This window comes from Tyto alba, unplaced genomic scaffold, assembly GCF_018691265.1.
Source record: "Tyto alba isolate M040663 unplaced genomic scaffold, T.alba_DEE_v4.0 Super-Scaffold_21, whole genome shotgun sequence".
Taxonomy (NCBI): Eukaryota; Metazoa; Chordata; class Aves; order Strigiformes; family Tytonidae; genus Tyto; species Tyto alba.
In genome coordinates, this window is record NW_024881295.1 from 3586998 (window position 1) to 3875355 (window position 288358).

Sequence of the window (288358 nt, forward strand, 5' to 3'; positions counted from 1 at the left end):
CTTGCCCTTAGATTTACTAAACTTGTACCTACTTAGTCAAACCAGGGGCCTCTAGTGGCACTGTGAATGAGGAGATAAGGGTGCTTCAAGGCTACAGCTGTCAACAGCACCTGCAACTCCACAAGATAATGAATGGCCTCTCTGGAGACAGTGAAGGAATCCCATCAGGTGTCAGACGTAACTCAGACCAGAATCACTATTGGACCAAAGTGCACGTGAAGGGAGCATGAAGAGTACATGAGGGGAAGAGGAATAGTCTGTAAGGGTATAATTGCCCAGGGGTTTCTTTGTTGGGGTCCCTCTTCAGAGGCACCCAGCTTGAGCTGATCCTGCTGCTGTACCGCTCTACTAAATTATTTATTTTATAAGATTTGATGCCCGAGACTCTGCTTTGGGAAACCTAAGGTTTGAACTACAAAGCGAACCAACACCAGACACCCAGATGGAAGGTCCTTCTTTAACATCAAGGTTTGAGATTCCTTGCCTAAGACTAAGAGATCCTTCTTTTACACATGGCAGAGAGACCTCTTATTTGCAACAGACCTTCGGAAAGTGTCTGATAGCATGCTGAACAACTCTCTAATGAGATCCATGTAGCTAATTCCATTAGCCATACACTGTTGACCAAGTCTGGGACTAATCTGTATCTAGCTCCACCTAGACTCCTCTCAGAGGAGTTTAGAAAGCAAGGGGTCCACCCTGAACCTCATGACTCAACGGGAAGGTCTCCACTGCCTTTTTGCATCTCTGATATCTGTGTAAATCATTCGAAACTGATTCTAACTTGTTTTTCCTTTGTATTTTTCCTCCATGTAGTAATAGAGAGAACCTTGCCATCAAACTCTGTTAAGTTGCACTTATACAAATCATGTGAAAATCGCTTTTTCTAATACTTTTGATGGTGATTCTTTAAGTGATCTAAAACACTCGTCCATGACAAATTGACGTAGTCGGCGTGATCCGAAATCAGTATTCGAGACATTCTTGTATTGATGTCAGGCTCACTAAAAATAATTCCCAGGTTCTTCCTTTTCCTTTTGTATTTCCTTCAGTCTTTCTTTTACAATCTTGCCCATCTTTCCTGATCTCTCCATGACATCTACCAGCCCACCTCAGCTTGCTCAAGCCTACAGATGACATTAAAAAAAATCTTACCTATATACTCTGTAATCTCATATCTTTCTGCTCTAACCTGAGTTCTTACCCTTTCATTGCTGATAATAATTATGTTAATTATTTAGTTTCTGCAGTTCTTTCTAGCAAAGACACAGATCTTGATTTCTTCTGTTGATGCTTCCCCCCGTCTCACTGAACAGAGAGTCAGCTCTTCCCATAGTCTTTGTCTTTCAGTCAATAATATCATAGAAAGTTTTCACACTATTCAACTTCCTTGTTATGTTATGTTTGGTTGCTTGGTCATACTTGCAATTGTTTTGGTTTTTTTTTTTTTTTTTTTTTTTTTTTACATTATTTTATGTAATCTGACCTACATCTTACCTCCTGTGTGGTTCCTGTTCATGATTTCAGATCAGTGGGGAAATCTATGGCTTGTCAGATTTATTCTCTTCACCTTTTGTCCTTCCTCTAGTTTGAGATAGTGCATACTCGTGCACATAATGTCATTTAAGAAACTGCTGATCTTCCCACACCCTGTTCTTTTCAAACAAACTTTTCAGTGGCAATTTTTCCTTCTCCAGATATCTTTCTAGTTTGTTTTCTATATGATCTGCAAGTACAAAAATTAAGAAGTTAGAGATGAAGGAAGATAGGTGGCAACATAACTATTTCTACTAAACATGCTTAAATTCTTTTCCATTTTCCCTTACATTTTAAAGCCACCGAAGCAAGTCAACATAATAATCTCTTGTTATTTTTAGATTAAAATATACTATTTATGTAATAATGGCCAAGACTGACATTGCCTGGTATGTGCACAAACATGTACAAAATTTGTCTTATAAAGACTAAGTATAACCACACTAGGAAATACAGAGCTCTCAATTCTAACTTTTAAAATACATACTACCACAGATGGACAGAATGAACACCAATTTGTTAGTAATTTTGCTGCTTCTGCAGCTGTCAGACTCTGAGCTGTCAACCCTGGGCTGTTCCCTCCTGCTTTTTGCAAAATGTGTCGTCCTTTTACCACCCTGAACTGGACAAACTAACGTCTCAGAAGGCTGCTTTCTGTCCAGCTCTCCTTAAGTGCTTTCAGTATGCTTTGGAGAAAACCAAAAGCACTCCAGACGCCTTTTGATAAGGAAAAGCTACAGAAAAGCAGCCCATCATTATTAATTTCCTTGCCCTTTTTATTTTGGCTTTTCTCAGTTTTCAGATCACTGGCTCAGAAGTCTAAAAATTGAGAATGGTTTGAATTCCCAAGATTTAGAATTTTGAATAAAGAAATTACAGTTTTGGGAAATGCTTCAGGCTTCACCTTCTGACCTGACTTTGTGGATTTTTTTACTGTTGAACCTTAAAGTTCTTAAACATATAAAATATCTTAGTCCTTAATGATATATAATGGCGTTTCTTATTATTTAAAAAGTGCTTTTTTGTTTTGTTTTGGGTTTTTTTGTGTGTGGGTTGTTTGTTTTTTTTGGTTTGGTTGGTTTTGGTTTTTTGTTTTTTGTTTTGTTTTTTTTTTTTTTTTTTTTTTACACAGTGACACAAAGCCTCTGACCTTTAAAAATACCAGAACTAATACTTCCATAGCAGAAAAATGTAGATTTATTTTATTAAAAAAATAAAGCCCTTACTTAAGACTAAGGAGTTCAGTGTGTAATCACGACTATACAAGGCAGCATTATCTTTAAGTTAGGAATCACATCAAAATCAGGCAAAATGTGAAATATTATTAGTACATTTCTATGATTCTGTAAGCTAAGGAATACATTAATTTCTCCAGTAATAAATATACAGTTTTTAAAAATAAGATAGGTCTTTTAAATTATGATCATTGACTATTCTGTCAGCATTGTTCACATTTTTGTGACAGTAGTGATTTAGCTTTTGTTCACAGAAGCCATTTTTGAAAAGCTTTTTCTCGCCAGCTATGTACAGCTCTTAAAAAGAAGAAGAAAAAAAGAGATGAGAAAGCAAAAAAAAAATAAAAGCACAATCACGAAATAAACCTTGTTATAGACCAAAGAAGTCATGCCAAATTGTAAGATTCTGGAAGGCATAAAGGATTATCACATCAAGGACTTTATTCAGTTCACTCAGTAAGGAGAGGACGGTGAGCAGCCTTTGCTCTGGTGGATATGCATTTTGTGTAGCACAAAACCTGATCCATTCACTGCTGAAGCTGGTGGGAATTCTGCCGTTAAAGTTTAACTGCATTACGTGTACATGGGCTTCTGATTACTTAGCTGCAATCTGGAGAAAAAGTAGCTTAAAAAAAAAATAATCTGACTACCTTTCACTGTTTGTGGTCTTTAAAAGTCCTTTCATTATAAAGTATGAAAAATCATTTTAGATGTTTGCTTTTTATAGTAATCCCCTTTTCTGCTAAGTAAAAGAATGTCTCTGAATATCACTGAGAATAAAGGAGGGTTCTCACTTAACTCATCTCACAAGAACGATATCCTGTATTCCTTATCCCTCAGTAGTTCTCTGTATCACTAATACTCATCAACCATCCTGTGTGTCAGCTGCTGCCACTTTTATACTTTATCACAGTAAGACACAACATGGCATTTTCCTATTCCGTGGCTTTCCTTACTGCCAATTCAGCCACATTGTCCATTTGCTGTATAGATGAGACCTAATGCAGGAAATGTGTGTAACTCAATGTGAGAATTTATGGAAATGGGAAGGTGGTTTTCTGTTGATTTTTTTGTTGTTGTTTTTCTTTTTTTAATGAATTGTCTATGCAATTTGCTTTTCCTCACTCACATTAATTCATGCATGGGTTTAACTCACTCGTGCTCTCACAAGCATGTACGTACAAACACCAAAATACACGTGTGCAAGTGTGGCCTGGCCCCAAAAACGTGTGTGCAGAATGATGGCCAATATCAAGTTTTCATCATGTCTCTCGGGTTCTTTTTGAGCGGAAGTGAGGAATGAACTTTTGACTTACCTTTTGTGCTCTGTGGCAGTGGATGTTGTCTGGGATCTTCTTTCATTACTTTGTCTCACTTCTCATAAGTCACAGGAAAATTCTGGAATTTCACAGTTCTCCTGTTTCTTTATGCGGGCATGTGATGGATCCAGTCCTGTTCTCTGTTTCCTTGTTACCTTATCTGCAGGTTAATTTGTTCCTCTTGTTTTTGCTATCTGTCATTTTCATGAAAGCACACAGATGACGCTCTTTATCGAAACATACCAAATGTAAAGGAGGAGGCGTTTTAAGGACCTAAAATTAAACAAATGCACACAGTTTTAAAAGTAATTTTTTTCTAGAAGCAGCATCATGGCTTGTTACCATGCATATTTCTTTCTTTTCATGAGATGGTGGAAGTATTGGCATGTAGCCTCAGAAATGATGTCAGCACAGAGAATTAAATCTTCTGCTAAGGGGAATGCCAGGTTTTGTAGTGATGAGATGTGCATGTTCTTATCTGTTTATCTACATCATGTTGGTCTTCTCTGTGAACCTGACTGGTTCCAACAAGTTCTTTCTTGCAGCTGCTTTGTGGACAGTACAATATGATGGTGACTAGACAAGAATATCATCGTGTCAAAGCAGGTGGATTTCTTTCTCACTACCATTAAATGGCTGGATGATGGAGGCAGGAGAATCGGGTTGAGTCCTAAGACGTGTTGGACTCCTCCTTAAGCCATATGATTTGTTAAAATCTTACAGGTGATGGACAAGATAAATATCTACTGTTCTCTTTTCTCTGGTAAACAAGAAGCTGAGAAAAGCCATGATGTCCTAGTATGTAGGAAGCATCTTCTTAGTGAGGGACTTAGATTATTGATCACAATACTCTCATTGATTTTCTGGACAGATAAACTCCGCACTCTAGGTTCAGCATCCCTAACTGTGGCTTTCTCAGTTAACTTTCTCACTGCAGGGTTGTGTTCACAATCCAGTCCATTTTTCTTCCCAGGCTTTTCTCTGCCCTGAAATGTTTGCCAGTTATAAACTAGACTGACCCCTTTCCACTTTCATGGGCAAGTTGGGTGTCATTCGTGTAACTGGAACAGGACAGAGCTTGGAAGTGTTCCCACTCCCCTCTGTCACCTTCCATTCATCATGATAAGTGTTTCTGGAGGAGGATAAGAAGATGCAAGTGTAATTTCTCTGCTGCACAGCACTGGCATGAGTCCAGCTAGAGGAAGTATCTGCTTATTCAGGGCAGCTATCTAAGAGACTTGGGCTGACCAGCATTTACTGTCTGGTGGAGGAAGCCACTTACCAAGAACATCTTCAAGACAAAACCTGCTGAGAGCTCCAGACAGAAAACCTATACCTTTTGCTGAACCACTGGCAGCAGAAAAGGACAGCTTTAGCCACACTGTCAGGTATGTCAGGACAGCCAGAAGAGATTGTTGTGGAGGGTTTACCCTCCACACAAGTTCCTTTGGTCACAAAGGGGAGTTAAGCAGGCTCTGTGGCACAGACACTGGAAGAGGAGACCTGGGACTTCATGCACTCCAGTTTCTCTGCCCCTGGTCAAGTCCTGCCTTGGCAGGTCACTATAGGGCTTGAAGTTGGTGATTTTTAGACATTCTGAAATTTCGACATGCAACCGCCAATCTCGTGTCCCTGATCAGCAAATGCCTCATCTCAAAAATATCTAAACTCTGTAGGAAAACCATTAAGAAGTTATTGAAAAGAATGAGTAAGTAATAGCACAGTCTCCTCACTCTGAGGTATCTGAAGCACGGAACCACCATGTTTTGAACAATACCTCAATTCTTCCTACCTTTCTTCCTTGCTTTTCCCGTGAAAAGACTTTCTTTGGGAATGAAATCCTATCCCCTCCCATCCTTCATTGAAATCAGTTGACAGGAGGTCACATAAGGTGAATTCATTCTTGAAATGTCACTACAGGATCTTTCTTTGGGATTAATTCAGCCTTTAAAATAAACAATGACATTGGGTGGTCCTCAGCATTGATGAACTCCATCAGTTGCTTCTAATGTGCTTTATCAGTCCACTTGGCATGGAGTGGAAGCAGCAGAGCAAGGGACGACAGCATCTTCAAGAACAATTAAACCATTGCAAATTTTCTAGCTAGGAGGAGAATGATAAATTATGTTTATCCACTTACTATATAAATTGCCATAATTCAATTTATAACAATTCAGCTTTTTGTTACTGAATAGAGGAGATGGGCTTTGCCCTGCAGCTGTGTTCTTCTGGCAGTGAACTCGTGTTCTCACTGAAGTTTCCACCTGCAGGTAACAAACCACTGTTTTCCTTGCACCTTCATTTCACTGATATGTGGGCAGGGTTTAATCCCAGCTGGCTGGCCACCCACTGCTGTTTATTACCATCTTAAAAGAATTTCTACGTTCAGACTGATTTTTTTTTTTCCTGGTTTGATTATAACATTAAACTGTTTCTATATTTTTTATGCAATATTTTTATTACATTATTTTGACTTTTCTAATCATTAATTAATATTTCTAAGTAATATTATTTAAAACTTAGTTCTTTGGAATACTTTTGTGTTTTGTTTTTTTTACTGCCAGATCTTGTTCCTCAAGCACCTATGGTGCTGAATTTGTGTCAGTGAATGAGTAGAACTAGGGCCCAGGTAAGGAACATTTTCTTACAGCTTTGCTAGGGCCAGGGATTTAAGGATTGTTCCCTCTTGTTTAGATGAATGAGAAATTGTGGAATTCATGGATAAATCATTTAACCAATTCTCTTTGCCAGGAGGAACGAGTAAATATTCTTCATGTTGTAACAAAACGAATTTCTATTCTGTATGAGGAAAATGATTCTTTTATATATGAGATGGATTAATTTATGTAAATGTAATTAATGAAAAAATATGAGTGCAACTATGTGTATGTGGACATTTCAGGCAGGAAAAGAGGGGAATGTAAGAATCTGTTACACAGAAAATTCTGTGTGTAAAAAAAGGATCCAAAGCATATGACTTTGATGACATTTTTATAGTGGTGACTGAACTAAGAGTAGTCTTACACTTCCCATAAGTTTTACCAGAGAAATGTGCAGTTAGAATGAGCAATTGCTGCCAGGGAAATTTGATCTTTTATTTTGAGTGCTGCAGGCTAAATCATATTATAGAAAGTAATTAGCGTACAGAGATCTTGCAGTTGTGCTATATAAAAAGCTAGAAAAGGTTTAGGTTGCCAAAATCGGTGTGTTGAAGTGAATTCCACTGTTACCTAGGGATAAATTAGTAATTAATTGTTTAATTTCATGATGACACATATGCAGCCATTCATGAAAATATGTAACTTAATTGCACAGCTGAGAGTTGTGATTCCGATAATGATAAAATGCCAGTAGAACATGAGATTTAATGCCTGGTTCTCCAGAGTTGTGCCATTCAGCTAGGGATGAATTTTGTGCATCTAGTCAGGGCTAGCCTCGCAGGGAGAGAGGCATTTGGTTGTACCGTTCTCCGTCAGTCCTGAATGTGCAGTTCCATGCTCTCTCAGGTTTGGCGATTGTCCAAGCCACACTGGCTTATAAACTCGTGTTAGTTAGCAAATTCCATCTCATTAGATTGATACTTAAAGATGCACTTCTGATGTGCTGAAAAAAGTACTGTTCAGTCACCTTTTGCTAACAGCAGTGGTGACTGGATCTTGCAGAATTTGTATGTCTCAGAGCCAGGTTAGGAAAATCCGATCCGTTTTCCCATGAGAATACTATTTCTGTCTTTCTCTGAATTTACCATGAGATCTAAAACTTTGCTCTGATATTTTAAGTGTAACTGGTGTAAAAAGGTGTGGGTAGTGAGTGTCTTGACCTCTAACTTATGTTCCTGAATTTTTTTTTTGTGTAACTATCTTGGTTCTTTACTTGATGATGGAAAACTGCCAGTGTGCACAGAGTCAGAGGGTTCAGGCCCATTTTTGTTGTTGAGAAGTAAGTAAAAATTACATATAGATGTCTCGTTTAGTAAAACTTTTCAACGCTTCAGTTCCATATTTATCATAGAACATAGCACTTCCAAATAAAATGCCAATTGCTATAATAAAACAAATCCTGACAAACAACTTATCAGCAGAGAATTTTTGCTTTACATACCAAAACTTATTTGCTATTTTGTGTTGCTCATTGGCTGATTTTATATTGCTTTCTAAGGCTAAAGGATATATTGATTAGAAGAAATACTAATAGAAGTTAGTTTTAATTTAATGCATATTAGACCTAGTTAATTCTTTTGCTTTCTTTCCTGTTCTTTGAGTCTGTAATCATGCACATAAAGACTAGGAAAAATATTTAAAAAAAAAAAATCTTTCTAGAAATATTAGACTCACCTTAATGCCAAAGATTAAAAAATAAATAACAGTACTGTAGATACTGCTTTTATTATCCACCACTGGGTTTATCATTCATCAAACATCTGAACTCACATCCTCTCTCCCAGCTTTCTCCTTCCTTTTGCTATTATTCATTAAAGCTTTTCAGAATCTTGCTGATGGAGGGATTGCTTGGTCATGAATCAGGAAAATACCATCGCTTCCTTAGTTTCATCTTGTTATCTTTTCATTTCACTTTTTTCTAATTACATCTTAACTTACAGAACATTAAAAATTCCCTTTCTTATGGTTTGATTTTTAAACATCAGCTCCTTCCATTCTAATCTTCAGCATCTTCCCATCCTCTTTTTCTCACTGATGTACAGACCATCTTATCACTTTTACACCTAACGGTGTATTTTGGGTTGTTACCACTGACCCTCAGAAGTAGTATTCATAACTGAAATCTGGTAATGGAACATACTGTAATAACAACAAAATATAAGTATGATGTTGCTTCTGCTGAAGTTCTTATTGGAATACATTTAACAAAACAATGGTAAACTGTACTAAGCTTGGATAAAGCAACTGGAGTTATTTGTGATAAAATGGCTTGTTTTACCTAGTGGTATATTTATCTGTTACATGTTTGGCTGATAATTCCCCTGTCCTTTTTATTTACCTGGTGGACCTGAACTTTCACTAGGTATTTACTGTTTCATATTTGTTGTAGTATTGGGCTGCCAATCTAGGGCTAAGCTTCTTGTAGCTTGAATTTTTTAATTTCCCTTTTCTTCTGTTTATCTGTGTGTTTGTATCCTTCTTACCATGGTGGTAAACCAAAAACTATGTAAATCGACTTAGATCAAACAGATTTAAGCAAAATCCAGACTGGCAATTCACTGCCTTATTGATGAGTGTTCTCCCAGAGCCTTTAGTCTCTGATAGTTTCGATCATAGGCTAGAAATCCTAGCCTGGGCTTCAGTTTTACTTGGTCCTTCTCCATCTCTGCAAACAGTATTTCAGAGCAGGTGAGGCTGCAGCTGGTGTGACATCAGAGGAGCCCCCAGAACTTCTGATGAGCAGGCTCCATCCACTAAGGAACTAAGCACAGTGTGATATATTGATTTGCAGGCTCCTTGATGAGAAAGTGTTTTGATCTCTCAAACATTGTACTGACGTATTACTTTACAGCAATAATTACACTGGTAAGGGAGGTACTGGATCACAAAAAGATAGGTAATTGTATAGAATAAGGTGATAGAGTAGAAGGACTATGTCTGAAATGTTTTCTCTCTTATTTACCAAAATAATATAAACAGGACCAAAAATGCTTACAGTATAAATGGTTGGAAATGCAGTGTTTTGATTTGGGGAGGTGGTAGACGTAGCTTCCCTTAATGCTACTTTGCTCCCATATTTTGACCCTCTCTTCCCTCCCCTTGTTTGGTTAAAAATTAGGGAGGCTTCCCTGCCTTTTCTATTTATTATTTATTTCTGAAGTAGTAGCCATGCTCTGTCTCCCTTGGTTTATGATAGGCAGATACCAGCCCTGTGAGAGGAGCTTTAAGCTGAACCTGTCCAAGGCTGGCCTCAGCCCCGCGCCAGCAGGCACAGGCAGCGTTGCTTCGGGAAGAGGCTGGATGCCGGCGGGGTGAGTGGTGGCCAAGGAGGGACAGGAGGTGGGATGCTGTGGAGGTAGCAGTGCTTGGTGGGGAGGGATGCATCTGCAGCAGTGGCAGGGGGGCTGCTTGCACCCACGAGCAGTTTTGCAGCCCGCCAGCATCTTCTACGGGAGAGAACACGGGTTTGTGCTTGGCCCATAGCACTGGCTATCGGTAGCAGCTGAGCACGATATTCCCCATGAAGGATGTGAGGGTAAAAAAGAGGATAAGGGAGGAGTGGTGTGGGGAAATTAGGGGGTTTGGTGCTGCTTATGAGTTTAATTTATGATCTAAATGTTGGAGTACAGTGTGTTGCTTTTCAACTTTGTAGATGACATCAGGCTGGCAGCGAGAGCTGAAACATCAGAGGATGTGATTTGAGTTTGAAATGACCTTCATGAATTGGAAAGGATGCCCTGAAGACCTGAGAGATAATTCAATACAGAGATGCTCCAGCTTGGAACTGGGGTAGAAATAATGAGCTGTTCAGTTCCAGGAGGGGAGCTGAGGTAAGGAGGCCTTGCAGTGGCTCATGGGGGAGAAAGAATATGTGACGAAGCTGGAAAGTGAGTGGTGGAAGGAAAGAAAAAAACCTAGAAAGGTGATTACAGTGTTTGGTGACTCAGGGTAACCTGAACTGAAGCTAACTGCTGTGCTCAGATTTCATCTTATTTTCTACACGTTGTGACCCCATGAGCTTTATTATGAAGTTAAGTGGGGTGGTAGATAAACTGTAGATAAACTACATCTGTAGTTGTTGTTGCACCATGGATCATGTTGTATTGCCTAACTGGGTTCCATCAGTGTTTATTAATTCTCACTATATAAAAATCTGACTGTATTTACAAAACACAAACAAATTTTTCCCTCGGAGCAAAGGAGAAACTTTAAGCCTCTGATGTTTTTCTCCATGGTAATGTAGTTAAAAATATGAATCAAAAACTCAACAAATACAAGACCAATGCAAGATTACAAAGTATTTTTCGAGACAGCATACTGGGAATATGTGGCTCAGACTGCCCAGAAGCAGTCATTTGACCGACTTGTCAGACTAGATACAAATAGATGTAATTTTCTTTAAAGCTGCTGCCTAGCTAGTTATTACGCATGTGAGCGTCTGCTAGGTCAGAAAATTGGCTTACGAGGTTTGTCCAAAGAGCTCACCATCAGGAGATGCAGCCATATCTATGGAAAGTCACTCTTGCAATGCGATGACTGAGTGCTTTGGTACCGGGGGCCTGTGGTATTTGGGAAATGCAGCCCTGGTTACTTCCCAGACTGCAGGTTGGTGATGCGGAGTGGGGTCACAAATCGGACGGGTTGCATGTCCTGCACAGCTCCTCAGAGGTTCCTCATTTCTGCTGCTGAGCCACGCAGCTGACTTTCTAAGACCTGAAGAGATCAAAGAGGGCAAGGGCTGGATAAGGAGGGATGGGCTCCAGGAGCAGAGAAAGGGGTTTGGAGGACGTGTCTTCTTCTTGTCTTTCTCTGTGTCACGGCAGGATATAAAGGTATCTGGGCCCAAAGGAGAAACACGTGTTTTCTAGCTCCCCTTCCTTCACTCGGTCAGCTTGGACGGAGTAACACATCCAAGTTCCCCGGCAGTTCTGGGAGAAGTTGTTCAGATGTGTTTGGGACATAACGATGCACAAAATTACAAATTGTTCTGTGCTCTGTCTTGCCTATAAATGAGTTGGCTTTCATTTGAAAGCATTATATTATAGCCAAGACTAGGATTTACTGCCAACAGGGCTGAGGGCTCTTTTAGCACTAGGCAGTATAGCCAGAATCACGCAGCGGGGTGGCCCTGCCTCCCGTGGGGACTGTGCTTTCTCAATTAATCTGTGTGGGAGCAGAGCTGTGCTTACTCAGCTGCCAGCCTCAGGGTGGCTCATGTGAAGCATCAGCAGTGTGACGATGGGGCACATTGGCCGTGTTGCGTGTATGAAGGTGCGCTGTGGGTGGCTTCCCAAGTTAGTTGTTACTTTTCATTGCAAAAGGTAGCACTTGAAAGGTTTTGTTTATGACACCTTGCTTACAGATGTCACAGCTAATAAAAGGCCTGTCGTCTGGCTGGGGTTATAAACCGGCACGTGAGGTCAGTCTGTGTTACTTGACTTGAATAATAAATGGAACTGTAAGTCATAAGTGATATGGTTGTGTGTATCTGCTTGCTTTCACTAGAGCAAGATGAAAAATTTGTTTATTTCTCTCTTTTACTTTCTAACTTATCATTTTTGTCCCTGCTTTAGTGTAATTGTTCTCCTGACCTGCAGAATGCCAAATCCCAGACTTCAGCCTCACTTGCCTTTTCAAGCTAGTTTACCTTATCAGGCTGTTCACTGCTGAATTTGCCCTTGCTGACTTGACCTTTCTTAGTATTTTTCTTGGCATATCCTATCTGGCAGCCCTCTGTTTCTGAACAAAGTTTCCCCAGAGGTGTTAAGTGGTAGCAAACTTTCCAGAGACCTCCATAAGCAACTGACGTTTCTCTTTGCCCAGACGAATTGTCACATCAACCTCTGCTGGGAGGGGAGTAACAAAATGTGCTAAAATGATCGATAATCATGGATCATGGATTGTGAAGACAGGATTAACTGAAGGAAAAATCTCCCCTTAAACTCAGTGTTGCACAAACATATTCATTGTTGAATAAATTACTGTCATTCACACTTAAAGTAGTCAAACTTTGTTACTCTGCAATTACAAATTCTAGTTTTTACTGTCTATAGTTGTAAATTTTTCTTTAGTTCCACAAGTTCCAAAATGTCTTCATTTTTCAAGGCCTGAGACAATGAGAAAAAGATACATTTAAATCCACCTTCTTTCTCTGCAAGATTGTGCCATATTACAGCTTTCTATTTCTTGTCAAGATGTGACTGGCACAGTCACTGGGGTGCTCGCCGACTCTTTTGGGGGCTTTTCAGTGTCTTGTACAACAAATGCTGTCAGAAGCAGTGCCAAATGACAGTGCCCAAAGAACCAGCATTATAACTAGCAAAACATTTGCTTGCATACCTCAATTCTTGCCCGTTCTCTGATTTCATTTACTGATCTAAACACAGGCACAACCTCTTCCTACAAACCTTTTTGCTATTTTTGCTGGCATTTTTGCTAACTCTGATTTCTCTAACCAGTTTATCTATGTTTAGTCCAATTAATTATGTTGCACTTTGGCAGCAACTTTCCCCAACTGGTTCTCAATGTGTTGTGCTTTTGGGAGTGGTTATGAGCCCAAACAGCTGAATTGGAAAGGAGAAGCTTGCAGCGAGAAGTGAATCAGAAATACAGAAGTCAGGTCACCAACTGAGGTGGGAATTGCTGTTGAAAGCCCTCTGCAAAGCTCTCTGCATGCCCTGTTCAGGGAAAATTGGGGAAGGGTGGGTTTTGTTGAGCAGTGGGTTTAAATGTTATTTTCCGCCTTGGCCCTGTAATTGAGTTGTGTGCAAGCTGATCTCTGTGCAGGTAGACTGTAACTTGTATCCGTGTGTCTGCAATCCCTGTCAGCAGACCTTCATCTCTGATGTTCTGTTTTTTACACCCTCCTCTTCCTCAGGGGGACCTCAACACGTATCAGGACATAGACAAGGCCGGTGGATAGGGACGCAGAATAATGGCGTGAAGGTGATTTGGTGTGTTTTCCCCTGTTGTGTTTTGTTTTGGTAGCCTACAGTAATCACTACTAAGTGGCTTTTCAAAGGCAGTTTCAGTCTTGATGCTGTCTTGCCTAATCTTCATTCTGGGTCATTTGTATAGAAGATGCATTTCTTTGATGAGTACTTTTGACATGGCGTGCACACCTGGGTGTGGGTGAAGCTCATGTGATTAGTGGTGTAGTAGTATGTGCTGTTTCCCTGGAAGGAGAAACTGAGACTGCAGTGCAGGATTTACGGAAATTTGTATTGTCAGGCCATTTCTGGCATGAGAAGTAGATGAGCGTGTGCCCCCCTGATGGCTCTGAGCGGGGTATGGGTTAATTCAAGTGACCCGACGGCAGCCATTGCTTTCTTTGCCTTGGTATCCCATTCAGTAGGTAGGGCGTGAATGCTGGAGTCCAGAAATCTGTTTTATCACTGTGACACAGTCCCTTTCAGAGTCAAATAATCCTGATTGAGGCAGTTATGAAGTGAGACCTGTGGGGTCTCTTCTTCATGAACAACAGTAAACTCTGGTTGGCCTTAGTTGAGGGAGATGGGGACAATTGGCTGGGATCCCTTTCCTTGAGACCTGGTGCTTATCCTGTCATCTAAGCTATGTTGTATCAGCTTAGAATTGGTTGTCCTACATTACATAATTTTCTTCCTCCCTGTTTTGCTTCTCTTAGAAAATTAATAGTAATACAATTTCCCTAGTTTATTTAATTGATTATTTGGCTCGATAATACTGTGTCATCAGAACGTCAGAAGAAAATCTTTAAATATTGAAGTCTGAAGGTTGACCTTTAAATCCTTGTTCTTTAAAATGAATTTGAACTTTCTTGCTGATGGCTTTAATTCACTGATGCATCTTAATGGAAAATTGATTTTTTTTCTCCCTAAAGATCACATTTACATAAAAAAAATGGAAATGATATTTTAAGAAAAGGTTTGCTAACAAAATGAAAACAATGTCTTTGATGTATGCCCTGGGTTTCAGGTTTTTAAATAATTTTCATTAAGGAAAGGCTCATGATAAAGCTGTGATTTTTTTCCTCATTAAACTCTGCTATATTGCAAAGAACTGAGCGGTCAGGATCAGACATTAACTATTCTTACTTTACAGAAGACCAACATCATGAAGTGCATTCTCTGCCCTTTATTTTCAAAACTAGTAGGGCTGAAAGTCTTATCCTCTGTTCTCTAAAAAGAAACAAGCCCCAGAAACCAACAAATAAAAAGCCCTCAACATCCTTGTCTTTTCTTAGTGTACTAGGAGATGTAGTATAAATCTTACAAAGCCTAGAGCAAGACTGGCAAAATGCCATTCTCATGAAAGAACGCCATTATAAAGTCAATACCAAATGACTAAGAGTGCCATTAACTTGAAAAGAAGAATGAAAAAATATTTGTTGAACCTGAATAGCATGGGTCAGACTTGGCTTTTCACGCTAAATTCTATTAGGCAAGACTGGAATAAGGTTGCCGTGGCCCTAGCAGTAGCAGGAAGCTTATGCAAAGGTTGAGACTAAGGAGTCTCAAGGATACATCTGAAGTCCTTCAGTGTGAACTGGGGCAGCTCCCTTCTTCTTTCTCTCCTTACTCCTGCTTTTGCTTTAGCCTACATCAAACAGCTGTGGATCATCAAGTGGACGTTCTGGGGACTGAGAAACGTTAAGCTCAGCCCTCCTTTTTCTCTCACAGTGAAGCTCTGATGTGCCAGTTCCCTTCTAATCTCAGCCCACAGACACACCAGGGCCTCTCTGGACTCTCCCCTTTCTTCCTCACTGCTGATACAGAAGATGTTCTTATCATAAAGGAATTATAATCAAAATATTTTGAGAGATGTGTGGGGGGTGGGGAAAGAGAACAGAGTGTGAGGAGAGAGGGAATTTGGTAGCTGCATGACTTCCACAGGAATGTGAAAAATGTGGCATTGGGGTAGCAGAAATATCGTTGGGATTAGGGACAACAAAATGAGACAAACTGGCTGCCTTGGCAAAGAGTTGCCTTTGAGAAATGTTAAGGGTGTGGATTTGGCCCCACTGGTGACGTGAGTCACGTTCCCTTGACTGAAACAGTGGATTAGACCTGCAGAATTTTTGGCACCCACACTTTTTATATATATATATACACACACACACGCACACACAGAGAGATATATATGTATACAAACACACAGACCCAACTGTTTTTATGTCTATTTAGCCTGTGTCATTGAAAAGAGGTCGCTATCTGTATTTGCCAGCACTCTATGTGCTGTACATTCTACACCACCACTTCCTCCACGGTGTTTAGGAGAAATCAGCCGACTGATGATGAGTAACAGGCTGCCTGCATGATTATTTACATGACAGGAGGGAAGACTTCTCATCCAGAATTAGTCATACATGCTAAATACCACCTCAGTCTTCATGTATTTTTTTTTTTCATAGGTGGTCCGGTTGTTTCTTGGTTTGCTTTTATCAAGGTATTCTTAGTTTTTCAATTAAAAGAAGAAAAAACAAAACCAAAAACAAACCCTTTGGGGAAATTTAAAGGAAAATATATTTGTGATTTGGTGAAATGAGTCCAATATGACAAACTTTACAGCAAATATGATTTTGGAAGATAGTAAAATAATTTCTCACCTTGACAAAAACATTTTTATTGATAGTACATGGTGAAAATATTTCCTAGTGTGCTTTTTGATAAACAATTCTTTTGAAAACTAACAAATTCCTAAGTCTTTAAAAATTTTTATGATAAAGGCTTTTTTCTTCAACAGTGTTGGACAGAAACTGAAAAATACTAGTCCATCTACATCTATTGCCTCTAAGTCTTCGTCCCCCACAATCCCCTTGGACTTTAACGAGAGGTATTTTTGGAAGGAATTTTAACTTCTAGCATTCAAAATAATGTCTGGAAAAAAACCCTAAAGTTTTGGTCACTGAGTATGTATGATTTCAAAAATTAGGTAAGGCACGGCTTACTGTTATACTGAAATTCAGATAGTTCTAGCTAAGTTTTATGTTAAATTGGTTTCCCATTACATCCATTGGCAGTGCATAGTGTGCCACTATTTACAGCACACTTGCACCTTGCTACTCTCCCGTTACGCTTAATTGTAATGGCAAGCAATATTATAATGCCATTCCTCTCCCTTTCCAGAAATCCATCTATACTGGTATTTGCCCCTGCTCAGATAGCTCTCCCCTCTTTCCTCGCCTTCCAAAATTTTGTGTATGTGTCCATGTACACTTGTACGTTCATCCATAGATATATAAATGCCAAATATTTTGACCAGTCCTGTTTTGAGGCATATGTATAATATAGATATTATTTTACACATATGTGTCTAGGAATATATACATGTATATATTTTTAGGATTCAGAGTTTCTGAAAATGAGATTATTGCAAGGCATTGCAGTCACTAGAATTAAAATGGCAGTACTGAAACACAGAACAATTACAGTTTGTGCTCAGCGCTCAGGGAGTCTGATCCCGCTGAGCTCCTGCTGAGCACTGGAGGAAGCTCAGATAATTCACCGATCATGAACCTTTGCAAAAAGTTGTGAAATGAGACAAAATCCAGCAAGCCAGCTAGAGGACAGGTGAGTGGACTGGTGCTAGAATCTTCTGTGCATGTGCATTTGAAAACAGAATTACTACAGCAGCCAAGGGAATGGAGGTGTTTTGATTTTGGGCTCTTTCAATATGGATAGCTGGAAACATTTACTAAACTAAAGCTTTAATGTTAAAATATAAACAATTTTTTTTTTCTCCCCTGAAGATTTGGTAGTGGAGACCTCCTGGGGATGTAACATTCTCTTTGTCTACAAATACACTGACAGAATGCCTGCACTCAGACCTTGAGACAGTATCTTTGCTTCAGGCAGCTGGAGATTTTTGACTTTTGAAGTTCCCAACTGTGAAGATTTTATTTCAGCAAGAAGTTTTTTTTTTTTTTTTCAGTAAGAACTATTCTTCAAACAAGAAACTTTCTAGTTAGTCCTGGTATCTGTCAAGGTGATTTCATTATCTTACTGTGCCACTGGTTCCAAAGGGCCTTGGCAACATCATTTGAAGTACAGTGAAGTTATTTTTCATAGAGTCAGAATGTTCTTGGCAATCCTGAGAACCGCTAGATTAAGAGTGTACCCAACAGCCTGAAGTATTATCATGTACACTTCTTGGAAACACATATAAATCATGACTATTTTCCATCCCCCCACGCATGCCTACGCAATAACATCCTTAAACTTTTTTCGCTGTACGGTAGAGTCTTGAAATAAAAGCATGCCACGTTTCTCTGGACTTTAAAAGCTCTTCATGCCAGAAGAGCATTATGGTGTTAACACCGAGTGGAAATGAAAGTTTTCACCTTGTGAAAACCAAGAATTTGGGGTAATGTTCTCAGGTGTAAATGGTATGCTGTTCAGGAAGTTGTTTGGGTTATCACCAATTTGTCCTTGCTGAAGACCCGTCCCTATCACTTTCTGGAGGACACTTACCAGAGAGGGACCCTTCCAGGACGTACGTATGTGTTACAGTTTCACGGTCTTTTCTTTTAAAATTTGGGATTTCCCCCTCCTTGTTTGCCCTCTCGTGCCTGTGCAGCGGGTCCTTGTGCTGGCAGCTGCCTGTAGATGGGGCTGCAATTCCACACCAGCAGCTGTGGTACAGCTGTGTCCAGATGTCCAGATTCCGTGCAGATGCAGCCCGTGCTGAACTGCAATGGCCAGCGAGCAACCATCTCCTTTAGCAACTTGAGTGATGCAAAGTGACCATAGTTTTAAAATATTTTGGTTTATTAAATGTTTAAAATAACATAAACATCATATTAACAATTTTATGGCTGAGGTTCTCATAATTTGTGACTTTACCATTTTATCTGATTTGAGAGCTCAAAAGATTACACCTTAACATTAGAAACTTTGTAATTAAGATTTATAACAGTAAGTTGTCTCATAGCTAACGAGAATAGAAATAGCAGATAGAACTGTATAAACTTTGGACAGTGGGAGAGTACATATTTTACTATAAACTGGGGTCTGCCGAGATTATATAAGGACAAGAAACCTTTCATAAGCATTTTCATGTTAATCTGAACAAACCAACTCAATTCATAGTTGACTTTTAAGCAATAAAGTGGGACAGTATACCTTTATTCCCCAAATACGATTTTTTTTTTTTTTTTGTTAATTCTCTTACGTCTGTACCACCTCCATACCGATATTTAGCACCATGTAGCAGTATATTCACCATTTAACTTCTGGGGAATGTACAGTATATGATTTATTCTGCACTAGAATAAAGGGTCCAATTGTAATAGAAGTTCATCCTTGCTTTCTGCAGTAGAATGTCAGTGCTGGAAGAGCAACAGCATGCTTTTGACCATGAAGCTGTAGCTTATTTACAAACAAAAGAATGCCCCCCTCCCTCTTTTCCCAGTTGCTTATTCATGATGATGATTTGGTTTATGGTACCACAGGTTAGTTTCCTTTACAATGGAAACTAGGGTAGGTTTTAATCACTTTGTCTTAAACTGAATTGGAACGGCGATACCAACCAAGCACAGCCTGGCATTTCAATATGAGCTCCGCTGCCTTCACCATCTCTGTCTGTTGTATGAGAAGACTGGTGCTGAAAAATGTAGCTATACACACAGGCATATATAATAATGTTTTCTTAGAAAATGGAAAATAACAAATTTCTTGAGGAGGTGGGTAATGGGCCAACAGCCTGTAATACACCAGTATATCTGTTACTTGCCACCTTACCAGGAATGAATTGTATTTTCTTAATAAAATTATTGGGATAGAAGGCGAAGAGGGTGAGAAATTTTAGGTTTTTTTGGTAACAGACATGCTGGAGATAAACAGCTTTGGTTGTCAGTCAAAAGGCAGTTTAAACTCTGATTAATTTTAGGAATTTGCGGGGTTTTTTGTTGTTATCACAATTTAATAATAATAAAAAAAAAAAAAGGTACTTAATTGCAAGCTTCTGCCCACTGCTCTTTGACAGTGAAATGATATTTGGTGTTTCACGGCTTTTGCACAGCAGGTCATAGCGATAGCCTACAGACTAGTGTATATGCATGGTATTAACAAAACATTAGTAGTTTGGGTTCAGCAGTGGTCCATGTTATTTCTTTAGCAGCACTGCAGGCTTCTGACACTCTGAGGGGGGCAGATACGCTGCAGGTTCACAGCGCACAAACAAATCATCCCATTACACTGTCTTGTGGCAGGTAGTTTCGCTTGTGGCTGTGAAGAACGACTGCCAAAATTGTTCTCTATGCTGCCTGATGGTAGCTGGGGGGAGGATGGAGGAGCCTTTCAGTTCATATGTTTTACTACAAGAAACCAAACTGATAACAAAATGCTGATGGCGCTCTTCCCCCACTCCTTGGGAGGCAGAGTCCTCTGAGTTTGGCAGCTCCTATTTCTCTCATCCCTCCGGCCTCCCTTGCCTGGTGGAGCTGGATGCTCTCTGCCTAGTAAAGCTTCTGCTGTCTATGGGCAGAGGCTGCAGGAATGCTCCTCCTACTCCTCTCCTCCCCGTAGCACTGACCATGCTACCTTTGTAGGGGAAAAAAAAAAAAAAAAGCTTGAGTCCTGCTTCAACCTTACAGGTATGAAAAGCTACAGCCTTTAGCCATGAGTAATATCCACTCCTGAGTTGATCATGTTAATTTGTGCATGGTCAGCACAGGCCCTGCAATTTAACTTGGTAAAAACTGTATTTAGCTTTTCATGTGCGAATACATAAAAGCTTGTGAGTATGCATGAAAGAGCAAGAGAGAGAACAGGGAAGAAAATAAGTGGCTGTCACTCCATGTTTTCTTTTAGCTATTTTTCCTAAGGCTTGGGTTTCTTCAGAGAACATACAAATACACTGGGGACCACACAGTAAAACATCAACGATAAATCACTGCTTGAGGTGAGAACAAGTTCTTACGCGAGGTCAGCTCTCCATGATGACAGCCACAACTGGCACTCAAAGACCATCGCCACACGTCAGTCTCTGCAGTAAGGTTTTTCTGAAATGTTTTTGTGGTTCAGACAATCAGCTGAAAACATCTCAAGCCACAAGATTCAAGCTCCACTGCATGTTATGTCTGTGTTAAGAAAAGCTAACAGCTTGGTCCCCCCCCGGCCCCGGCAAGGCCAGAGCTCTGGAGCCAGCTGCCGGCAGCGCTGCGCGGGCTATGAAGGGTCTCCAGAAGAGCCTGCACCATCTGCCACAGCTATGTTTCTGCAACATCCCAAGCGGCTCCTGCTGTTTTTTTTTCAAGACTGAGTAGCAGCTTTGCTGTGGCTGTTGCCTTCAGCAAAATGCTGAAGAGCTTTAAAACATGATTCCCCCATTGTTCTGAGTGAAATCTGAAGCATCTTTCTGCAGTGCAGAAAACAGGTCCGGAAAGGCTCAGGTGAGCAAGGATACATCTCAGACTTGCTGGGACAATACAGCCTGTGGAAATAACTGTGAGTGCCTACAGGCATATGTGAGGAATGCATGGCATGACTGGCAGTGGGGAAGGGGAGGCAGGACACTTTACTCATGGTAGAGCTGACTGATGTAGACCAGACACTGTAGGTGTAGCAGGTCTGCAGTATTTGACTTTTCTGTGAGACTCAAGTTTTTGTCTGTCACGCGTGCTGCATGAGACACATGATCCCCTTAGCTGTTGCTTTTCTTTGTACATAAGGCAGGCACTTAAAAAGGCTTTTAGGATACGAGTTAAAATTCTTTCCTACTTTTTAAATGGAAGTTTGTTTCAAAATAATCTGCAGTTTTGTTTTGTTTTTTAGCCTTTCGTATCAGAAGACTGGAATCTGATCGACGACCTGATTATGTACTTGGGGGAATGCAGTCTTTCTAGAGGAGTCCCTACAGCAACCTGCCTCACCCCGCCAAGGTAGCCAGTCTCTGCACAGCCATGCTAGCAAAGCCTAATGCAGCTAACCTTCACCATATAGCCTGCTACAAAAGCACTGTACGTGAAATGTCTGGTCCCCAGTGCTCAAACCCACAGCTCCTAGCTCCCCAGGCAGTGACACCTTCCTCATGTGCCATGCACAGCATGCACTGCCAGCTTTCTGAAGTTGGCAAACACATAGCTAACAACCGGCATGGTTTCATTTTGAAAGGACGTTTTCAAGGAAAGAGTTTAAAAAATTTGAATCTTTGTAAACCGGGTGCTTGACCTAGTTAAGATATAGAACAGAAGTGCTGTGTAACAAACACAGGGGCCTTTCCTAGGGAATGCCAGAGCCCTGCCATTCTGGACACCACGCTTCTGGTCGGGTTCTGCTGCAGGCATCCTTTGGCAATTGATTGAAACTAGACCTCTAGGTCACACGGGGGAAGATTAACTCCTTGCACCTTTAGAAAGACTTTTGAACTAGCTTGGAGGCCTAAGATATAAATATACTGTTGTCATAACTTGCTTTTGCCTTTACTGACAAAAACAAGGATAATTTTTGAAGAATGCCAGCTTTGTAAATACTCCGCTACTCTTTATCTCTCAAAAGAGCAACTGTGTAATTTTCTTATGATGTAGCATTACTTTTTCAGACAGCTAGCATGACACAAGACTAGAGAAATTGGACGCTGCATTGCTTCAAAAACTAGCTGCTTTAAAGCCTGATAATCTTAAAGTGCTTATTCAGTGTTACCTGAATGAAAAATATTCCAGTACTAGATTTGACTTTGAGAATCTGATAGCACGATAAATTTGTTGCTGTTGCACTAAGGCCCTTATATCAGCTACTCTGAAGAAGGCGCTCTCTTTCTCTGTCCCGCCCCCCCCCCCCCCCCCAAGAATTCCTACTTCACTAGGTGAAACAAGTATCTCTAATACACATGAGCATTAGGAAGATCCTTGGGTTCTTTTCTAAACTGCAATGTAGGACAAAATGCATTAGCTTCACAGTGCATGATTGTTTTAACATAGAAGTCAATGCACCTTTTCCTATTCTAAACAAAAACAGGTTTCAGACTTTTTAATTTCTACTGCCAGGAGTAGCAGCAGAACTGGCCTGATTGGATTTCCTCCATACATCTAAGTGATCACCTTCAAAGTGATTTAGCTGTAATGAAAGCGTGAAGGACACTATCAGGCTGGATTTGAGCTACAGGGAGAGAAGTTTTCTGCAGACAAATGGACAGGGGAAAAGATCTATTCCTCAAACATAATACAGAGTTTCTGAAGTCTTCGTCAGTCTTTAAAGTCTTCTCTTCATTCTCACTGTAAATACAGCATTTTTCAAGCCAGAAAAATGTTTCAAGCAAATGTGGTAAGTGCAAGAATAGAGCTTTTTGACAGACTGCAACCTTAACCACAGAGAGAAAAAACACCTTTCCATAAGAAAGCAGCTTGTGAGTGAGTAGAGTTAACACAGGTACATGAATTCTACATGTGTCTTCAGTTATGGCTTGAAAATATCAGTCCTCAGTAGCAATATAAGACAAGATCTGAAAACTGTTCAGTGTGTTCGCTGGCCTAGTGTAACTGATCTTTTTTCCCCCCTCTAAGTTTTGAAAAACTGAAAACGTTAAATCGTGTTTTTCAATAAGGTACCATTTCACTGAATGAGAATGAAGGAATAGCTTCTTTAGGAAGACCCCTTACAGGTTAATTTCCTTGGCTGGGTCTTCTCTGATGGCATCCTTTTCTTCCAAGGTTGTATGCTTTAAATTTGCCTCTTTTGAGGAAGATGATAGGATTAATATATCCTAGGTAGTACATGGGAAGACGATGACTTTGGTTAATCCTCACTCTTGCACATTAGACTACAGATGAATGGTTCCAGCTTTGACCTGTTCCTAAAGCTTTAGTTATGGCTTTAAAAATTGGCCTGGTCCTATGGAAGAAAGACCACCATGTATTGAAGCATTGGTTAAAATGAAAAAGGCGAACATATAACAGTGCACAGTAAATGCAGGCTGCTGTTGGAGGGTGGGGATTTTTCTGCTACTTTCAGACCCTGATGCCCATAGTTGCTGATTAGAGGAGATGGAGGTCCTTCTGGAAGTGGCTGGTTGCTGATGGACGGCTTCAGTGCCTGAGGGTGCTGGATGCCCTGAAGTAGGAAAGGAACTTGTAGCAGAGGCTCACCACAAAGTACCAGATGTTTCGAGCCATCTGCGACCTTGCAATGAAAATGCGCCAGATGATCACAAGGAGAGTGGTGTTGAATGCATATCGAATGTTCCTCAGCCTGAGAAAGAGAAAGCAGCATTTTATGGAGGAAGACAAAAATGATGGAAAGCTTACCAGCCTGCTTCGTTTACTACAGGTAATCTTGTGAGAAAACCTGTTTACAAGTGGCCTTTCGGCTTTTTGCCATTCCTATTCTAGTGAAGACACTGTGCCTAAGATGTCCCTACCACCTTGTCAAGGACTATGTTGAAGTTAGGGTACAGTAAACAGTTAATGGGATAGGTGGAATATTTGTATTGCAAGTCTCTTGTTTTGTGTAGTCTCATTTTGAACCAGAACAGAAGTCATACTGAGAATTTCTTCTTTATAATAGTCTCGGTCCAATACTTTCTGCTTCGATTTGGTATATGGGCTATTTTTTACTCTGCAGGATTGGTGGCAGACTAGAGGACCTTTCCAGGAGCTGATAAATAAGGTTCTCCTATTTAGGTGAGAGCTCGCCTTTAATGTTGGGAAATTACTCAATCCTAAATGGTCTTCACATTTGCAGTACTGCAGCACTGGGGTTTGGGGGTGGGTGGGTGGTATACACCATATATTTAAATGGTATTATTGAGTCTTTAAGATGCTAATCATCTTGTCCTCTTCGTGTCAAGCAAAAGTTTCTGCAGTTCTCCAATTCTCAATTTCCCAGTGTCTGACCAAGGGAAGAGGACTTTGTACCTAATGTCCCCAAGACTGGTTTAATTTTTGTAAGCGTCCATTTTTTTTCATAAACTTTATTACTGCACTATACCACACTGCCTGTTTGGACTATGAGGCAGGAACTGGCCTGTTACAGAGGTTCTCATAAATCATTTAAAAATGACCCATGAATGAAGTGTTTGCTTAGGATTGCTTGCTGTGGCAACAGACTGTTTTGTACTTCTAGCATTACAGTGCACAAGAATGATTTTCTTAAAAGAAACAACCAGGCTGTTATTCCGAGAGAGCTGCCCCTTCTCCTTTTGCCTGCACTTCTCAGTAAAAGGTCTGGATAAGACAGGAAGAGCACAATCTTTAACCAAATAGGACAACCTCAAATTGCTCATTCAGACTCTCTTAAACTGTCCCCAGGGACTGAATGCATAAGCTCTCCGCTGAATTTGCAGAATTTTTGCCCGTTCCCGCCAAGGAATTAGAAACTTTAACTTTAAAATGAAATTTAAAATCATACAAATGCTTGAAGTATTTACACAATGTCTTTGAATTGCTAAAAACTTCTAGGAGCTTCACAATCTAAATGTGACCCTTATTTTTCTACTGTAATTCTCAATGACCAAGATCATCTGCATTCATGTATTCCTCTTACGCATTTTAACTTTGTTATTTGGTCATCTGCTGGGAAGGCATAATATCTAGCCCCTGGTCATTAGTGTAATCTAAAGTCCTCTTTTCCTTACAGGGTGGAAAAATGAAATACTGACAACCCTCTGCCATAAGAAATAAGCTACGAAATGTTTATCTCCGTATTATCCAACAATAATTATTGCAATGTAACTAGAATAATTTTCTTCAAAAGCCATTCAAGGTAGCCAGGAGCTCTTGCCCTGGTCACTGGGTATGACTTACTTTCGTAAGTGCTGCTTTGCTGCTGGAATGCCAGCCATGTCCTCGTTTAGCAAGTACTTCTTAGCACCGAGGCAGTAGCTTTCAATGTATTCTGACCAGTGCAGCTGACGAACATCAAAGTTGTATAACTAGGATTTAAAGACAAAGAGCAGAAGTTAAACACCAGAGTTCAAAACAAGTTCACTTTAAGCATCAGTTCTTCAATGGCCTCCATTCCTGACAGGGCCCTCTCTCTGAAGTTCTTAAAGCCACCGAGTTTCCAAGAAGACATGGGTACTAACAGAATATACTTCACAGCTGCCAATTAATTTCTTACCCAGCTGGGAGTCTGGGCAAAGCAAGCAGCTGGCAGAAACTAAAGTTTGTCCTTCAGCTGGCAATTTTTGCATAAATACATGTATTTATTTGTACACACACATACAAAATTGTGGAAGAAAAATGTCATTCCACTCAGGTACATGGATTCGTATGAAAACCTCGATGCAGTTTTTAATGTGTCACTAGAATCATGTGTAAATAAATGAATTGGCTGTTGAGTCCTCAGGTGCCTCTGCACCAGTGTTACTCTCTGCTGTGCTGCATTCTCTCTCAGCAGCTAGATCAACGTAAGTCCAAGAAACCGGTTACTCTGGTGTTTAACATCAAAAAATCTCATTGCAGAGCTAACTACCCCAGTTAATTTCAGATGCTTATACTGGAAAAATTGTAAACAAGCTCTCAGGTGGTTGTCTGTCTATTAGAGCAAAGAAAAGATTTGTAAAGAGGAAGAGGTTTTGTTGTAAAGTGTTTTTTTTTTTGTTTTGTTTTGTTTTTTTTTTTTTTTTCCTTTAACGAATGACTGAAGTGAATGGCATTTCTTATTTACAGGTCTTAAAAGGGAATACACTCAGAAGAATACCTTCCTTTCATCCCCATGCTAATCCAAGCCATTTGCTTTGGTATCAGACCAGCAATAACTAAAGCAGAGAGGCGTTAGCTAACTCTGTCACAGACAGGGAGTTCGCTACGGTGTAGATCCCGGCGTGGCTGTTAGGTGTGTATAGAGACGTGTGCTGCCCATAAACTAGCTAGCGTGAATACTGCTCACAATGAAGCAGTGGCAACACTGGATGTGGTGCCTCTCACAAAGCTCTCATAAGCAGCTTGGTAATCCTGAAACTGTTGAGTTTGCACTAAGTTCTTAGTGCTGTAATTTCTTGTTTATCTGCCTCAGATTTAGCTCCTATCATACCATTTAGGTTCCCTCTACATCTGCTGTAGTCACAGCAGTGCCACTGCCTTCAGAAGTTAGAATTTGCTGCATGCACTCTCTCTGCAGACTAGGGATGAAAACTCTTGATTCTACTACTGGGCATCTATGCAAAAATTTCATTATGTGAGACCAGTTTGATGTGAATGCCAAAGGATCTCTTTGCAAGGAGATACTGACCAAAGGTGCATTTGAGCTTATCACAGATCTACTCTTTGTATTCCTTCAGTCTTTCAGTTACAATCCTATTCTTAAGGAGTAGTATTTCAAACCTATAAAGACTACAACAGAGCTTGACGTCCTGCAAATTAATTGCTCTTTGGGGATGTGAATAAAACAGGAACTTTTTTCATATGGTTCAGGGTAAGACATTATGTGTTAACTAAATTTCCCCATGCAGCACCTGTTAAAACCAACGTGGATGAAAACGTTAAAAGCTTTCAAGTTATTTCCATCTAGACCATCCACCACAGCTGCCATGTTAACTGGAAAGACTTCAGTGATTGGTCTGTCTCAGAAGAAAGAATAACACACCTCAGGAGAAAACATTCTCCTGCAATAAATGAAAGGTTCCTGATAATTTATTTAATAAAAATGGATGAAATAAATTATTTCAGGTTAAAGTCAATTCCAGTCATCTGGGTGTCATTTGAAAGCTCAACAATACACCAAAACTAATTGCTGCAGTTTGAAGATTAGCAATCCATATTCAGGACACACTTACCTTTTTGTCCTCTGTGTTAAGGTGACTCATTAACATATTCATATTATCTGAAGACCAAGCCCAGGACTGAGTGGAGAAATACTGCATGAGCATCATAGACTTGTGCAGTCGATTGACAATCTTCATCATTCTGAAACAGAGGAGCAGCGTCAAAGGTGGATAGGAAGTTTGACCTTGTGCAAAAACTGTTGGTTTGCTCTGTAGGTGTTTTCACCGATCCAGACGAATAGACGTTGCAGTTCAGGATGAGCACCGCAGTGGTGCTCGTCAGGCTGAGCACCTGCTCAGCAGGTCTAACTGCTCCAGCTGAGGTCTTGAGCCTACAGCTACCCAGCTTCTACTGTTGGCTGGAACATGGGTGCAAACATACATTTCTCAGGGCAGGACTGATGCCTAATTTGCTGGCCTGAACTAAACAAGGGTTGAAGGCCATTGCGACATCACGTACCACGTGTGAGGTGAAGAGGCCATCTTAACAAGTATGAAGTCTGCACAGCGGATTGCAGAATCACACAGGTATAGTGTTTGCCTCCTGAGGTGGATACCTCTCTTTCAACCACACAAACGCTCTTCTGTTCTCATGCCTGAATTGGCTTCTGAAGCAAGGCTCTGATTTTTGGAATTAGCTCCAGTACTGAGGTGACTGCATCTGCAGCATGAACAAGCTCTGAAATCAATTGCTTAGCTTCAGTTTTCAGATTGAATCATAGAATCACAGAATGGATTGAGTTAGAAGGGACCTTTAAGATCATCTAGTTCCAACCGCCCCTGCCATGGGCAGGGACACCTTCCACTAGATCAGGTTGCTCAAATCCCCATCCAACCTGGCCTTGAACACTTCTAGGGAGGGGAGGTTGTGCAACTTCTCTGGGCAACATCTTCCAGTGTCTCACCACCCTCACAGGAAAGAATTCCTTCCTTATATCTAATCTAAATCTACCGTCTTTCAGTTTTAAACTGTTACCCCTCATCCTATCACTATATTCCCCAATAAGGAGACTCTCCTTATCTTTCCTGTAGCCCCCATTTAAGTACTGGAAGGCCACTACAAGGTTTCCCTGGAGCCTTCTCCAGGCTGAACAACCCCAACTCTCTCAGCTCGTCCTTACAGAATAAGTTCTCCAGCCCCCTGATCGTCTTCGTGGCCTCCTCTGGACCTGCTTGAGCACGTCCATGTCCTTCTTATGTTGGGGTCCCCAGAGCTGGACACAGCACTGCAGGAGGGGTCTCACCAGGGTGGAGTACAGGGGGAGAATCCCCTCCCTCAACCTGCTGGCCACACTTCTCTTGATGAAGCCCAGGATACAGTTGGCTTTCTGGGCTGCGAGCGCATATTGCCAGCTCACATTCAGACTTTCGGCCACCAGTACCCCCAAGTCCTTCTCCTCAGGGCTGCTCTCAATCCACTCACTGCCCACCCTGTATCCACATTCGGGATTGCCCTGACCCATGTGCAGGACTTTACTTGGCCTTGATGAATTTCATGAGGTTTGCATGGGCCCACCTCCCTAGTCTGTCAAGGCCCCTGCCTCTGGGCGGCATTCCTTTCCTCTAGAGTATCAACCACACCACTCAGCTATGTCTTTGGCCTTCTTCGATCTCTCTCTCTCAAAAAAACATTTGTTTTTCTTAAAGGCTATTCCTCTCCCTATCTAATATAGTGGCAGTTTGGAGTGCTTTTTGTCCTTCCTTATGCAGGAAGGGTCTGATAGCATGCACTCCTGGTGGATGACCTTGAAGACCATCCAAGTCCATAGGCATTTTTTTGGTGGGGGGTGGGGAACTGTTTCAATGTCATTCTGGAGCGGAAACGTCCTGGTAAAGATAAAAGCTGCTTCGGGGGCACGGCCGCTTAACAGGGACTTTGGAAATGTAGGTCCAAGTCTGTCATGTGTCTTGGCGTTTTTTTATTATTAATTTTTTATATAAAAGGGGATGATAGTAATGCTGCCATACCTTGCAGGATTATTTTACAGTTGTCCCAGTGGTCATGAGTACAAAAGGCAGTTGTTTTAAACTGTGAGGTACAGTTCTCGGTCAATTTTGAGAGAACACCATGTTCTCTCAGACTGGATAAGGGCAAGAGAAAGCATTAAAAGGCTGATTTCTGTCGAAAACAGAGCTGTTTTCATGAGAAATTTTGAGCTGCCCAGAGAGTAACACAGTTGCTGTGACAAATAAAAGGCAGCAGTTTGAGGAAGAATGGTGCCAGGCTGGCCTCTCCCAGTGCAGATGTGACTGCCAGGATGATAAGCACTAAGCACAGCAGAAAAAGACACAATGAGTACATCAATTCAGAGGAGAACTGCGCAGCTTACCCAAAGCAAAATCAAAGAGTACTAAAACCTTACATAGGCATTCCTACTCAGAATTAACATGGATTTATTTTTAGAAGCAAAGCACACCATCAGATTAAGGGGAACTTCATTCTGAATAATCATGTGCACATTGATTGAATGTAGTTTATCTGAACTACTTCAAAATTACTTCAGATTAAAATTCTTGATTGCACCTGTGTAGGCAAGTACTATAGGGCAAAGATTTGCAAATATTTTAATACCTTTTAGGAACTTGGAAAACAAAGTATATAGCTAGATTGCAAAGATCTGAAATTGCCCCTCAAACTTGCTCCCCAAAAGCCATCAATATCTTTAAAGATATTTGCTATGATTTGATTAGGGAAAATAGAACCTGTCAGAAAAAAAATGGTAAGAGAATCAGCTGTGTGTCCCTACTTATGTTTTGACAATAGGCTATCTACATGGCCTCAAGTCAGTGTGGGCAGAATAAACTCTGACTGTAGATCTACCCAAAGCAACATATTTTAGTGGCTAAAAGTAAGGGTCAAAAAGAGAAATGAATCATTTGAAGAGGTACGTATGAAAACTGTGTTTCATATTAACTGACTAATCTTAAATGTTGTGACCACATTCAAAATACTAATTTGGATAAAGGAATGGTCTACTAAAGAACATCAGCTGCATAGAAACATGCTTTTCTGCAGCCTCTGACAGACTATGGCAAAGATTTCTTATAAAAAATCTCATTCTCCACTGTGGAGGAACTGAGAAGAATAAAGGAAGTATCAGCTGTCACTGATAGCCTTATTAGTGACAATTCAGAAATGCATCTTGTCTTCTAGAAGACTGTTTACAGCGATGATTCCTTTATTTGCTCTCATACTGAGCCTTGCATGAGCAGATTCTCAGGTGCAACAGATTGCCCCAGGAGACTACTCATGATATAAACCACATTATTTCCTAAGTCACGGATGGATGTGCAGCAATAACAGTAAGCCATTTAGGGCAGTTTTGCTAGACATCTGGCAATTTATGTGAAATGAGCTAACACTTAAAGAAAGCTTCTCAGGAGAGGCAGTATATAAAAGTCTAAAGCTGAAGGAGATGACTCTTGTACTTACCCTTTGGTAGATGGGGTACTAGAGGTGATAACTACAGGAGAAACTACAGCTGAGTTTTTCTGAACTACCCTGCAGTTCAAATTAGCGAAGGTCACAGGCTGGTCCAGGATAAACAGTAGACTCTCAAAACCATAACCAGCTCCCAGATAAACTATTCCACATGATAACTCATCACCTTATGATGAGTTGAGTATGGATACAGTAGAGAACTGAAGCCTGAGTCCTCGTCCTGGCAAAGAACTTTCTCCTTTCTGCTTGCAAATCTGACACACGGTCATAGACAGAATTCAAGAAACTGCCACGAAGATGGCTTGTACTTCAATAGATGGGAGTGACAATGGGAAGACAGTTAAGCCTAGGTGCTCTGTTTGAAGCAGAGGGAAAAATTAAAGGGAAACATTGAAGCAGGTTCAGTGACACATTCAACTTTTTTTTTTTTATTTCATGTGGTTTATTGCCCTTAGATCATAAAGATCTGATATTCATGTAGCTGTGAAAAAAAAAGAAAGAATTAACTGCTACTATGCTTTCTAAGTAGTGTGAAAAAGGAAAACAGGAATTATATTTAAAAAGAAAAAAAAAGACTTTGTGAATTCACAAGTTCATTGCTGAGCTGTGTTTGCTCAGGCTGCAAATCTTAAAGTTCAGAAGAAGATACATTTCTCAGCATGAGTTCATGCTGAGCTCTATTTGAAATTTAAATGCCATATTGCAGCCAATGTCCACTGGCTTCTTATGCCAATCAACTTTATGAAAAAAGAATGTCACCTGGAATAGCAACGCCAATGTCTTACTGCTGCCTCTTTCAACAGTTTGGAGATTCCAGCCTATTCTTGCTCATATTCAGTTCACCTCTATTTCTAGGGTAATTCTTGCCTCCTGGATAACTGGAAGTCTTTTTATGGACCAATTTCCCTCTGTAGCAGAATGTCAGAGAAAAATCAGAGCAATACATCAGTCAGGGATTTCCCTGCAAACAGCTGAAGCCAGCTTTCTAACTAGCAGAGAAACACAGAGCAGCTGACATCAACACAGTGCTGGCATACCATTCTCGTGTAGCACCATAAATTCTCCTCTGTGGTGGCAGGGAGTAAAGGAGGGCATTGGCTGAGTTATGTTACTTATACCAGGATTCCTTCCACATGCATGTCATGAGTTTCTCCTAGCCACGCCACTTCCAAGGCTCAAATACCAGTTGTAATGGTAAACTGTCCTCGCAAATACAATTCAGAATTTATTAATACTCAGAAACAACCCCTTCCTAGATTTCAGAGTGCTGGGCCACTGCAACTGCTAATTATTCATCTGATTTATGGGAAAAAAAATGGTCTGGAATGTTCTAAACCTTGCTGGTTTCAAGTCCTTGTGGAAGCTCATGACAGAGGCAATCTCATCAGGAAGTTGCAATGGTGGAAATCTTGCTATACAGAGGACTGTAACTACAGGCCCTCCTCTTCTGTCCTGGGAACTTCTGAAATGTATAAAGCTAAGCTGGAAAGATCTGGTGTCCCCCAGGTACTGGAAAAGGTGGGAACTCTAGGCTACACTTAGCTATGGCCATGCAGTTCCTTTTCTTTTTGAGCAATCTCCTCAAGACAAGGAGATGGGAAGACCAGGGACTCCAGGCTCAGGCAGTGAGTTCTCAGAACTTAGACATCAGCTCTCCGTAACAGCGCGGGCATGCAGGGAGCTGAAGTCCTGCAGTTTCTTACCTAGGCTTTCTCCCTGTGAGCCTCATGTACAGGTCGTAGAGTATGGCCGGTGCCTTGTCATTGACATTTACCCAGTACTGATTTATCAAGCAGCTGGACGTCAAGTGAGCGTTGGGTGTTCGGAAGGCCTGCTCCAGTGGGTTCCTTTTGAATGTGGACATGGCATACTGCCCTGTAAGGGAACAGGCATTTCACTTAAAACCAAGCACTTAATTGCAGTTGAGTGGGGCACAACCACACCAATATGCTACAGTAAAGCCCAAGTTACTGTGCTTAACATGCTTAACCTACAGTTCTGCGAACTATGTAACCAGATGTTGGACAAGATCATCTCATGGTCCCTTCTGGCATTAAAACTGATGATTCCATCTATTTGCTATCTGAAACACAATCTGACGGTAGACTTAATAGTGGCAGACAAAAACTTCCTTATAAAAATACCAAAAAGTAATGGAGGAAAAGCAGGCAGTTGCAGCCAGAAATGCGTCAAAGGTGTAAGAGAAATTGCAAAGCGTTAACATATCTTCAGATCACTGAAAACAAACTTTGATCTGCTAGCATAAAACAAAAATGACATTTCTGATTTCAAATTTTCAGAAGGGCTGATGTCAATATCACTCTGAGTCAGAGACAGGTTGCTTACTCACATAGAGTGCTGCTTCTAGAAAGACTTCATTATATCCTTTCAAACCACACATGGCCCACAACACTAAATACTTCAGGCTGTTTCCAGAGGATGCATTAAAGCAGCAAATTGCCTTGCATTCTTAACTTGAAAACTAACCAGAGGGTGGTAAAATTTCATTCCTTTTGCATGTTAAGGCACAAAATATGTTGGGTCTGATTCGGAGCTTTTGCAGTGGCACAGTGCCACAGAAGTGGCATCTAGATGTGCTGATCTGGGGAATTTGCATATTGCAGAGGCTTAATAGAACTGCAGTAGTTCAATATAAGACTATCATCCGAGGGACTGATAAACAGATGGTACTCCTATTCCTGAGTACCAGTGAGCTCAACAAAGAAGAATATGTGGGCTTTTTTTTTACTTTTTTAAAAATTAATTTCAGAGTTACAACAACAATCTGTTCTCATAATATAGTTTACTCTCTAAGCTTATGTTACAAATAGAAAATCAGATGAGAATTTGCAAGTCACAAGAAACAGCCAGATCATCCTCAGATAAGCAGATTCCAATCATAATATTCAAACAGCACTCTTCTGTATCTGTGGTTGGGTCATTATAGCACTTCAGGTAGTGACTTTTGCTGTACTTGTTCTAAGTAAAAGCAACTAGAGAAGTCTTGTTAGCCCCTTAGCTGCTACATTTAGACAACAGACTTTTAAAATAGTACCATTTAGTTTTGGTGCAAGTTCATTGTTAATTCTTGTGTCCCATATGTTGCAAGTTTAATGGCTGAAGACCAGTTCTCCTGAAACTTGTGTCTGAACAGCTAGAACTGACTGCCATCCCTTCTGTTTCATGTAGCCACACTGCCATGGTGTGTTTATCTTGTGGTCATCCTGCAGGCTGTGGTGTGGAGATCTTATCCTTTGTAATATATTCTCTCAAAATTGCAAGGATTAGCAAAAACCTCCTATTTAAACTTTCCCGTGTAGTCGTGCCTGGCAGGGAGGGCTTGCTGGAGTGGTTTTACTGAAGATTTGGAAAGGTGTTTTCTCCTGGCGGGGGAACGGCGATAAGCAGTTTGGGAAGGAAGCTGCTGTCCTGGCCCAGCTCTCGGCAGAGTTTGCGTCAGTCTAAGCAGCGTGTGAGGAGTTTCTTTCCTCTGTGTTAGTAGCACGGCCATTTACTACAATTATACTTCAACGAAGTTATATTATTTTAACCATAAAGAGATCTGCTCTCAGTTTGGAAAGGACTGTGTATTTGTGCTCATTCAAGTAGCTCATGGTTCTCTCAGCTGCTGCTCTACTTAAGGAAGTTTCTCCGAGAGACACTTTAAATCCCAGCTTATCTACAAACTCTTATCTGCTTATCAATATTTAATCTCATTTAGTTTCATTTGGCCACTTCATTTCCTAATGGAAACCTATCAGTTTAGCTGGGAACCACTGATATTTTAGAATTGTGATAGTTTTGATATTGTCTGCAGCATGTATTTATAGGTCTGTTTATTCAAATCCTGATGTTAATATACTGCAGATCTAGTTTTCAGCTGTATGAGAAGGTTTCCCCTTGGAAACATGTTAAAGACTCCACTGCCTTTCTTTTCTCTTTGCATTTTGACATCTTTGGCCAGGGTAGCAAGAACAAACTAATCAGTAAGTGGAAAATGCAGCCCTTGTCATTTGAGATCATCTGACATACAATAAAGTCACACAAATCGGCAACACCCTTATCATCTTGGTTACTTAAGGCTTGTAGGGGAAAATGCAGCTGTAGTAAAGAAGCTACAGTATTAGGCTGTGATATTACTTGGTGCAAGAAGCACATATGTCAAGAGCAGATGAGAGATCTCCTGGAAACTCAAGAAAAATTCTGAAAGTCAGGAATGAAAGTGGTTCTGTTGTAAGATGCAAATAAGAGGGCAGTGAGACCAGCCTGAAAGACTTCCCGGAAAGAAGCTGGGAAAACACCAGTGTTGCATAACTTGGAACTGCTAATGCTACGGGCGTTTTCTTTACCAACCTCCCTTACCCTGGCTTGCACTGACTCGGCACGATCACTCTGCCTCCTAATTTCTGGGAAGTGTTCAACTTTGCAAGTGTAATGAGTCTCTTACGCTCCAAGAGTTTGTTTTGGAGAGAGAGAAAGAAAGAATCAGATAGGCAGATGGGACAGGTGGGCAGAAAACCCTGAACCAGAAACATATCACTTCTGGGAGCTACTCAGATGTCTTAGTGGGTGAGTGGCCTTTCCCCTCTGACCACAGCACAAAAACGCAGCAGCAAATTCTACAACTCAAAGGCAGATTTAGTAGGGGGAGAATCAGACACCAGTCTTGCCTAGGTAGACTCTCAAGGGTAAACTGAAATGAAGTTTTCCACACTAAACACCACTTTAAAGCCTGCTTTAGGATTTAGTTTTGAGAAGAAATTGCAAAACACACTTCACAAAGCCAGACTAGCAAGACTTAGATTGCAGCAAAGCAAAATACGCTTCTTCAGATCAATACTCAGTTTTCTGACCACATTTTTGTAACAGTGGAGAAAGTAACAGCAGTAATAGAATAAAGTAAGAAAAGGTCCCAAAGCATAGCCTTATTTGGAAAAGAAGTAAATTCATTAAAGTTCCTTTTAACACTAGAGGTTTGTCTGTATCTGGAGATCTATAGAATAAACTGGTTTGCAATGGATGTTTACACATAAACTGCTTAAGTAGACATATATTTTTCAAATAATTCTCCTCTGTATCTCTTTCTCCTCCCTCCCTCCAAGCTCATCATCTTTGTACTCAAAATGTCTCCATCTCAGACACTTCTGTTCCATACCCAGGGTATCCTCAGCCCATTCCAGTCTCAATTTCTCTATTTGATCTTTCTCTCCTTCCTTCCTTCCTCTCCCCCTGAAAAATCCCTAATCTGTTGTGTTCACCTGTCATTTCTATAGCCAGCCCTGGTGTAAGTCTCCCTGACGAGGTAGCCCATGTCCTGCCCTCTGCAAACCCCGTGGTTGATTTGCACTCAATCACTCAGGTCCCATAGCAGATGACTCCCCAGTGATTTCCCCACTCTTGTTTCTCAGCAGCTTCCAGTCTCGCTTTCACAACCCTCCACCATGCCAACTGGTTACAGACCCTGTGCCGGTCTGGCCTCCCCACACTCCTTGAACAGACTCTTTCCCTCTGCTGATCCTGTGTCTCCTGTATGTTTGCATCAAACAGCTTCTTTTATGCTGGGGATAAAGGAAAATTCTGATAAAGCTGAAAAACCACTGGAGGTAAAGAGCTGGCTTCAACTCCTTCAATCTGAAAGTTTGGCAGAGCTAAACACAGTTGCAAACAGGCTTTTGAAAAGAGAAGGTGACAACTCAGTAGCAGATGCCTCCCCACTGTGAAGGAGGGAATGGACGGCTGCAGTTCAGTCCTTCCGTGCAGGGGCTGGACTACTCAGTGGAAGCTCTTATTTAAAAGAGATCACAGCTCTGAAAGGCCTGCTGGAAGTGCCTGCCATGGGACTGGCTGACTAGAAGCCAAATAATAGTGAATAGACAGAAAAAGCAATGTGAGTGGGGTAAGAAGGTCTGTCATATATAGAAAGAAGATTCTAGAATTGGGTGTATTTACAAAAAAAAAAAAAACCAAAACCAACCTGGTATGGTAGAAGACTGAATTGAGAATTCAAACTGGCTGGTTGCAATCACAACATCCTAATGCAATAAACTTTTCCCAAACTAATGTCTTAAACCATGCAACATCTCTAAGGGCAAAATTTTGCTCTTTGTTACTCCATCCTAATTCCTGTTCATGAATTTATACCTAATACCCCTCTGCAGCCTGCCGATCTCTGGAAAACGTGTAGATCCAACACAGAAAGAGCTCCACAGTGTCTCCCCAGGGAGAAAATTTTGCCTTCAGATCCATCACGCAGCTGAACTGCTTATCCAAGCTTCTGCTGCACTCAGATGATTTCATTACTAAATCCACAGCTATGAGCAAAGTAACAGAGTAAGATAAGTTACAACACATTAATACGCTGCTGTTTTCATCAGTAAAATTACACTGAAAATGGGTTGAGAAAGGCAAATCTCAGGTAGTAGTGCTATGGTGGCTGTTGCCTGAAGTAGTAGCCTGTCAAGAGCTTTTCTTTTACTCCTGTGAAAAAGCCAGAGAAGATCTGACTATACACTATGAAGACTGTCTACGTTTTCCAGCAATCATCTGTGAAGCCTCACCTCTTCTCACGACTGTGACAAACCACAGCGTTGGGCCTCTCGTAAAAAAAATGCCAGGAACTTGGTGTGATGTTCTCACCACTCATCCAATTGCTGAAATCTCTTCCCTGATAGATCACTTGATCAAATCTCAGGGTAGGACATTAGTAGGATTTTCAGACAAGTCTTGTTCTGAAAATGCAATTACGGTCTGATTTTCTGCTGATTTACAGTTTGACAATTAAATAATGCAAAGACAAATGCAAAGCAGAGGCTGAGAGGTGAAACACCACAGTAGTGATTTTCCAGCATCCTGTATTTCAAGCACAAAGATATGAATTAATGTATAACAGAAAGCAAATCAGGCCCCATACATCTGTCCATGAACGTACTGACTGTACGTGTAGTTCTGCTGCTTGACTTCTGCATGAATTTTCCACTGTAAGGGTGTCAGGATTCGTCTTCCTTTTTTTCACCACTGCCTCAAAAGCACATCCACTTGAAGAAAAGTCAGCCATGCAAATAATTTTAATTATTCCACTGACAAAATTCATGATCAAAAGGCAAACTGTTCTTGAAGTACACCTGTCATTTCAAGGTTTGCCTTCTCAAGCCTACACTAATTATTTCTGTTTAGAATTTTTTTCACAGAAAGAGGAAGAAAGTTTTCATTCACTACCCAGGTTCTCCAGGTGATTTCAGAGTACAACCCCCCACACACACCCAGGAAAGGTTCTCAATCAGAAAAGGAAAATGTCCTGTTATGGCTATGCAGAGCATCTTTTCATAGAATTAAGGGGCTGGTTCTCTATTCCTTTTTCCACCACATTAGTACCTCAGTGCAGCAAAACATGTACTTTGCTGGATTGTTAAGTGATTACACCCACAATGAAAACTGAATAGATGCTTTCTTGAGCTGAATGCCCAGCACCAGGAGCTTTTGCTCACAGAACCCTCACTGACTGCAAATGGGTGTCCCACATGCCGTTTGAATGGCAGATGCTGAATGTCACCTAAATACAGGAAACCGACTTTTCAAAGCTTAGCTGAGGAATACTGTTGAAGTTTGACATGTTCTAGGTTTAAATTAGGCCTTACTCATTTCTCCCCAGAAGAAAGGGTTGATTCCACCTGTTGTGCAGTTGTACACCAACATGTTTTTTGGTCTGGAAAAGAGAAAAAAGTATTATTTTAAGGTGTGAAGTAAAGCACCCAAAGCTTTATTAATGGAGCATGAAAGCTAAGAGCCCAAGAAACAATATCAGCTCATAAGAAAAGTGCAGAAGAGGTCATTTTTCACAAATACGAAAATACAGTATAAAACATGAAGTTTTAATAATATTCAGTCAGATTCTGGAGAGCATATGAAGTTAATAGGGTTTAAGAAAAATCATCCATATATCAGTTATCAAAAATTATAAAAACAAGGAAAGCATGCATACTGGCAGGTTTCTGATTATTTTTTTAATAGTTTCTCTTAAGATCCTGCAAATAATTGGCCCAAGCCAACCTCAGGGACACACTGTATTTTAAAATCATTTACTTAATGGATAAGATTTGTGCTACTTTTAAAATCTATTTGTTAGGGTGGTGATTACAAATCAATCAATTTCTACAAAATTCTCATTTGAATGCCAAATAAAGTTTGGTTGTTATTTGGGTGTGGAACTAAACACAAATCATACTGGTTTTATTTCTCCCTTTGATATGAGGCAAAATTAAATCAAACAGCTTTTTTGATCTAAGCCTGCCTTGCCAAGGGTGCAAGTGAGGCTATCAATACAGCATTTTTCTTACTCCGCATTTGCAGCTGGAGCCATTTGCCAAAATGTTAAAAGAGGTGAGATCTGGCCTTGAAGAGGGGGCAGGAGCTTGGCTGGTGGATACAGCATCTCAGTGCTCCTAGGGAGCCTGCGGTGCGCAGAGCCTTTCTCCACTGGAGGAGGCTGCCTATGAGGAACCTTCCTTTTCAAAACTCTTATGCCCAAAGATACCAGGAGACAGAATCCCTAAGCCTGGAATAGGAAACCTTGCACAGTAATACTTGAAAACTGCAGTTGGATAATGCGCTGTTTTAACGGTGCATTTTAAAATAATGCTTTGAAATAATGGCATTTGTATATAATTACTATTCCCTAGCAGACTCCTAGAGTTGGTAGGACTGACAGAAGTGTCGAGCTCTGAATCCATGATCTCCTGTAACTCTGAATTACTAAGAAGTCTGATAGTGTTAAACATAAAATGCTCAGTAGTGCTTAATGTGGGAAACTGCGTTATGGAAATCAGTACGGCAACTCTCTAAGGATGAAATCCATAATACGTGCCCATACAGAAAACGCAGCTAGTGCTCAGCTACACACACAGCCTGATGAAAAATGCAGACTTTCACTTACTCCAGTGGGCCAGGCCCATTAAACACCAATGAAAAGGATTTCTCCGTTTTCCCAGCTTCCAGCAAAGAGTCCCTCCTTGTTGATTTTTTTTATTCCATTCTTCACCTTCCAGCTGAGTCAGTGACATTGGTAGAGTGTAGAGCTTTGTAGAGCTTCTACACTATATAGTGAAGATTGCAATTCCCTGCTAAGTTTTAGAATCTAATTTCCCTTGGTAATGTCACATGCCCTGAAGGATACTGACTCTCTAATTAGATGATTTGAAAAGAAAAAAAAAAAAAACCAAAACAAACAAACCATACATGCTATTCTTCAAGATAGCAACTAAAGCCAAAACTGTCTCAGACAAATCAAACTTAGAAAAGGCTCAGCCTCTTGACTTTTGTATACAGATTGCTAACCTTAGGGTTGTGCCCAGCTAGACAAAGCTTTGCATCAAGTTCCAATATTGCTCTTTTAGCCTAATGATTATTTGTGTGGGAACCAGATTAAAACCATGTATCTTCCGCCAACAAAAAGTTAGAAAAAATGGCACTTCTCCTACCATGGCCAGAGCCAGGGAGTCTACCTGTGTGCTGATACACTGCTCATCAGCATGTGTTCATCTGCTTTTCCAGCTTTAGGGACCGGGTGTGGCCCTGTTCACCTGGAGGCTCTCAGTGTGGGGTGCGTAAGGGGAAGCTGGCTTTATTTTTCCCAGCTCATGTTGCTTTGCCTGTTGCTGGTGGAAAGGGATGAAACTATGAGAAAAATAAATCTGAAAAGCTGGTGAGCTTCCTCTTAAGATCCTTTTAGGACCCCTGTATTCTGGTTACTGTATGCAGCTTTTATCCACCCTCAGCTCAGAGGGCTTACTCTGTCTTTCAAAGTGAAATATTTCTGCCTTTTATTTGCCTGGTATTGATTTCTCAGAGTTGCATAAGCCTTCAGAATAATTAATGTGGTTTATACTCTGTAGCACTTCCCACCTGATGATTAAAGGTCAGAGTCAGAGGTTCACAGGAAAAGATCTTAAATCCTTAACGTCATCTAAACACACCCTTCCCAAAAATGCAAAGAATGGTTTTTTTTTAGATCATCTCCCCTGTCATATAAGCCCATAATATATTTATATTGTGTAGTGTTTTCCAAGGAAAACACACAGAGAATTTTCACCAAGAAAACTCTAGAAACCACTTGAAAAGCGACTTGGTGCAGCTGCCCGAGAAAGGAGTCCCAAAAACCAGCTGCTGTGAAGCTGCAGTAAAGCTCCTGGCCTTCAGAAAAGTGACTTCTGAAAGACAGACTTGTCAGCCGAGTCTGCACTGTACTGAGAAACAGGTATCACCTGCAGCTTTAGAGATTTCCTAACTCTAAATCCTGCCTTTATTACTTCTGCTACACTCTCAGTCCTTGCCAACCCAGGGGAGAAAACGTGAACCAGAAAATGAGTCAACCAGGCTCTTGCACAGGTTTTCAATTCGCTTCTGGTTCCCTTCAAAGGCCCAGGGCAGGCAGTAAGTGCCCAAGCCCGGCAGAAAGAGGAGTGTTGTCCCACCTGTGCACAGCCGTGTACCACCCAGCCGCGAGGGTGAGGTTGATGACAATGTCTACAGGAATCATGTCTGCCACTGCTTCGTTGTTGGCGATGACAGTCTGCAGAATTCCTTTGCCCGCCTGTGGGATAAAGGAAAACAGTCACTGACGTAATGCCGCGGTAAGATTTCATCGGCTTGGATTGAGGACAGACCGTCACGTTAGCACTCTTCAGGCCTGGCACCGGAGTATTTGGTTTCTGTGGAAACAAAGATGGATCTGATGTGGATCCCACTGTTCTGCATTTTCAGAGGAAGTTGAAAACATTACGGCGTCTGTGCTGTGTATAACAAGAAAAAACTGTGACTTTTATTTAACTCAATATGAAAGAAATACCTTAGGAAAGAAATATATTTGAATTTACTGAAGTAAAATTCCCAGTGATACCTGAAGTTACATTTTCTTAAATGACATTGGCAGGCAGAGGTCTGAGTGTCCCTCAAAGACAGCAGTCATTTTAGAAATGACTAAAATAGGCTTTTTGAAAAGTCCCCTCCCTTTCCTTTGGATGCAGTATTCACACCCTCCTCTTTTCCCAAGCTGTGTCTGTTAAACACAAAGATATAGCCAAGACACGGCCCCTACCTTAAAGAGCTCACCACCCGAAGAAAGTCAGGAAATGAGGGAGTGAAAATACGAAGTACTGACAACCAAAGAGAAGAGGTAGGCAAGAAGAGATTTTAATTTTGCTTTGGTTGGAAGTGCATTTGTCAGGGGATCAGGCTCCCCAAAATATATATCTATTTAACCTGAATAACATATATGTATATAATGGGCTTCCCTGATAACCACTTAGTCTTCGGAGGTTCCACAGGAGGAGACATGGCAACAAATAGCAATGACATGGCAGACATAGAAAACAGCACAAGATACTGGGAGTAGAGCAAAGAGGCAGTAGAAGCTTTATGAGCAGTCAGCAACAAGTGAAAGGCAGATAATTATTTGAAAGAAACTGTGACATGAATAGGAGCGAATAACACTTTGTGAGCACAAATGATGCATTTGGGGGCTTTTGAATGTCTCTGAAAAGTGTAGCTGGGGTTTCAGATAAAAGCATTAGCTGGATACACCCACTAATTTCAAAGGTCCTGTGGATTCCAGAAGTAACTGTAACAGTTTCTATTTATGCTCTACTTCAGATATGAATGAGCTTTTTTGACAAGATGATACTTGGATTTTATTCTGCTTTCCTATGATTGTAGACTATTAATCCTATTATACACTGCATCAGGCTGATTACAATATAGTTTTTACAAAGTAATTGACTTGGACAAATCATACGTGAACAAAAATATCTGCCCATAGCTATACAGCATTATGCACTGACAAATAGACCTAAGGTAGTGATTTTAGTTCAGAAAAAAAAAAAAAACCCATAAGCCAGGGTAAAAGGTATGCAACTTTTCTGTTTTCATATGTTAAACTGTAATTATTGTTTTCATATTACAGGGAATATTTTATCAAGTTACTCATTATCTATCTTATGGGCTTGCTCCTTGCCATTTTGCACAATAGTTATTTACAAGAGTGTTAAGCAAGAATATAGAGAATTATCCATGTGACTGACAGAGTCTGAATTGATAGTTATGCACATTATTTTGGCGTACTACGTATATGGAGAAATCCTGTATAAAGCAATGGCAAGTGATACCCAGAGTCTTTGTTATTGTGGAATGGTCACAAACTATTACAGTCCACTTAGAAACAACACATATGAAGATAAACGAAAGAATAAATAATGTTACCTTTTCTTGATGGTACAGTAATCTGGCCTGGAAAATTAAGTTCTGTTATAAGATTCAGACTTGACATCTGTGATTTACCCTAGTTTCAAGGATGCATCTTTTGCTCTTTGAAAATTTGTCCAAAACTTTTTTTTTTTTTTTTTTAAGTTTTTAGAAACTGCAATTCACATTTAGTGAACCAGCAACATGAATCCTCTTTCAATCTAATTTTTTGAGCGCAGCATAAATAGACAGTCTCTGGGTCCTACAGGCATACAGATGCATGACAAATGTGTGACATCTTTCTACCAGATTCAGAAAATTGCTATGATCCTTTTTTGCATATAATTTCTAAGTGGGGCTGTAGAGTAACTTTAGAATTGCTATTTTAGTAACTCAAACTCCACTTTAGGGGGAGCTTAAATAGTAACTAGACATACCGCAATCAATATCCCACTTGTCCCGTTGAAGCTGTCAATCCAACCCTGCAAAAAAGAAGAATGATTACTATTTCTTTCAATGACATGTTGCTTACACAGGCTTTGAAATAATGAAAAGGCTATAATGCTGTGGTGTAGGCAAAGAAGCAATGAGACACCAGGTAAGATGGATGCCAGCCTACTGGAGACAGCTGCCAGGAAGCTAACCAATATGAAGTACTTAATTGATTTTAAACAGGGGATGCATTGTATGATACCTCATTCTGTCTGCAATTTACCCATCAACAACAGAATCTAATTTTGTCTTTAGAAACCACTTCTTCCATGTACTAGCTTGGCTACAGGAATAAACTCTGGCTTTGAACATTACAGTGTCTTGGTGCTGTCACAATTGCTGAAAACAGTCAGCATGTTATATACCCTCCGACATACAACATGCAGATGTCACTGACAATGATTTGGTTACTCCAGATAATTTATAAGGCAAGAAATTAAAAAAAAAAAATACCACTCCACTTTTGAATCCTACTCTAGGATTTTCAGGTCAGGGAAACTGCCGCTTGTGGAAGCTGGAGTTAAGAGCAGTGATGAGCTGTCTCACCCAAAACAGGTTAGGACACCTAACAGAGTTCACTCTGTCTTTCCAAGATGAGGAGCTTGGCCTAGAGCCTTGCCTATATCTCAGCAATCTTTGGCACACTTCAAGCTGCATGAAAGCCAAAGTTGACCTTATGTCGCCTTTCCAATTTGGCTGCAGTGTTAGGGCACGTTATTCTTACCAGTATATTTAGCTTAGTGAATTATTTCAGTCCAGAAGTACAGCAGCATTTAATTGTTGTGTGGCTGACATTTGTATCTGCAACAGGCTCATACAAGTGTGAATCTAGTGAACTCAATGATTGCCAACATAAGACAGAGATACTAGGTAACTGCATATGACTTCATTAAACGCTTTCAAGGACCATGTGCGGCCTAGGGTGCTCATCAGAACCTCTGTAATAGGCTGACTAGACCATGGCAAGACTTGAACCAGAACGCATCAGGACTGTGACTGACCCTCAGATCTCACGTTTGCCCAGCTAGTACAGAAACTCCCCTGTTTATCTCTCTGGGCACGATCCTCTGCATGTAGGACTGCCAGTTGCAAGTCCAGCATTCTGCACCATTATTATCCCAGCAATTGTTATTATTGTTTAAATATGTTCTTTTCAGATGGAGACAAAAATCTTTCCTGAGATGCTGAAGAAGGCTTGCTGGATAAGGTCCTCCAGCACAGGTCCTCCACTTCTTCCACATGCTTTCCTACGAACTGGAGCACATGTTTCTCAAGTGGACACCGCTACAAGCAGGGAATGATTCCTGACAGTACTGCAGTTACAGCTGCATCAAAGGGCTCTCGGTAGGGAATTGCTATGTATTCATGCTTACTGGGAAAGGTTCATGCCAGCTAGCTCCCACGATGGATGGCCTGATGATAGCAGTGTTCAAGTTTCCTTTCTCTTGATGAACCAGGTATTCTGACAGGGCTTTGGTGTAGGTGTAAGTGTTGGGCCATTCCCCAAGTAGCTTGGGTGTGATGTCTTGAATGATAGATTCATCCAACCACCTACAGGAAACAAGGAGAATGTCATTATCCGCTGTGCAGAGAGAGATGAAGTTGAGGCAAAAAAGACCAGTGAGACAGGAATCCTCACCTGAAACAAAGGATAAGGAAGTCAAAGCCATTTAAGACAAAGCAGTGAGCAACTGGTTTGGATTTAGAACAGCTTTGGGGGAAAAAGGTTACTTTTAACTTCAAGGTGCAAAATAACGCTGGTGAGCTTCATGCTGTGATGTCCAACTCAGCTTCAGGTATCTACACAATCTCATTCTAAAGCAATCTCATGTGCTTTATGATTTACTGCAATCTGTAACGTAGATATAGCCATGGTCTACTGATTGATGGAGCCTTCCAAAGTAGTACTCTCACTAGGTAGCACTCATCCTTAGCCAAAACAGTCCTTATATACTCCCAAATATGCTTCAGGAGATTCTTGGTAACCTTGAGTTAAGTTGAGCATTACAAAGGTCTCAAAAGCTAGAACAATATACTACAGGGATATTATTCCATTAGCACTATTTACAATGTCACATGCTGCTTCCTACTGGTTTTCCACTGGCTTGCTCACACAGAAAATTAAGAAAAAGCTACTGCTAGCTGATTAAAAATTAAAAAGAAAAAAAAAAAGTCTCAAAAAACCACCAAGGTTTCATTTTGTTTTTAATTTGGTTTTGTTTTTAAGATATTTAAATATCTAATCCATCACAAGTAGTTACAACCCTTAAAAGAGTGGCCCTTACCACTGTGGTGCTGCAGAGAGGGCTTAAGGCTCAAAGGCTTTTCCCTGGCACACCATCAAGGCTTTCCTGGTCCTGCTAGCATCGGGGTCTAAAGGACAGGAACTAGCTGTACTTCCAGTGCCCTTGGACACCACTCCTAATCCCCAACAGGCTTTCAGCAGTCTGGTGTTATACCACAGAATCAAAGATTAACTCCTATAATCCAATCTGCAATTAAGGCAATGGATTTATAATTCAGACTGAAGAGGTGTGCTTTTCCCAGGAGTACTGCAAGGATACCATTTCCAATAGATCCTCACTTCACCCCTCCTTATCTTGATTTTCAGAAACTGGAAGAGGTCAAGGGGATAGAAATAAAGTGGAGACTGTCACACCTGGAGAATTACTTGATCATGTCAACTTAAATGTGCAAACACCTGATAGCTCAGGTGGTTCACTGCTTTTCAGATAGCTCTCACTAGACCCAGATGGAAATATTACAGGAAAACTATTGTATCAGAAAACTCTGATTCACTGAAACTGCAAAATAGTTTGCAGGGGAGGGTTAAATTCAGTGAATTTCTCAGTTTTGGAATGAGTTAAAAAAGGACCTGGTAGTTTTTAGTGTTTAGTTAGTATTATACTATTATTAGATAGTACTATAATACTACTACTAGTTATTATTATTAGTAGTAGTATAGTTAGTTTAGTAATTTTTTTTTAATTAAAAAAAAGCCTTACGGAGGCAAAACACTTTCCTTTGCAACCCTAGTCCCATGCTTCAGAAACAAGGCAGAAAAATTGTTTAAGCATAAAACATGAAATCAAACTACACAGAGGCTATAAGGAGCACACAATATTGACTTAATTTACAAAGCCTCTTTAGGCAGCCATTGAACCCAGCCTCCTCAGGGTCTCAGCTAAATTGCCATTGAGTCTGTTGAGTAATTAATTACCAGCGTATCAAAAGGAGATGTCTATTTCTGCGAAGCCTGGAGGAAAACTAAGTTCATTTGGGAACTTAGATTAAGCTGCATACAGGTCTTTTTTCCCTTCTCATTTTTTTTTTTTTCTTTTCAAGTAATAGGGGCTTACAGGTTATCATTCTCACAGAGCCAATACAGGTCTAGAACTATAAGGAGAAGCAATTTCCCCTTGCCCTCATCCTCCCAGACAGGTCTCTGCATTACTTTAAGTGGTCATTGAGAGGACCACACTCCTGACTGTCCCAAGGGTACCATCCTACAAGGTGATTTGATCTACCAGCATTACCATCACAGGAGCACTGAGCTGACAGTTCAGCTAGGAGAATTGCTCCTACTCCTCTGTGACCTACTTTGAAGGTTTTGACATGCTAAATCAAAAAGCTACTGCTTTTGCTCACTGCTGCAATTGTCCCATAGAAACAAGAGATGCAAATTAAACAATTAGTAACCTCTTCTTTCACATCTATGCACCAAATTACTCTGCCATAGAAAAACATAAATTTCTGTGTTAATTTTGCATAAATAAGACACTCTCTTTCTTGTAAATGATGACGGATCTAAATTTTCTGCAATAACAAAACCAGTCCTGCTTCAGCCTACACTTCACTGTACACTGTGTTCCTCACCTCAGCACACCCTTCAAAGCTGATCGCCCTCAGATTTAGATTAAGCAAACTTTTCTTGATGTGGCAGATTCTATGTTTCTTTTGTTGGCCTGGCAGCACTTAGAAGTGTGACTTTTGGTTTACACTGATAAAGCCTGAGGCTTTACTTGCAGGTTAAATATCAAAATACTGGAAAGCAGAGATCTAATAGAGCAAGCACAGAAAAAGAAACAGCTGCAAGTCCTACTTGAGATTTCAACTGAATAAAGAATCATAAGCATATATCAAGTGAATGGCCAAAAGCATCATTAAATAGATCTGTTACTGCATCCAGTTGTGTGATGCACTTAATGCACCTGCAGAAGAACACTTTAAGACAAGGGTTGTTTGTGAAGGGAAGCTTTCAAAGCTGGCTGATGCAAAACATGACCTATATTTCTTCCCCCTTTTTGAAGAGAGTTTATATTTCCTTGTCTGCTTTTTCCTGCCCCCCTTTTTTAAAGGTATCTGTTAATCTGGTATCTGTTAATCTCCCTTCTCTGAAACCTTCTGTACCCAGACACACACAAATCATTTCTTCCACTTACATGGTGAATAATAAAGGTGCATCTCTCCCATCTCCTTCCAGCTCTGCTTCATCTCCTCTGTTTCCAAATAATCCCCCACCCTTCAGTCTCTCAGTTTATGTCTATCCCACTGTGCCTATGTCACATCATCCCAACATCCAAGGGACCTTCCCCATCCTGCTCCTTCACATACTCTGTAGCCCTGTGCATCTCTTTTACATGTTGCCTTTGATTTGCAGGACACCTTCCAAACCAATGACCCTGGAGACAGTGATTTTCAATCAGACCCACCTGATTTCAACGCCTTTGAAGGCAATGGCTGTCTTTGCTATGAGCAATTATAATGCTGCCTGCAAACACTGTAAAGAAGCAGATGCCATCCTAGCTGAGGGCATGCTGTGATTTCTATCTCACTAGAAGCACCAGAAGGTGGTGAACTTCTGGAGTATGGGACATAGGATAAACAGTAAAATAAATTGAAAAATCTAGTAAAAAAGGCAAGAAAACCCATCTCTAATTATGTGGCTAAGAAAAAACAACCGAATGTACTACCAAGATAAACACAACAAAGAACACATCTAAAAGCCCATCCTCTGTCACTCAAATTTTATTTCAAACATCAACCTCTCTGCTGCACATGCAAACTATGATAATTTAATTCCTAGTGTCTTATATGAAGCAGCCGAAGGAGTGACCTCTCAGGTAGCCAGGCACTTCTGCATATTTCCAATTAGCATTCAGTCCCTTGTTGGAGTCTTATTTTATCTGAGCCATCGACACTAATTGTTTCCAAAGTTGTAAGTGATGGTAGCTTTTTGGGGTGGTGAAATGCAATATTGATAGTGATGAACTCCAAAAGACATTAGCTTCATTGTAAATAGAAGTAAGGTAATGCATTTAAGGAAAAGCAGTCTCAACTGGTTTTAGAGGTCACTGAACTCAGAAATGGCAGTTGCAGCTCAGCAAGAGTTCTTGGAAGCACAGCTGACAGCTCTATGAAATTTCCAAGTCAATGAGTAGCAGCAGACAAAACGGTCAATGAAATTTTGGACATCCTCAGGTATTGAGAACAAAACCAATGATGTCATTTTGAAACTGTTTAAATAAAACTTTGATTGACCACACCTTGACTACTACATGCAGTTCTGTTTGACCCCTGCACCTCAGGGAGGGAGTGGAGTTTAAAAAAGGCAGAGAGGAAGGGCAACTAAAATCATCAAGGAGACAGATCAGCTGGTATATCAGGAGGTAGTAAAAACACTGTGACTCTTCTGGCTGCAGAAGAGAAGGTCTAGGGTGAATGCAATACCGATTTACAGAACTGCAGAGGTAGTGAATAGGACAAATACTGCAGATATTGTAATGCTGTAACTATGGGATATGAAGCAAAACTATTAGTATGACAGCTTGAAACAGGTAAAAGAAAAATTTAGGCAGCAGATAGTTAAGAAGCTTCTGGAACCTGCTGTCATAGGGGGGGTTGCAGAGGCAGAGTATCTGAAAGTTCAAAAAGGGATTAAACAAATGAACGAGTTCAAAAATGGGTCAAAAAATAATAGGATGTAACACCCCTCACACTACAGTTCTGGTTTCTGGAAGGCTAGAAGGGAGACCGCAAAAGTATCCAGGCTTGTGTAGTTACCCTGCACAGTATCTCCCAGTGCTACTGCTGAGGGTAAGATTTTGGGCCAGGCAGCCTATTGCTCTAATGCACTAGGGCACTTCTTATATTTTTATTATGCTCTGCTTGCTGAATAAATGATAAATGATAGATGACTGCTATCTGGAAGTAAGCATATCCAAGAACATGGGCTACTGGAAAAATTAATAAAAGAAAACACTGATTTGTACTAAATTTTCTGGAGCAGTGCTTAGTCAAATTATTTTTTTGGGCAAACAATTTTTTCTTTTAAAAACCTCAGTGGTTCTGCTTGACATAAATTCATCTCATCTCCTATTACCGTAAATCAAGGAGAAGAAAGATTTTATGCCATCTCTTTGGGTTACTAGTTCACAGGTCGGTTGCTTGTATTACACAAGTGGAATACCACCAGAAAATAAATGAGAAACAAGTTACAGCTGTTAGAAAATCCTTCTAAGGAAAAGGTGTCCTGGGGCCTTTATCAGCAGATTTTGTTATTCTTCCTAATTAGTCTTCATTTTGGTAAATTCAGTTAAACAAGCCTTTTTGTTGTTCCCTCTAAGTCCTGGATTCTCACACTGAACTCTTTCTAAAACAGCCTGTTTCTGACTCATCGAGATATAACTCTGGTTTAATAGCACAGGATTGTTGAAGTAAGTGGAAATAATACTGGGAAGCTGAAGAGATAAAGAAATGAATACGAGGTATATGAAAAATTTCAGTTCTTACTAAGGCAGCAACAGAGGAGAGTCTTGCAGAAAGCAGCACTGGAACTCCATTTCTGATAGCAAATGAACTCGATCATAACTTATTCAGTGCTGGACACTCATGAAATCAGAGTCTTTTTTTAAAATGGTGCGTGGAAAAGTTTAGAGGTAGCTGAAATTACAGGGTTAATAAGTGTGGTTTATGCTATTTTCTACTACTTTTCTATTTGGAACAGGATTGTCAAGCTCAACCAAATGTTTATAAAGAATGACTTCAGCAGCTTTCCAGATAAAAAAGCTCCAAACTAGAGTCTCTATTTCTTCGATTTTCAAAAAACCTCAGTAAAGCTAGTTTCAAGAGAAAATCCACAAAGGACTGCCTTACTGGATGGCGTTCTGTGGAAAGTACCTCACAAAACCACCTAAAATGAAAGCTCTCTCTTCCCTTGGTCTCACTCTTATTACAGCCAGTATTTCTTGCTGATATGGTGTGTGCAGACAAGGCCATACAGCGGTAACAGCATCTATGACCAGAAATCCCACAGGACAGACTATATGAACAACCTGGAGGTCTGCAGAATGAAGCAAAATTGGTGTCAGCAAGGGGCGTTGCAGTTCCTACTTACTCTACTAAATCGAAGAGCTTCTTGGGTTCAGCTGGGGGTGGGTAGATGACTTCCTCTATGAATTTCCGGATACAGTTTGCATAGGCGGTGGAGATGTGGATGAAGGCCTCGAGGTTCTGCATCTGCCGTGCCAGCTCTAGGAGCCGCTGCGTGCCCATTGCATTCAGTTGCAGGGCATGTCTAAAGAGGGCAGGGGAAAGAAACAAAATGCACTTCACTGGAAAGAATATATCAAAGCCGAGCATTATCTGAGCGCCAAATAACGGAAAGGCAAGAGAAGAGTCACAGCAGAGTGAAAAGCTTCAATGAAATGCAAGGGCTAAACCAGCTTTCAGAGCAATGCTGTTCTTGCCACAGAATATCTCTGAAAAATTTTTACTCAATTCAAGGGGTCGGAGGTAACATTTCACTACCATCCCTACATCTAACATATTTTCCACCCCTTCCTGGAACAAACAGTTCCATGACCACCGTGGCATTATGGCCACTGAGGCACTATGGTTCCTATGGTGCCCACTCAACTTTCTCCTTAAGGAACCAGATAAACACATGGTTTTGGTAAGCAGCAAAGGGTCCTCGGGCCCAGAAAAACAGATTCATACTGAAAGAATACGCAATTAGAGGTACCAGCTTAAATTCCCAAGGAATGGAGAAGAGAACTGATAAGCGTAAGAGAAAAAGATTCCTGGTTAGCAAGGCTGACCTTGAAGCATCCAGCATAGCTAGAAGCTGTACTAGAGAGTATCTGCAACTGATCTCAGTGAACAAATGTTCAACTCTGTTGCACGCTTTGTACTGAAAGAAAGACACTTTTCCACACAGATGGAAAAAGGCTAAGGAATATGCAAGCTGTTCAGCCCAGGAGTTGAAGCTTTCAACAACACTTACAAGATTATGAATAATGCTATCAAGTACAGTGTACACTAAAGAAATTAATTATACTAACATTGAAGAGAGATTGTAAATAGTCCAAATGAATGAAAATGGAAGCTAAGAATATGATTAATGTTTGGATCATAGTATCTAAAGCCAGAGATACTAATTTTTTTTAGCATGCTGCTATTAAAGAATAGCATTTTCTATAGATTTTTATTTCCTCCTGCCCTTCTAGCAGGATGAATACTTCTACTTTAGTTTCTCTTCATATGAAAGTTACTCTCCCATGTACATTTCTATTCAATTGTACCCCTTCTGAGAGGGGCGGGAACAGAATTTCGCTCAGAATATGGATGGGCCCAGCATTGGTTTCTGCCGAGATGTTCAAAGTTCCTCTAGACTTCTAGGGGGAACATAATTCAACTCTGGTGATTTTTTACTCTTTATTTTTTCTATTTATATTAAAACTACATTAACTACAATATTTCAACATAACACAGTTTCTCAGATTTCTGCCCTCAAGAGTTCCATCTGGAGAATTCCCTTAACGTACTGCATGTTGATGCTAGTAATTAATTTAGTTTCTCTTTTGCTGCTTTTCCAGTATCTTGGTAGCTATGTTTTTACACCTCCCTTATCTATTGGCTCTACATATTGTGGTAGGCTTTGGGCTTCTGCCGTGTTTGAAAAAGTTTTTCATTCTTTGCATCATTAGCAAATTGCTGCTCAAAATTTTTATTTGAGCTGTAGTGTTGTGCTTTCACATTTAACTTGCTAGAACTTTGACCCATATGATATATTTTATTATTCAGATACAAGTTATTTGATTTTAACAACTTCTCGTATTTTGCCATTAATCATACTGGATTTTTCTTTTTCTGTTAAAGAGATTCACACGCAATCAGACTTTAAATAGTTTCTACACTGCCTGCAAGCAGATGACCATTTTAACTTTTTAAATTCCTTCTAGCTATCGTCCTTATTAAAAATGTAGTTTCCCTTTGAATTTACATGACACTGCAATGTATTTTTATAGCATGTTCATTCAAGTATTAATTTAAGAACACTTATGGCTGTTAATGCAGTGCAGTGCTTTGCTACTTGTATCTTGAGCCAGGTTCAACACATGTCTCAAGATTAAATCAGGAGCTGCTTCTTTCTGGTGGGATCTCTAATCAGTTGTTACAAAAAGCAATTATTTATGGTGGACACAATGAAGATCTATTTAGCCTATGCATGAGCAAATGAGGACTGATATTAATACTTGTGTCTTCTACTCACTGCTTTAGGGTTTTTCAAAAAACTGTGAAGATTGAGCAATCTAGATCATCCACCTTGATTCGTTGACCTTTACGAGTTGCACAGAAGCACTTACACATCTCATCTTGCTTTAGTGGCTTCTTTCTGCTGTTTGTTCTTAATGGAAAGCCTTCCTGGACAGGCACTCCCAAGGGAGCTCCTTCAGAAACTGAGCATGTATTAATTACACTGAGTGTTGGGTATTTTAAAGCTTATGATAGGCTATTTTCTTAAACAACATCTCATTTCCCTCTTCAGTTACTCAGTGACAAAGAAAGGCCATTAACACTAGCTTTAGAGATAGACACAACATAATTTCACTTCAAGCTGTCTTCAGCTAGTTCTGCCAAAACATCTCCCTCTTGACCTAAACCACACTTTTTTCTACCCTGATTTTAGGTCATACTTAACTCCCTTACTATATTACAACCCAAGCTTGCAGTACTTCCTTCTGCTCCCGTGGAAATCTGCCAAGATGCTTCACTTTTGACGTGCATATGGACATGACATTTTCATAGCATTTACATTGCACATTCAGTGCAGAACCACATGTAGCATGAAAATGTAATTGGAGAATTATTACCACAGCTATAAAAGAGATTAACTAAACGGTGTGCTATGGGCTATTGTGCATTCTGAATCATGCTTAGCAAATACAGGAATCAAGACATACTTCAAGGGCTCATCGAAGCGAACTGTTGCTGCGCAGTGGAAGACAATATTGACCCGGGTCAGAAGCTCCTCCTCATCTTCAGCACTGATGGCCAGCTTGGGCTCACTGAGTTCAGCATTAATAGGTTTAATCTTCTCATGGAAATTAGGGCAATCTTCTCGGACCCTGTCAAACACCTTGAAGCACAAACAGAGAGAGATCAGGTACAGAATTAGGCTACTGAGATCACTTTGATTAGTAGCCAGTCTGGTTACATCAAACAATTAAACTGGCACAAAAGAGAATGCCTTCTTTCAGAGGGAAGAAACAAGTAAGCTGATAAAATAGTTAATTCACTTGTTCCCTCCCATCGGAAAACCTCACAGGGGTAACAGAACAAAAATAGGTGAGGCAAAGCAATGCCCTGAAGAGATTAATTAATCTTCTCTGCACTACTCATTTCCTGGGACAGCAACTGAAATTCCTGTATCCCCACATCTCCTGCAACCATTTGTTACTTGACCTCAAAGGCTGCCTGTAGGACCATAACAGGAGCTAAAGAGGAGTAGGGCAGAATATGGAGTGGGAAAGCCTGTGAAACATTAGACTCAAACAATTTTCTTTATGGTTTTAAAAAGGACCTGAGGAAAGGAGGGGAACAGGGCACATTCTGGCTCCTCCACTTCCTTTGCTGCTCCTTGGCTACTGTCACTCCTTTTTCATGTTACGAGGCCTGTGGGGAACTGCCTTTGGGATGGAAAGATAGGGAATCTCAATAATCCATACTGCTAACGCTGTTGACTTCGACCAGCAATTCAGCGTGACTGGACAAGTGTGCAGCTAGCTGGCCTCTCAAGCTGTCTTCCAGCCCTTTTTTCTGAGGATGATCCATAGCTCTTTCCAACAGACATTTTCTGCCCAGCCTTCTACAGAATGACAATGCTGTGCATCTATCCACTAAAAAGATCCCTACTTTTCTATATACTGTTCTGTCTGATGACTTGCCCAAAACCAGCATTTGGCACCCTGCTTTGCCTAAGATTTGAGACAGCAGGTACCCTGAACAAGAAGACAACTGTGTACAAGCCTTTTGAAAGGAAAAGGAAACCAATACTGTCATGACCTGAAAGATGCCTATGTGAAAATAGCAGTTTCCTCAGTTGCCATTTTTACACTGTGAGTAGCGCAGAGTCACTGGTAAGAGTATAGTATGACTGGGTGCAGTTCTGCTTGTGCCATGAAAGCAAACAGCTACTGCAGGTTCCACCTGGAGATCCTTTATTTGGTAAATCTCACAGGCAAAGAAGATGAAGCCTGAATTTCAAAACACTATGTGAGTTTTCTGGAGTAGGATTTGAAAAAATCCTTTTAAGCTTTAGAAGCATCTGTTCTAAGGATTTTGCATTGCTGGCCAGCAGTATTGTATTTGAGCAACTGAATAATAGCAGTAATAGTAACAGTTAAGCCCAAATAGCTCCTCCCTTTTGGGGGCGAAGTGGCAACAAGAAAGGTAGAAAGAATAAATAGAATAGAGAGGCTGTGGGATCCGAAGAGGTGTAATCTAAGTTTCAAAGGATAACAACACTTCAAAGGTAACTAGCCTACTGACAGGAACGGCTGAGTAATGGGACAGACTGTTGGTAGATGCTGTGGCCACTGCCTTTGGACACACTTAAGAACTGTCTAGATAATCACTGCCAGGAAAGGCAGGGAATAGATGAACCTGCCTTGGGGTAGGAGGATGGTCCAGATGGCTTCTCAGTAGCTCTGTGGTTTTCGGGTGTTTCCTCTACTCTCTAGTTTACCCACCAGTAACACCAAGTTTGCAAATCTCTTTACTGTCATGGCCTCTTGTTTTCCTAGAGATTGTTCCATCTTTGATTTGCTCAGTGTTTATGTAAGATTGAAAATTTTGTGACATAAATTAAACCTACTAAAAGAAAAAGACACATGAAACATTAAATTGATACTAATAGCAGTATTTTATTGTTTGACTAAGGATTACCATCTTTCCGCTTATCTGACAACCAACTCTAGATAAAACTTGATGTTCTCAGGGATAAAGAAATGGTAAGAAAAACATCAGCCTTCTCCACTATGCAGCACACTCTGTACTTGACTTCATGTATTTTTCTTTAGCATACAGCCGCACATCCTTCATAATTCTGAAACCTGAACAAGTTAACAGAAGTAAGGACATGATAATGTCGTTTATTTTCTCTTAGTTGCACCAACTACATGTATGTTTCATCAATGAAGTCTAGGCCAGAGAATATATTTCTAGACAGAGAAAGTTAATGATGGACAAAGATGTTGGTGAGAACCAGCTGGACTGTGAGAATGCAATTCCCAACAACTTATCTTCAGAAATGGGTACCATCAGCATTAATGTCTGTAAAAAGCTTGTCTTCTAAAAAGAGGATTGGCTGTCCAGATATGCATTGTCTCATGAGAGATCACACACATGCAAACCCTGATGAGATACAAAACGGAAAGATTTCTCACAGAACCCATGTAAGACCAAAGCTATCTTGTAAGAGGTTGTCGTGGTTTGGGCCTGGTTGGCAGCCAACCACAATGCAGCAGCTCTCTCTCCCTTCCCCTCCAGCAATGAGAAGGGACAGAGAGCCAGGCTTGGGGTTCGAGATAGGACTGGGATGGGGAAAAATTCCCCTTTATTATCACGAGCAAAAGGCAGACTCGTTAGGGGAAGAAAAAAAGAACATACATTTATTACAGACACTAACAACACATAACAGAGTAGGACAGTGAGAAGCATTGCCACATCTTGAGAACACCTTCCCCCCACCCCTCCCTTCTTCCCGGGCTCAGCTCTGCTCCCGATATCTCTACCTCCTCCCCCAGTGGTGCAGGGGCAGGGAATGGGGGGTGCAGTCACCGCTGCCACTTCCCTTAACTTCGGTGAGGGGAGTGTCCGGAACTTGTTCCCCCTGCTCCATCGTGGTCCCCCTCTCACAGGAGACAGTCCTCCACAAACTTTCTCCGACATGAGTTCCTCCCATGGGCCGCAGCGTTCCCCACACTGCTCCGTCATGGGTCACTAACTTCCTCCGACTGGATTCCCTCCCACGGCTGCAGCCCTTCCCAAGCTGCTCCGATGTGGGACTCCCCCGCATGCTGCAATCCTCCCAGTGCTGAATTACAGCAGCGGGGATACCCTTTCCCATGAGACCCCCGGCCTTCTTCGGGCACAGAACCTTGATCATGCAAGCAGAAGCCACAGGCCATAAATCAATGTCTGCTCCACTGTAGACCTTCATGGGTGGCAGGGGGGGATGCCCTGCCGTCTCACCACAGGATACAGGAGGGTCTCTGCTCCGGCACACCTCCCCCCTCCTTTCTTCCTCTGTTCCTCCACTGACCTTGGTGTTCATGCAGCTGCAGCAACTCCTCCTCACAAGTCCGACTACACGTCACCACGTCCCTTCTTAAATACGTTATCGCAGAGGCGCAGCCAATTGGCTCAATTTCCCAAACAGAAGTGGAGCTGACGTGGAGCTGGGGGAGCTTCGAGAAGCTTCTCACAGGGGGCCGCCCCGATAGCCCCCTCCCCTGCCACCAAAAAACTCCACCACTCACTCAACCCAGGACAGAGTTTTAGGAATAATTCTGCATTTGTTCTATTGCAAAGAAAGTGCAAAACTCTACCCAGTGAGAGTTATTTTATACTTGTTTGATTTTGGCATAAATGATGCAAAGGCAGAGAAAGAATGAATCTGCCCTTTCTCCATTTCAGTCATGGTACATAAAAGGAAGAGTAGTATTTCTGCAGTGCCAGCCTTGCTCGATTTTGGACAGTTTTATTTTGCCTAAATGCTGTCCCATCCTAACGTTCCCACTGTATATAACATCCCCTTCAGTTTCTGTGCCTACTACCACACACCACTCAACAGCTGTAGTTTTTCACCCCATCCAATGATTCAGTACATTTCTCTGAAGGATGAAGGCAATTTCCAAATGCAAGCTCACAAATCAGCATACTGCTTTGGAAACCTTCTGGATCACAAGAACATTCAGTTCATTGCCACTATTAAATCAGGTAACAGGAGCAGCTGTTTAATCAAAGTCTGCTGCCTCTTTTATGGCATCTGAAGATTTCAGACTTGTCAGTGCTTTACAGGGAAGTGCAAGAAGATTTAAAGACAAAACAAATGCAGCTTATCCTATGCTGCTTCCTATAGTTCAAGGAGTGCTTAACATAAATCACAGAATCATAGAATCGTTTGGGTTGGAAGGGACCTTAACAATCCTCCAGTTCCGAGTCCCCTGCCATGGGCAGGGACACCTTCCACTAGATCAGGTTGCTCAAATCCCCATCCAACCTGGCCTTGAACACTTTCAGGGAGGGGACACTGTACAACTTCTCTGAGCAACCTCTTCCAGTGCCTCACCACCCTCACAGGAAATAATTTCTTCCTTTTACCTGATCTAAATCTACCATCTTTCAGTTTTAAACTGTTACCCCTTGTCCTATTACTACACTCCCTGATATAGAGTCTCTCCCCATCTTTACTGTAGGCTCCCTTTAAGTACTAGAAAGTCAGTATAAGGTCTCCCTGGAGCCTTCTCTTCTCCAGGCTGAACAACCTCAACTCTCTCAGCCTGTCCTCACAGGGGAGGTGCTCCAGCCCCCTGATCATCTTCATGGCCTCCTCTGGACCCGCTCGAGCAGGTCCATGTCTTTCTTACTTTGGGGGCCCCAGAGCTGGACACAGCACTGCAGGTGGGGTCTCACAAGAGTGGAGGAGAGGGCCAGAATCACCTCCCTCAACATGCTGGCCATAGTCCTCTTGATGCAGCCGAGGGTACAGTTGGCTTTCTGGGCTGTGAGCTCACATTACTGGCTCATAGTTGCTTTTCCATTCACTAATATCCCCAAGTCCTTCTCCGCAGGGCTGCTCTTAGTCCACTCATTGCCCAGACTGTATTTGTGCTTGGGATTGCCTCGACTCATGTGCAGGACCTTGCACTTGGCCTTGTTGAACTTCATGAGTTTTGCATGGACTCACCTCTCAAGCCTGTCCAGGTCCCTCTGGATGGCATCCCTTCCTGCCAGCATGTCGACCACACCACACAGATTAGTGTTGTTGGCAAACTTGCTGAGGGTGCACTCAATCCCACTGTCCGTGTCTCCAACAAAGATGTTAAACAGCACCAGTCCCAATACTGACCCCTGAGGAATGTCACTCAACACTGCTTTCCACTGGAACATCAACCCGCTGACCGCAACTCTTTGAGTGCAACCATCCAGCCAAATTCCTTATCCAATGAGTGGTCCATCCATCAAATCCATGTCTCTAAATTGGAGAGACATGGATGTCGTGTGAAACAGTGTCAAATATTTTGCACAAGTCCAGGTAGATGACGCCAGTTGCTCTTCCCTTATCCACCAACGCTGTAACCCTGTCATAGAAGACCACCAAATTTGTCAGGCACCATTTGCCCTTAGTGAAGCCATTTTGGTTGTTGCCAATCACCTCCTTATTTCCCATGTGCCCTGGCACAGTTTCCAGGAGGATCTGCTTCATGATCTTGCTGAGCACAGAGATGAAACTGACTGGCCTGTAGTTCCCCAGGTTTTCCTTTTTTCTGTTTTTAAAATGGGGGTTATGTTTCCCCTTTTCCAGGCAGTTGTAACTTCACCGGACTGCAAGGACTTCTCAAATATGATGGACAGTGGCTTAGCCACTTCATCCATCGGTTCCCTCAGGACCCGCAGATGCACCTCATCAGGTCCCATGGATTTGTGCACCTTCAGGTTCCTTAGATGGTCTTGAACCTGATCTTCTCCTACAGTGAGTGGTTTTTCCTTCTCCCAGTGCCTGCCTTTCCCTTCTGTGACTTGGTCAGCATGGCTGCAGCACGTGCTGGTGAAGACTGAGGGAAAAAGTCATGAAGTACCACAACCTTCTTCATATCCTGGGTAACCAAGTCTCCTGTTTCCTTTCAGAGAGGGCTCACATTTTCCCCAGTCTTCCTTTTATCCCTGACAGACCTATAGAAGCTTTTCTTCTTGTCTTTGATGTCCCTGGTCATATTTAATTCTGTCAGGGCCTTGGCTTCCTAACCTGATCCCTGGATGCTTGGACAGTTTATCTGTATTCCTCCCAGGCTATCCATCCTTGCTTCCACCCTCTGTAGGCTTCCTTTTTGTGGTTGAGCTTGTCCAGGAGCTCCATGTTCATCCATGCAGGCCTCCTGGCATTTTTACCTAACTTCCTCTTTGTCAGGATGCGTTGCTTCTGAGCTTGGAGGAGGTGATTCTTTGATATTAGCCAGCTTTCCTGGGCCCATCTTCCTTCCAGGGCTTTATCCCGTGGTAGTCACCGAACAGATCCCTGAAGAGGCCAAAGTCTGCTCTCCTGATGTCCAGGGTTGCGAGCTTGCTGCACACCCTCCTCGCTGCCCTAAGGATCTTGAACTCCACCATTTCATGGTCACTGCAGCTAAGGTTGCCCTTGAGCTTCACATTCTCCACCAGCCCCTCCTTGGTGAGAACAAGGTCCACCATAGCACCTCTCCTTGTTGAGTTCTCTATCATTTGGAGAAGGAAGTTATCATCAACACATTCCAAGAACCTCCTGTACTGCTTATGCACTGCAGTGTTGGCCCTCCAACAGATATCGGGGTGGTTGAAGACCCCCAAGAAGATCAGGGCTTGTGAATGTGGGGCTGACCCTATCTGTCCACAGAGGGCCTCATCTGCTTGGTCTTCCTGGTTAGGTGGCCTGTAGCAGACCCCCACTACAATGTCAGCTGTCCCTGCCTTCCCTTTAATCTTGACCCATAAGCTCTCAGTCAGCTCCTCATCCATCCCCAGGCAGAGCTCCACGCACTCCAGCTGGTCATTGACAGAGGGTGACATCTCCTTGTCGTCTCCCCTGCCTGTCCTTCCTAAAGAGCCTGCATCCTTTCATCCCAACACTCCAGTCACAGGAGCCATCTCAGCACGTCTCCATGATGCCAATAAGATCATAGCCCGGGCGTGTACATGGCTCTAGCTCCTCTTGTTTACTGACCATGCTACATGAATTTGCATAGAGGCATTTAAGTTGGGCCCCTGGTGAAGCTGTCTCTATGTCTGGAATTCCTTTGTGCTGCTCTTCAGGTGCTCTCCTGCTGACCTGTAATCCCTCTCCAGGCTCTGGGCATCTATCGCTGGCACTGGCATCAACTTGGTAGGAGGGGGATAGATTGAAGTTCCCCTCCCCTGTCAACTTTAAAGCCCTCTTCGCCAGCTTGGCAAGCCTATGGCCAAAGATGCTCTTCCCCGACTCTGACAGAGGGACCCCATCAGCCCCTATCAGACCAGGTTTCTTAAAGTGAGTCCTATGGTCTAAGTAGCCAAACCCTTGGCTGCGGCACCAGTCCCGTAACCGATTGTTGATTTGCCAGATTTGACTAGCCCTTTCAAACCCATGACCTTTGACTGGGAGGACTGGTAAAAAAAACCCCTATCTGCACTCCTTAGTCCCTTACCGCTGCTCCCAGAGCTCTGTAGTCCTTCTAGGCACTCCTCAGACTGCTCTTGGCTGTATCATTGGTGCCCATGTCAAACAACGGCAGTGGGTAATAGTCAGTGGAGTGTATGAGGCTCAGCAGTCTCTTGGTAACATCCCTGATATGAGCCCCCAGGTAAGCAGCACACCTCTCTAGAGAGTGAGTCAGGTCGGCTCATGGGTGCCTCCATACCTCTCAGAAGAGAGTCGCCTGCGGAGCCGCGGACGAACGACACGCAGAGTTGGGTTCAGTGTGGAAGATAGAGCATCAATCACCGTGTGTCCGTTTATTGGTCCAGGGTACATATATTTATACAGACAATGATAATTATTACGCCTACTAGTCACTAGCTGATTGGCTTAAGCTCTAAAGGTCGTATTCGCACAGTCCACCTACTTGCAGTTAGCTTACAGCACAAGCTTCTCATAACACTAAGTTTCTCATGCTACTATTTCTGATTCCTCTTGACTTGTTTTCAATACACAACAGTACCATAACACAATGTTTCTCAGACCACCGTTACCATAACACTGGGTTTCTCAGACCACTATTCCTAATTCCCCTTAACCTGTTTTCGACACACCACGGTACACAGGGCTGAAGCGTCCTTGACATTCTTCATGTATCAGCAGCTGCGAGCAGCTGCAGGAAAACCCTAGTGAGGCCCAGCATCAGCGGCTAGAGCAGGCTCTGATCACACAATTGCTCGGTGGGCTCAGGACCCTTGTCTCTGAGCCATTCTCCAACAGTCGCCTACCATTGTCACCCTTTGCCTTTTCCTAGTTGTGCTGGTTGTTATACCAGGAGCAGACCGGGCTGCCTTACTCAGCTCTAGAGTCTCTGCTGCTGTGATGGATCTTTCCTCTTCAGCCTGCAGAGCGGTGAAACGGTTCTGCAAGGACACATCAGGCTTCGGGGGAAGTCTCCTCCTCCCACAGGTCCTTGCCATTGTAAGCATCCACTCTCCTGCATTGTTGGTCCCCCCCTCCCTCCCGTGTGTGCCGGCGGGGGAGTTTTTGGCTGTGTGGCCGTGGGCTGCGGGTTCATGGCAGACTGTGCTTGGAACCATCTGTCTAACTCTTCAGCCTCCCTGACGCTACGCAGCCTTCTCACCGCCTCCCACGGCCCAGCCACCTGCTGCAGGAGCTCCTCCACCTGGGCACCCCTTTAGCAGGCCGGCCTGTCCCTGCCCCGGGAGAAAGGTCCAGGCTCTTCCTGCAGCCTGAGCCCTCGCACTGCTGCCGCTCCCTCCAGCAGCTCTGCCTGGGTGGAGGCACCATTGCCCTCGGGCGAGTGCCCGCCACACTGCCTTGAGGGTCAGGTAGGACGGGTGCCCTTGGCCCGTGCAGATGGTCACGGAACAGGGCCCCGTTGCTGCGGTACGGGGACTTGAAGCCTCCCCACTGGGCCAGCAGAACGCCCCTCCTTCCCAGGGCCGCCCTCCGCCGCGAACAGCCGCCCGTGCCCTGGCTGAGGCGCCATGCCCTGCTTTCCCGCCCTGCTGGCAGCTCTCCTGGCGGCTGCCTGTTGTGGGTGCGGGGGGTGGCAGCCATCGCTCCTGGCCCTGCCCGCGCCCCATCAGCTGCCAGCTCCTGTGAGAGCTGCCAGCTCCTGGCAGGTCTCCGCACTCCCCCGGGGCTCCCCTGGCTTTGGAAACCCTCCTTGCTTGCCACGATCCACCACTCCACCGTGGAACATGCCTGCACCGGAGCTGATCCCCTTGGCAAACTGTTCCTGAAACTCTTACAAGATAGCTTTGGTCTTACGTGGGTTCTCTGGGAAACCTTTCCATTCTGCGTCTCATCAGGGTTTGCTCGCATGCGATCTCTCATAGAGATGGCGATTAGTAAACAATAATTGCATCTCTAAATTCTGAATAACTCACCCAGAGCATAAAACTCCAATAACTGCATGAGGCCTCAGGATTACTTTTTTTCTTTTTAGAAGCTGTCTGCCAATAAAAAAATTATTCAATGGATAGAAGTGAGCTGGCATGCTGTACTGTTGGAACCACATGAAAACACTGTCAGCAATAATCCAGAACTGAGTTAATTAATATATCCAGAAGTGATATATTAATTACCACAGAATTATAGTGAAAAGAAAGCAAAGATGTTTCATTTCAAGTTGATCAACTATGTCCATTATCAGTTAAACTGAGGGAAGCCAGTAATAACTTATCCTGCTTTTAGTGTCTTTTTGCATTACAGGGACAACACTGCTGCCTTGACTAAAACAGAATAAAATAACCTATTCTCATTTTAAACCTCAAAATAGGATTCAAGTTCTGCATAGGCTGTGATGCCCCTCAACAAAGGTGAGAATTTCACTCTGAAATTTGCTGATTTTTTTCTTATGTTATAATCAGACAATCCCACTTAATAATAATAATCTAATCTCTGTGGTTTCAATTTACATTGTCAAGCACTTATTATGAAAACAGGACTTCTAGAATTTCTCCCAACATTATGTTTGAGTGTGTTTGATGGGCATCTCTTTCCCTATTCCTGTCCACTTAAGCTTTGACTTCCCTTCCCAAAAGACATCTGTAACTCTCTGTGTTCTTTGCTCTAGCCTTAAAGCACATAATAGTTCAGAGAGATTTCTGCCCATCAATCTTTCAGTCAGAAATTTTTCCATACCAGAAAGACACAAAAATCTCAAAGAAATGCCAAATTGCACATCTATGGAAGATCGCAGCTGAAAAATAAAGGAACCACTGAACAATGTAAAATGCCAAAGGCTCCACATCTTCCTCAACAGACATTTTCAGTGAAGCAAATACAAAATAATGAAAAGTAGAGTGCCTAAGCCATGGTCAACTTTAAAAAGGAACTTGCATGAGTTTGGCCTTTCAAAGAAGCCTGGATAGTCCTTTCTTTTTCGGACCTATCAGTCCTCACCCCTAAAAAAACAACTTACTGTAACAGGCACCATGCAGGATGGCTCTTCATTGAGAAACACAAGAAGGAGAGAAAGTGGTTCTTCTGTTTGCTTGGCAACATTATCTAACACTGTGTCTTGTGTTCTCCCCTGACATGAAGGATTCATCTTCTGAAGTGCTGAATAAACATGTCCCAATGCAAGCAATGCAATGTCCCAACCGCAGTGCAAGCTGTGGTGAAGGTGAGCTACTGCTCTTCATCATAAGCGGAGCCTGTAACTTGCTGTGACTCCATTCTGCAACAAGCTGCCCCTTCAGCGGTAGCACTTGCGGCTCTCCCTCTGCCAGATCCGAGCCAAACGCTCTGGTGACTGACCCAGAAATCGTCAAGTTTTAAAGTATGGCCTAGAAAGGTAACCTGTTTTCCTCTTGTGGTACAAACCAATGATCAATCAAGGCATCCACATTATGCTATTTTAACCAGATGTTGCCAGCTTGGTTTTGTTCTTTTTTTTTTTATTATTTATTTGTTAAGAGCAATAATAGATGGTCTTCTCTAGGGCACAGTGGGGTCAGGTATGTTTAATAGGTGCCAGGGTATTAGGCTTCTCTAGGAGGATTATATACAATCCTTATGTTACAGTATGCATATTTCAAGCCATTACTGTATGAGAACATTTAAAATGGAGAAAAGTCAGAGAATTCCCCCAAAATGAATTTCATGTATGAGGAACTACTGAGAAGATTCAGTTTGAGAGAGTTCAATTAAAGAAAAAAAAAAAAGGCAAAAACCGTACGTCTTTTCAGATAAAGAAATGGAAGGGATTGCTTAGCATAATTCATGAGAATATAAGCATGCATTGCTTCTGTAAAGGAAATATCTTTTATTCTAAGCAAGAAATAGGCCAATAGGTAAAACACTATGGCAACATTTCCTTTAAAGAACAAGGTGCTCATCGGGTGTGTGGAATAATTTTAAAAGCAAGGTGTTTGAAATTCCTCTTCTGAACGGAGCATTGGTGTATAAATGCTAGGGAACATGCTATATATAGATACACAGAGTAATACCCTGGCACGTATATCCATCCCTCTGTGATTTCAATGGCAGTATCATAAATGGATATCAGTGGCCACCACAGATTTAAAACACTGAAAGTACTAAAGTCATGAAAAGAAGTCTTTAAAAAGCAAACACCTGATCTCTGCAGCTTTATTCAGATGAAAGGGCTTATTCCAGTTGTGTTTGCCACTGATAAAATCCTCCAATACAGTCTTGAAGGAAGGAAGGTACATAACTACTTTTAGAATTGCTATTGTAGCAAATTTGAGAAATAATTGGGCAGCTTCTTGACATAAAGTAATTAGCCTGCAATTAATTTTTAGCATGTTACATTTCCATCAATAAGCACTGGAATTGCTCAGTCAAGAAATGTGTGAAAATGCAGCTCAGGCAGCATTAATGGGGATAAACCCTTTTTTCCCCTTGTGCATTCTCTGCCTCATTTCCTCTTCAGAATGTTGCTTTTAAGTATGGTTCTTCTCAAGGCAAATAAAGCGTAATTCATCTAATCAGTTAGAAAGCATGCAGCAGAGTGTTTCTCATTATAAGAAAACAAATGGCTTATGCTTCAATCTAGAGCTATTACTTTTCCCTGAGTAGAGCTAATGTAGTGAAAGTACAGTACCCATGACCAACATCTAGCAGAAAAAACAGGTGATTATTTAAAGATAAAAATTAAAGAAACAAAAAGACGATAGACACTAAATTTCAGTATGGGTCAGCTACGGCTAATATGTATCACCAGCTACTCAGGATGTGGTTTTAAACAGCCAATTTCCTTGAAAACTGGCTGCTGACAAAGCCTGCTGTTTTCTAGCAAGGATACTTGGGTTATGTATCAATTAATCTGGAACAGTAAAAGAAGCTCTTTCAGAGCCAGGCATTGTAGACAGGAGCACTTAGGGACTTGACAGACATAGAAAAGTTTTCTGTGGTCTCTAGTACCATCTTACAGGTGGGTGGACAAGTCACAGACAGAACACGGAGCTTTCTTACATTCATCACAGACATTTCCTGTGCCCCTGTGTGGTACTTAGATATCACTATCAGTATTTGATGGTATGCTTGACATTTAAAACAGGGGAAGATTTTAAGTGCAGTGAAGGAGGATAGTAACACTTGGAGCTTTTCCTACAGGAACCATTTAACATGTTTCTTCACATGATTTTTCCAAAACTGTTTTTCTTCTCATCCCTCCTCCATAGCTATGTGGGCATAGGTGCAAGGGGAGTCATCTGCCAAAGGATGGCAGGAGCACTTGGCTACGTCCATCTGCCCTTCTTCAATTCCTGCCATGCAGAATTCACTACCGATTACTGAGAGAATCACTGTATGTACTTGGAAATGTTAATAAGTACAGACATAAGACCTGAATGTGCTTTTCCATACCCATTGCCTTAATTTTGTATCTTTGAAGTTTCACTGCCAGATTTGCTTGGGCACCAGGGAAATTCAGGAGCGTTTGCTGAGTCCCCAAAGCTAACCAGCCAGGAGTAAAGGCTGTGACAAACATAGATGACTACTTCCTGGAGGTGTTTAAAGAAATGACCAAGAAATGCTTTGAAAGACGTTTAAAGAAACGACCAAAATTACTTTCCCATTTGAAACTACCTAATGAAAATGAGGCTGATTTTTAGGAGTTTCTGGAGATTGGCATCACAGCTAGACAGTGGGATCTCTAATACATTCTCACTTATAATTGCATTCAAACATGTTATATATCACAGGTGCAGAACTCTGAGGTCCCTCCCCTCAGATAATATAAGTTGCATGTGTATAGTCATGCAGATGGTGTGGATTGGGGTTTTGGGAAAGTGAGGGGACTGCATGTAGCCAGCAGCTGCAAAGTGTGCTTTCAGATACGACTCCCTTTCACATAAAGCCTTAGTAGGGAGAGACAGACCAGACAGAGCTACCCACAACTACACATCTGGCTGACCACGTATGCCTGGCTCGTTAGATCACGTAGCAGGAAAGAAGACACAGGGCAGCACTGCAAATGAGTGAGATGCAGCCCTGGCTGCAGCAGGGTGCCCCTCAGCTGTGAAGCTTCACAGGACTGAATGATGTGAAAAAAAGGTGGCCATTACAAATGAAATACAGCAAGATGGGATCTTCAGCTGGCTGCAAAACAGCTGACTCAGCACAAACCCCCCCAGCATCAGCTCTGCATAGCAGTCCTTGCTTATCCAAATCATCATATCCCCTGACAGATGGAACTGGTTGAGCCCCACAGAAGTCTTGGGGTCTGCCTGGCGGTGTCTCTGTATGTCAGACCACTCAGTGACTCACAATGTCACTTTTCAGTGAAAACAGAGCTCTGCCAAAAAGTCACTGAGAGATCGCCACCACCAGAGACCTTCAGGCAACCTTATCTCAGCCATACCCTGAGGGTACTTCTTCTGCTACAATGCTGTTTTCAAAGAGGATAAGCAGGGACATTGGCTGTCACACAGATACAGCTGAGGCAGCTAGCAGGTAACATGCACACATACACAGTGCTGGTATGCAATTCAAAATTTTGTTTCAAGGACAACTCCATGGCTGAACCTGGGCCCTGTGGTTCCTGTAAGTACATCTGGGTGAGTCTTGAGATATCCTGCTCTGAACTCGTGCCCCTCCAAAGAGCTCTTCCAGAGGAATGACTGCTGCAGTTGTGGCAACCTAGGGTGGATGTCCTTCACTCCCATACTCGCTTCTTTAAGATCCCTGACCCCTTCCTGAAGCATAAAGGAGAGAATGCCATCATGAAGAGAATCACAGGTAATGTGAGCACCAAAGTTCACCTTGATTAAAAGTGGAAGGGAGGAAAAGATCCTTTGATGTCACACACAATGGAAGTGGAACAAATCAAGATAAATGCATCAAATACTTAAACCTATTCAAATTTTAAAAAAAGATTTTTAAAACACTGTAGCGAGATGGCAGTCAAGTGTAGAGAGCTGAACATCTGGGAAATGAGTACAGTAGAAGTGTAAGTCTAGCATGAACCATGCTGGAAGATTCTGGGACGTGAGGAGCAGGCAGTCAGCAAATCCTAAAAGCCTTGTGCTGAACCTCCACCACCCAAGAGAGCCAATTAATTCTTTGGAAATACCTATACTTGTAAATTAAACGCTGTCAGGTTGTGCTCTGAGCACTGGACAATAATCATCTATATTGTTACACTGTTAGAAGGGTCTTAGCACAATTTTGGCCTGAAATAACTACCAGAAAGATGAACAAGTCCCTGGTCACAAGTGAGAAGTTAGCCTGGGACAGGGGCTGTTCCCAACAGAGATCCCACACGTGCCCACGACGTTTTGGAAGGTAAGAAAATCTAATGGCATGAGTGCAAGCCATTTCATGCTGGCTGGTCTTGGTGCTTGAAATTCATCCTAAGGACTTTCAATTTATGGATCTTGTCAAACAGTACAATCCTTTAAACATGGAAGTTTTGCATTTACCTAGGACAACTTCTCATTTCATCATTTTTCTTTTGTGTCCAGTGTGTGCTGGTATCTATGCCTGCCAGCCAAATCATACAGAGAAGTAGCACCTTTGTCTGAAAATGTTCCACGGGGTCACCAGATATTTGAGCAAGCTGATCCAAAGTGTTCAAGCTGCATGGCCTTCAAGTTGCTGTCTGCAGAGCTACTTCTTACAATCCTCAACCTCAAGGGATTGTTACTCTGAATGTTTGTATAACACAGATTGTGGAATATCAGTTTGTTTCTTCTGTAATTAAGTCTGATACAAATACTTTGGACTTCTTATGCTATTCCACATACATTTTTCGTTACGTTCATCATGACAATGGAATTTTTTGATTGGTGCTTAAAAGAATAGCAATAAGCCCAAGTACCTCAGCCTGTCAAATATCTGCTTCCTTTCCTTGCTGTCACTCAACTATAATCATATTCTCAGAGTAAGGCTATGTTCAGCACACACAGTAAGTAAATAAACTGGAAAATTACTGGGAGATGATCAGAAGGTAATGCAATTTATAAGACTAATAGGAAGAGCAGGAACACTACAAGGAGTGAAGGCACTTGTGAAAAAGAGACTGAGTCCAGTGAAGAAGAAAACAGATGAGATGTTAAGAGAACATCTAGGAAAGGATGACTTAACCATTATAAACTGATTTTCTGTAGTGTCTCTATTCCAAGCAAGCAAGGAAATAGAGAGCTACAGTAATCCTTGATTTGCATCCAAGGAGCCTTCAGCTTAGGGAATTTAAATCTTCTTTAAGAAGATAGAACCATCTGTCCAAATAGTGTCCACCTACTTACAATGCAGTGTGGCTTGGTAAAGACACACTGGAGATCAGGTGTAATTAATAGCAGTTTATTATAGTCAGTTCTCAGAAGAATCCATGGAAACACTTGAAAAATGGCTGAAGCAGCCCACATGCAAGCCTGACAGCTGGATTCATGGCTCAGACCTTCTCTCTGGATCTAACCTCTTTTCACATTATACAAAATATGGACTGCTTTCTGTATCTGAGACCTCTTTTGACAGTGCTTGAATCAATTCTGCCCATGTTTCTGCCCACAGTAAACGCTGTTAAAATTCACCTCTTCCTGGCATGGGTATGAAAAAATATAAGCAGTCCCACTGAACTACATCAAATTACCCTGATGTAAGGAAAGGGCAAATTTGGCCCATGAAGTTCATGCCAGCCTTTTGGCATGTGTACTTGCTTTTCCACTAGCTTGTGTCTCATCAAGCATTAGGTGTAGCCTTGTTTCAGAGTAAAGTTGTTAACCTGTTGTTAGAAGGGCCATTTAACGTCAGCTTGTGATAGTAACACTTCTCTTGGGAGCAGATGTTGCTCACTTCCCTGTACAAAGATCAGACCGTTGCCACAGATGGCTCAGTTACACCACGTGAAAATTTCCTCCCTACCCTGCCATTGCAGTTGTTCCCGACTTGAATGCACTGACAGGGCTGATGGAAAGAGACACGCCAGATGATGTTCCACATACCCTGCAAGACTTTTCCTCTTTAAGTGAGTAAAAGATAAGAATGAGTTTTGCTTGTGGACAGGTTGGAGGTTTGTTTTTTTTTTTTTTTTTTTTAACTTCTTTTTTTAAGCCAGGCTGAGGTTTTAGCTTACTCTGGCATCTCTCAGAGCCCGCTGAAGGGTAATCAACCATTACAAGCCTGACTTACCATCTCTGGCACTCCTATTAATTGTTCCAGATAAATCCATAATGTTAAAACTTTCTGATCAGAGGATCTGTGATCCAAGACGTCTTTCACACTGACATGCAGTCTTCATCTCACTCACAAAATACCCCAAATACTGTACATCTATTAATAGAAAAGTTACTTTTCTCTGCAAGTATATTTTCAGCTCATACTGCTTCCAACAGAGACCGAAGAGGAGAATTCATGTAAACTGAAATGGAATTCATGTTTCCTGCATGCCCTGCCCTTAGCTTCTAAAACTAGATTGCACCTATTAATTTTATGCTACTCAGTCCATACAAGGCAGAAAAGTGAGTACTTTGGCTAATTATGTTTAAGGTGTAACAAATCACTTGCCCAGGTGTCACCAGAATGAGCGATGTTTCCAACTAGGTTAAACAACAAGGAGTTGTTCATACACAAAAATCTCCCCATCTGTCTGAGTAGGGATTACCGTTAATGAGCCTTTGTCCTTGGCCCTAGTCCTTCGAGGTTGTAAATTACTTTAATGCTTTAATCTACTGATGAAAAACCCTGGCTGAAGGAGCGCAAAAGAAACAAGCAGAACACATGACAACCAACTACCTGTACCTCTCATCCCACACAGTGGTTTCACAAATAAGAAATACACAATGTTCTGCAAATACTACTTACACGAGGCTATACTTCTTAACTATATATTTAACTGAGGGAAGTGCAACTCATCTCTACATTAAGTCTCTACCTATTCTGCCATATTCGGTAGAGGCAGCCCATCAATTTCCCAGATTCCCTGGAGAAAAAAACAACAGTGCTTAAAGATCTGCCCCAAACTACATAGACAATAAAATTAGCATCTTTAGGGCATACAGCTCTCTGCAGACACTACTACAGAGTGATAAAGTATAAGCAGGAGGTCCTGATGGAGCACCAAGCCTCATAACTAGGTAAGGCCTCTACTGGGAATGAGGAAAGTGATTAAAACAGTTCAAGGACAAGGCTGTATGAGCACAAAACTGGAGTGTGAAAAAAGTGTTACTCTGGTGCTGTGGTATGCAGACAGTGCACAAGATAAGAAACTGCTTGTGCTTAATTGGAACTAGATAGAAGAGTCAAGGCTAAAATAAACTTATTTGCCTTAGTGAGTGTATATGGTAAACAGTACAATGCCAGTATGAATTGGATACTGATAGGGGAGTTTTGAGGTGCAAGGTCTTCCAAAGTCACCTGTACCCAGGCAACCATATAAGTAATGCCATGCAAGATCAAGATTGCTTAAGTAACAGCACTTAAAAAACCCACCAAACTTGGGTATTGATGCAGCAGAAACGGGACCAACTAGGAAAAAAGTAACTGGGGACAGACAGTTTATTTGAGAAGAGTTTGGATGGAGAGAGGAGCAAGGGTGGTGAAAAGATGCATCCAGAAATAGAAAACCGGGAGGTAAGATAGAAAATCAGGTATAGAATAAAGGAGGACAGGTTTTTTTGTCAGTAGGAGTATGGATACCTACAGATGGTGATGAAGCTGATCTTTGAATCCAAGTCCACAATGATGCTGGAGGGACCCCTATTTAATAACCTTCTGGAGCCTCCATCGCATCTTGGTCTGAAAGACTTGGTGTGCGAGAGTGGAAAAAGGAGGGATAGACTTATAGTGGGAAGGGAGACAGAACTGGAATTCAACAGTAGTTGAGTGTGATTTGTAAGACTTAATAATTATAATTAGCAGCTTTTTACCTGTGTGTGCTTTTAGATGAATTATAATTTAATTGTTTTATTAGTCTCTTAGTAGTGTATTGCTTACTTTAAAAACATCATAGTCTCTTAATTCAGTTATGCCTCAAGCCTGCAACCTGAAGGGGACAGTCAGACTCATAAAGCAACATATGTCTACCACTTTTGGCTCACAAGCCTGAAAGACCATCTCTATGCATTAATCAACAGGGGCAGGCTTCACCCCACCTCCAAACGGATGCTCAGACTCCCACCCAACCAGTCTCTGTCCATCCTCCCACCAAATGACATCTATAATTCACAGGCACCAAAGCACTTAGAATGAGAAAACACTGATCTTTGTGTTCTCTGATTTTCTGTGCTCAGCTCACACCACTTCTGTTTCTCACATTTGTACAGGAAAATGGCAAGCCCACTGTTACGTTATGATCTTAAAGACTTTCTGGAATTGCTTCACAGTGCCATCCCTGTCAACCTGAGGGAATCATGACAGCATGAGCAGATCTTCCCCACTGAGCTCATGACTGTGACAGAGGGACTCTCATACTTTCCTGGTCCTCTGCCTTCCCCTGTGCTTTTCTTTTTCAGTACTTTTTCCTGGTACTGCATTATCACTTACTTTCCACCTCTTTGAGGCCCCATGTACCATATGCAATTTGTGATCCCCTGAGCAGCTACATGGGGTGCCCAAGCAGGAAAATGGAAGTACTCCTGTGCTACAGATGCAGAAAATGATCTCTGAGGTGGCACATGACCTAATGGTGAACTTGTGTCTTGAATTCTTCAGTAGTATGCGGGCTAACCGGCCAAGTATCTCATGTATGAATTCCTCTGACTTCAGAAGTATGCTGTTTTCAAACTCATTTTTGCAGCAAAAGTGTTTTTAACTCACCAGGATAGTGAGGCTCTGAGGAAAGAATGAGGAATATCCTAGTCCGTACAGTTTCCCTTACATTGAACATTTTATGGCAGCTCATCCCTTTCAAATGAAAAACATTCAGTTTTGGTATCTTCTCTCCAGGGATAACAGCACAGCTATTATCTCCCCGTCATTTACTTGATTCATCACTCAGAGTATTGCAATTTTATCTAATTCAGAGAGAGTAAAAATGTACTAACCCAAGAATATCTTCTTCCCTTTTACACTGGAAAAGATGATTCTCCAAAACATTGTGTTTCCTTCCCTCCCACATGCCTAAAAGCATCTCCTGAAGAGGCTCAAATTATGTAATAATATCTGATCATCACTCTCTGAACTAAGAGAAATAACAACTAATGACAGTGACAGTGTTGGACCCATCTATGTCTAATCAGGTATGGAGATTACTGATGTGCCACTACAGAAAAAAGAAGCTCAGGAGATCATCTCCAAGATTAAAGCCCACTTCTGAAGGGATGCTAATCTACATTTGGGGTTGCAGTCATGGCCATGCACATTTCCTTGCACGTTGTTCAAAAGACCTTGCCAGTGTAGATGTGATTTTACAAGGCCAGATGCCAATTCTGAAACATTACTGCAGGATGTTTTGTATGGATAGCCTTTAGCTCTGCAAATAAGTATCAGTTATTGTAGCTAAGAATGGTTCAGAGCACAGATAGTCATTTATTTTAAAAAAAGGACATTTTTACTGTCATGCCAAGGAAAGTAGAATTAAATCTCAGCCTGCTTAGTACTGCTTCTGTTGAACCCAAGTGAAACTCTGACTTGTCTGCTTCATATTTAGTAGCAGCAGCAGAGTAACCTGGACAACTGGTTTACATGTCTGGTTGAGAATTTCCCGCTACACTGCAGCCAGCTCTAAATTGAGAAGCTCACTGTAGATACAGACTTTAAAATAAATCTGACTTGAGATGTGCTGGTTCTACAGGCCTAACAGACCTAAAATTGCATTTCATTCAATATAGTCATCAAATAAGTCCTGAAAAAAACACCACCAAGTAAGAAGGGGCCACTTATTTAACTGCTTTCAGTTCTCACAATGGTAAAATTGAGATGCTGTTTATCTAATTTCCATCTGATGGGATGGTTAAACACCCTGAAAATGAAACACCAATGTATCAAATGGCTGGGAAGGAGCTCTTAAGAGATTGCTCATGACTGAGCAAATAGCCCACAGTACCAGGTGCTTCTTTTGTAGAGGAAAATCTCTTTCGTGGAAAGAGACTTCACCCACTCAGCAGCCCTGGTGTCAGAAATTGTTCTGTTTTGGTCATGAAAGTCATTATCAGCACCAATAATTAAACCATGGCTTTTAAGGAAGAAGTATGTTTTTATCAACACTAGTGGACTGAAATGGGCTTAACTAAAGAATTTGTCCATTTTAACTGTATGTATTGGTGGGTCTATAGGATGATTTCTGAAATCTTTCTTTATGCAAACTACTGCCTCCCTGGGGAGCTGCACAGAGAGGCACTTCTAGCCTCACAGGCAGGCAATTACTATCGCATCTTTGCGGTTTCCACTGCTCTGCAGCAGGGCACATCTGGGACAGACATGCAGCACAGTCTCCTGCTGCTTCAATTCCTCCCACATTTGATGATCCACGTAACAGGGCAGCTGCCTAGTGAACAGACCTGTGCTGCTGGTCATAGAAGGCAGCCCAGGCAAGGCAACCACATCTGAATCACTACTAATGGCTCAAAGGTACCTACCAGCCATCTCAGGTATGGTTTATCACTCTGCTTTTTCTCTCAAGACCTTTGGAGATACCATGTGAAAACTACTTATGTTGACCTCCATCAGAAATTCTCAATGGTTTTCTATGTCACCTTCAAGTAGACAGACATGAATCTGTAGAGGCAAGACTTGTGCTAGTGCAGAATTCTTAATTTTCATTCCAAGTTTCAAGTGCCTGGTTTTCTGCCCTACTGTGCTCAGTGATAAATACACCAGCATTTTAAAAAGAAACAGATCAGAGAATCCTTTCCATAGGAGAGCTATTAAAAAGCAATTTTTTCACCAGGGAGAAATACCACTGTCAAGTATACAACAGGCAGCCTTGCTTCATAGATCATTTTTGTGTTTATATTATGGTTATCTTTCATATTTCTATTCTTCAGCAAATCAGCTTGATAGATTCATTCTTTTTTGAGTCAGTCTTAGTCACAAGAGTCTGTTCACCAAGACCCATCTGTTCCCCAAGATATCCCTCCCACATACCATGGTAGAATTACGCCTACAACGAGTTTCTTCTATTAGGAAAGAAACGACTATAACAAGCTAGGTGACATGAGTTCCTAGGGAGACAAAACAAGTACTCATGTCATTGTTCATAATTATTATAAAGTGTTTACGTGCAATGCCCATACTCTGGAGGGTAAGTGAACCTGTCTACCCTCCCGTCCCAGAGTCAAAATTTAATCCTAGACATGATTAATCTTTGGAGGTATCATCACAAGCAACAAATGAGGAAATCTGCCCAACTTCTGTTTGTCAGACACCTGAGAAACATTTAGGAGAGGAAACACTGTTTTTTGATTGTCTTCCTCTTCATGCATAACGGAGACAGTCTGATCACACAGCCTGTGCCAATGTTTGGTCAGTGCAAACGGGAATAGCTCCACTGACACCAGGTATTTCAGCTGAGGACACAGATCTTAGGGGGTTTTTTTATGTGAAAGTTCATATTGAAGGATTCCCTGCAGGAAAATATCCACACTTCAGTTAGAGAGGGCAGCTGGCCCAGAGTTTAACACACTGACCTGGGGTTTAGATCTGGATTTACCAGCTTCAGCTCCCTGCTCCGTACTGATTGCTGATTCCCACTCTCTTGGTACAGTACCAAAAGCTCAAGACGTACGCTAGAAATGGGGATGAGGAGTGAGTGAATGAAGCTGTGCCAGTTCTCTTTCCTCTTCCACAGCCCCAGGCCCTCATTCCACTCAGTGCGTTTATGTGCGAGTTAGGGGTGATGGCCCTCAAATTCCTTCCTCTGCCTCTGACTTTTTCATCATCATGCAAGAGTCACCTAATCTTTCTGACTCAGACTCATCCCATCTACCTTCGCTAAGTAAGTGGCTAGGAGAGTTTAATCAGATTAAACTGAAAGAGATAATGAAGGTATCATCTCTTATCAAATCCATTACATCTGCCAAATAACAGCAATGAAGTGTGGGTCTTATCTTGGGGGCCTCATCCAAAGTGCAGGACACAGATGACAGACAAGAAGCTAGACTGCAGCCTGTGCTATGTGTTCATGCTTCACCAAATACAGGGATCGAGTGCACCCTAGGTGGCTGTCACCTTCACTTATGTCACTCAAGCAAGAAGACAAATTGCAGTGGAGTGAGTAAATACATGCCATGCCTTGAACAGAAAACAAACTGGGAAGGAGTGAGAAAACCAATTGCTGTTTTCAGATCAAAGGGGATACTATCAATGAAACAGCACTTCTCTTGCACTTTACCTGTAGAGTATTTCCACTCAGTCCCTAAAGAGACCTGCTGAACCAACCCTCTGGAGGTGTGCTGCTGACCTTAGAGAAAATCTAATCTCTTTTAACGAAATGTTGAAGTTTTCAGAATAGGAATGTCATTTCTCGACACTTCCTTTTCCCAGTGTTACATCTCAGGAGCCCTGGCATCTTGCCAGCACAAGGGCTCAGCTACGCCTTTGGAGATGAAATCCATCTAGCCTTTCTGTAACAATAAAAACTAATGAAAAGAAGGGAAAAGGAGTGCTGAGTAATATAAACGCAGCACCTGTCAGAGGACAGGAGCACAAAACAGGGTGTAGGCAGAGAAATTATTCAGGGGCACAAGAACTACTGTGCAGGAGCAGCCCTAAGGTGTATTTGTTCTTAGCCCCTGTCTGACAACCTACAAGGGAGATTTCAAAGAAAGATGTAAGTCATCTGCATTGGGCAGCTGGGAAATCACATCTTCTCAGTTAGATCTCATTGTGGTTTATAGGAGGAAGGGATTGGTTTAAGTGTTTAAGTTATAACACTATCTTTCTCTATTTATTTTACTTGTAACTTATTTTTTATCCATACAAATGTTCAGTATAGATGGAAGCCTCATTTCATTACCTCAATAACACCATAAACAATTAATTTCAAAATCCAGTTACTCTTCAGTAATGTAGTCTTTCGTTCTTCATCATTGAACTTGCTTTTACTTTCACTTAATGTCCCCTTTTCTGGACACTGAGTTTATCTTATTTTGTTTTTATTTAATTTTAGCATAGATGTCTTTGGCCAGTCTGGTTTCATGTTCTGCTGATTCTCCCGATGCCAGGGATTTGAACCTCTATTAGTACACGAGCGATCTGTAGCCAAGCACACAAAGCTGATTGCTTTCCTAGAGAGCAAGTGCATTCCAAGGAACTCATTTTTTTCCACAGTCACATGGCTCATGGAAAGCAGATTTAAAGAGAATGGTCTCAAAGGTATGTGAATGGCCAGGGAATGACACTGATTAAATGTCCCTAAATCTTCCAGATTAGATTTGAGGCAGGAGGGACAGATGGATAACTAAAGATCTCCAGACATATCTTTTGGATTGCAAATAGTTTTTTTGATTAAATATTCCATTAATACCTAACTATTATGTATTCTTTTTCTTCAGTAAGTTCTTTATAAAGAAGAGCCATATAATTTTTCATGGGAGGAAAAAACCCACATATATTTGAAGTGACTTACCCAAGGTCACATAATTAAGCAGTGGAAGAACTGGGAGGAGAACCTAGCTGTTTCAAAGCCCCTTAAGAGGCAATACTCCTTCCTTAACTGTTTCTTTCCTGAGAGCTGCCATTTGAGTGCCAAATTAGCATTAAAATTATGGCACTAACTCAAAGTCAAACTTTGTTTAAAAAAACCACAGCACACACATTTTAGGATTAGGAATATTATCTCTTTGTAACTGGATCATAAAAAACTGTGTTTAATAAAGGCAGGGTACATTGGTGTGAATAGTAGCTAACTTGGGTGACAGGCCTGTGAAGGAATCTGTTCTTTTTGTCTGTATTGTGTGCTTTCCTCTGTCACTGTTCATTGCTTTTCTGTCTGACTGGCGGGAGACCACAGGCCCCCAGGGAGATGGAAGGGAGAAGCACATGGGTGAGGCAGAGTAACATCAGCCCCAGAGAGTACCAGCCCTTGAGGAAACATTTAAAGGTGGGGTGAACTGAAGATGCCTCTGCTTGCCGACGAGCAGGCTGGGAAGGTCACTCTCTCTCCAGTTCCAAGCTTACAAAGAAAGGGGGTACAAGTAACTGCTTTGCTCTTCAGGACTCTGCCCTCCTCCCTGCCGCCCCTAAACTGGTTTTGACTCATTCTAATCAGGAGCTAACATTTACCTGGAGGAAAGCTGCCTAGAGGTAGCAATCCCAATATGTTCTGCAGAGTTAATATAGTTTGGAAATATGGAAAATGCCACTTGGTGATGCAGGGGTTTCATCTAAACAGAAGGAAAGTGGTGAAAACTGTCCTCAGAGGGCACATCTGAGAGGGACCCAGGAGTGACTGATGTGTGACTGAGGCAGGCACTGGTAAATGAAATAAATATATGTATAGCGACTAAGGCAGAAAATCAAAAGAATCTTCTCTGCAATTCATAGATCAACAGAGGCAGCTGTGTCAACTCTCATTTGATACAATACAGATCCCAAATCAGTGCTTAAGTAGGAGTGTAAAATTGTACACAAAAAACATTTACAGATACAATCTCAGATCCCAAAATCACCTCTTCAAGAGCTTTTCATATTGCCCATTTTGTGTAAATGGACGGATAACATTCAATTGGATTAGGCTAAATGTATGTCACTGCTATAAACAGCAGCAGGGAACTGATGCCTTATGATTGCTAGAGCTTGTTGTTTTCATGTTCCCATCAGCAGGAGGTTAATCTTTGCACTTTATTAGAGACATAAGCAAGGCTTCAGTTTAGCCACACCTTTGGACATCTAGCATCAAAAACATTTACTTGCTCTTGCAATAGTTGCTCAGCTCCTACTACCCCCTTACCACCCCCCACCCCCCCCCCCCCCCAATAACGAATCAAGCACATTCTCTAAAATATCTTTTTGGAACCTCTCAAGGAAACTAACCATACATTTTATTTGGACAAATTATATACAAATGCATTTCTTCTGCAACTGATTCAGTCCAGCACAAAGGGTAATTTGACAGCATGTATCTCTGTGTAAAAAGAGTTGTGACTTCTACTTAAATTATTTGCTTTCTCCGACTGTCTCTGGGGAAATGTTCACCTTTAAATCAAAGACAATGAACAGATTCACAGAAACATACTTCAGGTTATTCACTGCTATTTAAAATACACAATGGCACACATGGAGAGTTAATACCACATACAAGTGGCTTTTCAGTTAAATTGAAAACTTAATATGAGAGAATTTGGTTTTCAGCCTGGTTTCCAAGGAAACATTTCCAGCTACTATTGGTGGAGGTTACAGGTCGACTGTCAAGCCCACGATTTCCTTTGTTCCTGGTCCATCAGTTTTATTTCTTTTATCATCTGGTCTTCCCTACTGAAAGGCATGCTAATATAGGGGGAAGTGTTTCTTAATACATGTAAAATAATCACTGTTTTCCGAACAGCCTCCCAAAATGAGAGACACTCAAAAAGCAATAGCAGTCATTAAAGGAGAATATATTAAATTAATGCATTTGAGTTAATTTCAAACGTGATATCCAGATTTGTATATGTACAAGTCTGTGCAATGTTGATAAATAACTACTGGAGATAATCTACAATTTTACTATTTATCCCTAACAAGCATATGGGATCCCACATTGCCGTTTTCAGGAGTACAAACACATTCCAAAACCAAAAATGAAACAAGGAAGAGCGTAAGAGTACGTGTGCAGGTTTTTAATCAAATGTGCCATTACTAAGGCGAGATTTTATAGCCCTTTGGGATACCTGCATTTTCTACCATTACAGCATTAAGAGATGACGAGGACTGCAGGAAATCAATCACCAATGTCATTGCTATTTCAAGATGAGGGGCAGTACCCATTGGAGTGCATATATAAGACTGAAAACAGGTCCCAGCCCCACAGGCACGCACTGACCTGGGCTGGAGGCATGCTGCTTTTGTTTGGTCCCTTCCTGGCTTTGGTTCTAACCAAAAAAGTGGATGGTACAAAGGAAGAGAGAGCCGCTGGATATTTTCATGCACACAGAAATTAAATTACATAGACTCAAAGATATATCACTGCTGCTGTTTCTACTTTTGTCCTCACTTGTGTTTTTGCTCACTCTTTGTGCCTTGGCAAGGAAGAATATAGGGAATTGTGGTGGTTCCCCTCTTCTTCCCAGTTCGAGGAGGGTTGGACCCCGATCTTCTTCCCAGGACATTCACATGAGCCCAGACTGCAGTATTTTTATTCCTCTTACCTTTTCCGAAAGCTCTGCAGTGGCAGAAGGCTAGTATGGCTCTTTAGAGGCACTATTAATAATATCCTTCAGGCACTAGAGAATGATTCTAGGAGCTATTCCCTCCCTGGCCAAGGGAGACCAACACCCAGTCTCCCTCCTAAGCCATGTCAGTCGTAAAATATGGACATACAGGAGGGTGCTGGGGTTTTTAACGGCTGTTCATCTTTCCCTGAACTGCAATATGCTCTTCTCTGTAAGTGTCTTGCACTGCAATTGCCCCAGCTCACACTTTCTTTACTCCTCTCCTCCCATCTACATTGCGTATCAGTAAATAACTTCCTCTGCTTTGTATAGTCCACTTCTGCCTACATTTGATTAAAAAGCTCAAAATCTCTCTTCTTGGCCATGCATGTCTCCAGTGTCCTTCCATCCTACTTTCCAAGATACCTTACACTCTGTAACGATCACAGAAACCAGGAGCAGAGCTAAAGGACTGTGCTTTATGTTAATAATTGGGTGATGCCTATTAGATTCAAAATTGGAGTGAGACATGCCCTGCTTGTGTAAAAGCACAAACACTGATGCTGCTATGAGCTGAACCTGACCTCGTGAAATGGCCACCTTGATTCCCTCAGAGCAACATGTACTTTGTGAATTTTCCCTTTAGATGTTCATAATTAAAAAAAAAAAAAGTCTGCTATGACAATTTTCCTCAAACTTGTGATCCTATTTTCTATCCCTTCCCTCCTATTATACATAAACAGATTTAACTCCTTCCTCCATGTTTTATACTGAAATTAGGGAAAGAATGGAAGGGGAGAAAGGATAATATTTATTTAATTTCTGCAAAAAGCAGATAAAGAAGTCCTCCTCTTAAGATGAGGTGCTAGATGCTGAAGGAAATGCAAACAGAAATAATGGGTGCTCTCAGGAGGATGGCTGAGAAGGAGTGCAGGTGGGAGGTGCCAAGGGCGTACCCAGTGTCGGCACTTTGCTTCACGGGATGATGACAGAATTAGCACATCACTGACTTTGGCGGCAGAGAGCCTGCAACCAGAGGCAGCGCTGAGGGAAAGCTGCTTGTGACCTGGATGGGGACCACCTCATGGCACCCCCCTTCCTGCCTTTTACCCTCCTGATCTCCATGGGCCCAGGAGACTGGGAGTTGACCCGTCCCACCGCTGGCACTCGCCCAGTGCCATCCAGCCAGGTCCCTGGCAGCACCAGCTCCTGCAGCACAGCGTACTGAGGCTCCCAGCACCTTCACCTGCGGGTGCTTATTGCTTTCTCCTACTGTTACAGGCTACTCCTCCCTGACTGTACTTGTCATTGGTTTGCTTTGGTGGCAATAAACACTATTTTATTACCCACTTCCTTTGCAGCAGGTGTGTGATGGTACTGGGAAGGCACAAGAAATGCAGATGCAGGATATCTGGACCACAGTGATGATGGGGGGTTAGATACTGCTCCCAGGAATTAAAGGCACATGGTCTTGAGGGAGACAGAAGCAAGGGAAAATATCCGATGGACAGGATGGTGTACAGTTTGCTGAGATGTTGCTTAGAAACCTTTTATTTTTTAACTGGTATCCTAATGTTATCACTGGCAGCGCTTAAAGCTTGATTTGCCTTTGTTTGCACAATGAGTTTTAAGTAACCTATGTGGGTCTGGGGTCTGATCTTCTATCAAATTTTGACAAAAAGTCATGGAAGCAGAATTAAAAACGGAGCTCCTGATAAATTCTAACATTGCTCTAATTTTTTTCAAATTGATTCAATTTAGATACCTATGATAAAGGTGAAACTTTGACAATCATGTAATCCAAACAGGAATGTCAAAACATAAGGGCTCACCTTCCTCTCCTGAACTAAACTCGGTGAAGATATTATGATATTATGAGAAAACTGTGAATAGCATAAGAGCATTATAATCCATTGATACTAATCAACACCAAAATTGCTAGAGAAATAAGAAGCTGTCATTTTGCTTAAAGCCTTCAGCAAAATTTGCTCGGTTGATAGTAAAGTGAACATTACACAGGTTCATTTATTTTATGCATTTCAGTTCTCAGCATGACATGCCTTCTATCCAGAGACGTGAGTCTATTTGCAGTGTACCTCAGAAGACAGGAGCATGTGCATCAACAAATTCCATGGTAGTTTATTTCTGGTTAATATTTTACAGCAAATTAACACTAAATACACTCCTCTCTTATAAGATAACAATCTAAGGGCAACACCTTTTCTTTCAAGGCTCCCAGTAAAATGGTAACCTTTGAAACATGTCAGCTGCTTGATGTAAAAACTGAGAACTGTCTCCATCAGGCAATTTAACAACTGATCTATATCTTTATGACTACAACTTCTCATTATGGAGACATACACTGCCTAAACCACTTCCAGAAAGACACAAGCAAAAGTGATAAAGTTGTTCCAAGCCCGCAGGTGGGGTTAGCTCAGTATATCAAGATTCTGATGCAGTTCTGCTGGGAAGTCTTCCCGACTGGACAAAACCCAAAACACATAGCCATACTCTGGTTAGTATCCATGCTCTGCATGGCTACTATACCCGAAGTGCACCTCAGCTATGTGTTTCACTCTCTGTTTTGTTGCTTTTCTTTCTATGGGGCAGTAAATTTTCAAAGTTCTAGTTCTCTTTTTTCACCTGGAACTGTTAAGAGCTCTCAGACTAATATTACAGCATTCAAGTACATGACACAACATCTTGCATGGGCAGACTGCGGCCTTGCTGTGCATGTGTTCTTCTAAAAAATATAATGTTGTTTATCATTCACAGGTAGAAATGAAGAAAATTGGAGTTGGAATGGGCCTCATCAGATCATCATCTGTGATGATCAGTGAGATGCTAGACTGACGCTGTTGAATACAGGGTTTGTGTTGCAGCTGGAGTTGGAAAATCCAAATGTACTTAAGCTAGTTGATTTGTTGAAATTACAATGCTAGCTGAAATCTTACTCTATTCTGAAGCATTATTTGGGTGCTTGTACTCTGTAGTGAAATACATAAAGGCAGGAGATAAGTAGTTCATACAGGCAGACCCAAACCATAACAATTAAAATAGAAACTAAAAGAGAAATAAGTTTTCAGTGTGGTTGCCCAGGTACCAGGAATAGAGGCACACAGAAAACTCTTTACCTGAGGGAGGGAAAAATGGAGATCAAATAGTTAATTCCATTCGGAAAAAAAGGCAGGCATTCAGGAATAAGGGATGTGCATTATACTGAGAGGGAGAAAAGACATACAAAAGGGTATGGAATAAAGGACTTTGCTTCCTAAAGGCAGATGGCCTATAAGGTCAGCTGGCCAGGTCCTTCTGGACATGCTCTTATTGGATACATATTTGATCAGTGTTTATGAGAGTAAGTAAGAGATGAGTTAGCACTGTCTTACAGAAGATGCCCGATATAGCTGTAAAAACAGTATTTTAAGACTTTAACAAGGGACTGCTATTGAACAACTGAGGTAATTCTTCTCCTCTACTAAATGTACTGCCTTACTCAAACCTCAAAAGATATCAATGAAGATAATGGCTGTCTCTTGCTTTGCAAACTAGGCTATTAAAATCATTATTCAACACTCACAAGGACATGGGAACCTCACCAAAGAAAACAGTACAGCATCCACAGCAGGGTGAACGGTGTAACATGTATGGACCAGGGGAAAGCACACTGCCTGGCAGCACGTTTAGTGCCACCACTCAGGTGCCTCGTTTCAAGCGTGACATATGTCCAGCCATATGTGCAGAGTGCCCTAGTTGAGACAACTGCCAAGTTAAGATGAAACCAAACATCCTCCTTCGGAACATCCTTGGCCAGCAGCCGTTCCAGCATATCAGAGAGTCAGGAGAGCTCTTCGGGGAACCCTCTGGGGCAGGCACATTCGGCTGGGCTAGCCCTAAACTAGTCAGCAGTGGCTGTGAAAGCTGCCTAGCCACAGGTGCTTAAGGCAAGCTGCTTTATTTCAGTTCTCCAGGCTCTGCATGCATGTGAGCAAGCAGGTAGCTATAAACTATCAGCTGTGTACGACGAACAGCACCCTCCAGCCCATATCCAAGATACAAGATGTACGCTAATTTCTTCCAACTGTCACAAATGCTCCACTTAAAACTCCGTGTTGCTGACAGGAAAGAGTGCAGCTCTAGCACCCTGTTTAAAGGGTGACCGCTGAAAGTGGGAAAAGTGAGCTGTGGAAATGCAGGTTGGTGAGGAAAGGGAATCAGGAAGCATTGTTGCTGGTGATGGCTCACTCTCAACAGGAACACATAATTGGCAGGCCCTGAATCTCATCAAATTCACCTCTAATTTCTCCCCTTTCTGTGTCTGCAATGATGTGCAAAAAATGGCAAAGAATTTACTTACTGCTGACTACAGTTGCTGAGGTATATGGGCGGGACAAATGACCTCACAATCCTGGGAGCTGAAGGAGATAAGTGAAGAAGGAACGGAGCAGATGATGGATGTAATGCTCTACAGATCATTAAACAGAAGTAGAGCTGGACATGGGATTTGAGTCAGAGTTGGCTTGGAAATGTAATGGTGCAGGCAGAATTGCTGATGTTAGAGTGATGCTGTGATCAAAACCTTCCCTGGAGATTTCCCTGGAGAACTGAGATTCGTGGGGCTAGCAGAAAGTGGGGTTGCTAGGCCCTGAAGCAGCAAACCCTGCCTGTCAGAAAGAAATGGAAGAAGTAATAGGGGAAAGGTGGAAAGAATGATAATATTCCAAGCTTTAAAAAGAAGGGTTGAAAGGAAGAATTTTGGAAGGATGACAAAATGATTTACTGCTCCCATAGCCTGCTGAGGCTCAAGGTCTCTGTGCTGCTAATAATGGTTAGTGTCCTCTCACTGAATGTACTGTGCGCATGGAAAAATTTGACAGAGAAGAATCTAATTACCATTTCCTAAAGGCTCAGAGACTTTACATTGATAAAACTTCATCAAAATCATGCAGGCACTACATTAACAATTTTGACTTGCAGTAAACTTGATTTATTCTTTATTTCTTTGGCATTCAGGCTACAGTGTACAGAGTCCTGATGCCCTTTGGACGTCACCATCAAAACTAGCACATTGACTTAGATCATATTTTGCATTTTTGCTCATGCTGAAACACAGACAAGCAAAATCAGCACTCAGGATTTGCAGCAGACACGAAGTTTTTAAAAGATCAGATATACAGGGTTAAAAATACTGAATGAGAGTACTAGCTACAGACAACGTGCCACAATGTATTTTTAGCACATATAAATCTGCACATACAGGAATTATTTCCCTCTCTAAACTTAGATGCCTTGATCTCTAGTGCATCCTTTCTTAGTGTAAATCCTTCAAAATGGATTATGTTTAAAAGACTACTTATCTGATGCTTGGAAGAGATGCTAAAGCAATATTTTGGCGCATATTTATAAAGTGATTAGGATCTTCTATTTATTCCACACAGATTAAAAAAGATATATAGTCATGCATTTTGATAATTGATGTGAAATGGTAAGGACTAGTACTTTGAATCAGTGGAAATATAGGAATCAAAACCCGATTGTCCTTTCTTTAATGAACATAGCATGAGCCCTGTGCAGAGAAAAACCCTTCCTTGAGGAATTTGTATGTTGACAACATGCAGCAGATGGATGAAACAAAAAGGATGAAGAAGACAGTCTTGTCTCAGTCCTTTGAGCATGTCTGTATGTTCTCTGCTTACCTTTCTGAATATGCCTAGTCATTTTACACATCCCTCTCAAAATTCTTATCTACAATACAGATTATCCCCACAGGCTATTTCTATATTCCTCCCTCACTCTTTATGGCAAGGAACATTAATAGTTACATGTACATGTATTTATGGCTTTCTGCCCTTTTTGCCAAAAAAATAAAAACCCTCAGAAAACCCACCTCAGCTTTTCTACTATCTTGAAAATAATAAAATAGCAAGCCCTGTTTTCACAGAGGAATCCTTGAGTATCTCAGAGAAGGCATGTTGGGGGTTTAGGACTTAGCTCTCAAAAAGACATACCATTCTCCTAATATCATATATGTGGCAAGTGTGCGACACGGTAGGTAGTCAAGTGATAATGACGGTAATATTTTACAAGAAGTAGTTACTAGATCCATCTCCATGTTCTTAGAAACTTGGATAACTTGAATAGTGCACATAGAAAGCTCAGCTGCATCCTGGGTATGAAACCTGATACAGAAACCAGCTGGCAAGAGCAGATTTGAATAAGCAGCCACATGAATAAGCTCTAAAACACATTCTGGTTATCTTTGTGCAATGTGGAGTTTTGTGGCTGGTTAAGAGCTTCTACCCACATTATAGGAAAAGACATTACAGCTTAGTATTCTTTCGTTGGCATATTGTTCTCTGTGTCTCACACACTTGTAACATCTTTCCTATGTTTAGGCATCCAGAAGCTAGGCATTCAGTCTAAAATGCTGCCCAGATTAGGCTAAAGATTTAAGATTAAATCCATATTACTTAAGCTATCATTCTGTATGAGAGCCCAAGCCCAACTCTACGTTGCCACTGGCAGTCCAAGCCTCTCCCTGGCCCTCCTGTCTGCTGCTACCAGCGTCTGACAGAGACATCAGGAGCTGAACGGGCACAGGCAGGAGTCACAGGCAGACGGTGGGTTTTTTTGGTTACTGCTGCCAGGTTTCAGGGCTGGTTTTTTTGTGCAGGGAATGGGGAGGGTTGCCTGGGGGTTTTCCATCAGAACAACTGCTTACCTGATTTGTTATAGCTAGGTATAAGGGCTAACATGAAACTGTACCCTTTAGGTAAATGCCTCTTTTAGAAGCTAAAGCTAGGGAAGATTAACCCTGCTCTTAAAGGTCTTTGGGTTACAGCCACAAATCAGAAGTCAAGAGACAGAAGCTCCCTTGCTTGCTTTCTGCTGACAGGCTGTGGAGCTTGACACAGGTCAGTTAAACCCTGCTCCAGGAAAATGCCTGTTTTAAGGTATTTTATTTAAAATATGTTTGTTGCGATGGGAACTCTCTGCAAGATTCAGATTAGCTCAGTTTTTGACACACTGGGTCTAGAAGATGTACATCTGTTTTGACCCTCATTAAAACAGGGAAGACAACATAAATATATTTAATAAATGGAATAGGCTGAAATTACTGGTCATCTAGATATTTAAACAGTTGTCCTGAAGGAAGACTATGAAGTTCTGATATGTATCTTCCACATTTTTAAATTAAAGCAGGTGCATACCCCCTTCATTGAATCAGATCTTTAATTATACCAGACTTCTAATCACACCAGGCCTCCAATATGCCACTGACAACTTTGGTTGGAAGCCACATATTAGTATTGTTACTGGCACTGCATCAATTTAATCCCTTTGCTGCCAGCCGCTCACTTGCTTCACTATCACCAAGTGAAGTAATTCCTGTGACTTAAAACACCCCGCCAGGATGTGCCTGACGCACTTGGAAGTGCTTATCTGACTAAGGTTTGTTTAGTGAGTGACCTCTCACACACAGAAACGCTCTTGCACTGAACACTGTCCATCAGTGGCAAGACAGTAAAAGCCAAGAGATGTGTAAAAAGACCAGCTACCAGCCCTCAGGAGCACAGAGATGCAGAATAGGGTTATTCCCATTTCCCCTCTCCAGCTTTCTAAATCAGACATTATTTATGAAAGCACAGCCAGTTAGCAGCAGCCTAGCATAAAGAATGCAGTACAGACTGGAGATACATGTTTTTAAGGTATTAAACAGGGCAGGTCCCCAGATAAACCCCTAGGAAATTCTACTTATAACTGGCCTCCAGGCAGAGCATGACTGATTAAACCCTCGTAGTCTGACCATCCAGCTAGGTTTCTTTTCCCCATCTGGACTGTAACATCCCAGTCTGGATGTTGGCATACGGTTGGAGCCTAAGCTCAAAGCTTTGCTAATGTCAAAATAAATGATACCCATGGCTTTCCCTTCATCGGCAGATTGAACCATTGTATCACAGAACATGATCAGGTTGGTCAAGGCAAGGATACCAAGGGTAAATCCATGCTGACTGCACTCAGTCACCTTCTTCTCCTTCACGTACCCAGAAATGTGCTGCGAGAAAGCTCACTCAATGATTTTTCTAGGGACAGAAGTGAAAGTGCCCAGTCTACAGCTGCCTGAATTGTCCCTCTTGATTTTTCTGACGATGGGTGCAGCATATGCTCCATCCATAAGTGTCCTCCAGAATATACAAAGACTGGAGGCTTCTCAAATAAATGAAATGCATAGTTTTTCATACTCCTTTTGCTCCTGTGGCAAAAAAAAAAATGCTGCAAAATATACACACATACACACTTTTAATAAAGTCAACTTCCTGGAGATTGTATCAAGGACAGTGGCCTGGGAACTGCCCACACAGAATGGGGAGTCAAACATCAGGGAGACAGTGTACCTTCAAACATGAATACAATGCACTAGGTAATCGAGCAGATTTTTTAAAATTTTATTTCCTTTGAGCAAGCAACCTCCCCAAACAGAAATCTACACCTAAAAGTGCTTGTCCTGCTCAAATTATTCAGATGGTAAACTCCTTGGGTGTGGGTACACATGCAATGCCAGAAGCAGCACAGTTGTACTCACCTGGTCCTGTGAAACATGACTTTATCCCTTGGTTCATAGGTAGTCACCCCAGAAAACGGTATGATAAAACCTTCTGTTACCCTACTCCACCCCTATTATATGTTCTTACAGCCTAGCTTACACGTGAATACCTTGAACAGTAAGTGAAGTACATTTAAAAAGGTTTAAAGAGGTCAGGCCGAGATGGTTTACAGAAAGGATCATGAAGCTTTTGAGTGAGGTGTCTAACTACATGTTTACTGTTTGTGTCACACACCTTTCATAAACAAAATGGCAGTTTAAACTTGAGACTACTACAGAGCCCTCTGGAGACCTGATTTTTCAAGATGCTTTCACTATCAAAGAGAACCTATATAACTTAATTCTTGCTTGAACTGAAGGGGGAATTTTCAGTGAACTGAAAAAAAATTGTCACCAACTAGATTTTTTTTTGCTGTAATTTTGAGTTCTCATTCAAAAATTTAAAAAATAAAAATCTGAAATAATTTTCAAAATAAAAATATCCTTCTGAACAAAATATATAGATTGTTATTTTAGAAGAGGTAAACCCAAAATATTTTGGGGCTTGTTTTGTTGGGTTTTTTTCCCTCTTTCTCAGGCCCTGGAGTTGGAGCTGCACCAAAGCAATCTAGGTAATTCAGTACAAAAGTGCATTTTGCTTGTCCTTATCCTGTTTTATTTGCCAAAAACCATTTTGGTGGGATTTTTTTCCTTCCCTACTAGGAAGATACTGACTGTTCACCATAAACATTTGCTTATATTTATGTAATACTTGTAGTATTATACAACTGTAATGCCTAGTGATGCCCAGATTCAGGCTCCTGTTTTGCCAAGCTCACAAGTAGCATGAAGGCTTGAAAACAGAGTTTAGGGTTTTACAGACACAAAACCAAAATAAGAGACCTTGTCCCTAAACTAACCTCTGGAGCCCCACTTTTAAGACAAAATGGCAACAAAAGGGAGACAACTAGCAGAGTAGACGAGATGAGAAGAAAACATATGATGATGCAAATCAATTGTACACAGTGAGCTAGTATCAAAGGTTTGTTTGTTTTTTAAACAGGCAATATGTCATTGTTTGTTTTTGTTATTATTATTTGCTATTTATACTGCAGCAGTGCCTGGAAGTCCCATCCGGACACACCAAGCTCAGTCCCTGCCTTTAAATCTTGGTGCGATCAGACGTGGACAGATTTAAGTTACTGGAATCAGTAATTTCTCCTCTCAGATGTACATCTCCAACAGACTACAGAAAAATAATTGCCACATATTTTCTGTAAATTCTGACATTTTAGCAACCAACATTGTTTCTTGTCACCACAGGTGCCACGTGCGGTGCAGTGCAGGCCTACACATGCCCTGATCTCAGTCCAGAGCCTTTATCATTTGTTAATTCCCCTTGGTGCATCCTCTGTCCCTCTATTCTTCTCCAGTTCTGTGTTTTTATAATTCTCCACTCTTTTAAGCACTGCAGTGTGCTGCCAATGTGGGAGCAGATTAGCACTGGCATCAGTTGGTTTCCCAGCTCTGATTTTTCCTTACTGTACCTAATACTAAACGAGTTACTGATGCTCCAAGCTCAAGTTTTTGACCCTATCAATTTATTTTTTTGGTACATCTGAACTCTTCCACCACCACTGCCCATCACATGCCTGCTGGGATATTTTAGGAACTGACAGGAACTAGTTACTTAAACCAGCGATTGTCCCAAAGCTTAATGTATGAGAAGATCAGTCTAAATTTTCTCTTTCATATAAATCACACCCATAAGTAATGATCCATACACTTAGCAAAACTCACCAAATTCAGTCTGTATCAATGCAAGACAAGATTCTGTTAAGTCTTCAGTGGCACCTGTTTCAATGACACTTCCCTGAGTTTAGGATAAAACAGACTCAAACTACAGCACAAGACTGACACACCAGTGAAAGATGCACCGAATTTCTTCAAAGAAAATGAATACTGCAAGGATCATAAAATATTTGTCATCACAATACCTAGATTCCTCTTCAGGCACCTTAGCATCACAGCCTTCACCAGCACAATCCATGTCAGTAACCACAGTAGCTGTAGGTCCTGTTAGACTTGCTTACAAGCCACTGTCACTTTGGTTGCTGCAGGTTCCCAGCAGATTTACAGGCATTTTAACTTTCTGTGATAATGTGTCATAAACACGCAGGACACTAAAACCACGTAATTCCATCTCAGGATAAGTACAGGCACAAGCTGTGACAGCCAGGCAGGAACAAAGATGCATGAAAGTCCATCAAACTGACTCAAGTGCCACCTGACGTGGCACGGCGCTAGGTGCTGTGATATAGGAAGACATTCAAACCCAAAAGTACACTATAAAAGCAGTCATTCAACAGTTAGGAATATTTAAATTGGAAGCTTATAGTAACTAAACAAATACAGGATCAAAAATCAGTCTAATGATAATTTTTGACAGACCGCATAGGGCATGCCTTGATTTTAAAAATATTTATCTAGTCCTTTCCCTGTGCCAACTCCAGATCAAACACAAGTCTGGTCACAAACAACAGGCTCTGGACAGCCACCTCCATGGTCCAGAGTGTGGCAGTGAATCATCCCTGTTCACAGAATTAACAGGGTTTCCCTCCACAAAATCAGACCAGCTCACTCTGAATGTTCTGATGCAGTCAGTCAGTTGCTGTTCATAATCACTCCATCATTCTCATTTAATTATGAATGGAAGAGCTGCTTCACCACAGGAGTTTTTCTTTCAAGAAGCAATATTAATTTATAACAGGGTAAGACTAATAATACTCTCACCCCTAACTCCTGAAAGAAAACAAAAGGCCTTATACAAGATCCCAGAAAATTACCAAAACCCAATTTTCACACTTGGGTTCTTTGGCACCATTCAGACATTCAATTTGTATGCGCAATGATGTGATTCTAAACTTCACATTTTTTTAAAGCATTCCCCCTAATATACTTGGCAGTCCTAATGAGATTGGTAAATGAAATAATAACAATAGGCTGGATTTGCTAGGGTAAAATGCAGTTGAAGGTGACTTTCGGCCAACTTTTAAGCTGTCTGATCTTTTGGAGGATCAGTTTTAGGGTCAATTGTTTGGTACATAATGCAACAGTCAGTACCTGTACAAATGGACCTATGAGCACCTTCTGGCAATCATGATATTCTAGTATACAGGGATACCTTGAATTTGTTTTCACTCTTCCAGTCATAGCTCAATGCAAGGGACTGCAGGAGCCAGTGACTCTTCATCTAGTTCCAAGTCCCCTGCCATGGGCAGGGACATCTTCCACTACATCAGGTTGCTCAAATCCCCATCCAACCTGGCCTTGAACACTTTCAGGGAGGAAGCATCTACAACTTCTCTGGGCAACCTCTTCCAGTGTCTTGCCACCCGCACAGGAAAGAATTTCTTCCTTTTACCTGATCTAAATCTACCATCTTTCAGTTTTAAACTGTTACCCCTCATCCTGTCACTACACTCCCCGATAAAGAGTCCCTCCCCACCTTTCCTGTAGGCCCCCTTTAAGTACTGGAAGGCCACTATAAGGTCTCCCTGGAGCCTTCTCTTCTTCAGGCTGAACAACCTCAACTCTCTCAGCCTGCCCTCACAGGAGAGGTGCTCCAGCCCCCTGATCATCTTCGTGGCCTCCTCTGGACCCACTCGAGCAGGTCCATGTCTTTCTTACTTTGGGGGCCCCAGAGCTGGACACAGCACTGCAGGTGGGGTCTCACAAGAGTGGAGGAGAGGGCCAGAATCACCTCTCTCAACATGCTGGCCATAGTCCTCTTGATGCAGCCCATGGTACGGTTGGCTTTCTGGGCTGTGAGCTCACATTACTGGCTCATAGTGTTTTTCATCCATCAATATCCCCAAGGCTGCTCTCAATCCACTCATTGCCCAGACTGTATTTGTGCTTGGGATTGCCTCGACTCATGTTCAGGACCTTGTACCTGGCTTTGTTGAACATGAGGTTGGCACCGGCCCACCTCTCAAGCCTGTCCAGGTCCCTCTGGATGGAATCCCTTCCTGCCAGCATGTCGACCACACCACACAGCTTGGTGTCGTTGGCAAACTTGCTGAGGGTGCACTCAATCCCACTGTCTGTGTCACTAACAAAGATGTTAAACAGCACCAGTCCCAATACTGACCCCTGAGGAACACCATTTGTCACTGCTCTCCACTTGGACATCATCCTGTTGACCATCCAGCCAATTCCTTATCCAACCAGTGTTCCATCCATCAAATCCATGTCTCTAAATTGGAGAGACAAGGATGTCGTGCAGGACAGTGTTCCAGTGATCAGGTCTGAGGGTTTTGACTGGGAAGTCAAAACAGGAGATTAGACTGCCCCACTATATCTAGGATTTCTTCTTAAACTGCAATGTTTTGTTCACAACAATCTTTATTTCTTTGCAAGGTTTCTGGCATAAAATTTGTTTTAGCATCCATCACTCAGTCATAGTCAGCTGCCAGATAAGAAAAACCACAGGTAAGAAAGGCCAGGGTTAAATTTAGGAAAACATAAAAGCTTTCTTTAGGAAAAAATGGAAGAAGCAACTGGGGATAGAATGTAATAAAATCAGACATGAAGGATGAAACATGAGTTAACTTTATATTTTGCTGAATGTCCAAATATGAAATTCTGCTCATTGGGTGCTGACTGATAGCTCCATTACTGACCCATTTAAGAAAAGATAAGCCTTCATTCTTAACTATGATTTGCAGGCCAAGATGTTCCCAGTAGCGGTTGCCTGAGTTTAGGTGCCTTTAGTCAGCCCCAATTCAAGGCAAAGAACCCAAGCCCGTGCATGAGCTTTGGTACATGAGCAGCTCCACTGGTGTCCAGAGTGGTCCTGAAGTGCAACAGCCCAAAAAGGAATCATGCCAACTCACACACATCAAGACCCAAGTCACAGGCTCCAGCAAAATGGCAAACATTGTTTAAAAACATGTTTCCCGAAGGCCTTGTTGGTGAATGGGTCACTTGGCAAAATTGTGAACACAAAGCATGCTGTGCAGCTGCCTAAAAGCTCAGCTCTCCTGTGTACCTGAGCAAAACCAGGATACAGGAGAAATCAGAGGGTTACAAAGGGTGCCCAACAGGACTTCTCTAATGATGTTGCTCAAGGCACTCGATGCCAGCAAAATCTGCTGGGAAATAGCTCTGATTTCTGTTACTGATGTAAACTCTCGAGCCTGTGGAGCCGTGCTTTTCTTTTCAATGCTCTTTGTACTTTTCCTGTCCTCTTTGAAAATGCCACGCTGAACTCCTTACCATCACTCTCCCCCGCACCACATTTCTTCCATACCGCTAATGCGCGCTCTCTCACTTCCTTGACTTTTACCACTTAGGATACGCAGACAGCAGTGGTGATGATGCTGAAAGCTTTCTGCTGGCAAGGAGACCGACATCCAAAAAGGGACAATTTTCTGGATGGAGAGATCTCTGACTAGCATAAAAGTGAATTTTGTGGATTAGAGTATCTAAATCTTCCCTTTACTCACTTGCAAAAATCTAGTATTAGGATACAATTTCCATTTCCAACTTGACCCACAAGGTCAAGTTCATTGGCAATCACATGGGCAAAGGAAGTGGATGAGAGTCAGCAGTACCAATAAAACCATTGCTTCTTGGTTTTGGTAGTTTCCAAGCCCAGAAACTGTCTAGCTTTCTTATCCTCCAAGGCTTTTAGGGTGGAGTCAGACAGTACAGGTTTCCCAGATATAGAAGAGTGATTAACTGCATTTACATTCCTGTAACAAGCACTTCTTACTATGTTTAAATCGCTATCATCTGAAGTTGAAATACTGGCAGTGAAATCAATCTCGTACATGCATTTTTTTCTATATGCAACAGAATTATCCAGAGCAAAAAGAAAATCCAACACAATGACATATAATTAGAAAGGACAACTGTAAACTACTTATTTGGGCCCATCACCTCTTTGAAATCTACCCTTCATGAGATACTCAACCAAAGCTAAATGAAGATACAAAGAGAAATTCTACTGATTTCAGGAACTGGGCCTTGGCTGCAAACCAGAAAGCACGTAGGCATAATTGCGGATTCAAGAAATGTTATGAAGATCCTTTAAAGTTGTGACTCAACTGCAATCTTAGTTTGCTAACTCCCTGATGAGATTCCTTCTTTCTTCTGTAAGATACCCTTGCACATTAAAGTAAAAATACTGTGAAGTAGATACAGGCTGCAAGTGTCCCAAAATATCACTACTGATGGAGAAGTAAAAATGCATCTCATTTTATATGCAGTAGCAAATGCAGCCTGACTACAACCTTTAGGCTGTTACCGACAAGAGAAAATCTTCATTTTGAGGGTTTTTTAACTGCATCATTATAAATGTACTGCCTGCTCATTTGCCTCAAGGGCTGAACCTTTCTTTATTTTGTCATTTACTAGCTGGCAGAATTCTTCACTGCAGATATCATCATTAACACATGAATCCCTTGGAATATCTACTGTTAAAGAAACCAAAAATGGATAGCGTGAAAGAGCACCTTTATGCATATATGTGCATTTGTGTGTATAAAAATGCGTATATATTAATTGGACTGCAGAGCACAATTTTGTGTTTACAGCATAAGAAGCCTGTCCACAAAGTTACTTAGATAAATGAGGTCCCTGACCATCAGAATTCTCAAAGAACACCATGGTGTCTTTACACATTTAGCAGAATACTTGAATATTTACATTTAAACTTGTGCATAAGTCTCTTGTTAGATATCTAATGTGAAGCTAAGAGATTTCTCCTTTCTTTTAAGCATTTTTTTTTTCCTTTACTTCATTGCATTAGCAACACATGCATTAGCACACAATTGACCAGAGAGATTTTTCTGGAACGTTTATATTTGAGGCTTTGTATTCTCCCCTGGAAATGTTGCTGTTTAGATCATGATCCACTTAACATAATGAAGTGATTTCAAGTTAAAAAAACAACTAACCAAAAAACCCTTTTGAAGTCTGATGATTTATTGTGATTTTGGTCCAGGACAAGGAAAAGTCACATGAAACCAAGAAGTAAAGATAAAAATGAAGGTCAGCTTTTACATATCATCCTACAGGTGGCAGGTATTTGTGTAGAATGACATCCAAGACAGAAACCATTAACCCCCTTGCTGTTGCAGCCAAGCAAGCAGGCACACAGAAAGCTGAGCTCCATAAAGAGATCTTGCTAGACCCTTTGCACAAGACATTTTTTCTGTGCGTGCACCCAGCAAAGACAGACACACACCTTGTGATAAGGGGCTGGCAAGAGAGATGCAGTTCCTGCACATCAGGGCTGCAAAGCAACACTCTGCTGAGCTGGCAGTTGCTGCCAGGCAGGGGGGGTCCGGTCAGACGGTGATGGTGGGCCACCACACTTCATGCTGGCTTGGACTTGCAAGTGCCTGAGTACCTGGACAAGTATCGGTGTTACTGTCATTCTGCTGGTCTCAGCAGATGTGCCACAACAACACCTCTAACAGCTGTTTTGAGTGAGAGATGAGGAAACTGATGTGTCACGTTTTGAGACCAAAACATTTTAATTCACAAAATGAAAGACACTCTTGAAATGAACTGTAAAGCATTTTGTTTTCAAGAAATTACTCATCTGAGAGTAATCCACCTTGCTTCTACAGTTTCATTTAGCACCATGTCCTCATTTTTTGTTTAGTATTTTATGTCCGTTAAACAATCTTAATTTCATTGTGCTTTATTGTGTACCTATTGCAAGTAATGTATAACCAGAGTAAGTTGAAAACTGCAGTCTATTTTAAAAAAAGAAACAAAAGTCGACTTTACTAGTGCAAATACCCTCAGGAGCTGAAGTACTGAAGACAGTCTGCAAAGATAGAGCATTAAGCTGTGAATTCTCCTTGGCAGTGACAAAACTGAGGTTTGTATTCTGTACCACCTAGAAGAGCTTGTGACCGGTAGACAAACAGCAGACCCCAAGGCTCATCTGTATTTCAGCATTATCACTTGTTGTAATAAAAGACAATGCATGACATGATTAGGTCATAATCTTTCCTAGAGCTTCCAGGTACTGTGAGTTTTGCTTTTGAGAGACATCAGCAGCAGGAACCATTTTGAGGACACTGGAGAACTGCATCTGTAAGTGACCAGCACCTGGTGTTTCAGGGAGAAATTCAGGCAGGAGCACAAGGAGAAGCCATGTAATATAGGATCCAGCTTCTCCCAGTGGGGAATGCCTTTGTGAAGGGTCTGGAGCACAAGTCTTATGAGATGCATCTGAAGGAACTGGGGTTGTTTAGACTGGACAAAAGGAGGCTGAAGGGAGATCTTCTCACTGTCTACGACCACCTGAAAGTAGGTTGTAGCAAGGTGGGTGTCAGTCTCTTCTCCCAAGTAACAAGTGATAGGACAAGAGGAAACAGCCTCAAGTTGCACCAGAGGAGGTTTAGATTGGATACTAGGAAAAATTTCTTCACCAGAAGGGTTGTCAAGCACTGGAACAGGTTGCCCAGGGAAGTGGTTGAGTCACCATCCCTGGAGGAATTTAAAAGATGTGTAGACGTGGCACTTAGGGACATGGTTTAGTGGTGGGCTTGGCAGTGTTACATTAATGGTTGGACTCGATGATCTTAAAGTCATTTCCAACCAAAATGATTCTATGATTCTATAACTTACTTGCTTCAAACACATAGAGACAGAAAAATTATTATTTCAGTCTTGGCCTATGGTCTATAGGATATTCTGAAACTCCTGGTGACAGTCTCTTTCTGCTTCCACTGCTACTGCTAAGAGAATCTATAGAGTGCTCTGGAAGTCAGATTTAATAGATGGAGTTTTCCTCCTCGGAAAGAGGCACTTCAGAACTGATTCTCCCAGCAGCACTGCCCAAATGATTAACCTTCCCCGCTACTTTGTATTGGTGAGGCCACATCTGGAGAGAAGTGTCCAGTTGTGGGATACCTAGCACAAAAGAGAGATGGACATACTGCTGCAAGTCCAGTGAGGGGCCAAGAAGATGGTGAAGGGACAAGAGCACCTCTTCTATGAGGAAAGGCTGAGAGAGCTGGGAATATTCAGCCTGCAGAAGAAAACGCTCGGGGTGATCTTACCTATGTCTATAAATACCTGATAGCAGGGGGTAAAGAAGAAGGTGGAACCAGGCTCTTCTCAAGGGTATCCAGTGACAGGACAAGAAACAATGAGCAAAAAATGAAACACATAAATTTCTGCCTGAAGAGAAGAAAACACTTTTTTTTACTGTGAGCATGATGGAGCACTGGCACAAGTGCCCAGATAGGTTGTGGAGTCTCCCTTTTTGGAGATTCAAATCCCAACTGGACAACCAGCTCTATCTGACCTGCTCTGAGCACGAGGTTGGACTAGACAATCTCCAGAGGTCCCTGCCAACCTTGGCAACTCTGTGATCCTGCGAGAAGACGCAGAGGCAGGAGTGTGAAAACAAGTTAGCAAGGAAAGAGATCTGTATTTTCAAGCTTTTAAAAAATAGCAGAAACTGCAATTAATAGAATTAATATTTTTTATATAATAAAGGACATCACGGAGGTTGTATCGTATTCCCCACTGAATAAAATAGGATATGAAATTTCCTGGGAATAGCTACTGTACTGTGGCAGTATCAAAGACTGATCTTAATTAGAAGACAAGAAGGAGACTTTATTTTTTCCTGACACTGGAGAACAGTGTGTTTTTCAGACTCTTGATACGAGTGTCTGGGAGGAACAGAGAATTACTCCGGCCACAAGGATGTCTCTGCAGGGAGCAAGAGAGAAATGAGAATTTAACTGGCCAAAGGAAGAAGAAAGAATTTAGAGCTTGTTCTGCAAAAGAAAATTTTAGCTCTGCATAACTTTCAGGAACCGCACAGAAGAGAGAACAGGATGGGCAGTTCTCATACTTAACCTCTTCTGTTCTGCAACACAATTAAGACTGAGGGCTAGAGAATAACCTCTGTGTAGTTCAACAAATACTCATCAACAAATTACTCGGCCATTTAAATAAATTACCACCAAAAAAAAAAAAAAATTGAAAGTAACATCTAAGTGAAAGATGGAAGACTTCTTTTACAGATTGCCTTAATTGAGGCCTAAAAATTCCCCTCTCATGCTCCTAAAAGCTTAATGAAGATTGATATATTTAGCAAAATTTGGGATAAGCAGGAAAACATTGTCTGATCACCTTGATATAGGAGGCATGATGAATTCAACAGGGTTATATGGCAGGTACAAATATTTTGGCACTATCAGGCATTATCCTTTTTATAATTCAAAAGTCATGGTGTTGATCCACTCTCATGTGCTCTCTGATCACCCTAAACTACTCCTCTCCTTTCTGCTCATGACCTCACCAGGCTTTTGATTCAGACTGGAAGACCTTTTGGACAGACCTGTACTTGCATAGGTATGTGTCCTGAATGCCAACATAAGGCAAATAAAGTTTATGATGTATCAATACCAGAAAGTAAGTTTTCCCTTTCTTCCTCACTCCTACCAACATCTTTTTCTATTCATCCACTACTTTTTTCCTCCATCTAGCTTCTCAACCCCACTCTCTTCCAGACCATTGCCCTGACTCTCATCAGTGATAATGCCCTACTCCTCACACTTCCCTTTGGATGTTTTTCACAAAGTCTTTTTTTTAACAAATGTTATCTCTGATAGACTCTGCAGACCTTCTGTCTTCTCTTTTTTTCTCTAATTGTTTCTTCAGGATCTCTTCCTAAGTTTTCATATTACTGCAGCTTTTTATTAGTCCTTTTATCTTCTGCATCTGTACTGTTTTTCCTCCATTACTAAGATTTCTACTGGTGTCGCAATTATGTCATAAACTTATCCTGTTACTCTACTGTTCCTGACCCACTTTTCTCTCTCTCTGCCGTCTTTGAACTTAGCTGACATCTCTCCTTTTGGATGTCTTGATGTTCACTGTAACTTCTCATAACCAAAACATAAATCCTTTCTTTAGCAATATCACCAGCTCATTTTTAACTGCTTCCTCTCTCTGCTCCTGGACATCTAATTTGCATCACAATCCTGTCATCCACATTTTCTCTCCAGCTTCATTAATAAAATGAGGGCTCATCTTTTGAGAGTGTTGTATAGATACCTCTACACATTTTTTCCATGACTGCTTTTGTATGTACATAGAACCTTACAGAACAAGTTTGTGGTTCTAAAAAAGGAAGTATGGACACAGCAACGTGCTTTCAAACGTGCAAGCATTTTCAAAACGACTGTTCATCTGAGGTGCTCCATTTTTAACATTTCTAAAATTCCCAAAGGGAATCAGTTTGCAAAAGAGCACTGAGATGAATCGGACTCACCAGACACACTGAAAATTTTTAGCAAAGAAATACATTACATACTGAAAAGTGTAGTTATTATTTCTAACACTGTTATTAGTTACATAAGTGTAACAAAACACACAGAGCAAAGAAGATTTAGGGTTGTTCTAAACAGTCGTTGAATGCATCCCTGATCAACTTATGCAATGTGTGGAGAAACTCTAAATTACTGTAAAGCATCTATGTATACTAAGTATAGATGGAAACTGCATTATGACTATGAAACTGTGTGATGAGCCTATTTTCTCTGAGAATTGCCTCAATCACATAAAGTCATTCTTCCTCTGCAGCCAGCAGCCTGATTTTACCTGACTGGTGCAAAGGAGGACACAATTTCAACTACCACCTTTCTTTTCCCCTTCCTCTTATCAGCATTTCTCCTTTGACATCTGAGTATACATTAAAAAAAAAAAAACAAAAACATGAAACCCCTGTCATTTCCACCTAGGTGCACTTCCAGCATTTCTGCAGAATGCAGTCTGTGCTGACAGCTGTGAAAGTGCAAAGGAGAAAGGAGGTGTAGGAAACCAAGTTCTGCTGATGCTAATTGATAATAAGATGGGCCTTGGTGCTTCTGAGCCTCCCAGTAGGCATGGCTTTGCATACAGAACACATGAAAAAGCAGGCAGGGCTGCCAGATCTCCCAGCTTAGCTGAAAGCTGATGGGTGAGATTCTACACCCTGCGTCATGACACGGGTTGGATGTCTATCAAATGAGCAGGGCCTGTCACCATACAAGGCTGCAGCTTTGTCACAGCACCCAGAAAAGGGAATGCCATTGCACTTTGCTTGTTCCAGATGCCATTGTTCCAGCAGAGCCTGTTAGCCACGGAGCAGCAGCAGCAGCATGGCTGCAAACATCCAACAGCAGAAAGTGACACCAGGGGCATGTGAGTGAGCCTTGAGCTCAGGACTAATGGTGGCGGCGTTTTGTCCGGTGTAAAAGGTTATCTTGCTGGAGGCACCAGCTGTCTTGTTGGCCCTTCCTTGTGCTGTTGGAAGCAGGCTATTAGCTGCTAACATATAAAGCAAAACTCTACCAGCCTTCTTCGAACAGAAACACAAATTGGAGAAGACAAAGAAATGAAATGGAACAAGGCAACAGATGGTGCTAGTTTAGGAAAGAGGAACAGAAGAGGTCAAGACCCTTGCCTGCATTTGTGTCAATTATGTTACCACCCATAAGATTTAGCTCCTCTCTACCACATGGTTTACAAATCATGGGGTCAAGTAAGAAACAAGTTTTTGTTAAAATGACAGATTTGTTCCTTTGGTACACAAATACCAGTGTTATTTCTGATAAGCTACTGACAAAAGTGAGGCAAATATAAATAGATAATAGAACAGAAAACATCTTCATCTCTGTGTCACTCCAGTTCGCAGTTTCCAGACCTCTTACTAAGAAAGTGGGATCCCACTCCATCAACCAGAAAAACTCATTACTCTGATCCAGGTACTGATCAATGCACCATTGCAGTGATCACAGTAGATTTAGGGGACACTTCCAGAGGGAGTGAGGCTGCACTGGTCTGGTGTGGAGAGCCTTCACTGCTTATTGTGATGAGCAAGACTCATAAGCAAGGGAGTGGAGAAAGGGATAAAGGAGTTGGAAAAAGAGAAATCTGGCATGATTTGGTGACATTTATAGGGCTAACAGTGGGTCTTGCTGTATATTTGCTGATAAGCATAGCATACTTGACAAGGAAATACTCAGCAGATGAAGGTGCCTGGTAACATTGGATTTCTGCTGTTTTCGGTGGTCGGTCCCATCATAATGTGTAGTTCTAGACAAAACTTTGCAGGGCAGAGAAGAAGGTCTATCTGTACCAGCCACTGTAACTATAAGGGTTAACCATAAGGGTTCACTGTGGTTGGACCACATGAAAAAGCAGTAGCATTTTACAGTATTTCCAGTCACACCCAGCACTATCTGCTCCCCATTTTCAGCAGCCTCACAGCCTCCCCATTTTCTCTCCAAATTATCAGAGACATTAACAAGAGTCTTTTCCACTCCCCACTTTGACTGATCTTTCTAATTAGGAGCACTGAGCAAATAGATCTGAGAAGCAGCCTGGCAGCAGCAGGCAGCCTGGCTTCACTGCACGCAGGGCACGGAAAAAGCTCTGCTCTCCCAGGGACAACGTGACAGCTACAACCCGTGACTCAGCGTTAGCCCAGGAACTGTTCCCCAGGGAATCTGAGACAACCCCTCCACGCATTCCTGCCTATTTCTGCACACAGAGGGATCAGACAATAAAAAGGACTCCTTGAAATAATTCCCTACCTCCGAGAAATATACACCTCCCGTCAACTAATGAGTAAATGGCCTTGTGATCCACATCTATGGACACATCCAGGGTAAAGCCAATACTGAAATGTGGGTTTTTTTGTGTAAGAGCTGCACTCTGTGTCATGTGGACATGGCATTTCATTAAGCATGGGTTAATAGCTTGTTTCCCTTAGGGACTTGCTGCTGGAAAATAGAACATCTCCTTTCATAAATAGGCAAGGTCACCATGTGCCACACATTCCTCAATGCACATGTTCATTTTGGAGTTGATGCTGAGATAATTGAGTATCTGTTTATTCTATGTTTCATATTAACGTAATAATGCATCTTCATGTAAAACTAATTTTACAGGATCTGAGGAAAACCAGCATTGTATTACATTTCAATGCCCTCTGTTCAGCTACTCCAGAATACAGTGGAAGAATTCTGATTTATGCCCAAATTATTTTTTATATTTTATATTTCATGTTGGATTCAGAATTTGAAAAATTCTACATAAGAAACATTTTAAAAGCACAAACTAAGCCATTTTTACCCTTCATACCCCCTCACCCTTTCGTGACTTACAACTGCTTTTTTTATTTAACAGGAGTCATCTTCCCTCAAATTCATGTGTACACACTGTGAACAAGTCAGTTCACCAATGTGACGCCTGAAAGTTTAACCGCTGTAGATATAATGATAGAAACCACAAAAATTTCACAGAGATATATGAAGAGAAGTCAAAAATGATAGGCAATTTCTTTCAAAATATTAAGTACTACCAAAAATCAGGAGTCCACAGAGAACCTTATCTGAAGAACCTAGGCATTATGCAGTGCAACTAATTCCTGTCAAACTACTTCTCTGCTTTCACCTTATTTCATCCCAAATAGTATTTTTACCTGCCATCCCAAATACTGATTTTAAGTTGCCAACCTGCTTTTCTATATTCCTCTGGTTCCTGGGAAACTTCCCTTCTGGATGTGAAAATGAGGAATTCCAGATGATAATACTGGGTCAAGGTACAGTAGAGATTAGAAATTATGTATGTACAAATAAGGAAGAGAAGGGACTTCATTCTGAATTTTCCTGTGCTTACTCAAATATAAGCATTATTCATCAGAGATTATGATCAGGAATGTCAAATGCAAATGTTGCCTGAAGACTCGGAATAAGTTTTTGCTGCATTTTTATTTGTTTTATAGCTCTGGGATTTCCCAAACTGAAGAATGCAGACCACAACTGCAAACAAAAGTGTAGTCTCTCAATTGTGAGTGGCTGGTTATGTGGCTTAAAGGCATACAACAAACTTAACTGGAAACAATCTGCAAAAATGTTAAGAATAATCTTTCCTGCTCTCTTCATCTGCCATGAAATTAACAGTTACTGGAAGTTTCACTTCTAGAAACAAAACAAAGGCTGTCAACAGTTTCACATAGAAATAAACTTTGAAGAGTTGGAGTTATGTCTTAGGAAAGTATTTTTGCTTTATTTTAAAACAAACAGCATCAAAAGGGCACCGTCTTCCCTGAGGAGACCTGAATGAGTTGCAAGCATACCCCTATGTTTTTTTCCTAACTTACAGACTTGCCTCCTTCTTTCCTTCATTTGAAACACATTGAAGCAGGCTGTCAGAGGTTCAAGGAGAGGTTATCAGGTCCTATTTGATGTTGGCATGTCTAAAACTGCTGACACATGCTAGGAAAAAAAGGGCTACATTTAGTACAGCTGCAACAATAAAATGACATCTAGGGAACATCACCTAGAACTAACACCACCACTAAGCTGTTCTGGCCAACTGAAGGGATAAGCCAGTAATTTTTATACATAAAATGCAAACAAAGCTTACAGAAGACCTGAAAAATAGCTAGGTTTGTAATTTTCTTATTGGTTTAAAAAAAAAAGGGGGAGGAGGGAGGGGTTGTGAAAAAAAAATGCAAATACATCACATATGAGATTTTGTTGTCTGATGATGAAAACCATTACCCACAGTCTTGGCTGATGAATGCTGTAAAAACAGCTGAAAAATGTTAATTGAAAGGAAAAGTAATGAAAAATTGTGCACTTCACAGACTTTCAAAAACCAACCAATGCAATGGCTTCCTTTTATATCATCAACAATTCTTTCTGAACATGAAAATAACATGCCCTCTGTTGAAAACACACCAAAAAAAAAAATCAAACATTGTTGTTGAACACAGTTAAAATTTTTCTAGCTTGATGCCTCAAAACATTAGGAGGAAAAATGCATGCCCTCTCCCATACCTACTTGCCTGTAAGTTATCTATAGACCCACTTTACCCCTAAGTCCGGTAGAAAGAGAAGGAGTACTTTTCCAGCCAAATCTTGTTCAAAGTTTTCGACCAATAATCTAAAAATATGTTGACATGTCTCAGATTAATTCCAAGTAATTCTTTGCCTACCAGGGCCAGATCTGTCCCTTCCCCTCATTTCACATCAGCTATGTGCAAATTCACACTAGCAGGAAGCATTAGCTTGAACTCTGGCACTTACCACAGCTGGAGGGGCCTGAGTGGGTTCATGACCTCACCACTGGCCTAAGCTCCTGAGGACCTTTGAGGTTCTCAGGCCAAGTCCACTCTAGATAACCGGTCTAGCAGTTTCTCCTTACAAATCTTTACATTAAATGCAGTAAAGAGCTTTGACATCCTTCTTGACACTACAGATCTGGATTTCGTCACTGGCACGGCAAGCTAAAAACTCAACAAAAACAAGGCACGTGGATGGAAGTCATGCAAGTCTGTTCTTCAACTCACAGGCCTGTCTTAGCCTTTGTATTCTGCTGCAAGCAACTTTGGAAAACACCCTTTTCAAATGCAGCAGTATTTTATCACATCATAAGTAAGGTTAAACTAGCGCTGATATCAGAAGGTGGCAGATGCCCTACTGTACTGCAGCAATGCACAGCCCACTATACATTGCCACTAAGCGTTGCTGTATGCATTTAATTCACTGCTCCAATAAGGGGCAAGGAGCAGGGTGTGATGGGCTCACATTCAAGCTTTATTTCAGAATGCTTGTGTTTGAATAATAAGTTTTGAAAGTAGGGAAAGGAAAAGAGTTCATGAAAGCAAAATGCCGCTCTTCTTGCAAAAAGGAAATTTGCTAAGGTAATGTGCTTTTGAAAAAATAATTCTCAACAAACAGCAATGCAAAAAGGAAGAAAAACCAGTTACTTCACTACAGTGTGAAATGCTGCATCACATATCAAAATCAGACAGATCCAGGTTCATTCATGCACATTTTTTTTGTTTGTTTTAGACACAACAAAAATATACAGTGGCTGCAGTAGAAGATGGTATTTTGTTCCTCATGAATTGATTATAACAGAAGTCCTTTGCTTCATCCAGCTAAATGAATTTCACATTAGACTCTAGAATAAAATATAGGAACTTACCTTGCATTTCAACATGTTGGCCACTCTCTCTTGCATTGATTGTCCAGCCTTTGGCCTGACAAGTATATAGACTGCTTTCACTTCAGGGCTGCAGCGCAGAAGCTTTTCCACCAGTACCTTGCCCATGAAACCTGTAGCTCCTGTGATAAGTATGCTCTTTCCATTGTAATAAGCTGATACTGAAGACATGGTGCTTTCTTGTTCTATCCTTCCTTTAACTTTCTGCAGGAGGTACCTGAAAAGATGCAGAAATAAAGCTTTAAGGGCTTTTGAGTCAAGACATAGATCAGTTATTTGGGAACTACAGTCTGAGATAACCTTTCCTAGTCATCCATGGCAGCTCATATTAATTCTGTCACTGGCAGTTTTAAAGATGATTTTTTAAAAAGCCTTTATTATAAAAATAAGCCACAAACATTTAAAAAGTTAATCTGAGAAGCTTAAAAAATCAAGCTCAGCCTTATTCTCCATATTACACCACAGCTGCACTCAGCAGTCACAGTTTAGAACACAACTTGTGTTATCCAAGAGTCTTAGCAGTAGATGCTCACTGCAGTGTTGAATAGCATTCATCTCCTACACTGTGAAGTGGCATCCATTGAAGATAATGCAGTTATCCCTGCAAGATGAAGAAGAACAGATCCCCACACAAATACTGCAGGTACAAATGCTGTGTTTCCCACTTCAATTCCACTGTGCCAAGCTGCTGCATTTCTTGTCAGTCATCACTCAGCAATGTGCTCTGCCTTTTTCTGTTGTCTTGGCTTGAAATAAAACCATGAAGAATGCTCTTCTTCATGGAAGATACAGTGCAACAACATTGCTTTGCAAGACTGCAACACCATGCTCCTGTGGGTAGGTCATCACCCATTATTGTCTGTTAAGGCCAAAATTCTTCCCACTTAACTTTAAGGAGCATAGATGTCATATGTTTTCTCTGGAGAGTTTAGGTTGGTTGAACTGCCCTTTGGAGTTCTGCTGACTATGTAAGGGGGCTGACATGAGTAGGCTCCCATATGAAGTGTCCCAGTTAAGTATTTTAATTAGATATAATGGTTTCAGGCCTACATGTCCCCAGCCATCCTAATTCAAACACTAAGTTGAATAAATGACAAACAAGGCTGGACTGAATCTTCTTAGAATAGCCCTTCTCTACTAGATTAATGGAAGGAAAAAATCCCTCCTATCTTTCAAGTGTTGCACATCACAGCATGCACAAACCACTTCCATCACAAGGGAAAGGCTAATGAAACATATAAATACATTTTTTTTTAAAGCCTACTAAATTTGAAAGAAAAAGAAACAAGAACAGTAAAATGCTGTCAAATAAGTATTCAAGAACCTTCAGCTACCCCATTTTTGCAATCCTGCCATTTTTTGCAATCACTGTACTGCTACAGGGCAACATTGAATGTGTATTTCTAACAGGCTGTAGCTCAGACACGTAAATGAGAGACTCAAGCCCAACAAAGTACTGTTCTTCTTTCCCAGTGCTGCCTGGCACAGCAGTACATAGCAACAAACAAATGAAAATCCCAAAATTTCTTTAGCTGTAATGAATCATCAGGTGTGCCATCCAATTTAGAAAGTGGGTCAAGCAGAATAACTTCTGAAGGACACTATTTTACAAATTAATAGCTGTGGGTATTCTGGCTCAGTTAATTTGGATATTAGCCTACTTTCAGATATGGACTAGATCACAATTGAAATGACTGTAACAGGATTGTCTAGGCCTATTAAAAACCTGTTCTTATCAAAGACCTGGTCACTTGGGAAGTTAAACAAACAGGTTAAATTATTAGATAATTCACTTATTTATAATAAAATCTCACGTCTTATTTAGGTTTGAAAAAACTGAGTGATACTGGAAGACAGGAACTTACAGAACCTGGAAGTGTGTGAAAGGATGTGTGAGTCCAAAAGTAGATATTAGTTTAGCATAGATGAAGATGGAGATGGCAAAAAACTTTAGAAATTTGGTATGACACATGCCCTGCAAAGCATAAAAATTAATGAGAGAAGTCCTTAGTCACTGGAGGCCATATAAATTATACTGAACATAAAGAAACATAAAGATGAACTATAAGACCACTGCTAGACACTGGATACTTGCTGTGAACTTGTACTCAGAAGATTGTATCTACTTAACCTCACTTAATATTCTGCTAGAAAAATTATACATTTATAAAACAGTTTCCACCAAAGACTTGGAGATTACCAAAGTGTTTAACAGGAATTACTCTCCTTCAGTAGTACAGAACATTTCCAACATGCATCGCTAAACATTAGTGCTTTGCATTATAGTTGTAGACTGCTGCCAAAATAACTGTTAAGATTTCAGAATGTAGTCATCAGTCTCTTATGTTGTTTCATTTGGGTTCTCTGTTTGAGTTATCCAAATGGGGCTTCATTTATTTTGGCCAGACACTGGATGCCTACTAGATCAGTAAAATAATAAAATAATAATCATCATCATTAAAAAAAAAAAAAAATCACACTATTATTAAGTGTCCCTAAAATTAGCCATGCAGTCAGATTTCACTAAGTATTTCTGGCAAGGACTACACACGCATAACTGACACTTTCCCCCCATGTAGTCTGAGGCTATTTTGAACAATTGACTCCAGTAAGTCAGGAGAACAATTGCATCTCTCAAACTACTCTGATACAATGACAATGGAAACATCAAACACGGCCACAGAAAACTGAACTTCTAAGGCATTCTGCTGTAACTCTTAGTTATTGGCTTCATCTTTTAGGGTTAAAAAAAAAAGTAAGAAAAAACATATCCTTTCCATTTTCTATAATAAAACAGTCCAAGTCAGGCAGCATATAGTTTGCAAGGACTCATCCACAATAAAAAGCCATGAGGAATGAGATGGTTTTTGCTTATCATGGGATCAGATCTCTGTCTCCTTATAGTACTTTATTTTTTCTCCTATCTTAAGTTATCTTAATAGCAAATACAATAATCTTGCATCCATCTGATGCCATGCTAATATTCAGCAAAGAAAATCATCTGTGTATTTGTTTAATGTGCAGAAACAAAACTGATGTTTTGAGATCGTGATACAAAAGAAAGCCAAAATGCTGCAATCTGCTATGTTCAGACAAATCCCTGAATCTCCACTGACCAAGCAAATTTGAAGAGGCTTTTACTAGGTTCCAAATTCAAAAGTAGATTCCAGTTTATATTCAGGATTGCTAAAATATTTTACTTTAAACTTAGTCAGGGAATAGTGACTTTTTTATTTTTCAGAACCATCTTTCGTTTTTATATTTTTAAGAGTGTGATTTTATAACAGAATTTATTCTTCTCTTTTCCAATGGATTTTGCTTGGCCTTTGTAAAGAAAGTACTGAAGAAGTTATTGAGATTTTAAGGAACAAGAGGATTTCTGAGGTCAAAGGGTGTGATCCAAGTAATGCCTGATGACCTAACCCTTTGGATGTCTACTTCAAAATACAAAGAAATTGATGCATTCCTTTTTGACTTTTTACACTCAGTCAAATGAAGAAAAAATTGTTTCCTGCAGAAGCTTGTAATTTGCTTTTAATTTTCAGGAATAAACAGTCAATACTGAGCATTAACTCTTTTCCAGTCAGCTAAGCTGCAAGGGATGAAGCATCTGGTAAAAGAAAACTACTGGAAGTCTGCGGTTGAAGTGAGTTGACCCTTACTGAGGTGAATAAGGATAAGCCAGAGGTTCCCATCTCTTCCAAAACTGACTGGAGGTGAGAAAGCCACTGAGTGGTGGGGAAAAGCCCACACACGGGATTCTTGAAGCCCAATTCAAGTGGCTATTTACAGGCATCACTGACAGTTTAGGCACTGATCAGAGCAGGAAAGTAATCACTGATACCATCTGAATTACTGAACACAGCAGCTTTGCAGCAGTATACATCTCACTGATGCTGACTCATCTCCAACTGTAGTATAAAAAAATCAACTTTTGGACAGCCAGCCAGGAATCACACTGAGCATCTCTGCAGACACAAGTACACAAGCTGCTTTAAGGGTAAAGCTCTGTTAATGATGCCTGTAATAGTCTCCTCTGGATCAGACATAAAGGACAATCTACAGTGCTGCATTACAAACAAAGCCATGATCTTGTGCCAGGGGCATATGCCAAAGGACAAGCAAAGGGAAAGGTGGGAATCCCACCAAGCAAATACTTCCCTCCTGCTAAAGAAAACCACCATATCCTCAACAGAGGAGTAAAGGAGAACTTTCCCCCACCAAGAGCAGATACAACCAAGCTGATATTTAACAAAACAGCCAATACACTGTCCTCATCTTCCACATATTTCAATGATGCCAAGTCTGCATTCAGATTACAATAGTGTAATGCTGAAAGTTTGATTGCTATCAAAGCCCTAGCAATGGGAAGGGAAATATGTACCTGAACCTCATTGACTGTTGCTACTGCCACTGCCCAGAGAAGGTCCATGGCTGCGGGGTGTTAACAAGAGATGGCAAAATGGAGCACGAGCAATGAAGGATGAGTAGACTGAAGAAGGTTAATATTTCACTATGATTTGGACCACTACCAAGATATCCATGCCCTACTCAACTAGGACAGTGGCCATTTCAGAAACTTATCTGTTGAGGTATTTGTCTTTTCAAGTCAATGGTACAAAATGTAGGGGGGGGGGGGGGGGGAAAGATTTTTTTGTGCAAAAGTGAAGGATTTTATGCCTGTAAATATACATCTAGATTCATGAACAGTCTTGCTAGTATCTCCTTCTAATTTGTCTGGTTTTGATGAGTTTTCTCATGTCTGGTGCGTTCTCACAACTTTATGCAGGAATGTAATTTCTGTAAACAAGAGGGTCAGACTGTTCAGATGAATCTTTTAGACATTGTATTAAATGTTATGAACCAGCTTCAGCTAAAATTACAATTAATGACAAATGACATTTTTGAAAAAAGCTACAGACAGCAAAAGTACTTTAAGACAAAATAATTACTGGCCACTTTCTGAATATGAATTTTTAATCTTGGGTACAAATATCCAATCATACATAAAATGGTTTTCTTTAATCAGGATTCTGGAGGAGTCATAATTAACCTGGGATATGCAGAGGAAGAAAAATTCCCCTGTCGCTTCAGAGAACTTGTACAGCTGAGGTCAGGAGAAGCAATATAAAGCGGTCACAAACTATTTCAATCTCTTCAATTTGCTTTCTCAGTCTATTCATTATTTTTTGAGTTTAAAATGGACTGAACACTGGAGATGCCTGAGCAATGTATCATCATATAATTATTTTCTTTCTTATTTTTTGCCCCAGGATGTGTGACAGAGACTCTACAAATTATGCACGTAATTACAATACATAAAAGCAATTCTTTCTAATATGTGTTCTTTGCCTGAAAGCATTGCTGTATCACTTCTCATTAGTGAAACATCAGCAAGTAAATAATCCCGTGACTATGACTGTAGCAGGAGCAACATGATCTTTTCACTTTGGTGGCTAGCAGAGGTGGATACATGAACAATGAGCAATTTTCCTCCAACGCTAATGCATATACAACAATTGTATGATTTGAACCAAATCAGTATAATCCAAGGAGAGCATGTACATGTATGAAGAGGCAGGAATAATGTTAAAAGTTCAACACCTGCACATCACCTCCTATAGAGCAAAGTCCAGTCAGAAGCAAAGCAACTTTCCAACCTTCTGATTCCTGGGGTAACTGAATGCTGCATTCCATGCTTAAAGAATAAAATTAAAAAAGACAAAGGAAGATGCAATAGGCATCTACATGTTTCATTTATGTGCTGGTTCTAGAAACATAGGATGTAACAGCATCTCTCAATTCACAGTGAAACCTCAGGCGTATGCAGGTGCATTGGTTCTGCATGATCTGTCATTTGAGATGCTTTATATGTATGCCAAGGTTTGGTTGAGCACCAGGATCTGCTTCAATGATTTCACAGATTATTTTTAGCCCCAGGACATCTGGAAGTAATAGAGCATGCTGTGGCCTTACAGTCACAGAGCAGAGTCCCACACCATGCACGCTAGCAACAGCTGAAGTGGTGACTTGCTTTTCATCATAGCGACTTAACTCCTGGCTTCTTGGTAACACCAGGAGAAAGCTTATGTCAGTCAGCTCCATTGATTTGATTTACTGGGCCAAATTCACAATCAGGGTAGTTCCACTGCAATGACCAACGTTTCAGCTAGGATTAGCATAGATTAGTTTAGATTTGAGCCTTTATATTTAAAATATTTTCTGCATTTTCAGTAATAAATAACGATGACTCAGAATGGAAAAAGGCTGTAGTTCAACACAGCACATTTTTGACAACAGCGCTGCTAATAGGACCAAGCAGATAGTACCAACAATGATGCACTGAAGTTACACAATATATTTTCAAAGGTCTTTAGTCACATAAAGATTTGTGTAGTACATGTTTGGAAAGAGGTAGGGGAGATTTTACTGATGGCAGAAAAGGAAGCAATAAGGATGTTAAAATGGCTGATCTAGGGACAAATTAAAAGATGCTTATGGTTTGCTAAACTTCCATAGTTATTTAATAGCACTAACAACCTAACAACAATAACAAACTGGCAAAGATAAACCTCCTCTCACTTAGGTACAGAATTAAAAGAAAGGTCATAATCTATCTCTTGTACAGGCACTACTGATGCTAATACAGCTCAAAGAAATAAAATCCTGTGATTCAAAGATGGGAACACTTAGAGTCAGACTGAACTCCTGATGATAATCCTCTTTACAAAAGAGATTTTGCTCCAAGCAATTTACATCAAATGTAAGTGTTGTTGCTAACAGCCTGAAGATTAAAACACTTTTCTCCAACTAATATATTCCAAATACTTTATTGTTTGCTAACTGTAACGACTCATTTCTGTAACAGAATACCCAGGTAGCAACAAGCAAGGAGAAACTCTCATTGCTCCCGAAAACACTTCATGACTTGAAAAATGACACAAGTTTTTCAATCCATTTCAATTTATAACAATTAAATCTAAAGAATCAGTGCAGTGTGACAGCATAATTAAGAGCTAGAGACAAGACAACGAGCAGTGTGCACAACTGGATCCTGCAAACTGCTAAACGTTACATGACATGTGGACAGGAGCTCTCGATCCTTTGGAAACTGCTGGGAGTTGTGGCTTCTGGGCTAGAAATCTGACTGCAGAACAAGACCCAGATGTAGGGCAAAAGCTTGAATTTCGATATTTGGTCATTGCTTAAGCATTACCTGTACAGTTTCACAGATCGTCTGCCTCTCCTAAGTAGTCCGAACTGTTTGACCACTGCTAAGAATTAGAGGAGAACGAATGAAGCAGAAGGGCGACTGATGTAACGACCCAGGAGGAGCCTCTTGATTTTGTAAGTGAAGCCTGCTAGTCTTTCTCAGCCTGTGTTCACTCTAAAATTGATGAAAACAAGCCTATAAGAATTTTAGAGCTAAGATGGGGCAGTTGTGTTAAGGACATACCTACATGTGTGATGTGGGATTTTAAAGAACAAATAGTTCTCAGTAGCTCAAATATGGATGTATTCTGCCTCACCTCTATTTAATTAGCTTACTGGAAAGAACAGCAGCCCCCAGGGACATCAAAGGAGCAGCCTCTGCAGGCTCCTTTCTGTCTCACACAGGTCAGCATCTGTACCCCCTCTCCCATTTTTTTAGCAGTGCTCACTTAGAGCTAGTTGGTGCAAAGCCATTGAGCAGGGTACAGGATCAAAGCTTAGCTGCTGTGCATAGATCAGGACTAGAAGAGAGTTTTTGCTCTGCCTCAGCATAATTAAATGCAGACATCAGAGATCATTAAATGCAGATGTCAGAGCATTTCTGTAGGTGATCTTTCCCCTTCCCTTTCTCCCAGTTCACTCTTCAGAGTCATTATCACCTCGTTCTTTCTCCTTTAGCTGTGACTGGGATCTCTACAACCAGCAATCCTCTCCCAAACCCCTAAATCAAAACTCTTGCCATACCCATTGCACACCAATCACACTGTATTTTAGCACTGCAAAAGGGAGGTCTCTCAGCGATTAAGTCAATGGTCTATGAGTCTCTCTGTGATATCAGGGTGGTCTGGCACTTTTATTTTCTTTTAGAGATCTCAGTTGATAGCTTTGTATTAGCATCCAAGCATGTCTTAACACCATATGAAAAGACTTTCTGTCCTTTTCCAGTACTTATTCTTGCCCCTTGTCAAAACCAGTAGCCCTATCATTTATGGCATTTGTGGGAAAAGTTGAATTTGGACATACCAAGGTGGGCAGGAGCGTCGATGTGCTTGAGGGTAGGAAAGGATCTGGACAGGCTGGGTCGAGGGGCTGAGGACAATTGTATGACGTTCAACAAGGCTCAGTGCTGGGTCCTGCACCTGGGTCACAACAACCCCCTGCAACGCTACAGGCTTGGGGCAGCGTGGCTGGAAAGCTGCCTGGTGGGAAAGGACCTGGGGGTGTTGGTCAACAGCCGGCTGAACATGAGCCAGCAGGGTGCCCAGGTGGCCAAGAAGGCCAACAGCATCCTGGCTTGTATCAGGAATAGTGTGGCCAGCAGGACCAGGGAAGTGATTGTCCCCCTGTACTCGGCACTGGTGGGGCTGCACCTCAAATACTGTGTTTGGGTTTAGGACCCTCACTACAAGAAAGACATTAGGTGCTGGAGCGTGTCCAGAGAAGGGCAATGGAGATGGTGAAGGGTCTAGAGCACAAGTCCTGTAAGGAGCAGGTGAAGGAGCTGGGGTTGATTAGACTGGACAAAAGGAGGCTGAGGGGAGACCTTCTCGCTGTCTACAACTACCTGAGAGGAGGTTGTAGCAAGGTGGGTGTTGGTGTCTTCTCCCAAGCAGCAAAAGATAGGACAAGAGGAAACAGCCTCAAGTTGCACCAGTGGAGGTTTAGTATGGCTATTAGGAAAAATTTATTCACTGAAAGGGCTGTCAAGCATTGGAACAGGCTGCCCAGGGAAGTCACCATCCCTGGAGGTGTTTAAAAGATGTGTGGATGTGACGCTTAGGGACATGGCTTAGTGGTGGGCTTGGCAGAGGAAGGTTAATGGTTGGACTCGATGATCTTAAAAGTCATTTCCGACCTCTATGATTCCATGATTGATTCAGTTTAAGAATACCTGCATACAATTTGAGGGTAACAGGAAGCTGAAATTTTTTGGTGCTTTTTCAAGCCCCACTTTTGGAACAGTCCAACTAGCACAGCTCCTGTGAAGGACAGCAGCAGCAGGACTGCTACCACGCTGGCAATTTCCACCTTGCAGCACTCATGAAAAACCATCTCTTTGTCACCCCAAAATAGACTGGGTAATTAAACCCAAAGTATTTAAAAACTGCCCGCATTTCTGTAATAAATGAAAAAAAGTTGTGATTGATAGTAGCAATGCAAATATTCATGTGATTATAGCAACCATGTTCTTCACAATTGCACTGTCGTGACATAAAGAAGAATGGTGTTCACTCCATATTTTGAGTCAGCAGCAATACTGACCCAAGCAGAGCATTATCTAGTAAGTAAATCTATGTCTTGTAATGATGGAGAGACTATCTTCCTGAGGGATTCCCCCTTTATCCCTAATTTTCCTTTTTCTACTGTCACTCCATCCAGCTCTCCTGCCAGGTAAATACATAAGCACAATGCTTAAAGGTTTTAATGAAATCCAATGGAACTACATTTATATGTTTTCATTACAAAACCTAAAAAATGCAGAAAACAACAGAAGAATAAACCGAGTACACTGTACAGGAACATGGTCAAAGTGACTACCCCTTAATGACCATGTTTTTATAAAACAAACACTTACTAAAGCCAACCTAACCTTCCCATCGTTACAACTATTTTACAGCTATGTCCAGTGAAAGCTGTAAATAGAAAAGATGAGTAGCATTGTACTCCTGTGCAAATTTATCAGAATACACATATATTTTTTGTTTATATTAAGCTTCAGAACAAATGCAAAATAGTTAGCAATTGACTGAATAACACTAGCTGCAAGAAAAAGAAAGGAAAAAAAAAAAGCTATAGGGATTCAAATGTACACAAGTTTACCCTCTCCAGTTTCCGATGTCCTCAGAGACCCCCATTGTATTTGTCTGGATTTCCCAAAGCATACAGGCCTTTACTGAAGAAGACTTTTCTTTAGCAATGTGTATGCATGTACTTGTATACGTACACAGACACATGCACCACAGATAACCATTTCTAGGTTGTAGACACAGCAATCTGTTAACTGCTTTTTTCCTTGAGTCACAACCAATTTTGGGTCATCGAGACCACAGCTACGTTTTATATGGTAGCGGCTACAGAATCCCTCTTATTGTAAACTTTTACAAGCTGTAACAGGACAAATAGTCCTTTTCCTCCACCCCTCCATAATGTCTAAATTTGCTAATACCTTCCCTATAAGACAGAGGAAACTACTTATCAGCTGAGAAGCTCTTGACATGTTGTCAGTGAAATCTCTCAATGAGCTCAGTTAATATATCAGCATGGTATATGCTGCTTAACAGAAAAATGTGGTGAATATATTAAGAAGTCCAGCAGTCCTGGGACAACAAGCTAAAATGAAATTTCACACTTTAGATCTCAGATTTAACAGTGTGGAAAAAATTACCTGCTGTGTTTGGACTCAGAGTTAAGGTTAATTAAAAACTGGAATTATTTTTCTTTCCAATAGAAAGCTAAGCTCAGCAGTCTGAGCATTTTAATATTCAGGTTTTATTAAAAAGTGCAGCCTAGAACCCTATTCCTGCCTCTGTTGTGGCTGAAAGATAAGAATGTTTGGAATATTTCCCACCAATAGAAATCTTCTTAAAAGAATCACCAGATGGACGTTAGAGCCTATATTATCAATTTCATAGCAAAGCACATAAAAATATATGTTTTCAAAACCAAAAATTTATGATATCATCTTCTTTACACATTGAAATGTAAAAGGGAATATTATCAATGGAAATACCAGTTTTGCCTGTACATCTTTTACCTTATTATTGTATCAAACCCCAGGCTAAATACCAACAAAAGGTAATTTTTTTCTTTTAATTTCTCCCACATTTCTCTGTTGTTCATGCTTAGAGCATTGGATGGTGCCTTGCAATCCATCAGACAACAGCAGCAGTCTCATTTGTTCTGTCCAGCTACTGAAATAGGCTTCTGCTATGCAAAATTCTCCTGTCAAGTGAAGTTCTCAGCAGACAGAGAAGGACCAAGCCCTTCAGGAACATGGAAGGAATGCAGCCAAAGCATATTTCATACCAGGAAGTCCACAGGGAATTTTATGCTGCTTAGTGCATGCTGCAAGCTGTCTTATTCTGCAGCAAGCCGGAAAATAAGGATCAGTGACCAGCTCTCCAGTAATTCCTTGCATCCTCTATTTTGTTGAAGCCAGTTCTGGCACTACCTGAATCAGAACCACGATACACTGACATAATTCCTGTCAGAGTCCTTGGCACTAAAATCACGACCTCTCACAGGCAGCGTAAGGGTGTACATTAAGGCAGTTCCACAGTTTGGCAGGTTGCTGCCATGTCGTGACTCTCCCAGTGCAAATGTGATCAACTGACAAACATCTCATTCACCCTTTGGAAATGCACAGAAATCGCAGTGAGGAGAATCTAGCAGGCCACCTCCTCCTACAAGGATGCATGCGTGAAGTGTTAGGAAGGGACAGTGGAGACACCAGAATGGGGCTTGCCTACTTCTGAAGAGAGGGTGAGGAAACGCAACAGCAAAAAAAATTTAGACTTTATATATATGTAATATAGAAAAAATATAAGACATACTAGTTCTTAAGACAGAAGACACTTCAGAGAGATTCAGCGGTGTTTCTGCCTCCTATTACACCTCACTGTTCTGGGTAGATTTTCCCCAGATTTGTCTGACTGTCCCCATGGAGATGCCCTCCCAACCTCTTTAATCCTTGATTTATTGCTTCTAGCAAGACAAGAGAAGCATGGAGTTACGATGCACAGCTGATTCCTGCTGATCCTCCCAAGGCTGCAGGATAGCTTGGGGCCAGGGGATGAAAGCTTCAGAGGCCACCTGTGCACAGCAAGGCTACTCGTTTTGACTCTGCCCCTTCCAACATCAAACATCATCCTAAGAGTTTGGAAGTTTTTTTCCTTCGATTCAACACACACAGCTTGTGGGCAGCATGGGTGAGAAAGCCTCCTCCTCTGGAGACCTGAACAGGCAATACAGAAGAAGCCCAGCTAAGCCAGAAGCTTCACTAGCCCTATGAAAAGAAGCGGTGTGTATTATATTAGGTAGCCCCAAGGTAGCTGCTGGGATTTTCAACAGAGTGAACCAGTGTTTGATCAAAGTGGAAGACTGAAGGGGAACTACAGAGCACAGGTAGGCTGAGGGTGAACATATTGTGGATGCTAACTGCTACCAACAGAAACAGAAAGATAAGACTGCAAAATGTAGGTCCTTTTTTTAAAAAAATAAGAGAAAGCAAGACAGCAGCAAATAGAAGTTTGTAGGACTCTGTGATTAGTATCTGAGTCAGCCTGTTTATGGAGAATGTCCCATTCAGCTGCTACCAGCAGGCCTTCAACTCACAATGAACTGAGTGTGCAAATGCAAGAGACCTCCTCACCGTGCTATGCCCAGAATTACCCACAGCAGCTTCAAAATAACAGTAGTTCTGTGATCTCTAAAGACACTGAGCCAAATTACTCCTGGGTGATATCCCAGTGATCTTCAATGCAGATGAAGTGGAACTCTTCCGGAAAATAGTTTCCTTAAAACTAGACCAATAGCTGAAAGAAATTAAAAAAAAAAAAAACAAAACAAAACCCAAAAGAAAAACAAAACAAACAAAAAAAAAACCCAAACCCCAAAACCCACAAACAAACAAACAAAAAATAACAAAAAAAAAAAAAAAAACCAACAAAAAACCCCAAAAAAACAAAACAAAACAAAACAAAAAAAAAAAAAAAAAAAACAAAAAACCAAACCAAAACTTATAAGGGTCTCCTCATGTGCACTGCAAAATTTATACTTCTCATACAATTTTCCAACTGGCGTGCTGTGGCTAACTGGCAATGGAGTCTGCTAACATGGGTGCCAGTCAAAGCTTGCAGAAAAAGTAGACTTTTGTCAAACAGGAGCTAGTTCAGTAGGAAATGGACTGAGAGACTCTCATTTCTTGACATCTGGCAGCTACTGCCATAATATTTTGAGATAAAGTTTAAAGGTGCATTTTGTAAGAAAGTATCAACAAAACACTGAAACCATGATCTTATTTGCTCTTATAAATACATTAAAACTTATTTTTCTAACACTCATCAGCTCTTCCCTTACTTGAAACCCAGCTATGAGCAAGCAGAACTCATTGTACTAACAGGAAGAACATTTTCACAAAATCTTCCATAATTCAACTAATTTCACTCTTGGTACTAAATATTATCTTTACTTAATTTCTGAGAGTTTAGTTACTCTCAGGAGGTAGTTTTGCTATCTCGTGATCCTCACCAGATGGCTTTACAGATTTCCAGCTTTTCTAATTAGTACATCTTTCCCTCTTCTACCAGTATAAACTGACTGAGAAAACAGACATAAAACTAAAAGGAAATGTTAAGTGAGCCTGGGTATGCTGCTTTAAAATATAGGGATATATGCAATATTCTGAAATATATATGCCTCCATCAGAGACTACAGATTTGCTGCATCCCAAGCTCTTTGGGATGGGAACTATGCCAGTGCAATACTACCAGTCAGAATAGGTCTCTGATCACAGCTGAAGTTATCAGAGTAGAAATATTTTTTCTGGAATTGTATATGTAAATCAGTAATATAGCAAACACAGCATATCAATGTTTACCCCTCCCTTTTGCTGTTAAAAACTCTCTCTTCTATTGTATTAGTGTATTCACTCGTACCTTGTTTTATACACATTAACTAATGATCTCTGAAATACTCCAGAGAAACAAAGTAGATCTGTATTTTATTATTCCCATGATTAGAAGCAAGGCAATTCACAGGGGCTGCTAATGAATTTGAGTTAATGATGCAGGGCCAAGCAGCCACTTTTTTGCTCTTTTTGTGAGTTGTGTTTAGTTCTTTGAAACTGTTCAGGTAATACTATAACAGGGATCAGAAATAATTTCTATTTCACAAGCCAAAGAGCACAATGACAAGAAAGACCATATATGCTTTAAGATACAATGATTTCTCAAAAATAGTTGTTGCAGTATTACAATTTAATCAGTATCATGTGCATATGTAAATAAAAAAAAAGTCTTAAAATTTTTTTTTTGTTCGTTTTTTTTTTTTTAACTTTGGTGGGTTTTGGATTGTTGTTTGATTTCTTTTTTTGTCATGCAGTTATTTCTGTCATTCAAAAGCACACAGACCATACTGTGGATTCAGGAAGAAGATTATAAATATACATGGAAAAAGCTGAACTGGAAGATTAAAATAATACCCTTCCACATTAGGTTTGCTCACAAACTGCAAGGAAAATACACTCCTTAAATCTCCTCACTCAGTTTCTGTGGAAGATAGGCAGCACAATTTGCAGATTTCTTTCCACAGATTTCTCCAAGAAATACAAACATTTACTCTTCAGATAGAGGAAAAAGAGCAGGAAGAGGAAACTAAAGAGAATTCCCTGGAGTTACTGAAGGCTGCATTAAGGAAATTTGCTCAGCACATCAGCATCTCTGAATAATGAGGCAGCAGAGAGCTTTGCAGCACTGGGAGCCTTTGAAACACACTTCTTCAGAAAGAAGAGACAATAAAATGTAAATAGAAAATGCCTTGTGGCTGGCACATACTGGTGCAGAGAAAATTATCCCTCCTTTTCTGCATACATGGACCAAAAATTTTATTCCCCCCTTCTCCAATATTTAGAAGACAAGCCGATGAGAGATGACAAGGCACATTTATATAAATTCAAAAAAATCCAGCACTGAATAAAACCTAAGTGCAGCATCAGAAAAGGACGGTCAGGCTGTACTAATGTCATCGAATACATCCTCTGTGAACTGAAATGCAAGGAGGTAATGGAAAGAAGCAATTCAATGATGATTTGGTTCTAAACATTCAAGGGAAGTTTGAGTTAAGTTTAAAGCACTTGAGTAATCCTGTTGTAATCAGTGTCAGGTTGAAATTAGCGTACATGCGTTTTCCTGAATCACAAATTACCTTCTCGTCCTTTAGAAGGTCTGAATTTAAAATTTACATGCTCTTATACCAAATAAAGCTTTTTTCATTATGTTTTTTGGGGTTTTTGTTTGTTTGTTTGTTTGTTTGTTTTTTTTCCAGTGACTAACAATTAAAAACTTAATTATCTGGTAAAGAAAAATATACACAAATTTTGCAATGCTAGCTTTCCCCCCATCCCACACACTCTTCTTAAAGTCAACATACAGTATAAATTTTGGAATAATTTTAAATTAGGTTAGTTACAGACCCAGGAATACATCCTGAAAACAAGATACCTGCACAGACTTCACACGGCTCATGAAGTACAACCCTGTGGACCATCACCCAGCAAGTCTCCTGCCTCTATCATGATCTTTGCCCCTCAAGCAGGAATATCGATGGATTAATATGTCTCTGCCCTCAAAATACACAAGACCACACCAAGTTGGTATATTAGTATATCTTCATGTAGCACAGAGAAATACAGAAATAAATATGCAAAGGCATATGACATGTTTCAGATGAAGTCAGGTATGCTCCCACATTTTTCCGTGCAGCATCCAATCAACAGACGTGCTGTGCCTTACAGCTAGCTGTCCATCAAAATGTGACAGTTTTCATTCTGACAGCAGTCTTAACATCAATATGGCTACTGATGTTTCAGAAAGTTAGTAACAAAATATACATGATATGCAATATCTCAAAATAGATGTCAGTCACTTAATTACACAATGCTTATATAAAACACTGCAGTAAATGCTGTACTGTTGTATACTAGTGATTTCAAGTACATAGTGTTAGTGACTCCTGATTTTTTTTTTTTAAGCCTTTTCCTCTCTTGTAGAGACAGGAAATGGTTATGTTCCAAGGTAAAGGTATTTAGCTGTGTTGTGACTATATAAGCATTGATGTTTCATCAAACATAACAATAGAAATAAAGAGCAATTGAGGACCAGTTTAAAAGGAAGGATTTATCCGTATCATTTAAGAAAAAATAACTTATGACTCAATTCCTGTTTATAATTTTGTATTATAGTTTTCCAAGAAATTATGCTCTTTGACTTTTGTATGACCTCATGATCTTGGAGACAAAGCTCACAGTCTGAGGTTATAAATATCAAGCAAACTTTACTGGTTCTGAAGCTGACACACTACCAAGGTGCTCCCGTACTTTTAGCTCCATTGCACCCATAGCAGGCTCACTGTATCTTATATCTCTCCATTTTGTGTACTTAAAATTTTGATATTCTGAATAAGTTCAACCACCCTCTCTTAATTACCAACCAAGTAATTTGTACCAAGCAGAGCACAAAAGATTCTCATCTAAGTCAGGTCTCTCAGGCCTTGATCTTCACAATGCATTGATAGCCCCATGCAGGTGCGGAGCTTGCCTTCAGCCCAAGCCCCAGAGATATTGTGAAAATAAACATTAAGTGACCTGGTATAACAACATATGTGCATGGCAGGCTACCTCTCAGTAAATAAACCATTAACAGTCCCTGCTTCTCTAAACTGTAGCCAAAAGGTGCAATGTCCTCTTGAAGGTATCACCAATTGCATTACTGTCCTGATTCTTCAGATGCAAATTATTTACCTCCAAGTCTTGCAACATTTGTTGGATATCCCCCATCTTAGGTTTTTTCACTGCTAATCTTTGGTCCAGATAAGAGTCCTATTAGGAGGGGTTGAAGTGAGGTACATGCAGAATGCCAGGCTGGAAATTCTTTGCCAAAATACACAGCTAATTGGGCAGGGACATAATACATAGCATGTATCCACACTAGGCTTGCCACAAGAAAGAAAAAACTTGTGTTATTAACAGCCAAAACACACACCAGCCTTGCCAAACTGTAGTCTTTGAGGCAGGACACTTCCTGCAATACAGAGATATTTACCAGAATGAGCACAGAGAATAAAGTTCCCGCTCTATTACACCTTTTTCGGGAAAAGAGTAGTAGAGAACAAACATGTCTACAGGTAGTAGCAACCATTTTTTCTTTCCAGTTTAATAGCATAAAAGTGATACCACTATGTTGTTTCTGAAAGTAAAGCAAAACAAAACAGGAGAAGTGTTTCACTCTGCTCAAAAATTTATTTCTTAAAATCTCTGTAGCATAAAATCCTATTTTAGGAGAAACTTTTTTACCTGTGGTAGTGCAAAACAGCCTAAAACTCAGCATATTTGGCTTCCTGAGAATTTTTCCTGGCCAAGTACTCACAGACTACAGAGGCTCTCTTACAATTTTTGCCAGTGCCCCTTCTTGACCCTTTTCCAAAAGGATGACTAGAGAAAAAAGGCAGTCGGAGAATTGGTATGACCCAAGAATCCTTGTTTTATTAGAAGTCTGCCTGAAGCCACAGAAAACAATGCCCTGAGACAGCCTTAATTTGCACTGGAAGCCAATGTAGGTTTTGGGAGATTTAATGGTTTTGTCACCTCTCTGATCTTATATTGAACACATGCCAAGAAATCTGGATCTTAACAACCGAACAGGAAGAGATACAGTCCTAAATAACCAGAGGGGAAAGAAATCATGACTGTGAATATACTGCAAGTCTTTTAACAGAAGGAAGCTTAACCACAGATACAGCGGGAACATGGTAGGCGATTCATGCTTGGGAGAAAAAAAATAATTTGGATGATACTTACTTGCAGATTATTTGATCTAGTTGAAATCTCTTAATAACACAGAGGAGAAAAAGTCTGCTATCAAGACATACAAGTTGAGGGGCTGACGAATAAACACAATATAGTGATCCTGTGTACCCAAAACTCAAACAGGATAAAGAGAGCACTTATAAAGAGACTGGATGATTGCTTTCTTACAAATAAAAGGCATTTTTTTTAGGTTTTCAAGAACTTTAGAAAACTTCAGCATTCAAATTCAGTTTAGAAAGTCATAGTGTTTAGTGGGAGAGAGAGAACCTAAACTGAGTATTTCATATTGAGTAGATCATCCTTATAAATAGTGACAGAAAATGAAAACTACTATCTACTACCTAAAAGACAAATGACGAACTGCCAGGGCAAGTATAAGAAAGGCATCTTTGCACTGCCAGGCTTCCTTGCTGGCTGAGACATGCCAGGTTTGCCAGGTGTCAAATGCTCTACAGAAGCTATTAACACCACTAATCACTATATAGCAGAGATGCTCACAGGTGATACCAAAGATTTACACTACAGCAACAATTTTTTTATAGCAAGTTGATCCTTCCAAATTTACAACACCTGAAGTTTAACTCTGAGGTAGAGCCTGGTCCAATTTGTTAAATGTGCACAATCATAAGCCTTAATTGCAACATTCTTCAGTTCTGACACTAAGACTGACACAATCAATGTAGTGTATTTCACAGGGGAAAACCAATGCTGATCCTCAGTTGCTCTCTCACAAATCTCTGGAGTTGCACTGTGGCTAAATGCAGAGGTTTTGACAACATCTTTAGGGTTTTTTTTTAGAAATTCTTACCTTTAGCAACTCAGGCCGTATTTTTCTTGACCTTTCAATTGCGCAGGAAGAATTCTTGTAGGATCAAGTTGTGAGTTAAACAAATTCACTGGACTGGTTTATGATGATGCTTGAGAAAGAATTGCGTCAGTACTGCTGAGGGTGTTGTGAGACTGGTGGGATGAGTGGCAGGGGCAGGAAAAAGCAAGAATTTGTCCTGTACTGTTGCCAAGGCCTTCACACTGTGAAACTCTGCCCTCTCAGCAGGAACATTTAATCTACCTTTCTTAGGAAGTACTCCAATTTTAAAATTTAACAATTGTAACAGTTACAAGTGACTTTCCCAGGATTTGCATGAAGTCTCACCTGAATAATTTCAGGACATCTCTCCAACTCCTTGTGGGTGTTCTGCCAAAACTCTGCTATTCCCCTTCAAAGGCTTTCTTTTCTTTCCCCTGACTTACTCTTCAGTCCAATCTGCAGTGTTGTCTTCTGAACTGGGAAGCTTATAATGGGAACAGATCCTCCACGGCCACCAAGAGAGGAGGTAAAACAAAACCCTAGTAGCCACTATCAGCCTTTTATGAGTCTCAGCTGAGGAGATGGTCACAGAAAAGTGACGACTGGGGGGATTACTTAAAATGGAGAATCCCAGCCCAGCATGGAAGAGAAGGTCTAGTATCACTTATAGAGCAAGGATTAAGGAACACAGCTTACCTGAAAAAATAAGCTCTTACAGAAGTTTATCTGCATGCAGTTGCTTTAGCCAGGAAAGTCAGCCAAACTCTCTAGCAACACGGGAAATTTTATAGCTTAGGACAGAGACCAGCTAGTCCCTCCTTTCTGTTTGCTCTGAGGGAGGTACTGTACGGTTTGCAGGAAGTAGAGAAGGCATCAGCTATTAGGAAATAAAAAGGCTCTAAGATAATCGGACACACAGAGTCATGGCATACAATAAAACACTGGAGAAGAATTGCAACAGATACAGACAAGTTGACACAATATATAAGATGAGGCAAGATGACCAGTTTTTTATTTGACAGCTTTTTCTAGAAGATATAGCCTGTTCTTTCCGCAACAAGTTTAGCATTTTTGTAGTTTGTAGTTGAATGGAAAGATGAATCACTTTATCACAAGACAGCTCAGAACTACTGTGCACACAACACAATCTATTAAGACAATTTAGTACTCCTTTCCTAATGCCTAGGTAAAAGAGTGCCTTTATTCCAGAGTTTATTGTATCTTCATTTTTAATGAAATAGCCTAATATGATGTTTTTACCTTGTTTTCCACGTATCAGAGAAAACAGATTTCAGGCTGTAGTTCTTCCTCATGCTCTATCCTAGAGCAAAAACAGCCAGTCCAGCAAGAAAGCAAAAGAAACTCAGAATAAAAATAAAAATTATTTTCTCTCCCCACAGAGGATACACCTCTTCAGCTGTATCCAATGTATTTTCTTGAAAAACTTGGTAAATTACAAGTGAAAATATGTATGTTTTGTTCATAGATCTTGTCCTCCTGCTTACAAAGGACAATACTGACACAGTCAAGACACAGTAAAAGTGTGCCCTGGGTTTGAGTGAGTGGTGGGGTTTTTTGGTAGCAGGGGAGGGGGCTGTAGGGGTGGTCCCCTGTGAGAAGCTTCTCAAAGCTCCCCCAGCTCCAAGTCAGCTCCACCTCTGCACCAGAACTGAGCCCATCAGCTGCGCCTCTGCGATAACGTATTTAAGAAGGGACGTGGTGAGGAGGAGTTGGGCTTGTGAGGAGGAGTTGGGGCAGCTGCGTGAACACCAAGGTCAGTGGAGGAACGGAGGAAGAAAGGAGGGGGGAGGTGTGCCGGAGCAGAGACCCCCCTGTATCCTGTGGGGAGACAGCAGGGTGGCCCCCCCCTGCCACCCATGGAGATATACGGTGGAGCAGACACTGATTTATGGCCTGTGAGGGGCCTCGTATGGATGACTAAGGTGGCTGCACCTGAAGGAGGCCAGGATCTTGTGGGAAAAAGCAGCTCCCACTGCTGTAATTCAGCACTGGGAGGATTGCAGCATGCGGGGGTGTCCTACGCCGGAGCAGCTCGGGAAGGGCTGCAGCCATGGGAGGGAATCCAGTTGGAGAAAGTTGGTGACCCACGACGGAGCAGTGTAAGGAAATGCTGCGGCTCATGGGAGGAACTCATGTCGGAGAAAGTTTGTGGAGGACTGTCTCCTGTGAGAGGGGGACCACAATGGAGCAGGGGGAACAAGTTCCAGAAGCTCCCCCCACCGAAGATGGCAGAAACAGAAGCACTGACTGCACCCCCCATTCCCTGCCCCTGCACCGCTGGGGGAGGAGGTAGAGATATCGGGAGCAGAGCTGAGCCCGGGAAGAAGGGAGGGGTGGGGGGAAGGTGTTCTCAAGATGTGGCAATGCTTCTCAGTGTCCTACTCTGTTAAGTGTTGTTGTTAATGTCTGTAATAAATCTATGTTCTTTTTTTTCTTCCCCTAACAAGTCTGCCTTTTGCTCATGACCATAATGGGTGATTTGCCCCTCCCTGTCCTGTCTCAAATCCCAAGCCGGGCTTATTTTTCCTTCCTCATTGCTGTGAGGGAAGGGAGGAGTGAGCAGCTGTGTGGTGCTCAGCTGCCCTCTGAGCTCAAATCACGACAAAGTGACAAGCTCATTTTTATATGAGGACCTTAAAACCACAATCCTAAGCAACCAGACTGAGTAGCTACTAACCTCCTACTGAAACAAGCCTCCCTTGACTCACAGGAGGTTCTACGGGGGAAGATGGGAGGAAAAGGGCATGAACCACCTCGAAAGCAAAGGAGCTCAGTCTTCTGTTGGTGCTCCCCATCAATGTGGGAACCTCCCTGCCCAGAGACCCAGGAAGGGCCCTTGGTTCCTGTGGGGGTCCCAACAGCTGGTGGAGTGCTGGTCCACTCAAGCACCGCTGTGTATCAAGGCACCAGCTCTGACCTGCCTGCACTTCATTATCCTGCACACACTGTAGCTTCCATTTCTCCTGCAGGAGTCTCTTCAGCCCACAGGCTAAAAAAAAAAATTCAAATACCAGTTTGCTATTTTTGCAGCATGACACCTGAAATAAGCTAACTGTTTTCCTTCCTGTTATTGTGACTCCTAGAGGAGGTGTTTTATAGACTGCCAATGAATAAAGAAATTTGTATGAGCCACTATGAAGACCTTTCCTCCCTCAAAATTACATAAAGACCACCCTGATTAAATATTATCCCACATGAATAAATGTCCCTTTCACAGAAGTACCCATTGCAGGGTAACGGCTGATGGGTGTTGTACAGCTGGTAGATGAAGTACACATGCTGATCTGGAGATCTTCACGACACAGCTGAATTAAACCTGAACTTTGTAAAGTGTTGAATAAATGTCCTGCTTCTTTCTCTAGAAAGCTTACCTTTGTTCTCAATAAGCTTCAATAAATTATCTATTTTACTTTCCTTTTTCAACCTAGACCACCACATATGCTGTGGTTTTCCTTTGAGAGCACACACAGCTTCCTCAACCTGTCATATACAAAATGAAAATATTCTACCATGTCACAACATACAATAACTTTGCTGGTGCTACTTTTACATGAGAAAGCCAGTTAGCCAGTTTGGCAACTGATGGGTCATTTTCTCTCTCTTTTTTTTTTTTTCCTCTCCTCTAATTTACAAACATAATTTCAGCAAATGACTGATTTCATATGAAAATCATATGAAAATATGATGACATATTTTCAGTCATTTTACTGAAATATTTATATTTCTTTCCATCAAAAGTCCTGAAGTAAAATGTTTCTCCTGGAGCCAAGGTACTCAGAATCAACGGGGATCTGTCATTTTGTTAAATCTTATCTCATTTTGATATTGATCTGCATCCACCTGTATTGCCACGATGCCAACTGACAGTTCTAACTTATGTGGGTCTTGATCTCATTATCACTATCAGTTGGGCCTCTTGATGGACTGTATCTCCCAAGAGACACACACTTATGTAAATCTTGGGGAATGCTGTGACCTCCACTCTGCTAGAGCTCTTTGGATGCAGAGCAGGAGGCACATAAATGTGATTCACCAGGACAAAAGTGACCCCAGTTCATAGTAATCAATGAAGACGTCTCTGAATTTACATTCCCAGGACCCAGGAGCAGTGGAGGAGGACATAATGCCAAATTAGTCTTCTAAAAAACCCCATCCATCCTTTTGAAAACCAAAATTTTTCATAACCAGCCATTCTAACACAGAAATTAGATTATTTTTTTTTCATTCCTATCCAGCATAAAGATAAATGCTGAAGTTAGCAGAAATCCCCGAGGGAAGAAAATACCGAGTTTTAAATCAGCTCTAGTTACTCCTCCTCCTCATTTAATCTCAATCAGTGCTTGCTATGTATTCTACTATTAAATTTTTCCTTATATATCTTTCCCAGACAAATCTTTTACTTAAGCTGTTCTTTAAAAACTCTCTGGTTTGCTGACTGTTACCAGAGATAGATGAGACAGAGCATCACAGCTGTCCTTCATGGGAAAGCATCACAATGTCTTTCCCTAAACAGATGAAACTATGTTGGGTTCATTTCCATTTCACATGTTGCTCTCAGTAGCCTGGGCATTTCTACTCTGCTACCACTGAGATGCATCTGTCTTTTTCTCATCCCTCCTCCCATCTCACCACCATGCCACAAAGCCAAACTTCATTTTACCACCCAATGTCAACTCTTACCTTCTTTGGAGTGCCTGCACAGAAACAGAATTGTTTTAGGTTGCTCATAAAATCCACTGCTCATTCTCAGAGCAGCATCTCCTCTCTGACAGCAAATATACAAGTTACAGAGACTGGAGAGTCATAGGGCAGGAGATGCTCTGAGCACTGCATTCTCCTGGCATAGTGCAATCACAGATGTAAAATTAGCCAGAACTGCAAAGGAAGATTAAGCTAAAAGTCAAATCCAGTTTCCTACAACTTCAAGGTCAAATAAAATTCTCCATCTCACAAGCTTCTTTAGACTAACTTCACACCCAAGTGTTCATAGTTAAAACACAATATTTTAAGCTGCATATTTTTATAGAACATATGAAAGTACAGTTAACATAAGAGGTCTTATTTTTTTTCTAATACCTTTCTTTTTTTGTTTCCCCTTTTCCTCTTCTGGCTTCTCCTTCCCTTTTGTTTATGTACTGCAGCAACTCACACATTACATTCCAGTAAAATGGCAACATTCAAAAGAATCTGACGGAGTAACAGCTAGTCTTGTCCAGTTTGAGGAGAATAACTTGGGTTATTTGCAAAAAATGTCAAACCCTAATGCATAGGACCTGAGAAACGGAGGTTCCATCACTTCATTCTTTTGTTTCTTGCTTAATTACTGAAGTCCTGATGACCATACACAGATATCTGGATAGCAAACCACAACTTCAGTAGAAGAAATATTCTGAATTTCTGCTAAGTCTGTGCAGAAAATATGAATTTGCAGTCCTTGCAGATTCTGCCCTCAGACCTCCCAGGTGCCTGTGCCTCATGGCAGAGTCTGGGGGAGCACAGTGTTACCCCTGGTAGAGAAAGATGGAGTGAGGGACCATCTACACAGCTCTGTGGGACTGAATGGGATGCATCCAAGGGGGCTGAACAAACTTGCTGATGTCACTGGAATAAAACAGTCTAGTATTTTGGGAAGGTCATGGAGACTGAGGACAGACCCATGGGCAGTAAAAGGCAAATGTTGAGATCATCTTCAGGATCAGCAAGAGGAAACAAACTTCCAGAAGTGGAAGATAAACCATTCTATGTTTCTATAATTATTGATTACTATGATTATAACCACACTTCATATCATTTTTCCTTCGAAAAAAAAAAAGGAAGAAGAAAACAAACACAGGAAGGGGAGCTGAAGATTGGTTTCTTTGTTGTGCTGGCATTCAATTTTGCTCGCTATAAATGGTATGTTGACCTCTGACAAATATCCCTGCGTGCAGGCCTTAGAAATAGTCTTCATTAACACTTGCGATGATGATGAAAATAATTAATAATCAAAACTCAATACAAATTGTCCTGTACTTTAGGTAAAAATACCTTAGACATTATAGATGGACATAACTGCAGCTCATTTTTCCAAGTTATATGAAGAACTCTTTACAAAGAAACCTTCAAAACCAGTGAGTTTCATGGAGTTATGCAACTTCTCTACACATTTTTTCTTAGTGCACTAATCAAACACCTAGCTTCTTAGTACAACAAATCCTGGGTTTGGACAATAGATTGCCACGGAGGCTAATAATTATTTTGGCCAGAGAGGCTTTCCTGAGGTGTCTCAGTCTCCTGCCTCAACCTGTTCCCCAGAAAACAATTCCTTTTCGTCAAGGGAACACTGCCTGCTTAATGACAGACTTGTGAAAACCCAAATTAAATATCTTTATCTTTCTGGCATCAGGAAAGCCTCCAAATAGCAACCGAATGACTAAAATCAGGGAGTGTCCGAGCATGGAGATTGATTCAGAAAGAAAAAGGCTTTGCCTTCACTTTCTGGAAGCCACAACCTGTGAGCTGGTCTGTTCTATTCCTTTGACCCTGGGAGCAGATTTTTACATCTGTTTTATCAGAATGATAACCCAAAATGTACTCTTACTTCTCCAGTCGTACTTCCGTGCAGGTTTCTGTGGGAAGCCGGGATAAGTGGTGGCTCTTTTGCATGCACATCCAGTGCTCTTCCTTCTCCTGGCTGCCTGTGTCAATAGCTCTGCTTGCTCCCTCAAGGTCAGTAATGGGGACAGTCCCCAAAATACAAAAAAGATGACAGCAAAAAACAATGGAAAGAGACTCTGAATCTCCTTGCTGCATATTCCTATCTCTCCCCACTGAATATATGAGGAGCAAGAACTATTTGGCCCTTAACTCTGAGGTGCCTTGGGTGGATGGGCAGAGTGACTACATTATACAACTTTACTGTTACTGACACTGGCCCAAAAAGGGCCAAAAAGCAGGAAGGAAATCGTACACAAAGCAAGAAAGCAGGACCTCAGGACAACAAACCATCTCAGAGTCCACCTGTGAAAGGCAGTTTCAGCCAAATGACATCTAAAGGGGTTTGTCTCCCCAGTTCTGCCCGAGCTTTCCATCAAGAGCTGGGAATGAAGGACCACTGCCCCTCACAGAATATGCATGTTAAAAAGGAAAGATCTTCTACTGAATTGGAGGCAAGAACAAATGGGATTTGGCAGAAAGAAAATCTTTTACATAAAGGTAATACTAACAACAGAATTGCCATGGAATACTGACCTCTAACTGCCAACAGAAGAAACAAATCACTTTTGTCTCACCTAGAGCAGAGAGATGATTAGAGATGGGTTAGAGTTTCAGAGAGATGCTATACAAATACAAGAAGATGTTCAATTGAAGATATTCTGATATGTCAAAAAAAAAACAAAAGCAAAAAGGTATTGGTCAACAATTTTTTTCTGAGTAGTCCTGAGAACTTTTTTTACGGGAAAATATTTTCCTCACTAGTAAAAGTTAAATAAGAAAATATTTTCTCTGTGCTTTGTGAAATATATACTAGTTGCCTTGGCTGTTCTCTGTCTTTCTACTGGCCCTCACACTTCTGCTGCTCTGGGCTTCTCCTTTTCTGAATATCTTTTGCCTTCTCCCGAGTGCTTTTTCTCTTAGCTCTGTAGTATTCCACTTTTAAAATAAGGAAACTATTGCTTCCCTAGAGCATTCCCAGGAGCAGCTATATAGAAGTTTTAATGAAATGCTGCTTCCTGGGTCATCAGCCTGACTTTTTTTTTTTTTTTTTAATCCCTTCTTTCGTTTTGTCTTTTCTTCATAAAGTCAAACCAAAAAAAATGCAGCATTTAAAAGCCCTGTAAAGTGGGAAACCTGCATGGCTGAAACTCAGAACTCTTGGATTCTCAGCAAAAGCAGACTGCAGAGAAACGGTCCCGTAATAAATTATGAAAGCTGAGCTTCCAGGTACCATGAATAACTTTGGTAGACTTTAATTAAACTACTTCAAAGTTCACAAAATGCACCTTTGTTGTGAACAAGTGGAACAGTAGGCACCGGGATAAGATTTACATAAAAATTATTTCATATCACTCCACAGGTTCAAAATGTCACCCTCTGACTTTCCCACATATTCTGAGGAATTTAATAGTTAAGGAACAAGGCAACGTACGTCCATCTACTTTCAGAACACTTAAGGGTCCAAGATAGCTGGCTGCATTTATCACAATATATACTGTAATAACTCAACCACATGATAAGGGCTTTTACTTCAAGAATGGCTTCTGTTAGACTAGACCCTACAACAACTGGGCTCCAATTCTACTCATTGCACACTTTTTGGACAACCTTACCCAAAGACAAATCCACAAAAGCTTTCAATTTTTACTAACTTCTCCCATATTTCATTCTTTTCCAACCCAAGCAATACAAAGCAGTTTCCAGCTCACTGTATCATTGTAAGACAGAGAAACAGTGTTGTACTTAACTTAGATTTAGACACTGGGAAATCAAGGGATCTGATCAAAGATGCATAGAAATAGTCCACGATACAGTTGGAAACCAAATAGGAGAAGATCTGCTATGGTGAGTACCATTCTTCTACTGGAGCCATTCAGTGCCTTGTAATTCAGGCTGCAGTGAGGATGTACCTGGTTTTAGGGGCATTCCCTCTGATGCATTAGGAACACTGTAAAGCAAGAAACTTCTGCAAAACATATGCAAAATAATGTCTTAGTTGCTGCTGAAGGAGTAAATCCTCCTTCTTCGCTGCTCAAAGAAAACAGAGAAAAATTAAAACAGTGGCTGGAGTTGCTGAAGATGCTGAGGAATTTTGGGGTAAAATTTTGATGGCAATTAATAAAATCAGACTCATACAAAATGGCAGTCAAAGTAAATGTGCTCCTCTACATCTTTATTCCCAAACTACAGCTGTAAATAGGATCTACAGAAGACATCTGAGATCAGAAAAGATAAAAATTTCCAAAATCTGCTGTAGAATTAGCTCCACACTGATCCCTCATAGTGAGCCCTCACATGTCTCTGAATTTAGGCAGTGAGTTTTGTTATTATTTGTGATATTAATAAAGGAAGAAGCTTATAATTTCTTCCCATACATATCCTAAATGCCCACTGAATCTTTTTTTTTTTTTTTTTTTTGGTCCCCTACATATGATTGAAGGAGGCCACTGTTGGTCAGAAGGCTTTGGTCAAAAGGCCAAATGGGCTTTAATTCCCTTACAGCTTCTATAAGAGGTTGGAACCTGCCCTATTAAGAAAAATCTTAACATACATTTTCCAGTTACTGCAAATCCAGGCTTGTTGTTATCTGTTTACAGCCCAGACAGAAGACAGTGAGAGGATCTGTGAATGTGCAGCAGTAAGAAATGATACTGCAGAAAACAAAAATTTGTGGACAAAGACTGAGGATAATATCCTACTGGGGGGATGTGGTGTGAAACTGGGAGCCTCTGGGCAAAAAAAAAATGACCTCGGTGTTTAAGAAATATGGCTTTGTGGAGGGATTCCAGATTAAGCTGGAGGAGGAACAGATCTGTAATGAAAAGCAGAGGACAAGGAAGTGTTAACAGGGCAGACATTTTAACACACCAGCTGTGTACTTTGGGGAGCTGTGAATAGAGGACAGAAAGCTACAAAGCCAGTGAAGAAGAAAAGAGAGAGTGACTGAGTGCAGCCAGAGCTTGCTAGAGACTAAATGAAGCTTAGGGGTTAAGGGAGGATAAGTAAAGTCATTGACCTTTGAGGAGTCACCAGAAAACAAAGCATTTTTCTGTGCACTTGAAATACTGATTTTCTAATTGTACAAAGACCGGTTAAAGAGCCTGTCCTGCAAAGTGAATAAGCTCAAAAGGCGACATTAAGCATGCAGCTTCTTATCATTTTAGATCTCTTTGGAGGGAGGAAAATGGGAACAGGATGATAACATGACTCATGACTTTCCAATATTAGGTACAACAATTCTGTAGTTGCAGAGGCTGGGACTTGTGTACCCTACTTCTAACTCTGAAATAGCCAAAATTGCCAGTGCAGCTGGACAGGGTATGTACTGGTTTCTCCATTCTTTCCCCAAAGCCGCTCTTGGTTTAGAAAGGTAGAAACAGAGATCGGTGCTCAGCTGCAACCTACATTGAAAATTTATACTCTGAAACAGGATTTCCTCACCTGTCTTCCCCGTTAATATGCCACAGTCAGACAGTATCACACACACCCAGCCATCTAAAATAACATCGTATCTGCATCTCTTCCTACTCAGGGAGGCTGTTTGTACTCCCAGACACTTCGTATATAAACAGATTTCCTCAAATTTAGCACTGGCAAAAGAAAAATCTGTAGATACTAGAAAATAACATTGAGGCAAAGTGACACCAGAGTGATGTTTCCTTCAGATCCCTTGCAGCGTCAAACCTGTTCTCAGGCTGCCCCTCTCTTCAGTGAGGAGCCAGGTGAATTTAAACAAGCATCAGGAAGGGAAGCTCACTCCGCCGCGCAGCGCGAAGCCCTGACGTGCCACTGAGGCCGGGGAGGGGGAAGGGAACACAGAAGGATAAGGGGAACAGGCTGCAAGGTGGGGAGAGACGGGACAGAGAGGAAATAAGAGTGGTTCAACAGCATTCACCTGGAAACTCAAGAATGCTGGCAAGCCTGATGTCTGCTGCCAGCGAAGCTGCTCTGGAAGCACTGATCCCCAAACTGCTTCACGTGGCGTGTCCCCCATCCAGAGCTGAGCTCCAGGCAGGCCTAAGAACACTCCCGAGTCCATCGCTCCAACAAATCCAAGCCTAGGCTTACAGTTCTTGTAATTCTGAATTCAGAAATGCATGTATTTAGAAAAAAGAATCTGCTGGATAGCCACATCTGGCAGAATCCAGACTGCCTTCACATGTGTACTGAAGGTATAACTGGAGAAACCAGGCTCTTTCTCTGTCACCAAGTATATATTAAAAATGCTGGGTTTCATCTTGTGGCAGTATTAAGGGAACCTTTTTTTCTTAACGGCCAGATTCACTTAAGGTTTTATGTGAGAACAGTTAAGTAGGGAGCTCTTCAAAAAATCTGATGTAATATAAGTATTTAATCCTTAAGTAAATCATTTGGACATCACTCCACTATTCTCAAGCCTAGCATCTACCATATAAACTCTTAGAAGCTTTGCAACAAGAGTTACAAGGCTCTGTCCCCATTCCGAAGACAGGCCAGGTGTTGAGCAAGCCAATCCGCAGGCAGCAATACACGTAGGACGTACGAGTCCAGGACTGTGCACATCAGCAACAGCTACACTTACACATGAACATCTGTGGGAGGAAGGGGATGAGATCTGCTGGCCAGAATTCACTTCAGTGATTCAGTCAGGGCAGCATGTTTAAGTCACCAAGGTATTGCTTTTACTAGTGCTTTCAGAGATAGACAGCATATGACTGCTTTTAAAGAAATACTTCACACGCTGGAAAGCTTCGAAAATTGACTTACTTCATAACAGTACAATATTTACCATTTCATCTGAGCATGTGCTCTCAATCTTTCTTTGAATTCCTCTATTCCAAGTATCACTACAAAATAAAATACTAATTATCTTATTAAAATAATCCTCTTGCTATGCATAGAAAGGGATAGAAATAGGATAAAATCCTACAACAGGCCTGTCACTTTTACTGATTTAATAACTGGGTGCTTCCTATATTTCTCACTGATTAAATTAGAACAACAGTAAGGGTACATTAAGAAGTTTTCCACCTCCAAATTGTTGATTTCTCTGACATGAAAGTTAAAGCCTTTAAACACGGTGATCTGGTCATACTATCTGTTCAAAGGGGCTTTCCAAACTTGTTTGTGCAAAGGAACATCTGTTCAGGCAAAGCAGCTTTCCAAAGTTTCTCATTTATCTGACTGCCCTAACAACCACATTGTCATCCATCACCTGCCACCAACGCTGCAAATGACCAGGAAGTTCTTGAGAGAAAAATGGTCTTATCTTACAGCTGCTTGTGGACAATACTCAACCGTAACTGAAAATATTAGCAATGCTTTCTCTCCCTGTCCCTTCCTGAGATTAACAGATGGTGAAATACACAAAGACACAAAAATCCTGGCTCTGATGTAGTCGGTGGTGAAGGACTGATCCTTTCAACAGTACTGAGGATTCACAACACATCTCCAAGCCACCTGACATTTGTCACCACCACAAACTCCTCTTCAGTCTTTTGTAACAGCCTGGAAAGAAAAGGTGTGGATTTGCCTGTTTTCAGTTGCAACAGTCTAAATGAGAGGTGACCTAAAATCTTTGTTGCCCAAGATAGCTCATGTGGCATAGAAGGTGTTACTTCCTTCTCTTCGGTAGGGCCCTCCCTGACCCACTGTGAAGCGGTTTTCTGTCAGCGCCCATGGTTGGCTCTTCTCGTGCAGCGGACGGGCTCATTTTGCCAAGCACCAGCTGTGCTCTTCAGAAATCTCCTGACACCAAAAGTGGATGAATTGCTGTGATTCTCTGTAGTGAATCAGCTGCGGTCCCTCAGAAGCTGGGTATGGCAAGTCCCGTGTAACTGCACGTGAGCAACCATCATGCTAACCGTTGGGTCACTGGCCAGTTTAAAAACCCTTCATGCAAACAGAAATTTAATCTGTCCTCTTGCTGCTGGTAACCCTGCCTCCTCCAGTAGCATACCTGTAACCTCCCTCCCTCTCTCCCAGCTATTAGGCTTTTTTATTTGCCGCAGCTCAAAACGTGGTGGGGTGTGGAGCAGAAGTAGCAGGTAGCACCCAGGAGCCCTATGTGACTGCAGAGCTAAGAAGGAAAGCATGAAGTTCTCTGACAGTGAACAAGTATTATTCTAAAATATTTCTACAATATAGGAAGAAAGGAACAGAGAACAGGGATGAAAGTTGACTTTGCTTCTTCAACTGAATGAGCAGATTGCAGCTAGAGAGGAGGGGGATGTTTGTTTTCCAAACAATAAAACACAACCAACACGCATCATTCCACAACTACCATCATTAACAGCACTCTTCACACAATGCTCTTCTGTTACAGACGAATAACAGATCCCTTGTCTTTTTTAAGAAAAAAAAAAAAACAAAACACCAGTGTAAGAAAACAACAAACCAACACCAAAAGACAATCCCCACAAAACAACAAAGATGCCTGAATCGATTCCAATATAGCCAGTATTCTAAAGACATGATACACTCACTAAAGCAAACCAGTTGGCTTTCTGTGTTTACCAAACCCTTTCATCTGTAGCATCCAAACCACCAGCCAAGCCAAGAATGATGGCTACATCCTGCTGAAATGACCATGGAGCAGACCTGCACCTTGCAGCAGAGGACTGCAGCGATGCCCCAGTCTAGCTGGGACCGAGCTGCTGGCAGAACTGGGAGTGAGAAAATCAGCTCCAGGCAATGCTGCTCCTTATTTAATTAACTTTGGTCCTGTAACCCACGGGCAGTGCTGCCAGCTGACACTTTTGAATGTACCTTGGAAGATCAAAGCTCATAATGTTCCACGGCGCTGCTGTGACACAGACAGAAGGACCAGCCCAGTGACTGCTCCCCGCGCTGCACGCTGCTGTGCAGCACAGACATACCCTCAGCTGACATAGCCTCTTGGCTGTCTTTTCTTTTTTTTCATCTTGATCTAACAGTGGCCTCCTTGCACAAGGGACAGAGAACACCTCAGCCAGCACATGTCACAAAAGGAACAAACTCGATGCAAACTCGATCCCCTCTAAGTCTAGCACAGCAATGGATTTGGACATATGCACAGTCATTCTGGATCTGTGTGAAAAATATCATGGCAGGAAAACAAAACAGATGTGATTTGCGAGAGAGAACATAAATGTGAATATGTGCAACTTTTAGGGTTGCAGAAGACTTAAGAGCTGTGGGCAGCACCTCGCTATTCAGACTATTTTTCATTCAGTGAAACGGGTCTTTGCAATAGGGAGACAATTTCTCTTCCTGCCCAGGAAGACCCTTAATTTTTGATTCTTATTTTAGCCAAACCATACTTTGACTAGATGAAAATATGTTACCTGATGAAGGTGGCAAAATGAACGACATGCCTGACATTTCCTGGGCCCACCTGTTGAATGTCAGCAAGCCCTATTCACCAGCAATACCAAAGAGCAAAGTTTCGTAAAGATAGTTAAAAAAACCCAACACACACACAAAAGCCCCCAAATCTTGTCATACTCCTCCAGGAGTTTGCCAAGCAAATTAGGGGTGGTGCAAGGGTGGTGGGGTTTCCTCCTCTGTGCATTGTCAGAATAGACTTTGTCAGCAATTCAGGGAAAGTTTAAATAACAAGACTTCTTTTTGCTTAGTCACAGTTTTATTTGAACCCCATCAATGTTCTGATGAGGAAAAGTGTGCAACTACATGGGTAAATTCTGTCCACAAAGAAGTCTTCCCATATGGGTACCAGTGTTTGCAGTAGCAAAGGGACAGGGATGAAATATTCTCACAAGGAAAACAAATGCAGCTCAGTAAGGAGAAACACAGCTGGGAGAAAATATGCAACTTAAACAACATCAATACTAGAAGGGATTTTCAAACAACCCAGTTCTATTCAGTGTTCCTGGTATTTAGAGCATGTTGGAAAACCTGTCCATTGCCTTTTTCAAGGTTTATGATATTTTTAGACAAAACTATTGCAATTTTTGTGATTTTCTGAAAACAAAATTAAAGGTAGAAGTCTTGTTTCATTTCTGGAGTATATATTTAGGGGGAGTTTTCCCATTCCGAAGGCTGCATTCCAGTTACCAGCAGCGTAACTGGTGTCAGTGTGTTAAGCCTAAGATAATGTCTATTTACAGTCATATCAAGGGCATGGTGATAGGGATGTTAAAGCTTGTCACTACAGGTCAGACCTCATGATGAGGGCTCTCCCCATCTTGATTCACCTGGAAACAGGTATCTCAGCTATTGAGTCAAACCTAGATGGATATGACCTGATTTTAGCTACGGAAATTAGAGTGCTTTAACCACTGCAAACCAATACTTTAACAAAATTGAACTAGGATCTTTTTCCTAGGTTGGTCCATACTGAACTTTAACAGACTGCTCTCAGGAACTGTGGTGCTCTTCTGAAAATATAGCAGGAGGGATACCAAGCAGAAGGGAGGGGGAGATGAAGATATAATGAAGTTTTGCAAGAAAAAGGGTGTAGGAGCAGGAAGACAGCTGTGAGGCACTCTGTAGTGAAACATCATTCAGGTGCAGGGAGTGAGCCATACGGTCTGATTCTCAGTTGGCAGACAAATGTGTTTCCAGCCCTGAGGGTTAGGACTATGTTTCAAAAACAGCTGGCTGGCTATACAGGACATTTTCCTACGGTGAGAAGAATTTTCCCAAAGCTGAGCGAAGGACAGAATTGGTGGTCCTTATCATCTGCTGGGATAAATCTGGTTGACAGGCTTGATTTAATGCAAAGCCTGGACAGTGGATTTACTAGGGCAGCTATGGTATTGTCCCAGTGTGGGAGGAAGACAGACCAATCTGTGATGCTCCCACAAGACTAGGCATCTGCTCCTTAAGTAGCAGTTGAGAAGAAAACCTGAGTAGAATATAGAGTACATTTCAGAGAGTCACCATTTCACTTGCAAAGCCAAGACAGACAAGCATCTAAATTGTCACTGCAATTTCTGTAAATTAAACAGATATTCTCAAATATATCTTAATTATGTGCCGTAGGTTAGGTACTCCAGAGTGATGAAGAGACTGTCAAAGGCTAGGGAGATGGAAGATCTTAGTAAGCAGATGATCCTAAAATGTGTTGGAAGAGGCCCCTGAGGGACTACTAGGGTTGGGTGGATGTGGCAGATAAAGAGCTGCAACATGGAGCTACAGCCATAGTCTTCAGCCTTTACATCCCTGATTTAGCCCCCTGATGTGCTCATCAGAATACACCTTTATTGTGTAAAACAGACTGCTCATGAAGTGTTGTTTCCTTATGGTATGTTAACTGTCAGACACCTATGTTGCAGAGAGCACGCTATACATGCACCTTTAAACAGCATCGTAGGCACAGAGCTCAAGCACCTTAAATGTAAGAGTAAGCTGAGGCATCTACTGACTTTTACCACATCTTTCATGGAAGTTGCTAGGAAAGCGCTATTAGAGGCAAGCAAAAACCTTTGGACAGAAAGTTTCTTGGTGAAAAATTAAGATCTTGGTGATGTCAGTGATTTTAGAGTTACGTCAGTTTTGGTGCCAGTTTCATGTCATTATTTGGGGCTTGGGGTGTAAAAAAGCCCCTGAAACCCTAAATATCTTACTTCAAAATTTAAAAATTAAACACCTTTGCTTTATTTTACCACTTCTGTTTATCACCTGGGGGGAGGTGGGGCAGCAACCTGAACAGTATTTTAACCAGGAGAGTTTTCCTCCTCAAATTCATAGGCCAGTGATTTTTCCTCTCTGATTTTTCAGAGCTAGCACTGATCTCAACATTAATTACCCTGAATCATTTACCAAGAGCAGCAAATATTCCTTACTCAACAACTGCACCTTCACTGTGTAAACTGCCCAGAGTTGAGCTGCTTTATTTCATGTTTCAAAACACCGTAGAAAACCACCCTGTCTAATGCTTGTTTAGGAAAGGAAAAGAAAAATGACTTCTAGAAGCAGCTCCTTTTCATTCTGTCCAGCTCCTACAGGCACACACAGACATTATGAGGAGCAGAACTGGGGGTACTGGCCCAGAACGAGGGATGGAAATGTTTCCAGACTGCACCACAGCCATCCACATCCAATGTATTCCCTCCTCCTCCCCAGATGGGCATGAAAATCAAAACATGGAAGAACTGCTTGGGCTCTGGCTTCTCCTAGATCATCCACATAGGAAAGCAACCTCTTCGTTTATCTTCAAGCTTTTATTATCTGTCAGTGCAAATATCATGGTGTAGCAAGGTGGAGAACATTTAATAGATGTGCTATAATAAGCTGCATTCTTTGAAAAATGCTATTAAAAGCAGAGACTCTCCCTTTTTTGTATCTCCTCTGTTAATGAAACATTCTTTTAGCTAGCAGAACATGTACAAACTGTATACTATTGCTTCTGCTATTTTAGCTTCTTAAAATAATAGGCTTATGTGATATACATGCCTTCAACTCTAGTTTAAGATCATGGAGATGTGAAAAGATGCAGCAATTTTAATAGAGTAAAGCTCCATTAATCTTGAGTCCAGGATATTATCCCTAAATATTATTAACATGGCATCAGTGCTGTCTGTATCCTGTTGCACAGGTGGCTACGGGCACTTTTCTGCTCCTGTACTGCATGCTTTGCTGGTCTGATGTGAAAGCCACGATGGCACAACTCACCTGAACCTTTGTCTCTTACATCCTGTGTTCAATTATCTGAAACCTAAAAATCTTTCCTTCTTAGCATTCCTGACTGCTGATCATCTCTGAAATAACTGATATATCAAAGAGAAGACTCACACACAGTTTTAGGATTCTCCAACATGTATTTACATAGCGACTAAACTGGCGCCAGTTGCACCCAGCGTTGTTGGCATCGTTTTTACTCTGCTGTCCATCACCCAGCCCCTCTAACAACATGCCAAGAGCAATTGGTTATGTTACTTTACTTGTACAGGCGCTGTTGCGCAGACTAGGTGGTCTCCATGGGTAAAGACAATCTCTCATGCAGCATGAGGATGGTCCCAGTATGGCGTGCAGCAGAGTCCCACCCAGAAGAGCCTCTGCTGACCTTATGCTAACACCTCTGTGCTGCACTCCCAAAAGCAGGGAGGTGGGGAAGCCCAGTGCGTAGCCACCTGAGAGGTTCCAGGTGGTCCTGGCTATGTTTAACAGGCTTTATTAGCCAAGGCAACATTCTCAAGGCCTTCAGCAAAGAAATGGCAGTGATGGCAATCATGCCTGCTAGGTGTGAAATGGATGCAGAGAGTAGGTAGAGGTAAAGCACAGACGGACAGAAACTGAAGCAGTTAAGTACAGGACATAATCGGTTTTCTGAAGTAATAATTGGACAAAAGGAGGATGAGACTTGTCTCCACTGGAACACTGGAAAGCATTACAGCATTTACAACCACAGGCACTCATCTTGGCTTGTACACTGCAGCCCGTGGCTTAGCACACCAGAGAAGCTAATTTTTGGTGTATCTTTCACTGACCAGATCGCTGAAAGATGAACTACCCACTCCCAAATGTTATTATCCAACATCTGGGGAGCATCTGCTGAGCGAAGTGGTTGACTGGCTATAGACTATCAGAATATAGATCTCCCAACCCTGTTTTCCTCTCCTGGCATACAGGCCTCCACAACCTAGATATGGTAACAAGAGCAGTATCGTCACAGGAGGCTGCAGGAAGAAGAAAATGGTGGAAGCAGGTTCCCTAGTTGCATCGCTTCACCGTGTCACCATGCCCGAAACACAGCTGGTAAAAAAAATACCAGATCAGGTTGAACCCTCCACATTGCATGTGCAAACATGGAGCAAGAGAATGATTGCGGCACTGCTCTGAAAAGTACTAGTGATGCACAGACAGTGCTCCAGAGCTCACATGCAGGGCATGAAACTTGTTTGGTCTGCACTATCTTACAGTATTTGTTACATCCTCCAGTGTTTCACAAGTGCCCCAAATTATGTTAGGAACTTTGCCTTATTATGGGCGTGTGCTGCTGCACCCACAAAAAGTCAATAGACAGAAAGGCAATTTTTCTTCCAAGCAATCCCAAGACCAGTGGACTGAATCAATGCATTAGTGTCTTTGTAATGTAGTTTATCGGACACAGCCCAATTACGATAGCCTGTCTTGCTGGGGTGCAAGTTTATTCCTGATGGCTACATCTAGATCACTTTCTTCCTTCGTGGAAAAGCAGGATAACAAACCACTGCATCAGAGGAGGCTGATGGTTGCTGTTACAAGAGCTGCCTTGAGGCTCCTGCCTCAAGGAACAGCTACAATCTTCATCTATGCTAGCATGCCTCTGTGCTGCAGCATGGCCCCATGACATGCACTTTTCAGAAGGAAGGCACTGTGCCATGGAAAGATGCAAGCAACCAGTACAACAGTATCCAGGCTGCACATCCACATTTTGGGGCCGATATAATGGGTGTGATGACAGCAGCTGATAAAGGAATAGAGGGATAAAACCATGCATAACAAAGTGATGCCTATGGAAGGGCGGAGGATGACAAGATGAAGGGTTTATCATTTTGTTATTGCTGTTGTCTGACATCAGGAGGAAAAAAGGGTGGAAGAATATATTATAGATATCTGATACAAGATACATAGCCACTCCCACCTTACACCCCCTGCAAGCTTCATTCTTAATTAGTCTTACTAGTAGACTGATCAGGTGGGAAAGAAAGAAGAAAAATAGTTGGCAAGCAGAGTTTTTATACAAACGCACATCTATCATTATTTTAAGAAACAAGGGCAAAGAAAACAATGGAAAGATATGACAGCTAAGTGCACAAAGTGTTCATTAGTATAAATGTGTTTTTTCCCAAGGAAGACCACTAACTTGTAGCCTCTTCTAGGAAGAAAGAGAAACAGCTTAAAACTAAATGATGCTAATAATTGTTTCAGTGATTTAAGAAGCTTCCCTTCTAACATTTTGGTATTCTGTGTGCATTTTGGCTTCAGTACCTACCAAATGGAGGTAACTATGAATCAAGGTGATTTAAGACTGTGATTTCTTTATAGACACATTTACAGCAGTGAAACTATCCCTTCCGGGGTGAAAAGGTGTCATTCTCAGCATAGCTACTAATATACACAAATTCAAAATCAAAGGACATGACATTATGGCTGGCAGAAAATCAAACCCTATTTTTCCTCAGAGAAACAGTGTTTTTCTTTCTGTTAAACTGTTTCACAAAGTTTATCTGCTTGGTGCAGAAAGCTGATTAAAACTCCCTATTTTCCAATTTGCATTGCTAAATTGCAGCCATGGGCCCAGAATCCACCACCTAATTCTGTGCCAACATAAAGCAAAAAGGCAGTTCTTTACCAGAAGAGCCCAACTGTTTAAAGCAGTAGCTGGAAGGAATTTTTGACAGTGAAAGTACGCATATCTGGAAGAAAATATATTCCAATTATTTCTACTTAACACCTTATAGCAGGAACAAACATTTCCGTACGACAGTTTTTGTAATTAAGTGTGTGCACCTCTTTGACACACCCAGCGTGACACAGTATCACATGAGCTTTTATAATAGCTACCTGGAAAAAAAAAAAATCATACCTGTAAATACCGTGTATTTGTAATCTTATTTTGCTAGCAGGGAATCATGTATAGAAATGAAAAATCTGTTTAATATTTGCTATTCAATAATAAAAAAAAAGAGCCACAAGTTATCGATCTACATTACATAGGCTTCCACTTATTTTAGGGTATTGGGGGAAGAGGGGAGAAAAGGAACAGCTTTCTGTAAGTCTCATTTATGAAAAACATGGCATTACATAAAAAGCCAATCACAGCAGGATTCCTTCCATTTCTCAGATACCATGAAATGCTTCTACTCTTTGTACCTGGACAGGCAGAATTACGAAGTCACACTAAGAGTTATTTTTAAGAAAGATTTACAACTTGTTAACAACTTCTAATTAAGCCTCCCACTCTTCTACAGCATTACTATGAAACATCCTAAACCAGCATTCAATAAATGCCTCCAGCTGTCCCTGCCAGGCTGCTTTTTTAGGTTTTATCTTTCACAGAGGTACTCCAGCTACTATGGAAAGTAACTTAGTTTAGCTCTCAAGTTTTAGAAAGCAATACTTCATTTTCCCTTCCAGCTGGTGGGTGGACATGATAGGTGACTGAAACCATTAATTTCTTACCATGTCCAGCAGCTAGATTTATCACATGTACACCCTGCACATTAATGACAATAAAACTCTAGGTAGTAGCCTTTGATCTGTGAAATCAGTGACTCTGAAGGACCAGCCAGGAAAGGAGCAGCTTCTCTGCTGGAAATCTCTTTGTGTACCTTACAACAAAGATGTTGAGACCATCAAATTGGCAGACAACACTCTTCTTTCATGACATCTCTCTCCTGGTTTGCTGCCACTGATCCAGATGCCCTAGACTGTGGCCAAAGATCACTCCTAAGGAGGTCTATGCATGCCTGTCAAAATCTAGAGGTAGAAAGAATATACAGCGGTCTATATATTTTAACTTTCACAATCAAAAAAGGTTCAGAAACACTGCTTATGCCAATTTGGTCAATTTACTGCTTGGGAAAGGAGTGGATTCATACTGTGTACCACACTAGGTGTTGAGATTGGAAGGCAAGGAGAGTAACATCAGGTACCAATCTGAAGATTTTATAGATGCCAGGACCTTCTGCTTCTCTTCCACGTCTAGCTTGGGGCAACATGAAACACATGAAATGGCCAGTAAATTGAATAGATGACAAGTCTTGGCACTTATTTGAACTTCCCATGTCTTTGCCCTTAGGTTTGATGTTGTAATTCAAGATTGCTCTCATGTTATCACTCCTACATACTCTATCTAAACATAACCCCCCTTGAAGTTTTTGTACCAGCATTTATTAATAAATACAAATGAAAATATTCTAATTTTCCTGTTTTGGTAGATGCACAGTTTAGAGGGAAGCATAAAATAAAACCAGAGTCCAAGATCAAAAAAACAACAAATCCAATAAACAAACAGCTACCATTAACTATAAACACAGTTATCTTTTCAGGCTCTCTGAGAGAGAGGTCACAACAACTTTGATGTGTTACCATCACTGAGACACAAGATGAAGTTCCCATGGTGTTCCTATTGTCACATGCGGTTTCCTTCTGTTGAGCCTGTCATACTGGGATGTTGCACACACATTAAGAACTACTGCTTTTCACCAGAAAAGTAAAATAACATGTTTGGCAGAAGCTGAGGCAATTATTACTGCATAATCCTGGGGGCCAAAATGTAAGATATTCCTTATCTTCTTTCCTTCTCCTTTCTACGGTGGAAATTCTTCAAAAGCTGGTAAAAGAGGGCATTCTTGTTGATCAGCTCACCAGCACAAAAATTAAAAAAAAAAAAAAATCTCTTAATAAATGTAAAGATCTCAGGAAACAGAAGTCATATAGCAAACATGAAACATACCCAAATGAAGAAATCTGCATACACCCTTGCTAGTTTATTCACCTTTGACTTTTGTAGCAAGTACATTTCCATCCCCAAGAACTGCTAGAGAGCAAAAAACATGTGGAAGGGTAATGGGACAATTAAAGTTTTATCAGGATTTTTACAAAAGAGAAACAAAGCAGTATGCCCCTAATTACATGATCACTGCTAAAGAACAATCAAAATTAGTAAGTCAGCCTGAATACACAGTCAAGCCTTTACTGCAGTCAAGTGGTACGTTTCTCCCTAATTCCAATAACCACTAAGCCTAACAACTGTTTTACTAAACCAAAAACCTTTAAACCTAAAAACAGGGGTTAGCAGCCTGGTAGGGCTGTAAAAACAAAACAACCCACCTTCTACCCTCTTATAGATGTTACACAAATCAGGAAAGAGGTGTTTAGCATACACGCAGATGCACATATGCACTGTGTGGTCATGCTCTACTCAGTGCTAGTGTGCAGCATTACTATGCTCCCATAGGTGGCTAGTCAGTAATTCCTAGGCAAAGACTCTTCTAATTATTTGTAATTACTATTTTTAGCAGTACTCATATGCAAAAATGCTACTGTATATTCACAGCAAGATGTAGGGAACACCCAGAAGCTCTCAGCTGCTGTGCCCTTCCAGGAAGACTAACACATGGCGCCAGGAGCAAAACAACGCTCACAACCCTCTAAAATAAAATAATTAAAAAAAAAAAAAAAAAAAAAGAAAAAAAAAAAAAGGGGGTGGACAAGAATAACCAAAAAACTTTTTAAATTATGCCAAACGCCTGCAATTTCAGTTTTTGACTCAGTCTGCCCCTCCCAAGAAAAACCCACAAATATCTTAATATGCAAACGAAGGATCCTCAGCGAGGGTCCCCGAAGCTCTCTGCTCCATCCCTCCGGGTGGGGGGATGTTTGCCCATGCAGGGGCTGAGGTCACGGCCTCCCCACAAGCTGTGGCTCCCAGGGCTTTGTCCCCTTCCCCCTCTGTGACAAACAGCCCAGTGCCTTGGGGCAGGCGATGCCAGCGCTGCCCACGGAGAAACAACGTCCAGGCGCTGCGGATCCTCCCGAGGCAGGCAGAAACGTGCCAGAGCAGACAATCTGAAAAACTTGTTTTATTGGAATTTTTCCAACTAGATCTGATTACCGGCTCTCCTTTTGCCTTATATGTAAATGCACTGGCTTGGGCTGTAAAGCACAGCACCTGGGTGTGCGGCCAAATGTCAAAACAGTTTCAAAGGCACCACTTTGAATAACGGTGACTTTGAAGCTAAGGCAGTTGTTTTGATTCTCCCTGGCACTTACGTAGAGCGTGTCTAGGTCAAATGAAATGTATGATAAGGAATCCTCTGATGTTTATAAATTCAGTAACTGTTCAGTTAAAAATCAGAAAGACAATATGACAAACCAAGTTACTATATTCTCTTTAACCCAAACTGAAAACTGGCCTTCCTAAGGAATTTTTCCTTCTGCACAGTTCCAGTTAGAATTAGTAAATTACAAATTCCTAACTTTTCTATCGCTATTCAGAGCCTGAGTTGTGAAATGAATTTTTAAAAGTAGCTGTAAAAAACTGTTCGGTTGTCTGAAAAGAAACCTGCGAGAGATATGACTATGTTCCACAATGTTATTAGGCTTTAGCTGTTCTCATTAATCACAGAAATAATGCAGCAGTGCTCAGCTTCAAACTCAGTTAGGAATTATGGAGCGGGTGCTGACCTTTCAAATTTCCAAATGCACATTTACCAGGTCTTGTGAGCCTTTTACAGTCTAGTGAAGTTTTAATTCTAAAAGAATTAAAACACAGTGGAAGTGGCATCTCGAGTCTTTCTCTGTTTTCTTATCTCCCCCAAAACAGCTCTGAGAGCCAAGCACATGGATTTTGCAAAGCGCTGCGCCCTCATCTTCAATTTATATCAGCCGTTCAGTTTGGTGTTTGCCATGTCAGCAGAACTGCCCTCCAGGAGTTGCATCTCTGGCCAAACCTCACACGGAAGAATCACTTCTTGGCACAGGCGGCTCCTCCAAGCGTGCTCTGCCTCCTGCCAACCACTTTCGGTGGAGCCACAGCCTCCAGCTCTCAGCGACAGAAGACGCTGCCGACAGGAGCACAACTGATGCTCTCGTTCCTCCCAGTTCCTCTCTCGTCTCGGACCCATATCCAGAAATAGCTGCAAAGGTCTGCAGAGACCTAGGAGAAGAGCAACTCGGTCTCTGTTAGGATTCTCAGGGCTCTGATCGACTGGGAGGCATCCTCTCGCAGTCCCTTGACTTCTGCCTTGGAGGGAAATGCTCAGTCGAAGCTGGGTGCTGTTAACACCCATTCCACAACTTTGTCTGTGGCACCCACAATTTACTAACTCAACAAGCACAGTGCAGAACTCCTCTCTGCTGTCAGGCATCTGTTTGACTCAATCACACGGAAGCATGTTTTGCGTGCACATGTAAAAGACTGGGATAAAAGTGGTTTTGCATTAATGCACTGCTTGGCAAGCTAAAAAAAAAAAAACAAAAAAACAAAAAAAAAAAACAACCCAAGAAACAAAAACCAAAAAAGCAAACCGCATCTGAAACGAGGCTTAATTGCAAGTTAGCAAGGACAGTGGAGTGGCTATTAGCTCAGCCACAATTCAACACAGGAGAGTCAGTGGTTCACCAGAGACTCACCCAAGACATAAAATTTTGTAGTTAATGAAACTGTTTTCTGAATTTTAGGGTATAGTGTGTATACTTCCTAGAGTGAAACACAGGTTTTGTTTTGTGGTTTTATTTAGGCACATTGTTGACCACAATTAAAGTACAAGAAATTATGCATATATATTTCCTTTAAAGTTTTTTTTTTTTTTTGAGAATTCTTCCAAACTTCCTGTCAGGTTAACAAATCCAGCACTCTAATTAATTAAAGCGTGCTATAGAATGTACCCTACAAAACAGCATGCCACTTTAATATTAGAGTCAAACCAAACCAAATAAGAAAAAATTCACCAACAGGTTAGCTCTTTTTCCACTGGAAGAACACAGCAGAAGTAAAGGGGTGGTGAGCAGCAGCAAACTTATCTCAGGAAGGCTGGTGAAGACCTTGGGGCATGAAGTGGAAGGATATTTCCATGTCTAGCATGTACTTCCAAGCTTAGCACTAATAAAAGCTGACACAAGCAAAAGATGAGGATAAAAAAAAAATAAAGAAAGGCAGTTCATATGGGGATAAAGCCCTAGGTCTGTTGAAACGTGTGCTGGTGATCTATGGTTAGAGCAGTCCTGAATTCCCACAGGTTCAGCTACTGCACCAAAACCATAGCATCCCTTAGCCAGCTTGGTAATATCTTCTTTCTCCTAGACATGGATGTCCTTTAATTATTTCTGGGCAGACTGCAAATCACCTTTAAGACAAGTGACATTATACATAACTGCTGCAAATTCTCCATAACTAACTGTTAGGATGGCTTTCCACTTCAAATATTATTTTCGGCACTCATTTCTTTTAAAGGAAATAATGCACCTGAATGTCTTACATCTGGAATCCATGCTAGAGTATAATCTTTTACGCTTTCTATGAGCATGAGGTGTTTTAAAAAAATCATTATAGAAAGGACTCTGTTGCTAGGAAACCTCTTCAAAACAATTATAGAGAAATTTCATAACACTCATTTTTGGCACATACTTTCTCTTTGCTTGACTACACAAACTACAAATTGGTTTCATTTCATTGGCCTCGTATCTGAAAAACCAACCATTGCTAAACTTTCAGAATGGATGAGGTAATAAGAGAATTACAAGGACATACACATGCCATAACACAGCAAGGAATATCTCACTAAATCCATGATTTTGGAAAGTGTTCCTGTTCAGGACAGTATCTGAAGCACATCTTTCAAGTGGAAAGAAATTATAAAGTTCTAAAAGGTTTTCAGTTCAAAGAGATTTAGAACCATATGTACCTGTTCAGACAATAGGACTTTATCCAACTATGAATCACAGGTGTAGACAGAAGACACAGAATATTCAAAAGTCCAAGATGCTTAAACATAAAATATTAATAAATAAAATAGAATGCTGTCTTTAACTCCTATGATAATTTGCGCTTTGAATGAACTTCAGCATCTTTGCACTTTTCAATGAGATATAGACCACAAGTACCTGCCCAAGTCTGCATGAAAAAACAACACTGACACCCTAAGTGGTTGCTGTTGCGCATTCCCCCCCTTTAGTCCTTTCTTTTACTGCTGATGAACGCATGTCTGCTTTCTCTTGGAGGAAACTTGTCAGACAGCAAAATCAAGATGTTCCAAAACATTTCATTTCACTTAGGCTGTGGCAAATAGTCAAAACAAAGACTGCATCACTACATGCCAGTACAAAATTTGAAAGTATAAACCATTACACTCAATGATATTTTTTGTAATGAAAAAGAAAATGCAAATAAATTGTTTTGTAAATCAAAAGACTACATATTAGATGTGGAAGTTCTTGGAACAGAGACAATAAACATTTCCTTCTCAAGAAAATAAAAAACAACAAAACAAACTCATCAGGAGATGCTTATATACAGGATTGCCAAATCTTAACTTCAAAGTTCACCATGACTGTGTAGAAACATGATTCTAGGAGCTGTAAGATTCATTAAGATGAAATCAGAAGCAGTTAAATGGTGTTTATTAGAAAATAAAATTTCCCAATGTCTACAATCTCACACTAGAAGCCACATAAAGTTAATCTGGTTTGAAATGTTAATTACCCAGATCAAATTTGCTAAAGGTGTTTAGACCTATACTTCTTAAATCTGAAGTCTACAGATGATTGTTGCATGAGGCTGAGTAAAACTTGTTAAATTTCCCTTTCCGTCCTTGGCAACATTCAAAAGACAAGCTCAAAATGAAAACTGAGGAAAACAAGGGGCTGTAAGAAGACTGATATGATTCTTGCTCATCCACGAACCAGCTGGCAACAACTAGCTCTTCCCATCCCTTTTTACTTCTAACATATAAGAAACCAAAGACTAGGGTGCAAAAGAGCACTTGACAGCATTCCACCAAAATTTCAGTGTTATTTATAGTATCAGCTTTGAGCTAACACCAACAAGGCAAAGTACACTGTGCTCAAAGGAAGCAAGGTGCTTAAGCTTCCCTAAACCAAACCAGGAAGATCAAAATGAAAACTATGCAGCATCCAGCCGTCCCTTGTCATGCTCTTTTTGTCTGTGATTGTATTTTGCAACAAAAATAACCCAGAAGATAAAATAAGCTACATTTTCTGGCAAGTTTTATACCCATAGCATTATAATTTTTGCAATAAATTAATTGCTATGTGATTTAAATGGCTTCTTCCCTCTAGTAAATAATAATAATAATAAATAATAAATTTTGCCAGCTTATGCATGGAGAAAGTTTTACAGTATTTAAGAACCAGTAGACATCATCTATCACAATATATATTGGTTTTAGCGATAGCAGAGTACCTCTTACTACACCCATATTATAATATTCCTGTCCTTATCAATATCAGAACAATACTTGAAGTAGAATTTTTGTTGAAGAGCTGGTTCCTGGACTCACTGCTTACATGTGAATTCGGCTTCTGTAGCCTCAATTACTGTGCTGAGAAGACTAAAGATCATGAATTCAAACAGATTTGCTCATCTGTCATATTGTTTTCTTATTCAGTACTTTCTCATGGTTTCTGAGGACACGATTTATGTTTCCTCAATAGCCATGCCTGGCAAAACTAGTGCCATTTGAGGACAACAGAATCCAAGGAGAATCACCCCTGAAGCTAAATCAGAATGTCTGTTCTGACACAGAAGGGTTCCAAGGTTATATGCTCCCAACTCATATGCTCAGTTTATAGGCTTCATTAAACAAAGCAAAAGTTTTGGTGGGCAAATCTAAAAAGAAAAGTGATAGTTTCTTACCCAGTTGTATCTATGCAGTATTTGATATACTTCCTTAAGCTGGAAAATTAAGCATTTTCAACAACTTTAAAAACCCCTGAACTAGTACAGTTGACAAGTTTAATACCTGATTGAAAACCATTTCCTTGAGTCACTTTAGTAAGTCGCATCTGGCAGTGTAATGCATTTCCCTTACAGTTTGCAGCATTCAGGAGCTATTACCTACTGGCATTTGGAGGAAATGCAAGGCCGTTTTGGGGCACTGAATCTATCCATTTGACTACCAGGTAGGACAGTACACTCTGTTTACTGAGCTTTTGAATTATTCTGGCTCATGAAACCACGCTGACTGCCTTCACAATTAGGAGATTTAATAAGACAGTGTAACAAAGAAAATCGATGAAAGCTTTGCCTCCAAACTTTGCCAAATTGTGTTTCTGCAGTTCACTGCACTTGCAGTGTGCAGACCGACTCCATTTCATGGTAGGAAGCCATAGAATTGCAAAGAGCTGATAATAATGCTTTGTGGTTTGGATTTTTGCTGTTGCTTAGCAGTTATGACAACAATCCAATTGACAAGGTCAAAATTCATGACCAAGAAATGTGGTGAGCAGAGCAAAAGTTACATATACAGCCCTATCTATTGAAGTATGAGCTCAGGGCTTTGAAAGAACATTGCTATAGTCATGATTTTAAAGTCAGAAATACTGTATTCTCTAGTAGGAAATCAGAACAAACATTGACACTTGCTTGTTTCCCTAAATCATCCTGCACTGTTGCACAAAAAAGATTTCTGTATCCTGGTTATCGAGTTCTCTGCAACTGTAGTTTTCTTAAACACCTTTTTTAACCACATGAAAAAAAGTAAACAAAAAATCTTCAGTTACCATAAACCAATGCAGATCATTCATTCTACTGAACTTCCACTGCAGATCTAATCTATTACTCCTAAAATTAATAACAAAATACTGCGTGACGTGATCTAGGCTATTCCAACACCAATGTGAAAGACAGACTCTGCACTAGCACAGAGAAAAGATGCGATACATCAGGGTCCTGTGGCACATGTGAGCATCCTGTGCCCGACAGCATACAGGTCGGCTATGCTGGGAGGCAAAACCTGGCTTGCAGCACAGTCCTGTGTAATGATGCCTCTCCAGCTCCACCAACTCTCGCCATCAGGTGTAGCCTGGAGCCGGAAAGAAGCCATCCACAAATACAGAATTTTAGGGAGGGGAGACCAACAGCCAGCCTTACACGTAAAGCACGAGATGTGACAGACCTATGTGATAGGCGACTCACTGCTTTTGGACCCACTTTCAGGTATGTTTTTGCACATAAAAAGTTGTGCCTACAAATGCCATGTTATACTTTGTAATCACATTCCAGTGTTTATATAAAATTCCCATTATGAACAGTGCTCCAAATATGGAGCAGGCTGTATGCTTGTTATATTTATAAAGTCCACGCAGACGCCTATGGTAACTAGCTTGTAAACAGCTTAACTGCAAGATCTGGAGACATCAATGTGTTTCTGAGAACTCTCAGATGTCCACACTGTGCTGCTGCTAATCACACAGCAACTACCTTCTTTTTAAACGTTTTCAGGTTCCCAAAACCATCTGTGCAATGTGATGCTCCCTGATGATAGAGCGTTAGCCGCATGCTGCACTCCCCCTCATTCTCTCCAGAGACACAAGTGATTTTACTTCTACTCGACATGTTTTTATGGTGTAACAACAGTCTCTTTTTTCCTTATGGTCTAGGACGCTAAGCACATGGAGAGATAGGTATTACTGGGGCTCTTCTGCAGGGGCAGTTTCAGGAGAGGAGCAGCAAAGTTCTATCCTCAGGTTTAGATGAGTGTGTTCTCAGATACTTGTTAAAAAGCAAGAGGGTGGGTGGGATCATATTAACAGTGTCACTTTTGTACAGGGGTGCAGGAACACTTGTTCTTACCTTTACTATGTAGACAAAGATCCTTCAGTAAACTGTATCCCCATCCCAGCTCAGAAGCCCTGAATCTTTCAAATAAAACCCAGTCCAAAAGCACAGAGTGGAATTTAAAACAGCTGAAAACACTTGCCTGGATGTAGTGCCAGACCGGACGCAGCCCCAAGCTATTAAAGCCCCCCAAGACCCAGACCACATTGTGGAAGAGCCTGAATTCTGCTGGTTGATCTTACCAGCCCCCACGAAAGGCTGATGACGTGTGGGTCAATACAAAACAACTGGAGACCTTCTGCATTTTGCCCCTCATCCCCTCTTGTTCTCATGCCTTGTAGTATGGAAACTCCCCAGCTGGCAGAAGGCTCTTGACTCAGACTGCAGGGGAAAGCTGCAAAGCTGCTTTTGGGCTAGCACTGGCCCCGGGGGGCTGCAGATGCTGCAGCGAGGCAGCACCCACAGGAGCCAGCACGCCGCTGTGGCACCCTTCAGCTGAAACCTGGAGCTGAGTAATGCAGTCTTCAGAGCGGGGTGTTTCATTGCGCTGTTTGTATTGCCACTGCAATGCCGAAGCCCACGAGAAAACAGACATTTCTCAGCAAAGTTACCACTGCCTCGCCCTAAATAAGAACATCTGGAATCCCCAGTGAAGATCACCAGAACAAATCTAATCTCTTGGTGCTGATTTGCTTCCCACACCCTCTATTTAGACAGCTCTTGTGCACACGCTCCCTGGTTGCTGCTTCCACTTCTGGACTGAAAACAAATCTGAACATACACATCCTCCTATTACATGAATAATGAGATTTAAGTTTACACAAGGAATGTTTGACAGGAACATATTTTCTTTGAAATATATTTTCAAGATATTCCACATATAAATAATTTCATTTTTTTCACATTTGTCTCCTCAGAGATCTAGACTGGCTTCTAATTATCCCCTTGTGAAAATTTATCCAGCAGAGGCAGAGACATTCCTACCAATAATCTTTCCAGTAAAACTGCCACAGTGAGTGCTGATGCTTAAACTAAGCTGCAACAAACATATTAAATCCTGAGAGTGAAAAACTGTGTTCGCATCTAGCAATGACTTTCTGAAAAATTGAAAAAGGAAATTTCCTAAAAATAAAATTATTTTGCTGAAATTAAAATCAAGGTTTGGTGGGGGATGAATAGGGGAAGCAAGTATTAATTTCATTTGACATTAAGGTGTTCATTGCTAAATACAGATAAAATATATCACATACAAGATCAATAGCAACTTTTGTAATTACAGTCATGTTTTGGAGGGAAGTGTTGCTATAGCAATACCAACCAGAGGAAGGAAATTCACGTCTGCTCAGAGCATTATTTCTACATATCATTATTTTTTATGGCATAGCAGTCTAGCAGAAAAAGGTACCGTGAATCAACAGTAATACCTATTTTAACTACATAGGCATAGTTTGGAAAAGTATTTCATAGAAACACACTGAAAAAGGAAATGAAAGACCATGACAGCACACTAAGTAAGGTTTTGTTTGCTTTAGGTACTTGAGTGTTGCTCCTTGAATCAGCTTATATCATCTAACTTCAGGAGTTTAAATCTAGGCTTTCCCAAGCCAACTCCTCCTGGTTTCAGAACATAAGACATTTTGGGTTGTTTTTTGGGTTTTCCTGTTCTCTACATAATCATGAGCAACCTCAGTGAGATCTGATACCCCTTAAACTGGTTTGGCTTCCAACAATGTCAGGTCTGAAGTGTCTCTTGGCTCAGGCATTAAGTGAAAGAAAGAAAACTTGTTTGGGACTGGAATCAGCCCTGAAGTAATATAGCCACATTTGCATGGCCCTGCCCCTGATGCAGCTGGCATTGGTGTTAATCTGCAAGTCAGAAAACTACACAGGATGGCCAACATATGACTGCAATACCTTTCCCTGGCCAGGCCCCCAGGGAGGGCTGGTGCCCAGGGCACGCTCTGTGTCATTCCCACACACAGGCTTCTGGCACTGGGATTCTGGCTGTGGGTTTGGCGAACTGGGACTTTGGGTGTTTCTTTCTTTCTTGTGCAAAGGTTGACCCCATTCTGCCTATCTTCACTCCTACCCTTGATTACTGATAAAATCATACTCCCAGTTATCCTGGATTTTAGTTAACTATTTTTTCCCCTTTCCATGAGTTGGTTCCTTCAATTAAATCTTGCAGTGCTCACAACCACCGCCAGATTTAAAAGAAGGAATCAACTCAATTGTAAACAAACAAACAATCATCAACACTGATCTGTGAAAACAAATCTATTATGATCCTGACAGCTGGTTTTCCCATATCTCTTCCTCTCTTTCTTATTTTTGACAAATTAGTTTGAACAATAGGTTTCTATACATTTCTACAGCTCCTGGCACAACTAGGAAGAGAGAAGGAATGGCTAAAATAGATGTAATTCGTAATAAATAATCTTAATTCAACTGAAATACGAATTACTTGGATTCCTATGATCACATGAACATTGTGATTTTCCCAAAGGCATATCAAAAGAGCAGAAAATTTGAAAATGGATAAGCAATATAAACCCATATAACATCATATGGAGTTAAGGATGCCTTGTACATGGAAACAACTCAAGCTGATGGTGAGAAGAAAATCCTTGTAGAAGAGGGGCTTCCATTGTCCACCATTCCAGATCCACCACTGTGGACATACAAAAATTCTTCCTCCTCATTGCACAGCCCTGCTGTCCTGGGCAGACTCTAACTTCTTTGAAGTTAGAATCACATAAAAGCTGGTTGGAAAGGAACCCCTGCAATCACCAGTTCAGCTCCCTGCTTGAAGAGGAACTCTCATCGATGCTGGATCAGGTCATCCACAGCTTGGTCCAGCTGAGTCTTGAAAATCTCCAAGGAAAGATTCCACCACCTCTCTGGGTGATGTGTTCAAAGTCCTGTTGCTACTCCCTGGTGAAAAACATTTTTCCTAATGGCCCGTCTGAACTTCTAAAGCTCTAACTTGTGACAGCTGTCCCTTGTTGTTATGATCTGTCACTAATAAGAGTTCAGTTCCGTAGTCATTGTAACTCCTCTTCAAGCAGTTACAGGCCTCTCTGAGATTTCCCCTTAGCCTTTTTTTTTTGGCCAGACTAAACCAGCCCAACTCCCTCAACCTTTCCTCACAGTTTATGGGTCCCATGGTTCAAATCACCTCGGTAGTCTTCTGTTGCATCTTCTCTCATATCTTCTCTCCATTTTTTGAACACTGTCCTTTTCAGTTGAGGAACCTCAAAACTGACAGGAGAACCACAGTGCTGAAGAGGATAACAACCTCCCCTAATGTGTTGGCCATACTTTTAATTGTAGACCACTATGCTGTTTGCTTTATTTGCAGTGAAAATGCATCACTGGCTCATTTTCAACTTGGCAGCAACCATAATATCCCATTGCTTTCCCACAGATGTTCTGTTTAGCCAGTTGTTTCCCAGCCCGTGCTGCTGCAGTTGGTCCACACAGGCACAGAACTTCATGATTATTCTCACTGAACTTCAGGAGGTTTCCCTTGGCCCAAAGCTCGTGTTTCTCAAGGCCCAGCTGAACTGAATTTCTACCACTTGGTGTATTAAACTCTCTCTCCTGCCAATTTAAGATGCTATATGACTTTTCTCAGGGTGCATTCTGACTCACCACCTAGGTAATTAACAGAGATATAACACTACTGGCCCAATCCTTCACAAGCTACTTGGTATTTGTCTCTAATGAGACAGTGAGCTATTGAAGACTACCCTTCAAACCTGGATATCCATGCAATTTTCAATCAATCTAACAATCCCTATCTCCAGTCCATATTTCACATGCGGTCCAGCATATTTTGTTCTCATGTCATGCAGTTCTGGTAGAGATATATTAGTATAATTTTTATGTTTATCCTAAGACATCAGAGCATATGTTCCCTTGCTAACAGTACACCAGATAGTTATTTGCAATATATTAAAGACATGAAATGCTCAACACAGAAATGTGGCTTCTACAGTTGTAGATTTACAGCCTATGAATAGCACACAAAAAAAAAAAAAAAAAAAGTTGATATAATTTATCTTATTTTTCCAGATTTTTCTTTTTAAAGAAGGTAAGTTTCCATAAAGTAACATGACATTATAAAAAGACAAAGCAATGAAGTATGACCTTTTCATCACAGATTGATACTCATCCTTAATGTATTTTCTTGGTTTGAATCTTCGTAAACCCTCAAAACAAGTGTCAAATAGATGCAATACTTCTATTGGTGCAAGTGGAAAGTTCTGGTTTGGTAAGATTTTTGCGCAATGCTGTACAGAATATAAAACTAACTACCTATGGGACACACCACCTAGTGAAAATTCTATATTTAATTTAAAGGAAACTGCTACTGGAAATTACGAGCAGTTTATATTAAAAATATCCTAGACAGGGTATTTTGGACACTATATTTTGCATGGACAGGATATAAGGTTGCACATAGCAGATAAGAATTTCAAAGACAGACAAAAAAAGAAAATAGGAGTGTAAGGAGGTGCCCATTTTATTTTATAAATCAGCAGTACAGGGTGATATTTATACAAAGCTACATGGAGCAAAGCACCAAATGCTGCCAGTGCTACTCTAGAGTGAAAATATAGACAATACACTGAAAAAAAACCACGTTTAGAGTAAAAATACATACAAGGACTTGCATGCACCACATGAAAATAATTCTATTGTCCCAATTACTTCCAAACACAATAAATTCAGCTTACTCTTGTTACCCACTAGACAAGATACAAATTTCCTGCTATATACCTAGGAGTGCTACGAGACCTTCTTCTATAATTCCCTTTTTTATTTGTATAGCACTTTAAGGGCTCACAGTCACAATCACATTAGTCACATTAGGTGTAGGCGTATGTGGAAAATAAGAACTACTCTCTTTGAAGGCACCCTGTCATTTAATGAAAGATAGCTTTACTTTTACAGTATTGTGACTGTTTTAACATTTTGCACACGTGAACCTTAGATCAGAGACAAGTTCCTGTGAAGGGCTCTGGATCACCTTACTTCATCTCCCAGAAGAGTTACTTAGGTTGCCATGGAAATTAAATGTTAGTGACAAGCAGAGTGGCTTTTGATAAATACAGATTGTGTTGCTTCAGAAGGCAAGAACCTCCCCATCTTCAAGAATTCAATCTATGGTCAGCGATGGAAACTGGCATTGCATATTATTGTTTCATTTTTCAACATGACTATCCAGTTTTTAAGGTGAAATACTGATAGTTAGACGTGCCAGCCTATAACCTTTAAGACTGGAAGTTCAAAATCATTTAACTTCAAGAGCAAAGCAGAGGCAGTCACAAAGCAACCTGTCCTCCTACATATGTTACCATCCTGGTCTGAGGGAAGTCTAGCCTTTCAGAAAAAGACAACAGAAATGTGTTCAGTATTAATGCAACTTCAGCCCATTTATGATTTATCAGCAGAAAGGTGGCTATTGAAATACCAACCATTTATTACTTGAAGGACAAAGCTGCAGTAATTGTACCATTAACAGGCAAAAGGTTTCTGAGAGGAAACTGAGAATTAAGACACCCCCCCCTCCAAGTGGTGTAGTATGAGCAGCTAATACATCTGTATGCTGTGATTGACCTGCTGTCAGATCAGACTTTAGTTTTGCATATGCAGTTGGTTCGACAGTATTACACTGTTGGTAGAGTCCTGAGACCTCATCTTTAAATACAGGATGTTATCACATCATCTTGGAAGCATATAGTTTCATCTGATTCCTGACTTGCTTGCTGGAAATTCTCTGTGGGCGAGTTTGTCAGCAGTAAGCAATGCCTAATCAGTTCTTGAAAACCCCTGAGCTAGACAAAGCAACAGACTTTCCATTGGTAGAGAATTCAGTGTTACTCTCTGCAGATAAATGGCCAGCATTGCAGTTATATATGGTTCAATACAAATATTCAGCAGAAAAAAAAAATGCTGGACCAAAACACATGATGCCCCACGAATGGGCTCAGTTCCGTACCAGGAACCGAACATCTCCTCTTCAACAGACTTGGATCCTGCAGCAAACGGCAGCACTTAGCATTTGAGCCAGGTGCCTGCAAAGCTCTAATGTCAGAGTAAATACAAGACAGCTTCAGAATATGGCGGAGATGAGTTAAATTATTTTTTGAGCCACAGGGATTAGTACACCACTAGCCATTTGCCTGACACTACATAGTAACGAAGGGTTAATGATAGGCCAAAATTAAGGTGAAGTATACATCTCAGGCGTGAAATCAGTCTTTAAGTAGTACACAGTTAGAGCCTTGATCTCCTCTGTCAGCTTAGTGATGGCAGAACTAGCCAAAGGAACAAAACATAATACCTGGAAGAGAACACGGTGACTAGGAAATAGGGGAGATGAAAAAATACCAAGAAATGCATCAAGATCAAACATTTCTCATCAAATCAATATATGGTTTCAGGTGCCCTGAAACTTCGATTTCAAGTCCAGTAGAAATCCATAGGCTGCTTTGAGGATACACAGGACAAGGCAGCAGTCACTGAACATAAACATAAAAATGAAGAAAAGTTAAAAGTACAGCTAGACAGTGTTATGGCAGAAGTTACTCATTATCTGCAGAACCCCAAAAGCTTTCCACTGAGTTGGCAGGTTTGATTACTGCATCTAGGTGCAAAATTTGATGGCTGTTTTGATATATACAACAGAGCATGGCATAAACACCCTGGTACCTCTGGGATCCTTGCCCTCTCCTCTCTACAAAGCATCATGAAGTTTTTGTCAATTGCAAACAAATGCACAAAATTAAAATGCAGAGGGGATCACTGGCATTTTGTTCCATACTACAAGTGTATTAGCTTAGTCACTTTGCTCTGGAGTATCTAATACAGATAAGCAGCAATGGGGGCTTGAAGGATGTCACTGGTAGAAGACTTTCAATGTCTGTAACGTCTTGATCTGGGATTTAATTTCTTTCCACAGATGGCAAACTGAAGGGCTCTATAAGGAAGTACAAGCAGAACCACATCAAAGCAATAATGCATGTTGCTGAAGAAAGGATCATAGGGCACATAAAGAGCTAGGCTCAGAAGTTCCAGCAGCAGTCACAGGAATAAAGTGGAATTTACTGCATGCAACGTTATACTACATGGCCATCAGAGCTCCAGGTTTGCATAAACATATCTGGCAAAAAAAAAAAACAAGCAAATTGTTTCTTTGCAGTCTGCAGGATCAGAAAGAAGTAAAGCACTGACGTTGCAGTTGTATGAAGCGAGGGTTAACTAAGGGTATAATTCTAGCTGTCACATTCAATTTAAAAAAGTGAATACGTGAGAGTTTGGGTGCCTTGTTAATGGCCTGGGGACCAACAGTCTCAGTGCCTTCGTAAATTTTTTGTCGAACAAAGGAGCTGGGTGCTTTACAGCAATGACATTCAATTCAATAGCCAAAGGAAATCTAGAAGCAGTCCTAGACTGTGATGTTTCCCTTGACTTAAAGCTAAAATCAATGAATAAGCTGATGTCAGTGCATGCAACAGAAGTTTTGCTAAGGGCCCCATCTGTAATGAAATTTCACCCTCAAAATTGTCCTTAAAATTAAGTTTAAACAGAATCACGCCATCCATTTCAGACCAGCTGATAATAAAAATAAGTCCCATTGAAAGCACTGTGAGCGTGTACAACATAAGTGGTTTGTGTTGGGCAGGCAAGTCCTTTTCTCTCTCTCTCGCCCCCCCCACCCCCATAGAGTCCCTTACTTGAGCTGTGGGCATATAATGGGGGAATTTCAGAAAAAAACTATTTATTTTTATACTTAAAGAGAAAGATTTTTTAATACTAATACCCAGTAGGACTGCATGCTTATGAATAAGCAATGACAGGTGGTAAAAGCAGATGGTTTTGAAAAGATTTGCGGCAGTCCCTGGCTCCAACCGTCCTAGCAGCTCCCCAGGATACTGGCGGAGAAAGCGGTTCCCCTCCTCTTCTTTCCTTGCCTCACTTGACAAAGCCAGCAGCAGCCAACCTCACTGGCTGCCACACAGTCAGGATAGGACCGGCAAAGCTCGCTCACTCATGTTTTTCATCCCAGCTCCAGACCGCTTCTGCCTGGCTGCAGAAGCCCAGCCCAGCCCATCGCAAGCCACCGACACCGGCTAACCAGCCGGGTAGTCATTGGCCAGAAGCCACAAAACCACCTCTGCGTTAGCTGGTCCCAACCAGGAACAGCGTGGGCAGAGCTCCTGGTTTTGGCATCTAGCACTGCAGTTATCCACCTCCGATCGTGACCACTTTGCTTCTGAACATGTTACTTGTGAGCACACCAGAGGAGGGTATCTAAGAGTGAGAGCATCACTGAATGCTCCGGTGCTGAATCCAGGTGCAAACACCTGCCTTCCAGTACAGACCTCTGCCGAAAGCACTAGCTCTTGTTTCTGAAAGTCCTGGCAATGAAGGAGGAACCTCAGATGCTTCAACTCTGCATAACCAAACAAACTTTCAGAAATCCTGATTAACCTTGTGTCATGAGTCAGAGAGAGATACTGCAATGGGGAGCAAAGATCAGAGAAACATAATTATTCACATTGCATCTCAAAACAGAGAGAGCAGGCAAAAAAAAAGTATTTCACATGCCAATGAGAGCAGTAACAACTGAGTGTTGTGTGTTTGGCCAAAACAGTAGTGACTGCGGCAGCTACAACCTTCTCCAAGTTACTGTCACTTGTGCTTAGGGAGCAAAGACCCTCTACTTCAGGCTATTGTTTTCTGCATACAGCATCAGCTGTAGCACACCACTACTTAAAGTCAGTTGTAACTCTCTTTGGAGATATCACAGTGCACCTATAAAGATGACTCAGGCAATTTCATATATCACCAATGAATCATGGAATAGTACCACCTCTGGCTACTATCAAACCCATCCATAAAGCCCACTGTTAACTCCACAGTACACCCATCTCAAAGAACCTTTTAGAATACTGCTGTGCTCTGTTAATACCCATACATTTTGAGAATAAATTAAGAATCTCATTTTTCGGATTTACTAAGGTGTATTGTAGGATTTACGTTCCTGAAAAGGGCCAGTGCCTTTTCTACATAGCATTTCTGCTTTTCAGATTTTCCTCAGAAACAAGTCTGATTGACTCACTGTCAACACAGCACTTATTCTTGTCTTCCATTTCTTTAAACAGTATAAATGTGTAGCTTTTTAAGAATCTTTTCCTTATTGTTTATCTATAGCATTGTTTACAAAATCAATTTACATTTTCATAATTTCACTCGCAGTATCAAGGTAGCTTCTGAAGGAATATTCTAGAAAGGGTTGTGACACCACAGTGTATTTATATTTAGTACCCCCTGAATAAGAAAAGGCCCTCCCGAACCATCTACAGCAAAATCAGTCCATATTCTTTACATGAAATCAGAGAACCTTTATTTCCTTCAATCAATGGGGTTTATGGTTGCTTTCTGGAAGGTAAAACAAACAAACAAAAAAAACAAACAAACAAACAAAAAAGGAATTGTCAATCCAGCTGGCCCCAACATTATACAGCATTGCAGAAACAGTAGTGAAAACTGAGTTTGCTATGAAGGTGGACACAAGCCATTCAAACCTGGAACCAAAAACCTACATCTACTTCCAGAGAACACCCCATGGTAAAACTGCCTCTCACCTTTGGGCACAATAAAACCTGGACCTGGGCTTGGATAAGGCAAGGCTGAAAGACAGCTTTAGAAATTAAATTATAAGCATCCAGGTTTGTGACCAGTCCTGCCATTCTTGCATATACTAACCAGCCACTAAGCCTTGTGTTTGTTCTGTTAACCCCACAGGACAACTTACTGCTTCTCAAAGCAGATGCAGGGGATGGATGATGGCATAACAGGTTAAAAATTAAATGAAGTATGAGGAAAACCTATAATATGCATCTCTCGTGAGCACAGCTGCTCCACAATTACTTTCAGGAAGGAGAAAACACAATAATGTATTTTTGTGGCACAAGGTATCTTTTTCTGTAAGCATGGGTAGAAGAACAGAGCCCTATGCAATTTCCAGTCACTTGAAACTGTCTAAGCACAGGTACGCACAAAGAAAAAACACACATACAAGCAACTCTTGCAAGAAGACAGCTAATATAAGCTTAGAACTGAACACAATTATCGTAGAATTACAGGTATTTTTGCCAAACCTTCAATATGCCTCATGCTTTAACAAAAACAAATGTACCCATAGATTTGAGGGAGAGGGGATTTCCAATTTTTAGTAATTACCACTAGAACATTAATTATATGCCTATACACAAGATCCTACTATTGACTATTTCACTGCATAAAGACCTAATTAGCTGTAATTTTAATACTGTACATCACTCAAAGACAACTACATTTTCTAAAGAAAGCCTGAAAGCATTATTTAGATGAGAATTGGGAAAAAAAAACCAAAACAAAACAAAACACCAAAACAACCACAACAGACTAAACGTCTACCTCAAATGGTGTTAAAAATTACTTATAGGCTTACCGCTCAAGAATTGAATGGAAAAAAAATGTAATAAAAGACAAAGTAGTACACTCTTTGCTGTGATAACAAATGAAAATGAGCTTTTGCCAGACATGGCTGCATATAAAGAGGGCTGAGCTGCTACAAGCGCATGGTGACCCCACGGTGGCCCTACACATACACAGCAGTCCGCAGGGATTGATTCGCAGAAGTCCAAGAGACCTCACAAGACAGAGCAAAGTGGGGAAATGCCCCTCCTCGACTGCTCCTTATGGCTCTGACCATCCCAGGCTGAGAAATTATTGTTGTCAATATCATCACAAGAACAAAGAACTCGTGCCCCAAACCTGGGCTTTATCAGCACAGGCCATATGCAAACACTGAGCGAAAAAAAAACAGAGACCGTAGCTGAAGTAGTCTGCAACTTAAATACAGGATAGACCGACTTAGAAGCAACAGGAGTGGTGGTGAGGGTATAAACCAGGTCAGTGCCAGAACTGACCCCAAACCTAAAATCAGAGCACAGGGAGGTAATTTTTTAGCATGCCACATTAAAGCCTCACCTCCTTCAAGAATACAGGTGTTTAGAACAACTTTTCACCCTCCAAGTTTCATCTTTCACTCGGTTCATCAGGCCCTTGAAGGGTATGTCTACACAGGTGACTGGAGACAGACAGGTGGCTCTCCTCACTCCGAATTAGCCAGATAGGAGCCAAACCCCACGCACAAGTGTTAACACAGCACTGAACGAGCTCGTTAGGCTGCAGGTCCATCATCACGTTAATCTGGTCCAAATGACACTCCTAAGCAGTGTGATGAGGATTGCCCCACTTTTCCACCAAACCCACGTCTCTAAAGACTCCTTGGTGCATTTTAGTCATGCATTGAGTCAGATCCAGGAACTCATCCAACTGAAAACCAGGCCAATAGCAAGAACAAGAGCAGATTTGCATTTGGCCACAAGTGGTAATACTAGCAGAGGCGAGAGATCGGGAATGCGTAGCCAGAGGTGAGGCAGGCAGGCTGACCCTTTGGCAGGAGCCCACGTTTATGGCAAATTAAAATGACTGCTGAACCACACACCCTTTGCCTTGCAGAGAGGCAAGTCTTGGTTAGCTCCAGCACTGCTTCACATATAGGTGAACATACAGGCAATCAGCTCCCCAAGAAGGACTCCCTTTGTGTAATAGCTTGTCAAGTCAGGGAAGTGAACGTGCTTCAGGTGATACTTCTTTCTAGGTATGAAGGTGCCTAACTCCTCCCATGACCTATCACTAATAAATCAGATAATGTTAATCTAATTAAAGAGCATTGCAACATTGCAGCTTTCATTTCTTAAGCCTCCTTTGTGGACCCAGGTCCCTTAGAGTATAAGAATATTATAATTTTTAATAGTAATAATGCTAACATTATCCCTACAGTAATTATCCCCAACATTTTCCTACAAACACATCAAAACCAAACAATATAATAAGCAATAGCATCCAGATGAGTCAAGCACCCATCAGTAGATTCTCCAACCTCACTGAGTTATTCTCCACTGCCCTTCAGCTTCTATGAACTACTCAGATCTCTGGTATCGCCAAAAAAAAAAAAAAACAAAAACAAAACAAAGGTCTTACCTCCCTTCCCTGTTTAAAAACATGTATTTTTTTTCTGCTTCCCTATGTCTGGAATTTACATGATCTGTCCCTCATATAGATCAAAACTACTTATCATTGAGAAAAAAAAAAAAAGGCAAATTGATCAGAATTAGGAGCTTCCTATACAGAAAAAAAAATGGAAAAGTTTTTTTTACAATGACAGTCTAATGCTGCAGTTTGCCCCCTTGGAGCAAGGATCTACACTCTGCCACAGGACTTGAAATCATCAGTATTCAAGCGATTTCTGAAGACACTGGCCACTCACCTGTGTTCCCCTCCCATACCACACAGACCAAATGGCAGTCTCCACGTCTTTGGTTGTATTATCCATATTCCCTGACACAACCCTTCTGCCTTGTCATTACCCACGTTCTCCCTGCCAGCACCCCCGATGGACCCATCCAACCCCCCAGGACCCAGGTCAGTTAGATCTGAACTGATCTGGGGGAAAACACAGGAAGTTTATCAGTCAAAGCTACCTCCATAGGAGAGCCCCAAACTTTGTGCCTCTGTTAACAGGCCATTCCCTATGACTTTTCTGGTAGACTATCTCTAGATTCTTCTTTTTTTGCCCAGCTGACATGCTACAGGTTTTATCTGCCCAGGATTTTCTTACATGGTCTTCAAGATGTTTTAAAACTACATTTCCCCACCACTAAACTAAACAAGCCTTAGTAGGGATTAGAAATGAAACCCAAATTGGCAGAACTGAGAAATTTGCAGCTTTGTTACAATATTAGATGAATCCTCGAACATCCTCTAAATAAAGTAAAAGGATGGCCTAAATCTGCTACTGCTTCATGTTTAATTCAGATATCTTTGAGCGAGTGCATCTCTTTCTTCCCCCCCCCCCCCCCCATTTTCTATTCTCATCTCCTATGTATCGAAGTTTATGGTGACTTTAACTTAGACAAAGACCCCAAAACACAGAGGAAATGTTTTAAAAACTTTTTTCTACAAAACTAGTTTATCTGAGGGAAAGAATACAACAGATCTGGAGACCAAAGCACTACATTCTAACAGGGATTTTACAACTTCTCTAAAACAACTATCAGTGTAATGTTTAAACTATTTAGACAGTTTAAAGAGAAGACGAGTACATTATACAGGAACTAACAGAACTTTCACTTTCCTATTCAAGAACATTACAGGTAAGCAGGAAGTGATGATGCTTTTGATACAGAAGATGCAAATGCAAACAAACTCCAGTAGTAGATCTCTGAACTGCCATCAGCTTATCAAATGGAGATAAAGGTTCCCAGAACACCAGCACACACAAAAAGTTACACTGTAAAGTAACATGCCCACGGCAATGTGAGCTTTAGTATTAAAAGACTCTGAAAGGTCATGCATCTTATTACACCTTTGGGATCATATAATAGTTCCATTTTACACTTATTTTAATATAAATTCAAGTGAACCAGGATTAGAGCAGATATGGGGTTTGGAGTACATTTTTCTAGATTAATAATGACCTTCACAGATAGCAAAATCTCAGTCTGAATGAAGATGCAAAACTAGCCTTTTAATTGAATTTATAGTGCAATATTTGTGGCTGAAGCAATTCCCATTTTGTTTTACTGTTTCCCACTGCAAGATAATGGTCTGTTATTACTTACTCGTCTCTCTAGTTATGCCCTTAAAAGGCTCCGAGGCAAACATGTAAAAGCAAATTGTTCAGAGTAACAACGTTACTGTAAAGGACTGAATAAGACAAGACAAGGTCACATGTTTCTAGTTTCTAGAAAACCGAGGATATCCTCACAGGATCCTGTAAAAAAATCGGGTTAAATCTTTGTTGGTGCCATGTGGGTGGGTGGGCAGGCAGCAGGGGTATCCAGTGATCTCCCTCCCAACCGAGAGACCGAAAACGGCACCAGGGAGCCCTCCTCACACGAGGAAAGCTCTGTATCTGTCTAATACTACGCTTCTTTGGGGCACGGGGGGAGAAAGTATAGGTCTAAACAGCAGAGAAAACAAAAAGGCAAACCTCCCCATAAATTCTATTAGATCTTCCTATATTTTTATATATAGCATCGCACTGAAGATGCTGGAGCAAACCCTGCCGCGAAACCGAGCAGGAGCCGCTCACCCCCATCCTCTCCCCGTTCACAGGGTTGCACCTCGGCTTGCACTCTCCTCCCAAGGAGAAGCCGAAGCTCCCCCTTGCCCCCCCCCCCCAGGTCGGGGCTTGCCCCCGGGCCGCGGTACCTGCGCGGCGCGGCCCGGCCCCGCCGGAGCCTCCCGCCACCGCGGGCGCAGCCGGCCCGGCCCCGCCGCCCCCGGCCGGCTGCCGCCTTCCTGGCCATCATCCCTCCACAGCATCGCCTCCTCCTCCTCTCCCCCACCCACGGTTTTTTCTTGTTTGCTTTGCTTTGCTTTGCTTCCCCCTTCCCTATCCCCCCAGCGGGTTGTTACCTTCAATTGCCGCTTTCCCGACCAATTCCTGTCTCCAAACCGCTGCCCACCCACCCCACCCCCACCCCCCCCCAGCACACAAGCAACTCCCGGCAAAGAAAAGGAGGAAAAATAAATAGAAAGAAAAAAAAAAATTACAAACCTCTCCTCCCCCTCTGGGTCCGATACTATATATCCGGCCGAGGGAGGGAGGGGCAGCGCCTCTGCTCTGCCTCCCCCTCCGCCGCCTCTCGCCCCGCGCGGCTGCGGCCGCCCGTACCGGGGGGGGGGCTGCCCGCCCGGCGATGCGCACCAGCTCGGGCCGCCGGCGCCCGGCTCCTCCCCGCCGCCTCGCCCGGCCCCGGGTCCGCGCGGGCTCTGCAGCGGGAGCCGCCAGGCACACACGGCGGGTGGGGAGTCCGTGTGTGTCCGTCCCCCCCCCCACCTCAGGACCCCCCTTCTTCCCCGATCCCCGCTGCTGCCGGCATCGCCCAGCAGCAGCGCGGCAAAGCCGCGTTTCGCTGCCCGCTCCCTGCGCGGCCCTGCCTCCCCCCCCCCCCCCCCGCCGCCGTGAGCGGTGCCGCAGGGTGCCCGGGCACGCCGCGGCAGCCCTCGGAAGAATTCACAAGGAGAGGCGAGCGAAGGCTCCCTCCCGCAGGGCTCCGCTCCTTACCGGGCTGCCGCGGCTCCTCCGCCCGCACCGCCGCCTCCGGGCTCCCCGGGGCGAGCGGCCGCGGCTTCACGGCGCCTCGCCCAGCCCCGTCCCTTCCCTCGTCCTACCCCCGCCGCCGCCTGCCACGGGGGGGGGGGGGGGGGCGGCAGCGCCAGGCGGGAGCGGGCAGCCGGGGGGGGGGGGAGTGCGGGAGGGGGGGGGCGGGCAACCGGGGGGCTGGGGTGTGACGGGGGGGGGGCGGGCAGCCGGGGGGTGGGGGGGGGGGGGGGGGGGGGGGGCGGGCAGCCGGAAGGGGGGGGGGGGTGAGATGGGGGGGGTGGTGAGATGGGGGGGGGGGCGGGCAGCCAGGGGGGTGTGCGGAAGGGGGGGGGCCGGGCAGCCGGGGGGGGTGCGGGGGCTATAGCCCCTGCCCGCTGCCGGGAGGTGAGAGGAGACGGCCAGGGAAGGGGGGGGGGGGGGGGAACCGAAAGCTTTCGAAATCCAGGACGAAGGGGCAGGGCAAGTGGTCCCTCGGGTGTCCTCCAAGGTTATTACACCTCCTTCTCTCTTCAGCTTAAAGCAGAATTTACCTCTGCGTTTAAAACGAGTAGGAAGAGTGTTAAACAAAGAAACAGTGTAATAAAATCGGCATATTAAGTTAATTACACAATTTGTCTTACAAGCATTAGGGAAAAAAAAAAGGAGACATGCAGCATACCTACTCAGCCACAAATACTCACCTTTGTCACAAATATCAATTTTCTCACATCAGTCATAGAAGATACACCCTTAGAAAGATCTTTTCAACCCAAAGTGAGAATCAGCAAGATGTGGTGCCTTTATATCCTCTTATTACACTTAGAGTATGTACAAGCATTAATTAATTTTACAAGGTTGTGTTCATCTAATTACTGTCTTCAGTTTATTAGTGCTGAAAAAAGCCAGCCCCAGCAAGGTTGGGTAAGATGCCCATTGGTGTCTGAATCGGTATCAGAGCTGTCAGCAGAACACCACACGCAAAGGGATTAGATGGTACTACACCCACAGTTGCAGTTTTCCAGCCTATAGCTCCTTTCTTGAGGAGCTTAAAGGCTACAGGTGCCTGCCATTTGCACATGAGAGCTCCCTGCACGTGTCTGCACACCTGGGCACTAGGAGCTGAAGCCTAAGACTAGGTAGAGTCTCCAAAGCCTTCACATTTTCACCTTATTCTGGCTGGTGTCCTTACAGTACGCATCCCGGTACCCTTAATGTGGACCATAAAAGTCCAAATCGCCCAGGTCTGTGTCAGCTGGTCTCCACACTACCCCTGCAGAGCTGGAGTAGGGTTATATGCGTGGGGTCAGGTAGAACCATTCAGGGAATTTGTCCCACACAGCAGGGTGGGATTGTACATTGACTTAATCATTTGTATAGGTGGAAGAAAGGCTGCTGCCTTCACCAATAACTACGTGCTATCTTAATCAGTTGGCGTACTCAAAAGGAGAGTGGAAGCTCTGGCTTCAATTTAATTTTTTCCTTTACGAGGGAAAACAACCTACAACTGCTTTTGTGGTTGGACTCAACGACCTTAAGGGCCTTTTCCAACCTAAATGATTTTATGATTCTAGCAAAGGAGTTTCAGATTCATTCATTGGAAATGTAGTGGGAGGGAACTTGCAAGGAAAGAAACCACAGGAAGTGGTTCTTACCCCAAGAAGTCCCAGCTATTTGCAGAGAGTGACTGAGGGTTGATGAGATAATTCCGAGTCAACAGGGTTTTGGTTGTCTACATCTCAGGCATATCTTTTGACATAAACATCTGCCTGGACGAACAGGCCAGGCCTCTGTCTAAACTGAAAAAGCCAAACCTGAACTAAAGGCGACTTCTTGGCACTAAAATGGGGAACAAGCAGGCAAAGATGTGAATTAATAGAATAGGCAGTCAGGGGTGGCTTTGTTCAGACTGTGATCTTGCAGTCTGAAAAATAACCAGAAGGGAAGTTTCTGGGAAGCACAGAATGAGAGAGAACTATTGCTAGCATTATCTTTCAGGACACTGAATAGAGAGCTTGATAAGTATCAGTTCTTGCAGAAACTCTTTCAAGAGATTTCATGGAAGACAAAGTACATTCAAATCTACGAACCTATAGACATTCCTTTGTGAAGTTTCAAAAAAACCAAGCAGGCTTGAAGAACAGTTCCCAACCAAGAGCCAGTTAGGACATTAAACAGATAGCGTGTCAGAGACAGTTCGTGACAGCTGCACAGAAATCTCTAGAAAATACTTGAGGGGATGCTTTGGTTGAGATGAAGAAACAAGAAAGAATCATTAAAACAATCTGAGAAGACTACCCTTTGAACTGATGAACTGAAGGCAGTGATGCAGCTCTCAAATGTGTCAAGGGCTGGGGGAAATCTAAAGGCTTGGCTGAAAAAATGCCTCTTAGCTAGTTAGAGTAGTAAAGCACAAATGATTAAAAGGAGTAAAAAATGTAAACTCTCCAGCGTACTCTGCCCTCAGGGAAAAATGAGAGAGATTATCTTTCATTGTTCTTTCTTGAGTAACCCTCTTAATTCCATCATTAATTGCAGTGACTGAGCTGGAGAAAGTGCTGTTGCAAGCCTGGAACTTTAGTGCATATCACAAGGACAAGGCAGGAGTTTGAAACCAACCCTGCTGGAGATTGCATACACCTGAACCTCTAACACAGTTAGTACAAGGAAGATGTAAAAGCAGGAAAGTTACATTTAACATCAAACTACCATTAAATGATTTGATGCAAAACAGCTTAAGGGAAGTTGCCTGACGAGGGTCCATGAAGCTAGTATTGGAAGAATCAGAACAGCATCTCCCTCACTTCCCTTTGACAATGTGCCCTAACTCTACCTCTAATGGATTATTGAGGAGCAGAAGATCAGGATGAGAGAGTTGAATGTTGGAAACACGTAGCTGAGTATCCTTGGGGCAGATTAGCCTTGGTACAAAACCCCTCATCTTTTATGGATGATGAACTACGGAACTTTACAATTGCTTCACAGAAATTAGGGGAGGTTGAGCAGTTTACTTCCCCCAAGGTCAGTCAATAATCTTTCTGTTACAACTGCAGACCTGTACCAGACACAAGGATGCCTTACTGTAACCTGTTGACATAGTCTTACCCAGTGTCTCATTTCAACGCATGCCAAAGCACAGACACCACCTGGTAAGGAGTCATGGTCTTTCCCCCTTCATACACCACATTCAGGAGTATGGTTTAGGTATGAAAAGTTTTCTTTTAAATAGCCTATGGATTCAAAATGAAGGATACCTCTTTTGCAGGTTTAACAGAATATACCGTTTCCTTGAAAAAAAAGACAAAACCCAAGAAACTGATTTTTCCTCCAGCTTGATTTATGCACCTTTACATCATTAAAAAGTTAGAGACCTCAAGAGAACATCAACAAAGCCTTAGGAGCACAAAACCAAGGAAGCACTTAAACAGAGTAATAACTTAAATACCTAACAACAAACCTCAAGTCATTCACAGGCTGTTAGTGAAAGAATCCTATCCCAGCAGGGGTATAGTTTCATCTAAATGCCAAAGTGAAGTGCTTAATCTGCTAATTTATACAAGAAAATGAATTGCATACATTTTCTTAAGAAATTACTTTAATTTATAGTCAAGTAACTGGCCTAGTTGCAGTTTATCTGTGACATAATTTAATTCTGTCAGAAAAAAAATCCCACAACTTCTGATTAGTTTAAAAACCACTCCATGACACTGATGTATTTTAACAGATGAAGCAGTAAAGAACTTCACTGCCGTTAAATATCATTGGCAGTAACTCTGTATGGCGCCTACACTTGGTTGAGCACCCAAAATCAGTTTAGTACTCATCTCAACTCTTGAAAGGCTGGATAGAACATTTGTGATCAGCTCTTGAAAAATATTATTGCTTATTTTGAGGTTAGCTGTGAGCCTAAACATGGAATTACTATTAGCCACAAAAATATTTTCAACAACTTGGGAAATAATAAGCACAGATACAGAGGTTTGTTTGTTTGTTTTTGTCTGTTTGTTTTAAATATGAGCAAAGCAGCTTAGTCTGAAGAAAGTGAAATAGCCCAGAAGATCTATAAACTGAAAAAAAAAAAAAAAAATCCAGATCCTTAGGGCTATCAACATATCAGAAATCTAAGGGAATCTAAGGGTAAATGTTCAGCAGCCATTTTGATATTACTGCTTATTTTTCTAATAGAAATGGCTAAAGTTGTCTGACTGCTGAAATTTATTTTATCCCTGCTTTTTAATTGCGCATAACCTTCTTCAACAACTTCTTTATTAAGCTTACCTTTATCATGCCTCATTTCAAAAGAGAAAAGTACTTTTATTTTATTGAAAGCTTGAGGAAATCTAGTTGAATTACTCTGAAAAACGTGTATTCTCTCAGATATGAGTACTTCACAGACTGCACTAGGTGTTATGGACTTGGACCTCAAAACCAGTAGAAACTGGGGTCTTCATTCTTAGTTTGTCAGGAAGATCTGATTCCCCTTACACCAACCAAGGAATTATTAACATTGACATTCTTACTCATTAATAACTATGTGAATCCTATATGTTACGTCTGAGTTCATGCTACTTCTCCTATCTGAGACCAGACCTGAGCAGGCCTCAACTTTAATAAGAGCATCATCAAGTCGAGAAACGTAAATTATCTCTTTTCTTCCCAAGTACAGCTATGTGAGGCCATGAATGCAGGTTCTCAGTTCAGACAAACACTTCTACTCCTGGCTTTAGCTGCGGTGCTGACCAGCATCCCCTGTTTACCACAGACATGAGAATAACCACTTTGGCTTTTGACCCACAAGCAGAAAAATGGTTTGCTTTATTTGGGCAAAGGTATGTTCTATTTTCCCCACCTGAGATCATGCTTACTGGTAAAATGATGCTGTCTTGCTGTGTTGCCACCTAAGCATACACTACTCACATCAGGAAAGAGCTTAAAATGTTGCATGCTTTGCAGGTTTAGCAACTATCTTGTAGAGAGGTTGACTATTACTTAGCAGATGGGGAAATCTGGGGTTCACATCACAGCCAACCACCCAAAACTAAACATCTGTTCATTCTCCTGGGGCACACTGTTAGCAAAGGCTCTCTTAACCAGGATCAAGATCTAGTCAACCATGTTCATGGCACAACCCTCTGGGCAAGAATGAGGTCACACAACTCTTAAATTTCACAGCCTCTGTGAAACACCTTTCAGCATTTCTCCAAGCAAATGGAAAAAAGACATTGTGGTAATATTTCTGGTTTTATACTTGCTTGAGAAAGTAAGCTTTAACAGAGTAATGAATATGTTGGTGTTCACAAGGAATGATTCATAACATTTTTCAAGAGATTATTTTCCTAAGGTCATTTGATACTTAATTTTGTGGGTTCTCTTTCAGTTAAAAGGACTCATTTAACAGTATCAAACTTATGCAATGAGTATCATTTTGAAAATACTCTTTAAGAGAATCCTGTGTCAGTCTTTACCTTGTGCTTCCATCAAGGTAAGTTTTAATGCCACCTTCCTCTCTCATGTCAAAATGATTTTCTTCGAAGTCTCTTGAGTAAAACAGAACATGGAGAATAACTCAGAGATAGGGTGTTATGGTTTAACCCTGGCCAGCAACTAAGCACCACACAGGCGCTTGCTCACTACCCCCTGGTGAGATGGGGGAGAGAGTCGGAAGGGTAAAAGTGAGAAAACTCATGGGTTGAGATAAAGACGGTGTAATAGGTAAAGAAAAAGCTGCATGCACAAGCAAAGTAAAGCAAGGAATTCATTTACCACTCTCCATGAAGAGGCAGGTGCTCATCCAACGCCAGGAAAGGCGGGCTCCATCACGTGTGACAGTGACTTGGTAAAACAAAACACCATAACTCCAAACATCCCCTGCTTCCTTCTTCTTCCTCCAGCTGTATATGCTGAGCACAACATCATACGAATGGGATATCCCCTTGGTCACCTGGAGTCGGCTGTCCCAGCTGTGTCCCCTCCCAACTTTTTGTGCACCCCCAGCCTACTCGCTGGTGGGGTGTTGTGAGGAGCAGAAAAGGTCTTGACTCTTTGTAAGCACTGCTCAGCGGTAACTAAAACATCCCTGTATTACCAACAATGTTTCCAGCACAAATCCAAAACAGAGCCCCCTACTAGCTACTGTGAAGGAAATGAACTCTATCCCAGGCAAAACCAGCACCTAGGGACAGGTCCAGCCACTGCTCCTGAAGCATCTCCACATGTGGCAGGGGTTCCATTCCCTTTTCAGGCCAGAACCTTACCCGGTGCCAATCGATATCACTCTGCCAATTCCCTTCTACTCCCTGTCACGGATGAAAATATTAACACAGTAATGACTTAACAACAAATCAAGATTTGTTAATGACTATCAAACCTTAATCATTAACCCATTTAAGGATTTACAAAATAATTCAGTAAAGTATGTTATGATTAAAATCGTGACTTAACTACTGATTAAAAAATGACAAGATTCACGCTAACTTACTATAAGATATCCTAAATCAATATATATATATATGTATATATTTATATTCATAAACACAAGATGCACAAACACACAGACTGACAAAAATTTTTGGATCCAGTGAAATATGTATGTACGCACACTTGTAAAAACAGCTCTGTATCACCAAACACATAGATAGGTAGAAAGATGGGTGAAAGAGAAGCTAGTCTACAGTTAAAATTTCCTTCTTATTGAGTTTAGAGTAAATACTCACAATGCATCAGCATTCCTCAATGGGCAATAATTGAGACTTGAGGGGGTCAACTTTGCCATGGCCCTTCATCGGCTTTGATAGCAGATAGTACCTCAAGGAGCTGATACCTGAGAGGTGTCCCCACTCAGGGGAGATGCTGATCACAGCCCAAAGTGATCCAGGAGAGCTCAAAGGGTCTCACTTGGGGTCGCTATTTAGAGGGTCCAAGATAACTGACTTTTGTCAGGTACTTTTCCACTCTGACCCAACTCAAGGGATGAAATATTGTGGTGCTTTCCACTGGTTGTGCAGGCCCAGAACTTGCTGAGCATGCAGCTCTGTTATTGCCCTCCCTCAGCCACGTCCCGGGTACAATGTACCGGGCTGTCAGGAGGTGATGGACTGCGATTGCTGCTCCCAAGTGACAGGGAGAGTGGGAGCCAGGCATGTCGAGGGGATGCCTTAATGCTCTGGTCCTCTGCCATTTCCAATCCACACCGCCCTAGGTTGGTACGTGACCCAGGAGCTGGGTGGGATCACACCAAGCACCAAGAAGCCCAGCAAAGGAGGGAGGGGAAGGAAGTGCACCACCACACTGGCTAACAGAGAGAGAAGGAAGAAAGGCACCCAGCAAGATGCTTGCAGTATAAAAATACAGTTTACAGAGACTGGTGCTGCTGTCATAATCATACACTGCAGGAGTGTCCAGGAGATGCTAAGCTCAATGCACAATTGAACTTTCTTAGCTGGCTGTGGAGAATCTTTTCGACCAAATGCTTAAAAGACCATGCCTGAAATATTTATTTCAAACTCATTTTTTCTAGTCACGATTTATAGAAATCACAAAGTTTATTCATTTGTTGCTTAGAAAACGACAGCATCTGTAGTAGCACTGCCTTATTTTGAGATTGTATTTCTGACTAAAGAACCCAAGAGAGTATGTCAAGGTCTCAGATAGGGTTGTTCCACATGCAATATCCAGATGCTGATCAGCTTGAGAAACAATATAATCTGTCTAAAGTCTTGTGGGAATGTATAGAAAACAAGTGTTACATGCTTTTTTAGGATAAGATGGACAAGGGTGAACAGCATGAGAACATCACAGAGTCAAAACATCTGCAGTTTCCTCCGAAGAGGACTGCAAGTACTTTGATACACTGGGAAACTCAGGCTACAGGTTCTCAAAACTCACTCTTGAGCACCAATTTTTTTCTTGTTTTGTTTTAATTTTATAAAAATATAAGCTTTCTTTGGCTCCTGTCAGTGTTTCTCTGAATTCTTGCCAATGAGAGCGATTCAATCTTTGTGAGATACTCTGAGCAAAGCAATCTTTTTACATTAAGCATCCATAGAGGAAAAGAAATATAACAGAGAGCATACAAAATTAATTAACCTTGGGGTTTTCGCCGGAAATTTCTACCTGTAGCTTTAAAAAGTTGCAATTTCACCTATGATATTTATGTTGCTTCCAGGTTGAAGATGCCCTTTTACCACTGCAATACAGGAAGGGAACTCCTGAGAAGATCTGAATTTAGGTGATATATAATTCTCCACTTACTTTTCACTTGTGCTTGGATAATATACTGCTTACTCAGATGAAGATTCTGAACCACGGCTAGCAGGATCACTTGCTCCAAGAGCACGTGTGTAAAACAGGCTGCAGAGCAGCACAGAGATAGTTTAGCTGTCATGAAAAACTTAACTGTGGGTGGAGGCCTATGGGAATAATAAAAATAAGAAAAATCGAATCCAGTAACTATTAAATTTATTCTAAGCCCTGTGTGATCATTCCAGAAAATCATGTTTTCATTAAAATAGTTTTAACCAGCCACTCACTCCTACTTATGGCTGCCCATTGATCTGAGGGACTGGGTTGAAATTTCTTTTACATAACGCTTACTTAGCAACCAAATGTTAGATGAACATCTGCTATCTCTATGGCTTACAGTACACAGTTCTGGTATTTCTGACTTGCCCTACAGGGCAAGCTTCTCTTTTTTCCAATACAGTTGTTACTCTGGATTTGGAAGATTTTATAAGACCCACAGTTCCAACACGGCCAGTGTGCATACATTACAAAAAGCTAGTTTTTTTACACCAGTTTTAGAGTGCTGTTAATACCACTTTTGTTAGGTCAGAGTCATGATCTGTGTTGCTCGGTGATAGCACAAACGAAGCAAAATGAAGCAAATAAAACTTGACTCAGGACTTGCTCACCCGAATTTCTGCTTTGCTGCTGTCCGTGCAGGAGGCTGGAAGCCAACTCACAGAGTTGTCTGCACAGAGCTTCCAGTGTGGTCATCTTTCAGGGCTGTGGGGACTCGAGCCAACTTGTCCTTACGTAAACGCTCTCTGGGTTGTGGCTATGCTCCAGTTCAGCTGATGTGACAGCAGTTGCACAGATGCACAGCCACTCTTTCCTACCCACGCTGAGCCAGGATATGTCAGCTAATCTTCAAAGTTCACACACCCATCACATACCCCACCTAATACCCATCACTGTACCCAACTCCACCTTTATAGTTAGACTCAATGACCTTCAAGGTATTTTCCAAACAAAATGATTTTATGATTCTATAATATACACCAAGTGAGTGAAGCAAACTGAAACAAAATGGAAGATGTGGTTTTTGAATCATCCTGTAGACAAATCCTAAAATTCTGATTAATTTCAACATATTGCAAACAAATTTAAAACCCATTTTGCTACTGATCTGTATTTAGCTTTTTTTTTTTCTTCTTTTGCTTGGGAGAGGGATGGACTTCATTAATTTAAGTAATGTTGCCTTTAATTTTCTTAAAACAGGGAATCCACATTTTGCAATTCGACTTTTTTTCTGATAATTTATTAGCCTTCACCTGAGGTACAGATGAAGATTAGGGACTCTGAGAAAAGGCCTCAAAATTAAGGCTACAATTAATGTTTAAAAGTAAAAAGACCATATTAACAGATCTTGTCACCTGTCTGCTTAACTGAATTTAATTCAAACCTGGTATTTATGATGAAGGAAATCATAGCCATGCAATGGAAAGCTGCCAAGAGACTTTGGACAGGTTGATTTCTTAAATAGCAGTAATCTAACCCATATACAACTTCCTCATGTGGTCATAATACCTGAGGAGATAGAGAGCATGGCAAGTTGTTGAGTGCAAATAAAAAAAAAAAATAGACGTTGATTTTAAAAAAGAATCCTACCAGTGCAAGAACTGTGGTGCACAGAAGTTTAAAGGTTAAAAGGTTTCAAGGAAATCAGAAATTTAAGGTCAGACTAATGTGCCATGATGCATTCCTGCTGGCCATACTATTCCTGATACAAGCCAGGATGCTGTTGGCCCTCTTGGCCACCTGGGCACACTGCTGGCTCATGTTCAGCCGGCTGTTGACCAACACCCCCAAGTCCTTCCCCACCAGGCAGCTTTCCAGCCACGCTGCCCCAAGCCTGTAGCGTTGCAGGGGGTTGTTGCGACCCAGGTGCAGGTCCTGGCACTTAGATCATCTCCCTGTACTCAGCACTGGTGAGGCTGCACCTTGAATACTGTGTTCAGTTTTGAGGTCCTCACTACAAGAAAGACATCGAGGTGATGGAGCATGTCCAGAGAAGAGCAATGAAGCTGGTGAAGGGTCTGGAGCACAAGTCTTATGAGATGCAGCTGAAGGAACTGGGGTTGTTTAGTCTGGAGAAAAGGAGGCTGAGGGGAGACCTTATTGCTCTCTACAGCTACCCAACAGGAGGTTGTAGCGAGGTGGGTGTTGGTCTCTTCTCCCAAGTAACAAGTGATAGGATGAGAGGAAACAGCCTCAAGTGGTGCCAGGGGAGGTGTAGATTGGGCATTAGGAAAAGTTTCTTCACTGTAAGAGTAATCAAGCATTGGAACAGGCTGCCTGGGGAAGTGGTTGACTGCATTCAAAGTATTCAAAACACATGTAGATGTGCCACTCAGAGCCGTGGTTAAGTGGTAGACTTGTCAGTATTAGGTTAATGCTTGGACTTGATCTTAAAGGTCTTTTCCAACCTAAATGATTCTATGATTCTAATTTGAAATTGGCTGCTGTTTTTCACCAATTCAGTGTCAGCACTGAAAACTGAATAACCAGCGGTGAAACACCATAGTGCTACAAAGAATTAATGAAATACCTCATGTTTTCAGGTCAAATTGTGCCTAAATAAATAGCACCCTGTGCATGTCTGAAGTGCCTTACATCACAAAATATCAGGCCACTTCACATGAAGTGACTGATGCCAGTCAGAAATAAGGTCCTTGTCACATGAGTTTTAATCCTGCTTTTTTAAACCGTAGATCTTACAATATTTATACCATAATCTTTCAAATTTTTAATAGGAGTTCAAAGGTGGAATTGCTTATTTCCTGATCGGCTGATATGTAAATCTGTAAATCTCCAGGTGACTGACACAGGATAGCAGTTTTCTGCTGTAGCATATTTTTATTATTTCCCCAAATTATGTTGAACTTTATCCAAAACAATATGATCTGGAAATCAGATTAATACTACACAGAAATATGAGCTAACAACCCCCCAATATTTCCCACGTTTCAGAAATGAAACTGAGCTTCATAAATGTAACAGAAGTCAAGCCAAAGATCAGTTCTGAGGTATGCATTTACAAGGCTTTTTCATTTTATTGGACTTTCCCATCCCTGAATAGAGTTAGATACGTATTACAGGAATAAAGTTACTACGAGAGGACACCTAGTGGTATTTTGCAGAAAGTCAGAGATGTAAACTAGATTTTCTGAAGTCAGTCAATTCTTTATATATATGAGATCATGCTATTCATTATTCCCTGCTGTTGTCTAGGTTATGACATAGAGTACCAGATATTTCTTGAGAATAACAAAGAAAGTTTCAGATACCTTGGCAACTAATCTAAAAAAAGCACAAACCCAGTTCATTCATGCAACTACTACAGAATATTATATCATTCTGTCTGCACCTTTGGGGATGAAGCATTTTTCCATAACAAAAGGGCTTAGTGTGAGAGGCCACTACACGCTGGCAAGCAGGACTGAGCCCAGCTATGAGAAAGCCAGACAGAGCAAAGGCAAGACAGTCTAACCAGGAGTGAGCTACTGTGTGCGCTTTGTAGTTCCAGATTTGGAAGAGCAACAATGATGAAGCTGGAGGCAACTGTGCAACAGTGCTGTATTTAGACAAGGAGGTCTTTGGCAGTGATGGAGCCGCCACCCACCTCGGTGCAGTGGCATCTAGATAAACTAGATATATGAACAATCCAGAGAATCAAGTAAAGGAAACCAACAGCAAGGTGCAACGACACAAAGTAGACTATAATCCAACAAGCATACTGGCATCAAATCTGTGAGGTTTAGCAGGCCATGCAAGGTGGTTTGAAAGCCTCGCCTCGGTTATTTGTCATATTTGTAATGCCATTGTAAAACAAGAGACAAACAAGAGTAAATACTATTGCAGGAGACTCAAATTGCAAGATGCTCAAATAAAAGTAAACAGTCAGCAAAGGTTACAGCAGGGTTGTGTTAGAGAGAAAACATTTTTTGTTTCTTTCGTCTGGTCAAAAATGGTGTTAAAATTGATAGATAAATGGCTGAAAAATGAGATTTTTTTTCTAGTTTAATAGCTTCCAATTTTGTTGCTTTGGTTTTCAGGTAGCCTGTTCAAGAAGACTTATGTGATTCCTTTTGCTCTGGAGATGGCTGTTCCCAGCATTTGCCCAATGTAACTCTTCAGTAAGAAGAAAAAGAAAGCAATAGGTTTGAGTAGATCACCATCATTTTCTCAGTGATAAAAAAGTAATCTAAATCGGTTAAAAGGTGTGTGTGTTTTAAGGGACATCCCTGAAGCAGCATTGCTCATCATTTACTTTTCTTTAATGGGACAATGGCAATTACTAGTTTAAATCACATTCTACACATCCCAATAATCAAATCCTTGGGCTGCCTGAAGAACCTAACTACATAAAACACTTTAGTAGCAAATGATTGTACCTAAGGAGTCAAATTTACAGGCAGCTTAAATTGCTATGATGAGCTTCCTTCATTCATCATTTTCACTGCAGTAAAATATCCAGTCCTTGTGCAGATCACAGTAAACACAGCTGAACTAAGATAACCACTGTTTAACAAAAATGGACTTTAAATTACTAATTATGCAGGGCGGTGGAAATATTTCGTCAGTAAAAAAATTGAAATCCAAGGTTTTCCAGTTTTCAACTTTTCAGAATTCAATAGGCCTGTCAGCTATTTTGGCTATTCTTTCAAAGTGTTCTAGTTTTGAATTGACAAAAATGAAAATAAGATGACCAGAGCAAGAGAAATCCAACCAACTGTGCAGCTGAGACAAAGATCAGAAAGCTCAAGTACCAGTGATAATTTAGGCAGTTGGACTAAGATGTTGAAGAGATGACTGGATGGTTTTGTTCTGTCTTTTTAATTACCACTCAACAGCAACACAGTGAGAGAAAGAATATACACATTGCAGTACAGACATAACCCTCTCAGCTCAGTGGGATAATAGCTACAGTTATCAATATTTTTTTCTCACATGCTACCCAGGATGTTTTTGTGTTTTTTTTTTTTTTTTTTTCTTAGTCTGGTAGAAATGTTTTGTATTATAACAACAAATCATTATTTTGCCTTCAGAAAACATAATTGATAACATACAATGGTAGATCCATTCCAAATCAGCTACTCCACTCTCTTCTATACTACTGTATTTAGTTACTGCACCATAGTTAGGTATTATGAATTAAAGAAAGATTTAGCTCTTGGTATTAAAAAATAATTTCTATTTGAACTACTTGAACAATTAAATATACCTGCAGAAAGAGGTGTTTTTCCTCAACAGATATGCATATATTTTATTTGTTCACACTTGATGGCAATTTTTCTAGTGCTGCATGAAGTCTGGTTAAGCTCTTCTCTTTCAAAGTCAAATGCGTTTTGCAAGGGTGGGATGGAGAAGGAAGAGGGGAGAGATCCTGGAGGTAGTCAGTATTCCAGTAGTAATAAAGAATAACTATTTATTGAAGCATAAGGGTTAATATCTTTAAAACTATTTTTGAGACATAAAGCAAACAAGACAAAGTGCTGTTATTCATTTCCATCTAGGCCACCATGTGGACACAGGAAATCACAGAGCACTGAACCCAAAATTGCTCAGAAAATCATGTGTGAGGACTTCCAGCAATTCCATTTTCTACTAAATCTTACCATCTCTTCGTCTTCCAGTGAAGCTGATCAGATTTGTGAAGAGCTTTGCTCCTCAAACCCTCACTTTGACTACATTGTCTCAAAATGGTCTTCTGCAACATTTTGCTATTGATATATAGAAGTTTGTGGGATGGCACATTGAGTCAAGACACGTCAAACCTTGATGAAGGTAACACAAGCCAGTTGTTAGTGGGCAACATAGCAAAGCACTAAGTAGCCATTTTCACATGTCAAGGAGAGAGAAATGCATTGGCCTCCCCTATACATAAATCCTTTCTTACCAAGTGCTTTTTGGGCTATCAGGATGCATGGCTCTTGCAGAACATATAAGGACTAGAAACACATTGACTGATAACTGTAGTGCTTGTCAGGCTCTACCATTTAAGCTGTATGGGCATGACCACAGGAGGTTTCTGGATATGTAAACATGGATTGAGTTTTAGCACTTTGAAATGTAAAAACTTCGAAGCAGAATAAAACAAAATATAACTACAAACTGCATGTGTGATTTTGTAATTGGCTACTAAGAATGCCCACCACATCCTTCTTACATAAAAAGAAGTTGTACGCGTGAAGAACAAAAGCTTGAGAGCATGGTAAGTTTGCTTTCCTATCATCATACATAAAGACACAGAGAGGAAATTAACTGTCAGAAATTACAGATAACAAGTATAGAAAGCAAAGAAACCAACAAAGTGATAAGCTTGCACTGATTTCACTATTAACGAGGTTAAAAAACAAACAAACAAACAAGGAAAAAGTATATGTGAAATTAAGTTTTAAGAAGTTTTGTTGTTTGCAGGTCTTTTGAGTTTAGAAGTCCTTATATAATGAATTCTGCACATCAGTGGCAATTTCAGCAATCCAGATTATTTGCAGGATTAGTTTTCCTACTTCTGAATCAAGTTTGGGAAAAAGATCAGAATTCATAGCAAAGATGAATGTATATACAAATTTGGGGAGGAGAGGCAGTACTTGAGCTGAACTATTCCATCATGTCCAAGAGGATGCTCGTGAAAAAACAAATCACCAAAAAACTCAGGAAATGCTGTTTGTGTGGGAAGTAGGAAAGGCAAAGTCCTAAGATGTGCAGGTGTGTTTCAGTAAAAGAAGTATCTTACTGATTTTTACTGCAGTAACATCTAGAGGCCTCAGTGATGGGTCAAGGCTTTACTGGATGAAGTACTGGACAAAGCAAGAGAAGAGTCTTTGCCTCACCAAGCTCACAGTCCCCTGGAAGACAGACTCTTTGTAGTAGTAAAATGCTGAAGTGGATTGCAAGCATGGGACATGGTGATCTTGTGCTGGACACAGCCTGTCCCAGCTGGCCCCAATGGACTGTGGCCATCGATGGACACAACATGAAGGAGTCTTCATCCCAGCCATGCTTATGTCTCAGCTGCTCTGCTGTCGTTTACCTATCCGCACTCTGAGCTCAGACCTTGCTCTTCCCCACAGGATGGGGGGGGGGGGGGGGGGGGGGGGGGGACGACGGACGGGGACATCCTTCCCCTTACCAGGCTCTAGCCCAACCCAAATAGCTCATGTTTTCGACTGCCCATCCTCCAGTGTGGGTGGCAGTAAGAGTTTAACTTTCTCCTGCGCCAACGTGATTCCCAGTTCTATCCACACTTTGCTCTGTGTGAAAGCATGGTCTGTACTCCACCCCTGCCTGTCCCGCCTCAGTAAGCATGTATCTCTTTGGAACCTCTTCCAGAATGACTACTTAAAGCTACTCTTCACTCTGCTCCCCCATACGAGACCATGTCAGATATGTACGTCTCCTCTCGGTGTGTTTTAGACCCAAGCTGAGTGCTTCTGTAAATCTCCCCATGCCTAAACATGCCAATCGAGGTGGGCAACCCCATTTTGCTGCTATTGAGAGAGGGGAGACAAGCTTACCTTATCCTGTTGGAAAACATTTACCACAGAAGAAGACTGACTGAGAAAAAGCCTGTCTCTTTGGGGTGTTTTGAATAAAGAGGTTGAAAGTGGTCCAGCATCACAGCACAGCAAATCTGTTCTGGCGTGAGGCACAGGTGTTTAACACTGGGGGAAAGGTTTCTTTTTTGAGAGCGAAGTTGAACATTTGCAACAGATGTTACTGCTTCATTTAAAGTATATGAACTTCCATTACTTAAGGTAATACAGTGCTTCTGTTAGATAGTTTTTTATAGTATTGTAACATATAAAAAGTCAACAGAAGGATTTCAAGTAACATTCTCTACTGCCTTCCAAAATTTCCAAGAATTTTAAGGATTTTGAATCTAAAGTTATGCTTCTAAAATAATTTTATCTTTCTTCCCAGTTTAGCACTGAACATCCAACAGCTGCCACTGGAAGTGAATAGGTTTATGTTGTGAGAGCAGAATAGTTGATGTTTTGAAAGACTGCATCCGAAGGAGTTTTGTTCTGCGTAATGGCCAAGGGGAAGATTTTCAAAGATCAGTATGTAACCTGAAGTTTAACAGCAATCAAGATACCACTACAGATTTAGTCTGGGTGGAGAGGCTGAAGAGACCCACAGAAATTGTCAGACCTGCCCTGGGATGCCTGGTGGAATTCTGCATCATCTGACACGTGCAGGGTGCTCCATTGCTACCCACTCCTTGTTCAGATGACAGCTAGGTCTAGCTTTGCAATATATGGCTTCGAAATCACCCCCCTTAAAATCTGCAATGCAAAAGGCCAAGTGCTCTCTTTCTTGAAGTTATGGGGTCTGATGCAAAGAAAAGTGTTATTTATCATCCAGCTTTGAAAGAAGTATGAGAAAACAATTGCCTACCCCTCAGAAGGAAAACACATTGCATGACTCAGCTTTCCTGTTTAGTTCCTGTTTGGGTCTGAAGGAAATGATGGGGAAGTATTGAGCAAAAGGAAGGATGGTTCTGAGTGGCCTTGCACATCAATGACAGAGTGTCATTTAAACCTTTGTTGTAACAGTGGGGTGAAGAGCTGGGAATATGAGTCTTCTGGACATATGCAAATATCCTACATTTATCGGACCTCCAAAGTATTAAAAAACCTTGTTTGAATCCTCCCCCTCATTAGGCAGAAAGGAAGGGAAGTCCCGATGGAGGCAGGATGTCAGCTTTCCACTCGGAAGGGGAAATTTTCTCAGAAACAGAAGTCTCTCTTTTCCTGGATTCCTCACAATCCTCATCCCTATCTGTCATCTGGCATGGGCTTTGAAACATCAAGTCATCATTATTCACTGTATTCTTAGCATGACATTTTCTTCAGCAGAATTTCATATGGTTCCTGTGGCATTTTGTTATTGTTTATGAATGTTAATAATATTTTCTTCAAGGGAGCTGAGGGGCCGGGGGAGAGGGGGGGGGAAGAAATTGAGCTTCTGAGGTAAACAGAAAGGAATAAAACAAACCAAACAAATAAAAATCAACCAAGAACAATATCTCTAGATTTTATATTAAAAATTTCTATCTTCATCTACTTAGAACTAGTATACTAGATTATCCTAGCATCTTACACTTGAAATATTAATATGGAAGGGAATTAGTATCATATTGACAATGTGAGAAATATGAGTAACTGAGAGAAAGGTTGTTAAAATGTTTAAAATTAAATTTGTCTTTCTTCATTCATACTATTTTCAAGATTGACTTCACATGCATGAAATGATACTACTGATAAATGCTTATCATCGCTAATGTTTCAGTAAAATTGTGAGTTCAGAGTACATATGCGAAATGCTGTGGTCCAAGGAAGAAAGGAAGAAAAATCTAACATACCACACCTGGGACTTTTGAGGGCAGAAGAAAGAGCACTCCTGCCATGACTTTAAACTGCAGTGAAAATATATGCCTTCTTTATTCACCACTACGAAGTTCAAAGCCATATGAAAAAGAAATCTAAAACCTTCAGACCAGCATTTTTCATCATACTACAGAAAAGCAAGAACACATATACACAAGAGTAGTTTGTAAGTATTCATCAGGCAATCATACGATGCAACTTTAAATGTGTTTAGTAAGGATTCTGCTGGTGTCAGTTCACTGCGGGAGATGCACTTCTCACGCTTCCTGCTGTTTACCAAAACAGTGTTTCTTACATTTCTCTGGTGATGTGCTGCCGGTGTTTGGGGCTGCAAAGTAATATTATCTTTGTGCTGTGATGAAAATATGCCTTTGGGGTTAGCATGCTCACATTGAATTGTTTCTGAAATACCTTGTCTGACTATTAGCCAAAGCTGCGTTCATTCTTGGGCACATAAGAAGAACCTTTTATAAGGTGAGTGAAGAGGCAAAGTACCTAGTTGTTATTTTTAACTGTCGTACATTTACTATGATTTCTTCACTTTGTTTTATTTAAACCTCAGTTTCTCCCTCTGGAAAATTAATATATTAAAACATATCAGCCTCATAAATGTGACAGGAGGACTAATCAATCTGTTTTCACAAAAATTCTCAAACGGAACATGAGAAAATAAGAATTTTTGAAACTGTGTACTTCCAGAAACTTTTTTCTTCTTTGGCTGCCTACCATTTTCAAATATCTTACTCCAGCTTTTAAGAAACTCTTTTTAAAGCTGCAGATAATTTAAAGCAGAGGAAAAATCTAAAAATACTCTCAATGTGTGAATATAGTCCCTCAAAGTTTATTTTCTTAGCTGTATTTACTAGAGCCATAGCATTTTGAGAATGAAGTAAAAATATACGTGAAAACTTGCAGACATTTTTCTGACATAGACTCTTCCTGACAAACAAAAACTGTGAACCTTTACAAGTGTATTCGCTAAAACTGTACAGCTAAGTGCAAGTTCATGTGGATTTAAAGGTCTGTTGGAACAAGGTCTAAATTATTTTTGAAAACATAAGTTATTATAAATAAGCAAGATTACCTCTGTTTTGTAAGAATAAAATCTATGCACGCACCCAAGCATGCAGACTTCTAGCATTTTGGAAAATGTATGAAATACCAGGTTTACATCATTCTTTCTGAAATTCAAAGGAATTTCCACAGGAGAGACAGTGTACATAAATGGATATGCATGTCTCAGCAAAGCTCTAAGGAAAGATAGGTAAAAATTATCTTATGATTTCAGTAGAAATATTAACAAAAGGTGAACCTTGGACATGATTTTTAGAACTGAGACTTTAAAATCATGCCTAGTGTTAGCTTTGGCATCTTAAAAAAGGAGAGAGATCAAGACAGAACTCAAAAAACCTGCCCCAAACCCATTATTAAATAGATTAAGACAAAAATAATCTGTACATCAAGAAAATAAATGAGGCCTGAAAAAGCCTCACTGGACACAAGATACCCAAATTCCTTGATAACAGGCCCCAAAAGGAAATACCAGATAAAGATGCTGTTTCAATTCTTGCTGTGAGATCAAGGGACCAGTTGACAGAGCGAGTTAAGTACACCACTGTCAGTGATGTGTTCAGACATATGTTTGGGTAACAACCAGCTCACAAACTACATCACATTCTAAGAGTCAAATTTAATATCTTGGGTTGGAGCATCTTCTGCCCTTGGAGCCCCATTCTTCCAGATTCTGTAAGAAGGTACTTTTCTTCTCTAGATCAATATTTTAATGGATTTTTTTTTAATTGTTTTGCTTGTTGCTGTGAGTTAGATTGCCTGGAAGCAGAGCTTTTGTGACTCAATCATTTGTATATTCTAAGCAGAGATGGGGAGAAGGGAAGGAAGTAGCATGAATAAAATATAAAAATAAAATGCATTGCTTTGTCTGACCTGCTTGAAATGCCAGATTAATGTCTGCTTCATTTAGTTCTTTTTTTTTTTTTTTCCCTTGTTCATCTAACAAATAATTTCCTAGCACTGTGTTGAACACAGTTTATTTTTACCACTAAAGCCTTGAATCCCAGTAGGGGTTATTAGTACCATGACATGAGTTTTAAAAGCTCAGTACCATGAACACAAATCTTTTTAAAGAGGAAAGGTTTCATATGCATCGCTCCTGAATCTATTTAACTCTAAAGCACCTTCTATAAATTGGAATATGTTTCCTATTATTTTCTTGAGCTATTATGTTTAAATAAAAGCTTCCTCATGGTCCATTTAGCTTTACTACCTGCACTGTAACCACTAGACCAAGAAACACAAAGATCTGGAAGTCATGATGCCTGCTTTCTGTACCCAGCTCTGCCATCCTCCTAGTGATCCCTGCTGTTTCAATTTCCTCAGCAGAAAGGGAAGGGGTGGTAAAACTTTCAGATATTTAAAGCAATTTATACCAGGTTTGTGGTTGTACTTAAATTCCAGAAGGTTGGCTTGTATTTTATATCTTATCATACCAAATTCTAGTGCAGATCTCAGGACATTTTACAAGTGATACATTTGTTGCAGCTCTTCTGTGAGGAAAAAAATCCCAGGACGGATCATATAATCTAGTTGTACTATAGAGAACTCTGAAGAGATTTGTCAGTAGATCTGATTGAAATTTGGATTTCTATTTTCTGATAAAGTTTTGAAATTTGTTTCCGTTCAAATTGGGAATGAAAACCAGTTTGTGGAACTAGGTTTCCTTTGGTTTTGTTTTGCAGAGCTCAGAGAAGTCACTGAAGAAAATTGCTTTCGGGAATTTGTCAGTTTTAAAAGTCCAATTTGAAATATGAAGTGCCAACCAGAACATTACATTTTTAGAAAAGTATTATTATTTAATGTTTTTTCACTAATAACAATAGCATTAGACCATTAGTAGTGCTGATGACCTAACTTGATGTGAAATAAAACAGTAGAGCATTTTTTAAGCATTATGGGTGGTTGTCTCTTAAAGATAATTGAAATATCTTCTTTTCTAAATCAAATAATAGTATATTAGACCAGTTGTTGCTAGTATTACTACAGCGTAACTGTGCAAGCATTTAGAGGGGAAAAATGTATTTTACTTTGTACTAATTACCTATTGTATTCAATTAATTTGTGAAAATGAATATTCCAATATTATAAAAAGACATTGAAATGATGTAATACATCATTAAGATACAAATCATGAAAAAATAAAATCCCAGGCATAAGCTACAAAGCTATTTCTGGACTGAATATTATCAATGTTAGACAACTCTTTTGAAACATACACTTCTTCTCTTTATCTGGTTTGCTTGATCCCCTCGAACCACTCCATTCGTTCTTCCCTTCCACTCCTCGCTCAGAAAGTTGCCTTAGCTGGGGTGCATGGCATTCTCACACAGATTCCCACATGCAATTGTCGAGTATATCTTTCCAAGGAGGAAAGTAATAACCCAAAATGTCATCCACGTCTCAGTCTGCAGCCACCTAATCTCATCTCTGAATCTCCATTCAGCCTTTCTTTATGTCTCTTACCACACTGACTTTGTATGGAGACAAATCTGTCACACTGCAGAGCACTGGGAAGATAGCAAGATCACCTTTAACTACACATAGTTCAGGAAGAGTTCATATATGCTTAACATGCATTGTAAAACATGAGTAGTCGAGAGAACATCTTATCCAAGTGATTACTGTGTCCTATGTCTGATCAGAGTAAGGTCAAATGAAAGAGAAAACAAACAAATGGTGAAAAACAAAGTAGGATAACCCTCCTCTCTCCCCCCCCCCCCCCCCCCCCCCCCCCCCCCCCGTATTATTCATTAGATAAATAAAAACTTGCATTTTGATAATCTGTGAGCTAGCTGTCCCTTTTCAGGAAAGGAGAGGGAATGGGTGGTAGTGGTGTGTGTGTGTGCATTAAATTTCTCTGAACTGCAGATCATGATTAGAGTGAACAACTAGGGTAGTAAATTACATATTTAGTAATCTTTTTTTTTTTTTTTTTTTCCTCCATGATGGGTAGGTTGAGACAGAGCAGACCTGTCTTCACGTAGCCCTTCTACAGTTAATGAAAAGGGGGAGGCTCCTCCAGAGACTGGCATAGCACATCAGTTCAGTCCTGAATGGCATGCTAGAGCAAATTCTCTCTTTTTCCTCAGCCATAAAGAAATAATCTCATCCTGTGATCCACAGATACTTCTGAGAGTGCTGCAAGGTGTACCTAAGAGCAGCAAACCTATTCACGGTATATTTGAATTTAGTTTACAGGATTTTGCACCTGCAGTGAAAAATTGTTAAGAGCTGCAACTGAAATAAATTGAACACCATGGCTCTAAATACAGCCTAACGAGATTGTCCTTGCAGATCTAAAGTTAGGTGCTGTGAGAAAGCCTTATGTACTGTTTTCCATTTTCAAAGCTATAGAAATGGATAAGATTTAAACAACTGAATTAACTCTGTTAGGTGAAAATTTAGATCATCCTGCATCCTCACACTGCATGGTCTGATGCACTTACATAGCAGTTCTAGGATGCTATCAGTTACCAATGCATTCCTTTATACTCTGGTTTTAGCTTATTACCCTTCCATGCTCTGATAGACTCTCTCTCTCCTTTTATTTTTCCTCTTAAAAGGATTATTTGCTGCCATCTACTTGTCACAGTAAATTACAGCAACACAAAATGCTACCGAAACAGAATAGTAGCATCTAACCTCCACTTGAATAGAGTGCAAAGCAACAGTACAGAATATTTTCCTCTATTCTTTTTCTTTTCTTGAACCCCTTTTAAATACAGGAAAATTCACTCAGCAGAACACCGAGGTGACTATACTGCTGCTGTATAGTTCATTGAAAGCAGGTTTTGATAGTGCTGGAGCAGGGCACACATGCTCTGAAACCTGTGATAATTTATGGTTGCTTTGTGCATTTTGGTTTGGGGAGCTTTATCTTCTATTTTGCTTTGTTATAATTTCAAAGCAAGGTACACTAAGGTGCACTATGATCTGTTTGCTTAGATTTTATCAGAGTCAGAAAGCTCAGTGCTTAAACCTCCCAAACAACTTTTAGGTGAGGATATACCTCTGAGCCACAGTACCGGTCCCTCTGTTTGCAACACACAGAGCATGTCAGAACACCCTGCTTGATGGCTGTGGCTTGCTCTGTGAACACAAGAGTATGAATGAAATGTAGTGTTTCAGAGTATGGCTACTTTACAACGCAACCCAAACAGAAAGCCCAACGCCAAACAATAGAAGGAGGTGTTCATGTTAGATAACCTATTGGCCAACTCATGTTAAATGTCAGTGATAAGGCAACTCTTCTTTTATCTGGGGTTAGAAGCTTTTACTTCTTTTACTTTCAGAACAATTAATTTCATGTACTTGATGGGCAGGAGTGGTGAGAGAAGAGGTTGTGCAGCACCTTCCCTACCATGTGACACACAGCATGCACCCCGACAAATTATCCCAATGGAATAGAGGGAGCTGACATACCTTTTTCACATGTAAACTTTGTGGCTAACCTTTCCATAAAAGTAGGTGTCTTTCCACGGGAAGACAGAACTCAAACACATGATAGAAATAAGGCAATTATTTAGGGGTCCTTTAGGATTCATACATGTACAGAATGCCATCAGTCCTCTAAAATGATATTCAGAAGATTGTTTGTTTTCAACAATAACTCTTAGTTTAAAGAACAAGAACAGCAGGAAAGCAGTATTACACGCACTGCTTATATTGCCATTACCTGTTATATGCATTACCAGGAGTGAATTTGATGAATGCTATCAATAAATACTACCAATGACAAGTAACTATTTTTTGGATGTTTTGACTATTCAGGAACTTGAGGAGTTAAGAAAATCTTTTACCAAGGGATGTAAAGTGTGCTGCTTTCAACTTCTTTTAAAATTTATTTAAATTAGCGACATTAGCGACTTTCCTATTTTGATGTCAGTAGTTTCCGTCTCTCTGGTCTGTTCCTTTATTAGCAGGGACATTCTGTAAGAAGAGGATGCTTGCCATCATCAAAGCCTGTTGTATTACACTGGCTGGTGATATCCCGCAGTAGACTCTGAAGAGTGTTCCAGAAACCAAGCTTTCAGACATCTTGGTTGGATGCTGAACACTGCCTAACAGCCTCACATTTTAACTTTCCTGATTTGAGCTTGGTACCTGCAGCATGTGAAAAGCCAGATGTAACCAGCTTCTTCACAGGATTCATGTGTGAGGGGGATGAGAGGAGGAAAGAGGGAATGACAAACCCCCCACAAATAGTAAAGACAGAAAAGCCCCACAAGGCATCCAGAAAAGCCCTCAGAGAAACAGAAAAAAATGAGCACAGTTAGCAAGCTTGATTTGCCCAATGACAGACAGGAGAGGACTGTTGGACAGCACACAGACTCCATGTGACTTGCGAAGGAAAAGCTGACATACAAGAAACGGTGTTCTGTAAGGGATGTGCTGTCTCCCTCTCTCTTCTCCTGAACCAGGTCACATCACAGGTGGCTGACTAAAGCACAGGGGCTGCTATCAAATCTCCTTAGACCTTCATTCCTCACTGTAGGAACTCCCCTTTGCCCCCGGAGTTCCCCAGAACCACAGGGGCTTCCTAGACCTTCTCCAAGCTGCATTTGGAGCCCAGGGATTGGGAGGGATGTGGCATGTGCCAGGTATAGGACTTTCTGACAGTTCCACAGGTGCTCAGAAGATAGGCCAGATGAGCAGTTTCAATGCTGAGCACACAGGTCCAGGCCAGATCTCAGAGATGTCTTACAGATGCCCCACAGTGCCCTTGCTCTGGGGAGAACGCAGCATCCTGATGTCTCTGCATAACTATAAGGTGTTGACTCGGTGGCCTGAGACCACTGGAAAGTCAAGAGAGTATTTTCATATGGTCGCTATCTCTGAGCTGTGGAGGGGCTGGAAAAACACAAGAGGATACTGATCCACAGCAGTTTTGGGGCAGGGGTTTCCTTGGATTGGATTCCTTGCAACTTCTCTGTACTGAGCTCCTGCTATGTATGCATATATGTGGTGTGAAGCTTTAAGAGTTCACCTTTGTGACTCAGCTTACTTTGTTACCCATGCTGACATGTGAAGTCACATGTGCTCTCTCTCATGTGACCAGCAATCACGGTATGGAAACGTGTATATGGAATTGTCCTGCATGTATTCCAAATACCTACAGCCTTCCAGGCCATATGAAGTTGAAGAAGCTGCAGCAGTATGCTGCTGTCCGAAGAAATTGTCATCCAGTGACAATTTCATCTGGTACTGCTAGAAGGAAGAACACCGTGGTACTTCTCTTAGTTCAGGGTGCCACTCAACAGGAACAGCCTGGAATCAGAAAGAAGTCCTGGAAGGGGGCTTGCATACGAGGTGAGGGGGCAGGAGAAAGGCAAGGATTCCTGCTGAGTGAATCCTGATGCTCAGGGCCTGCCTGACCTTCAAGTGAGGTGGACTAACAGAGGTGAATAAGTCCTGAAGAAATCCAGCCTGCACTTCAGAATAATATACACACTTGCTCTGTACAACCTTAGTACAATAATGATTCAAAGAAAACTTGCAGAGTCAGATAATGTTTTTACCCAAGGCTGGAAAATGCCAGGTCTGCTCGCTTGGCATGAGTATTAGGGTTTCTAATACACAATGACTTCCATATCTGTGTTGGTACATATTGTTTAGAGGGAGACTGCTAAGATTGCCTTTGGAGCCACAATAAAACAAAGATACGCTTTTTTTTTTTTTTTAATGGAAAACAGTAGCATCATTTACTGCACTAGCTTCTCCTGTTAAATTTATAGACAAAAATAAACAAAAATTTTAGTGGACAAAATAAAATCTTATGCTACTGAATAGTATGGAAATAAACTTATCTGAGCTTAAAAGTGAGTTTTGAAGTAATTTGTCTCATAATTAGAAGAATCCGTTCTTTATCGGTGAACTTTTGGAAATATTAGAAAAACAGTGTCAGCTAGTATAGCAGAGATAAACATTTGACTTGGGTTTGTGTACAGCAAAAGATATATGTTAAACAAAGACGGGCACTATTTTTACCATTTGTTATAAAAAAGCCAAACCTCACTATTAACTGAAAGAAATTGGACAAGTAATGAAACTTCAGTGACAGATATACCTCTGTTTTTAAATAACAACCCCCCCACACTCCACCATATAACAAGTGATGAACAACATGAATAACAGGTACCATACCTTTTAGCAACCAATTGTAAAACACTCTGGAAGTCAAACCAACACAAATACATCAGTGAAAATTTGTACATCCCCTGTGAATGCTAATAGACAAGCCCTGACATAGAGCCCAAAGCTAAAGTCTGTCAGCTGCTTTCAACATAGCTTCAGCAGGAGTTTCATTGGATAGATACCCAGAAACAACCTTCCCATTGCAAGTGATAAGTAGTTCTGAAATGCAAATGCTAGGGCAAGCACAAAGGAGTCATGCTGAAGGCTGGATGAAACCCCCCTGTCAGTCAAGCAAGGGGAAAAAATAAGGAGGTGGGAGTAAACAAAATGCTACTAAATTAACATAATGTTATGTAAATCCACTTTTCTGCTTCAGTTATCCTTGCCTCCATAAAATCTTCTCAGTGTTTCCCAGCCACAGGCAAACAGAGTCAATTTATTCAAATACCAATCCTCTAAATGGCAATGGAAAATTAAATCCCTTAAAATTGTAAATAACTAGGGTACTGCATCCTAGAACATGAAATATTAAGTAACACACTGCTCTTTCCTGGAAAAAAAGAATATGGAAATCCTGATTTGAACATGAAATTCTTCCTTTTAGAATTTCTTAAAATGTAATCTGTGGGTGAGATGTTATTTCTTAAATGTATTTGTAAGTGGAAGAAAAGTCCTGGCCCTGTTGCCTTGAGGAGCTACAAAAATAATAAATGTTAAATAGTAGTCAGAATCTACATAAACAAGTACATCTGTCATTAATTGATATCCCAGCAATGACACTTGGAAAAAAAAAATGAGAAAGAGACTAAGACATAGAACAAAACAAGAAGCGAGAGAACAGGATAACACAAAAAAATATGAAAACCATATGTTCAGCTAGAGAATTTTACAGTCTCTTCACATCACAAACAGGCATTGTACTGGGTGAGCCAACACAACAGCAGGGCTGTCAAGTACAAAAAAAAAAAAAAAAAAAAAAAAAAAGAAGAAGGAAAAAAGAGAATAGGTCACTGTATCTGTATTTATTTTGAATGTTAAAGAGGCCCTTCCTCAGAGGCCTTTTTGTTCTGGAGTTGTCTTTCATTTCCAGATGCATCAGGGTAGGGGCGTGCATCCAGCTTAGTGAAGACACATTCTTAAGACAGCATGAGCAGAGACTCCACTCTGACTCACCAGGAGCACCCAGTTTGCCAAAGAAATCTGATGCTTTTACGCTAGGTTGGATTGGGTTTGCATGGCAAGGTTTTGGGGTGGGGGTAGGGGTGGGGTGTGGTGGTGGGGCACAAAGGGTGGGCTACAGGGGTGGTCTCTGTGAGAGGCTGCTAGAAGCCTCCCTGGTGTCTGATGGAACCAATGTAACTGGCTCCAAGACAGACACGCTGCTGCTGAACAAAACCGAGCCCATCAGTGACAGTGGTAGAGCTTCTGGGATAACATATTTAAGACAGGGAAAAAAAACCCTGCACATTTTGCCATCAGGGAAAGGAGTGCGAATATGTGAAACAACTCTGCAGACACCGGGGTCAGTGAAGAAGAAAGGGAACCTCCAGGTGTTGGACAAGAGATTCCCCTGCAGCCCCTGGTGAAGACCATGGTGAGTCAGGCTGTACCCTGCAGCCCATGGAGGTCAACGGTGCAGTGGATCTCCACCTGCAGCCCATGGAAGACTCTACACTGGAGCAGGTGGATGTTCCCGAAGGAACCTCATGGGAAGCCCAGGCTGGAGGAGGCTCCTGGCAGGACATGTGGTCCCATGAAGAGAGGGACCCACACTGGAGCAGGTTTGGTGGCAGGAGCTGTGACTTCATGGGGGATCCACGCTGGAGCAGTCTGTTCCTGAAGGACTGCACCCTGTGGAAGGAACCCACTCTGGAGCAGTGTGTGAAGAGCTGCAGCCTGTGGAAAGGACCCATGTTGAAGTTTGTGAAGGATTGTCTTCCATGGGAGGGATCCCACACTGGAGCAGGAGAAGAGTGTGAGCAGTCTTCGCCCTGAGGAGGAAGGAGCAGCAGAGCCAACGTGTAATAAACTGACAACCCCAACTCCCTGTCCCCCTGTGCTGCTGGAGGGGAGGAGGTAGAGAACTTTGGTGTAAAGCTAAGCCCAGGAAGAAGTGGGAGCAGGGGGAAGGTGTTTTTATGATTTGATTTTATTTCTCATTATCCTACTCTGATTTGATTGGTAATATATTCAACTGATTTCCCCAAGTCGAGTCCGTCTTGCCTGTGATGGTAACTGGTGAATGTTCTCTCCCTGCCCTTACCTCGGCCCATGAGATTTTGTGTATATTTTTTTGTGTCCCCTGTCCAGCTGAGGAGGGAGCATGATAGATCAGCTTGGTGGTCACCTGGCATCCACCCAGGGTCAACCCACCACATAGATATAAGCTTATTGTCACAAGTGCACATCAGACAGAGAATCCCTCCCACAGCCTTTACAAAAAGTGATCATAATCATCCAGAAGTGAGAGCTCAGGGGCTGACTGCTCTGTTTGCCTTTTCTTAGTCAGATGAAGTGAAGCTGGTCAGACCTCCCCCAGATGGCATGGCACATAGAGCATCACAGGAAAAAAGGCAGGGAATTGCCTTCTACCAACACAAATTAAAGACTGCTCAGCTATACACGTTACACCCGCTACTGCTAACTCCACCAAACACCTAAGCAAAAGGAGTTAACTTCAGAGAAACAGCTGCTAAGTCCCATGCCTCCCACCTAAAACTCCACAGAGATGTGGTATGCAACACTATACCAAGCGTCTGCATCTGCATCAGCTCCATCTCCATCTCCAACCCATACCGGAGAGGCTAGAGAAGGGCAAGAGAAGGGAATAAGCAAAGCACTTCGTGTGATGTGGCCCATGTTACTATTATCAGCTAACTACCAGTGATGATACTCCTAATAATTTGGGCTTTTTTTCAGTTGATTACAATTTTAAGAATACTTACAAAAAAAAATATATTATCATGTCTTCTACTAACAAAGCTGCTCAGAATTAGGATCCAGGATGTGCTTGTAGGTGACATCTCATCAGGATTTGTTTGTGTGTTTTTACTAGCATGATAGGTAGCTAACTGAATATGCTTTGGGACAGTCAAGTCCCTGAAGTATGACACCAAATAGCTTAGAGCTTACTACAAGGGAGATAAACTCTTTGACACTTCTGCTGGGCACTGCTAGACAACATCTTCTTTAGGATGCAAAACACTAAAAGCAAGGAAGCATGCAACTTTGGAGCTCAAACCTCATTTAAGTTAGGAGTACCACAGGCAGTTATTGGCTCTATTTTGGGAAAAAGCTGTATTAAATTTGCAGCTTGATTCCAGGTATTATACAGAATGTTTGCAAACAGCACTGGTTTTCACTTCCCATCTAGAGCTGATATGCCAGGTCAGCACTAGAAGCGCTTTGTTAACACATTCATGCACAGTATGAAGGAAAGAGGGGTTAATTATCTTTAGGGCTACTTTACCACCTGCATTCATGTCGTCCAGCTGATACAAGTTCCTCATGCGCTGCCTCATGCCTTAGTATTTCCCCAGCTGTACCTGTGGGTTTATGCAGCTGCTTTGCTTTGTTATTTGGGACAGACATGACATTGTCGCTTTGCCCCGAGGGGCCAGTTGGTGACTGGGGTGAAGCCACAGGGACCAGGGCCAGGCAACACTGTCTTTGTCTGATCTTGGAAGCTAAGGAAGCTCAGTCAAAGTTAATATTCCACAGGCATCACCTGGGAATCTCAGTTACCACAGGTACCAAGTAAGGAGATGGGATTCAGCACAGTCAGCTTCACCTCTGTGCCCAGTAAGGTCATGGAACAGATCCTCCTGGAAGATATGTTGAAACATACAGAAGACAGTGAGGTGATTAGAGACAGTCAACATGACTTCACTAAGGGCAAATTGTGCCTGACTAACCTAGTGGACTTCTACAGAAGAATGATTGCATTACTGGACAACAGAAGATCTATAGGTGTCATCTACCTGGACTTCTATAAGACCTTTGATACGGTCCCCCACAACATTCTTACCTCTAAATTGGAGAGATATGGGTTTTATGGATGGACTGTTAGGTGGATAAAGAATTGGCTGGGTGACCATGTCAAAGAGTTACATGGCTTAATGTCCTAGTAGAAACCAGTAAAGTTAGTGCCCATCAAGGGTCTGTACTGGGATCAATACTATTTAATATCTTCATCAACAACATAGTGGGATTGAATGTACCCCCAGCAAGTTTGTAGATGACACCAGGCTGAGTGGTGCAGCTGATTCACTAGGGGGAAGGGATGTCATTCAGAGGAACCTTGACGGGCTTGAGGAGTGGGCCCATGCAAACCTCATGAAGTCCAATAAGGCCAAATGCAAGGTCCCGCACCTGGGTGAGGGTAATCCCCAGTATCAGTACAAACTGAGGGATGAATTGATTAAGAGTAGTCCTGCACAGAAGGACATGGAGTTCCTGGTGAATGTAAAATTGGACATGAGCCAGCAATGTGCACGCGCAGCCTAGAAAGCCAACTGTATCCTGGACTGCATCAAGAGAAGCGTAGCCAGCAGGTCAAGGGAGGTGATTCTGCCCCTCTACTCTACTCTCATGAGACCCCACCTGGAGTACTGTGTCCAGCTCTGGGGTCCCCAGCACAATAAAGACTTGGACTTGTTAGAGCAGGTCCAGATAAGTGCCACAAAAATTGTTAGAGGGCTGGAACACCTCTCCTGTGAAGAAAGACTGAGAGAGTTAAGGTTGTTCAGCCTGGAGAAAAGAAGGGTCCAGGGAGACCTTATTGCAGCCTTTCAAGACTTAAAAGGGACTTATAAGAAAGACAGGGACAGACCAAGGCCTGAAGTGGCAAGACAAGGCACAATGGTTTTACACTGAAAGAAGGTAGATTTAGATTGGACATAACGAAGAAAACTGTTATGATACGGATTGAGAGACACCAGAACAGGTTACCCAGAGAAGTCATAGATGCCTCATCACTGAAAGTGTTCAGAGTCAGGTTGGATGAGGTGTAGGGCACGAGAAGACTTTGGCACTGTAACCCAGGGTAATCCACCTCCTCCATTTGAGTATGTAGAGTCCCAATCACTTCTTATCTTGTTGTCACAGTAACCCAGGATAGCTCATTTCCCCCCATCTGCACATACCCTTGCACAGGCGCCAATGAGACAGTGGCAGCTGCAGATCTCAGAATTCAGACACCACCACCTCCATTGCATCAGTGAGTTTGCTAATGAGCAAAACAACACATTCCACATGTATGATATGTTAATTAGCACAAGTTTTATTGCCCAGCCCTGCCCCTTGAGATTCACCCCCAAGAAGGGCTCCACTGTGTTGCGTCACCATTTTTACTAGTGTCGGTGTCCTGGGGCTGCCACTGTGGTAATGCTGCACTTGCAATAAAGCCAAAGCTTTCACCCACTAAGTGTCATGCCTCTTCCCTGAGGGATCTGCACTTGCATTTCACTCACAATATGGGGCTTTGAGCAACCTGGTTTGGTGAAAGATGTCCCTGACCATGGCAGGGGTTGTTGGACTAGATGATCTTCAAAGGTCCCTTCCAACCCAAACAATTCTGTGATTCTATGACAAGGGTGTTTTTTTGGAACTATTGTCAGAGTTTGAGAACTTAAGAAATGTAGACACAATAGTTTGCTGAAAGATGAAAAGGCAGAAGAAAGCACATTTTTCTCTATCAGGCACACACGTTTATTTTCTGAATGACTAAACTGAGAAAAGTACTTCAATGACAGCTCCTTTAACTTTTAAGATGCAGCCAGCTTTTTTGAGGTTACCCAAGAATATGGAAAACAGAAACTGCTTCTTTTTGTTCCTGGGTTGTACAAACAGTGGGACACTTTTTTTTTTTTTTTTTTTCACAGAACAATTCCTTTTGTATAAAGTAGAATTATGCTTAGTAGGAAGCTAGCAATAGTTTCTCTTTATGACAGGCTCTCTGTCAAACCTCATTTTAACTGCTATCTTCTAGAAAAAATCAACTCAACTCACAAACTCTTATTCTTTTCCTCACTGAACGTCTTTACCATTTTTCCAGCAGTCACAGGGGCAGCACTCTCTCTGCCTACAGGCTGTCATGATTTGTTAATTTGTCTCAGTTGCTCCATCCCTCCAGGACTCCTCTGGAACCTCATTTGTAGGGCTTTTTCCCTTGCCTGTCTTCAGACACATCTACCTCTTTTCTGCCAAACTGTGACTTTAATATCCCTGAAAAAATACAAAAACTTCAGGTTTCTTCATGAACAACAGAACTAAGAAATGTGCTTTCCTATACCATTAGTGTGAGAGTGGGGTTCTCTGGTGTTAATAGAGTGAAAAATTCAAAGTTTATTTTAGAAGTGTGTTCTCCTATGTTGATTCTTTAAGGTCTCGTAGGAACTCACAGCTGTTCTTTCAGTGGGACCCTGAGAGGCTGTCCTCACTCTCCCCACCCGTTCATTTCCACAGCTTTCAGGCTCTTACTCCTCTGTCAGATTTGGTTGACATGGACAGTGTGATCACCTCATTTTCCTGGTTGTTTTAGTTTGTTTGATTGTTTGTTTTTAAATCTCCACCTTTGTCAGTGTACTTTTTCAGAGGCACGTTTTTTTATGGGGATAGTAATAGTTACAGAGTGCTTCTGTGCAGAGGTATGGCATCATTCTGCTTGGGGCAGGGGGGCAAGAGGGCAAGTGAGGGATCTAAAAAACATTGATTTCAACAAGAAATGTATTTTTCCTTCTGTAAGTTGTTAAAAAAAATTAATTGTTCATACTGTTTTTATTGCAAATGGTATTTTACTTTTAGGTTTTACTGTTTTAATAAGCCTAGCAGAACAAACATGAGATCTTTTGGGATGAAAGTCTTTGTATGAAGCACTTTATACAGACACAATTGTTCCATTTTCTATTTCTGTTGAATTGCTGCTCCATATAAACAGAAAATTTCTGGTTGAGTCCTTCCATCCTCCTCCCCAAAAGACACTTAAGTAAAATCCAGGGCAGAGACCTAATTACTAAGTTGTTTATGCTGAAATACATACTTAATTCTAATGCTGCTCCAGGAGAGGCTGCTTGTTAGTTATATCTTTTTTTTTTTTTTTTTTTTTTGGTTGTGGAATTTGATTTGCTACTCTCTGTAATACCTGTATGGTATTACAAATAAATACCTCATTGCAAATATTAAGGAGTAACTAGATGATAGATCAGAATGCTAGACTGGATTACAGGTGAACACAGTGATTACTAGCACATGGCAACTTGTGGGAGGGACAATAATTTCATTTGAGCTTTTGAAACCTTTGTTCCAGGATTAAAATTTCTTACTCAAATATTTATGTTGCATTTTGTTGGAAAAACATTTGTACATTCTTTTATAGACGACATTTGCATATCTTACTGTAGAAACAGAATACGCATAAGCAATGGCATATCAACAGCACCCTCTAAATTATCCAGGATTGTTATCAAAGGCCTACTGCTCCTGGAAAAGGATAGCATATATCTAGTAGGGCCTGCTCCCTCAACTGCATGCGGCTAAATTCTCTGAGAGCTGCAGCTACGGAATGACTGCATCACAAATACCCACATTCCACAGTCCATAAAACGTTTTAACACATCTAACCAAGCCAATCAATTCACTACAAAAGATTCAAATGCCCCAAAATAATGTGACACAGAATGGGAGCAAGAGACATTTTGAGTGTTGCAACGGCCCTCAGTCTTTTTAATACCATGGAATTTTCCTAGATTAAGATGTTCATCCAGATGATGTCAGCATTATCTCCCATAATACTCTCATGAACAAACATGTTGTGCAATTTGGTATACTACTTCCATAGAATTGTTCAGCATAACTTGCTTAGCATTAGTAGCTAAATTTGCTGAAGCTTTAGGCTGCAAGCTGTGAACTTTCACCCAGATATGAACAACTTTTACCTAGTTAAGTAAAAGAAGATCCCACAGGTGGTTTGAGTTGGAAGATAATGAAGCAAGGAAGGCTGCTACCACCAGCAGATGACTCAGCAACCTTGGTGATAAGAGAAGAAACAGCCTGTCTACAGACAATGAAGGGACCCACTGAAGAATAGGAAGCCCCCAGAACCTAATATTACTACTGGTCAGAACTGTTGCATGAGGGGTGGTGAACTTAGATTATAAGGGTGTAATTGCCCAGGGAGTTCTTTGTTTCGAGTCCCTCTTTGGAGGCACCCATCTTGAGCTGATCCCCATGTCAGATAAATGAACTACTTATTTACGCAGCGGATTGGCGACTCATCTTCAAGCAGAAACCTAGGGCCAGGCCCTGTTGGTGGTGACATAATTCCTGGCAGGTGGTGTAATTTCCTCAAGAAACAGAGTAGGTCAGTGGACAGTGAAGTGATTGAAAAACTGATTAACTGCTGAGCCTGAACCGTTTTGATCAGTGGCACAAAGTCCACCTGGAGGCCAGTCACTTAGTGGGGTACCATGGGGGTTGATCCAGCACTGTTCAACATCTTCATTAAGGGTCTGGATGATGAGGCAGAGTACACCCTCAGCAAGTTTGCAGAGGTTGCAAAACTGGGAGGAGTGGCTGTTACACCAAATGATCGAGCTAATGTCTAGAGGGACCTAAGCAGGGTGGAGAAATGGGCTGACAAGAATCTGATGACGTTTAAGAAAGAGAATAGCAAAGTCCTGCACCTGAGGAGGAATGACCCCATGCACCAGTTCAGGCTGTGGACTGAGCAAATGGAAAGCAGGTTTGCAGAAAAGGACTTGGGGCTCATGCTTGAAAAGTTGAACATGGGCCAGCAGTGTGCACTTGCAGCAACAGAGGGCAACAATAATCCTGGGCTCGTTAGGACAAGTGTTGCTAGCAGGTCAAGGGAGGTGATCTGTCCTCTCTACTCAGTGCTGGTGAGGCCATATCTGGAATCCTGTGCCCACTGCTTGGCTCCTCATCACAAAAGAGACATTGGCATATTGGAGCAAGTCCAGTAAAGAGCCTCGAAGATGATTAAGAGGCTGGAGTATCTGTCATACAAGGAAAGGCTGAGAGATGTGGGGTGTTAGTCTAAACAAGAGCAGTCTCAGGAGGATTTTATCAATGTGTATAAACACCTGACAGAGGGATTAAAGGACGTGGAACCAGACTCTTCGCAGGTTTGTCCAGTGATGGGTAAGAGCCAATAGGCACAAATTACAATATAAAAAAAAAAATCCATTTAAACATAAAACAAAACCATTTTTACTGTGAGTGATTGAATACTGGCACAGATTTCCCAGAGAGGTTATAAAGTCTCCATCTTTAGGGATATTCAAAACATGACTCAACATGTTCCTGGGCAACCTGGTCCAGCTGACCCTGCTTTGAGCAGGGGTTTGGACTCCAGAGATTTCGCCAAGTATCAGTTGTTCTGGGATTCTGTGATTTAGATATACTTGTAGGTAGGTAAAGTTTATGCAAGTGATTTAAGCATTAATAAAAATAAACAGATACAGAGTTCATTTATAGCCATTCTACCAAGCTTTTGTTGTATCATCAAGTGCACACTGTAGCAATCATTAGCAGATTCTCAGCTCCACTCAAAAACTTAGCAAATTAGATGGAACTCACTGACCCATCTGTTTTTACTTTGAAACAAATAATCTAAAAAAAAAAAAAATACTTGGAAGGAAAGCAGACAAAACCAGAACAACATACCAAAAATAATAAATAAATGTACTCCTCTGAGCAATGCATACCATTTTAAAGTCTCTCTGATTTCTTGATGGGAAAACTATGCGGACAGCTGGCTGTCAACCCTCTTCTGTGATAGTGGTAATCTTAGAAACATAGAATCATAGAATGGTTTGGGTTGGAAGAGACCTTTAAAGGTCACCTAACCCAACCCCCATTCTTCCTCAAAGACTATTGACACCAATTTCTGAGGCTCTGTTATCTACCCCGAGATGCCTACTCAGGGAAATCTCTGCAAACTACAATTCCTCCTGAATTGCAAACCTCCTCCAAACTACAGTTTTCTCCTGAAAGAGGAATTAGCTGCTCTTCTTACATACAGAACATTTTTAGCGGCTTTCTGCTCCTCAGCAGGAGAACCACCACATACTAGATCACTTACAGTTCTTACTGCTCTCAGGAAGCTTAAACACTTTTCTTCTTCAGTCACTGCTCTTGCTGCTGCTGTTGTGATAGATGAGGGTGACTACTCACTAAAAATACATTTAGGACTGACAAGTTTGCCCAAACTTTTGTAACTATGAAACTATCTCAGCCTTATGACCTGATTAATTTTTGAAATACTTTCAGTGTATCATAAAGTCCAGTCACACAAACATTTTATGGTCCATGGTCATTTCATGACCAGCGTCGGTGCAAGCAATTTATTGATTCTGCATAAAAGAAAGAGCTAAAGCCATCTCACATTCATGTCAGTACAGAGCAGATTAAGGGGAAGATACAGAACAACAGTTTCAATGACTAGGGATGAGCTCTATCATTGAAATTTCTCAACACCAGGATGTTGTTTAGTGAGATGTTCCTAGAATTTATTTTGTCACTTCAGTTACTTCCCTGATGCATTATATGGTGGGCCAGATATTCATGTGGTTTCTGTGGCCGCACATCCATTGATTCAACCTAAGTGCTCAGACTCACCATATCTGAGGATCTAGCCTATAGCTTTTGAACCACGATTATAACTTCTGTGTTTAGAAGAAAGGGCAGGAAGGAAACACTGAAAACATTTAAAGTGAATTTTAATATTTTCAGCCAGCGACAATGAGGGAATATCTTGAAAATACACTAATTAGTATCTTCATTTGCCTTTGAAATATTCTTTAGCTTGTTTAGGTCTCATTTCATCCTTTCCCAGATTACATTTATTACTGTTCGCCTGTAAAATCCTTGGAGTCTTTTGACTGTAAAGAAGGAAGATCTAAAGGCTGACATCTGATAATTGCTTCTTTTATCTTGAAAGAAATTTTAGCACATAAAGTAGTGGTTTGTCCACTGGTTGGAAGATCAGTTGGGAACGTGCTAAACCTAAAGAAGGACATACAACAGAGTATGAACAGAGTGCTCTCTCCCACAGAAACTGGAACAGTAATAGTTAGCAGACTCAAGGAGTCACAGCAGTGTGCAATATGGAGAAATTTGGCTGACTAAAGACAATGTGTGGACGACTCCTGCTTTTACATTCACCACCTTAGTCTGGAGCCAAGTCATTCCACTAGTTGCTCCTGTAGGTCCTCACAGGACCCCTCATTTCTCTGGTCCCTTCCCCTTTATTCCATTCTGAAGGCCCGTTAGGGTTAGTGTTAGGGTTAGTGGCCAGGTTTAATGTTGGAGTTAGGATTCAAGTTAGGGTAGAAGGTTTGTGTTGGGTTTAGTGTTAGGTTTATGGGCTAGGGTTAGTTTTAGGGGTTAAGGTTAGGGTTAGGGTTTGGGTTAGAGGTTTGTGTTAGGTTTTGGGTTAGTGTTAGGTTTCGGGTTAAGTGTTATGGTTAGGTTAGGTTAGGGTTAGCATTAGGTTTAAGGTTAGGAGTAGGTTTTGGGTTAAGGTTAGGGTTAGGGTTAGGTGTCAGGGTGATGATAGGATTAGTGTTAGGGCTAGGGGTTAGGGTTTGTGTTATTGGTAGGGTTTGGTTTAGGGTTAGGGATATGGTTAGTTGTTATGGTTAGGTTAGGGTTTGGGTTAGGATTAGGGTTAGGGTTTAGGGTTAGGTTAGGGTTAGTTTTAGGGGTTAGGGTCAGGGTTTTGTTTAGGGTTAGATTTAGGCAGAGGGAGGTGTGCTGGAGCAGAGAACACCTGTATCCTGTGATAAGACGGCAGGGCAGCCCCCCCTCCCCCCTCTCCCCCGCCACTCATGAAGGTCTGCGGTGGAGCAGACTCTGATTTATGGGCTGTGAAGGACCTCATATGGCCAATTAGTGTTGCTTTTCCTGAAGCCAGACAGGATCCTGTGGGAATAAGCAGCCTCTGCTGTTGTAGTTCAGCACTGGGAGGATTGCAGTATGCGGGGCTGTCCCACACTGGAGCAGCTCAAGAAGGGCTGCAGCCTGTGGGAAGGACTCCAGTTGGAGAAAGTTGGTGTCCCACGTCAGAACAGTGTGGGGAACGCTGTGGCCCGTGGGAGGGACTCATGTCGGAGAAAGTTTGTGGAAGACTATCTCCTGTGGGAGGGGGACCACGATGGAACAGGATAAAGAAGTTCCAGAAGCTCCCCCCACCGAAGGTGGAAGAAGCAGCAGCACTAACTGCACCCCCCATTCCCTGCCCCTGCGCCGCTGGGGGAGGAGGTAGAGATATCGGGAGCAGAGCTGAGCCGGAGAAGGTGGGATGGGTAGGGGGAAGGTGTTCTCGAGATGTGGCAATGCTTCTCACTGCTCACTGTCCTACTCTGTTAAGTGTTGTTGTTAGTGTTCGTAATAAATCTGTGTTCTTTTTTTCTTCCCCTAATGAGCCTGTCTTTTACCCATGTCCATAATGGGTGATTCGCCCCTCCCTGTCCTATCTCAAATCTTAAATTTGTCTTATTTTTCCTTTCTCATCGCTGTGGGGGAAGGGAGGAGTGAGCAGCTGTGTGGTGCTCAGTTGTTCTCTGAGCTCAAACCAAGACATAGGGCTAGGTGTTAAGGTTAGATTAGGGTTAGCATTAAGGTTAGGATTAGGGGATAGGCTTGGGGTAGTGTTTGGGTTAGGTTTAGTGTCAAGGTTAGGGTTGGGTTAGGGTTAGTGGTTAGGGTTTGTTTTAGGGTTAGGTTTACGTTTAGGCCATTAGGATTAGGGTCAGGGTTATGGTTAGGATTAGGGATAGTCTTAGGTTTGGGATAGGGTCAGGGTTAGTGTTAGGGGTTAGGGTTAGGCATAGTGTTAAGTTTTGCATTACTGTCATTAGTGTTAGGGTTAAGGGTTAGGTTTAGGGTTAGAGTAGGGTCATTAGTGTTAGGGTTAAGAATTCATCTTTGGGTGATGTTAGGAGTAGTATTAGGGTTAGTGGTTAGGGCTAGGGTTAGGGTTAGTGTTTGGGTTAGGGTTAGTTTTCATTGTTATAGTGAGGTTAGGTTTGGGGATAGGTTTAGGAATAGAGTTATGTCTTAGGGTTAGGTTAGTGTTAAGGTTCGTTTTAGGGGTTAGTGTTCGTGTTCAGGTTAGGGTTGTTCTTCCTGCCACAGGCTGAACCTTCCGAGCAGCTTTCTCTGTCCTTCCTCCATGCAGCTGGGAACTTACACCCACTTCTTCATTACATTGCCACTGTCTCCTTTTCTGCTGCAGACCCCACGTCCTGCACCTCCCAGATGGTGATATCATGAGCATGGAAGGAGAGATGTGGACAGAAGTGCAAGCACTGCTGTACGACTGTAGTGACACAAGTTGTATATATTGAGAGGATGCTGCTGTCAAGGGCATCTAGATGTTACTTGAAGGAAGAACGTCTTTTTGTTCTCTGACAGCTGATGACAATATATTTTAGTCCTTTTTCTCCCTCCCAGTGCCTCTAACTTAGCACTTTCCTGAGTACATAAATTGCTCCCTTGTAGCTTTTTCAGCAATGACTTGGGAGCATTGGTCCAGTCACATTTCTGTTTGGGAGTCCAAGCTAATCAGTTAGTTCTTAGCACTATATCTGATGGGTAATCCTATCAGCACCTAGTAATTGCTGCTGAAGTTTTCTCATAAGAAAAGACAGTGTCATTTCCTGCTCTGCCAGACTCTGCATACCTCCCCCTGAACTGGGAACCCTACCTGTGCACCACAAACTGCTCCTTAAAAAAAAATAAGAAAATCATCAGAAGTGCAAGCTTTCCCACGGGGAATTTTTGATATAACGCATTTATAAGCCCTCCATGGGGTCTGGGAAAAATATACTTTTGGTCTGGACCTAGACAAGTGCCACTGAAGCAGTGCTGCCCTACAGCCAAGCTGGATTTTTCAGATGAGCCATCTTTCAGTGCTGTATAAATAAAGAACAGTGGATTCTAGTATTTAAGTGGCCTACACAATTCTTTGAGTGATGTCCACACAGCATTATTATACGTACCTTCTCTCTATGGACACAGATGCTAATGTTTATGTTAGCTGGTCTAAATTTTCTACTACCATTTATCAGGAAGTGAGCACTAAGCTGAATTTGGGAGCAGTTCCAAATTCAGCGAAGGCAGTTTATTTTCCAAAGAAAACATTGTTGACAATAGAATTGCAGTTTATGGACTGGATCTTCCAAATGCACAGAGAGATTCAAAAGTTGCTCCCTAAAATATGGAGCAAGTACACTAATTGGCTTCTATATACCATCCTAACACAGTCTCTGTGTATTTGTGTACATTAGACTACTTTTTCTGGTGCTTTTGAAAAGGCTTGAGGTGAGGGATTTCAGCAGTTCACAAAGTTTAATGTTGCATGGCACAGTCTGATTTTTTGCAGGTTTATATTGGCCAATATTTATTGAATTTTACTGAAGAACTGTATTTTGTTTACATTCTGGCTGGGATTTTGAGATCCTTTTGCCAGACACCCACAAATACCTTACTACTTCTAAAAGTACAGGTTGTACAAAAAGAAGTAATAGGCAGCCTGTCAAAACCACGTTAAAAGGAACAGGCCGTTACTGAAACTCAAAAAGATCCAAGGAGCTCCCCGATCTTGTAGATTTGGCGACAGTGAGGGGCTTTGCAGTATCTGCTCAGCCTTGGTAATTTAGCACAGGCTGTAGGGGACAGACCATCCAGCTTTCTGAAGTCTCCAGGAGCACAAGACAGCAAAGAAAGAGAAGGGAATACAAGGCTATATATAGCTGGGGTGAGACATCTCCTTGCCCTGGCAGCAGCGCTTGCTGTGCCTGCCTGTTCGATACCCAGCTCACAAAGAACAGCAAGGAGCCTGTCCTACCTTGGAACCTCTCAAGGAACAAAACCATGGCAAAACAACAATAGGAAAAGAGCCTTGAAAATGTTTTCTTATTTCTCAAAATAGCTCTCCCCCGTGTGCCTGCTCCCCCACCCTCCACACCATTTTTGGCAGGGAGCTAGCTGTACCAAGTAATTAAAGAGGGACCTTCATGCTGGGACAAACATGCAGAAATGAAAACATTTTACATTTTTCTTTGCCAGTATGTACATTTCTGAGTAAATATTATTAAAGATACTTGCATGAGCAACATTGCTTCTTATCTTGGAGGACAAATTATTTTTTCTGGTTTTGAGCTGCAGTTAACAAGGTCACGTCTGATCACAGTTATACCAATGGAATTCCCTGGTAAAAATATAAGACGAGGCTTCATTTTATAATTATACATGAAACCTGGGAAGGAAGCGATATTGTATAAATCAGAAAGAGTATTTGTCAAATGTCAGTCACTACAACATATTGAATGGAAGGGAAATCTGGCTTACAATTTTTTTATGACTTGGCCTTTGCATTTTCATTTTGAAATCATAAAAACTCGACACAAAAAAATTACAGTTTTTGAAGACTTTTTAGAGCTGCATATACATCAAAAATCCTTTCCAGAAAGAATTTTGCTTGGACAAGGGAATCAGGACCAGTTCTGGTTGGACTTGTGCCAAACCCCATCAGAATCATTCGTCTCCTCGAAGGATTTCCTTTATTTTCATAATGTTGCAGCACATCCCAATCTTCCACTTTAGTTTACTGCTATTTTTTGTGATGGGAAATTGTCCTTACAGCCCTAATTTTGTAAATATCAATCTGCATAATCAAGATTTATATTTATAAAAATATTTATACTTCCTCCTCTCTGTTCAGAGAGGAAAATTATATTTTATAATTAGGCAATGGCAACAAACAAGATGTGTAATTGCGTTATTAGCATGTGTGAATTCAGAATAGGAAGCCCTGTGAAACTTTGCTTGGGAAAAAAATGTCCTGGGCCTGCACAGTAGGTGACTGTTAACTTGCCAGCTGTTGCCAGTCTCAAAATACCAAGACTTACCATATTAGTTCACTATAGGTCAGATTCATTCCTCAACAGTGGACACTTAAGTGTTAGTTATGTTTCACTGAAGCCTTTGACAGTGAAACATCAGCAATCCTTAGGTCTTTTCTATGTGATCTCCTCATGCATGAACTTCTTTTCCAGATATGTTTGCATAAGACTAAAGGAAGATACAAAGTCAAAAAAATTAAAACATAATTAAAAGAAAGAAACATTAAAGATATTTTTATTTATGTATCAGTACATACATATTTGTGCATGTGTTTATCCACAACAACAGGCAAAATCTTACCTTTACTGACTTTCATAATTGGCTTTACCAAAGACTCAAATTCATTAACGCAGAGAGATTAAAATATCTTCCAAAGCATTTCTTTGTGGCTGAATTAAATTTTATACCCTTTAATATAGCACCTACAATTAGAGAAATGGTCCTACTTGATTGTCATCACTTAGTGCTGCACACCAAAATTATTATCTCGAGCACCTAAGATAAAAGCAGGTCCTTTACATTAAAATTCCTGGACACAGTCTCTTACACAATAATTACACTGAGGTTCAGTCCTTTGGATGCTGCTACCTTGAATAAGCAAACTCAAGTTTGTTTAAGCTCTAGCTTAACCAAGTGAGTTTCAGAACATGGTCTGGAACCTGCATAAAAGGTGCTGGTTTAACCACTGTGTACATTTGCAGTATGTGGCAATACGTGCTACTTCTGTTCAAAAAGCTTATTGTTTGTTCATTAAAATTTAACAGTTTTGTAACTTTGGACATAAATATTCCAAAATTCCTGTCTTTTCTGACTTTAGAGAGATGCTTTTGAAGTCTTCCTGTTAGTGAAGTATCAATAATTGACAAATGTTTGTTGCAGTTAAAACACATCGTTGTTAACAGGATACAGCCGTTACAGCAGTTTGTGCATAACAATGCAGGCATGAAGCCACCACCCTTAGAGAGGGGATTCATGACAGTTTATGTGGTTTTAAATGTGCCATGCTCCCAAAAGGGTCAGTCCTGCCCTCCCTCCACTTACAAATACCGAGAAAACTGTATTTATTGTGGGATTGTTTTTCTGCACCCTCAGCTGACAAATATGATCCGCCTGGGATGGCCAGAGCTGTAAGTCTCCAGTGCAAACCCCAGAGGCAGGCCATAACACCAGGAGGTGGGACAAAACCAGCCACTGTGAATTCAGCAGAGAATGAAAGACCCAAGAGCCCCTCCACCCCCTGTTCAGTCACTCTGCACGACTTGACGGGTAATTATCCCAGCTGTAAATCCGGTGAGCACTGAGTGGACGGGGTGGGTGGGTGGGTGGCAAGCCCTGAACCCCAAAGAGAGTTTTGCTTTGGCTGTACTGCAGTCCTTTGCCATGTGTGACCATCAGAGCCTCCCTTGGCAGCACCTGCGTCCACCCAAAGGGAGGGAGCTGCCGGACAGCATGACCACTGCTGGTGGCTCTCGCTCTTTGTGCTCTCTTGTAACTTCTCAGACTGTTCTGGGAATTCACCACACCAGCAGGATGTGATGGCTTCTGGCCCAGTCAGGCCTTCAAATAAGTCCTGTAAGTCCTGCATCAACTTCAGGCCAGACTTCTGTCCAGGGGTGACTTCACATACAGCATTCAGCCTTTCTCTGTGGGGCTGGGTCACCTCGACTCTCCGGATGCATGGAGAATTTGCCTTACTCTCAAACCTTTCAAATTAACAGGAGCAGTGGCTCTGCGCTTGCAGTCAGCATGTCAGATTCACACAGGTGCAAATGGCTTCAGTGCTCAAGGTTAAGCTTAATTTGCAGAGCTGTCATGGGGTTGGTCAGGTTAAATTTTGTGATCTTCCCAGCACGAGCAACATGTGGTTGGCTTACACACTAACATTTAGTAGCTGTGTATACATGCACCCTCACACTGTGCACAGGTACAAGTTTCTTTTACAACTATGTTGCTCTCTACTTGGACTTCAATAGGTTTCTGGTGACTCTTTTATCCTGGTGAAAAACATACTTTAAAAGAACTACCACAGGAGGGCCCCCACGTTTAAGCTTTCCAGATGCAAACGCCTGTGTGCATTGACAATATGCTGAGGGGTTTGTATCCCTCACTCTTCCCTTTAGCATTAGAGACATCTTGCTCACCCATGACAGGGAGCAAACAGTTGTACTTCGAGCCACTTATAGTGGCTACTATGAGAAATTAATGTTCTAGGTCACGCTGAATCTTGCTCTCCATGTCTTTCCCATCATATCATTGTTCTCCTGCACTACAGCATTTCCCAACATTTCCAGGATTGAAACTCTTGGGCAGCAAGTTGGTTGATGTTCTTAAAGAAGTGCATGATAGAGGCCTGTAAAATTAATTTGCTTAATTCACTTTCATTGGCCCAAGAAATCTCTCTGCCCCGGGCAAATCAAATGCTTTATACCCCGTCTCCCTATCACATAGGACTAACTGTGATGATCACTCTGAAGCAACCAGTGAAGCAGGACACTGTTCCAGAAGTGCTGCAGCCCACTTGTCTGTCCAGTTTGTCCATAGGATAAGTGAGCTCAGCCACGCTGAAGGCTCTAGCCCAGGATCCCCACGGTAAGGGTTAGCTCCACAGAGTGATTTCACGAAACAGTTTCTTGTCCAAAGACCTTTGAAAAGTCCCATTTGTTTAAAGACTAGAAGACAAAAAGCAGAAAAAAGACATGTGGAAACTTTTGCCTGCTTTTTTTCTTCTTTTTCTTTACGAAAAGTTCTAGCACATCTTAAAACTTCTAACACAAGAGCTTTTTCATTTCTTTCTCACTAAGTCAGTTTTTCTCTAGACTCAGCAAAACAAGCTCTGTTTATTAATGTGAGCTCGTCCCAAGATCTGGTTTTGCCAAGTCTTGAGCATTAGAAATCCCCTAAAAATCCTTTCCTTCTCATCCATACTCCTAGCCTTCCTCTCCCACAACATACACAAGGCGCTTCCTTCAGGTTTTCTCTGAGATCAGAGTTTCCTCAGGATGTTCAGCCTCAAAGCCTGAGAAACACTGAAACACATTAGTCACCTCCGTCACCACAGTTCCCAAATACACCAGCAAGCCAGACTTCCAGCTGATGCAATTCATCAGCACTACACTGTCAAGTTTCACTGGAGATCTGATCCACGGCCTCCACCGCAGCAATTGACTACACCACGGCCACTCACCGGCCTCATTTTGTGGGTAACTTGAGAGGCACCATGACCAAAACAAAAGTGTAGGAAACTCATACCTTATATTTAAGGTCATCTGAATATTAAATTTTTGCTCAGTCAGATACTAAGAAGGGGATGTTTATGCCTGTTACTGAGGTTTGTAGAAATGTGAACAAGACAGTATTAGTGTATAGGAATATCTGTTTGTCTTTTGCATTTCTCAATACCTAGCCATAACATAAGCATATGTACAAAAAGTCAACACAGGGAGTACATATTGAATAATACTTACTTTATCATAATCATGTGTGAGAGCTCTGCATTAGATATAATTCATCCAAGATGAATTTTTTTTTTTTTTTTTTTTCTCATGTCTTCTCTGGATTTCCAGGTTTGAATGACACTTACAACAGGACAGTTTGTTCATCAGATTTGTGATGTCATGAAGAGGGTCAGCTCCTATGCCTCAGGGATCGTACGTGTTGCTTACGCAGTGATCATACTCATGTCCCTCTAAGTAACAACACATTCGCATTCACAGCACACACCAGAAGATAACACTAACACTGTGGTAAAATATTATCTAACTCCATCGTCACATAAATCAGTACAAGCAAAGAGTGAAACTAGGAGAGATACATCAGGATAAATCTATGAATGAACAGGGAATCATGACCTTAAAAAGTTCTAATCAGCTTCCTAATTGAAGCACAGCTGTGTTTTCTGCTCCTGTTTTCCTCAGTGGATGTGCAAGTTAATATATTTCTAAATAATTTTCCAGGGAAGTTTTGGGGTTTTTTCCACTTTCACAGAATGATTGAATGGATTTTCCTCAGACTTTCTCCCAGAAGCCATTTGCTGAGTTCAGTGATGGAAAATTTCAGCCTTGAAAGTAGAACCTTTCAGAAACTCAGGAGCAAGGGAAAACACTGGACTTGGAACAAAAACTGTTTTTCAGCCTTAACTACAATACTACATCAGCATCCATGTGGATGCTATAATACAAACATAGCATTGATTTACACATGTAATTTTTGAAGCTGAGGAAATGAGCGTTAGTTATTTTATTGACCAGTAACACAAGAAAAACGGAAGATGCACACAGCCGGGACGTGCTATCGGCCTGATTTGACTCACCAGACTTTCTCAGGAAATGCTTGAGAATGCTTCATTCAGTAGGTGCAGCCGGCATGCATGGACATAGCACCCCTCTTCTGTTTGATGTGGTTTTGTAGGGCTTGCACATCCTTTGTATCACATAGGCTTGTGGGAGCTCAGGGCAAAATAAAACTGGCTGATGATTAAGTGGCAAGCCAATGCAGTGACACCCTTCAAAAGTCCTCTGATACTATAAGAACATACAAATAAGGACCCTGGTGACAAACGTATTTCTCACAGTTCTTAACCCCCTGTAGCCACATGACATAGAGGATGAGAAAGAGCAACTCCAAGTCAAGGAACTTCATAAACAGTTGTGAAATTCATTTCTCTGCAGGGACACCATCATTCATTTTCTATATGAGACTCAGGAGACGTCTGCCTTGTAGGGGCAGGCAGCAAAATCACTAGGAGACCTCATAGTTGTGTGACAAAGCCTTTCTGTTTTGCTTTTCACCATCTGTGAAACACTTCAGTTGATATGTAGGACAAGATTTGCTAACGTAGCCTTGGCAATTTGATTGTAACTCACACTGAGCACCTACACTGGTTCATATGAAAGAACTCTTCAGCCTAATTGTCTGAATAATTGCCCACACAGTAGCAATTACTGTGTCCTCCCATGCCACGTGCCAATGATTGTTACCTTAGAGAAGCAGCAGCAGCTCAGGAGAAGCCAATTTGCTGCTGATGCAGTTTACAGCAGGAAAAATAGCTAACCTAACCAGAAACAACCTAAAGGTGGTCTCTGGCCTCTTCAGTGTCCAGAGCTAGCTTATTGCTGGGACCAGAACATGACAAGATGCTATTTAGCCTTTCAGGTTGGTCAAGTGTTATGGGATTCTGAGTGGTGGTTATTTTTTGTAAGCTTTGATCTGCAGCGAAAAAAAAATATTCTCCTTTTTACGTTAAAAAGGGCAGAGTATCTAACCATTCCTTTAAGATACGAGAGGAATTGATTCTTGCATAAAGGTTAGCATAAATACGCAGAGAAAATACGTTTCCTACTGTAGCTGCCCGTTATTGCTCTTTCCTTCTCATTTCCATTAGAGGGTGCTCTTGTTTCAAAAATTCCCCACCCAGGGTTTCTGCCAGCAGAGTTGTCTTTAAAGCAGGTCTTCAAGTTAGGTGGTCCAGTCCCGTTACTAAATGCTAAGCAAGGTAGGAGACAGCATGATTAAACAAGATAGCATTACTTATTTTCCCTGCTGTACAAGTCAGGAGCACTGCAGACATTAAAGATCAAGAGGCAGCAGCTGTGTAAAAACTGTTCTCCTTGGAGTCTCTCATTACACAGACCCTGCACAGAGCCTCACCACCAGGCTAAAGCCACTTTTCACATTTTCGTTCTTTCTCTCTTTTAAAAGGGAAGAGGCAAAAGGACTGTTTACCTTTGCATTTTAAAGTCCATTAATACAAAAACCTTCCACTTTGTACAGAAGGTTGGAAAGAATCCAAATCTGATATTTATAAGACTTTACACCTAGGTGCATTTTAAACAACTCAAATAAAGTGCAAACAAGCACGGGATAGGTTTTCTGCTGTCACATTGGCAAAGATACCTCAGTGCAAGCTATTCTCTGCTGGAAGAGGAGATGCTTGATCTCCACAGCTGTCCCTCCTGATAGCCCACGTATGATGAGCTCCTTCCCACAGAGCCTCCCATCTAGAAGGCAGCAGGACATTACTTGGGGGAGATGCTGGCACTTGTGCAAAAGGCACAACACAGCCACTTTCTATTCCTCTCTTCGCTTCCATTCTTCCCTTCACTGGTTCTGGAGGTCATGAATATTGCCCTCAGCTGTCCTCAATACCTGGCCTCCAACATCTGGTGTCATGAAGCCTGTAGCCCAGCTCCATCCTGACAGTCCATATGGATGCCTTTTTTTAAGTGCTCAGACTTGAATGATTTTAAAAGAAGATAGCAAAAATAACAACAGGTTCCTGGAAGTACAGTGTTGGCTAAGCACTGTCAATATTTGAGAATCTTACAGCTAAACTTGTCTGCATCTGCCTCGGAGAAGAGACAGTTGACCCTTCAGGCATTTTGGAAGGATTCCCCCCCCAAGATCCAGCTGCAGACTAAGGAGAAACAAAACTCTCCCACCACTTCAGTTGCAGGCTGCTGCATTTACAACTGACACTCCTGGCTATGATTTCTACTGGTGTTTAGCAGCAGCTGTGCCCCCAGCTGGGAGCTTTCACTTTCTATTTTTAAAATCACTGAAATCAGGAGCATATGGGGCCTATAATATACCATGTATTTTTAATAATACAATCCACTCAGCAGCATATCAAACTGTAATTCTACCCTGGAGATGCTTTGCTCCCTAGGAGATCCTTTATCAGGACTTAATATACCTGATTATATTGAGTGTGTGATATTCTCTGCAATTTGCTATCATCAAAGTGTTCAGTGTATCACACAAAAGATTATTGCCATACAGTGTTTGTTCCCCAGGACCAGGCTCAGAAGCAAGTAAGTGACAATAGCTTCTCATTTCAGTTCAAAATTGGAAATTGCGCATGACAGCGAGTTACCTCCAAGATACCTTCTTATTCCTGTGTTATGACAATAGTAAATATGATATATTTGGATTCATAGCACATTTGTATATGTAAGTGGTTTGTGCATTTAAGTGTATATATACTTTAAGCAAAGTTATATTGTTAGGAAGCAACTATTTTCAGCTAGAAGACAAAACTAAACAGGAGAAGGAGGAAGAGAAAGAATATAAGTAGCATCTAGTTAAGAGTGAAAAGGAAACTGAGATGGATAGCAAAGGAATAATGTAGGTGATATAATTTTTGCTTGGCGTAAACAAGAAAACAGATTTTGGGGAATTACAGAGTGAATCCATATTGTTCTGTTTTTTCCCCTGCCCCAAGACCACTTTTCTTCATTTCAGTAGAGATCTAAGCTAAATGTCCTACAGCCTAATCTGCCTATCTAGGCCCAACCAGGCCTACTTCTGACTTATGCTGCTCTAATCTTTGTATTGAAAAGTTTTGAGATATCTTTTTGTTGAAGTCAGGAAAGTTATACTGATGTATAGCTGGTAAAAAATGTCACGATGGCAAATCACACAGTCCTTGAAAGAAACACAGTTTCACAAATGTGCTTTTTAAGCACCTTTACATAGGCACATAAGGAATTAACTATTGAGCAACCCTTCTGGTGTTCCCATGCGTGTTAAGATTTTACTTTTTGCCAGAGGACCTTTATATGTCAATTGCCTTCCCTGTGTGAGCTTAAAAGGCCACTCAGAGCTTTCTACATTCTGCCACATGGATGCTTAGAAGGCCTAAGTAGGTTTATGTCATTCTGTTTATGAATGATCTCCGACTTTCAAAGGGTAATTTTTTCTCATTCATTTTACCTTATTACAATCTGGTGGAATCAGGTTTCCTTCAGGGACTATCCATCCTCCTTCAAAGTAGCAACACAGAGGAAACACAAGTCCCTGAGATGTCTCTGAACTGTGAAGGCATCAGGTCTTTCACAAGCTTCTCTGACATTCTCTCTGTATTTGCTGTTGAACTAAGCCGTCAGCCTAACAAGCTTTCCTTTTCCTGGAGATATTATGTGAATTAAAATCTGGTCAGGTCTCCATCACTGGTGTACTTGGTGATTGCCTTATTATCACTAATAAGATGAAGCTCAGCTACAGGTGGTGGTGATCTACTTTAATGACCAATTAAGTTTATATTAAGTTTCTCAGTAGTGTTTATATTACATCACTACACTAGAATTGTTGTTACTGCCTGGGATGGAGAGTAGAGAAAGGGACAGAAAAATCTTGCCTACCTACATGTGTAGAAGCTGTTACTTGTCATATCAGGTTTATAATTTCATATACTACATTGTAGTTGACAAGAACGAATGTTCAGAACTATCATTTTAGGGTTTTAATATCTAAGGATTTGTGAAATGATCACTTTGACTTAGTAGCTTGAGGATGAAGGAGATGGGCAATGAGTTCTGTTCTCAGGAGTAGGATGTCCTGGCAGAACAGCCGGGAGAAGCTTGCTGAGCTGTTGCCTGGCTCATAGGTATAAAGAGAAGCCACCATCTAAGACAGACAATCCAGCACCTTTCAACAACTCTAAATTTATGTGAAATAAAATTATGTCAAATAGAAAAGCTTGGATCCTGTTGGCAAACACCAGAAATGGAACAAAACCAATGAGAACAATGTGGACAAAACTACTGAGCTGAACACCCCTGGATTTTGAAGCCAAAATTGTTTTCCTAGTGCAGACTTCCTTGCTGTGAAGCTTCTATGAATGCAATTACTGACTGGTTTAATCTAAAAGTTAACTGCTGTGAAATAAACAAATCCTTATAACATCATATTTGGCTTCTGCTCAGTCATCTAGTTCTGTTTGTGTCTTATTCACTTCTCTCCAACCATTTCCAACTTCATTGTCTTGGGGTTTTGTTAGTGGTTTTACATTTCATACTCAACCAGTTATCTGTAAAACTCACCACTAATAACTATCACTGTTTAGGGCAACACCTATTTACAAGTGCTCACCTTCCACAGCCATCTCGTCAGCTGAACTTAGTAAAGAAGGCTCTGGAGAACCAAGCAAATGCTTTAGCTTTTAGATCATTAGACTGTTCTTCTCTAGCACTGTCTGGTGTAGACACAATCATTGACTCACTTAAAAGACCAAACTGGAAACTGAAAAGTAGCTTGGCTAACAATGTCCCATACTTGAACCTGCTTTGGCAGTGGGATAGATAAGATTACTTAATAGGCCTTTTCCATCTCTGGTTTCTAAATTCCCCATTGATTTAAGGAAATGGTGAGTCAGTTGGTTAGCAGATACTTCTGTTTGTCTGTTTTGCTGGCTCCTTTATTTACTCTGTACCTCTTGGTTACTCTGGGAGTAAAAGAAAACCCCAAAACACATGATGCAATCAGGGAGAAACAGAGGTCAAAGCCAAATGAGGTTAAATAAAAATTCCTTATAACATCGTTCAAAAGGTAATGATTTCTCAGCTGCTCTTCAAGTTGTCGGGGGGGATCTGGCTCAAAAATTATTTCTTCTTCCTAAACCAGACTCATGCTTCAGAAACAGTTTTAGTCCATGTCAAATGCCTTCCATATCTAGAGAGCAAATTGACTGGCTTTCAGACCACAAAGGCAGCATCCCGCCCATAGCTGAACATGTATGAGGATTGCCTGATTTTTATAAGTTAGGACAGGGAAGTGAAGGATTAGCAGTTGGAGTAAGAGTTAGTCAAAGTCCTGGGATAGTTTGTCTACAGAGACACACACAACCTTGCCAATGCATGAGAAGCTTTCTTGTGGTGTTTGAAGCCTAAGTCTTCGCTACACAGAGGTTACCAACTGGTTTAATTTATCTGACAAACACAAACTTACTAGGAGCTAAGAAGAAAGTAACCCAGTTATTTCCTCTTTTTGACCTAAGGTAGAAGTTCAACTCATGTTCCTGGCATTGGATCAGTTTCAAAGCAGCCATCTTCTGTGTCACATGGATAGTGATGTTCCAAGAACAAAAAAAAAAAAAAGAAAATAGAGCCCACCCATCTCATCAAACATGACTTTGAGGTGATTAAACCCTCTGGTAAAACTGAGAAAGATGACTCAACATTGAATACTAGGACAGAGGCTTCCAAATGTCAGAGCTGCTGCTACAAAAGAAAGAAATGGTACCAATGCACCCCTTTCTTATCTCCTCCTATGCCAGGAGAGGCTACCACTCTGATGAAGCAGTGGAAGGACAGAGGTACTGAAGAGACTTTGAGCAAAACTGGGAATGTGGATGTCTGCAGCAGGCAAGGCTGCACATGGCAGAAGGTGCCAAGCTGCTCCTGTCAAGTTGGCATATCCACATGGCACAAAGCCTTTCTGTGATACTAGATCAGGTCCAGAAGTACGGCTCAGCAGACCTACATCTCTTGCTTGTTCCATGGCGCGGTGAAAATAAACCCATTGTACCACTGAGGCTGAAATGCTGAGCCATTATTTTTCTTTCATAATGTCCGTTTCCAAGCTGGCTATGTTTCTGTGCCAGGTATAATGTGGGTAACATTCACTATGAAGCACTGGCAGTGGGTGGTTTTCTAGGAGGCTCCTCTGCTCACTGGCAAAGAGAAAATGCCTCCTTCACACCACAACGCATGCCCTACCAGAGGAACAAAGAACAGAGCAGTGCCTTCTCCAGACATACACTTGCCAGGGCAGTCCTGCAAGACCCTGGGAGCACCCAGAGCACTGACTTGGACACCATACATCCTGGTTTACAAGATGCATCCATGCATGGATGCACGGTCCTCCCACTAAGACTGTGTGCCTGCAGCCTCTTCTGAGCCCCTGTCCCAGGGGGAAGCTGGTCCTGGGCTGCACGTCCAACAAGAGCCCTGAACAGCGCAGCCTGACCTTGCCAGGGAGCACTGACAATGTCACTGGTTGGTTGTAAACCGTGAAACTGGGAAGAAATGTCCTTCTTTCTCCACATTACCATTTCCAGCCCTGGCTCTGACTGTGGTATTATCTCCTCAGAAGCCAGTCAGGGGAACCATGCAAAACAGAGCTCTGTCTCTCAGAACACAGGCTGAGGAGGGAGGGAGATGCTCTGCATTAAGCCTGTTTAGAAAGATTAGAGAGTAAGGAATATTAAGACATTTTGTTTCCCACCTCCCTTTGTGCAAGTAAATGAGGTCTAAATGGCTCCTGGGAGGAGACAGAAGACCTCAAGTTAAGCACTTTCCAGAAAGTAAGGGAGCAAGCACCCCTACCCACACCCCTCCCCAAGTCTGCCTGTTAATGTATATTTTCAGGAATTATCCTTTTAAGAGATAAAGGGGAGAGAAGGAACAGAGAATATGATTGTGCCTTGCAGCCAATTTGAGAGGGGAGTCAAGCTGGGTTTGGCATAATGCCAATTTGCTGGCTCAAATTTCACCTGTAAAAGCCCTGTAGACATTAAAAAAGCATTCATTATCCACCCAGACACAAAAAACTCATTATGCTCTATTTTTCCAATCCTGCTAACTATGCATGAACTGTTCCTGCTGAAGGACAGTATTACCTGCTTCCTTCAGATTACTTGCAGATCACAGCAGCTCATGGGGTTTTGTTTTTGATGAGATGGAAGGTTCTTTGATTGGACTTCTCCCAAATGACAATGAACCTACATGTGTGGATTCCTGGTTCCTCTTTAAAACTCTCAGCTACAAGCAGGAGCTCAAAGCCTGCTCATCTCTCCCACTTCTTGGGATATTCACACACAACAGTCAAGTGACCCGTTGCTTGTAGCCGTATGATTTCAAAGAGAATCAAAATTGCCCCCGAGTGAGGCATTTTCCATTTCTGTGTATAACAAACCTTGTGCTAACTATTAAAGTATACTAATTTTTTTTCTAGACTGTATTTAGGCATTTTTGTACAAATTTGCTTTCTGCATGGCACATGAAAGTCTATCTTGAATTTAATGATAAATGTAGACATCCCTATTAAAAGGCTTAGCTGAACCCTATAATTAGATTTATTTCAGTTCTACATATATATTTATTAGCACTTTGGCTTCAAGAGGAAATGTGTCGCAGTTACCCTTAGCCATGACATCACAGCTGCTAGCACAGCAATAACTTCTAAGCACCACAGTTAGTGCTTTTCCCTAAGCGAAGGCAACTGTTGTATCTGGTGCTCGGTCACTAAGATAAACTTTGGCAGTGATTTAGCAAGCTGCATCGCACAGGTCCTACGCTGGATGTGCTCCCTGCCAGTTACTTACAGGATGAAACCAGGACCCTTTAGATCTGAAGACAACAAGTTCATCGAATTACCCAAAGGAGTGTGTGTACAGAACTTTATCTCAGCTAACATCTGGCTTTTTTTTTTTGGTCAGTTGACTAGTAAGAAATTTCCACCCAAGTCATACTATTGCAAAACGCCACCAGATGTTCTGTGACTGCTGTGCAAAACCCTGACACCAGAGCCACACTAGTAGAAGAGGAGTAAGTGTGTGGTATATGGCAAAGAATTTTCTTTGGGGCCAGGGTTCCCAAAGAGGTGGCATGTTCTTATTCTGTGAGCAGCCACATGCCTTCTCCTGCTCATGCTTGTGTGTGACAGCCACTGCCTGTTTTGTTACCAGAGCCAAGTGCTTTTGGGAACCCTCTTTCTAAGGCGTGTTACAGCTTTTCCCTTAAAACCCAAAGTTAATTTGGGACTCCATTTATTTCTAGGGAAGATTACTTCAGCTTGCAGACACTCTTCCATGCAGTCCTAATTTCACAATATCAGGCACTGGAAGTGAGCAATGCTTAACAAAGTACCTGAACACTACCCAGGTTCCCACAGAGTGAAACTGCAACAGAAAGAGAGGGGCAAGGCAGGCTTTTCCTCCCGTGGCTAAAGGCATCCTGCACCAAAGGGATTTTTCTCTATGCAGATTCCTTGGAAGAGACTAGGATGGTAGAGCCAGAGGGACACAGTCTCAGTAGATGAATCACCTCTTATTTGGAAACCCAGGTCCCAGACTGGATGGCTGGCAGGCCACTTGGCTCCATCCGGTGTAAAAGGGTCCCAGAGCCAGAGAGAAGTTGTGATGTGATGCTAAGTGAAGTGCCAGCCCTGCGACGAGGGGCTGTGAGACAGGAGCCGACTGAGTGCATCTTCAACCAGAGGCTGTGAGACTTGGCAGGTCTGGGATTGGCACTGCAAAACTGTTGCAAAACTAGCCTGAGGTGACAGCCGGGTGTATAAAGAATCTTGTACTCTTCTACTTATAAAGACTACTGAGAAACCAGTAGCCCCAGGCTTTCTCCAGCTCTACAGTCCCTTGGAAGCTATAGCAAAGCTGTATTTTGAGGCAAAGACAAAAAACTAATTAAGCGAATGGAGAAGATCTGATTGTTTTTCTGCAGATTTTGGTCTGTGCTTCTTCAACTAGGTGGCTGAATTCTTGTTAAAGAAATAGCATGGCAAATCTTTGCATGTACATGCATCATACGTGAGGATTAAAACAAATGCTTTTCAATCCCATGTTTATTTCTCTGAAGGATTTGGAGGGAAGTGGCAAGAAAAGCCTTGAACAGTGAGAAGTGTTTGGAGCTGGATACCCTGCAGATACTTCCAAAGGCTCCTTCCCTCCATAAGCGCTGCCTTCTCCCACATTTGGCCTTTATCTGGTTTTCCTCTTGATCCCTAGAACTTTTTTTTTTTCACACAAGTTCCCATGCTGTATGCTTACAATGCTACAGTTTAAGAGTAGGAAAAGAGAATTCTTATTTTTAGTTCCAGTATATAAAATGTTATCTAGGGACAGGTCATTCTGTCCTAAGTGATCAAGCAGAAAAAGGATATGCCAACAAATAAAACCTTAGAAAGGATATTCATGTGGTTAAGGCATTAGCCTGTTAATTCTGGAGATTTGTGTTCCTTTTCTGGCTCTCCTACAGTCTCCTTAGGCCCCTCATGAGTTAATTACTGTTCCTCACTTCTCTTCCTGTAATATGGGGATAATGATAACTTACCTAACAGCTTGGTACAATAAGGATAAATTAATTACTGTGCGACAGTTTTTCAAACACATTAGTGTTTACTGCCATAACAAAGCCTTTTATGTAAAGAAATACCCCTGGGAAAACAAAAGGCTGGATTTAGGGGTTGCTTTTGAGGTAAATTCCTATACCAGTGCTCCCACCATGGGCATACACCCACACCAAAGGAAAAAATGGGATGAATGTACGGTGTCATGCTTTAAAGATCCTGAAAATCAGCCAAATCTGTAAAATGCTAAGGAGACTTAATGCAATACTTATACATCCTGGGGCTAATTCTCAGGAATGCTGAGTACTCTCTGCTCCCCACTGACTGAGTTGTGGGCACTCAGCAAATTCAGATGTAAAATAATCATTTAGTGAACAAAAGGCATTTGAAGGAAGCCTTATTCCTCAGCCTGTATATTTCCAGGAATGCAAACACCCTTAGCATAAGAAGTTCCACCAAGCTCAACTGCTGCAACATCTGCATGCTAGGTGCAAAACTTAGAGATCTGTAGCTTCAGATACCAAAAGATGTAGGGATTATCTCTTTTCTCCCTATCTGATTGTTCCTCCAACCCATGAAAATGTCCTTGTGTGGCTCCCAAGAACACAGGCAGGAAATAAAAAAGGGTGAGGATTTTGCCAATACATTTTTCAGTCTCTAGGATGGCTTTGGGCCTCTCCTCACCTCTCAGATGCATCCCTGAGTCCCAAGAGCTTCAGCAGCATGTGAGCATACTCCCCAAACCACTGGCAGATGGGAATCCTCCTCCCTTGCACCAGTTTTACTTCATAGGGTCCTGGGAGAAGAGTCTTACTTTCCACCCGGTCAAAAACAATATGACAGCTTTGAATGGGGGAGTTATTTGGTCTTCCTCAGAAAAGCAGATGGTTTGTTTCTACTTGAAAATGGAGCTTAATTCCTCTCTGGGCTGAGACAGCTTTTAAAACTCAATTAACAATAACACCTGGCTTTTGGGGATGTGATTGAACCAATGCCTCCCTGTCTGAAAACACTTAGCCTTTGAGGAAGTTAACATCCAGACGCGTTCTGGGTGTATAACTGTAGTTAAATGCTTCCTTTGAGGGGGGGTGGAAGTCAGTTTTTATAGGTGCAGAAGAGCACCAAGGTGCGGAGGTGTGAACGGCTAACCAGGGAAGCAGGGTCCGACTGGGCTTGGCCACACCAGAGACTGGTGGGCCAGAAGGCCAGTGTGCCACCACGGCGGGGGGTGCGAGGTGTCACCGCTCCCCTTGCTGGCAAAGTGTCCAGCCAAGCCCGGGCGGATCAAAACCTGAAAAACAAATCGAAGTGAATTCCAGCCCGAAAGGCACACAAAGCTTGCGCCCAGTACGCGAGCCCCCATCCTTCATCCACGCATCACGGAACATTTGCTCGTGGCAGCGCGTGCCGAGCGCGCAGCGCGTTGGAAGGGAAATACCGGCGGGGCAGTCAACACTGCGGTCCCTGTTTGCCAACCGGGGCACGCTCCTTCGGGCTTGGCCGCGTCACCGCTCCTCACTGGTGACCAGCTTCGCCTCAGACCCACCTCAGAGCTCTCTGTTTTTTTTGGCGGGGCCTGCGACCCCGGGCAACCCAGCCCAGTGTTTGAGCCTTGCCCGGCGCGTTGCAGAACGGAGAACACATGTTTTTTTGTTTCAGAGACATTGCTTAAAATAACTCCATCTCTAGAAAGTTGAAGTTGGATACCACCCCCCACCCCCATCCCTTTCCCCTCGCTCTTCCTTCTTTGCACAGCTGTGACTCCCATGAGGACCCAAAGACAGATGTGCCATGAGGATCTGGTTATCATTCCTTCTTCCCACCCCCCACCAAAAAAGAAATATATATATTTCTTTCTCTGGGCTGCTGGACAACAGCAAGCGTCTGTGAGAAGAAGGGGGGAAGGAAAGCACTGGCTGAAAAACATCCCCTGCTCCGTCTCCCCCCTCCCTGTCATCCTGTGCTTTCTTCAAACACATTTTTAAACATACCAGTTTTGGTCTGGTTTCCTGGATGGCACATCTTCATGTCTAGCTGGGCTCCATCCATTACCTCATGAGACAGGGTAGGACCAAGGTGACAAGATTGATGAAACATTCTGAGTGAGGGGAATGGGTGAGGAAACCTTCCCAGGGCACCAGTGGAAATGGGGCGACGGGGCACTTTTATATTTTAAAGTTATTGAGCAAATCTGTTTCAGGAGGAAAAAGGTAATTTATATTCCAGAGAGATAATTTGGCATTCCCTCTTGTTTGTCCTACCAAAACGATGAACTGACTCATTTAATTTTATTTTATTTATTTTTTTATTTTAAATTCAGTACCTGTATTTGTCCATGTTTCATTTTTTTTTGTGGTTTGGAGGGGGGTGAGTTAAAATGCCTGCCTTACCTAGAGTTCAGAAGTAACCAAGTTACTTCCACTTCTGGAGGGTCCTATATTTTATTCCAAATTGGCACAAGATCTGTTCAGTTATTCTTAGCCTTCCTGACACCTTTTTGCTTTTGTTACATTAATGCATGGATTTGAAGAGGGAAGAGACTCTGAGTTCTGGATCCTGTTCCACTGAGCTGCTAATTCACATTAAGAAAGGTCAAGCCTAATAGAGCACTGCCTTATGTTGAGGCCAAGAGGAAAAGGAATTCATTTGAAAACTTACTTTCCAGGTGTATTAACCCCTTAATGTGTCATTAGACTGCATATGTGTCACAGCAGCAGCTCTTTTATGGAGGACTCCAGATAAACTGGTTTATTACTCAGCTTTCATCTCCAATCCTGTATAGCTCAGATCACAGCTCTGCCATGCTTCCTACTGCTGCTTAATCTCACCTTGTATCAGCCTGCCAGGAGTAAAGATACTCCTTCCTGCTAGGGTTTACAGCTTGTACACATCTTTTTATATATCGGAGCATTCTATGAACAGTGAAGAAAGGCAGCAAAACCAGCTATGCATGATAATTTAATCAAATCATTTTGGGTTTTTTTGTAGGCAAAGGCAAAGGTACACTCCCAGGTGAAGGGGAAGATTTTTGCTTCTTAGGGAAAGCAAGAAGGGTGAGGAGCTACTATGCAGAGGGAGTTGATCTTTCCTACTTGTATTCCAGCATGATGTGCAGTGAAGTACCTGAGTAGCCTAGAGGTACCGGCTTCTGAGGAATGTCTGCCTGAAACCCTACATATGTGGTTGCCAAATATGAAGAGGAAAGAGAGAACAAGGCTAGATGGCTGCTCAGAAGGTGCTCAGGAAGATGGAAACAAATTTTACCATTTTCTAGCTGGACGGAAGCACATCTGTTTATCCTGAGTAGGGGTAAGGGGTATAGGGAGTGGAAGAAAATTTACTTTTGTTAAAACAGAGAAATACAAATCATGGTATTTGTCCATATCACAAAACCTGAAGCTCATTGGACCACTTTAAGAGAACAAAACTCTGGGCTCAGTCTCAAGGGAAAGAGCAATTTACTCTTCACTCTGTCTCAGTTCGGACCAAGTTAAGAACCCCTTTCCTATGAAAGGGACAGAACATGATGAGCAAAACAAAGCAAAATCACCAGTACCGGAGTCTCACTGGTTCTACACAGAGCTTGGTATTGATCTGACTTCTGCAAGGGGAGAAACCCAGACAGTCTAGTGAATGCAGATGCCCAGCCAGCATTAGCTTGTAGTGACCAAATTAACTTGTTAAAATGCAAAGAGACTGCAAAAGGAAATGAAAACAAAACAAGAGAACTATCCCATCTGTGTATATTCTACTCTTTCAGGATGTCAGGCAATCTTTTTCATTAACCTCAAACCAGTTCATTTTCAAATCTTATTTTTTGAGGAGGAGCTACTTCAGTGATGGATTTTTCTTCTAAACATTCAAAGTTTAATTTATGTCCCCAGTGAGGCTACGTGTGTGACATTGGCCAAATTTTTAATCTATATTTCTATGCACATGGAAACATAACAGTTCCTGAAACATTTAATGAAAACTGTGTGTGATCTCTTCTAAAGCTTCCCTGGACAGTGGCGATCTCAAATAAAGCATAGAGCTAGCACTACCATTGACACCGTACACCAGAAAAGCTGCGGATTTCTCCATGAGCCAGGGCAGGGGAGAAACCACAGTGACCAGGTGATATGGAGGGAGACAGGGGTGGGTGATGCTGCGGAGGTGTCACTGGAGAGCAAAGGGATGAATCCCGAGCTGGCGGCACGCGGCGCTCTTGGTCAGCGCTGCCCTTTTCCAGGCACAGTGACGCCCTGCGAGGCTGGCAAGCACCCTCCCTCCAGGAGGGGAACTCCCTCAATGTTGGCTGGGAGAAGAAATTCAAGCCTTTGCCCTGTGTCCTTCGAGAAAACAAGAATCTCTCAGTTTGCGTTTATGAGAAGATTTCACATTTCATTCCAGCTGGAGGGAAAAAGAGAGAGAAAAAACACACCCTTTTCTTAGCCAGGCTGGAGGTTGTCTGTGCACACAGGCTGGGACTGTAGGTTATTCCACAATGGTTTGAGTGTACCCCACTTCCCACCCCTGCCGAGAAAGTCTCAGTCACAGGGGAAAAGCAGCACATCCTACTGTGTAAAGGCCTCGGAGGCAGGTGAAGTGCTGTGTCTGGCTGAGGCAGGCTTAGTGCCACTCCATTTGGCACAGCTAATGATAAGGTTCCCCTTTGGCTTGCCAAGAGGGGCTGTTGCCTGCTGAGCACCTCCAGTGTGTAGCTCGGCTGTGATAATGCGCGTATTCGGAAAGCCTGTTTGGGTCTCTCATCACTGGTTATTAGTTACATGAAGGCCAAGGCGTTTTTGCGCAGCCTCAGAAATCCTAGAAAGAGTCCCAAAGCACAAAGTCGTTCAAGATCTGAACTATTTGTTGGGGAAGAGGCTGAGTTCAGGCCATTACAGACTGAGGATGCCAGGTCTGGATCCAGACGCAGCTTTCTGGGAAGGATGCTCAGGTCTGGGACTGCAATCTGTTCCCTGAAGGAAACAGGGGTCAGATACGCAGTTCAAATTTTGCCGCACTTTATGTGTTCATGGATGTGAAGGCCCAGGTGAGACCTCTCTGCTTAAGTCAGCCAGAGACTTCACGGCTCTCTGTCTTTGAAGGGCAGGATCTGCTTTGGAGATGAATGGGAGCCAAGATGGGAACAAGACGGGAACCAAAGTGAACATTAACTGTGTGGGAGTGGGACAAAGCAGGAGGGTCCAACAAATGTTGTCCTCAGGTCCCAATTCTCCCTAATTGTCCTTAATGTGCTGCTGTGAGTAAAATACCTAGAAATGGCACTTTGCGTCACCCCTCTCCCTTCTCCCCCTGCTCCCCTGCCATCCCTACACCCCTTCTGGGTAAGAAGAGAGCATCTGTTACAGCAGTTGGGTCTGCACTAGTGGGTGGGTAAGTGGTTTCATGCAACACCAGCTGTGGGCTCCAGCAGGATTATGTTTAAACTCCTGTATGCTATTTTCTCTACCTTCTGTTGTTATCCTACATTCTGCTGGGGCCTGTGTCAAGGGCAGGAGGAAGGCAGGACAATTAGATTCAGAGCAATAATGATCGTGATAAGAAGAAGAACCGATGCTGAATGTAATTCCCATTTCTCATTACTATGCTACTGTAGCTATGGTTTGGCTCTCCTCCTGGCCTTGGCAAACATAATCCACTTCATCTCCTGCTTCTCCTGTTGGCTGGGGTCCCATCCTCCTCTTGGCTCCTGCAGCCAAACTCCTGGCTGGCTGCAGTAATCCCACATAATATTTCACACAAATTTATATGAAGCCCGTTACAAAGCTCAGCAAGGAGACACTGTTTCTTTTTCTTGATACAATTAATCATTTGTAGCTCTGCCTGTCTCCCATGTAACTGCTCCTTTCTGTCAAGAGGGCTGAGAAAGTGCAGTAACCCAGGGAGGGCAGGGAGAAACCCGGCTTTCCCTCCCACCCCCACGCAACCCCAGGTGAAATCCTCTCGCAGAGCCCCGCTGCCTCCCTCCTGCCCGTCTCCCCCGGCCCCTTGCTCTGCGCGGCAGCAAGGCGAGGGCTTGCGGGCAGCCCCCGGCCCCCCGCCCTCCCCACAGCCGGGGCCTGCCCGCCTGCGTTGCCCTCCGGCGGGCGCGACGACTTGGGGAACACGCTCCGGCTGCTCCCCTTCGTCAGCCCACCACCGAGAACACCGTACAGGGCTGCTCGTGTCTCCTCCGCTGCCCGGTGCTTTGTACCAGCTGGTTAATCTTTTGGTACAACTCTTCTCCCCTCCTCTCCACCCCTCCTTTCAAAGTATTTCTAGTGTTGTGGCTGTTTTTTTTTTTTTTTTTGGAAAAACAGAAAGCTGATCCGCAGTATAATGTTTCTGCGGCTAAACGGGAGACCCAAGTCTCTGGGCTTGTCAATCCAGGACCTCACACTAGTACTAAAATTCAGAGAAACAGAAAAAGGGGATCTCTTTTCTGCTTGTAGCTGTGGGTGTCCACCTCTTCACTTAGTATTTCCTTGCTTGAGTCCATCTGGCAAATCACCCAATTTCTCCTCTTCCTCCTCATCTCGAGTATAACGTCAAGAAGATAATTAAGAAACATGCTTAACAAAAACCTAAACCCCTATTTTAAGCATTAGGCACAAAAAGGGGTTGAAAGCCGGAATCTGTTTCAGTATCTTTTTTTTTTTTTTCTGATATTCCTACAAAAATCATGGTAGTCTGGTTCAATAAGGGATAGTAAAAGAAAAAGTAGTTTAATTACATGTTTAATAATTCTTAAGACAAATGCTAGAATAACTGGCTCTAATTTTTAAGCTAAGTACCCAGAAGGTCCCATTTTCCCTCCCAGAGCAAACTCAGGCCATGTGTGGTAAAAGAAGGAAACTAAATAAGAAACTGTCCTTTTTGTCTTCTTTCCCACCCCACAGTTTCATTATGGGAGTATACTGTATTTTCTGAAGCACAACCACTGATTGCTGTTAAGTGAATTACTCTTGCCCAATAGCCACAGTTCCTCTGTGTTCAAAGCATATTTCCCAGTTCCCAAGGAATTTGGGGAACAAATTTTAAATCTATTATGCTCCAGAAATCTTTTCCAGTTGTAACGGGCTTACCTGCCAGATAAGTATTTCTTCTCAGCAGATAGTTATCTTCCACTGGCTCTCCAAATTGATGAATTTCAGGATCCTATTTGCAATCTAAGATTAGAGCTGTAACCAAAACATTAGGAAGCAAAGTTTCAGTCATACCTCAAAGGTAACAGCATTTATGAAGGTCAAGCTTGCACGGCAGCTTTCTTGCACTGTTTTTGTGATACAGTAATTTCCTTCTAAATTGGTTCAATATCTAAACAGCTGAACAGGCAGCAATGGTTGGTAGCATTTCTTTATAGAATGTGGCATCATGGTGGATATCAGGTAGACAGAACAGGTTGTGGAAGAAAGCTCTGATATGAATCTGGTATTTCATATAATTTCATCCTCTGATAAGGAAATCTCTAAGATATTGGCTTCCAGAGGATGGGACAGCATATGAAGGGAAAGATTACACTTGGGTGAAATACGTACCTGTTTCTTATACCTTTCTGTAAGTAGATACTTACAAAAAGCTACAAGATCCATGTGTGTGTGTGTGTGTGTATGTGCGTGTGTATGTTTTTCATCTTTTTTGGTTTGGTTTGGTTTTTGGTTGGTTTGATTTTGTTTTGTTTTGTTTGGGGTATTTTTGTTTGTTTTCCCTCAGTCAGCAGCAACATACTTTTCTGTCAGGTTTTTTTTTTTTTTTTTTTTTTTTTTAGTTATTAAGCATATATTTCCTTCAAAACATTTTCAAGTTTTGCAAATTTGAAAACAAGCAAACAAAAATAATAGTGATAACTGCTTTTCAGCTTCTATCATGTATTTGTAGACCACTTTTTACCACCCACAGGAATGGCCTACACTGGAGACTTTTATTTGAACAATTAAAGCAGATAAGTGAATCTTCAAGTCAGTACTGAAAAAGGAGAAGGAATTAAAATTAAGATAGAGTTATATATAGTACTATATATTTTCCCCAACATGTCTTTGGAGGATAGCAATTTCTTACCACTCCTTTAGTAAAAAATACCACAGTCTTTTACTTTAGAGTTAGACTTGACCAAAGTTAGGACTAAACTGGTTGTGACAGGACCCTGAATCAGCCAGAAATTTGAGGGAGACTTGTTTGTTTTCCTTAGAGCAAAAATCGCCCCAGAACACCAGAAAGAATTTCAAAACTGTGGAGCTGGGATTTATGAGAAACTCAACTAAAGTAAGGATCTTTTTACAATGTAAAATAAAATCTTCAGGTTAACTTGAACAAAAATAAAGGAATTTGACAAGAGTTCTCCCTGCAGGTCGTGCAAGGTGACCATTTCCCTTAGGCTTGCTCATAGCACAACTTTGTTTTGATGTGCAACACCTGCATCCTGGGATACAGCAGCTCTGCACAGGCTTCCCGGGTCCATCGCCTGAGGGCCCTGGCTCTGTGTCTGCTCCCTGATCTTCACAACAGCCCATGATTTTGTCCCCCATGAGAGTTGATGTTTGCAGTTCCCCTACCCCAGGATGTATCTGTTGAGATACTCTCGGGGAAGGAGCAGCCTTCCCTCTTTGTCTCTTGTCCAGCAGGCAGGACAAGGAAAAGAGGCAGTTCTCCTTTCTATTGCCCCACCACTCCATCTTAAAGATGCATACCAAGGGACAATATCTTGTACCCATAAATAGTAAATTACCAACAAATAAAACAGGACCCTCCTGTCACATCATAGAAAAAACATCATCATTTTTTGTTCTTTGAAACTACTATGCTCTATATAGAACACAGTTCTATATAATGGTGTCACTTCCCTCTTCCTTCAGCTTCTCACCAATGTATCCTACTCTAAATATTCAGATCTTTGCAAGATAACTGCATGGCAACTATTTTATATATTGGGAAGTTTATCAAGTGAGAAAACTGCACCTGTGTCTGTGTCCTCCTGTCCAGTGTCAGATGAAAATTTGCAATAACATGTTATGACATGCTGCTTTCCTGCTCCTAGGCTCTCAAGCCTGCCTCATACCCTCTCAGGGGTCAATCACAAGAGGTCTGATCATCACAAAAGATTTTTAAAGATATTGTTACAATATTTAACTTTTTTTCCTTCCTGTGTGGTAAAGACAAAGGAAGCCTTGCACAAGAAGCTGTTGATCTCTCAGCTGAGAAGGAAGAGAAATTGTCTTTGATCACCATGGTTGGGGCTCCTTATTCCTGGAGAGTGAATGCTGCCAGATGTGCTTGACCTGGACGATGTATAGAGAAGTAGAGGAGGGGCTACTGAATGTAAACCAGCCAGTGGAGCATGAGAGGATATAGTTAGCCCAGCCTCTATTTTTGAGCCAACTGTGTGTGATTTCAGGGCTACTTAGAGATTTAGCTTAAGTGCTGTCTTCCGTATATCAAAGATGTGCATCCTGGCTGGATGATATAGAGAGCTATTGCCTGCAATATGATGTATGCATCCACTTCAGACATGCCAGGAAACCCATCTGTTAACTTTTTATAGAAGCAGTTGTGCAGAAGAGCTTCTGTTTGGGGAGTTATTTTATTTATTTTCTCATATTCATAAAAGTAATTACAAATTATGTGAAAAAACATCACTCTTCTGGCATCAGAAATTATCAAAATAGTTTCTCAAAGAGCAATGTGTAGAAACAGTAGTGACAGTGACACCACTAAGAACTCACAGCAAAACTTAACCCACCACTATTTGTTTCTAGGGAGTTACTTTTACAAACTGCACTTTCTCCTTCTTTTGCCCTTTTCCTTCCTTGAGGCCACCTTTTTCCCAAGACAGAAGTAAGATTTGCCAGGCTTCTGGGGTGCTCATAAACAGGATACTGGGGAATACTGGAAGCAGGAACACGCAGCATTTCTTGAGGAAAACAGCAAAGCACATCAAAAAGCTGTATGCCACAGGCTGTATCTGATGTCAAGTCATTTGATGGTGAGAGACCATGGCAGTCAAGAAGATAGAGGGGAGGTTCAGAGGACACTGGCTGCAGGGAAAGCTTCCGTCAGGATTTCTCAATACAAAGCGCTTTCTAGGGCAGCACATCACCAGCTGCAATGTTGTGCTACCCTTTTTCAGTATTCTGGGTGTCATGAGCTCTATTTGTGACTTTGGGCAGTTCAATTAATGCTGTAATATTTTAACATGTCATCTGTCTCTGGACACTGACAGAAAAGTTCTCCGGGTATAAGCTCTGGCAACTTGAGATGCTACTTCTGCCATTGACGACCCATCCCAACATGGGGCTTGCTGCTCTGTGACAGAGGTAAAAGAATGGGCTACAAATTCTAGCCTCACATCATCTTCATTAGTAATCTATTACACTGCAGGAGAAGGGAAGCTTGCACTAATATTTTGGACCCTGAAATCAGTAGTTTGAACCATGGACATATGTCCTATGCCACCACTCCCTGTACTTGTCAGCAAATTCTGCCAGACGGCCATGGCATTGCTAAAGCCCCCAGTGCACGTGAGTCTGTGCCTTGCCTAACCAAGCAGTAGCACCTGGCTACTGTACTGAATATGCCATGACAGTAATAAAACTTTTAATGAAAGAACACACTTTTCATTATATCAGAACTGTTTTGAATAGCTTTTGGGGAAAAGTAAAAAAAGCTATTGCCATCTTTCCAGTAAGAAAAAAAGGGAGTTCATTTGTTGAGATGTAACAGAATTTTGGCCAGAAAAAGGGCTGTAGTTATTTGCACATTTTTACTTGTACAGACACTCAGGTACAGATGCTTTCATGGAAACTCTGGCTACATAACAGTATTAATTTTGGCTGAGTCCTGAGACTATTTTCAGAAGCTTTCAGAAATTTACAGGAAGTACCTTTCCTTTTCATTTATGTACAGTGTTATTGTTATTTTTGTGTATTAAACAAATAAACAGAGATACTTTTACTTTGCTTCTACTAGATTTCATGTCAAGAAAGAAGGTATGGTGGAGTGGAGAAAAATCTTGGCTTAACTAGTTTAAAAACAAGGCTCATGGCAACTCAGAAAGTTGAATGCTCTTTCTAGAAAACCTGGTCTTAAGAGCAATGGTCTCCTCTGAGACTGACTGGGCTACTGCTTGTGTTGTGGCAAAATAAACAAACAAACAGAGTAAAGCAAAGATGAGAGGGTCTCCAGAGATTCGGGTCTTTCGCTGTCTCTTTCATGAGTAATGAATGGGGTGACCACACAGACTTGGAAAGCCCTGCAATGCTTGAATCTGATGCTGACTTTCAAGCAGGCAGAGTGCAGGATTATATGGGATTCACTGGCAGTATTAGGGAGTCAATTAGAGGGGCTTCAAGGTAAACCAGGAGTTTTTATTACTCACACGCAGGGGGGGAAAAATTTAACAGCTGCTCTTTACTCTCACTGGTGGTATGTAAGCAGAAACTTGAATTATACAAGAGAGTCTTAAGAAACTCCTGGAAAGGGCGTCCCTCCAGCTTGGGTGTCCAGATCTGCTGTCTTGAGACCCTTTTATGAGTATGAATTCAATTCTCAGCAGCAGTAGGGAAACTCCTGTTCAGTGAGCCTGACTGAGGTGACCATATATCCCAAGGTACTTTCCCATTCACCTAGGTGGTCTCAGCCCCCTGAAAGGAAGACTCTTTCTACTAAGAAATGACACGCAAGGTACATGGAGCACATACTGACCAGTATAATAATACAAGGTCTACAAACATAAGCATGTTATGTTACACTGAGCATGGCTCTTTGCTCTGTTTTCTCCTTGAGTTCTCTCAGCCTACCCTCAGAGCTCTGTAATTAAGGCTTTAAGGACTTATTGGACCAAGGAAAACGGAGACTTTCTTCCAAGCTACACACAGAGTAATGGGAAGAGCTATTTATTAGGCAAAGGACATTTAGTCCTGTCTTCTATGCCTACCACAGAAGACAAGACAGATCCTTTTGACTGCATTCTGTGGCTGCAGCACTGGTTCCCCCTTTGCTGCTGGCAAATTACTTGGATATGGCCTCTGTTTCCCTATTTAAGTTCCTTCTTTTCTGCTTCATTGCCTCCCCTGAGAGGGTGTCAATAAAACTTTAAAGATCGTGCACAGATTTTTGGTGTTTCTTTGTAATTAATCAAGGCCTTCAGACACTCTGTTCATAAAGGTAAAAAATACTGTCCTTTTCTTAGCACACGGAGGATTATACAGTATTTGAGGTAGTTGTGAAGATGGAAAACCTTACAAAAGTGTCTCATGCTGTAGAATTCAAATAGGTACTCTAAGGGTAGCAGAAAGAGAAGATTTCTGTCTCCAGTGCTGTCATGCTCTGGTACCTTTCATGAGCAGCAAATACATTTCACAAACCACTATAAAGAATAAAAAGTCAAAGCTGATAAACATTTTAAAATATACTATGAAAGAAAGCCAGTGTTAGAAACATACCATGAAAGAAATCCAATTCCCTTTGAAGCAGGCAACAGTATCATAAAGAGGGAAAAGTATAAGAAAACCGGAGAAAACTAAATCAAGTAATTAATGACTAAAAGAAAACCCAGCCCTAGATCTGAAACAAAAGGACACTGCATGCTGAAAACTGTACACGTTAAAAGAGGAATTAAACCAAAACCAAACAATAACTTTGCAGTCTTCTCTACTAGCACAGAGCTTGTCCTGACCACAGTGCTCTGTGCCTGGTGGGAATGCAGAACAATGGAGGGCTTTGAAGATTAATGGTTGTTAAAGTCAGAAGGGACTTGTTGGACTTTCCACAGAAAATAAGTTATGGATCCTCAGCCAGTAAGAGGCCACAAAATGTCACTCAATATCAAGCCTAAAATATAAAGGCTGAGGCCTTAGATTTGTTCCGTTTTCATCTAACTATAGGTTTCCCGAAGGAAACTAGATAGCTAGATATGGGAAATTTACAATAACCAGGACTGCTATTTATGAAATGAATCATAATGACTAATCCTGAATCCATTAGGCTGGTTTTAGTCTTTTTTTCCCAATTGCAAATGGAAAGGATGTTTTTTGTTTTGTTTTGTGTTTTTTTTGGTTTTTTTTTTTTTTTTTTTTTTTTTTTTTTTGTGGTCAGAAATACTTGGCTTTCAGAAGAAAATCAAAGTTTCAGACGGTCATAAAATTTTGAGACCAGATTTATTTTGTTGAAGACCACATCATATTTGAAGACAGTTTCTGAAGAGCTTCTTTTCCCCTGAACAGATTCACCTCACTAACTGCTTAGGTCAGATGAATATCAGCTAAATCTCTTGATAGCTTAGAGATAGCTGATTGTTCATGTCTTCTGTAGAAGTAATAAGGAATAGTGGATCTTTGCATTATTGTTTCACGTTGCCATCAGGAACACCCTCTAACTGTAGAACAAGATCATGGAATTACATACATGCTTTCAGCTCCCAAGGGTTTGGGAGAGAAAGACAATCTGCTCCTCACAAATCTGAGCAAAGACAGAAAAATAACCAGCTTTCTCAGCTTAATCAACACCTATTCCCCTGAGGAAGGCCAACAGAAGTCCTATGCAAAACGCTGAGGAAAGTCTCAGCAATACAGGTACCATGATGCGACTGAGTCATAGGTTCTCCCATTCTTGTTCCTTCTTTGTCCTGACAGAGGTATGGGCTTTAGGGTGCTGGTAATACTGAGCTGTAGATGGAGATGGCCATGGTTAAGCTGGGCAGTGATTTGCAGAGCAGCAGGTTACATGCTGGGTGGTAACGAGCAACAGTTAACTGTTGGGTGCTCTGGAGGATTAGGAGCAGGCATAACTGTGTCAGGCTTTCTTGAATGAGGAGCTGACATTCACCATTAGTAAGAGGCTTAAATGCACTCATCTCTGGCAGTAGTCGAAGGTACAGTACAGCAGAGTCACTTTTTCTGCAGTGTTTCTATGACTTTCTGCTCTCTGAACCATCTGGATTCAGAAAAATAATGTTTTATGTTATCTGGCATACATCCATTGTCCACTTCCAAGAGACCATCTCAGGTGTGGATGATTTTCTCTGAAAAGTGGGATGTAAGTTTTATCCTGAATCAAATGCACAAGGCTGGTGTCCATAGTACACAACATTACTGCAAACTGGAAGGGAAACACACTTTTATTTCTCAGAGCTTGCTGACTGCCGTAACATCTTGACTTGTTCCGCACGTTTGCTACACTGTACACAGAACCCTAAGTAATCTGACATAATGTCACAAATCAAAATAAGAAATACTGTTTTAATTAAAACACTAGAGTGAATTTGTTCAATGATTAGCAGTTGCATTTATCAGGAAGGTGGTGGGGTCTACTATGTATGTTCAGAAAGGGACTGCAGGCTAACATAAACTATCTCCCTTGAGGGCATGAAGTAAATTGATTAAAAAGTGCCACAGGTCATGCTAAGATTTATAGCCAAGGTCTCTAATGTGTTTTTTGAATGAAAGAGTAATGCCCCTATGGTTTCACGTCAAAATTTTTGGCAAGCTCCCTATTAACTCCACTCACATGCCAGCATGGTGGGCAGTACTGGGAGGGTACTTTATTCTAAAGTACTAAAATCTGTGATTAGGCAATGATTTATGGCTTTCCTTATACTCTGAAGTGACTTTTTTTAACAGGAGTATTTTTGGCTGGTCTAATTGAAGTAAAAGTTGACTGATTTATGATTTAATTTACAAAACCTTTTGCCACACCTTTAATGATGAAATCTCCTTCTTTTTTTTTTTTTTTTTTTTTTCCACTGAGACATGTTTTCCATTACTGCTTTGCCAGTATGGCATTAGAAAAGCAGTTGCCATCTCAAACATCACTGAAAGGCTCCATTTCTTCTTGGAAGCTGTTTAAATTATATATTTAAACTCCTCTTTCTTCACCTCCCTCTCCCCCCCAAACTGTAAAAACAATTATTCCTAGAGCATTTTAAACGCTTGTGTGAAGCCTTACCTTCTATCTTGCACAGAGAAAGTCAGTGAGATTAAGGCTTGTTTTGTTCTTTTCTTTTTAGAACATGCAAACTTCTCATGCTCTGGTACATGCACCCAAGAGGGTTAAATCATAGAATCATATCATAGAATCACAGAATGGTTTGGGTTGGAAGGGACATTAAAGATCATCTAGTTCCAACCCCCCCTGCCATGGGCAGGGACACCTTCAACTAGATCAGGTTGCTCGAATCCCCATCCAACCTGGCCTTGAGCCCTTCCAGGGAGAGGACACCTACAGTTTCTCTGGGCAACCTCTTCCAGTGCCTCACCACCCTCACAGGAAAGAATTTCTTCCTTGTATCTAATATAAATCTACCCTCTTGCAGTTTAAAACCGTTACCCCTCGTCCTATCCCTGCACTCCCTGATAAAGAGTCCCTCCCCACCTTTCCTGTAGCCCCCTTTCAGTACTGGAAGGCCACTATAAGGTCTCCCCGGAACTTTCTCTTCCCTGGGCTGAACAACCCCAACTCTCTCAGCCTGGCCTCATAAGGGAGGTGCTCCAGCCCCCTGATCATCTTCATGGCCTCCTCCGGACCCACTCCAACAGGTCCATGTCCTTCTTATACTGGGGGCCCCTGAGCTGGACACAGTACCCTAGGTACTTAAATCTTATGAGCAACCCCTTTAATAAACCACTTAAAGATGCTGTAAATGCATAACAAAACTCTTTCTTCTCCAGAACCAGTCTAGCACGGTAGTGACCACACTATGGTCATGTAGTGATTCCACAGTGGTGTTTCTGAAGTGACAGGATGACATAGGCATGACATCAGGCTGAAATCTGCCAGCTCCTTTGGTCTACAAATGAAGCCCTTGACAGTCAGTCTTGATGTGGCAAGTGCTCTACTGGAGAGTGACAGCAACTCATCCCTACAATCTCTATTTTCCTGGAAGCTGAAGTGGAAGAAGATGACATGGAAGAGCAGATGCATTGATTAAAATCTCCTACTCCCCTGCTTTAGTTGTGTCAAGTCCAGGTCCTTTGAAAATCTACCTAAACATTTTGGAAACCTACACAGTTTTAGGCACCATTTCAGACGCCAAGGAATGCAATTCTACTGTTTTACAAACTTTTCACAGTTCAGTTCTTACTGCTCATCAGTGTTCCTGCTATAACCTTTAATATTCACCATTCAGCAAAGCAACCACAGGAATCCCCACATTTCAGGGAATCTGACCTAAATTTGTTATGTTTTGCAAAAAGATGTTTTGCACTGCCAGTAAGCTAGAATATGAAGGAGAATTCAGTGTTGGATAATATATAATATCAGCAGTAAAATCAACTGAGTAATTGAAAAATGGAGCAATTCTAGTCAAGTCAAACTCTCTAAGGTGTGTGCAGGACAACTCATAATATTTTGAACAGCACCTGAGCCTATATCTGTAGATAAAAGATACCAACCATAGAGAGACCCTCAGATGATAATCTGATTTTTGACTGCAATTACTTTTGATGTACTTGCTGTTTTCAGTAGTTTTTGACTACTTCTGAACAGTATTAAAGACATGAAAAAGGAAAGAACAAGAAAAATGGTTTAAAAACAAAACTATAAAACGTGTTGTTTGACTCCCCTAGGGAAAGCTCCAAAGCTGTGAAAAATGGGCCTGGGGGAGTGTTGAAAACAAAGGTCTATGTCAGAATGCCTTGCAGAGCTTGACAGAAATCACAAAAATCAGTAAATAGATCTGTGACACACATCATGGTCCAAGACAACGATCACTATTTGGAGAAAGACAAGAGGAGTCTGAGAGATTTGACTCTCAAAGATTCACATTTGTCAGACAAAGTGTTCATAACTGGGATAGACCATGAGACTGCAAACAAAATCTTTTTAATGGTCCAGACAGAAAGACATTCTATCTTTTCAATAAAGCTAGAAGGTAATAGAAGTTAAATAGGTGAAATGATGGACTAACCCACACTGAAGAATATCAACTGAAATTAAGTAACAATGGATAAACCATCATTTCTAATATTGTTTGGGGGAAAAAAATGAATAATGAGTTAAAAAAAAAAGGAAGTGACAAGGCTTTTTTTGTTGGTGGGGTGTGTGTGTGTGTGTGAATTTACTGAAGTAGGACAGGGAAGATTTTTTTGAAGAGTGGAGACAAGAAGGGACTCAAGTGCCCCACATTATGACCTTTGTGACTGTAAAGGAGATATAAGAAAGGTCCTGTTGCAGGTAAGGTCATTTTCTGGGAATCAGAGAACTAATGGAAGAATCTACAGAACTAATACATACCCAGGTAGAAAATAACAGAAACCTTAATTTATGTACAGATGCAAATAACCTAAAAATGAATCCCTCTGTGTGGAGCTATGTCTTTGCAGAAAAGTCTGGCTCCAAATATTTTCGTATCTTCTGTGCATTTCTATGCTACCTACTGTTCTTTGGAAAACAGAGAATCCACCTATGTGCACATTAAGTTCCACTTTTGGACAGCATTATTGAGGCACCGTGGCAATAAAACACAAAAGCAGAACTGCCCATGAATATTTCCAGAGTTGAACAGCACAAATAAAATCAGTAGATTTACTAATTTCTTCTGTTGGACAAAGATGCTACTGATATTTTAGGGAGACCTGAAGGCATACACAGCAATGCAAGATACTGCAGGAACTTTACTAAACATTGCTGGCTGGCTACTTACTTGACTGGTTATGAACATATGGAAAATCATATAATGTTAATTTTGATTGTTAATCACTGTTTTTCTGACATTTGGCCTGGAAAGGAGTATGTGAGGACACTGCACCTTCACAAAGCATTGGTGCAAAATTTTTGGAAGAATTTATGGGAGGCTTCTAAGCACATAAGAACAACTACAGCTCAGACACTGAGTGAGACTCCCAGTCTGTGTTTACTTTGCAGGGGTCCATGTAGCAACCTTACGGTGGGTTTCTTAGCTGTAGTTGTTATGAGCTCAGTTAGAAAGGTAAAATTCAAAAACAACCAAACTGAACCACTTAAAGACCTATCTGGGGCATCAGTGTCAGTGAGATTTTAAAATCATGTTGTCTGAAAAAGTAGTCTCAATTACTACACAGTTATGTGAGAAAACAAAGTCAACAAATCTTCAACACCTATATCCCTTAATTAACGTCCTCAGAAAGTGCGTCAAGGATAAAGTATATAAATGTCTTACTGTGTACATTCAGATAATTATCTTTAACTCTCTTAATATGATAATAACAACCATTTTCTCAAATTTGGCATTACTTAGAAAATTCAACTTTAAGACGTAACATACTTTGAATATTTTTGCTTCGGCCATTTTTAAACTTATTCACAGAGAAAGGACAGTCTCCTTCCTATGATTTTTTTTTTTTTTTTTTTGTGTAAGATTTCAAGATTGAGGGGATGGAACCACATTTCTTGATGGCATGTGTACAAGCTTTGAAAATGTCAGTGTCAGAGAAGAAATGTATGAGCATCTGAAAAATAATATTAGAATGGACTTTGGAACTTAACTAGAGGAGGTGTTCCCTTCACCTCTTATATTCAACAAAACAATATTTACTTTAAAGTATTGTATTTACCTGATACTTCTACTTAGAGATTATTCTGTGTCATTGCAGATGTAGGATGCAGGAGAAAAAGGGAAGTACAGAACAGCAGCATTATGGGTGTGAGGCAAAAGGGGACCACGTATCTCAGGATACTCTGGGAACAAAAAAATGTGGTGCTATTGTGTAGAAAGTTTTAAACTTGCTTGTTGAGAAGTCAGCGGCATAATTCCCATGGACTTCAATATTGTTACAAATTCACTCTTTCAAATCGACAGCTATAATCAGGTCTCAGATTTTCAACATAACTTTTGCCCTAGTTCAGTTTGGTAGTTTTTAAAGATCATTGCATAACCTGTGCAAGCCATTTTCTTACCCATACAGCAGTATAGCAGTCATAGTTTTCTAGTTCCAAAGGAACAGAGATTTTTTTTTTTTTTAACAAAAATCCCACTTGCTTGAAAGTCTAAATAAAAGTTATATTTTTGTCAGCTGTTTTCCAGGTCTTACTGAGGATATCAGAAAGACTGCATAGAGGGAGGAAAAAAAAGAGAATTCCCATTATAAGATTTTTTTAATGGTAACAGGGAGAGCTGATGATCAGTCACTATTTTCACAGGACTTTACCTCCAGTGAGTGGAACAAATCACATATTTTCCACCAAAGCAATACAGATTAGGCTTTTAGGGAAAAATTTACATCAAGTAGATTAAAGTGTTCATCAGAAAGTCATAATACATGTTTTTTAATACTTTTTTTCTTAAAATATAACTCCAAGAAATACAAGTTTCTGGAATATTTGCTGAAAATATCTTAAAATCTTCAGAGAAAACAAAACAAAACAAAAAATCTTCTTTTATCTGCACTTTTCACAAGAGTCATCTCTAGTAAAAGGCTTTCTGGGCATTCACTCAACCACAGTAGTGTACATCCCCAACACGTACATTTGGGCAGGCACAGGCAGATATAGCCTCAGGCCAGACATACATTCATCTCAGAGGGCCACAGGAATGAGTAAACCATTGGGTAACACAGCAGAGCAAGAATTACAGTCTCTCTGGATAAATTCACAGCAAGGCTGTTTTGCATGGTGCAGTGTTTGATGACGTTTTTGCAGATAAACCTTATCAGTACAGTGTTTACCTGAGAAACTTCCTCCAGGATACCTACAAGCCTGTGGTTAGAGCAGATAGAGATTTCTTTCTTGTCTAGACTTTCACTGGTCCTTGAAGCTCACTGATTCTGATTTTTCCTTTTTTCTTTTGATGTGCATCCTACTTATATTGTTGAAAAGAGTGTGCCCAGATGCTGTGAAACAGATGTGCAGTGAAGGGAAAATCAAACAGGTAATCACACAACAGCAAAGGCATTTCTATGTACTTGCAAGCAAGCATGATCTATATGAAGGCTTCTTTGTAGTCAGCTCTTCTGTAAAGGCTCTTCTAGTTTTCCAGGGGAGGACTAATTCAACAACAGTTTTTATTCCACTTGCTTCCATGCTTTATCTGTGTTCAATATGAGAATTTTCTTGAAATCTAGAACCTGCTTTAAACGTTTTAGCTGGATATTATTTATTAAAATGTCTTCCTGCTGAGAAAGCTCAAAGATGTGTTCCCTGTTGATTTGTTAATACTATTAGCAGTTCTGAGGACTGTAGCCAGCAAGGCAGGCTCAAACAAGGCAATTTAGCAACCTAGTAATTTGAGCATGCTGTAATTCATTCAAGGCCCATTTGTCACAGGGGATGAATGGTCTGAGGTGAACCTGGTTTTGTATTTAAACAGGGACAGCTTTTTTCCCCTCTCTAAGCAGATGGGACTCAGAAAAGAAGAAGGGGAATGGTCTCAGGAATAGACAAGAGATCAAGCAGGGAATGGTTCAATACAGAGCTTTCCAGTTCAAACAGGAAGGATGGCCATGGTGAGAAATGCTTTCTCTTTCCACGGACACATCCCCAGAACCAATTCCTTGTGCAATTCTTATTCTCGCTTATCAAAACATCAGATCATGTACATCACTGTTAACTTTCACTGTTGGCCTTCACTGGCATATGAATTATTCTTGCAGCTGAGAAAGTGAGAGATATTTAGTTAAAAAGATGAGCACATTTGCATGAATATATTGTATGGAGATTAATTAAAAATAAATATAGAATAAAGGCACTCTGTGAAGGTGCCGATATGACAGAGAACATCCTTGATACAAGATCTCTCCATTACAACCCATCATTAGAAGCTGCTCATTTTTGATTCAGGCTTCAGTGAGCTTTCTCATTTAAATTTTGAATCATCCACAATCTAAAGAAAGAATTTATGATTCCTCTTTTCTAGCTGGAAGAAAGGAGAATGCCCCCAAAAGAGATCCATAACAAATTTCAGATAGGATCTTTCAGAAGTGCCCTGTTTTGGATGTTAGATAGGTGGGTACCTTTGAAAATGTTTCTGGGTAGTCTGTGCATATTTATGTTACTGGATATCATAAAAAAAACCTTGGCTTGAAATGAATGGACCACCATTGTACGGAATGTATTTAGCAACTCAAGGCAAAAAAAACAGGGAATCTCCCAAGCTCACAACCAGTTGTCTTCTTTCCTAACACTGTATCTGACAAAAAAGCAAAACATTTAAAAACCTGTGTGCATGTGTATCTCTCTGCCTGTTTCTATATCAGTAACCTAGATTTATAAAATCTTGTTCAGAAAGTACTGAATCAAATACATCCCTGATATACTTTCTGCATCTGCCAGAGGTTGCACGAGGAATTGATCAGACCAAACAAGCTTCAAAACATGTATTTTATTATAGTTTTAGAGTTTATATTTTGTGGGGTGGGTTTTTTTTTTTTGCTTTGTTTGTTTGTTTTTTTTTTTTTTGTTTTTTTTTTTGTTTTGTTTTTTTTTTTTTTTTTCCCCAGATTTTAATACAGTCTGGAGATTTGTCAGCTTCTTGAGTTTGTGCAATTTAAAGACTAAAAAATTTCTAGGATTAGTGGGACACTCCCAGCTAGGTCAGAGCATGTTATTATGTGTCAAAGTCTGAAGCAGCAAGGATCAGAGTAATTGCTGAGTTTTGACTGCATCCTGTCGATGCTCTGGGCGGTTGAGGGTGTGTATACGTGTATTTGTTTTATACATGTCTGTCATAACTTGTTTTAGGGATTCAACCAGCCACTTGTCTGTAGCCCAGCTTAGTAATGACTAAGACAGAGGAAGGAGGGGTTCTGGGAGGGAAAAGGTAAGACTCTTCAGAGGCTTGAGAAATATAAACACTAGAAGGGAAATAAATTACTTAGAGGGTTTACACTAGAGAAATAGGATTAAAATCTGCTGGGAAAAATTGATGAGAAATAAGGAGATTATTCCTGTCACTAAAATGACATTTACAAACTGCTTTGGACAAAAGTATTAATAGCTATGCAGTATTAAGCCAATTGAAATAGATTGACTGATTTACTTATGCAGTCTTTATTATAATTATGGACATCTATGTTATAACGGATAGATTCAAGGCCTGTTTTCCTCCTCACAGTCAAACTACTGTCCTGCAGTTGTGCAACTGCTACATCATCCAGCTTTGCTTCATCATCCAGCCTTTACACATGGCATATTTGCCTGTCAAGCCATCTATGGAAAAACACTGGCTAGCATCCATCTCTTGCCTCGCACAAAAAAGGCTCTGTGGTCTAGATATTTTCAAACATGCATGAGACATGGAGTAAGTGTCCTGCATTATTGCTTTTCTGCTTGCCCCAGGCCTGCCCTAGGGTTTTGTAATCCCTCTGTCTGTGTCACAGCCCCTTTTCAGCTAGGCAGCCATGCTCTTACGACCGCTGCTTGTTATGCCTTTATAGCCCTTCTGGAGGGGCACAGTAAGGGTCTCTGGGAACAAGCAGAAGGCATGTGTGTCCTATTTCATGAACATATACCGATGAATATATTGGTTGCCAGTGGGGCCTACCCTTTTTTTTCATTACTGTATGCTATACCAAAATAAACCGACTTTCTAGTGGAGTTTAAAATCTGGGTGAACAAAAGAGCAGGCACAGCAGCTCAGCCAGCTGGCCCGGTATCTTGTCTCAACCAGCAGTTAAACTGGATGCCTAAGGAAGAGCATAATAGCACAAATACAGTGACATTTCCTCAGAATACGCTCTCATGTCTCCAGCAATTTGTGGCACAGAGGTTTCCTGGGCCAGAGGCAGTGGGGAATGCAGGAGCTCCCAGCTTCTCTTGGAGAGACTGCCAGCAAGAGTGACAGTGATGCACCACAACTCCTCAGGCACTCTAATGGAAGTGAGCACTGAGTGAAGTAAGGAAGAGAAAACAGATGTCTTTCCCTACAGCATGCAAAATAAATAAAATTTGGGGAGATAGATTAGGGGAAAAGACTTGAGAAATGATTGAGCTTATTTTCATTCCTTATTTCTACCATGAGATGTTTAAAATTTTAGCATATTCATGCATACAGTAACTGATTCTTTCTATAACTATTCTGTATTTTGTGCTATTTTTCCTGCACCTTCACAGATAAGAGCAAGTGTACTCACATATTTTAAGCATATAAAGGATATGTTTAATTCTTCTTGACTAAACAGTGCTTCATTTGCATCATGTTTTTCCCTCTATTTCACAATTCCACAGAGCAGTAAGACATTTTTAATTGTCTTTTGCAAATAATACAATGTGCCTGTATGAAGACTATACCAAAGACAAGTGAAGGGTCACTCAGTGGAATTACAAAGTGAAACCCTGCAGGGGTTCATCTCCTTCAACGGTAAACACTTGGCTCTGGATGTAACAAAAGCAGTCATGGAAAAATTCAAATCTAGGTGATACCCAGGCTGCCTGAATGATTCAGGGCAAAACTCTATCTCTAATTCACCAGTTATGTGAGAAAGGTGTTTCAGGTCCCAAGATGCAATTCTTACATGTCCATATTGAAACAGAAAATGTCAACATCTGAAGTAAAACTCTTCTAAATTAATGGAAATAGCCACAAATACCTGAGAAATACTGCTAGTATCCTTCTAACACAGGCCTATGGGACTCATCTATTTGTTATGTTAGGAGACTGTGCCCTGAGCTCAGAAGTTCAGCCAGCTGTGGATAGAAAAAGCAGAAGAGAAACTAGTAAATATTTTAGCTACACCTTAATAGTTTCAATAAAGTGTTAAGTCTCCTTGTTTATTCTGCAGCCTTGGCCAGGCAGATTATTCATAATTTTCAGATATTTGCAAACACTTAAATCAAAACTACGTGGAGACTTTATTTTTCTTCACTTGAGTAAGCATTTGACAGCATGAGAAGTGGCAGGTGAGTATCGTTGGGGAGGAGAAATAGATATTCTCCTACAGATATGCTTGATGGGGAAAAAATTCCCCATAAAAACAGACTGCAGCAACTTGAAAATGAGAATACTTGAGCTGAAGCCAAGACCAAGATAGGTGGTGCTCTGTCCTAATCTGGAGGTGAGTAGTTTTCAGGGCCTGGCTGAGGTGTCTGTCAAGCATGGGGCGAAAGTTTTATCAAGGTGAGCATCAGGAAAGCTAACACTTCAGTCTAGGTTGCAGAGTCAGATTTAATACAGAATTTAACTTTACCCACAGCTTTGCTCAAAATGTTTTAATATATCAGTTGCTGAAATAAGAAAATAACAGTCAAACTTATTATCACTTGTTTCTGTCTACATTGGCTTCTTTGGGAGGGCACATTCAACCTCCAGTCATACTGAGTCATTTCCTAGGAACTTTACACCAAGCATAAATAGATCCAGATGGTAGGTTTAAGGAAGGCAAGGGGAATGTCTTCTTATTCCTGCTGTGCCAAAAACACTTTGGGTCCTACCACCCAATAAGTAAAATAATACCTTTCAGGATCTCACGTTCCCCAACACACAGTTGTAGGAACCTGGATATACACAAACTTTTGCTCCTGTTCTATGTGTCATGACTCACCCTGATACAACACTTCAGGATGACATTGCCTGAGTGACCAAATTCTCTGTGAACAGCTGGTTGGCTGGTTGGACCCCAGCTCTTACTCAAACCAAGTACAGTAGCAGACAATCATCACTGTAAGCATCTTTTCCCTGTCTTTAAACTCATGGACATACATGTCATGGTACCATGATGGCTATATCAGTCCCACTAAGCATTCCCCCCTAAAATTTGTTGTTTTCATTAAACGTTTCTCAGAAAGAAAAGCTAAGAAATTAGGAAACATCACAATGAATCAGTGAGTTTTCCTTCTCTGTTGTCTAGGCCAGAAATTAAGACCTAATACTGTATTTACTGTCTTTTCAGCCCTCTTGTTTGAGGAGTTAGGTATACCACTGCTATGCAATGTGTCTTCTTTCCATAAAATTATTTAGCCAGTTATAGATGATAAAGAAGCAACATTATTAAAGTCTTCTTATAACAGGCAAAGAATTATCAGCTATTGTTTCTTATCTTCAATATATCATGATGAACTTTCCGAACTGCAGACTCTTTTTTGGTGCCTCCCTCATACCCAGATGAATAAGGAGGAAATTTTGCTATTAAAGAGTAAAGCAAAATTCCCCAAACCTCCTGCATTAATACATCCTAATTTAGAGCTATTTAAATCAAAACTCAGATATTCAATAGTGGGTACTTCATAATAAGCATTAAATGATTCTGTCTGCACTGCTTAATTTCTTATATTGCACCAATTAAACTTTCAAAGACCTGCCCAAGCATGCTTTGAACTTCTCTAGTAGAAAACTCGCGAGGAATTCTCTTGAGGGGCAATCATTTGTTTGGCTCTTTCAAAGTCACATTCAGGAATTAGAAGGGGGATATACTGCAAGCATTGTGCTTAGAACAGGAAATAACCAACTGGTAACCTATTTCTGAGGCACAGCCATGTTGTGGGACTGGGAAGACAGAAAATAAGCAAGCAAATACTCTAATATGGATTACCTTCTCAATTCCACCTATGGTATAATGTAACATTGATGGCTCTCTTGGGCTTCAGTACACTAAACCAATTTGCAAAGAGTTTTGTAGAGCTAGATGTTGATTTTCCTTTTTTATTTCTTTGCTAGGGAAAGAAGGAAGGAGAGGATGGGGGGAGGAAATAGCCAAAAAAAATGTAGTTAATGCAAAATGGAATACTTCTTTAGGGAAATGCCTAAATTATTATAAGTTCTATCTTTACGCTGATACCACTTTTTACAGTTCAAGGGACATGAAACATTGACACAGCACAATGAAGTCTTTTAAGGCTGGTTCCGCAGTTAGGCAAGTAACGAAGGCCAAGTACCATGCATCCAACTGGTAAATTATTTGCTTCTGTGCATGTTAAAATACTTGATATGCCACTGGCACAGGCAAAGCAGGTTTGATAGCATCCGCAGGAAGGAGGCCACTTACTTTTTCATGCGTAATTTATCACCACAGGTATTTTTGCCTACCTATGTGTCCTCTGCTTAAACTCATGGTAGCACGTACATTTTCAGCTGGACGTGCTGTTGCTGTAGCAATCACGCTCCACCCTTCAGCTCACTGGCAGATCCTGAAACAGGATGTCAGCATGAGGTGCCTCTCTGCAGAGCTACTGTCTATCAGAAAGACACAGTCTTGAGACACCCTGTGGGGCACTTTTTTAGAGGAACATGGGTAACTACTTAGGATATTTAAGTATAACATTAAATATTTGCTTCTCCTGAGAAAACATTTAAAGTGGCAGTACTTTATACGATTCCTGCAAATGCAAACTCACAAGCTTGGCCGGGACATTTTTCTCTCATTCTTCATAAAAGTAAAGTTCCACCTCTTATTTCACATATATCTGTATTTTCAAAGTTTATTGCTTTTCACTAGCCACCTTACCAAATTACACTTTTTGTATAGCAAAGAGAACAGTTCTGAAGCCTCCTTTTCAACCCAGACTTGAACCTGTTCGAAAAACCTCTGTGAGCTTTGGAGCTTCTGATCCGCATGACAAGATTTTTGTTCTCTTTGCTTTAGATTTAGGCGCATGCACCCTATAATTATGGCTGTGCAACTGATTTTGCCTTGCTTCACTGCTTTTGTCTTGCCTTATCATGAAGGGGAATGGGATGAAGTCATAAAGATTAGTCTAAAGGAAATGTGATGCGTCTGAAACACAACTTGTAGCTCCAAGTACGTGTGTATGTGCACACACCCCTTTGCTCCACACATAACTCACTGTTCCCTACAAGTCTAACCAATGCTCACTGCACTGTCTTCCCACACACTCCAAGCACGTCCAGTCTGATGTGTTATCTACTACAGCTTCAATTGTGAACAACAAACGCCCGCTCCTTGTATTACAGACCTTATTAACTGGTATCTGTTGTGACAGGAGACCTGACAAGGAAGAATGCCATAATACACCTATTATGTACCTTCCTCCACCTAGGAAGATTTTCCTCCCTCTATTTTTTTGGTGACTTGGCTTGTGTGGGAAGATTTAGGGAGTGTTGAGACATGGAAAGTTAAATCACCAATTATCTAGAGGTCATGACAGTCAGCCAAATTGTGTACTTCCCTTTCCACCTCTACACCCACTACACTGTCCTGCCGCTGACCCTGAAATGGAAAGACCACCCTCCTTCAAAATGAAATCAAATCCTCAGAACTTGCTCATCTTTGGGCCTCTCCCAAACGCTCGTGCTGCCAAACATGCCTAATTCAGCAGTAGTTTCATAACCTGGTGGGCTTCTACTCTCTTGCGACCTGAGCTGAGGTCATTGCATTCATTTCCATTTACGAAGTTGTCTTGCATTTAAATCCATGCTGTCCCAGAGGCAAACGTTCGTCTGGGTTTTTCCCACTGCGTATGTGCTGCCCTCTTCACACAGATGAGGTTTTTCTGGCAGCCTTCTGTCATGTTGTTATGCTTTGAATAATTATTTTTTTAAAACTTCTCCAGTACAAAGTTCACTTTTTTCCCTTCTCTCATGCTCTTCCCCTGTTCCTTTTTGACTCCATCGGAATCCTCAACCCCTCCAATTTATCTCTGTGTTATTCTTGGCCTGTCTAGGTGCTGGTTGGGAGCTAAGTTAATTTAGGTGCTTGTCTGCTTGCCTGTCAAGTTCTATCAAAAGCAAAAAGAATGGCAAGTTAATAAATTCAAAATTATGTCAGGCATGAAGCAGATTCTTATCCCATGCTGTTTATCTGGCAGCAGGTGAAAAAAAAGACCAATAAAAGAGAAGAAATACAGCCTTTGACATGCACACACAGACACACACATGCACACAGTTTGAAAGGAGGGCGAATGGCTGTGTGTTATTGTCAGGTGGCCAGCACAAAATTAGCTGGTGGTCTCAGGCCAGACCTTATGGGGCAGGTGTCCATGTTACAGAAACCACAAGCACCATTTGCAGGCTTCTTGGCAGCTGCAGCACAAGGACTGACATGCACTCTCACCAGTTCAGGAGAGTCACTTGATGAGAATTCGGGGATGGAAGTAGGAAGGAGAAGAGTTTTTTGTGCTGCTAGTGAGGCACCATTTGTGCTATTAATAAAAGATGTGTCCTCCATAAACAACAGCCTGGCATCTGCTAGAAAAATGAGACCGACGGAGTCAGCCTAATCCTTAGAAGAGTGTGTTGTGGATTCACGAAATTTGGAGTGAGTGCTATTGTACTAGAAAGAAAAGTCTTAAACAACACTATACAAATTGGGCCTCTGTCATCTTGGGGTTTTTGTTCAGCTTCCTTATGAAAGTTAAAGTTAGGCTTTGTCAATATATTTTAGATAGTTCAGAATAGTATACATTGTGACTAATTGTAGAAAAGGTGCTCTAGGATGTCAAAATTTAGGAACAAGATGGGTTTGGAAATGTACAGAAGTCTACTCAGATTCTGAAGCAAACAGCACAGAATCACCTGCATGGTAGAAAGGGTTATCTTCCCCTGCCTTCCTTTTTGTTTGCTTCAGTGAGCTTCACATATGTAATTTCCCTTTCTCTTCACTGTGAAAAACCTAATGACATGCCTCACAGACTTCAGGGCATGGTATTTCTCAGGCTTAAGGAAGAACCTCCTTTACTCGGCAGATGTGTTATTAGTTTTTCTTCACTCACACCCTCTTTCCCTAGTTTTGCTCCTGGAAGAGAATGGAAATCTGTGTCTTTCCTTACAGCTTTGGACAAAATGTCCAACATGATCTCGGATGAGGCTATCACTCCTAGCCAAGGAAAAAGCTATGACTTCAGACAACCAAAAAAGTAGTATGCTTTTTGTTGCTGCATTCCTTTCCCCCTCCAATGTCTTCCTATTTATCTGCAGTTATCCTATGCAATTGGCTTATAAAATTGTAGCTTTGCAAATAAGTGAGAACATCATCATGATATCACTGCCAACGCATCCAGTTTTTAAGAACTAAACTGCTGAACTGCATCAACAATCCAAATTTCCAGTGGACTTAATTGAATGCAAGATCAGCATTTAACAGCTGGGTAGTTACTGAAAAATTAAAGCCTTAGTATATGAGAAGAAGAATTCAATGGTTTAGCATCACTAGTGGGTGGCAAAACATACGTAATTAATTCATAGATCACAGCGCGCCTTTCAGCAGCATTGAATGATATGTTTGATTATGCATTTTATCTGTGTTTATATGTGTATTATAACTATATAAATTAGACATGTGTAATTATGTATAATTGCAGACTTTTGTTTACAGATGTGCCTGGGAGTTTCCCATAACTGCTGTTACACTCTTGAAGTCACACACTGCTTGGTAAAGAAAAAAAAGCTCCAATACCATCTGGAAGTTATACAGAATATCTTTGATTTAGACACCAGAGGGACCCGCTGAAAACATTACCATTCTATTTAGTGTGTAGTGGACAACTGCATGCAAACCATGAATAAAATGTATATTTAGGGTTTGCATTATTAAGCTCCAACTTATTATTAATATTCTCATTAATATTTAAAACCCATCCAAGCAACAGGTGTCCAGTAATGGACCCAACGGAAAAACCACAATCTAAAGAATTCTTTTTTTTTTTTCCAAGGTTCTCTTTCTGTTTAAGTTTGTTTTAAATTCTTTTTCTTTTACTTCCTTATCCTTATTGATTTTTCTTTCCAGTTCCCCAGCAATGTCCTCTCTGGTCATGCTGATCTTTGCTTTTACCCACACCACGACCTAAAAGTGAAATGTAATTCCTAAAATCCTCCCGATTCCAAGTACTGCTGTTCACCATGACTACATATTTCAAGCACTTCTATTAATAATATCTGCCTTGCAAAATAAGTATTTGATAAGATGACAAAATCTGCTCTGAAGGCAAAAGTGATGGAACAACTACAGTGAAGGACATCTTCGCTGAATAATACAAACTAGCCTGGTTTTCTAAGAAAATGGAACCTCTTTGCTCATTATACCTGCTTAACCACCTGCATCTTTCTGATAACCTTTGAACCCACAGACTGAATCCATCAAGTAACACCTGACAGAGGAATAGTGGTCTCAGAGACAGTAAACTACTATTATTTGTGAAAATTTGTATCTCAGGAGCAGGAGGAAGGAAGATATCATGACAGAGCCCTGAAGGAAGGGCTCAACCTTTACTTGCTGCCTTTGCTGTATATAACAAGTGAGAAATAGCAGTCTCTCAAGTGATCAGGAAAGACATGGTTTGAAGCTCTCACAGTATTGTCCATCACCTGCGGAGCTAGCGAGGGTCCCAGCAGTAAGTATGAGTTGAAAAGGACTGAAGATGTTGTGGGAGTGGGTGGTTTGGACAAGGTAGAACAAATAACTGTCACATTTGGGAAAGTTCTTCAGGGGGGTGGAGAAGGATGGGATTACTCTAGTGTGAGGATATAGAGCATGAAGAATATGTATTCATAAGAAAGTAGGCTTCATGTGTCCTAGTGTTCATAGACCAACTTCTGTTTTCAAGCTGCTGCGCATCCCAGCATTATGGTGGGTGATTGGCTTTATGCAACTTAATGACAATAGTGGAAACAATGGGATTGCTTCACTACTTACAGGCTTTCTGCAGAGCGTTGTTGGATTATGGCCATAAATGACCACAAAAAAGAGCTGCAATGTGTCTTACAGATAAAAGACATCAGTTCAACATGTGTAAACAAGCACAGTGTCTTTTGCATTGAATTCCACTCTTATTCAACATATCGTTTACAGCATCAGACCTCATCCCTGTGGAGCAATTTCTTTCCCACTTGGTCTGCTTCTGATTAGTTTAAGAGAATGACGTATAGAAATGACACTAATAAAGATGATGGATAGTCAATGAAGCAGCTGCAGATTAGGAGAAAAGGAAGTTGACTACTGAAGTTTGGCTTAGCAAAAAAAAAAAAATAATAACACAAACAACAATATAAGGTTCTAACTGTGCCTGTAAAAGCTACTTGAAATTCTCCTACTGGTATTCTTACTGGTATGCCACTCATAGCATGTAGAATAGTAATTTCCCAGTGGAAGCAAAGTATTCAAATGCATGTTAGGGGAGTAAATGCCTTTTAGATCTGGCCTTTAGATCAAGTACTTATCCTGAAATGCCTTCATCTCCTCTGAAACTCATACTTCACAGGGAATAGGAAAAAAAGATGAAACAGTTTTGAAGTAACCAAACAACATTCTCTTTAGATAAAGCATTTAGACTAGGGTGTTAGTAAGTCTGTGGCTTCCTTAAGCTCATACATGGATTTTACAGACCAGGCTGAGTCAGCCTAGCGTGGGATGACTGGATGACTTTATATCCTTAATCAAATTTTGAGTGAATAGTTATTTTCCTTCTGTTTGCACCTGAGGAAAAGCTTACAAGTGTTAGCACCACCTTCTAAGCAAACAAAATGAATCGGGCAACAGCAGCCTGGAATACTTTACAGTACCTTTGATTCTGCAGGGATCCTGCCCACTTTTGCTGTGTTTTAACCAAAGATAGCCTTTCATTTTAGAAGGTGGTTCAGCATACCGTTTTGAAAATGGGGGAGTGGAGTAGCAGAGGGGAGGAGACCAGGGAGGGGGGAAATTTTTACTTCATGAGTCAAATAGCTCAGTTGCCCAAAAATTTCCCTAAAGACATTCACATCTTATGTCTGTGTGAGCTCCTACAGAAAGGAATGGAATGTGCCATAGTTTTCCACAAAATGCTCCAAACAGAGGATTGATCCACTGCTCTATGATGTGTTTTTCCTTTGGCTACAGTAGACTACACTATTTTAGGGCCATGGCCTATTTATTGAGTTTCCCGAACCTAATATATGATCATAAATGGATTTGATATTATGTTGTTTTGTGATAGAAATGGAGATGATGGTAGCTCCATCCATTTCTGTTGCTCTTTTTAAACCTTTTCACTGTACTGAAGTAACACTAGATCAATCTCATTCTGCGATCTCCGGATGTATTGAAGAATCAAGTGGGAATGCCCATGCAAAGCAAAGAATTACGTACCACATTCAAATGGAGGACAGATGAAAGGGATGGGAAGTGTCAAATTATCTTAAATAAATCTGTTTCAAGAAAGTGGCTTAGTTTTGATAAAGAAGATGTATTGACAGCCCAACAATGGGCATCTGATTGACAGAGCAATATACCAGGCATTAATGTTTCAACTGCATCAGTAGGGGTGTTACTGGACAATTTACCTCTCTGAGCAGTAAGTTTTCCTCCAATGGTAAGACTGTAGCTAAGATGTCATCTATTTATTCTTGCACTTTCTCTTCAGATTCCTTATGATGGTGCAATCTGTTGTACGAATTATATTAATGCTAAGGAAGAAGCCTGTCTTTAAGGTTATTGTGCCAACATTTATTTACTGGACAGCCATCACAGATTGCTGCTTTTGAGTCATTAGTTTATCCGAACTTAATTAAAACATGGTAATTTAAGTCCCTTCAGTTCAACTAGTTGATTCTTAGTCCCACAGCTGTAATAAATTTTGACATTCCAGTGGGGTTTTATGTAGTTTACAAATTTTCTGTATTTTCTTATTATGCACTCTAAATAGTTGAGGCATTGCTTAAAGGTTGTTAGTGGTTTCTCTGTTTGGATTTTTAAATCAAAACCAGTGCCAGCCTATGTGTCATGTATCTCAGCACATGTAACCAGTCCCTAAAGCAAATTGATCTTCACACTCTAGCACACATGACCAGTGTTACAACAGCCCTTGAACAGTGTGTCAGCTGACAACTCACTATTTGTGGAGCATCGCTTCAAGGACAGACTAACACGTATGCCCCACTGAAATAAAAGTATGTTTATAAAGACAAAGATTTTTCAGTTTCAGGATTTCCAAGGACTACTATAGAACAACTGAGGGTGAAAAAATTCATTAGCTATTTTATCAAGAAAAAAATCAAAAAAACCTTTGAATGATTCCATACATCATTTATGAGTAAAAGCTTTGTAGCCAAAACATCACTTGCATTCATGGAAATTCACCTTGTGATGCTGGCTGATGAAATTTTGCCAACATCATTACTGGTTTTGTTCAGACTTGGAAGTGGTCAAAAGTAAAAAGACCAGCCTACACTAACTTCTAATTTAAAAATAGTTTTTGCACTACCAAGACACTAAACATTCTTTTGTTGTTTCCTTTTTTTGCCCCTATTAGATGGTTGTAAAAAGTTCCAAGGGTGGGGAGCAGTTTTTTTCTGTATATTATTCTGGGAAAGTCTGAAGTAAAGGGAAAACCTGTCAAGTTGGCAGAGAGAAGTGAAGGTAAATGTCCAGAATCCACTGACTTTACTGGATTCCAGGACTTGCCCGTGACTCGAATCGTATTCCTCTGAGGTCCTTCAAAGGCTTTCAATCTCAGTGATCACACATCAAGTTTTCAATAAAACTTCCTAAGTCTACTTTTTGAGAAGACAAAATTACATTTTCTGGTTGTAGACAGCTGTTCTCATAGCTAACTGAAGCAGAACAAATGGCAGAATGAAGACTGTTGAACCAAACCCGCTGTGCCTTCTCTTTCAGGAAAGTTTGGGTTATATGCCTCCACCACTTCATTGTTCCTTAGCCCAGCCTATTTTTGAAAGTGGAAGGAAGAAGAAAGTTTGAAGATTTTGTTGGAGTACTTAGAGCAGACTTTGATTCTAACCTCACAATGAAGTTTATTTCCATAAACCATCCCACTCAATTCTGCAGAACCAGAAAGGCTGAAAGCCTTGAATAAACTGTAAAGTTGTTGAAAAAAATGTTTCAGTGGTTCTTTAAGCTCTACCCCTAAATCTTTGTCAGGTTATTCATTATCACTGCTTGCCTGCTTATAAGAACAGAATGAAACAAATCCCAATGTCTCAGTCAAAATTATGCGAGCCTCAGTAACATGTTCTGTCTTCAGGGAATATTGAATGTATCACTGGATAAGCCATGAGTACACCATGATTTTGGAAAGTAAACAGGAGTGCTCCATATTTTCTCCGTACTGTAACAACATTAAAATTTGGCTCTGGAACTCCTGCAGAGATTTACTGCTGTTTAAAACAGGGGTTACTTATTAAAAAAAGCCACTACCTCGCTGTAAGGAAAGTCAAAGGTAGGCTTAAGGCCACCAGCCTGACGTTTTCAAAGAGAAGGAACCTGACACTGAACTACTAAACCTGTACCAATACCTAACTGCCATCTTATCTTTAAGTACTCATTTAAGTACTGCCAAGGACTTGACAGCTTTGAGGTCACCAGCAGCTGCTTAAGAACCAATCTCTTTGATATCATGGAAGGTGCTTTAATATTTTAGGCATTGTCTTATGCTTCACATTTTTTAAAACCTTGGCAGATGAATATTGGCAAAAATGCTATGCTTTCAGGAAGGGAGGTGGAAAGGGTCATAATTTGGTCATCAACATTTGATGCATCCCAGAAGAGGACATAAAAAAGTATCATGCTAGGAGTGATGTGTTGTTGTTGGCTGTCCTTGTCTCCAGCTGTGATTGAAATTGATTCAGCATTTTAAGAGTGAGAATAAAAAAGTAAATTGCTAATTCTTCTAGCTGTTTTGTGCCTGGTTTTAAAAACTGTGAAGTACTGTGATTTTCAGTCTGAGATGAGACTATTTTGTCTGTTTGATCACTTTGAATATACCATGACAAATGTCTTACTTTATATATTTAGATTTAAATGCAAAACAAAATAAGACACCTCTTTGCCATTCCAGACTCCATGGTGTTCTCCATCTTGAAGTAACTCGTGGGCAACAGAGCAGCCAAGAATCTAAAGCAGCAAAACATAATCCATCCTTCCCACATCTTCTAAAGCCCGACCTTCCCCAAAGTTCTTCACCTTGCCTGTCACTACAGTGCTATTTAAGTACTATGTATAACAGAAAGCCTTGTTTTTCATTAGTGTCCAGTTTCTTTCTTTGATGTCTTTTAAAATTTAATGTACTAATAATATGCTATTGATGAAAGTTGCCAAGTCAGGAGTGATGGACAGGCAGGCCAGTTCTCTAACAAGACCAAGCCTAGTTTTTGCATTTTAAGATGACTGTCTGAAATTAGAGACTGAGTATATTCCTCTTCTCTCATCCTTCTCTCTTTTACCCTTTTTGTCCCCTTAGCAAATGTGCCCTGAAAAGGAGTAGCCAACCTTGTCACAGTTGAGACTAACCCTCAGATTACAACCTTGCTACACTCATCCCAAAAAGTGACTTTGTACCTGTAACCACATCTTCTTTGAAGAACAGGTTTGATCATTCCTCTGATTTCTTCAGTCAAAGTCATCCATGACAGTGACTTGAAGGAAACTACATCTGTTCAGATGGAACTAGTTTGAGGTCACCAATTAATTTCACATAGACCAGATGGGCAAGTCTTCAGACAGACCAGTAGTCAGATTGTCAATGAGATGTGAACAATCTGAGCAGGACCTCAAGTATTAAGGGTGGAAAGCTCTACAGCAATGTGGAAGTCTTGACTAGTCCAATTGTAAATATGCTACAGGTTGTCTGAGGTTGTGTGGGCTGGTAAAGTCACAGGGCTGAGAGCTCAGTTGGGGCAAGAAAGTGATTTCTGTCAATTACTTAGAGCTAAGGCAGAGTAGAAATGATACTTCTAGTAGATACTAGAAGAGTATAAGAAGAAGCAAGAATCTGTCTTGGGGTGGTTACAGGTCTAAAAGATGATAGCTATGTTTTTTCAGTAGGGTATGATTTCACTTACACCTTGAAATATTCAATTGACTGTTGCTTCTGCAGATTCATTTATCTTTGGCTGGGGAACAGGAAGAAGTATGCAAAAAATGGTTAAAACCCCCCTATCATGGATTTTATTGTCTTTCACATTGCCTTTCCTTCTGAGGGATACTATAGCGCTCTATGATATATACTTTCGGGTGAAATCACTTGGTCCAGTCTCTGTGATGGACTGGAGCAGCAAGCTGTTTCTGTATAAGTTAAATTTTACTATCATTAGACATGATGGCATAAATGTAGACAAATCTATGCAAATTTTAAAGGTTTCCTTTTTTTTTTTTTTTTTTTTTTTTTTTCCAGCAGAGAAGTGAGCTCAGTGAGACTACATGTACTACAGAAAACTAGCTCAGAAAATTTGGAACAAACCAAGTTCAGTTAAAACTTCAAGTGATGTCTAGATAGACAAATTACAGTTACAGTGGCAACATCCTGGTCTCTTTGATTAAGATATTATAAATTGCAGTCAATACTTGAAATATTACATTTTAACCAAAAGAATGGACCCCCCCCCTCCGAAGCTTTATTCTCTTAATAACATCTTTAGGCATTAATATTAGCGGTAACTACCACCCACTCAAAACCCTCTCCACAGTACACTGTGGTTTGCCTAGAAGGCCAAATGATGACATACATTTGGTTGGTTTGTCAGATCTGGAGAGATCCCACAGTGAAGTGGGTTTCATAATAAACTACTTTGAAATCTTTTATTTGAATCACAGTAGAAAAACAACTTCAGTTTGGGTATCATATATTGAGTGAAGACACAGAAATTTCTTTCACTACCCACCTCATCTGCCCACTCACAATCTCCTCCTCATGGGGGGAAGGTGAACAGATTCCTTTTTTCTATACTAGTAGATCGTTTTGTCTTGCTTACATGACAGCAGATATGCTGGGAAGACAGTAACTTTGAGGGACAGAAACTCAGACTGGCTGTAAGAACGTATGTTCCCAATATGCAAATTTCTCAGAGCTTTAAAGCTTGGGGTTTCTTTTTAATCCAGTGATGTGTTCTGGGTTATCTGGAGGTGTGGAAGGAGGGGAGTAGAGAGACTTCACATAGGAATGGGCAACACTGCAGGGTTGCATTCGGAGATTGCTAGTAATGCTACTTTCAATGCAGCATGTAGGCATGTGGGCATGTAGGTGTGTATCCATGTAGACATGCCCAACTGGCAACACCCTTTGGGGCCCTCTTCTTGCTTTGCAGTCTTGTGTGCAAGAGGCAGGAAAGTCACAGATGAAGCAATCAGCTACATCACAGAGTAAGAGGTGCTACAGAAGTAACTGGACAAGTACAGGCCTATTTGAGTGAGAGTGAGAGTCTAAAAGCTTGCTTGAGTCTCATTCTCCATCCATGAAATCTGTCCAATCTGAATTCTGCCAGCAAAGCGCTGCTCTACCCCCCTCCTCTGCTGTGCTAGTTCCCACTGTTAAGCTCCACTGTCACCAACTATGTTTTCTATTTTGCCATTGGAAGCAAGGCACACTCAAAACAATAAAACAGCTGGAATCAATGACAACGCTAGGTATCTCGCCGCCTATCTGTCTGCCTCTAGAAGCACTCATTTTGCCTCCTGCACCAACCCAGGAAAAGACGGTCTGACAGCCCAAAGAATGTTCTGGGAAAGGAGAGTCACAGCAAAAGACAGCGGGATACAGATTGAAAATGTTTCTGTGCATTGTCACAGTGATGCTTCTGAGCAGAAGGCAGTGATGCAGCCCAAGCGTGTCCACAAAGCAAGAGAGCATTCTCTAGTGAAGAGATAGTGAGAATAAATGCATGGAAGTCCAGCTCTTGTCAAGATGGCGAGTAATTTCTGCAAGATTAGGATAACCCTTCTTTAAAACTGAAACCAAAAAGTTGTAGTCGATGTAATCTAAGATTACTGTCATTTTCAGTCTTTTCTGACCTTCCCATTTCTTTTCAGTAGCTTGCCTGTTTGAAGACTACAAGGACCTTAAAAAATCATCTGTAAGTAATTTCTCCATATTAAAAACAAACAGAAATTCTGAAATTAATCCCAAAGCAGCAGCAGGCTATGAACTAAGATCTAGTTCAAAGCCGGATCTCTATCTGTTAATACAGCCGGTTCAGCCAAAATAAATCTTTATTTTCACCAGATGCCACATGTGGCTTAAGTATTCCCACACATCTGCATTAGAATGATTTTCAGAGAGAAGATAAGTCCTTCTTTGGACAATATAAATGTAACTTTTGTGAGCTAGTTTTAAGATGATCCTTGATTTTCCACTCTTTTACACAATCATCTGGACTTTCGGGGATTAGCACATTCAACAAAGGTGGAGTCACCTAATAGACAGACTTGACTGTTGTGCCCAAATGAGTGATTATCATGATCCAGACAGGTTACACTGTGCCAGCTAACATCCACAAGGACAGTTGAGTGAAGCAACATGACAGAAACAGGAGTAATCATTTTGGTGTGTTAGTCACATTTTTTGAAGTGCTTCATGTGTTGACACTTCTAAATTGTTCTTAGTTTTGTTACTGAAAGAAGAAGATTCTGACTTCAAAAGCACCTTTTAAGAATGACCAGTGGGGATATGGTTGAAAGAGATGGTGGTGGAGATAGTTATCCAAGAAGTGTAGGGCCCTAGTGAATAAATGGATTAATCAAATTGAAGGAGAAATCATAGCCAAACATTGTACCCCTCCTGAGACCCCATGTTCATAGAAGATTTACTTAAAGGCCCAGTCCTCAGTATTCTGTTTTCTCATGATAATCTTAAATTGAGTTGAGAGGTGTTCTCTTCAGACCGCCACAGCTTAATAAAGAAAAACTAGAGAAAGCCTGAGGGCATCCGTAAGTGGCTTATGACCTTTAAAAATTAGTTCTCAAAATATATTTTCTTTAAATCACCAGTTTTGTAAGAAAGAAATGTTGCTTGCAGGACAGTAGGAATGAGGTGAGAACCTGGGAAAAAGTATATTACTTTTTACATTAGGAGAGGGAGAGCTGGAATAGCATTCAGATGTATTCAGTAAGAGTATCCAAGACTTCCTGTTCATTTTGATCTGTCCTACTAGTCCAGGACTTCCCTTTGCGAGGTGGCAACAAGCTGTTGGTGTTTGCTGCTTCACTCCAGATTTAGGTACAATAGCACTTATCTGCCATAAGAGTGTGAAAAAGAAGATAATGGTCTCTAATTAGATGTGGAAGGCAAGAAACCATGAAGAAAGCTGAAGGTGACATAAAAAAGACCTGACTGCTGTGAGAGGAGATGTTAGTATCAGAGAGACTGCACAGAAGAAAGACGTAGTGTTTGAATGATATGAGCTTTATCATCAGCTTTAAGTATATGTATGGAGATGGGAAGATGGACTTTAAAGGCAATCTAAAGAAGAAGAAGAAAACCAGCAATTTTGACTGACAGCTTTAGCAGTGAATGAAATTCCCCAATGTTTCTGTGAGATGTGGTGACTGGAAAAAGTAAATATTAATGGAAAAGTTAGAAAGAAGGACTTTAGGGAAAAGAGGCAGTTGTCATCTATCCAAAATGTCTGTCGAGTACTCTGAAAATGCAAGTTTCAGAGTCCCCAAGCAAGACTTCCAAGCCTCTGGAATGGCCCAAGCCACATGAATGTTAGGGAAGTGTACAAAACCACTGCTTTCCTTTGGCCCATTCACCTAGAGTTGTTAGAGTTTCCTGCCTAGAGAAAAAGAATCTGCTACAGGGAATTCAGGAAAAATAGCTGCCTGGAACTACTATTGCTTTTTTTCTAAAACTATAATGATGCCCAATTCACCAAAAAAACCCCTCAGTGTTTTAATCAATAGCACTGGATTTCACTGATACCAACACCAGACGACACAAAAATACTGCAGTTATTAGGAATGCTTCATAAATATAAATAAGATACTTGCATACAGCAACAATGAAATGGAAATGAACATTTAATTCTATTTTTTTCACTCATAAAATGTCATCTTTTTTTCAATCACTCTTCCTACCTCTGTTTTGTACTTTGCCATGCCTAGATACAAGGCCATGTTCTCACACATGTGGCTCAAGAAAAAACCGGAAGTAGAAAAGGGTAAGGAAGAGAAGAGGAAAGATAGACTGCAAGGAAATAAAATACTAAAACCTACATTTTTACTAAACATACTTACTTGCAAAGTTTTTCACATCAACATAGTATTCAGGAAGACAAGGCAGTAGGCTTGGTCATGAAAACTGTTAGTAAATTAGTACAAGCAAAGCAGTGAATGGCTGCTCTGGCTTGTTAAACCCATATTGTCCTGCACAGCTCTTACAGCGTTCATTCTTCCCGTTATCCAGGTGGAGTTCAAAGAAAACAAGGGATGAGGATGACTATGCTTTGAGACTGTTTTTCTGTTTAAGCTTTGGTTCATGATTCTTATTTCCTCATCATCATCAGATGGACAGCTTGCCTGGATCATCTATCCTCTATCCCCTGCCCTATCCCATTTCTCCCCGCAAAGCTTTCACTTTATTTGATTTCTATAACAATTTCCTTTTCCGTGTCCCCTACCATTCTCCCACTCCTGCCTTCCTGAGGGTACACGTCTCCTCCAGCTTGTGCTTCAGGCAGGCCAGAAACTGCTTTGGAAATATGCTCCCAGCCCCTCTTCCACAAGGAGTTAAACATAATGTTAAAGGGAACACTTCAATTTTAAATTTTAAATTCTGTGGCATTTTGTCTGCTTCAGCCAAAGTGCCTGAAAGAAAAAGTTTGTTCAGAGGATGAGAGGTAACATGTGATAGCTTTTGATTTCTTGCTGGGGAATGCATAAATGAGGGCTGAAATGGGAAGCTGCAAAAATGTGGCAGCAAAAACGCACCTCTGCAAAAATCTTGTGTTCACTGAAGAGGAAGTGAAGGGATTGCCAGGAGGTCCCAACTGCCTATTGATACGCTGTCAAACTTTTCACCCTCACCGTTCCACCACACCCTATTTTAAATCCCAGCTCGGATTATTTTTATTTTTTTAAAAATAGCACATGATTTCGTTGGGCCTACAACTCACAGAGATTGTGTTGCCACTAAAAACACATAGCTAAACACAAGTGGGTAGAATTCAAAGGAACGAAGCAGATATATTTATTTATAATTTATTAAAAAACTCTGAATACAGATTAATGTTCCTTACTCAATACTTTTTTTATTGTTTCACCTGCTATACAGTGGGAATTGAAAAGGCTGACTGGTCATCTAATCTGGTTGTAGCTGCTTGAAGTGTCTGAGGATCCTCTGAGGAAATATAAACTAAGAAACCACCCACAGTAATGCCTCACAGCTGCCCTTCAAAGGTCAAGGCTCCCTGTGAGAGAACTCCAGGCTCTCCCAAGTCACAGGGAAGCAGCTTCCTGTGCACCCGGTAACATTCACCCCTCCCGCTAGCCTTTGCCTGGTTTAATCAGAGAAGTCCTGCCATTCATGCACGGAGCCAGAAGTCTTACCCCCACTCCCACAACTGCCCTTTGAAGTACTGACTGCATTTTCACACACAGATTTATTTTTGAATACTCTGATGAATCTTCTTGTCATTGTCCATGCCATGAACCTGCTCCCAGAACTGACGATCAGGAGGCCAGAAGCAACAAGCTCAGATATGCCATTTTCAGTCATCCTAGAACATACAGCAAAGAGTGCAATATTTACCGAATCCCATGCAGTGGGCTTTGTTTGGAGTTTTTTTATCCTGTTAATTATCCTGTGTTATGTTCTTGTGTCTTTCCTCCAGGCTCTCTTCCTTTTTTTTCAGGTCTGTCCTGTGTAGTAAGATGATGATGCCTCCTCTACAGCTTCTTTCTTTTTCTAAGACTGTAGTGAACTTTATTTTTGCCTTTGCTAGGCTTTCTCTCAATTATCAAAGCCTGTGTTGCAGTATTGCTAAAGCCAAAGTACCCAGAATGAGATATACTGTGTTTGGTAGGGGAATTTATTTTTAGTACAATATTAAAAGGCGCTGCATGCAACCATTGTTTTGCTTCTGTGAACTCAGGCTGTGTAGAAAAAAGTCAGATTAATTTCACTCCACAGTGACCTCTGTCTGTATTTCCCCCACCAAAAACAGCTTGCAGACACATTGCCCATTGGGCACACATGAAGACTGTATACTATTTTTGTCTCCTGGCTTCAAGTGCCAGCTGTCACCTAGCAGCTGACCTTGAGGTTGGCTGAACATTCTTGGCTTTGTCTGGAGAAGAATCATTCATGTCATGATCAGGCTTCCAATGGTGAAGAGTATTTCTTAATTAGAGTAAGGGAATGTCAGCAGTTAAAATCATTAGACCTCATTCCACTAAGGAAAAAGAATGGCTGGTAGAATTACATGTTGCATACCTCATGCTAACAAAACGAGGACTTTTGTCAGAAGCAAGCAGTTCCCTTTTCCTTTGACACTGGGGTTACAGACTCTTGTATTAGGCAAAAGAGTTATATAGAAAAAGACTTCAAATTATAGCACAAAAGCTAATGAAATGTCACTTTTGGGTTCAACATGTTCTGTAGCAACAAATTAATATATGGAATGTCCTGACCAACTGGGATGTCTTTTTTTTTTTTTTTTTTTAATACAACAGAAAAAAAGGCTCTGATGAACTTTTGAACCTTTAAACTTTTTTTCAACAAAATATCTAAGTTAACAGGGGAAAAATAAAGTTACTAAATAAAGTCTTCCCCTAGGACGGCATTTTTGTCTTGCCAAATTAAACTAACCAAAACTTTTGTTTCTCTAGCAATTTAGCTTCCCAAGAAAAATACACCTGCATCTATCAGGAGCTGTGCTTGAGCATGCAGGCCTTCTATTTCATGAACAACATTAGAGGGCACTTCTGCGTTGTGTTAGGCTTAAGTCAAAGAAAGGGACAAGCCTGACCTTACCAGCTGAATTGCGCTTGAATTCAGAGGCAACCTGAGATGCGTTCCAGCCTTACCCGGATTAATAACTTATTCTGCAGGCAGCCTCTTTGATCTCATCGAAGTTGATGCTGGAGTAAGGCATGACCTGCTGTGAGGGAAGGTAGGACCTGGTGCTTTATAAGTAGGTCAGTGGTCGGGGAGGTGAGGCTGAGACGTGGGCTCCCGTCCTGCCCCGCATTCCTGTGTCCTTGCACCAAAGTGGCTCTGCCCTTGCGAGCTCCCACCCAGGGCTGGGGGGCTGGATCAAAGGCGGGCGTGAGGTCTGCAATGCAGGGTGCGACAGACAGATGCTACAGTTCTGACAGCTTCGCTGATTTTGAGTCTTTCTACATTCAATACTTTTACAGCTTCAGTGGACAAAGGCACATGAATAAATTCTAATCTCTTCTTTCACCAAAAAAAAAAAAACCAAAAACAAAAAAACATCAAAAAACCCACTTTCCAACTGGTGTGATTATAAAGAAAAGCTTGAAAGGGAGATCTAAAAACTTAAAAATCAGAAGGTTTTCCTGGGAGGGAAAGTAGAAACTCAAGCTATATTTATTTATTTATTTATTTTAGAAATGCCATTATTTTAAAACTAATTTCCTAAGTTTAATTAATTAAATTAATTTTAAACTAATTTTCTTATTCTGAGGGTGCTGACTCACATTTTATGAAAGTTGCAGGTTAGCAATGCAGGCATAAGTAAACACAAATCATCAATGTAATTAAACAGCTCTAGTTTGTCAGAAAGCCTCTAAGCAGCCTTTTCAATATGTGCATTTCTTCAATGCCATGATCTTTTTGAAGGAGTCACACAAAATTATAAGCACGTGCACAGAGGGCTCACTGAGCTTATTTTCCTATTTACTGTTCTTCAAGGCCTGACCTATGGAACCAAGCTCCTGAACCCAGACTACCAGTGAAATACAGTCATGATTTATCCTAAGCCTCTATCCCCATTAAGAGTCAGGATTTCACAATATGCCTCAAGAGCAAAATGTTTATTATTGTACAGACTAACTAGGCAAAGCCCACTTGGTTTAGGCATCAAATTCCCCTGTTTGCTTTGAACCTCCCACTTCTCACTCATAATGCCAGGGAAAGGTTGTAGGAACTTTTTGAGTGTTTTCTCCCAATATCACTTTAGGGGCAAAGAAGTGAAGAAAGATCGAGCATCAGCAGGGTGTTATGAAAACATCAGTCATTCCTTTCTGCAGTGAGTGACCATGACTTCTCCATGGTCAACTCAAAATTTAGAACTAAAATTCAGCTTGCACAGAACTATCCAAGAACAAGCAGCTTCTTACTGGAAATTATTTGTTCATCATTCGAGCCAAACCTAATGCTTAGCCTTCTCTCCAACACTACAGGTATGCCTAGAAATCAGAAGCCTGCAAAACCTCCCAGGTAGGCTCTGTTTTCTTGTGTGCTGCCTCATTTGCTGTTGGGGGCTGCATCCCACCTTGCATCACTTGTGCCTCATCCACTGTATAAACGGAGAGCGTAACTTGGTGTGGCAGCTCTCTGAATCTGTGACTTTTCCTGGGCAGAGGCACAAGCTTCACTAAGGCAAGAGTGATTCATGTTTAAGATTTTTCCTGTCCTGGTCTTGAAGCCAGTGTTCCATACTGAGCAAAATTTGGAAATCACAGTGAAGGGGAGGTATGAAATCTCTCGTAGACACAGCTCAGCTCTGAATACCTTGACGTCTAGGTGATGCCCGCATTCACCCACAAGACATGAGCAACAGTCCTACAGAAGGAAGACACAAGCAGCATTCCTACAAAAGAACTGGATCTTGTTTTGGCCAGCTCAGAAGTGAACAACAGCTTTCTAGGTGTGTTATTAACGTTGCCTGATACAATGCATACGCCTCTGAGGGAGCACGAACACTTGTGCATCTGTTCATCTGCCCCCCCTGTTCAGGAACATGTCTGCCCCTCGTCTTGGCAGCTGCTCTCTTCAAGTTTCAACCATCTGATTCATGCAGCAAAAAGTCTCCCCACAGAAAACATGCTGGCTGAACCGTTTTGTTTTTCCTAGAGCAGTGCAAACAGTTATTGCAAGGGGAATTTTAGGAAGATTGTGCCTGGCAAGGAAAGCTCGCTAAATAAATACGTGATGTTAATTAGCCTTCGCCTATTTCAAGTGAGCATTTCAAAGTGCTTTGCAAACCATTAATTAAGCTGCAATTTAGTACCATGAGGTAGTTAAATATTATTAACACTGCTTTCTGCAGGTGGGAGACTATGACAGAGAGGGTGAAATGACCTGGATGAAGTCTGTCAGACCTGAGCCCCAAACCTACAGATTTCAACTCACCAGCTCCCTGCTTCATTAGAGCTTTGTACTGTGAAAAGACATGATTACCTCGTGGAGTATGATAAAAACACGTGAAAATTTGTAAAGCAGATCCAGAAATGGTGTGGCATGTCACCCACACAACAGAAGTGTGGCTGGCAGGAGGAGCAAATGCCTGGACTGTGCTGCTAACATGGCCTTCTGGCCTGTGTCCCCCAGACCCTGGAGCAGCTCTTGACTAATTGCACCCTCTGTAGTTATTACAGTCCTGATTCTGGTCTGCCCAGATACCCCGTTGCTAACACCTCTGGTGCCAGATTTCACAAACGGATCAGGCATTTAAACCGTCTCTGTGCTTCTGACAGATTTTTGGGTCTAGTGTTTCTCTAAAATGCCTCTATCTCTTTTGGGTGCCTCACACAACCTTTCCCCTCCTGCTTCCTCTTAACCCCCCCTTCTGAATAAGTGGTCATGGTGAAGTGTGTCGGCTGAATTAGCCGCTGAGTGCCAGAAGCTGAGGCACCCAGAGCTGATGCTGAGAAATGTCTCCAGGATCTGGGCTGAAGGCTGACTTTTCAGAAAGAAGTGCTAAGCATTGCTTCCCAAAAGCAGGACTTAGGGAGAGGGTCTGTTTCACTGGCTTCTCATAAGATCGGTTTCATCTGTTTTCAAGTCCTGCCTTAGACACCACATCTCCCCAGATGCCCCACTAGTTCTTATATTCTCCCACCATCTTATCCAGTCTTCCTCCTTTGTTTAATCACCTTAAGCCTATTCTCAATGAAAACTTTAAACTAATGAAAGAATAAAAGAACAAGAAAAGTTAAGAAAGAAACATTCAGTTTTGAGTGTTCATCTGCGAGATGGACGTTTACAGAAGAGAAAAGTCAAAGTGCAAAAGCTGGGGAGCTACTGCCATATTCAGCTGTCCCTATTTTCCCCTGCTGTTATGCACGATACCATTTTGGTATGTATTAACTTTAACTCCTTTTAAGAAATATATAATCCCTGTGGCACGATGGAGCCACTCATGACCTACTGGGCATGAGCTTTCTGAAAAGTCAGCTTTTTGAGGCAATTCCATGCAGCAGTGGTGCAGACAACCCCCCCAAACTGCCAGCCTCGCCAGCCAGCTCTGAGGCAGCCCCAGCTGGCGATAGCACTCCCCGAGCAGCCTGGAGATCTGCCCGGTACGTACACCCAGGGGATGGCATTTTCCATGTACCTTATAGACTATGCTACCCCAGCTATAACCCTCCCTACCACCACGGGAGAAGTGTGCACGGAAGCTGCCAGTCACCTAAATAATGCCCAAGCAATGCTAAATGCCTTTCAAAATCTGTCCCATACTGTATGCATGCGGGTGAAGACCTGCATTTGCTGATGTGTATTTCTACACACGCGTACACCTTTATTGACATGTTTCTCATTCACGGATATATGTACATATGCGATGTAGCAGATGTACAGATGTAGGGAGCCGCTAGATGGGGCTGCAGGAGGAAGCAGATAGATGTGGGACTATAGGCAATCCATCAGGATCAAGCCGATTTGCGTGTTTAGTATCCTGGTCTGTGTGGGATCTTTATTGAAAAAGATCAACCATAATAGCAGCGTGCAACACCTGTAATCTTACCACGGGAAGGGAAGCTAGCATGCTTTTCAAGCCAAAATGCACAGTATTTTACCAGCAAAAAAAAACATTGTATCCCTTCAATTGTAAACTCTAAGTGAATGTGCTTATACATTCAGAGCATGAGGCAGATGGCAACAAACCACATGCTTGTGGATTATCCCACTTTTTCCACATTTGCATTCTCAAAACCACTTTTGGTGCCCGTGGTTTAACCTCTGTTTCCCTAACTCCTGTTTATGAGTTGAGTGGTCACATGTCATCATGTTGAGTGGGAAAGTGTGTACAGGGGATAAGGAGGTAGAAGTGGTTCCATATGGTGAAAGAACCAACTATGCCAAAGTATTAAAAAATATAGAAAGAGGGAAAAACAAGAGTAAAATCTTTTGGAGATCGAGAATCTAAAACGCTTGTGACCTCATATGAAGGAAACGGTTGTCTGCATGTGAAAAGGAAAATTATAATTTGAAATGCTGACAATACAGGTTTTGGTGTATGAAGCAGGAGTGAAGGTTAGAGAGATTTACCTTCCTCTGCTCTATGCACAATTCAGGCTGAGGTCTGAAAGATTCCAGTCAGAGGATGGGAGGCCGCTCAGTGACCGTGAAACTGCCGGCTTCAGTTCTTCTTCCAATTGTAAACTGTAGATCTGAATCAGAAAAATAAATCAGAAAACATTTTAGCTCTGTTCACAATAGTATTATGAAGTTGCTGGCGCAGTACTAACTGTGTGCTTGTGGCTTCTTGAGACAATTCATCGAGCAAAGTCGGAGTCCTTATGCTTCAGGGAAAGGCAAACAAAACACAACAGATGCCCTTTATTCAGAGTAGATAGCAAGGGTCAACTTTATTATAATAGTAGATGATAAATGAAATACCACAAAATTGGGGGGGGAAACACAAAACAGCAAAAAATAATGAGAAAAGGTCTTTTGTATCCCAGGTTTGAATAAAAAGCAGAAAATGATAAAAATCCATTATTGCTGGATGGAGAGATACTGTTCTCTGTGCTGGCAACACAAGTTTACAGAACCACTTTTACTACCGTTATCAGTCCTGGTAGTTGTATTTAGAAAGATCAATCAACTTCTATGCTGTAAGCATTCATTGGTGTTGTGTGCTGTAAAAATTTGATAAATGAAAGGATATTTCAGTTACCAAAAGTGATTGAAGTATCCAAATTTTTTATTATATGCCATGAAGCAATTTAAGAAATCAAGATTTTTAGATGTAGGGACCCTTCTGAAAATAGAGTGTCTCTGACAGATTTCTATCTGGGCACCCAAAATGCAACACATTTCTGAATATTTATGTCAAAGGTCCTTGGTTCTGAAAGTCAATTACATAATCATAAGCCACTCCCAAAACAGGGTTCAAAGACCATCTTAACTGGCATTCATACAGTACATTACTGGTGGTCCTGAGGATTGCAGACTTGAGTTGGGACTGGTTTCAGAAGTGAAACTAAGAAAAGATGCATGTGGTTCAAAAGTACTTAGCTGTGCCTTCAAGGAGAACCAGACTTTGTGATAATCTTTGCCAATACAGAAGAAGCTACATAGATACCAGGGTGAAATTCCAATTTCTCTTTGCCATCAGCTTCAGTGTGGCCAGGATTTAAATCCAGTTGTTTTAGGGACACATCCAATACTCATTTTATCAACTCAGAGACTTCCATTGACTTAAATGTGAGATGGGTCATACTCCCAGAAGTCAGTTTACTCGCAATCCCAGCTCAGGAAAAAGTACTCCAAATCATTATTTCAGAAGTGGAAGTAGAATGGATTGGACTGGAGAGGGAAGAAAGCAGAATGACAGTCATAGGTCAAGACTACTCCAGCTAGCAATAGGGTGGCAAAATCAAGCCTGTTTCATCTCTATGAAAAAGAATTGGATTTCTTGTAGCAGATCTGAAAATTTCCCTGAGGCGGGTTTAAACGTGCAAATTGTACAAAAACACTTTCCATCTGACTAGACATCCTATTACAAACCTGTTCTATATTCTGTAAAGCTGGCGGTGGGTGGCTTTTAGTTGACTCTCTTCCCACACACACACTCACTGCCCTTTGCTGCCAAGTCAGAAAGACGAAAAATCATCTATACTTGCATCCACCAAGTGATCTCCAAAGCAACTTAATACTGGTTCAAGTCTTCCTTGTCTTATAAATCGGATTCTTTCTGTAGATTGTTTACCTACCACTTCTAGTGTGTCTCCAATAAATTAAAAACTGCTGAAGTGGTAAAATGTACGAAAGATATAGTGAATGGTCTGCAGGCTGTACAGTGGAGCCATTATTCTAAGAGGAAGTAGGAAAGGCAATCATAAAATTTTGAAAAATTATGCAATAACTTTGTAGTTATTGCCCATCTGTATTCATTACAATGATCTACTTCACAGGCATATAAATAGAACTGGCAAGTAAAAGATGTGCTGTTTGCCTCCAGATGTAGCACTAGGCTTCAGCAAATGAAATTCAATTACAGACTTTAGAAAAAGTGTTGTAAGTGCTCATCAGCAGATGGAATCTAATCATCTCACTCTCCCACCCCCCGTTTTACATTCTCCCATGCTTGCTCTTACCCCTGCTCAGGACATCTTTGGAAGAAAGATGACAAAATTTAATTGCTTCGTTTTCAGGGCAACCCTGATACACTACATGACTTCATTCTTGCAAGGAAACAAGCCCCATAAATCACACCTACTGAGTGCACCCATTAGAGCTCCAGTATGACAACTTTATGCCTAATACTCTCCAAACAAGGACCACACAAAACTAAGACTGTAAAATTGCCATTGACTCACAGCGGCTTTTATAACATACACTCAGCTCAAAAAGACTTAACTTACATGGTTTTTAATCATGTTTGGGCATAGGAGACCTCTTACTGATTCAAGACAACATATATTAAAAAAAGAAGAAAAAGCGGAATATATTTGGCAGAGCTCTTTCCCTTGCAGTTCCCACAGAGAAATATGTCAGTATAATGGAAAAATGATTGTTTCATTTTGCAAAGAAAGGGGATCCTGAGAAATGTTTCTTCCTAAAATAAATTTAAAAAAGGTATTTTGTGTGTCACCATGGGGAGGGAAAGCAGTAGGAAAGGTGGTATTTCTGGGTTAGATCCTCAACTTGTGTGTATCTGCAGAAAGTCACGGAAGCAGCTAGAGCTACACACACTTACTTGGGAGTCCCAACGCTGCAAGGGTACATCCTGCCTCCAAGAATATTTGCACCATCAGGCCAGTGAGCAATCTATACTGTAACAGACCTACTCACGCCACATGCAAGCACAGGCACAATAGCTTTATCAAGACGCAGCAGCAAGCTAACACCAGAAAGGAGAAGCCACAGCTGAGGAGCTGACTGGTGCTATTCACAGTTAGATAAACATCTGGCACGAAGTGTTGGGTATTCAAAAATATCCTGGCTGAACTGCCCCTTGAAGCCGGGAGCCTCCAGTGCAGGGCCTGCCACTGCAGGCTCCTGTGTGAACAAAGGGTGCGGAAGGGGCTCGCGAATGGATCCAAAGATTTTCAAGTGCTTCAGACCAGGGCTCCCATTGCTTCCCTCCAACAATGTGACATGCATCACCACATTTCACTGAGAATCTCTTATTTCTTCACACAATAGCTTTTTTTTTCCCCCACCCTCCCTACGGCTACAAATGAGACCAAGGGGGTGAATCTTACACGCTCTCTAATGCACTTCCTTGCATTTGGAAGGCAAAAACAAGAGGTTTATATAATCAGGCTAAGATGCAAACCAATTGAAATTACAATGGTACGTTAGAGTATATTCCTTGAGTATTCAAACCACAGAGAAAAAAAAAAAAAACGTCCCCTCCACTAAACTACAAGGGACTGACTGAAACCCACAAAAGCTGGGAAACACGGTAAGGTCTGACTGAAAGCTTGTCCTTACTTCACCCCTGAGGAAAAGAGTAGAGTGTATAGATAACATTGGCTGATTTTTGGTGGGCCTCAAATACACAGCAGAGCTATTAAGTCCCACAAACTAAATAGGAGGCTTGCCACCATATCCTCTCTCCCATTCCCACACAACCAGACCTCTAACTCACATGCTTACAGGGCATCTGCTTTCTTTCTATCCAGGACCTTCATTGCTACAGACGCCAGCCTTGGCTCTGCTTCCCTGAGTTATAAGTTTTAAGTTAGCACCTGGTATGTTTTTCTCTCTCCTTGCCCTTGCCCTCACAGAAAGAGGTTTTGATAGCACCAATACAAGAGAGAACAACACACACAAAAAAGTGAGCAGAACAGCTCTGCATGCCTAGTTACCTGCAGATTCATGCCCTGTCCTCTGTTCCCATGCTCCCCATTCCCACTGTCTTTATCACATCCACAGCATCTCCACCCCTTCCCCTCTCCACAGTGAGATGCTGTATGCCTTAGCACTTGGCTAGGGCAGTTGTTCCTACTTTTACAGGTGGACAAGGAACTAAGTTATAATCAACTTCTCCTCAGCGAAAGCACTAATCAGAACCTTCTTCTCTACCAAGCTACCACTTTTCATGAAAATTCACTGGCATTTGTCTTCACTTCTACCACCCTGCCAAATTGAGCTGAAATGGACTAGTGGGTTCAAAAGATATTAGGAACGATGAATGGATGTACAGACTATATATTCACAGAAACATTATTTCCTTAGAAAATCAGCCTAAAAATAATCCTATCACAGAAGCCTTTAAGACCAGTAGTAAATTAATCAAAACTCTAATTATCGACAGTTGCACTGATGAGTCAACTCTGCAGATAACAGTGGAGTTTGTTTTCACCTAAGATTCACATAACTGAACTTACTTGCCTGTATAAGGCTCACCTCTCTGAGTCTTCTGAGGTGGCTGCCAGGGTGATCAGTGAAGAAAGGTTTGGATTCCTCTGAGTTTCCAATCTGAAAATACAATAACATGTGCACACTTATGCCTCATGTAGGTGCACATATAGGGCCTTCCATTTCTGTTTCTGCATAATTGCAGGTTCCAAGCTCTTCAACATCTTTCATGAGTTTTCTACAAGCCATATTTTCTACTCTGTTAGGTAGGAAAGTAATTTTATTTCTGTTTTTCAGGTGAAGAGCTGAAGACTCTTGAAGATCAGGATCCTAATAAATTATCCGTTTTTTGTGGTTTTCGGGAGTATTTAATTACTTATGTACATCTGAGAAATTGGGATCACAGGCTCCAAGCAAGGAATTATCAGAATTTCACAGAAAAGAAAGGAGCTGAATGTAGTTCCAGATCCCAGATTAATGCCCTAGTTCCATCCTCTTCCATCCATCCCTTAATGACCTATAATGTAATTAGCTGAGGGTGAAAAACAAAAAACAAAACAAATATATAGGGAAAAGAAATAAAATGAAGAAAGATTTCAATTTTACTTGTAGAGTTCTCCAGTCCTGTGTTGCACATAGTCCAGACTCAACTTTATGCTGAGGGTACTTTAAATCACTCTGCTGAATAAGAGGTCTTGAAGAAGGCAAAATCTCTTTTTTACCTCCCCAGCCCCTTCCTAGCTACCATTAATTAAATGATACATTGCTCTAATGAGAATCAGCTTTTAGATCTCAAAAAAGAAAAAAAAAAACCAACACACTATTATAAATTATTTAGAAAATATTTTTTTTCTATAATGCTGTCTTCTGGAGAGGAAGCAGCATGCTGTAAGGATGGAAGCATCTTCAGACTCTGCTTGAAGCTGGGGAACAAAAGTTTCTCTGTGAACAAAGAAACATAAATTAAATTTAAAAAGCAATGTTTCACATTCTTTATGGGTTGGCATGAGCCTGCAGGCTGATGGTTTGGGACACTAAAGCCATGGGTGCACCCTCTGAAAGTCGACCCAAAAATTCTGACACTGAAGCATAATGGTTAGGGCTATTCAAATATTCCATCTGCTTTGCTCTGTTTTTAAATGAGTACATGTGAAATACTTGGGGTTTTTTGGTTTTTTCCCTCAAAGCAAGAGAGGGTATTGTTTAACTGTTAGACAACAGAGCTGGGCAACCTGAGGACACATGGAATAAATAATACAGAAATTGGTATAAAGCCACTTATATCAGATGTGGTCTTATCTATAATCAGTTATGCCTCAGCAAAGATGTCAGATGGTTTCCAGATTTGGAAAACTGGTGAAAAAGAAAGGATTTCTCCACTTTAGAGAAGAAGTAAGTAACAAGGGACAGGAGAAGCATATACAATATCACAGATGATCTGAAAATGGTCAGTAGTAACATTCAGGGAAGTGAAAAGGTAAGTCACTTAAATATGGCAAAAGTAAACCCTTTTTAACAGAACATATAATTGGTCATTGCTACAGGATGTGCTTGAAACAAATAATTTAACAAGATGTAAACAAGGTTTATATATATATATATATATATATATATATATGAATAGCAACCCTATCACTGTTATTTATTGATACAATCGTTAATGATATCATTTTGAGGTTGGAGCACTGGATAAACCTGATTAGATTTTCATACATTTAGAAAATTTAAAAGCCACAGGAGACCACTGAATTGTCTCCTACATAGTGTTGCTTATCAAAGATCACCCAAATCCCCTTATACTAAACCTAGACACTTGAGCTGAAACGTTTCTGTTCCCAAGGGTGGAGGGAATATGGGTGAAGACCAGGAAAGACTGAATTGCCACCAATGCCTGAGGCCCTTGCAAAGACAAGGAGCTGAGGATGGAAACTGTAAAAAGGTGTGGCTGAAGCTCTAAACCAGAAGATTGAAGTGAGTCAGTGTGTAGCTTTTGTTTGACTGTTTGCCCTTCAAAAATGTTCAAGTGGTCTGGGGAAAGATATATATCTGAAACATGTTCTTTACTAAAAACTCAGCATTTATTAGGCTCTTAGGAGAGTTCTCAAGATAAACACATTCTTCAGGGATTTGATGCTGACTATTGTTTGTGTACTATACCCATAGCTTTTGGAAGAGGAGAAACAGGGCTTTATGAGAAGCTTGCTCAAGATCCTGCTTCTAACCCCCACCTACCCCACTCTTTGAGTATGTTCCCTTGCAGTCTTATCTGCTATTTTTAATTCTGCCATTAAGAGCTGTGCTCTTTAACAACCCTTATATGTGAACTAGGAAAGAAGGAGAGAGAACACCACTGTTAATTCAGCATACTTACCTAGAGAAGAGGAAGCACCCCAGCATGCTTGCTGTGTATCAGTGGATAGCACAGGTCTACAGTGACAGCTCTTGGCTACTGAACAACTTCCTACCTAGAAGAGAGCAATTTGAGCACTCTCTTTAAGTCAGTCTTCATTGACTCTTCCTCTACTGAACTGATGCAAAATGGTCTTAGTGAGGACTCAAAAGTGAGGTCTGCCCATGCTAGATGCCTTACCACTACCTTAGAGTGTATCAGTGCAAGGACTGACTTGCATGCCTATGTTCATTTACTGTACTAAGGCAAATTTCTGCCTAAGAGCCGTGGAAGAGGTGATGTACCTCCATGCGTTGATTTATGTCAGTTCAGCTATAGCACCTGTAAAACTTCTGTCTCAGTTGAATCAGGGATGTTATTGCAATCAAGCAAGCACTCAAGACCTAGATCCAATAAAGAACAAAATGTCTAAGTTACAGCACCTTGACTCCAAAAGGGAAACACAGGTGTTTCTGTCAACCACCTAGGCCACCACAAGACTGAATGAAGACAATTGGGCACCTCTGCACAACAAGAGAAAATTGCATGCTGGTGAGGAGCTACCCAGATATTCTAGACAAGAAACGCTTAGTATGGGCTGTGTATCAAAGTTTGTCTCTTACTAGACCTTAGATGTGTGACTTTTTAGCCTAGAATTAAAGTCCTCACTTTGAGAAATAAGTATCCTAGGTTCTGCAAGCCCCTTGTCTACTCTTTAATTTAAAAAAGATTAAAAAAAAAAAAAATCCACAGACTTTAGCTAAAGTAATAAAAGAACAAGAGAGAGACCAAAGAAGCTCTCCTTCCCACAGTTTTATCACCCAAGAAATTCTATGCTTTGATCAAGTTGCAGTACATCTGCATGTGTCACCAGAGGAATTCCAGGCAGAAACCATACCTGAATAAAAGTACTCTCTGTGGCTGTTCTCTCCCTTTTTCCATCAGTTGATGAGTATAAAGATTTTTTTCTTTTTTTTTTTTCTTTCTAGAACTTCATGGCACAGGGTTTGCAAATATTTAAGATGTCATTAACATGATTAAATTCATGCAGAAAGAACTGCCTTTCTAGAGGATTTTAGAGTTCTTAGCCGTCACACTTCTATACTGAATTTCACAATAAAATATTTCTCTCACTCATAGTCTTGGGGACACTTGACATTTTCTGACTCTTACTTTTTTTCTGTGGAGAAACTTTGATATGGTTTAAAACTCAAGATACGTATAAAACAGCCAAAACTTTACCACACAAGAACACTTGATTTGAAGAAAACCTCAATGCTTTAAGGAGACTTGACTTACTATATGGAAATATTTAGGGATAGCAATACCAAGACTTCATTGCATATAACTCTTCAAATGCCTCTCAGTCTCTCGAGATTCCTAGCAAGAATGCCTGCAAGGGGAATAATTTTTTATGAAGAACTCAGGCCCTCTGGTTTCATAAGGGAAATGTTTATACATATACCTTAATTTGTTCTCTGTAAGTGCCTTGCAACTGGCATGCATGCACATGTAAAATCTCTAGTTCCCTTAAAAGTCCAGTGTGTAATTCACATTTATCCATAAAATAGTGGGTGCTAGAGTCCCAGAACTTCACCATGTATCAGTGATCTAGAGGAGAAGAGGGAATGCAGCCTCACCAAGTTGCTTAAGGACAGTCAGTATAGTGCCATTCAGCTGGAGAATAGCATGGAGAAGCTGAAGGAATGGGCTGACAGAAACTTTATGAAATTCAAGAGGGATAATTGCAAATTCCTGCACATGGAATGGACAAACCCCATGTAATTATACAGCCATGGGACTGATTGGATGGGTAGAAGTTCTGCTGAAAAAGACCTGGAAGTCTTGGTATCCTGCTGGACAGAAGGTTGGACAAGAGTCAACATTGCACTCAGCAATGAAGGCTAACAGTGTCCTGACTGATAGAAACAGGAAAGTAGTCAGTTGATTAAGTGATTAATTCCCTCTACTCAGCACCTCTTTAGCCACTTCTGAAATAGTGCACCCAGATTTGTCCCTACACCTCCCTACCCCCTCAAACAAGAAAGATAGTTATAAACTTGAGCAGGTCCAGATGAAGGCCACCAAGATACTCACGGAACTGAGACCCATCAACTATAAGGAGAGGCTGAAGGAGCATGGCTTATTTAGCTTGGAGAAGAGAAGGCTTGGTGATAGGAGGGGAGACCTAACAACTTCCCATATCTACAAGAAAGTTATTCAGAAAATGGAGCCAAGACTTTAGGAAAGTGCACAGCAGGAGAATAAGCAACAGTGATCATAAATTGAAACAACTGAGGTTTAAATTGTGTATAAGGAAAAAAAAATCATGGTCAGGACAACTAATCACTTGAACAGCTGCCCAGAGATGTGGAATATCTGTCCTTGGAGGTTTTTAAGAACCAACCAGACAAAGTTTTAAGGAGCCTCACCTTAATTCAGTGTTGATTTCACTTCAAGCAGGAGGTTGTATTAGGTGACCTCCTGATTCCTTTCCAATCTGAATGATTCTAGGATTATGACTGCAATGCACAAATGGAATAGACGAAGGCACAAGTTGTAAGCAGAAACACCCGACCAGTCTGTGTTCACAAGAAAGCTGACTATGGAAGACGTCTGGAAAAGAAGCTATTCCAACAGTTTTCCAGCATACATAGTCCACATTCTTGACTCAGATTTCCACTCAAATTTCCAGTTTTCAGGTCGCTTCTGGTTGTTTTTGTTTTCTGAACTAGAGCACCTATTCCTGGAGTAGAAGGCAAAATAGCACTTTTGCTGGAAACAAAGATATAGCCAGAGAAGGAACTATGCAAATCTTTTCACTCACAGAAAGGGAGGAAAGGGAAAGATCTAGTGCTGGTCTGGGAAAAAAGGACAACATTCTTTTTTTTTCTTATTCTGTAGTCCTGTCATTTCATGTCCCATGGAAATTAAAACATTTGCATATAGTAGCTTCCCATCCCTCTTTCCCACTCAGGCTTGGCATAGATGGGAAATTAAAGTTCTTGAAAACAGCAACCCCCAACCCCAGCTGTCCCCTTACCCTCCTGGCCAGAACTGGCACAACTGGTGCCATCTTTTAGAACCTGGCATGAGGCCCAGCTGTCTCTCACAGGCAGGGAGAGAAATGTTTGTAGGTACCATGTTCTCATACTAATCTAATCTATGATATGTAAGACTGCTGAAGGTCATATTTTTGCACTGGATCAGTTATTTTAAGTCCTTTTATATGGCATTTTTTAATCTTTTATCCCCTTTCTACTTAAAAAAACCCTGAAACTCTCAAAAAGAGTTTACTGCGAAGACAGCAGTGAAGGGAACTGGATTATTAATTCTAGAGCATTGTCTGCAATCTCAGTGAGTTTTGTATGCATTAGCGTGACTATGCTAAAATGCAACTCAGGATGATGTATTGAAACTATGTCCATGTAGGCATAGAATCATAGAATGGTTTGGGTTGGAAGGGACCTTTGAAGATAATCCAGTCCAATCCCTCTGTGGTGGGGAGGGACATTTTCCACTAGATCAGGTTGCCAGAGTACATACCTCTCAGAGGAGAAAGATGATCTATGACAAAAAATGTGTTATCTTTACTACCAGTAACAGCCTGAGTTGGACTGGACCTGAATTACTGAGTATTTGTATGCTTTTAATCCAAGAAGGGAAAATAAATCCTGTATAGTACCACAAAATTAGAATTTTTCTGGAACTGGCTTGTCCTCCAAGAGTACAAGCGGTAAATCTCACTTTGAGGATGTCACTCTAACTGAAAAAAATTTATTCTATAAATTGCTCTCAAAGTTTAGATAGTAGTGAGTCATAATTTATTAATCTGCCTTAACTTCAAAATAAAGTTTTGGTAACATTAGTGTTTTATAATTATTATTAACCTTCAAACTACAAACAAGGTTAGGGAGTGGTTTGTAAGCAGATGAACGTACGAATGTGTTGGGAGGTGCCATGACACTGTTGCTGATATCAAAGGTTAACAATCTTGAGCCAGACTTTTAACTCCCAAGCCTGTCTGAAAAACAGCTCCCAAAAGTTCTTTTAATAGTATGTTTGGGGATCAATGATACTGCTTTTTCTATTTGAGCCTTCCAAATTAATTTTTCAAGCTATTTTTTTTAGATTAAGAAAATTAAAGACATATTTATTTATATAGTTACATGTGGAAAAAAAAAAAAAAAAACACCAAAAAAACACAAAGAACACATGATGCTGGAAGTATCATTCTTGCCTAATTCCTCTAAAACAGCAGTGAGTGTCTGACACTGCAGTTTTCTTCAAAGAACAAAGCCCTTCCCATCCATCAAGGATTACATCAAAAAAGCAAAGGAGATACTTTGTCACAGTACACCTTCTTGCAAAGAATTTTGTACTACTTAAAACACTTTCTATTGAAAACTCTTGATATTTAAAATTTAAACCAGTTTTCAATTAAAAATTCTTCAAAATAGTAATAAAAAAAATCCTTTGCAACCTGGTAAATTCTAGGTAATTCCACTTTTATTTTTTTATAATCTATTTTGTTGTGTTTTGAGTTCTTAGTTTATCAGCAACTTATATTTTGATGGAGACTCATAGGAAATCTTCGTAAACACAGCTTGTGTTTGAAACAGCTTCAGTGACTGGTCTTAACAGTAAGGAGACCAAATTTTCCACTTCATTTATAACACCAGAGTTGTACTCAAACAAGCCTAAGTTTATATAGGTGGCAACAACTGATGTACCTAATATATTTTATCTCATACTTCTGCTCTGAAGAAGCTAGTTCTGTATAAGAAAAGAACTTTCTGGAAAAAAAAAAATCTTTCCTGAATTAAATATGTGTATACATACACATGTATATAAAGCCAGTATGTGTTTTGCAAGCTGCACAGAAAACTGTCATAGAGTTTACACTCACTTTTTATTAACTCAGGCATGTGAATATCCCAAAGGTATTTGAAAAAGCATTGAGAATTTTAACTCAGGATCTGAAGGCATAGTTCTTATTGTTTGGTATTGAATATTGCAAACTATACCAGTGTGGATAGCTATGGCCTTACAGTTTGGGGTTATAAGAAGAAAGAGATTACAAGAATAATTACTGTAATGTGCTACATAATTAGAACAATATTTTCTTCATTAGAAAGACATCATCTGAGGTGGAAGAAAATAATTGTGAATATTTGTTAAAGCACTTACACAAAAGGCTTATACACAGGAGGGAGAAAATAATGAAACTAAGTGATTTGCAGTGTAACTCAATAGACTATGCAGAATATGTTCCTTCTGAAGAGAATGGCATGCTTTTAACTATATTGCCTGGAACAGCTTTTTCCTAACATGTCTTCACAGCTAGCAATATGATGAATTAGGTGAGAGCCAAAATTTATTAACAGATGAGAGTGAAAAAGTGTCAGTTTCAGCAATAGAGACACAGTGTTCACGTTTGAACCATTGTATTGGGTTTGTGTGGCAAGGTTTTGGTAGCAAGGGGGGCTGCAGGGTTGTCTTCTGTGAGAAGTGGCTAGAAGCTTCCCTTATGTCCAATGGAGCCAATGCAGCCGGCTCCAAGACAGACCTACTGCTGGCCAAGACTGAGCCCATCAGTGACAGTGGTAGCACCTCGGTGATAAGGTATTGAAGAAGGGGGGAAAAAAACCTGCAGCTGGAGAGAGGAGTGAAAATATGTGGAACAACTCTGCAGACACCAAGGTCAGGAAAGAAGGAGTAGAAGGAGGTGTTCCAAGCACCGAAGGAGAGATTCTCCTGCAGCCCCTGGTGAAGACCATGGTGAGGCAGGCTGTGCCCCTGCAGCCCATGGAGGTCCACGGTGGAGCAGATCTCCACCTGCAGCCCTGGGAGGACCCAACGCCAGAGCAGGTGGATGCCATAAGGAGGTTGTGACCCTGTGGGAAGCCCACGCTGGAGCAGGATCCTGGCAAGACCTGTGACCCCATTGGGGACCCACACTGGAGCAGTCTGTTCCTGAAGGACTGCAATCAGTGGCAGGGACCCATGCTAGAGCAGTTTGTGGAGAACTGCAGTCTGTAGGAAGGACTCACGTTGAAGTTCATGGAGGACTGTCTCCTGTGGGAGGGATCCCATGTTGGAGCAGGGGAAGAGTGTGAGTAATCCTCCCCCGGAGGAGGAAGAAGTGGCAGTGACATTGTGTGATGAACTGACCACAATCCCCATTCCCTGTCCCCCTGCGCCACTGGGAGGGAGGAAGTAGAGAATATTAGGAGTAAAGTTAAACTTAGGGAGAAGGGAGGGGTGGGGGAAAGGTGTTTTTATGATTTGGTTTTATTTATCATTATCCTCCTCTGATTTGATTGGTAATAAATTAAATTATTTTTCCCAAGTTGAGTCTGTTTTGCCTGAGATGGTATTTGGTGAGTGATCTCTCCCTGTCCTTATCTCCACCCACGAGCTTTTAATTATATTTTCTCTCCCCTGTCCAGCTGAGAAGAGTGATAGAGCAAATCTGGTGGGCACCTGTCATCCAGCCAGGGTCAACCCATCACAATAATTTTCTCTGTGTTTGCAACATTCCTAATGTGATGCTTGGAGCCATGTCACAGGGTGGGTAGGGATATTGTTACCCTGTTGTATACAAGAAAAGGTTCGCATCAAGACTTACCCATTTTTTCCCTTGACATACATTATGACACTCTGGAATGATCCTTCTCTGAGATCTGCCTAACCACTTTTGCAGTGTACAAGGGTTGTGTTGTTCCCCTTGAAATGTTGTTGGGCAGTCTAGTAATGAGCTGGGGATAGCTCTTAGAAAGTCTGTCTTCTACACAGCTTGAAAACATCCCTTATTTCTGACACACTCCACCCATACTGTCTGCCCTAGCCCAAGTACAGAGATATGTGTGCCCATTGGAGCAACATAACCTTTCATTCTTCTTGCAAACGGTCACAGAATAATGGGAGAAGTAACTAGGGTCTTGACCACTGTATTGTGAGATCCATCCTTTGAAGTCTAAAAGGAACTGCCTGAAGGAGGGAAGCAGTTCGGTCAGACAAGGTTCAGTTATGGATGAGTTTGTAAAACCTCATGAATGGCCCTGAGATATTTTTGACCCTTTGGCTATGGAAATGAACTTTCTGCATGTTAGACAGTAGAGGATCCTCACAGACATCTGTCACCTCCTGCTTAATACCATACTGAGATACCGCCCCTCCTTTCTGTGGGGTAGAATCAGAGAATGGTTTGGGTTGGAAGGGACCTTAAAGATCACCAACTTCCAACCCCCCTGCCATAGGCAGGGACATCTTCCACTATATCAGGTTGCTCAAAACCCCGTCCAACCTGGCCTTGAACACTTCCAGGGAACGGGCACCCACAACCTCTCCAGACAACCTGTTCCAGAGTCTCAGCACCCTCACAGGAAAGAATGTCTTCCTAATATCTAATCTAAATCTACCCTCTTTCAGTTTAAAACCGTTACCCCTCATCCTATCACTACACTCCTTGATAAAGGGTCCCTCTTCAGATTTCCTGTAGTCCCCCTTTAAGTACTGGAAGGCCACTATAAGCTTTCCCTGGAGCCTTCTCTTCTCTAGACTGAACAACCTCAACTCTCTCAGCCTGTAACAACAGACACTGGAACAACAGATGTTTAAATCCTAGTCCATCAGTTTGTTATAGGAATGCTTTCTGATACCTCTGACTTCATTCCACCTTTCGTAGTAAGAGTGGGATTCTCTTCAGAAGGTTTTAAAAACAAGGTGCCTAGTCAAAACACCATGCCTTTGTGTCAACGAAGAGACACGTACATCCCAGAGCCCTCTTAGCCCGGACGTGTATTCTAAGCACCTCTTGACAGTGACCATTACTCTCCAATGACCACAGGAAGACTAGACAACTACTCTAGAAAAGATTCCTAACATAAAAATGGCAAAATTCAGGCCATACAAACCACTTCTTTAATGTGTAGTGTGGTTTGTGTATTATATATTACAATATAGCTCATCTTCTAGTGGGAGAGGCTGTGGCAATTTTTGCACAACCAGCATTTCTTTCTAGGTGACTTTTATGTTGCTAGGAGGGCACTACCAAGATCTGCTCTGCCTTCTGCCAGAGCACCTCTGACCAGAAGGTAGAAGGACCAGCTGTACGGGGCACAACATGAGAACAGTCACCAAAGTTAATTATTCAGTAGTGCCTGAGAAGAACCCCCTCATCTCTGAGGTAGCAAAGGTCCCTCCAATGGGAGGAAGAAACTAAGGCGTGGAATTAAAAATCTAGCTACTGCCTCTCTGGAAGGTATTTGCCAATGCCCCTGACTTAAGGTGACATGACTTTCTAAGTGTGTAGATTTGGTGGGCACCAGCACCCCTACCATGCTCTGCGTAGTCATGTTGATTTGAAGACTGGTGCAGAGTGGAGGGAGCACCTCACTGTGAACTCTGGGGCCTTTTTGTCCAATAAGCCAACTTCTTAAGGTACAAGTAAGTTCAACCTGCCTGCTGTCAAAGTAACCAGTTCAGTAGCCAGACTGATGAAGGATTAAAATGAACACTGGTTACTGAAAAAAACATTTCCAGTAAACGGCTATCAAAGTTTGAAAAGATCCAAATACTTACAAGACTGGTAGTCTTTTCATCTCAGTCAGATCAGTGGGAGTAAGGGCTGCAAGATCTGGCCCTATGTGGGTTTTTAATTTCCAATTTTTTTTTTTTTGGGGTGGGGGTGGGGGTGGGGATGGGATTAGATAGGTTGGCCTTTCTCTCCCAGTGTAAAAACATGATTCATCCATCATGTCAATAGCATCATATTCATGAATATACCACCATGTCTGGTGCTTTCCACTGAAATTGGCAAATGTACTTAGAAAAAAGTGAAATGAAAATTTCAGGAATTTCCAATTGGACTTAGCAAATTGTGAAAGAAGAGTGATGACTGCTATCAATGTAAAGAGTTATGAGCTGCCTGGTTCTTCTGTTTTATGGAACAGCTTAGCCATAGAGCATACCTATTTCACTGCCACTGTGGCCTAGTCCTGGCCATGGCCTTAATTTTTCTGAGGATGTTATTCATAAATGTTCTCTTAATCAAGCTCAGGCCCAGAATTTTACTGTAGAGGCCAAACTAATTGCCAGGATACACGAGATGCCAAACCCT

General features: G+C 41.2%; 1 protein-coding gene and 1 long non-coding RNA gene across 6 annotated transcripts; one reads left to right on the top strand and one right to left on the bottom strand.

The window, feature by feature from the left end:
* Nucleotides 1–18479: 18479 nt before the first annotated feature.
* Nucleotides 18480–169989, bottom strand: FAR2 (fatty acyl-CoA reductase 2). Of its 5 annotated transcripts, none has more exons than XM_032995023.2 (12): nucleotides 169894–169989; nucleotides 106149–106383; nucleotides 53839–54014; nucleotides 50991–51170; nucleotides 44968–45145; nucleotides 43540–43584; nucleotides 41338–41456; nucleotides 38506–38573; nucleotides 32575–32746; nucleotides 27442–27571; nucleotides 25469–25596; nucleotides 18480–23915 (listed from the first exon to the last, which is right to left on the bottom strand). In XM_032995023.2, the coding sequence occupies exons 2-12, from the start codon at nucleotides 106335–106337 to the stop codon at nucleotides 23753–23755; spliced, it is 1548 nt and encodes a 515-aa protein (XP_032850914.1). In that variant the 5' UTR covers nucleotides 106338–106383; nucleotides 169894–169989; the 3' UTR covers nucleotides 18480–23752.
* Nucleotides 23901–25456, top strand: LOC116962099. Its single transcript, XR_004407363.2, has 3 exons — nucleotides 23901–23993; nucleotides 24288–24346; nucleotides 25302–25456. It is a non-coding gene; the product is annotated as an uncharacterized LOC116962099 (long non-coding RNA).
* Nucleotides 169990–288358: the final 118369 nt, after the last annotated feature.

What these genes read in the sequence shown, in the direction of transcription:
- FAR2 (XM_032995023.2), bottom strand. Translation starts at nt 106,337, where the DNA reads ATGTCTTCAGTATCAGCTTATTACAATGGAAAGAGCATACTTATCACA. An exon ending in CGCTTCGATGAGCCCTTGAA is followed by an intron (nt 51,171 to 53,838) that starts GTATGTCTTGAT and finishes TGCCCTCTTTAG; the next exon opens with ACATGCCCTGCAACTGAATG. An exon ending in TTAACACAGAGGACAAAAAG is followed by an intron (nt 25,597 to 27,441) that starts GTAAGTGTGTCC and finishes TTTAAATCCTAG; the next exon opens with TTATACAACTTTGATGTTCG.